Source organism: Pleurodeles waltl, chromosome 3_1, assembly GCF_031143425.1.
Source record: "Pleurodeles waltl isolate 20211129_DDA chromosome 3_1, aPleWal1.hap1.20221129, whole genome shotgun sequence".
Taxonomy (NCBI): domain Eukaryota; kingdom Metazoa; phylum Chordata; class Amphibia; order Caudata; family Salamandridae; genus Pleurodeles; species Pleurodeles waltl.
Genome location: NC_090440.1, coordinates 1851223732 through 1851512089, shown reverse-complemented (window position 1 = coordinate 1851512089; position 288358 = coordinate 1851223732).

Here is a 288358-nt window from a genome sequence, read left to right as displayed (position 1 = left end):
GAAAAGTAATTGGCATCTTCAATGCCTGTGATCATTTTGGTTATGTGCAGCAAAGGGTGATGGTCAATCCATATATTATGATTAAGATCCCTCAAATCAAAGCACATGCGCTATTTTCTCTTGGACTTAAGCACGAGGCCAATGGGACTAAGCCACTCGGATGATTATATAGGCTTAATATTATGTTATGTTATGCGTTTGTAAAGCGCCTGGTTACTCCGAACCGGAGTGTCCGCACGCTAAGAGGTTCCTCAACACAGAGCATCGGTTCACAGCACTACACATCCTTTGCACGGAAGAGCCAAGTTTTTATCAACTTCCTAAATGCTGCTTCTTGTTTCTCATGTCTCAGGGCAAGGGGCATAGAGCTCCATAATTTGAGGGCCAAGAATTTGAACAAATTACCTTCTATCCATGCCCCCTTAATTCTGGGCACTGTCATCAGGGTCACTGCTAACCAGTACTAAAGTGCAAGTGCTCCTTTACAAAATGTGTATGTAATTGGCTTATCAATGATTGGCATATTTGATTTATTAGTAAGTCCCTAGTACAGTGCACCAGAGATGCCCAGGGCCTGTAAATCAAATGCTATAAGTGGGCCTGCAGCACTGGTTGTGCCACCCACATAAGTAGCTCTGTAATCACATCTCAGACGCAAGTGTACCCACTTGCCAGGCTTAAACCTTCCCTTTTCTTACATATACGGCACCCCTAAAGTAGTCCCTAGGTAACCCTAAGGGCAGGGTGCAGTGTATGGTTAAGGTAGGACATGTAGTAATGTGTTTTACATGTCCTGACAGTGAAATATTGCTAAATTTGTGTTTCACTTTTGCAAGGTCTGTCTTTCTCATAGGTTAACATGGGGACTGCCTTTAAATCTGATTAAAGTGTAGATTCCCTTTGGGAGTGGATGGACATGTGGAGTTTGGGGTCTCTGGGCTCAAAATTTAAAAATACATCTTTTAGTAAAGTTGATTTTAAGATTGGGCGTTTGAAAATGCCCCTTTTAGAAAGTGAGCATTTTCTTGCTTATACCATTTCTGTGACCCTGCCCGTTTGTGGATTCCCTGTCTGGGTCAGATCGACGGTGGGGCTGGTTGCACCTCACACTAGACAGTGACAGAAAGTGAGCTGGGGTGTGGCCTGAATATCCTGATGAGCCATCTGTGCTAGGAGGTAGGCCTACTTCAAAGGAGAAATTGGGTATAAGAAGGGCACCCAAAACCACAGACTGGAGAACACTTCTGGAACCAAGAGGCACCTCTACCCAGAGAAGAGCTGAAGAGCTGAGGAAGAAGAGCTGCCCTGCCTGTGACTGTGCTTTGTGGAGCTATCCTACAGTTGCTGCTTCTGCCAGAGTAAGAGGATAATGACTGGACTTTGTGTGCCTTCCAGTTTGAAAAGAAATCTGCAAAGGCTTGATTTAGAGCTTGCCTCCTGTTGTTTGAAGTCTCAGGGACAGCAAAGACTTCTCTCTGACAGCGCTTGGAGTCTCTGGAGAGACTCCTACTCTGCCCTTTGGTGCCAATCCAGTTCCTGGGGCCATAAAAGGAGAAGCTGGCAGCCTAAGAAGAGGAAATCCATGCTCAGAGCGCTGTGCGGGGAAAAGATCAGCGCAACTCCGATCTGTGGCTGAAGAAAAGATGTGCCGCCGGCTCTGTGGCTGAAAGTCGATGCTCGCCGGAAACGCGACTGAAGAATTGATGGAGCTGGAGAAACGACATGTAACATCGCTGACGGAGGCTGGGAGATCGCAACCTGCGCTGCATGGTTTTCGGTTCATCGTGCGGCTGGATTTTCGACACAAACACCGCTGGCTGTGTAAAAACAATACAAGACCTGCCTGGACCTGAGAGTGCTGACTGGATCGACGCATTGCTCTCCTGCGGAGAGAAGAAACGACACGACCCGACGAAAGGATAAAGGATGCAAGGTCTTACTTGTGAGTGAAATCAACACATCGCAAGCCCTTTTTGAGGCACATTTGCCCGTGCGGGGTTATTTTTGACGCACCCACGGTACATTTTCATGCTAACAGTGTTAGTGGGTGTTTTAAACCACATAAAGAATATTTTTGCTTTTTAGTTGATAACTTGATTTGTGTATTGTGGATTTTTGTAGTTTTGGTCTTGTTTTGTTTAGATAAATAATTCCTATTTTTCTAAACCTGTGTTGTGTCATTTTGTAGTGTTTTCATTGAGTTACTGTATGTGTTGTTACAAATACTTTACACCTAGCACTCTGAAATTAAACCTACTGCTCTGACAAGCTACCAAGGGGGTAAGCAGGGGTTAGCTGAGGGTGATTCTCTTTTACTCTGACTAGAGTAAAACAGGGGGTAACCTGACCGTCAACCAAAGACCCCATTTCTAACTGATGGTATTCCTGAAGCATTCAGAAAAGATATAGAGGACTTTTTCTCTGTCGAATATTAAAGCAGAAACACAGTCTGCCACTGGTGGTACCTAGATTCAGAATGTTGCAGTAGTCTATCCTAGTATTGTATTGTATAGTATTTATAGAGCACATTCCTGCCGTAGCATCTAAGCGCTAAGGAGTAAGTAAGCCGGAGGAGTCAAAGTATTAATAGAACAGATCATTGTGACTGAAAGAAAAGAACATCCTCCCTAATTAGAAAAAAGCCAAGTTTTGAGCCACTTCCAAAAACTGAGGTAAGTCTCCTCCTGCCTGATGGACAGCGGGAGAGAGTTTCAAAGTTTTGCTAACACCACCGAGAAGGCTGTATCCCCCCATCTGTCCCTTTGACAGCGGGGTCCCGAAAATAGGTTAAGAGCAGAACATCTGAGTGGGCAGCAAGGCAAATATTGCTGCAGGGAAGAATCAATATATTTACAGCCTTCCAAATGGAAAGCTGTGTGCGTGAGGCAGAGTGCCTTAAAAATATTATGCTTTTCCAATGATAACCACTGTAGCTGCCTCAGAGTACTACTGACAGATGTTCAAATCCAAGACGAGGTGAGCCGCTGCACTCTGAATTAGCTGCAATCTATAAAGGGAGCCCTTACTGATATTTACCATCAGAGCATTACAATAATCAAGTTTAGAGATAACTAAAGCTAAAATCAACATGATTCTAAGTTCCTCCTGACGAAAAGGAAACATTTTCTTAAGCATTTTCAAAGACCATTAACAACATTTAACAGTGTGGTTCACTTGTTGCACAAAAGAAAAGAGTCTTATTAAATAAAATTCCAAGGTTTATGGCCGTTGAGCATGGAACTGGACACTCATTGCAAGATGCGGCCACCAGTGGGAGCGCCATAAATTAGTGTCTAATCCAAAGAAAGTAATTTGTGTCTTTTCTTTGTTCATTTTGAGCTCATCAAATTGTTAATCTTACTCATGCAATTCTGAAATCTGTCTGCCACCTCCTCCCAGTTCTAGTTCACAGGTATGATCAACTAAGTGTCATCAGCATAAGAGACCACTTGAAAACCGAACAAGGGGACCAATCTGGCCAGTGGGGCAGCATAGGGATTAAATAAAGTAGGGCTAAGCGAAGACCCTTGTGGAACCCCACAGGGAAGTTGAAACGGGGTAGCCTTGTAATCACCACAGCTTACCATGATGGATCTATCCAACAGAAAGGATTTTAAGATGTCTAGGGCCTTATCTCTAACTCTTGCTTAATAAAGGCATTGGATCAACAATTGAGGGAAGATGGTATCAAACGCTGCAGAGAGATCCAGTAGAACAAGAATGTCGCCCTCCCCCTGATCCACTGATCTCCAAATAATCTCAGCTGTAGAAACAAAAGCGGATTCCGTACTATGTGCTTTACGGAACCCGTGTTGGGAAGGGTCTAATCCATCACTGGCCTGAAGAAAGCCAGCCAGTTTGATATTTAAATATTTCTCCAAAATTTTGGCCGTGGAAAGAAGTAAAGAAATGGGTTGTAGATTTTTCAAATCGTTTGGTGTGCCGCCCGGTTTCTTTGTAAGTGGAATAACAATGGACTCCTTCCAGGATGGAGGAAAACACGCTTCCTTCAAGATGTCAAAGTAGACTGGTTCAAGCACAGCAGAGACCAGGTCGGGTACTAGCTTTAGTATCTTAGATTCGATGAGAGCTTGGACCACCGTTATCCTTGTCCCTCCGGGAATTAAACCAATGATGTTCCTGAGTATTTTCAGGATGTTGAAGCAGGAGCTGGTCAGACTAGAGATTTGTTTGTCGAACATGAGGTTTGAAGCAAACCAAGCACCCAGGTTCTTCATGGCTGATTTTGGATTAGGGACTGATCCTAAGGTATTTGGCCACCAGATGGTCAGCTGTTTCACCATCACCAACACCATTGTTTTCTCTGCATTCAGCTTAAGACAAATACTGTCCATCCACTCCGCCAATTCTGAGAGACAGAATTGAAAGTGAGCAGCAGAGGAACCCTGATCTTGCATGAGGGTGATGATTAGCTGCGTATCGTCAGTATAGGACACAGTATCAAAGCCATGGCACTCAATCAACTCTGCTAATGGTCGAATATAGACATAACAGAGTGTCAAGCTAAGAGCAGATCCCTGTGATACTCCTGTTGCAATGGGAAGATCTTAGAAGTGCAATGTCTCTGAATACCTTGAGGTGCGGCTCTTTAGGAAGGAGACCCGCCATTTCAGCACAGAACCACCTATCCCACAGGACCACAATCTCTCCAATAGCAGGCCATGTGAGACCGTGTCAAATGCTGCACTTAACTCAAGCATAACCAGTGCTGTGGTGAGCTTCATCTGCGATATGTGTGAGAGATTCAGATACTAGCAGAAGCACAGATTCAGTGCAGTGCTGTGAGCGGAAGCCTGACTGAGTTTTGTGTAAGTCTCAATAAAGTGAACTAGTTGCCTATTAACAAATGTTTCTACAATCTTGGCAAAGAAAGGGAGAAGAGAAATGGGGCTAAAATGTTCTTGTGTAGAAAGATCCAGCAAAGGTTTCTTCAACAGTGGGACCACCGAGTTGTGTTTCCGCTTGGAAGGACTCCTGCCAGTGAAGAGGGGCAGATTTATAAGGTTGCAGATAACTGGAGCAATGACCTCCATGCCTCTCACCAGGATTGTGAAGGGAGCCAGATCTGATGTTGTGCCCCTGACTTTAACTTAGGCAGGATTCAGCATCAGTCAGATACTGACAAAATATCAAACTTAGAGAGGCACCCATCTGCCCCTCAAGGGGCAAACCATAAGTCCTAACATTCCACTTCCTTACAGTCCTGGATGAAGGAGGTGTAGACCTTAGCAACTTTATCTGTAAAAAGCTGTGTGATTTGATTGTAACTCTCTTGAGAAGGAATAGTGGGGGGAGAAACTCTCCAGCATGGATAATGATTGTACTATAGAAAATATTTAACAAGTTATTTGCTTGATGAATTTTTTGAGCATAAAAGTGGCTCTGGGAAGTTCCCATTAGTTTGTGATACTCTTTCAGGGTCCTAAGATAGCATATTCTGTCTAACACAACATAATCTCTGCACCACAGGTGCTCAAACAACTTACAAGCCTTTCTTGAGGCTTGCAGTTTATCATTAAACCATTCTGCACTCAGACTGTGATCCTTTGTGCAATCATGTCTAAAGACCCACTAATCCAGTTCTTGAGGAGCCGTCACCCTGGACCATTTGCAGGTTTGATGTTGACCTACTATAGGAGCTTGAGCTTTTCAAGGAGATTTTTCAAACCAGAAAAGGAGAACAAACCGGTCAGGCCACACCACAGGAACAGGGGGAGCTGTCCAAACTTCGGCTGAGCTGGTGAAAATTTGATCCAAGATATGCCCCTGCCTAAGAATGGGGCTCTGTACCAGTTCTAAGAGATAACATGTGGTTGAATCCTCCATAAGGGACGAGGCACTACGACAAGAATCTGTGCAGCGCCTATCTTAAAATAGCCCACTTAAAAAGAGGCATGTCTTGCTGTTTGAGAAAGCTGAGTGACCCGTGACCTGTTTTTGAGGTCGGGATCCCTCCCCACGCTGCGCAGCTCCACCTGGCTGTGCCTGTGTCCACTTTCCCGCTCTCGCTGCTGCTATGAGTTCGAGGCCCTCCTCCACCCGCAGGCTCCTGCCTGCGCCTCATCCCTGGTGGCCAGTGGTGAGCCTGTAAGTGTTTTGTCTGCCTTTGTGTCTGCTGTTGTATTTTGTTTCTGCCTTATTTACAGTTTTTCTGCTTTTTGCCCTTCTCTCTGTGTCTGCTTTTGCCTTTTGTGCCCCTTTGTTCTTCCCGCTGCTGCGTTTCCTACAGCCTCGTCCCCTTGCTCACTCATTCGTGCTTCACTCCCTCCTCCCAGCTGCTCCTCCCTCCCAGCTCCCCTTCTTAATGGCAGCCGCTGCGTGGTGAAGAGAGTGACCCTTAACCCGTTTTAGAGGTCAGGATCACTCCCCACGCCACGCAGATCCACCTGACTGTGCCCATGTCCGCTTCCCCGCTCTCACTGCTGCTACAAGTTTGAGGCCTTCCTCCACCCGCAGGCTCCCACCAGCGCCTCATCCCTGATGGCCAGTGGTGAGCCTGTAAGTATTTTTTTTGCCTTTGTATCTGCTGTAGTATTTTGTTTCTGCCTTATTTACTGTTTTTCTGCTTTTTGCCCTTCTCTCTGTGTCTCCTTTTGCCTTTCGTGTCCCTTTCGTTCTTCCAGCCACTGCGTCCCCTGCGTCTCCGCCCCCTCACTTGCTCATTCGTGCTTTGCTCCCGCCTCCCAGCTGCTCCTCCCTCCCACCTCGCCTTCTTAATGGTGCCCGATGCGCAGTGAAGAGAGTGACCCTTGACCTGTTTTTGAGGTCGGGATAACTACCCACACCACGCAGCTCGACCTGACTGTGCCCATGTCCGCTTACCCGCTCTCGCTGCTGCTGTGAGTTCGAGGCCCTCCTCCACCCACAGGCTCCCACCTGCGCCTCATCCCTGGTGGCCAGTGGTGAGCCTATAAGTATTTTGTCTGCCTTTGTGTCTGCTGTCGTATTTTGTTTCTGCCATATTTATTGTTTTTCTCCTTTTGCCCTTCTCTCTGTGTCTTCTTTTGCCTTTCGTGCCCCTTAGTTCTTCCCGCCGCTGCATCCCCTGCATCCCCACCCCCTCACTTGCTCTTTTGTGCTTCACTCTCGCCTCCCAGCTGCTCCTCCCTCCCACCTCCCCTTCTTAATGGTGCCCGATGCGCAGTGAATAGAGTGACCCTTGACCTGTTTTTGAGGTCGGGATCACTCCCCATGCCACGCAACTCCACCTGACTGTGCCTGTGTCCGCTTCCCCGCTCTCACTGCTGCTGCTGCTGCTTGTGCCTCATCCCTGGTGGTCAGTGGTGAGCCTGTAAGTATTTTGTCTGCCTTTGTGTCTGCTGTCGTATTTTGTTTCTTCCTCCTTATTTACTCTTTTTCTGCTTTTTGCCCTTCTCTCTGTGTCTCCTTTAGCCTTTCGTGCCCCTTTGTTCTTCCCGCTGCTGCATCCCCTGTGGCCCTGCCCCTCTCACTCACTCATTCGAGCTTTGCTCCATCCTCACAGCTGCTCCTCCCCTTCTTAATGGCGGGCGTACGCAGCAGCCGCGCCACTGGAGTGCCATTGGTGCGCCGGAGGTGTGCCAGAGGCAAGCCCTTCTGCGCCTGTCCGTGCCTGGACTGCGCAAAAGCCACAGACCCCATGACCCTGGCCCGATGCTGCTATGACACCAATAACTTCCATGCCCTCAACTCCGGCTGATCAGCCACCTGCTTCCAGGCCACCCCGAAGAGCACCCACGGACCCTTCTCCTGCCAGAGCTGCAACTTCACCAGCCCTGAGCCACCGCCCCACCCACCAGAGCTGGACGCAACCACCTCAGATGCATCCTTCTCAACACCCGCCCCGTCCACAAGCACACCATCAAACTCTGGGGCCTTCTCGTCTCATCTTTCCTAGATGTCACCTTCCTGAAGGGGACCTGGATGAACCCATCCTCGGAACCCGACATCGCCATGGCCATCCTGGAGGGCTACAAGATTACCCTCAGAGACCGTACCAACAGACCGGGAGGAGGGATCGCCATCGTCCACAGAACACCATCAAAATCTCGACCAACACAGAAGACACCCTCAGCACTGTCCAACACCTTCACTTCCAGATCCACGTCGTTCCCAAGACCACCCTCAGAGGAACCCCCATCTAAAGACCCCCCCGGACCTCGGCCGCAGTTCAGTGACTCCATCGCCGACGTAGTCAGCACACAAGCCCTAGTCTCTACACACTACATACTCCTCGGAGACCTGAACTTCGACCTTGAGTACACCAAAGACAGCAACTTACCGCCCTGCGACGCCCTCCGCAGGCAGCCACATCACCTTCAACCACACCAGTGAACTCCACTGGACCGACCACCGCTGCATCCACTTCACCTTCAAGAAACCCACCACCGACCATCACCTGCAATGGATCCCCTGCCGCAGCTGAAACAAGGTCACCGAAGACCAGCTGAACTCCGCCCTCTCCCAAAGCCCCACCAGCCGACACCACTGACACTGATGCCCGCAACCTCAGGCAATGGCTTGACGACTGCGACAACGCTCTTGCCCCAATCAAGAAACCCTCCAACAACCACACCAACAGAAAGGCCATCTGGTTCACCGTGACCTCCAAGCTTCCAAACAGATGTGCCGAAAACTCAAGAAGAAATGGCTCCACAAACAGACACCGGTCACCCATATGGCCTTCAAAAATGCCATCCGCTAGCACCACCAGCTCATCCAGACCGCCAAGAGGTCCTCCTTCAAAGAACGCATCAACAACAACGAGCACAACAACAAAGAGCTCTTCAGCATTGTGAAGGAACTCTCCATCCTCAGCTCCAGCACCAACAACATCCCACCTTCGCAAGACCACTATAACTCCCTAGCCACCTTCTTTCACCACAAGATCGCAGACATCCATGACAGCTTTAACACCAAGACCCCCCATGACAGTCACCAACACCTCAGACTCACAGCCCCCAGCCACACCAACCTCCTGCTCTCCTGGACCCTAGTCAACGACGATAATACCACCAAAGTCATGAACACCATTCCCTCCGGCTCATTATCCGACTCCTGCCAGCATCACATCTTCAAAAAAGCAAGCTCCATCATCGCCCCCGAACTCCAGATGATTATCAACAGCTTCTTCGAGACCGCCGCCTTCCCAGAAAGCTGGAAGCACGCCGAGATCAACGCCTTACTCAAGAAACCCAAGGCAGACCCAAAGGACCTCAAAAACTTTCAGCCCATCTCTCTGCTCCCGTTCCCGGCAAAGGTCATCGAGAAGATCATCAACAGGCAACTGACCCCCTTCCTTGAGGACCAACGACATCAGGATCTTTCTGGACAAGGGCAAAACCGCAGCCCTTATCCTCCTGGACCTCTTGGCCGCCTTTGACAACATCTGCCACAGCACCCTATGCACACACCTCCACAAAGCAGGGCTCCACAGCAAAACCCTGGACTGGATCACCTCCTTCCTCACTGGCAGAACCCAGAGAGTCCACCTCCCCCCTTTCCGATCTGAAGCCACCAAGACCATCTGCAGCGTACCCCAAGGATCTTGGCATTTGTGATTTGCTTGTCGATAGCACCCATAGCTCCAGAGATGTATTGTAAGATAGAGGTATGATCTTTATGGGCGGAAGTATCTTTAGAAGTTGGTTGCTGCCTCTTACCCATTTCTAGTTGTTTAGTATACACTCAATAGTTGTGTATATGTCTAATGGTGCTCTAGAGCACTTCGAGCCAGTATCTACAGCTAAACATACAACCTCGGGAGGGGCAATCTGTACCAATAATACTTATTAACTAGAGTGTACAGGCTAGTAAAATGCAAGTGGTATGACTATTAATTAGTAGCTCAAAAGAGGTCTCGCCAAAGTTCAAGTAGCAAACTATGAATAGGGATAGCCCATGATAATATACGGCTATTCCGTTGCCCAGCAGAAGACAAAAGTACCTGCCCAGATTCCAGCCCAAAAACTCTCAGCACTGGTCTCGTATTACAATCCCAGTGTGCTGGTAGAAATTCAGGGGGGGGGCCCAGCCCAGCCTCTTCCGGTCGTTGACAGGTGAAGGACGGGCCTGCCCTTGGCCCGGGCTTTGCCCCGGTGCTGCCCGTGCGTGTCCCGCAAGGCGGGAGTGCAGTCTGCGCTTTATGCGGGCTCCAAGAGGGCTTGGCCCCTCCCTCTCACACACGTTGCTGGGACTCACCCTGGATTGGCAAAGTCAAAGTTCACAGTCGGGAGCGCAGTCGGTGCTTTATGGGGGCTCCAAGAATGCTTGGCCCCTCCCTCTCACACACGTTGCCGGGACTCACCCGCATTGGCAAAGTCAAAGTTCATGGTCACAATTTTGTAATTTTACTGTGATATACCCTGAGTTTTACTATTTTTTGTGCTTTTAGCCTCCTTCCAGTTAGGGACAGAAATGGGTGTGAAACCAATGCTAGATCCCAGAAAGCTAAACATTTCTGAAAAGTAGACAGAAGTAAAAATTCAGCAAGGGGTAATTTGTGTAGATCCTACAGGGTATCTTACAGAAAATGACGGTTGAAATAAAAAAAATATTGAAATTGAGGTAAAAAAACAAACATTTTTCTCAGTGTTTTACTCTGTAACATTTTCCTGCCATGACAGATTTTTGAAAGCAATATAGCATTATGTCGGCTGGGCTCTTCTGGTTGCGGGGATATATAGGGCTTGTAGGTTCATCAAGAACCCTAGGTACCCAGAGCCAATAAATGTGTTGCACCTTGCATTGGGTTTTCATTCTATACCGGGTATACAGCAATTCATTTGCTGAAATATAAAGAGTGAAAAAAGGTATCAAGAAAACCTTTGTATTTCCAAAATGGGCACAAGAAAAGGTGTTGAGAAGCAGTGGTTACTTGCACATCTCTGAATTCCGGGGTGTCCATACTAGCATGTGAATTACAGTGCATTTCTCAATTAGACATATTTTTTACACACTGTCTTACATTTGGAAGGAAAAAATGAAGAGAAAGACAAGGGGCAATAACACTTGTTTGGATATTCTGTGTTCCCCAAGTCTCCTGATAAAAATGGTACCTCACTTGCGTGGGTAGGCCTGATGCTCGCAACAGTAAACGCAACATGGACACTTTATATTTTTACATTGAAATCTGATGTGTTTTTTGCAAAGTGCCTACCTGTGGATTTTGCCCTCTAGCTCAGCCGGCACTTAGGGAAATGTACCAAACCTGTGCATTTTTAAAAAGTAGACACCTAGGGGAATCCAAGATGGGGTGACTTCTGGGGCTCCTACCAGATTCTGTTACCCAGAATGCTTTGCAAACCTTAAGATTTGGCTAAAAAACACTTTCTCCTCACATTTCGGTTCACAAAAATGAAATGCACTGTTAATAACAAAGGCCAAAAAATTTAACCAATGACTTACAACTTTTGAGCTGTAAAGCCAGGACAAGGCACCAAACACTTTACAGTCCATTCACACACCTTTCATACAAAACATGCACAGGACCATTGACGCTGCCAGCCAAAACGTTTTCCGTTTTAACTTGGCACCCTTGGAAATCAGTCAACGCAGGCAACTGTGGCTGCTCCATGTTTGGTGCAACCCACGTGTCAGGTCTTCCAATGGGAAGCCTTTCAGCCGCTGGCTGCTGCACCATTGGCACATAAGTGCCCCCTTCTAAAACAGGCCCTTCATCAACACTGAGAGTGGCTTCATTATCAGATGATTCCTCTCTGACAGAAAATTCACTTCCAGTATCTTGCACTTCCTCCTCTGCCTCAGATGCACAGTCAGTCTCATAATCATGGTCAGAAGATGACTCAAAAAGCACACCAAGCAACTACTCTGCACAGCCACAGCAATCACCAATGATATCCCACTAAAAAGAGAAAAAAAAAGCAAATTAGAGATAAGACAACATAATAACCATTGTACATAAATCTAAGGACAATTTCACACACAACCCACATACAATTTCACACTCAGTACACCACCTATAAACATGTCATTCATGCATGGCAAAATTACTCCATTGGAGTAAATTTATTTACTTAACTAAAACATGCAACTACGCAAACTGCAGGACAACCACTGCGAAAACTGCAACAAGCCACAGCAAAGGAAGCAAAAGCTTTGAACTAGAACAAAAAGGAGAAATAAACTGTTATTATCATAAATGCAAATACTTTGCCAGTTGACAAACACCCTGCCACCAACCATTTTTACATTTTCCCTTGTGTCTAGTGTTCTCGTCTTGGGGGCAGATGGGCCTAAAAAACAATAGGCCAATCTGCCCCCAAGGGGGGCAGAAATGCTATAGAATATATTGCCCCCTTTGGAGGTGACCCTTGCCCAAGGGGTCAACCCCACACAAAGCACACACATGATCCCTGGTGCTAGGTGGCTTCTACCCCCCATGGGGGCAGGTAAGCCTTAATAAAAAAAGGCAGATCTTCCCACAAGGGTTGCCCCCAATAGTGCTATTTGGCCCTTGGGGGTGACCCTTGCCCACAGGGCGCACGCAACATAAAACAAAGAAAGAAAGAAACTCTGGAATCTTCATGGTTTCTGCCCACCTGGGGGCAGAAGGGCATACAAAATTAGGCCAATCTGCCCCCAAGAGGGGCAGAAATGGCATAGATGATATTGCCCCCTTTGAGGGGTGACCCTTGGCCAAGGGGCCACCCCCCCACACAAAGCAAACACACACACACAAATACAAGTGGATTCTACCCCCCTTGCGTGCAGTTAGGCCTAAGAAAATAGGCTGATCTGCCCCCAAGGGAGGCAGAACTGCCCAATAGTACTTTTTGCCCCTTAGGGGCGAACCTTGCCCAAGTGGGCGCCCCCACTGTGGTGTAGCCATTTTTAATATAGCTTCATGCATGTTAGTTTAACATGCTAGGCCGCTGTGCACTTTGCCCTAGATACATTTTATTTAGCTTCGTACTGTTATTTTACAATAACCAGTTTTACAGTCTTGTTTTAATTTCCTTCTATCACACTGTTTAGCTTAGTTCAGCACTGTGTTCTCAAATAATGCATTCTTGATCGCACTGTGCTTCAGTCAAGGCTACAGTCTGGTACATTGCCAGTAAACGTTGTAGAAGTTTAGTCTCCAGTATTTGTAGAAAATACACATCCTTACGTAGGGACATTTTCTTAGAACATCTGCGTGTTAGTTATAAAAACACTTCCTAGTCCTAGTATACGTCAGAGAGAGATTCCGGCCAGGAACCTACAACTAGATGCTGACTGCCCCGTTGCAGACTTTGATGCAGATTACAGGCCTTTGCTCAGGTATGAGGGTTGATGTCCTCCCAGGGGAACCTGAAAGGCAGGCTTAGAGCTTCACATGCTGTGCTCGAAATATAACTTAGAGAGAACATAATCTAGCGGCACTATGATAGCTTTATTCTTGTGCTTCACTCTCATCGTTACTATTTTAATCCTTTTGTGTTTTGTAGTTCTGGTTGTTGCAGCTCTCGCTTTGCTATCTAAAATGCAGTCATCTTATTAAACCAATCTTTAAACCTTAAACTGCCTTTGTTATTTCTATGTGAGACCATACTGTGAATGAGAGAACCGGTTGGGACCTGAGTGACCACGACTTCCCTGGGAAGTTCTAAGATGTCATGCGCTCGGCTGCCCAATTGTCTCTTCCCTTCGGGAGAGATGAGGCACTGCTAGTTAGCCGTAGCAAAGCCCGGATTTAGAGTGACAAGGTTCCTTCACCCTGGGTCAGACTTAGTCCCCCACACTGTGAACGATCTTGCTGCTCAAAATCCAGTAGTCTCATTAGGATAATTAGAGCCTACGCGACACCGCAACACAAAAAAAACAAAAGAAAGAAAAACAAAATCCCTGGCTTGTTCATGGTTTCCGCACCCCCTGGGGGCAGAAGGGCCTACAAAAATAGGCCAATCTGCCCCCAAGGGGGCAGAAATGGCCTAGATTACATTGCCCCCTTTGGGGGGGGCGACCCTTGCCCAAGGGGCCACCCTCCCACACAAAGCACACCCACGCACACATGATCCCTGGGGCTAAGTGGAGCCTAAAAGAAATATGCCAATCTGCCCTCAAGGGGGCAGAACAGCCCAATAGTGCTTTTTGCCCGCTGGGGGTGACCCTTGCCCAAAGGGCCACCTCCTAACACAAACAAATCAGCAAAAATAAAACAATCCCTGGTTTCTTGTGGCTTTCTGCCCCCCTTGGGGGAATCTCGGCCTAAAAATAAGGCCGATCTGCCCCCAAGGGGTATAGAAATCGTGAAAAATACATTGCCTCCCAAAGGAGGGGGACCCTTGCCCAAAGGGCCACTGTCTCACGCTATAAAAACACACACACACACTAATTCCTTGATGTCTAGTGGGCATTCCTGCTGCCCGATCGAATCGCAATCGGGCGGCAGGAATGCTCAAAGGGACACCGACGGAAAGGAAAACCCTTTTCTTTCCCTCGATGCCTCATTCAGAGGGATCCCCCCGCCCGGAGGTAAAACTTACCTCCTTCCTGGTCGACGCGCTGGAAGCCATTTGCACCCTTTCATGATGTCAGAGCACCATCGCGTGCTGATGTCATGGGGGGGTCCAAGAGGACGCTATTCCCCTTCCAACCCTGACCATCGGCCCTCAGGGGGAGCGCTAGCGCTTCCTCAGAGGGCCGGTAATCAGACATAATGGTTATGTCCGTGGCGCCTGAGAGGCGCAGCCACGGACGTAACCATTATGTCCGTGGCCCACAAGGGGTTAAGACACAACACAAACATTTAAGCTCTGAGTGCAATATTTCTGATAAGGAAACAGCAATAGGATGTGCAGTGCCATAGAAAAACACCTCATACACCTTTGTGTCTTAGATGAGAGTTGCCTGTCCTTCACCACCATTTGTTGGCTTTTTAACTATCCCCAGTCCTCCTCTTTGGTGTATTCTGTTGTTTCAATTTTTATTATTTTCATAATGAAATGCAATGTAAGCACCAGACTTAAAGTATGTGTGAGAAGACTGGAATTTCTAATTTAAATTGTAGTGTGCAGATGTTTTTTCATTAATGTTGTATGTTATGTTATATTGTGTTATGCATCTTCATGTGTTTCTATACCATTCTGCACTAGATTGTTATCCTGACTTGAAGCCCCTTATAAAATGGCTTGTATTGTACCAGAAATAATTTAATCTGATAAGTGCAATGAAGCAGGAGAGAAAAAGGACTGCCTCTTTGCAGAATTGGATATGCCATCAGCTCCCAATTGCAGAGCCAACAAACAAGAGGAAAGTTTGTAGAAGTTTGAAAAAACTTTGTATAAAACGTCTGTTGATTTCACAGGGAAGGCACATTATGCTTGATCCAGGCATAATATATGCACGGGGGCGTTCCCACGCAGGAAGGCCCTTTTAAATGGTGCAGTGAAATTTGCAAGCTTTTACTGTGCCATTTCTAGCGTTTTTTAACGCCTGCCTGAGGCAGGCATTAGAGTGACGCTGCAATTGTTTTTAATGGGCCTCGACGAGACTTTGCAGGATTAGAGGCATCATTTTTGGCGCTAATCCTGCAATGCGCCACAATAGTGTCAACATTTTTGATGCTATTGTCCTAACATTCGCCATGGTGCACCATATTTAAATACGACACACACATGGTGTCAGTAGGGGTGCACAGGGTGATGCAAGAACAGTGGTGCATCAGGTCTTATGCACCACTTTCTTGTAAATATGCCCCTTAATATAGATAAGCCTTACAGTGGTGTTATATCCTTATTAAATAAACAAATCCATACTGTGGTATAAAAGAGTAGCAACCACTGCAGACTCACTAAAATTCCTTAGAGTTCAGATGGAAAAAATACTTATTGCTGAAATGATTACACCAAACGCTATGAACTGGCCCAATTGCGTATTTTGGCTGACTAGTTACCACTTGTGAGTAAATATTCCCAGGATTTTGTTTTACATTTTTGTTCATGCAGCATATTACTTTTGTTTGGTGCATATTTTGAGCTGAGAGGTGTTTATTACAAGCCACTAATTACAGCTCGTAGTAAGGGTGGGTGGTAAACTCCAGTCCTCCGGCAGAGTTCGCAGAGTTTTGCCATCTGGGCACTCAGCTTGGAGAGCGGTACTACAGGAGTTTTTTTCTCACTTGCACCTTGGCAACATTAAGCTAGCTAGAAGAACATCCAGCACAAGACCACATCCTAGTGAGATTCCTCAGTGTGGTCGGTTGTGGCAAGTTGGTGCCTCTAGTGATGTGAAAGGTACCACTTGCATTGAGAAAGCTCCTGCTGAAGTAGAAAATCTACTTGAGCAGCTGAAACAAGTAGCGCTCTCTGGTGCACCCTGTGGTCCCTTTCCTTCTGATTGTACAGCATGGGACAAGCTCCTGGCTCAACATGAGCAGTGCGACATACCAAATGTTGTCACTCTTGGAACTCTTTTAGGTGACTCTGTGGAATTCTGTGGAGGAAAATTCTGTGAATTCCAGCCACCCCTCCTCTCACGTTAAGGCTCAATGCAATGTGAGTTTCTCATGGTGACTGTCAGTGTCTCAAAAAGATGATCAGAATTCTTAGTCATCCAATCCTTGGCCTCTCTGCAGGTCACGTATTCCACTCACAATTGTGATTCTATGCAAATGTGTGTGAAAGATGTACAAAAAATTTACAAGGCAAAGATAGAAGAAAATGTGGTACTTACAGGTGAGCAGGTTGTTGTGCGCTTATGAGTAATAAAGTGAAGAAGATGTGAGAAAGTGCATTGAAAGGAAAGAGATGACTCATACGGTATGCAGATGGAGGTGATGTAGAAAACAGAAATGCATGCACGTTGAACATAGAGTGAACATAATAGGAGTGATTGAGACACTTTGAAAATAACTCTGAAAACAACTATCCCTTCCACAGGCTGCAGTAATATTTAGTTCACAGTCTTACAATTTCAGAATTGAAACGTTTTCAAAATGAATTAATTACTGCTGCTAATTTATCTTAAAGAGCTATCAACCACTGACAAAGACAATAGTCTTGGCTGGTATTGAATGTGTGTTAATTGTGTTATATATCTGGACGCAACCACAGTAGTAAGTGCAGAGTGGAACCACATTTCTGGTTGGATGGCACACTATGAGAATCAGAGAAATTTAGTTTACATGTTTAAGCCATTTCCTTAATTATAAAGGCCATGGCTCTTTTGGAGACATCCTCCCCGCACTTTTTCATCCCATTTAAAGCCCTGAGGTGGAGAGAGTGATGCCTATTCGTCCCAGTGTGGTATTGTTTTTTCCATGGGCTCTCTAATCCATTTTTGTTGACAAAAGTTCCAGTTTTGTACAAGCCTTCTCAGGTTGTTTGTCAGGGGTCCCAGGCATCTTGCTGTAGCTTTAGTACTTCATCACTGGCAGGTCAAGCCTCAAAATGATGTCAGAACACCACATTGACAGGAACAGAAAGTAAACTAGTGACTTTGAACTGATGTTTTTGTTTACCACAATTCACCACTGAAGACAGTTTATGAGATTTAAGTTTTCCAGAGTCAAACAGATATTTTACAGATGTTCAGCTCCCAGAGACCATATGGTGTTTGTCACTACCATGAAAGGGGAATAGGACAGAGGTGGCTCCTTCATAAGGGTGGTGGAGCCTCACCCCTCCCACCAACAGCGCAGCTGCAAACATTTTCCCAAGAAACAATCATAAACTATGTTTATGATCGTTTTTTGGGAAAAGTGGAGGCCACAGGGGTTATGTGCAATGAGCAGGAGCCCACAGCTCTCCCCCTCAGAGCCCATGTGTGTTTGGCCGGGCGTCTCAGGTCGGCCAAACACACATGCGCACAGGGCTCTCCCCAGCCCAGTAACTCACTTGCTGGACTGGAGAGAGCCTGCACAGGCTTCCAGTCTTCCAGTCTGCCGTGGAGCACTGGGTGCTCCCAGCCTATGCTAATCTTGCTCCAACCAGCTTCAGGATTGGTGCAGGGCAGGCTTGGAGCCTGTGTCTGCCTGCAGCAAGCAGACGGGGGAGCGGAGCGGCACACATTGGTAAGGAAAGTGTTTTGTGTTTTTTAAATGATTTTTTATTTACTTTAATTCCTCCCCCCCGCTCACACGCCGCCCCACCCCTTATGCTTAGCATGAGCTGCAACTGGAATAGGAACTGTAATCTCCCCAGTCATGAACAAAAACTAAGTATGGATGAAACAACACATCCTGTGAAAGCTCTCACAACGGTTCAAATTATGGTGAGCACTAGTTACCGATTTTTGCTAATAATCATGGAAAAACGCTGGGTCACACTTTGTATCAGGTACAGTGATTAACTGTTGTTTGTAGTTGTTGAACTGTTGCGTTGCTGTTTGGCAATATTGTTCATACATAACTGCTTAATGTGCCTAATGTCCACTTGTGTCGAAGTATTGCAACAGGCGACAGGAGAGCCCGTCTTCTAATTACAGCTCATAGTGAAGCTGTATTAAAATGGTTTATGTACTGCAGGTACGTCTCACAGAGATGATGTGCTGTATAACGCTACTCGGCCTTAAAAAAATCTGTGCGCTGGCTGGCACTTCCACCAGGACTCTTATTTTCATTATGAAAGCGAGACTACAAATTGTATCTCCAGTTTAATAAAACATGGTAAGGATTCCCTGCTACATGAATTCAGTGGAGGCGCATCTATCCTTATGTATCATTTTTATGTTTTTTATTTTTATGTCAGCTGACTCTTGTCAGCTAGACTGCCCTGAGAAAGGCACGTGTGCCAAAAAGACAAAAAAACTGAGTTGCTCAAAGATGGCATATTTCACTTAAGTGTATCAAATTCAGTTAAAATATCTTATTATAAATTCACCACGTTCGGCACCTTAAGGAATGATCTCCTAAACTTCGAGACCACTTGAAATGTGTCGGTTTACTCTGGGTAGGCATCCGACAAGCTCTTTCTTATAAGTCAGGCTCAAATAAAAATCTGAACTAAATAAGGAAAAAAATAGACCTTCCACGAAAAATATTGGAAGAAGTTGCATGCCATGGGATGCCTGAATTTATGCAAGGACATTATTTTGGAAATGAGTGTAAAAGCTGATTGCATATGAGTTGCCAAGTGACCTAGGGCCAGATGTAGCAAACAGTTTGCGAGTCGCAAACGGTGAAAATCGCCATTTGCGAGTCGCAAACGAGTGTTTGCTATGCAGAAATGCATTTTGCGAGTCGGAACCGACTCGCAAAATGCATTTCAGAGTCGCAAATAGGAAGGGGTGTTCCCTTCCTATTTGCGAGTCGCAGTGGTATGCAACTCCATTTGCGACCGCGTACGCGGGCGCAAATGGAGTCGCAGTTACCATCCACTTGAAGTGGATGGAAAAAATCCGAAACAAAGGTTTTTTTTTATTTTTCTAAGTGCAGCTCGTTTTCCTTTAAGGAAAACGGGCTACACTTTGAAAAAAAAAACTGCTTTATTTAAAAGCAGTCACGGACATGGAGGTCTGCTGACTACAGCAGGCCTCCATACCCGTGAGTGCCCATAGTCGCTATGGGGCCGCAATTTGCGACCCACTTCATTAATATTAATTAGGTGGGTCTTTGCGACCCCAAAGCGACTCGCAGACGGTGTCTGAGACACCGTTCTGCATAGCAAATTGCGAGTTGCAATTTGCAAGTCGCTCGGACTCGCAAATTGCAAGTCGCAATTTGCCAACTTCCTACATCTGGCCCTTAATGTGTCATTGGTTTACAAGTGTGGTTATTGCCAGTAAAGTAGATTTGGATCTTTACCTGACACAGCACACTGGTGGCCCCCAACATTTTGAATAGGTGGAGCAACGAGTCTGAGATTGCACAGCGCACGATGCTCGTGCATTCTAAACCTTTTCGTAGAACGTGATCCCTGTCTGCCAATCTAAAACATAGCTGGTTATGCTGTAGCAGGCTGCTTCATATAACAATGACCTAGGTGAAGGCTACTTCTTGGAACACTTGGAACATCAAAGTGTTATCACAAACAGTAGGTCTCCAAATGGCACCAAAAGGACTTTCAGGTTTGTGACTTGGAATATCACCAGAGCTAGAATGGTTTCAGAATTCCCATGTTCACTAACTCATCCACCTATACTTTCACCTCAGCACCCACTCAAGAGACCCGTCTGTAACCTTCACATCATTCATGCCTAAACTGTGCATACTATGTGAGCAATAGAACCTAGTTCTAGTGTGACCTGCCAGATCTGCCCTGCAATAAAAGGAAAGCTTCATGACTTCATGTATTGCCTTCTGTGAGAGACAGAAGCTTGATTTGCTACATCCTTATTGCCCCAGTTCTGTGAAGAAGTAAAGCTTGCACTGGGGCTTCCTGGGTTTATACCTATTCTGTGATGGACAAAAGCTTGTCATGACACTATCCTAGCTGTACCTGTCCTCTAAAGTTGTGAAGCTTGCACTGTTTTTGCCCAAGGTGCACCTGTTCTCTTTAGTGTTGTTAGAAATGGGGGCTCTAGTTGACAGAGGTATACACCCTTGTCCAAATAGGGACCACAATCCTAGAGAGGGTAAGTCACAAACAATCCAAATGATCCTGTGCCCACCCGCTGGTGAGCAGTCAGGCTTAACTTAGAATGCAATGTGTAAAGTATTTGTGCAATAAATCATTCAATAACACAGTGAAAACACCACAAGATACACCACATAGGGTTAGAAAAATAGAAGTAATTTATCTGATTAAATTAAGGTCAAAACCATCAAGATTTGATAAGCACAAGTTGAAATATCACTTTTGCAATGATAAGAAGAGTCTTAAGTTCTTAAAAATCAACAATTGTCTCTTGTGTGCACAAAATACCTGGTTTGCATCAAAATTGCATGCACAAAGACTGCAGAGGAGGAGAGGGGTGTTAAAAGGAAGGTGTGCATTGGATTTCCTGATGTGGCACAGACGATGCATCGATTCTTACCACGCCCACAAGGGCATTCCGTCAATGTCCGGCACGCAGTCTTGGATCCTCACTGCGATGCGTGGTCTTTTGATGCCCAGGGGGCGATGCGTGGAGACAGGCTGTAAGGCACAAATGGATTTTAAGGACAGAGAAATGTTCACTTTCTAAAGGTGGCATTTCTAAAATAGTAATATAAAATCCAACCTCACCAATAAGCATGATTTTCTATTACCATTCTGGCCATACTAAACATGACCTGTTTATCCCTTTCTTAGAATCTACCACTCAAACAGTATATGAGGGTAGCCCTAATGTTAGCCTATGAAAGCGGCAGGCCTCACAGTAGTGGAAAAACAAATTAAGGAGTATTCCACTACCAGGACACATTAAATACACAGGTATATGTCCTGCCTTTTACCTAAACATCACCCTGCCCTATGGGTTACCTAGGGCATACCTTAGGGGTAAAGTTTATTTATAAAAAGGGGAGTTTAAGGCTTGGCAAGTGCAATGCCAAGTCGAAGTGGAAGTGAAACTGCACACACAGGCTTTGCAATGGCAGGTTTGAGACATGGTTAAGGGGCTACTTATGTGGGTGGCACAACCAGTGCTGCAGGCCCGCTCGTAACATTCAATCTACAGACCCTGGGCAAATGTAGTGCACTTTACTAGGGACTTGCAAGTAGATAAAATATGCCAATTGGGTATGAATCAATGTCACCATGTTTTAAAGGAGAGCGCATATGCACTTTAGCACTGATCAGCAGTGGTAAAGTGCGCAGAGTGCTAAAATAGCAAAAACTGTGTCAGAAAAGTGGACTGAAGCAGACACAAAGTTTGGGGATGACAACCTAAGGCTGTCAGGTCTAACAAGTGTGTTATCTCTCTGTGTTTTACATGTCCTATTTGTGTGAGAGAATTGTGTTTTGTCCCTTTTGCCAATGCCACCTGTCCTTAATGTATTACTTGTGTTATGGAAGGCTGTGCTTCTGCTATCTGTGTTGAACCTTTATTGTGTTTTGAAGCTCGGAATAAAACTTTGCAGTGCGTGTAAGAAACAAAGATTGACATTGCCATGCTTGTTTAAATATATGATGTGAGTGAAAGACTGAAGCCTCACAAAATATGTGCACAGAGTTTACTTTTGTAGTTACACATGAAACAAGCAATTTTTAAAATTGTAATTGTAAGTGTATTTATATAGCGCTTAATATCCCAGATGAGGTGTTGAAGTACTTTTCAGTGAATAGCATGCTACTCCGGAATGCAAAGGATTAGTGGTGGATAAGTATGTGGAAATATAAGATATTAATTTGAGCGGTGGATATGTGAGTTTGTTATTTTTGATTGACTAGAATAAAATAGGGATAGAGGAGAGAAGAGTCTAGATAGTGTTATTAGGGAGTTCATGTCAGTTAAATGAGGTATGGGATGAGTCGAAGGAGGAGTAGAGGAGGGAAGAGTCTAGAAAGGGTTATTAGGGAGATCATAGCAGTAAAATGGGATTTGGGATGAATCAAAGAAGGGAACAGTCTAGGAATTGTTACTTTAAAGATCATAGTAGATAAATTAGGTTTAAGGTGAGTCTAGGAGGGAAGAGTGGCAAAAGGGTTATATGGGAGATAGTAGTAGTAGAATTAGTTTTGGGGTGAGTCAGGAAGGGATATAGGAGGAAAGAGTCAAGAAAGACTTAGGGAGATCAAAGTAGAAGAATGAGGTTTGGGATGAATCAAAGATTAAGACATTCAGGTAATGCTGTATGTAAAAGTTAATTTATTTTGTAATTTTATATTTGCAATTGTTTTTATTTATTTTATTTCATGGTTAGTTGCTGGGTTTCCTCAAGATTTCTATCAATAGTTAAGCATTTATAAATACAATTGTTATGATCATATTTACATTTTATGACAGAAAAAAGAAATAAACAGAGACCTATAAGTATCTAATCAAATACGTTATATGAAAACTATGCAGTGACCTGTAGACATGTGAAGCATGAAATACAGTTATAGTGCAGTTATAGTTATATTCGTGTTTTGATAAGAAATGCATTTTTTTGTTTGTCTTTTTAATATCTTTGGTGTGGTTTGACGAATCTTCACAACATCTTCCCAAAAAGTGCTCTTTTTGGCCTAGTTTGTGCGAGAAAAGTTTCAGGGTGATTAGTCAAGTGGGGGATTAGAAACAACGGGGGTTCAAAATGCATTTCCTAACCTAACCTAACATTATACCTTCCGGTTACAAACACACACATATATATATACATAGGATGAGGACCTAATGGTTTGATTAAATGTTAATTTTGCATACTACTACGGGAGTCCGAGGAATTCTTTGCAAGCGTGGAGAACTGGGTAGATTTTGTTTACGGGCTACCAGAGCCCAACTCGGACGACAATGCAAATGTGTCTCCAGAACTCCGCATGTGAGGTAAGTCATATGTAGATATATATGTATATAAAATGCAGTGGAGAACACCGACGATAAGTGTGTTCAATACTGTCAATAATGTACGCTCACTCAGGTAAACAATGAAAACAGAGATTCACTTCAAAACTGAGGCGCCGGCTTACACCATTCCAGGATGCTAGCTGGGCACCAAATTAATGGAATGACGCAATCTGACGCAAAGGGTGGTCTAACGTCATGGAAAATGACATTAGCGGGATAAGGTTGGCAGTATGGGGGAAGGGGGTTTTGCACCAAAAAATGACGTTAAGCAAAAAAAAAATCCTGATGCAAAACCATCTATACCACATGACTCCTGTTTTATAAAGCACAGGATACATGCCCACCACCCCAATGGCCAGCACTGTGGACAAGGGTCCCCAATAGTACTTTTCAAATACTTACCTCAACTTACCCTATTTATCTGGGATGGGGTCCCCCATCGTCCGGTGTCCCTCTGGTAGGGTTGGGGTTGGGGGTGTTCCTGGGGCTTGGGGAGGATACCTATGGATCCATTCCATGGTGTCTGACCATGGAAGTGGCTCCACGGGTCCCCTAACGCCTGCCTGACCCAGGCGTTAAATAATGGCGCTAAGCAGGCTTAGCACTATTATTTAGGCCCACCTCCTACCGTGGACTATTTTTGCATGGGAGGATAAATAAGGTGCTAGGGCCTTAGAGTAATTCTTTGGATGGTAACCCCCACCTTGCATCTCATTTGCAAAGTGGTTTCACGCATCCCAAAAATGACTTGAACTCCAAAATGTTGGCGCTAGATGGGTCTATACAAAATATAAATATGGAGTTAAGTTTGGGCTGAATTAGGTTAAAAAAATGATGCTATTTCAGCACAAACTGAGTATAAATATGGGCCCAAGTGGGCATACAGTCTCAATTCTACATTTTCCAGAATACACTTAAAGTCACTCAATTCTTGGATTGCAGTGTAATATTTATATTGGCATAACTGCATCACTTCACTGCCAATCTTAAGTAATCTTTTAATGCTCAGTGCACTCACAATACTCAGTACAATGACTGTACTTCTAAAAACGTGGGGTCTGGTTATAACTTCATGTATGGTTCTGTCTCCTAGTGCTGACTCCTAGTCTTTAAAATCGTCCTGTTCCAGAAACAGTGAGAGAAAGCACAATATGCCTCTCGCAATCCCTTTATCAGCTTCCACAATAAAAAGTGTCTGGATAAATCCTTGTATACTGTGTAAATGAGCGGGGCATGCTCCCCTTCTTGCATCAAATGGCATCATTATCTTCATAAGAGGGAGCCCCCAACCTTGGTAGGCAACCTCAGCAATAGGAATGAAGCATCCAATATATTAATCACAAACAGAAAGAGTGCCATGGCCAGCTTCTAGAAAACACCAAATAATTCATTTCATATAACGAGGAGGCAACAATTCACTTTCCTGATGCATTTCAGCTTTCAAAAAGCCTTGATCACAGGTGTAACCAATTTCCTGAAAGGTGCCCACATGCTTATAAAGACCAAGTGGCCTACAGGTTCAATCGCATGTACATATATATATATATATATACACACACATATATATATATATTTATATATACACATATATATATGTGTGTATATACACACACACACACACAACCACACACACATATATATTTATATTCACTTAAAAAAAACAAAGGTTTCAGGGACGTTATAGTTAGGTTTAAATTTTAATCATACAACACCTTAGAAGTTCGGATAATATAGTTAGAGTTATTTCAAGTAATTATAACTCATGCTCTAAGGCAACTATAACTCACACCCTCGCCATGCACAGTTTTCTCATCAATAACACTACTGCAAATTTTACAGTGATATTATCAATAATGGTATAAAAGATGTTGTGAGTACTGTAATATCTGGGGTTATTAGCAGTGCATGGCAAGGGCGTGAGTTTTATTTAGCTTAGGGCACGAGTTATAAATGATTTATACATTTATTAATCAGACCTAAAGAAATTGTTATATATTTTTTAACCATAAGTAGTATATACTTAGTATATATGTTTGTACAAAGAAATGCCCTAAGTATGTACATATATTCCAATTATACATTTTTACATGCATGCATATGCATGCATATGCTGTACTTTTTTGTGTTGAGTGTGGTAGTCAGGTAGGAAAGATACAACTCTTGAGTAGACTGCTGGCTCTTATGTTTGGGAGTAATGAATTCCATAGTTTGACTGCTTGAACGGATAAAGATGTACCACCCATATTTTTTCTTGTATGCTTGGGTTTGAGGCGAGATACTAATTTTGAGCTGAGGTTTTTTTGTTGTATGTATTTGGTGATTTTGCTCCTGATAAACAATGTTCCTGTTCCTAGAAGTGCTTTGTGGTTGACACAATTCAGCTTGAAGGTGACTCTTCTGGCAACCAATAACAAATTTAGGGCCCTCAAGGCAGCGGAGATATAGGCCTGTGGATTTACATGTAGGAATGAACAGACAGCAGAGTTCTGAATCCATTGTAGTATTCATATTGATAACGAAGGTCCATGGTAGAGCCCATTGGCGTAATCAAATTTAGAGAGTACAAGAGAGATAGTAGCTTGAACTTTGTGTGCTGGGCTGGTCCTAAGGTCTGTGGGGCTCCGGGCGGAACAGGAGCATGTGGGGCCACTCTACGATGTGACAACACAGAAAGGGACATCGATTGAGCCTTCATGTTCGGGCACTATTGAAGCAGCTTTGCAAAAAATCCTTACCTAGTGTGGATAGCACTAAAATGTCTACAAATATAAACACTAATCCTACTAAAATAAATACATATATTTGAAAGCTGTAGTATGTAGAAATAAATTACGTTAACCAAACTAACTGAAAAAGCTAGGCCCAGCTCTCTCCAAATCTGATATGATTGCTACAATGTTTGGTAATTGTTTCTGGCTTAGGGCATGATTAAAATTAAAAGTCCGATTGCCCCAGGACTATACAGCAGGACTTCATGTGGCTCCCCAGCTCTCCCTATATGCTAGTGATGTTTAACTTAAGGCATTTTGTTTTCAGCAGGCAAGGTGGATCTACTCAATCAGATAAATGCTAGATCAGGTGAGTGAATTGCAGGAGCTGCAGCAAACAGAAAGCACAAATTCCACAAAACATGAAGAGGAGACAGTGCGAAGGTCATAAACAGGTGAGGTAGCTAATATATTGACAGGGAGAAGTAACAGACGCTGGATCACACCTGCACACTGAGTTCCTAAACAGCAATTGGCATCAAACTCTGTTTTGAAGAGCTGCAAAGAGCTGAACTATCAAAGATATTCAGAATAGGTAGCTAAAACAGGAAACAGTTTGTGGCCAGTGGAAAAGAAGATTGCAAAGCTATACTGTGAACCAGTCACTAAAGTGATACATTAAAGCAACAAAACAAAACACTCTACTATAGTAAACTCTTTACATCTATAAGGAAAGACAATGTAACAACACAGAATAGGCAGGTTGGAGGAGGTGGTGCTCTATTTGCAAAATAACACTAAAGTAATTCCAGATTCTTAGAGTTTAAACAAATTTAAGTCACATACCCTTAATATCTGAGAAGACATTTGCCAAATTGCAAAGGAACCAGAACCATGCAGCTCTACTCATATTTAGCTTAATAAGTAAAACACATATTGCACCTGCCCTCAGGTAAATCCATTGGATCTTAGTTCAAGAGATAGTTGAATAGAAGACCATTTTCATCATCCTCAAGTCACTCTAGTCACTCTCCAGGCACTTACCCATAATTTTTGGTCTTCCAAACTCCAATACATGATCTGCCCCCTCCTGAACCTACTGGCTACCTACTTACATAGGCTCAGTGTTTGGCAGATTTCTCCATGTGCATATATGTCCTTTATGGAATACCCCCTTGCTTCCCAGCTGCCCACCTCCCCAATAACCCCCATCCCCTGTACATTTTTAAAACACATTGCCTGGTTGGCTGGATAAGGTGCTAATCGGATATGATTAATGTGACATACTATATTTGAGTTCCAATACTTTCATCACCTCCTGGAATCAGCTTTAACTGCTCACTATTACCAAATTTTGAAGACACATTTCTATGAAGAATAACTCTTATTCAAATGAACTGATATAGTGAGCTTGAAATAGCATTGGTAAACAACGGTATCCTCCACAGATGCTGCCAATTGATCACATATTGCCTCACCTCAAAGAAAAGGTCTCACAATATTCTTCAGCTTTTTTCCTTTTATAGAAAAATATTGTGGAGAAAAAGGTAGCAAAGTCATATCAGAAGATGCAGAGAAGTTTGGAGCCTGCTGAACTTTTTTTGAGCAGAGAAACAAAAACATTTTTTTAATTTTTTCATTGGTAGGAATATATGATGAGGCAAGCAAAATATTGCGAAGGGAGTTCAGGATAGGAGCTATGATCTCTAGATCTTCGATCATGACATGTGCAGGAAAGGGTCCTACTGGGAATGAGATGTAATATAAAGGTCAAAAGGAGTAACAGAGTACCCAGTGACCAGATTAAAATCACCAGACACGTTGAAGATGGTTCAATATAACAACCTTTTTTATAGGATGACATAAGCATCTAAAAACTAAAAATGTTCTTTACATGGAAAATAAAGAGGTAGAGAATTGCAAACTTTGGTAGAAGCTTTGCCTGTCTTAGCACCACACACTGGTTCAAAATTTTTACCGCTTCTCCACCCTCTTACTTTTGTGATGATTCTGCCCACTTCTCTCTACCTCTCTCTCCATATTCTCGACTTTTTACCTCACCTCTTGTACTACTTACTTTTGCTCATTTAGCCCACTTTTTTTATCAACTTCACCCCTACATTATCTGCTCCTCACATCTCATCTCTACCCAAGCACCTTACTTTCTCTCTTTGATTCTTTTACTCTTACATTCATCTTTCGCCTCAATGCTCTACTTCTTTCATCTCACCTTTCCACCTAGTCACTCACCTTCTCTTGCCTCACCTTTTCTGCTGGTACTGCCCCCTTTACACCAATTTCTCAATTTTCTCCAGCCTCTTCGTGCTGGTTCTGCTCTCCTTACATCCACATCTTCCTTCCATTCACTGCTCTTTAGCACTCCTCTCTCCTTAGTCTTTTACCATATTGCAACTGTTCTCTTTCTTTACTTGCATCTTGCCTCTTCCACCTTCCCACTCTCACATTGGTTTTTACATTTTTTTACAGATTCACTTAACATTACTCTATTTTTCATGTTACTGTAGGAGGGCAACAAACTGAAAACTGCAGCCAGATGCCTGGCCCTTTTAAGCTCAAAGCCCTATTGAAACCTAAAGCCCAAATGAGCAGATCTTTCATAAGAGGTGATGTGGCCTAGTGGCTACAGTTGCCCACCATGCATCAAGGGGAACTAGGCCTCAATCCCAGTTTCGGCTCAGCATAATGTGAATCTAGGCAAATCTCTGTGCTGGAAAAAAATACTGTAATTTGTGTCTGATGCGAAGTGCTTTTTGTCCATGGCCAAAATTTGTGCTATATAAAACTTCCAAAAATACCATGTGAACCATGCCTTTTTATCCAGACTCTAGTCTCAGTCTCATCCTCCAAGAATTAAAATGAAGCATTAAACTTTATTGCCAGAAAGAGATATCCATATACTAGCTGAATTACACAGTGAGAATCTCTAGGATCAATCTTTACTCCCTGCTTGACAAAACTGTGTGATCGAAGCAAAATATTTTTTTACCATCCTCAATTTTGTTCATGATCACATATCAGAGCACAGTCAAATATGTGCACTCGTTGTGTGTGCTCTACAAAACCTCTTGTGATGCATGTAATAAGCCATAGTTTGCCCCATGTCCAAGTGGAAAGTAGCCCACATATAGGGTACATATGAACCCTGGCATTTCTATTAGTCAGGGCCACTTAAATTATTTGATTTTGTAGTTGCTGCAATTTCCACAGACCTATGGATTTGTTGCATTTGACACATAAGCATAAGCCATTTGCTTCATAATTTGCAGCGTTTACCCCCCAAAAAAATATATTTCTAGCTCAAATGGATCAAAGTTTACTAAAAATGCAGGAACACTTGCTGCTGAATAGTGAAAATTTAACAGGTTACCTTTCTGTTGCGTATTGCTGTATTTGGATGAATGACAAAATAATAAGGTAATACTATCACAAAATATGCTGCACTAGGCCACATAATATGCCTTTTCTTGTTGCATACATTAGTAAACCCTGCCAAATAATTTGGTCATTTCTTGCAACATAATTTCAGTGGCCCTGCTTTAATACCAGGGTCACTGGAAAAATATGAATTTGCAGCATTTTTCACATGATTATGGATTTTCTGCATTTGCCACATGATCTACAGATTTTAAGAAAAAAATTGTTTCTAGCTTAAACAGATCAAAAGTTACTAAAACCATGGTGACATAAATTTGTGCGCCCTGGAAGTCCTTTGCAAAGGTTAGCAGGTCATCTTTTGATTGCTTTTTTCCATATTTGGTTGTTAAAATGGTTCTAATGAGGTGAATTCTTTACCCAGACAGTATCACTATGTGTATAAATTGCAAAATAACCAAGTGATAGTATGAAAAAATTTGGTACATTATGCCACACAATTTGCCTTTTCTTGCAGCATAATTTAGTCAACCCTACCATGTGATTTGGCACTCCCCTGCTGCATGATTACAGTGGCCCAAACTAATACAAATATCAACAGATCAGGGGCAGCAGTGTTTCTCAGTTCATGTATAAAAACTCTCACTTTTACTAAGTGCATCTCAATGCAGTGTTATAATCCCATGTAGTAAAGTAAAACCACTTTGGTGTGTTAAAGTTAAAGAAATGTCCTTTTTTGAAATTAGATGACTCTATCTTCCTTTCCTCATTCCTAGGTGTTAGAAACGGGGTCTCTGGTTGGCAGTCAGTTTGCACTGTGTCCAGGCAGGGACCCTCACTCTAGTCAGGGCAATGGGGATACACACTTAGACAACCCCTGCTCACCGCCTTGGTAGCTTGGCACAAGCAGCAAAGCTTTTCTCAAAGGCAATGTGTAAAGTATTTGTACCAACACACACAGCAATACAGTGAAAAGATCACAAAATAGACACCATGGCAGTTTAGAAAAATATAAAACAACAACAATCCAACAAACACTAGTAAAGTTATGAATTTTTAATGTAAAGAGAGTCTAACTTCAAAGAAAACAATGAAAACTTGGTACTCAAAGTACCTGGTTTGTGTAAAAAATAAAGCAGAATGGGGGAACGTGCATTGGAAACGTCAGCGATGTGTCGATTCCTTACTCATAATTGAGGTCTTGCGTCATTTCTTCTCCGGTCGGTTAGGCAATGTGTTGTTTTCTCTCCCGCAAGAGAGCGATGCATCGATTTCCAGATGGGGCACATTGGATCCGCGCAGGTTCATGATGATTTTGATGCCAAGCGACAATGCAGGAGAAATCTGGCTGCACGGTGATGGAAAAACCACACTGCGAGGGGTTGCATCGTTTTTACCACCGCGTTGCAGATGGTGCATTGAATTTTTCCTCACAAGGCTCCCTGTGCGTGGATTTCAGTCCTTGGTCTACCAGCTTCTCCTTTCTAGGGCACAATGACGGGATAGGGCACCACTTGGCAGGGCAGGAGTCTCAGCACAGAGTCCAGATGCTGGCAGAAGAAGTCTTGGATGGCCTCAAGACTTCAAAGCTGGAGGCAATCTCAATCCAAGCCCTTGGACATACTTCACAATCAGGAATACATCACAAAGTCCAGTCTTTGTCCCCTTTCACAGGCCGAAGCAGAAACTGTAGGATAGCCCAACAAAGCACAGTCACAGGCAGGGGCAGCACTTTTCCTCATGTCTTCAGCTCTTCTCCTTGGCAGAGGTCCCTCTTGGTCCCAGAAGCAGATCTAAAAATCTGGGGTTTTGGGTCCACTGCTTATATACCTTTCTGCCTTTAAAGTAGGTAAACTTCAAAAGAAAGTCTCTTGTTCACAAGATCCTGCCTTGCCCAGGCCTGGCCCCAGACACACACCAGTGTGTTGGAGACTGCATTGTGTGAGACAGGCACAGCCCATTCAGGGATAAGTGACCACTCCTCCCTCCACTCTAGCCCAGATGGCTCATCAGGATATACAGACTACACCCCAGCACCCTTTGTGTCACTGTCTAGAGGGGATTCACAAACAGCCTAACTGTCAGTCTGACCCAGACAGGGAATACACAAGCATATAGAATCACAGAATGGTATAAGCAAGAAAATGCCTACTTTCTAAAAGTGGCATTTTCAAACAGACAAGTTAAAAACCAGCTTTACCAAAAGATGTAGTGAGTTCAGAGACCCCAAACTCCAAATCTCTATCTGCTTTCAAAGGAAAACTGCACTTAGAAGATATTTAAAGGCAGCCCCCATGTTAACCTAGGAGAGAGATATGCCTTGCAAAGGTGAAATCCGACTTTGGCAGTATTCACTCTTAAGACATGTAAAACACATCAGTATATGTCCCACCTTTAGTATACCCTGGACCCTGCCCATGGGGTTACCCAGGGCCTAACTTAGGGGTGCCTTACTTGTACAAAAAAGGGGAGTTTTAGTCCTGGCAAGTGGATACACCAGCCAGGTCGGATTGGCAGTTTAACCATGTTTACAGGGCTACTAATGTGGGTGGCACAACTAGTGTTGCAGGCCCCCTAGTTCTATTTTGTTTGCAGGTCCTGGGTACCCTTAATGCACTTTACTAGCGGCATAATAGTAAATCAAATATGCCAATCATAGAAAAGCCAATTACCCATACAATTTACAATAGGGGAATTTGCACTTTAGCATTGGTCAGCAGTGGTAAAGCGTCCAGAGTAACAAAAACAGAAAAAACCGAGTCCAGGACACAGTCAAAACATGGGAAGCAGTTGTAAAAAAAGACAGGGTAGACTATGCCAAGGATGCCAGGTCTAACACTAAGTGAGTGATGCCCATTGGTGATGAGATATAATTATTTCTTTTATTGTGAGCCCTGCAGGACACCTTTCATTTCATTGAGGCAGGGGTAGGGCCAAGTACCCATGTAATCACTGTTTTCATGAAGGGTGTATTGATTGCATTTCTGAAGTTCTTTCAGCACATGGGTGTGAGCCTCAGGGGAGGGAACCTCACTCTCTTGGGCCTCCTCATGCTGCACCCGCCACTGTTGCTCCATGGGTCTCCTAACACTGACCCTTTTTTTAAAAAAGTGGCACACGGCCCCCCAGTTGTAGCCAGGAGCAGGGCTCTGGGCAGCTGTGCTCGCTGTCCATCCCTAGTGCCGGCCTTGTTTGTGTTGAAATACTAGGTGGATGATGATGGTTCACAGAGTTTTTATGGTAACTCATCATCAGGCATGGAGTGGGTCATAATGTTTCCAACTGCCACATGTAAGGTATTTCAGTTTTGGAAGTATTACATTTATGGTGGCTCCATGTCATCCATTGATCAGCAGTTCTGAAGCAACTGAAGTTTTTTGAATTTCCAATCTCTTTGGGGCTTTCAGGTTTAAGAAGTATTTGTGTGTCATCTGCAAATATACCGCATGTGCACTCATTGATCATTGCAAGTAATGACTCCATGCATATGTTGAAAAGCAGGCATGAGATGATAGAGCCTTGTGGCATCCCAGCTTTTGTGAAGAATGGTTTGGATGAAAGAGGGGGATCATGGATTACATTTGTCCTGTTGAAGGTAGGATGTGATTTAGTCAAAAGCAATCCCCTCTATGATGGCTTTGTATAGTATTTGGATTAGAGTGTCATGGTCAACTGGATAATCAAATGCTTACTGGAGCCACTCATTACTTTTTTAACTGAATTTATTGTGACTAGATCTGTGTTGAAGTTAGTTGTGTTTTAGGGATTCAAAACTGAGTTTGTCCCATGGCTGATAGGTGGATGCATGCATGGTAGCCTTATGTATATTGATGTGTGGTGTTTTAAGTTGGAAAGCTATCAGATGCTGGTCTGGCCATGTGACCGGAGTAATCCTTTGAAATGTAACTAGTTCTAGACTTGTAATATATTACATCTGTGGATGATCTGATGTAGGTTCAGTGTGTCTTGGCCAGTAATGATAGGTCTTGGATGTGACATTTTGGGTTTGTCAAACCACCACCAACGATGCATTGGTTGGTGTTCAGTGTCATAAGGTTTGAAACTCTGTCTAGAAACATGTCTGGTAACGTTAAATTGCTAGATGGTGGCCTGTAAAGAAGGAGGCAATCACATGAGGAAGTTGGCACAGGGTTGCATCTGGTCATGAAGGCCTCACAACCTTGTATGGAAATGTTATAAGTTTAGTGGATTTATTGTTTCCCTGACTATAAATGCTAGTCCACCTTCTTGGTTGCCTATGCAATTTTGTGTGATAGTTTGATAGCCTTGAAGAATGGCTTTATGCAATACTGGAGCCATGTCATCTCCCAATCATGATGCAGTTATGAAAAGTAAGTCAGGTTGTATGTCATTCAGTAGGTTGTACATGTGGTGCTTGTTTTTAGAGAGTGATTGAGCATTTATTAGTAGGAAGTTTAGAGGCTGTGTTTTGGTGGTGGTGTGACTTTGATTGCTGGGGGTGTGAGTAGTACTCTTCAAACTTGTAACAAGTGGATTATTAGTGCTGTTTTTAACTGTAGGAAGAAAACAATAATGTTGCTTGTCTATATCGGCATGCTCCTTCCAGCACGTTTAAAAAGCATTTTGTTGGGTCTGTGTGTGTAGGTGGTGGATATGTGGTTGTGAGTGAGTTGGTGAGCTGTGTAGTTTCTGTAGAGTAGCCTTGTTATGTAGGTCATCTATGTTTGAAAAATACAAATTATAGAGGTGTGAACAGATTCGGCCTAAAAATTATGATTGTTAAATTATGATTGTTAAAAGAAAAATGATACTGTAAATGCCAAATTGGGGGGTGCATCTGCATTCTTCTCGGAACGTCCATCTTCGATGCCTGGCTGAACTTGTTAGGTAAGGTGATCAGGAGTGTTATGAAGCTTTCACCTTTCGTGCAGAACATGAAAAGGCCTGCTGATTGTTAAATAGAAATTATATTGTAGAGTCAAGGAGAATGACAGAATGAAAGTTTCATGAGGCGTGTACCAAGACTCAGAGTTAGAGAAAGGCCATAGGCTGTTACAATCATTCATTTTAAGACTAAAGGGCAATTTATTAACTCAGAAGTGAGATCAGGGTACAAACAATCCCGAACAAGTAGCTGCATGAATCAGACTAATCAATGTCACAACTGTCATCATAACATTTAGCTGAGTGTGTGCATCATGTAATGATGATGTGGCATCACATGTCTCTCTAGTTATAAGCAACAGCCCCCCATCACAACCACAGAAGAGGAGTTTCACACATGAGCAAGCACACACACTCAGCAGCATTTCCCAAATCAATGCATATCTCTCCAGTTCAAAGAGCTGGGTAGGCCTCAGAGTCATAACCATGGTTGTTTTACCTTTGAAGCTGAAAACTTCCTTCTTCTGGCTGTTGAGGTAGTTTCATCCTGAGTCTTTCCATCCTCCTCCTGGCTCTAAGTAATGTTTCAATCTAACTCCACTGGATCTAAGCAAGATAGAACTGTAGTGCACTGCTGTTGAAGAACAAGAAGAGTATTTTGTGAAGATTTGTGTTTGTAAACTAAAGTGAATGGTCTTGTCTCTGAAGAACCAGAAAAAAGGAGTGGACCCTGTAATTAAATCTCACTGAATGTGAAAGGGCCAATCACTTTCAGGAACAAAATATTACTCATTAGTCCCCAAGCTTTGCAAATCATCAAAATCAAGATTACAAAATTAATTGAACACCTTCCCTCACTTTCTGCCACCACATAAATCATCAATCATCACTCACAATCACTCAATAATATTTATTATTTCATTCATTGGTGCAATAGTTACCTGTTACAATCCAAGCATGGTGCTGCACAATTGTATCTCCTCCTTAATGCAAGCAAGCAACACATTAGAATTTGCCAGTCTTGTAAATAAAATGATCTTTACTGGGGCATCCCTCCAAGATGGTTAAATAAGGAAGGATAGGCATGGGACAGAGACAAGCATTATCTCCACTGTCCTGGAAGGGAATAGGAAGGGTTCTTCTCTACACACTGATCCAACTTCAATCCAGCCATACACGTGCCTAAAAATGGTGGACTGCATAAGTCAGACACAAACATCATACATAATGTTCCTCCAGCTATATCCATTTCTTACACAAAGCACTAAGCAGTTTGACAATAAATAATTCAAAGTTTCTATGGTGGCCTACTCAGTCAGGAAAGTAGAGCTCATCTTCAAGCTCAAGGTGTTCACCCACAGATTTTTCAGCTAATGTAGTTGGGTCTGACCAGTCAACCTCATCGTTGTCCTCCTTTTTAGTGTTTCAGGATCAGTGTAATTACGTGGAATGAAGTGCTGGTTCATTTTGATCATGGCCAATCTTGCTACATTTTGAGGTGAGGGACTGGCCCTTCTGCCAGTCACAACTGCCCCACCTGCACTGAAAACAGGTTCAGCAAACACACTGGCTACTAGACAAGCCAGCTACTTTATTGCCAGCCTGCTGAGCTCAGACCATTAGCGTATCTTCCCATACCAATAGACCAATGAGTTTTGATCCATGTACACCTATTTAGGGTCATCCAAATAGTTCTAGAATATCCTTTGAATGGTCATAGGTGCTGCCACTTGCTCGCCCTCTTTTGTCTTCACCCCTGCACTTAAGTCCTGCCACTGGAAACAAAGCAAATACAGTGGTTGGGTATGATTCTTCTGTTGCAATTGTTGTCGGTGTTCCTATTTCTGGTGTTTCCTGCTGTGAGACAACAGCACTGACCTCCTTGTAAGTTGAAAGCTGCACACTAGAACTTCTGAATCGGCCTCTAACCTCCTGCCATTGCTCTTCAAGGTTTATTGCTTGCTCATCAATACAGGTCTTGCATAGTGTAACACCCCCTTCTAAAAAAGGAATGAAACTGGACAGTATTTTTGTCAAGTATTGTGGCACATGGATACTCTCTGGAGGACACAATCAATAATTGCATCCTTGGATTGTCAGCCAAGTGAAGGATTAATCCCTCAACCAAATAATGTGCTTCTCTGTTGCCGTTCACACCAAAGGACCTTTGCAACATCTTTTTTATTTCATCATGTAGCAGATGCAGCAACAGAATTGCTTGGCTCAGTGTACTGTCCTCCTTGCTGACTTTTCATGTGAAAACTTCAAAAGGAAGTAGCATTTGTGTCAGACATTTGACTAGGCCTCATTTGAGCTCATCCATGGTCATGCTTTTCCCAATTACTCTCACTGCCTCCTTGAATGACATAGTCATTGATTGGTATGCACTCCTCAAACAGACGTTGGAATGTGTAATATATCGATTTATAACCTGTTGGCACCTCATATATGAGGGCTTTTACTGGAATTCTGTTAGCATGCTGAATGATCCTCAAATGCTTCCATGCATTAACCCCTTCGCTGCCAGGCCTTTTCCCCCTCAGGTGCCAGGCCTTTTTTTGGCTATTTGGGGCAGTTCACGCTTAGGCCCTCATAACTTTTTCTCCACATAATCTACCCATGCCAAATTTGCGTCTTTTTTTTTTTCAACATCCTAGGGATTCTAAAGGTACCCACCCAGACTTTGTGGGTTCCCCTGAAGGAGACCAAGAAATTAGCCAAAATACAGTGAAAATGATTTTAAAAAACTGCCATTTATTTCAACGTTTTACTCTGTAACTTTTTCCAGCAATGTCAGATTTTTTAAAGCAATATACCATTACTGTTACAACTCTGTTGTTCCATCTCTAGTGGGTGCTGCAAAGGGACTGTCTGTAGCCTGGGAATCACTTTGAGCACTCATCTAGAGTCCCTTTTCTGACTCCCATTTGTTTCTCTTTTCACTAATTACATTTGCTTCCTGGGACTGCAAATCCCATAATGCACAGCCTGGTAGTCAGGAAAGCCTGGATTCTGCTGTACATTGTTTTCTAAGGGAGAAGACCAGTTGCTCCTTTTTACTGGATTCCCTCCTCCAGGAATTGTGAGTGAAAGAAACTACACACACCTGAGACCTCTTTTGTGCAGCCAAGTCATGTGATTAAACCTGGCATTTACTGCAGCCTGGAACTGCTTATAAGCAGCCATTTGCTCCCGGTCCTCGTCATGCATTGGAGTTTGATTCCTTTGTGTTTCAGACCCTTTATCGGATGGTGTTATAGTCTTGTTCTTGTTCTGTTTCAGCTTGAATCTGCTTTCTGTTTCTCTGCCCTGTTTCTGCTTGTTCCAGCCAGAGTCTTCTCCCTGTCTCTTAGCCTTGTTCCTATTTGTTTTTTCCGGAGCCTGCTCCCTGTTTCTCAGTCCTGTTCCTGCCTTGTTTCAGCGTGAACCTGTTCTCAGTTTCCCAGTCCTGTTTCCTGCTTCTTCCAACTCCCTGTATTCCAATCCTGTTCTTGCTTGTTCCAGCCAGAGCCTATTCTCTGTTTCCCATTCCTGTTTCTGCTTGTTCCAGCCAGAGCTTGTGCTCTGTTTTCCAATCCTCTTCCTGCCTTTGCTTCAGCCTGAGCTTGTTCCCAGTTCCTGCCTCTGCCTCCTAGTTTGTTCCTTCTGTTTCCGTTTCCGCTTGGGTATTTGTGTCTGGTAAGTGTACTATCAGTCTTCACCTGTGCATAAGCGTTTTCCTTTGCACTGGGATTTGCTACTGGTTTCAAGGAGGCAATTCCATCCCCCATCCTTTGTCTAGTGTTATACATTGTCTTTAGTGCCTAAGAATGACAGTGTACTACTGCTGTTTTTTCAGGAATTGTCACTGTGTTTCCATCTGGATCCAAAAGAGCTTGTATTGTGAATGTAAGTACAATCTAAGGTTCCAGAGACAGAATCCCTTCCGCTGCCTCCTTTCTGTGGAGCTTGTGGGGTGACTATCTGTAAGAGCAATCTGCACAGAGGCATTGACATTCACTGTTGCTGTGTTAAGTTCTGAGCCCTGCCCTGTGTACAACCTTAGTGGTAACCCCAGTGTGTTTGTTCATTAGTAATCCGTTTCCTGTTTGCTCGCACTAGGGTTGCTCTGATTTTACTTTCCTGTTTCCTGTACCTGTCCATAACTGTATTTTCCAGTGTATGCCTTTAGCTGCTCTTCTGCCCCAGTACAGTACCTCTTTGGGATATTCTGTGACCTCAAGGGGTACCCCAACCAGAGTCTTGATCAGACTCAACCGAAACCATTACAGTTACTTCTGCTGGGCTCTTCTGTTTTGCGGGGATATATAGGGCTTGTAGGTTCATCAAGAACCCTAGGTACCCAGAGCCAATAAATGAGCTGCACCTTGAACTGGTTTTTCATTCTATACCGGGTATAAAGGAATTAATTTGCTGAAATATAAAGAGTGAATGATAGGTATCAAGAACACCTTTGTATTTCCAAAATGGGCACAAGATAAGGCATTGAGAAGCAGTGGTTATTTGCACATCTCTGAATTCTGGGGTGCCCATACTAGCATGTGAATTACAGTGCATTTCTCAAATAGATGTCTTTTTTATACACTGTCATACATTTGGAAGGAAAAAATGTAGAGAAAGACAAGGGGCAATAACATTTCTTTTGCTATTCTGTGTTCCCCCAGGTCTCCCGATACAAATGGTACGTCACTTATGTGGGTAGGCCTAATGCTCGGGGCATGAAATGCAACATGGACATTTCACATTTTTATGTTGAAATCTAATATGTTTTTTGCAAAGTGCCTAACTGTGGATTTTGGCCTCTAGCTCAGCCGGCACTTAGGGAAAACTATCAAACCTACACACTATTTAAAACTAGACACCAAGGGGAATCCAAGATGGGGTGACTTGTGGGGCTCTCACCAGGTTCTGTTAGCCAGAATCCTTTGCAAACCTCAAATTTTGGCCAAAAAAACATTTTTTCCTCACATTTCGGTGACAGAAAGTTCGGGAATCTGAGAGGAGCCACAAATTTGCTTCCACCCAGCATTCCCCCAAGTCCCCCATTAAAATGGTACCTCACTTGTGTGGGTAGGCCTAGCGCCCACAATAGGAAATGCCCCAAAACACAACGTGGACACATCATATTGTTCCAAAGAAAACAAAGCTGTTTTTTGGAAAGTGACTAGCTGTGGATTTTGGACTCTAGCTCAGCTGGCACCTAGGGAAACCTAGCAAACCTGCACATTTTTGAAAAGTAGACACCTAGGGTAATCCAACATGGGGTGACTTGTGGGCTCTCACCAGGTTCCGTTACCCAGAATCCTTTGCAAACCTCAAAATTTGGCGAAAAAAAACGTTTTCGTCACATTTCGGTGACAGAAAGTTCTGGATTCTGAGAGGAGCCACAAATTTCCTTCCTCCCAGCATTCCCCCAATTTTCCCAATAAAAATGGTACCTCACTTGTGTGGGTAGGCCTAGCGCCCGCAACAGGAAATGCCCCAAAACACAACGTGGACACATAGGCCCTCATTCCAACCCTGGCGGTCATGGACCGCCAGGGTGGAGGGACACGGAAGCACCGCCAACAGGCTGGCGGTGCTTCCAGGGCCATTCTGGTTGCGGCAGTAAACCCACGGTCAGAAAAGGGGATCCGGCGTTTTCCCGCCGGGTTTACCCTGGCCCAGGGAATCCTCCATGGCGGCGCTGGTTGCAGGTGATCGGAGGCTCTTCTGAGGCTTCCCCGGTCAGCCCCAACCCTGTGACCCCCACCCCCTGGCTCCGGGCATGGTGTGACGCGACCATTGAAGCCTGTTTGCAGCCTGATTGTAGTGAGGGAGACGGAGAGCAGAGCGGCAGCAAGGTGAGGTGTGGTGCGGACCTCTGAGCCTTTATACACTGCAGGCGCGTGACGTGGCACTGCTTTGGAGCACCAAGATGTTGCGTGACCACGGAGGCTGCAGGATGAAGACCCGCTAAAGACCCGCTGGAGGATCATCCCCGGATTGCTGGCAGCTGTGGTGGATGTGGCTGAAGTACGGTGGCGGTGGTGGTGGGGGCTGACTGAGTTTGCCCTTGGGGCAAGGAAATACATTGTACCCCAGGGGAGGTTTACTAGAGATACTGAGGGCCCTCCTTCATACCCTCCTCCCACCTTCCACCCCTTTACATCCCCTTGACGCTAGGAGCTGTCTCAGGAACTGTGTGGCTGGTGTACCCTCTCCCCAGCCTGGTCTGGGGCCAAAGGACCAGAGGATCTACCGGGGATCAAACAAGTGTCTACTGAGACTTACTAAGTCAGCAAGACAACAGACAGTAAACTCAAGATTGAGCCGGTCAATCAATCGGCGTAGTGTTGCTGTGGCATTAGAGCCAGAGCCCTAGGGTTGAGCCAGAGAGGGGTGGAAGCGGGCAAACTAGGTTTGGTGCAGTTTGCTTCCCTCCGTGCGCTCCCCTGCTGCTGCCGCCACCTGGACGGGGGGCAAGAAGCAAGAAGCAGGATAGCACATTGCATACTGTGCCACCCCAGTCACTGTGATTGTTGAAGTATAGTCCAAGCCCTCCCAGTACGATGCTAATTGACAACAAATCTGACGATAAACTCACTGGTTTTTGGCTTCTGGCTGAAAGCAACAGAGAATGATGCTGAAAAACAAATGGAGTCTCAATGAAAGACAAACTGTGCCTAGATGCTCAATTAAAGTATTTAGTACACTAGTTATGATGCACCCCAAGGTAAAAGGACTCAGGTGTAAAGCCCCAGGTGCAGGAGGGCTGTCAACACCTCTTCTCCCTCAGGGCCCCTATGGACCTATGTTCGCAGGACATGGGCCCTCTCCTGTTGCACCTCCCATGTCCCCTGTACTCCTGGCTGGTGCTAGCAGCAAGGTATGTAGTAGGGCAGACGGTAGACTCCCCAGGAAGCTAATAACCAGCTTCTTCCAGAAGGTGGACAAGCCATTATTGCCGCAACAGACCATTGAAAAGACCATCGTAAAGCTGAAGGAGAAGGAGGGGTCTAGTGTTCAGGGGGGTGACATGGAGAAAAATTATAACGTTAATGACCATGGGGTTGATGAGGATGGAGAACCCGATGAATGCTTGGTGAGAGACAGAGACAAAAGAGCTGCCGGAAGCATTGCCGAAGGCACTGAACTCATTCTGGCTGGATCACTAGGGTTCGTGCCAGTGGATGAGGAGGCAAAGGTGGTTGAGGAGAAAATTTGTGAAAACTTGTGTTTTAGGCCAAAGAGACAACTTAGTGGACTGGGGTTCCCGAGGCTGAGGTGTAGGTCTCGGGTATCACAGGGATGGAAGGACTGTGGTGGCATATTCAAGCCCCCCGTGACTGCTCTACCAGCAATTTGTTGCCATTAAGCAATGGAGTTGCTGATCGGAGCGACCGGAGTAATGGCAACATTAGAGGGAAAAGCGGCTACCTAAGCGTAAGCTCCCTGATGTTCCTGGACTTCACACTTCCCGACATACCGTGTAGCTTAGTGCCAACTGAGAATGCAAAAGGACCCAGTGAACCACCTAATGCTCAGCTGGCTTTTGGTGATAGATCGGCAGAGGCAGCCCCTGAATTTAAGTTCAATATGTCCTCCCCTAGTGGGAGATTCTGCTTGATTTATTCTATAAATAGTAACGGCACCTCTCTCCATGCCAGCACCAAAGGACTAATTCTGTACCTACAGAGTCCCCACAAGGATCTCAGAAGCTATGATTACAATAAAAAAATTCTAGCATCGATTCTTGCATTATTGGAGGAATTTCTTTGGGGATAGGAGCATATAGAGTCACTGTTAATTGCGATAATACAGACTTTAGTCCAGAGTGGAAGAACAGAGGGGGTGAACCAGGACTTTTTCCACCAGTCTTCTCAGTTTGCTACTCATAGCCAATTTAATTCCTCCCAGCCCTCAAGGAACATTGTGCAGACGCAAACTGTAGATCACAATACTGTCCATACCGGGAGTATACCATGGAGCAGTGGGCCTATGGCTATGGCTTATTCCCATGGCGACTCTGCACATGGCAACAAAGGATGTATTGGGCCTGCTTAAGTAGGGCTGGCTGGCCTCTCTGCAGAAGAGCATCAGGTTAACCCTGGAGATAGAGCGACACCCGTACGAGCCTAAGGATTTGGCAGTGGGCTTTAGGGGGTGTGGAAGGAGGGTTGGGGGGCTACAAGGCGAAGCCCTTGATAGAATAGGTGCAAACCAGAGTAAGGATACCAAGAAGAAAGGAAATGAAAAAACAGTAAAGGGAAAAATAGCTATACCGTTTCCAGTGTATCCCCTCAAATGCCTAGTTTCTAATCCTAAGGATGATGCAGACAGTGGGCCAACTTTAACCGCAAATTCTAAGGATGCACCAAGGGCGGAGAATACTGATACCAGCAACCCAGCCATCCCCGCGCCTAATATTGCTTGCTGCCAGTCTGCTAGACACTGGGGTGAAGGAGCCACCCCATGATCCACCCAGTTCCTGCACCCTGAGACTACTCAGCATGAGGGTGAGGCAACGGAAGGTGTTAATCGTCAACTTCACACCCAAAGGATAGGGAAGCGTAGGAACAAGAAGAAAGCAGTTGTAAAAAGGAAGAGAAAAAGAATGGTGGCAGGGACAGATGCACGGAGAGTAATTGAGGCAGGTAGTTCTCTGTCTAGCCCCCAGGAGAGGGCAGTAATTCCAATTGAACAGGGTAATTTGTGAACATCTAGTTAGCTGGGGGTTCACGCTGACTTGTACTTGAACTTGGATGCTGTACCACTCCCGGTGCCCTCAGGAACCAGATGCAGGGATGGTGTCGATGCTCGCCATGCCTATCATGCTGATACTGCCACCACTCTTGGTAATGCACAGTGAGAAGATATAGTGGACACTGTCTGGAGTTTATTGATCTATTCCCAGATGTGGGTCTAAATCTACCTCTAAACAGATCACAACTACTCAGCCTCTTTTAAGCTGTGGCAGAGCTGAGAGTCTTTGCTTCCAGTGATATGAGACTAGTAAAACGTGGATATAAGCATAGCCAAATTGACAATTGTAGGGGGTATGCCTGTTCTGGAATCTTTCAAAGTGATTCAGCCCACTCTTACCCTTTGTTTCTGGTCAAATTTGCCTTGTCAGGGACAACTACTCTAATTTTTAACCATGTAGATTGTTTTCACATAATGGGGGTCGATGTGCAGCCATGCCCCAACTTTAAACAGGAGGAACCTAGGTGGGATGAGCAGTGTGGGAATAATCTAGACACGTAAGGACTGAGAGTTCTCCCAGGTATGGACCAATATTATGGCAAAAAAAAGAAAAAAAAACATAGCTAAAGGTAGTGAAGGGCGAGAAACATTGACCATTACTATTCATAGGAACTGTAGGCAAACTAGTATCCCCAGCCATGATGAGAGGGTTAAAGGGGACAGTTGCGAGGATTGGTCATGGGTAGCAGCAGCATTGGCAGCGAGCTCCGGAGCATCATCTAGAAAAAGCATGGAATGAACGATGAGGAACTGTACTATTGCTCCACCATGCTCCCCAGCACTTATTTCATGTAACAAATTGACTTTGCTTGCGAATTCTGTCCTGGAATATAGCTGGTCTGGATAGCAAGCTGGAAGATAATGACTGGTTACAATTTGTTAGTCTGTACGATATTTGCTGCTTTCAAGAAACCTGGGCTTTTGAAACAACATGTATTAATGGGTTCCTGGGATTTAACATGCTGGCCATTCGGCCCAAGAAGGGAGCTCCATCTGGTGGTATCTCCATTTGGGTCTCGTGCAGGTTAAACTGCAAAATCGAACAAATAGATGTGCCACACCTGTTTGCTTGTGCTAATATCCAACGTGTGACACTTCGGCAAACAAGGGGTAAAGGGTGTGTAATGGATATTTTGAGCATATATATCCCCCGGGGAATGGTCCCCAGGGGTACAGGTAATCTGGAAAGAATTCTCCACATACATTGGCAAAATTAGAAGAGGTACTGTAAATGATAAAACACCAAGGGGCCATGATAGAGATGGGATTGTTATAGTGGTATGTGAAGACTTTAGCTCATCAGCTGTAATGCCATTAATAGCAGTGAAATTGTGACAGAAGATCGGAGTATGGGAATTCCGGAGACAGCTATGAATTGTCTAAAGTCTACAAAAAAAGCTGAGGCCTTCACTGACCTTATGCTCAGTAACGGCCTTCGCTTTGTTAATGGCCGCTCCAAGTCAGATGGTGCTGCAAAGGCAAACTTTGACAATGGCAGATCTCAATCTGTCATTGATTATTTTATTGTTAATGTGGAAGCGTGGCCAGCTATCCTTGATATGGCTGTGGTTAGTAGGATAGAAAGCGATCAAAACTCATTTGCTCTCAATATGAAGCCCAATGATCTGTGGCTTGGAAATATGATAGGAGAGGCACGGAGGTTCTATGAGAGGAAGATTGTTCTGACCAACTGCAGAAAGAAATTATGGTGGGATGGGGGAAAGTATCTGCAGGAACTCCCACAAGTTGAACTCACATTGTCTAACTATGGCCAATTTATCTGAAATGCTTCACCCACTTCTATCCCCCTTATCATGGCGGCATACAACACAATAATAGGGGAATTGAGTGTGGTCTAAACCTGCAACATCTAAGCCATGTGATAACAGTGGAAAAGGGCACATGGGTCACAAAGGCTGGTCTTACGAGGAGTGTGTAAGGGTGAAAAGAGAGGTCTCACTCACCCTATCCCAGCGCCATGATAGCACTGATAGTGAAGAGAAATTTAGAGCACATAGAAAGGGTTATAAGCACCTATTGGCAACTAGGAAGCGGACATACCAAAGTACACTCTGGGCTGAACTCAAAGCAACTACCGCTGACCACGACCCTAAAAGATTCTGGGCATTGGTGGCAAGAGTGGAGAAGGGGGCAGCAACTGTTGTAGAAACCTGCATAGATCCCCCCTTGCCTGGGTTGATTACTTTAGCACATTATACAGTACCCCTGTGGTTAATGCCCTTCCTACTGCCCCTTGTGAGATAAGAATGTTAATCCCAGAGATAATTAGAGCACTGGGAGCAATGAAGAGGAATAAGACCCTGAGTTCAGATATGGTGCAGGTGGACCTTTATTGTGAGGCAACTCCTTATTGAGCCAAAGTACTCTCCAAGGTGTTCAATGCAGCCCTGGAGGGGAACCTATTCCTGCAGTCCTGGCGTTCTGCCATCATTGTTCCAATTTTTGTTCTCTTTGCTGGATGGGCCCGGGAAGGTCCTAAGGAAAGTTCTGCTCAATCGCCTCCAGGGGTGGGTTGACACCCCGGGTGTGTTAGCAGAAGTGCATGCGTGCTTTCGTCCCCGAATTGGGGCCATCGACCAGATCATTTGTCTCTACCTGATTTTGTATACATTTACTGTAATCAAGAAGTGCTTGTTATATCTGGTCTTCATAGATCTGAATTCCTCTTAGGCGAGCAGATAGATGTCCACATTGTAGCAGGTAGGAGGGTGCCAATACTGTTGTTCGCGGATGATGCAGTTCTTATGGCACACACTGAAAAGCAGTTCATGGGCTCCTTGCCCGCTTTGTGAAATACTGCGTGGGAAAATCATTTACTATTAATTCCATGAAGACCATGGGGATGACCTTGCAGCCCTCTCCTAGCCTATGGAGGAATGATTTGATTATCTAGGGGTGCGGTTCTCTGAGAACTTAAGTTGGGACTGCCAAGCTTGGAAGGCAGCCACAACCCTTACACAAGCGACTGGGGCAATATTGAGATTTAATTATAAGGCTGGAGGCCGTAGTGTTAGTATCATCCTGGAGATATATGCTAGAAAAGCAGTGGCTGTGGCACTGTATGGAGCAGAACTCTGGGGATTTACGAATGTTAGAGTTCTGCAGGTTGCAGAGAATAACTTTCTGAGAACCTTCATGGGGCTGGGACCAGGAAACTCCCTGAAAGCTCTCTCTGCAGAATTAAATTTGACACTGATTTCAGAACTAGCAGTCATAAGGCCAATATTGTACTGAGCGAGAGTAGTGCGCAACCCTAGGGCAGCAGTGTATTTAGAAACTTTGGAGGAAGTCATCTCGTATGATGGTTCTGGGGTTTCTTTCCTGGGGAGCTTATGTTAAAAAGAGAACCTTTGGTTGAAGGACCTATGGGTGGATCCAGGTAAAACCCCTCCAGACGGCCCATTCCCGCAAAGATGATAACAGTCTGTAGTTTTGTTGGAACATATTGGCCGCAGTTTTATTGAGGGATTATTTACAGCATGTCAGCCCTTCTTTTATGAGGGTCATAAATCAATCTTACGTGTTGTCGTAAAGGCCATAAATTCATTATACCTTGATACATTTGTGTCATAATCGCTTTCTTTAACAACTTTCTAATTAGACGATAATTATCTATTACATGCTGCTTGCTCTTTGTTTCCAATGACTCTCCTGCGTTGTCCGTCATTTTTCGCTAGGAGTGTACTCGTGTTTTCGTTTAGGCTTAGCTCGCTACCTTGTTTTGGTCCTTGTGTCCCGCTCTCCAGTGGACCCGGGCTGCGAGTGCCGTGTTACCGAGTACCTCCCCTGACTGTCTTACCCTGCCGTGAGGCATCCCAAGGTAAGTAGCCTTGCCACCCCGCTGCGCTGGGTGTGGCCTTTGTAGTTCTTTTTTCCCTTTCTTTCCGCTTCTTGTAGCCGTTCCCATCTCGCAACCCAGCCTGCGACGCTCTGGGTGCCTGCTGATCTGTTGGTGTGGGTGGGTGGGTGTCTTCCTCCACTCGGCTGCCCGGTCACCTGCGTTTGACCAGGGTGCCGGGCAGCCCCCTTTTAAACGAATTTGTGGCCCCCTCTCGTTGTTTGGATTCAAAAAATTTTGCGCCCCCCCCCTTATTGGTGGATACACCTTGATGCACCCCCTCCCTTCCGTTTCCGCTCGACGTTGCCCCTACGATGGGGCCGGAAACAAGGTGGTGGGGGGGGGGGGCTTCCGCCTTCTCACGGAATCCTTTGTTTGGTGCGCCAGAATTTGGCGCGATACCTTCGCTCAGGGCCGCGGTGGGGTTTCCGCTCCGGCCACTCTGAGCTCCCGATGGTCGCGGGCCTTCGCCCCAAACCCCTCCAGACGGCCCATTCCCGCAAAGATGATAACAGTCTGTAGTTTTGTTGGAACATATTGGCCGCAGTTTTATTGAGGGATTATTTACAGCATGTCAGCCCTTCTTTTATGAGGGTCATAAATCAATCTTACGTGTTGTCGTAAAGGCCATAAATTCATTATACCTTGATACATTTGTGTCATAATCGCTTTCTTTAACAACTTTCTAATTAGACGATAATTATCTATTACATGCTGCTTGCTCTTTGTTTCCAATGACTCTCCTGCGTTGTCCGTCATTTTTCGCTAGGAGTGTACTCGTGTTTTCGTTTAGGCTTAGCTCGCTACCTTGTTTTGGTCCTTGTGTCCCGCTCTCCAGTGGACCCGGGCTGCGAGTGCCGTGTTACCGAGTACCTCCCCTGACTGTCTTACCCTGCTGTGAGGCATCCCAAGGTAAGTAGCCTTGCCACCCCGCTGCGCTGGGTGTGGCCTTTGTAGTTCTTTTTTCCCTTTCTTTCCGCCACGCCGCACTTTGGGTTACCGCTCAAGGGCGGCTCCCCCTTTGTTTGCTTTAGTTGCAACCGGCGAGCCGTAAAGCTGCCCACAGGTTGTCCCAAAATAATTCTGTCCCCTTCCTGGATAGGTGTACCCCGTCTGCTGCAAAATACTCTGATCTTTGTAGGTTGATTAGCCCGTGCCTCACACTCTCCCAGCCATTTTGGATGCAATATTTTTTGGCCGCGACATTCAGTTTCTTCCGTGATCTGACCAGGGCGCCCGATGATATGGCCCCCCTCCATTGCTGTCTGGGGATGATTTCTGACCAGATCAAAGTGGTCCCCCCCAAGCGCCTGGCTGCTGCTGTGAGGTTTGACCTTATGGCCTCCAAAAGGCCTTTCCTCCCTAGTTGAGCCAATTTGTTCCCCCCCAGGTGGATTACCAGTATGTCTGGTGCGTGGTGCTGGGAGGCCAGGAGCTCGTTGATTCTGTTCATGAAGTGCTCCCACTTCATGCCTGGGAAACCGAACCATTTTATGTTAGTCCAACGTGGCAGCTGCCTGCCGGTGCTGGCCGCTGATTCCCACCAAGTTTTTGTTCTGTGGATGAAGGAGTGACCGACCACCCATGCCGTTCTATGTGTACCTGTGGGTGGAAAGGGAGATTGTGTGGTGACTGTTGTGGTTCCTTAGGGGTAGTCGCCTCCTTGGTGTATCCTAATGTATCTTTTGTATGCCTTGGAGCGCCACCTACCCACTGCTTTGATGCCTGTTTCTGACATGCCGTGGCGGGCTGCTGTGGTGGCAGCCCCTATCCGGAATGAGTGGGTGCCAAAATTATTGGCTTGAAGCCCCGCCTTAGCCAATGCCCTTCGGAGTATAGATTTGAATTGGAACAAGCTCAGACATTCCCCATTTTCGTGTGTTAGGAGTGAGCCTTGCGTTCCGGGGATGAGCTGTAGTAGTTCCCGGGTGTTGCACACTGGGCAGACGTCCTGGTCGTCAATGCAATTTAGCTTTATCGTTGCCCCTTTTCCCAGCTGGTCTGTTTTGGACTTTCTGAGTATGATTGCCATTTGACTTCGGCCTATGTGCACGTCGTTTCTTTGGATTCCTGCCTTCTTGTGGCCTGTTTTCGCCGGGGCCACTAGCTCGCTTATCCTGAACGCCCCAAAGAATGCCAGTGAGAAGGCCGTCTTGAAGAGTCTATGCTCAAATTTGTTGTGGCATATGGCCCCTAGGGTTCCAGACAGCTGTTTCAGTGTACTGAAATCTATGGGGCGCCTTTTGTCCACCGCTGGCCCTTCCAGCCTGCGCCAACCTTTCATTGCCGTTTTTATGTAGTGGGAGCTCGTGGGGTCCCTGCCCGTTGCCAGCTTTCCAACGTGTGCTACTGCTGTTAGGTGTGCTTGTGCCCATGATTTCGTTTTCTTTTCTGAGAATGCCCATTGTATGAAGCGTTCTACCGCTTTTTGTGACTCTTCGTGGTGAGACCAGGACTTTAGGCCTGTCACTGCAAGCACTCTGGCTGCGTGCGTTGTGTAGCGCTTGTCTGTTTTTGGTGCCAAGGCGTGGGCAATTAAAGCTGCTAAGTCCCCTCTACCAGTCCCCACAGGCTGTGTGGAAATGGGGTCATCTCTTCCTCTGCCTCGGGAGCCAAGCTCCTGAATTTTTCCATCTGGAAACGAGAGAGGGCATCCGCTTTAGAGTTTGCTGAGCCCTGCACATGTCTAGCTCTTAATTCTAAATTGCCTTCCAGTTGCCTGAACACCATATATCTCAATAACCTTAAAACAGCTGCGCATTTGGCGGACCCTCTGTTGATGGCGTACACTACCGCCTGGTTGTCTGACCATAGGGTGAGTTTCATGTTTCTCAGCTGCTCCTGCCAGATTGTTAGGGACACTGCGATGGGGAATAGTTCCAAAAGTGTGATGTTCTTGTTCAGGCCACGCGCTGCCCAAGATTCTGGCCATTTCATGGCACACCACCTGTCTTTCAATATTGCCCCGAAGCCTGTGCTGCCTGCTGCGTCTGTATATAGTTCTATTTGCTTAGCCGTCACCCACCCTTCCCTCCATATGAGGGTCCCGTTGAAATCTGCTAAGAATGCTTGCCATGTCTGCAGGTCTTGTTTGGCCCCGGATAGGAGTCTTACGTGGTGGTGCTTTTTGTTCAACCCTCTGGTCAGCTGCGAGAGTCTCCTGGAAAATACTCTGCCTGCAGGGATCACTCTGGCGGCGAAATGTAGCTTGCCTATGAGCTCTTGGAGCTCTCCCAGGGTGGCTTTCTGCCTCCCCAGCAACCCATTTATGTTGGTCTGTAGGTCTTTAACTTTGTCTGGCGGCATGCTGGATGTACCTGCTATTGAATCTAATTCGATTCCCAGAAATACTAGCTTAGTGGTTGGCCCTGAGGTTTTGTCTTCCGCCAGAGGCACGCCCAGTGAAGAGGCCAGGGACTGAAATGCGTCCAGTAACTCCTGGCATTCAGACCCCTTGGGTTTGCCTATAAATAGGAAATCATCGAGGTAGTGCAGCTTCCCGCCCCTGGGGTATCGCTTGTGTAATGCCCATTCTAAGAGGGTGCTGAATTTCTCAAAGTACGCACAAGATATGGAGCAGCCCATGGGCATGGCTTTGTCAAAGTAAGTTTTGCCCTCAAAACTGAACCCCAACAGGTGGTAGCTCTCCGGGTGTACCGGGAGGAGCCTAAAGGCTGCTTCGATGTCTGCTTTAGCCATTAGCGCGCCCCGCCCTGTTGCGCGCAGTAAATCCACTGCATCATCTACTGATGCGTATCCTACCGCGCAGTGCGCCGGGTCTATGCCATCGTTCACTGACCCGCCTTCTGGATAAGATAAGTGGTGGATGAGCCTGAACTTGCCTGCCTCTTTTTTGGGGACTTTTCCTAGGGGGGATATCGTCAGTTTTTGGGGAGCAGAAGGGAGGGGGCCCTCTACTCTCCCTAGCTGTAATTCTTTTTAAATTTTTTCTTTTACCACTTCGGGGTATTCGCTTGCTGAGCGCAGGTTCTTTGGTTTTTTATTAATTGATAAGGGTGTGGACGGTATCTTGAAGCCTTGCTCGAACCCTTCACATATTAACTTTGCGTCTTGTTGGTTATTGTATTCGTTGGCCAGCTGTCTTAACCTGACCGTGTTGATGGGGGATACTGCTAGTTCTACCTCTCTCCCTAGCCAGGATATGTGGTTGGTGTGTTTATTTCTTCTTGTCTTTCTCTCGCTTGAAGCTGCCGCCGCCCCCTTTTTTGCATTCTGATGCGGGGTGGCCTCCCCCACATGCCGAGCATACATGTCTGAATTTACATGCCGCGCCCCATGTGCACTCGTCTTTCTCAAATTTATAGCAAATTGCTGACACCGTTCTCCCAGTTTGGGTCCCTTTCCATTGTGTGTATGGCTGTCTTTTTTGGTAGGGCTTGCCCTTTTCATGCCTGTTTTTCTGGAAGCTCCCGCGAAAGGGCTGCTCGCCCTTGTGGGCCCAGTTCCTAGCTTCCCTTGCTACCATCATTTTATGCATGTATCCCGCTACATCTTCATCGTCCCATTCCATGTCTGGGTGCCCTTGCATTTTTAGCCTGAACCCTTTGTCATATTCTAGCCAGGCTTCCCCTGTGAATTGCCGTTGTGCTTCGTGTATCTTTGCTTCGTAAAGCCACAGGTCCTTTGCGCAATGGGGGAACTTCTCCACTATTATACACGCCATGATCCTAAAGGCATCAAGCCAGTTGTCAAAGTTCCTTTCCTTTCTAACTCTGGTGCGCTCTCTCCTTTCTTCCTCCTTTCTGTCAACTGTGGTTAAGTCTAGCCCTTCTACCTGAATCTCAAGGAGGGTAAAAATGTCTATGAACTCCCTGCGCCATATCCTCTCCTTCACCGCTAGCGGGATGCGGCCTGCCAGGCCGGGGGCCCTTGCCACCATGTAGGGTTTACCTAGGGTCCCCCTTTTGTATGTCTCAGGAGCCTGCCCGTCTGCCGTTGTGTGTCGCCGCCTGCGCGCCGTTTCCCTTGGCCCTGAACCCCAGGCTTGTGTGGGTCGGGCCGGGGATCTTGGGGGGGCTGGCTCCTCCCCCCCACTGTCTGGTGATATGCTTCTCTCAGGTGTTGTGCTTGCCCTGACTACCCAGGGGGATTTTTCTTTTGCCCTTTTGGTGGGGGACCTTTCCCTTAGTTCTGTGCCCCTAGGTGTTTCGTCTACTTGCCCCCCCCCTGGCTTTACAAATAATAGAGGTGCCATTGATTTCAGACATTCTTGCACAATCATGCTAATTTGCTCACCATTTGATGTCTTCGCTTTCTTGCTTGGCCCCGGGGTTGCCGCTTCTGTGGGCTCGCCTGTCTCTTTCTTGTCCCCTCTCTTTGGTCCCCTGCTCGTATTTCTCTGTCGCTTCTTTGTTTCTGGGGGTGTCGCTTCGCTTCCCGTTGGGTTAATCGCGCTGCTGTCCCCCTGCGCTTCTTGCGTTTCCTTTTCGCTTGCTCCTGCTCCTCTTATTTGTTTCAAGATCCAATCCTTGCTGCGTGTGGTCGCCGCCTCCCTGGCCGCTTTGATGATCTCTTCCAAATCGAGGCCCTCGCTGGCTTCTGCGGACTCCATGTTGCTCTGTCCCCCAAGGGCCTTGATCGGTGCTGCTTTCAGCCCCCACTGGGCTGACCCTGCAAACAACTTGGTCAATGTGCGGATCGCGTCGCCCTAGATGGTGGCCGTCCCCGGTGATGCCCGTGTGGTGTTTCTACAGCCAGGTCGCGTCGCCTCTGTGGCTGTCCCCGGCTGTATTTTGCTTGGTGTGCGCTTGACTGGTTTCCTCAGTTTTGTTGACCCGGTGTGCTGTAGTCTCTGTCCATGCACCACTTTGTCTCTTGTGCAAGTGAGTGGGGTTGTGCTGGCTCTGCCTGTAACAGCTGGGATGTGTCTGCGCTAAAAGTTTTTTTTTTTTTTTTTTTTTTATGCACCGCTCGGTAGCGTGTCCGTTCCTTTAGCCCTGCTCCCTGCCGCGTGCAGGCTGTTTGTGCTGGGCCTGTGGCCCCGCCTCCCTGTGGGTGTGGCCCCCGTTAGGCCCGATCGGCCCGATGTCGTGAACGGATGCGTTGTGTGCGAGGAAGCAAAAAACGCGGCCCGGGGAAGGTGAGTTTGTCCCTTCTCGCTCCCTGTTCTTGTGCGGCCGCGTGTACCTCCGTGGCCCCGCGGCTGCGTGCACTGCCCGCCCTCTCGTCCTCTGCTTCGTTGGCCGGGCCGCGTCTATCCTTCTCTCGGCCCGGAACAGGTAAGGTGATGGTTTGAAACGGGGGGGTGGACGGGTGCAGTCTCTCTTCACACCGCACCCGGAAGGGATAGCGGCACGGGGGAGAGCGGGCTGGGCCCCGGGCGGACCGAGTGCTGCCGCTCCGTGTGTCTCGATGACGCAGGCAAGGTACTGGTTTGCACAGGGGGGGGTGGACGGGTGCAGTCTCTCCTCGCGCCGCTCCCCGATGGGTCCTTCTCCGGGTCCCGGGGGATGGCTGCCGCTCTGCGTGACTCTAGGACGGGTCGCAGCAGCGCCGCGAAGTCTTGCTGCACCGTCCCGGGGGCGAGGGTCGCGTCGCTCCGATGAGCGGTCCCCTCGTTGCCCTCCTGCTTATGCAGAGTGTTGAGGGAAAGCTGCCGGGTGGATGCCGGTAGGGTTGGCTCCAAGCTGTAGGTGAGTCCAGTGGCGAGGGTCGCGTCGCTACGATGAGCGGTCCCCCGTCGATTTTCTCCTTCGCTTCGCCTGATGCACGATGTGATGGTCGTCTGGACGTCTGTCTTCCTCCACTCGGCTGCCCGGTCACCTGCGTTTGACCAGGGTGCCGGGCAGCCCCCTTTTAAACAAATTTGTGGCCCCCTCTCGTTGTTTGGATTCAAAAATGTTTGCGCCCCCCCCCTTATTGGTGTATACACCTTGATGCACCCCCTCCCTTCCGTTTCCGCTCGACGTTGCCCCTACGATGGGGCCGGAAACAAGGTGGGGGGGGGGGCTTCCGCCTTCTCACGGAATCCTTTGTTTGGTGCGCCAGAATTTGGCGCGATACCTTCGCTCAGGGCCGCGGTGGGGTTTCCGCTCCGGCCACTCTGAGCTCCCGATGATCGCGGGCCTTCGCCCCGAGTTACCAAAGACACGATGGGCCTGATAAAAGATCGATACTAGGAACTCAGTAAGATGAGGGTGCACAACTCAGGCCTGGCTCAATCATGCACTATTATTTGAACAATGTATATGACCCAGTTCCCCAGGCTTACTTGGATATGTTGTATTCGGAATTGAAGCAGACTTTCTATATGAAATACAGGCTGGGAGTGCTGCCCCTAAGAGGCTACCTAGTCCGCACTTGTAGGCTGGTGGTAGGTGTGGAGTTTTATGACTGCACCCCTGTGGAGGTGGATAAGGTGTCTCATTTCACTCTGGCCTGTGAGAAATTTGATGAGGCAATGCGCTGATGGCTTCTCCCACTTTTTAAGGCTTATGGAGCAAATACCACGAGAACTGCACTAGCACTTTGCCCAAGGCTGGGTAATATGAGCGAACATAACCTGGTCGCCTCAGACATATGGGCCAGTTGGCCCAGGCTAAGGGAATTGCCAGCCAAAATAGGGGTGGCTGATTTTTAAAACTTTCAAAATTTGACAAGATCTAATAGGGCCCTAGGTGATAGCAGTATGATGAAATAATGGTCTGCCCCACGGTAATGACGGTCCCTCTTTCCCTTCCAAAAGACCCTGTAGCTATGTGAGTTATTGCTGCCAATATAAAATACTGTGAGCACAATCACTTTGCCTCCGGGTCCCCCCACGGGTAGCGGACAGGTACTGACAAAGGGCTGCCCTTCTTCCAAGATGTGGATGGGGGTGGTAGTCGTTCTTAAATCAATTATTTATATTTAATTGTCTGGGGATATGTGAATTTTTATGAACAGAGTGATTGTTGCTATTATGTTTTAAATAGTGACTATGGGGCTATTATGAATTTGTAGTCTTTTATGATGTGTACTTTTTATATTATTGTAATACTTGTTGCTGATACAATTTAATAAAAATGTATTTAATTGATGTACAACCTGTTGGCACGTCATATAGAAGGCTTTTACTGGAATTCTGTTAGCATGCTGAATGATCCTCAAATGCTTCCATGCATTAAAATAGTGGCTGATTCTTCTGATGATGGTCAGTATTTTGCTGATTATGCATTCTGCACAATTAGGTTGATGCAATGCACCAAACACAGGACCCTCAAATATCCAACATCTGCCATGGCCTTAACTATACTACTGCCATTGTCCATGGCAACACATCTAATTGTCAGACTTTGGGGCTGCAGTCCTTGCTGTTAAAATATTCCAAGGTGTTTGCAGCTGTGTGGGATTGCTCCATGGAGAACATAACTAGTGTTGCATGCCACGAACACCCTCAAAGGTTTCTACAGCTGCTTTGCATGAGCTGTCATCCTCTTTTTGCTCATCACCTTCAGCCCCCACCCTGATCAGAGCTGATTCTTCTCTCTCATCACTACCATCACCTGTAGCAATTTCTTTAAGATGTTCCTCCCACTGGATTGTGTGATGTTTTTTCATATGGGTCATTAGGCCTCCAGTGCCATAGTGTGAACCAGCCTTACCTCGACAAACACTTCCATGTCAAATGGCACATTTGTATTGTTATCCTACTGTTTGCTAATCATAAAGAACTTCAAACTGGGGAAGCAACATTTTTTAGTGGGAAACAGCTACTACTGCCCATGCCCAAAGAACTGGACATAGGTGGGTGTGTTGATAATTGTGATGGAGTAACCTGTCCACCAAACTCTAAATCGGGCCCAAATTTCTTAAAATCCAATGGATTATGGCCCTCATTACAACCCTCGCGGTTGGTGTTATAGTGGCAGGAATACCGCCAACAAGCGGGCGGTAATTACCCCCAAGTTATGACCATGGCAGAAAGATCTCCGGTAGACAGCCAATGTACCACACTGACCGCCAGAGTGGAAACAACAGCCACCCCAGCAGTAGCTGCCTACAGCCAGGCAGAACAATGTTCCGCCCACCGTATTAAGAAACAGGAAATCGCCACCTTTTCCGGGACGGTACCAATGACATCAAAAGCCTGGTGGAAACAGTGTTCAGAAGGGAAAGGACTCACCATTGGAGATACAGGGATCAACCACGCTGCCATGGAGCCCCAGCAGCATGTCTTCCTCATGATCTTCTACGTGCTGCTCCACAAGGAACATCAATGCCGGCAAAGACGACGACAGTGAGGACAGCCACCTAGCACACAAAGGAGGGAGGCAGGAAAATGAGAGTGACACACACACGCAACACCCCCCAACACCATACACACAATCAGCTGCATCACAAAAACATTTTTACCCAGTAACTCGGATGAATAATGCAAGTATATTTTGAAAAAAGGGAATTCAATGAGAGCAACACATCAAGATAAATAACTTAGGCAAGATAATAGATATATACAATTTTACACAAAAGGGACACAGCCCAGTCCATAATGTTTGTAGGCCAAATGGCCACAGGCCAAAGTCCAAGGCACACTTGTCACCTGCATCAACACGGAGAGAACACTGCAGGGGCATCAGTTAGTATATAGGCAGGCACCTCAGGGGGACGGGGACAGGGGGGCACTTCAGCCAGGAGATGGAACAAGACCACTGGTTCTGGAGGGGGTAACATGCCCTGTGCCTGGTCCTGGGAAGTGCAAGGTCACAGTCTCTTGAGTGGGTGACTTGCCCACTTGCTCTGGAGGGGGCAGCATGCCTTGTGCCTGGTCCTGGGGAGTGCAAGACCACATTCTCTCAGGTGGGTGACTTGCCCACTTGCTCTGGAGGGGGCAACAAGCCCTGTGCTTGACCATGGGGAGTGCAAGGACACAGTCTCTTGAGTGAGTGACTTGCCCACTGGTTCTGGAGGGGGGCTTGTGCACTGTACTCTTGATCCTGGGTAGTCTTGGTGATGTGGGTGTCATACCCGCTGGTTCTGGAGGGGGCCTCGTGCCCTGTGCTCTTGATCCTGGGTAGTCTTGGTGATGTGGGTGTCATAGCCACTATTTCTGGAGGGAGCCTTGTGCCCTGTGCTCTTGATCCTGGGTAAGCTTGGTGATGTGGGTGTCACCCACTGGTTCTGGAGGGTGCCTCGTGCCCTGTGTTCTTGAACCTGGGGAGTGCAAGGTCACAGTATCTCAGGTGGGTATAATACCTACTGGATTTGCAGGGGGCAGGCTGCACAGCAGGCCTGAAGGCAGGATTACATACTATCCGCCTGCAGGGATGGCTGCTCAGTAGTGGTGCTGCTGCTGGTGGGGGGAGGCCCCTGCTGATCTCCTGCGACGTCAGATGGCTGCCCACTGGAGGTGGTGGTGCTGCTGGGGGGGAGGTTCCTGCCCATGCCCTGCAACCTCGGATGGCTGCTCAGTTGAGGTGATGGTGCTGCTGGGGGGAGAGACTCCTGACCTTCCCATTCAACCTCAGACAGTTTCCCACTGGAGGTGGTGGTGCTACTGGAGGGGGGGGGGGAGGCTCCTGACCATCCCCTGTAACCTCAGACGGATGCCCACTGGAGGTGGTGGTGCTACTTGGGGGGAGGCTCCTGACCATCCCCTGTAAACTTGGATGGCTGCCCACTGGAGGTGGTGGTGCTGCTGGGGGGGAGGCTCCTGCCCATCCCCTGCAACCTCTGATGGCTGCCCGCTAGAGGTGGTGGTGCTGCTGAGGGTGGAGGCTCCTGCCCATCCCTGCTACCTCGGACGGGTGCTCAGTGGAGGTGGTGGTTCTGCAGGGTGGAGGCTCCTGTCCATCCCCTGCAAACTCGGACGGCTGCCCGACCATGGTTGGTGATGGGGGCTCCATTGCAGTTCTTGCCCCAGGCCCCTTGCTCTTTCTCCCTCCTGCCCCATGCCCCTTGATCTTCCTTTCTGCTGGTGCAGGCTCCTTGCTCTTCCGGGCAGCTGGGGCAGGCTCCTTTACCTTCTTAGCAGCTGCTGGGGCAGGCTCCTTGGTTCTTCTGGCAGCGTGGGCAGGCTCCTTTACCTTCTTAGCAACTGCTGGGGCAGGCTCCCTGGTGTTTCTGGCATCTGGGGCAGACTCCTTTACCTTCTTAGCAGCTGCTGGGGGAGGCTTCTTGGTCTTTCTGACAGCTGGGGAAGGCTCCTTTGTCTTGAGGCTGCTGGTGCAGGCTCCTTCACCTTCAGGACATGTGGTCTGGATCCTTTTCCACCACAAGTGGGTGTGGTGATGACTTGGCCTGTGGACTGGGTGGCTGAGGTGCTTGGCTGGGTTCTCCCTTCCCTGGCCATACGTGCAGGATGGGAGTAGGGGTAGGGAAGAGGTCAGTGGTGGACAGGAACATGTTTTTGGGGACATTGGGGCGAGAAGAGGGAGATGGAATGGGGGTGGAGGAAGAGGGAGTGGTTGTTGGAGATGTCTGTTTGCTGATTTTGGGTGCAGGTGCATGGGTTGGATGCTGTTGTGAGGTGGATGGCTGTTGGGTGTCTGAGTGCTTGCATTTGTGTACCTTAGGAGGGGGAACAGACACAGTGGGAGAGGACACAGGGGATGAATGCATGGCTGTTGTGGAGGTGTCTGCCAGTGAGGTGTGTGTTCTGCTTGGTGAGGTGATGATGCTGGTAGTGGATGATGATGTAGTGCATGCAGGTGTGAGTGTAGAAGGAACTGGGAGGGAGGTGGAGGAGAAGGCGGAGGTGGAGACAGTGGAAATAGTGGATGTTTGGTATGTCTAAATCTGGATTGTGTTTGTGTGAGTGCCTGTGGGTTGAAGTGTGGTGCTTGTGTTTGTCTGAACCACTCTTGTGTGTTGTCTTGTGTGCATGCTCATCTGGCTGTGTACTTGGGATAGGTTGGGGTTGAGGAGAATGGGACTGGGAAGAGGGAGTTGGAGAGGGGAGGGTAGAAACAGGGACAATAGCTGCAATCAGAGAGGAGGCTAGAGCCTGGATCGATCTCTGTTGGGCCGTCAAGCCAGTGTGAATGCCCTCCAGGAATGCATTAGTCTGTTGCATTTGGGCTACCAGTCCCTGGATGGCATTCACAATGGTTTACTGCCCTACAGAGGTAGATCTCAGGTCAATAGCCATCTCACTCAGGGCAGCAGGGCTCACTGGGGCAGGGCCTGAGGTGCCTGGGGCGAAGGAGATGCCCACCCTCCTCGGTGAGCGGACACGGGCAACTTGATGATGGGCGGTGCTGGTATGGGGTGGCGGTGGTACCTGTAGCTGGGGTGGTCACAGAGGTGTCTGCCAACACCAGAGAGCTTCCATCGAAGGAGGTATCTGTGTCAGAACTGTCCCCTCCAGTCTCCGCCATGGTGCTCCCCTCGCACTCCGTCCCACTGATGCCCTCAGCGTCGGTGGACTCTGCCTCCTGGGTCCTGTGGGATGCAGCTCCCTCCGTCCCTGGTGCCTCTGCGCCTCCACCAGATTATGCTAATGTACATAAGAACAGGATGACAAAAAAACAGAAAGGGGGGGAGAGAGACAAAGGATACACTGGGTCAATGGCTGCACCAACACCCCCATTGGCGTACACAGCACCCTCACACACAGGGAACAGCCCTGCGCAATATGCCATAGCACTACCAGAGAAATAGCAGCCAAGCTATGGGGAGGGGCACACACCGCCAAATGCAGCACACGTGTTACCCACCCAGCCCTGACCAGTTGTGGATGCCTAGGAGCTAGGTAGCAAGATTCTCCCTTCTGGACCCTAGCCACCAGGGGACCTATGGTGCAATGTCAGGCCTGGTCTAGGGGCACCCACTGACACGCATCCCTCACCCGGATACCACCCTATCATGCGTAAGTTGTAATGACGGTCACCGTACTCCCCCCCTTGTGGCTGCTGTGATGCCCTCAAGTGCACATCCAGCTCAGGATAGGACACCGCCAGTATGCGGGCCATCAGGGGGGTCAGGGTTCGACAGGCACTCCTTCCTCATTGGGAGGCCATCCCCAGCTGGGCCTCCGCCATCTTCCATGCCCAGTGTCTCAGGTCCTCTAACCATTTCCGACAGTGGGTGCTCTGCCTGCCGTAGACATCCAGGGTCCGCACACACTTGGCGATGGCAGGCAATATACCCTTCTTTTGATGGGCGCTGACCTGCTGAGGCAATTCACACAGGAAAATGGAATTAGTCAAACAGTCCTTCATGTTACACTTATGACCCACCATACCCCTTCACATCACCATTTACACACACATGGCCCAGCACACAACCAATACGCCGCCCAGAGGATATCCACCCGCACCCCCTTACATGAGGTCCTCACACACACCACTCCATGCATTCATGCCACATGCATTGTGACCACAGTGTACTCACCTGGTTGTCTGGAGGCCCATACAGCAGTCTGTACTGGGGTATCGTGGGTCGGTGCATGTTGTCTTTGTCCTGAGGAATAGCAGCATCCCAAATGTGATAGGCCAACTACAGAGGCACAGGGTGTGGCTAATAGGTGAGCCGGGGTCCCCATCCAGTAGATGTTGAGGTGTGGTGTGGGCCATATGGGATAGTGTGTGGCTAAATGTTGTCCCACAAATTTTGCAGTTGACTTTGGTTACCCCAACCTATCATGGCTGCTGATCCCTGTGAGAAATGCCAGGACAAGGGCAGAAGAACGTTATAATGAAGCACGTGGGTGAACCAGAAGGATAATTGAAAGAACCTTCAGCTTCCTGAAGGCCAGGTTCAGATGCCTGCATCTGACAGGTGGATCCCTGTGCTACTCACCCAAGAAGGTTTGCCAGATAGTAGTGGCATGCTGCGTGTTGCAAAACCTTGCCCTGAGGCGCCATGTGCCTTTTCTGCCAGAGGAGGAGGCTGGAGATGCCTGTGTTGCAGCAGTGGACCCTGTGGACAGTAAAGATGAGGAGGCCGATGATGAGGATGAGGACAACAGAACATCAGTGATCAGACAATACCTCCAATGACACACAGGTAAGACAGTGTTACTTCACTTTTCTATGACATTTGTTTGAATATCTGTGGCACTGGCATGCTGTTTTTTCACACTTCCATGCCCACTTACTGTACCCTTTGCAAATTCATTTTTCAGATGTTGGTGACCTCTCATATGCTCCTGGTGTGATCACTGCAGCCAGCTACAGGTCATTAATCTATGCTCATTTCATGTACAGTTGAATTCCAATGTTTGTACCTGTTTCGATGAATACATACTTGGAAAATTTGACATACTCCATACTTCCTTTTTTCCTAAGGGTGTTTATTGAAGTGCTAAAATATAGAGGAGCAAGTGCAATGGAATAGGGTGATGATGGAGGAAAGTCCAGGGTATTGTTCCAGTATGTTTGTAGCACAGGTGCTTTGACCAATGGGACATAGGAAGGGGAGCAATAGCAGTTCAAGTTGGACAAGGTGACAGAGTGGGACACAAGGGTGACAATAAGAAGAGACTCATTTCCTGTTGGGGTTTTGACAAGTGTCTCTGGCTTCTGTCTGGATCACAGGGAACATTTGCGGGGTGGTTCGCCTTCTGCAGGGGGAGGGGTGCTGGTGGCCTGTGAGTTCTATTGTGGGGCTTCCTGACTACTAGCGGCAGCGGAGGTGGAAGGCTGTTCAGATGTCTGGCTAGTGGCAGGAGACCACTGTTGTGTGACTGCCTCTCTCATGATGTTGGCTATGTCTTCCAGCACCCCTGCCATGAAGATCAGGGTGTTGTTGATGAACTGTATGTCCTCCCTGATCCCCTGATACTGTCCTTCCTGCAGCCGCCTGTTCTCCTGCACATTGTCCAGGATTTGGCCCATCATGTCCTGGGAATGTTGAATTGCTCCCAGGATCTCTGCAAGTGCCTTATGGAGAGTTGGTTCCCTGGGCCTGTCCTCCCTCTGGTGCACAGCACTCCTCTCAGTTTCCCTCTTGGCCTGTGCCTCTGTCTCCTGAACCGTGTGACCACGGCCACTGACCCCAGGTCCCTGATTGTCTTGGGTATGGGGTGTGGCCTGGGGTCCCTGTAGAGGTAGACACACTGCTGATGGATGTGTCCTGGGGACAGAGGTATGGGTACGCTGGGTGGGTGCGGTGGTGGTGTTTCCTGATGGGGAGGCTCTGTGGTGCTGTGTGACTGGGCCTGGGTAACCGGCTGTCCAGATGTCCCTAATAGGCCAGGTTGGTCATCCACATCCAGAAGACCAGAGTTGCTGTCATCACTGTGGGCCTCTTCTGTTGGGGGACTGGATATTGCTGGCACCTCCTCTCTGCTGAAATTGGCTGGGGTAACTATGGGGATGTAAATGATGTGTTATGGTTTTTGTGTCTGCGATATTGTGAATCTGTGACTGGCATCTTTCACTTGTGTACAATGGTGTATGGTGGGATGATTAGTTATCTATAGTGTGCATGCTTTAGTGCTGAGTGTCCATGCAGGGCTGTGAGTGGTGTCCATGGATTGGTAGAGCATGCAGGGCTTGGCATTGGGATAGGTGAGATGTGATGGTGGGGTGTGTGGGAATTGGTGGAGTGATGGGAGTGAGGGTGAGGGTGGGGGTATGTGATGGCATGGAGGTAGACGGGTAATAATAGTGGAGAGTTGACTTACCAGAGTCCAGTCCTACTCCTACTCTGGCCAGGCCCTCAGGATGCAGGATTGCAAAGACTTGTCCCTCCCATGTTGTTAGTTGTGGGGGAGGAGGTGGGGGTTCAACGCCAGTCCTCTGCACAGCGAGCTGGTGTCTTCCTACAATGGAACGTACCTTCCCCCATTGGTCGTTCCACCTCTTCCTGATGTCATCCCTAGTTCTTGGGTGCTGTCCCACGGCGTTGACTCTGTCCACGATTCTCCACCATAGCTCCATCTTCCTAGTTATTGATATCTGCTGTACCTGTGCTACAAATAGCTGTGGCTCTACCCAGATGATTTCCTCCACCATGACCCTTAGCTCCTCCTCTGTGAAGCAGGGGTGTCCTTGTGATGCCATGGTTGTTGTGTGCAGTGTGTAGGTGAGGGTGTGTTGGGTAAAGTGTTGGGGTGTGTGATGTGGGGTGCGTGGGTAGTGTATCTGTGTGAGTAGTGTGTGGCTCTGGTTGTGCAAGTGGTCTTGCTGTCTCTCTGGTGGCTATTGTTTGTAAAGGTAAAGGGTTGTGGATACTGTGGGTGTATGTTTTATAGTGGTGTGGTGAGTGGGTGTGGTGTGTGTATGGGTGTCAGGTGTGTGTTTTTTTAATTGTCCAATGTAGTGTTGTTTTGTTTATGTGTGTCGATTTTGAGCGCAGCAGTATGTACCGCCAATGGTTTATCGCCATTGAATGCCTGCTGTGGTGATTCGTGGGTCATAATGTGGTGGGTGTAGTTCTGTTGGCGTAACGGTGAGGGTTTTGATACCGCCAGTTTATCACTGACCTTTGGTGAGGCGGATTTGTGTCTGTTGCTGAATAGTGACGGATTGGTGTATGTGTGTCATAATGTGGTGAACGGATATCCACTGCCCTAGCGGTATGTTGGCGACAGTCAGCATGGCGGTAAGTGGGATTTACCTGCAATGTCATAATGAGGGCCTATATGTGGGAGTAATTGCATATGAGAGAGTGATCTTTCCGCCTCCAAAGCTGAGTGAAAGGTGACCAGGAGATGGACAAAGCACTAAGAGGAGCCTGCTGGACACCTAAAGGATGTTGGATTCTCTGTGGCACATCCTTCCTGCTGAAAAAAGTAAAATAAAAAATGCCTCAAATCAGCTTGAAAAGCAACTGCTGCAGCTTGTGCTCACCAGAGTCCTGAAAATGGCACTGGAAGACTGGGTGGCAACTGAAAGCTGCGTGAGAAACCATCTAAGCTCATCACACATGCCAGTGTGCACCAAAGCAACTCTTGTATGCGTAAATGGAAAAATTTGCCTTGATCTGGATAATGAAATTTAGCAGGAACTCTGTGTTACATGTGTAGCTTGGAGTTCTCAAATCCATGAACTCCTCCAGCTAAGCAGAACTTTTCACCCACCCGACTAAAAATAGTCATTTTCTTGCACGTAAAGGAAACAGATTTTCCATCAAAAAAACGAGTGCTCCATACACTTTCTAAACACAATTTAAGCAGTCACATGTAAAAGAAAAAAGTTTTTTAAAATTACAAATTGTACAGAAACCAAGAGATAAATTAAAGCATTCCCAGGGAGAGGAAAAGTCAGATTTTAAATTTGATAATACACAACACAAAGGGGGTTATTCTAACTTTGGAGGAGTGTTAATCCGTCCCAAAAGTGACGGTAAAGTGACGGATATACCACCAGCCGTATTACGAGTTCCATAGGATATAATGGACTCGTAATACGGCTGGTGGTAAATCCGTCACTTTTCCGTCACTTTTGGGACGGATTAACACCTCCTCCAAAGTTAGAATAACCCCCAAAGTCTGTGTTCTTACCACCTTGTCTTTACTCACTGGGTGGATTAGGGCTCAGATAAGCTGGGGCTACAAAATGAAGATTTCTGTCTGGTGTTCTCTTAATGCCCTGTGCATGTGTGAGGGGATGGCTCAGTGCTGCTTGAAGGCTTGAGGAACAATGAGTAAAGTGGAGACTGGTCTAGGAGGGCAGGGAGGTGCTCCTGATGTCAGAATCTCCTTGGATAAAGGAAGGCCCAATCCACAATTTATAGTTTCTATTCAACCCTGCAGGTAAGGCCCAAATCTAAAACCACTAAAAATACTGATTTTTGCACATTAAAAGAAGTTGTTTTTTTAAGTAGAGTAGATGACTTTGTAAAATTTTAAACCTACCTGACAAGTGCAATTCTGGCATTTTAGATAGAAGCACATGAAATGCAGGGTTTATGAAATTGTTAAAAGCAAAACTACAATTCCCGGAATGTAAAACTTCATTGATTGAAAAAACAACTAAAGTGCAGAGTTCTGAAAAGCAAAACAAATTGTAGTTCCTGGCTTTATGCTGATTTGTCTTGTAGACAATTACTGGTAAAATAGCCCAGCAGTGAGCAGGCAGAGATAGCCTTGCAATGGAAATGCCAGCACCTTTCTGCTAATGGGCTAACATTAACATTCCTTAAAAAACCTGCAATGGACATCATTTACCATAAGAATGTGAGAAGTAGCATCTTGAGGTGTATAAAGATAAGCACAAATGAAAAATAATGTCCTGTTGCTGGTAGTCACAAAAATATCCTCTAACTAGAGCTGAGTCTGATTTTGATGGGGTGCTCCCGACCCTACTTTGAGGTTCCTTGTGCTGAAGAAGTGCAACACAGGCTGCAGGTGCTGCCCTGTGAGGGTCACCGGTCACACAGCATGAGTAATGATTGGTCGATGTATGTGACTAATGATGACACATTATACATTAAAGAGGTGGATGTTTATGGTAGTGTCAGAGGTACAAGGAGGCGACAACTAAGCTCAGATCTTAAAAACTGCCAAAAAAGTGTCTCATGCCAAGGCCCATGTGATAAGCAACAGTACCAGTGTATTTTCCCACGTATATGTGAAAAACCGCAAGAGAGCATTTGGTGGTCCTTTACCATATTGAGGAGAAATATGTATAGCCTCATTGAAGCAGATTAGTGCTCTAATCAGGTCATATTCCCAAATTCTAACCACTAGTTGCTCAAGACCACACAAGAACTAAAAGTTTTAGATTGAAAAGATCTCCATATTCATCAGGAAAAATTATGCCCTGAAAAGAAATATTGAAGACACTGTTACTTTATGGGACCTCTGCGTATGTGATGTAGTTTAAAATGCTGATTTAGCATTATTGTGTGAATGGGTGATGTGTTCATTATGCATTTTCTTGGAGGTAATGAAATATTTTCAATTGTTAAAACATTTCCATAACATGAACAAAAATATTGCTGTAGTCAATACAGGTCTCTTAGGACTTAGGGCCAGATGTAGCAAAGGGTTTGCGCCTCGCAAACGGCGAAAATCACCGTTTGCGAGGCGCAATAGCCTCTTTGCTATTCAGAAAGGCATATTGCGAGTCGGGACCGACTCGCAATATGCATTTCAGAATCGCAAATAGGAAGGGGTGTTCCCTTCCTATTTGCGATTCGGAGTGGAATGCAATTCCATTTGCGACTGCATATGCGGTCGCAAATGGAGTCGCAGTTACCATTCACTTGAAGTGGATGGTAACCCACTCGCAAATTGGAAGGGGTCCCCATGGGACCCCTTCCACTTTGTGAATGGACCCTCAAATATTTTTTCAGGGCAGGGAGTGGTCCAAGGGACCACTCCCTGCCCTGAAAAAATACCGAAACTAAAGGTTTCGTTTTTTTTTTTAAGTGCAGCTTGTTTTCCTTTAAGGAAAACGGGCTACACTTAAAAAAAAAAAGAACTGCTTTATTTAAAGCAGTCACGAACATGGAGGTCTGCTGACGACAGCAGGCCTCCATGTTTGCGAGTGCCTAGACTCGCTATGGGGCCGCAATTAGCGACCCACCTCATGAATATTAATAAGGTGGGTCATTGCGACCCCATAGCGAGTCGCAGTCGGTGTCTGAGACACCGTACTGCATACCAATTTGCGAGTTGCAAATTGCGAGTCGCAGGGACTCGCAATTTGCAAGTCGCAAATTGGCGTTTTGCTACATCTGGCCCTAAGTCCCCTGTTTTGAAAATGAGTAAAAACATCAATATGGAGAGATACCCTGCCACTCTAGCCCCTGTGGTGTCTGGGGAGCCGGCTGAGGCTGCAAGGGCCTCAAACAGAGCCAACAGTGTAAGTGTCCCAGGTGGGCACCAGGTCACCAACCAGAACTTTTAAAAGGATGAGCTGTGGGTTTCCTGGGTGGGCTCCAGGGGACACACTTAAGAAAAAATTGCTAGCTCCCATCAATACCCACTACGCCTCCTGTCTGGAGAGCTAGCTGGGGCCCAGAAGCCCTGACCTCTCCCAGTAGCCCCCAAGCAAAATGTATAGTGTGGGTGTCCTGGTGAGCACTGGGACACCCACAATAATACATATATATATATATATGTATATATATGTATATATATATTTTTATATATGTTACATATTACCTGCTGGCGGTTGCCAGTAGGTAGTTGGCACCGCTTGACAACTCTTCACAAAATGTTCCAAAAAAAGTGTGTGTAAGGGTCTGGTTGTGCATGGAAGGTTTTGGGTGATCTATCAAGTGGGGGTGGGGTCAAAAAAAGTTAGTTTCCCATGTTAATTCCCACAGACTTCTTATACACACCAAATTTGGCAGAAAGGTAGATTTTGGTCCACAGATCACAATTTTTGTTATTTGGTGTTATTTAAGCCCCAGGGACCACCACCTCCCCATGTCATAAAAAGTGTAATGATGCGGGGGTTGCACAGACCACCCTGGGCCCCGGGGGCTACCACCTTCCCGGAGCTCAACAACGGAATATTGGGGGCCATACAGACCTCCCTGGGCCCCGTGGACCAAGACCTCCCCGGGACTACATTGTAAAAGTAAACAGGGTGCTGTGCAGGTCCCTCTGGTGACCACCACTTTCCTCGTGGTACAATAAACTTAAAAGCAGGGGCACTGGGGGACCACCATCTCCCCAGTGCCAAATTATTTAAGAAAAGGGAGGGGGAAACCTCCCTGAGGACAGGCCATTCAATAGAGAGGAAGGGGCTGCAGCTACCCCACCTGGAGCAATTAATGGCCCTGGGGACCACCAACCCCCAGGACTGGCTCCTACTACCTCCCGAGGTGCAAACCCTCGTGAGGTAGCTGTTTGATTTTGCTTAGCAGCAGCTATGACACCTCCCACCAAGCAAAAGCAAACATAACTCTGCTCCCAACAAGTGGGAGTGCTAAAAATGCTCCCATACTACTATAACCTGCACCCTGCCATGCACAATATTTTATGAATAATTGCACAATAAATGTTACAGTGATATTAACAATGATTTATAAAAGATGTCATGAGTGCTGTAATATCTGTGGTAATTAGCAGTTCAGGGTGAGGGCACGAGCTATAGTTACCTTAGGGCATGAACTAATATTATTTGAAATAAATATACCTATAACTTATACATTTCTAAGGTTTTGTACGAGTAAATTCAGAATTTAGCTATAACATCACTGTAACCTTTGGTTTTTTTAAGTGAAAAAAAAATATATATATATATATATTCATATATATATATATATATATACTGTATATATATATATATATATATATATATCCGCACATACATATCCATACATATTACAAAATTCTTCCTGTTCACCTCTGAATGATGAAGCAGCAAACCAGCATTGAAGCACTGGAGTTTATTGGCACAGAGAAGGATGAGGCTTTTCAGCTAACACTCACTCTCACAACAAGAGAAACTCTTATAGCCACTTTCACATCAGACCCTCTGACACCCAGTCTCACACTCAGACAGACACTCTGACACTCATTCTCAGACCCAGAGACACAGTCAAACACACACTCTCACACCCAGAGAGACACACTCACATCCACTCTCACATTGAGGCAGACACTCATGCACGTACTCCTACAGCTAAGCACACTTTCACATACACTCTCACAACCAGGTAGACATTCTCACACCCACTCACACAGACAGTGGCACATTCACTCTCACACTCAGACATACTCTCCTACTAAATATTACACTAAGGGAGATGATCACTCACCCACTCTCACACCAAATTACGCAGTCAGACCCACTGTCACTTCCAAATACTTTGCCTCACATATACCTTTACACACAGACCAAGACTTATACACTCACACAAATACTCATATAGTATTGGGTACATATGATCTGAAAGGCAAAGTTTTCACTTACAGTTTGTTGTATTGAGAAAGGGTCCTGGGGCTAATATGTGGGCACTGATGCATATGAAAAGGTCAGAGAAGGAGTTCCTTGGCCATATAAGTATAAATAAATATCACACATTGATATGTTGAGAATGTTTTTTTTTTTTTAGATCTGCAGTTGGATCCACGGGTCCGAATGACATTAAACAAATTAAGTGTTTAAGAATAAACAAATGTTTGTATGATTAGTGGATTTGCTTTGAAAAGAGCCTTTTTGTTTATGATGTTATGATGTAGAGGTGATTAGTACATATTGAAGAGGATGCAGTCTCTCAGGTTATGTAGGAACACCTTGCTGCCTTTATCTGTTAAGTGAACTCAATAATTTATCTATATACCATCCTTATCAAATCATTGGTTGTTGTGGTAAATAGAGCCTATGTTATGGTCTCTGAGGAATGCAGAAACATTTTTATTAATTATTTCTCTGACCCAAAACACAAAGCTGTGTCCCAAAATCCACAATGTGAGCACCTTGGAGGTAGTCTGGAGTAGCACTCAGCAGAAGGCTGCAATTAAATGAAGCAGGTTTGAAATTATGGGCCAGATGAAGCAAAAATGTGTGAGTCGCAAATGGCCCGAATCACAATTTGCGACACCGCAAAATCAGAAATGGGATACAAAATCCCCATTTCCGAATTGCAAATTGCGATGCAAGCCATTACCTACTCGCAAATTCTGCAACCCCATTGTGCGACTCGCAAATAGGGAGACGCAATTTACAAGTCCCAAACCATTTGAAAAAGCCACTCACAAATTGCGACTAGTCGCAAAAAGCCCGTTTTGCACACCCAATTTACCACTAACTCAGAGCAGGTGGTAACCAGAACCAAAGTATAAAAGGAGACCCAGAAGGCATCTGGGTTACTCAAGATGGTGGAGATATATGTGATAGCAAGGAGGGGGAGAGTCCACGCCGCACAGCAGAGGTGGAGGAGGAGCCAGAGAAAGGAGAGGATATACAGAACCAGGCAGACACTTTTCCAACAAACAGAGGAGGAGATATATGATAAATACAGACTCAGTAGTGCAGCAATATTAGAATTAATAGATCTACTCAATCCGCAGCTGCAACGCCAGACTGTGCGCGGCAGCGCCATCCCCACACATGTGCAAGTGCTATGCTCACTGCACCTCTTGGCCTTGGGTATCTATCAGGGGGTCATTGCTGTGGCAGGTGGGGTATCCCAAAGTGCACTTTTACGGTTCTTCAGATGTTTCTTAGATGCCATCCTCACACACATGTCCAGATACATATACCTACCCAGGAATGAGGCAGAAATCAACAGCACCAAGTTGAAATTCTACAGGATTGCCAACTTCCCTCATGTAATAGGGTGTGTAGACGGGACACATATACAAATATTCCCTCCTGCAAATCTGGAATATCTGTTCCGCAACCGGAAGTGTACCCACTCACTGAACATCCAGGTGGTATGTGACGCCCATTATGTCATCACTGACATGGTAGCCACATTTCCAGGGAGTACACATGACTCTTACATTTTCAGGCACAGTGGGATACACCAACGCCTAGAACGTGGGGAGTTTGGAGACGGATATCTATTAGGTATTGATGCAGACACCCTGAAGACATATACACAGGTCACAGTAGAAACTATCCATGCCCTGCTAACATTGTCCATTTTTGCCAAACAGGTGACAGTGCATATGCGCTACGACCGTGGATACTTACCCCGTACCTAACACCCAGCAATGAGAATGAGAGGCGATATAATAGTGTACATAGGAGGACCAGAAATGTCATAGGACTGTTAAAGGCAAGATTCCGATGCCTCCACAGAAGCGGAGGTGCGCTCCAGTATGCCCCAATAACAGCATTCAAGACAGTTGGCGCATGCGCTATACTACACAACATTGCCACCAGACGTGGGCTACATCTCACCCCTGAAGACCCAGATTCGGAGGATGACGAGTAAGAGCTACCACATCGCCATCCAGGGGATAGAAGCATTGCAAATCAAGGCAGACAGAGACGGGACCACATTGCAATCCAAAACTTTGGAAGGTACATGGTAACTGTCACCACACACACTAATGTCACACACAAAGAGCCCAGTTGTGAAGTGGAACAAACAAGAACTTTTATTAAGTTAAACTAATTAGTGAAGAACTGAACTTTTGGGAAGAGGCTGTAAATGTCCACCTGCAATGAGGACACATTCACTTCATGTGCCTCATGTGTCCTGCAGTGCATGGGTTCAACACCTCCGTCTGGGACGCCCAGCATGGCTAGTGCTGGTGTGTCAGCAGACCCCTGATGTGCACTGCCACTCCTCAAGACTCGTGTGTCTGTGACAGATGCGCTGCTGACAGCGGACCCCTCCTCGCTATCCTGAGGTGTCTCTGCCGTTCCCCTAGCCACCTGTCTAGCCTCCAGCATGTCCACAGCATGGCTGATGCGACCCAGTCACCGAGCCACATCCCCTGCAAAGTTGCCCAAGTCCACCTGCAAACTAACAGTACGGCGTGACAGCCCTGTGGTGTTGACTGCCAGGCGGACGATGGATGCAGCCATGCGGTCCAACCTGTGTACGAGTTGCCGCTCACGGCGCCTTGCACTCTGTCCTCTGACACTAGTTCTGTTACGAGTTGACGTATGGAGAGTGCAAGGTCACCGACATTCTTGTTCAGACGTGTGAACTGTGTGTTCACCTGTGCCAGCCCTGTGGAGAAAATGCTCTCCATCCTTTGCATTTCCCCTGATATTATTCTCATCTGCCTTGTTTGCAGGCGCTGACCAGATATGAGGGGTGCCTCCGCGGCAGACATAGATGAGTCACCTACATCCTCCTGGGACACTGCTGGGACATGGAGTCTGCGTCTGTGACACGGTGGAGCTTCAGGGTCCTGCTGTATGACACTGTGTCTGGGACCAGGGGCTGTGTCAATTTCCACAATGTCCATTGGAAGGGACTGTTGTGGTGTGGTGCTGGGCCCTGTAGTGGCTGCTTCGGACTCCTGTGCTGCCTGTTGGCTGCTCTCTGCACCCTGGACGGACTGGCTGGTGGGGGTGTCTTATGGGAGACCTGTGGGACATAGGGAACACACTGTCAGTATCTAACATCTGTTGTATGCCTCCTAATAAACTGTTGCCTATCAGCTGACTACTGAACTACATTGCCCATAATGCACCATTCTGGTGGTTGCAAGTCTGGAATGGAGCTAGTTTGGTTGTGCATGCTGCTGTGTACTGGGTGGGTGGGGGTATGGCAGTTATGGGTGTACACGCATGTTTCATGGTACTCACTTGTTGATGTCCCTTTCACTGACGTGTCCAGCACTCCCATTCCAGCCACTGCCTCAGGCTCAAGGGTCTGTTCCACAAGTTCCTCCATGGGTGTGGGTGGTGGGACGGTGGATGGGCCTCCTCCTGTGTCCCTCATCTCCCGGAGGCACTCTGCCACCCTCTCCTTGGTCCTGGAGCACAGGTCATACCACCTCTTTTTATCTCTTCTATACTCCTGTGGCTCACCCTATGGCGTTGACCCTCTCCTGGATGTCATTCCAGATCCTCCTTTTTTCCGTGTCTGGAACACTCAGGTCAGCCCTTCCGAAAAGCTGGTCATGGTGCTGGCAGCATTCCTCTGTCAGCAACTCAAGTTCCTTTTCAGTAAACTTCAGTTTTCTCTTCCTGCCTGCACTGCCAGAGTCTTCCATTCTTGCTGCTGTTCCTCCAGGTGGTTGCTCTGCAGTTAGAAAAGGTTGTGGTCCTCCCTCCTCCCAGGTGTATTTGTTAACTTCCTGGCTGTGATGTAATCAGCAAGAGCCAGGAAGTGTTTTTCAAACTGTTATGCTGCACCTGCATGCAATTTGCGGCACAATCGCAATTTGCGACACCCACTCGCAATTTGCAAGTCCATTTTTGGCGAGGACGCAAAAAGGGACCTCGCAAACAGCGGACTCGCAATCTGCAGTGCTACTTCATTTGCGAGTCACAAAATGAAGTCACTTTTTCTTGTTGGATACCGTTTTGCGAGTCGGAAATTGCGAGTCGCAACGACTCGCAATTTCCGACTCGCAATTTTTTAGCTACCTACATCTGGCCCTAAATTCATTTAAAAGGGAGGGTAAAAGGTAGAATCTGAAGGAAGATATTTGTTTGACTATTGAAGATATGATTATTGTTGGAAGTTACCTGAATTATAATTAAATGTTGGATTGGCTTTAGACAAATTGGAAACAGTATTACTACCTGTGATATGTTTATTGTCAAAGCTTAAACCACATCTGTAAAGATGGTTTAAACGTAAGCATGCTCTACTCAGAAACTGTTATGAACATGTGGCCCACTGCAGCAGAATACCATAGTAACAGGAACATGAGGGGAAGGAAACAGAAAAAGGCATGCATGGGGGGTTTGCGTCTTTCAACATGTTCACAAAATAATTTCAGAACTTCTCCGTGGATTGGCAGATCCACCCGCAGATTTATGCGGAGGTCACGCAGAGCACTGTGATGGATCTGCAGATCTGTCGAAAACTCATACAGAATTGGGGAATCTTTTGAGGAGTGTTGGAAAGGGCTAAGTTTAACATGAAACAGAGATTGTGATTGTTTTTTTGATTTAGTAACCTTGAAAGCTAAGTTCACAAGGTTGCCATTATTGGTCCCTTCTGTGAGAGTGGATTACCATTCTTGTGATTCCTTTTGAACATTTGTCATTGAGAAGATATTTTAACTGATACAGAAACACAAACATACACTTCAACAAGCACACTCATCATGTTTGTCTAGTGAATTGTCATTTATTTGACAAAGTATTAGTAAATAAATGAAGGTGTAGTAGGTAAATGAAATTGACCAGCTTGTTGATAAAATGTCATAATGAATATAAATAGCAAGTTTGTGATACATATAAAAAATGTATAGAAGTCAGCTAATAAATAACTAAAGCATTTAGGGGGTCATTCTGACCCTGGCGGCCGGTGACCGCCAGGGTCACCGACCACGGGAGCACCGCCAACAGGCTGGCGGTGCTCCGCCGGTTTACCGCTGCCCCATTGAATCCTCCATGGCGGCGGAGCGCGCTCCGCCGCCATGGGGATTCAGACACCCCCTACCGCCATCCTGTTCATGGCGGGAAACCCGCCATGAACAGGATGGCGGTAGGGGGTGCCGCAGGGGCCCCCGTAAGAGGGCCCCACAAAGTATTTCAGTGTCTGCTTTGCAGACACTGAAATACGCGACGGGTGCAACTGCACCCGTCGCACCCCTACAACTACGCCGGCTCAATTCTAAGCCGGCGTCCTCGTTGCAGGGGCATTTCCGCCGGCCCAGAGGAAATGTTTGAATGGCCGCCGCGGTCTTTTGACCGCGGTGCGGTCATTTGTCGGCGGTACCTTGGCGGACGGCCTCCGCCGTCCGCCAAGGTCTGAATGACCCCCTTAGTTGGAATTAGAAAGGCTCTGGTGAGTGTTTCTGTTTTCTTTCAGTATTGCAAATATAAATGTCCATATCAGTCTACATATGCAGACTGATATGGACATTTATATTTGCAATTTTGAATGTGTAGAGAGAATGACATTTATTTATAAAGGCTAGAGATAGTTTCACTATCAGTTGGACAGAGGCAACTGAAGTGTATTACTTGAAAGGCTATGTGTGACAAATCAGTGTTAATTTCAGTCAGCATTAAAAACCTGCTTAATAAACCTTAAACTGTGTTTTCAGTGAAGAAAGTGATGCTCTCAGATAAGGTGTATGTAGGCTCTAGAGAAGGTTGCTGTGTGCATAAAACATATACAAAACGTCTTCTTTAAGTTTTACTGTCTTAAACATGCACTCACCATGTCAAGTTATATATGCAGTCTGTAATCTATACTATTAATCATGTACATAAATATAGAAGTATAAAAACAAACTCGCAGTGAAGATAGAGACATAAAACTCCACTTATACATTCATGTACATATGGAGAGAGTAGATATATATGTTGTAGCATGGGAGCTTTTTAGCAACTGATACAGATAATGCAATATGTAGTTCTCTACACTCATAATATAGTTTCAAATTTACATTAGTTCTGGTTTAAATATGGTTTGGGCTGCTAATAATGAGCCTAGGTACACAGTTTTATTTTTAACTTGACTTGATGCTAGAAAATCTGTTTAATAAACTTTATACTACCCGTTTTTCACAGATAACTTAGGGGCATATTTATACTCCGTTTGTGCCGAATTTGCGTCGTTTTTTTCGACGCAAATTCGCCGCAAAACTAACTCCATATTTATACTTTGGCGTTAGACGCGTCTAGCGCCAAACTTCATGGAGTTAGCGTCATTTTTTGGCGTGAACACCTCCCTTGCGTTAATGAGATGCAAGGGAGGCGTTCCCGTCTTAAAAAATGACTCCGAGGCATGTGCGTGGTATTTATACTCCCGGGCAAAAATGACGCCCGGGAGTGGGCGGGGCAAAAAACCCTGCATTTGCGCCTCTTTTTAATGCCTGGGTCAGGGCAGGCGTTAAGGGACCTGTGGACTCAGAATGAGCCCAGAGGTGCCCTCCCCTGCCCCCAGGGACACCCCCTGCCACCCTTGCCCACCCCAGGAGGACACCCAAGGATGGAGGGACCCATCCCAGGGAAGAAAAGGTAAGTTGGGGTAAGTTTTTTTTTTTTTTTTTTGTGGCATAGGGGGGCCTGATTTGTGCCCCCCTACATGCCACTATGCCCAATGACCATGCCCAGGGGACATAAGTCCCCTGGGCATGGCCATTGGGCAAGGGGGCATGACTCCTGTCTTTGCTAAGACAGGAGTCATGTTGATGGGGGATAAGCGTCGTAAAAAAATGGCGCAAATCGGGTTAAGACGATTTTTTTGCCTCGACCTGACTTGCCCCATTTTTAGACGCCCATACGCCATTTTCCCCTACGCCGGCGCTGCCTGGTGTACGTGTTTTTTTTTCACGCACACCAGGCAGCGCCGGTCGGCTAACGCCGGCTAACGCCATTCTATAAATACGGCGCCTGCATGGTGCTTCAGAATGGCGTTAGCCGGCGCAAATTTTTTTGACGCTAAACTGCGTTAGCGCAGATTAGCGTCAAAAAGTATAAATACGGGCCTTAACCTTTAAGAAGATGCATGTAGGCCATAGAAGAGAGTGCTTTCTTATCAAAACAAGAATTATGTCATTCTGAGCTTTACTGATTAAGATGTTAGTTTCTAGATCGCTGTGCAGAGGTATATGTGCACTTTAGTAGAAATAGGGTACTCATATAGCTAATAACAAAAGGATAGAGTCAATCAAATATTTAGTGAAACATTGGAGGACCAATTGTATATTCACCAGTGCAGACAGTAAAACACCCAGTCATACCCCAAGCATAGATTGAAGGATACACTGCCACACCCAAGTGCACACTGATGCATTCAAAGACACACTCAGATGTACACTGATGAATATACTGAGACACCCAGGCATAAACGGATGCATACACTGACCTACCCAGTAGCACACTGATGCATACAGCAGAATACCCAGGCACACACTGTTATATACTATGACACATCCAGACATAGGGGGTCATTCCGACCCCGGCGGTCAAGGACCGCCGGGGCCGGGGTCGGGGTCGGCAGGAGCACCGCCAACAGGCTGGCGGTGCCCCGCAGGGCATTCTGACCGCGGCGGTTTGGCCGCGGTCAGAACAGGAAAACCGGCGGTGTCCGCCAGTTTTCCGCTGGCCTGGGAATCCCCCATGGCGGCGCAGCTTGCTGCGCTGCCATGGGGGATTCCGACCCCCTCACCGCCATCCTGTTCCTGGCGGTTCCGACCGCCAGGAACAGGATGGCGGTGAGGGGTGTCGTGGGGCCCCTGGGGGCCCCTGCAGTGCCCATGCCGATGGCATGGGCACTGCAGGGGCCCCCGTAAGAGGGCCCCACTTTGTTTTCAGTGTCTGCTTTGCAGACACTGAAATACGCGACGGGTGCCACTGCACCCGTCGCACATCCTCCACTCCGCCGGCTCCATTCGGAGCCGGCATCCTCATGGAGGGGTGTTTCCCACTGGGCTGGCGGGCGGCCTTTTGGCGGTCGCCCGCCAGCCCAGTGGGAAACCCAGAATACCCGCGGCGGTCTTTTGACCGCGCAGCGGTATTCTGGCGGTTCCCTCCAGGCGGGCGGCTCCCGCCACCCGCCGGGGTCAGAATGACCCCCATAGAGTGGTATATACAGTGACGCACCCAGGCATACTTTGAAGAATACACCAACACATCCGGGCTCGGGCTGATTAATTCCCTGAGATAGTCTCATGTACACTGATACATATAGTGAGACAGTCAGGCAGAGATGTATGCATACACTGATGTATACAATATGCATACAGTATGACACCCAGACAAACTCTGGTGCACATACTTACACACTCTGATGCATATACTGACACACCCAGAAATACAGTGATATATACACTGATACACCTAAGCAGACCTGGTGCATACAGGTATACACCGAGGGACACACTGATGCATACACTCACACACCCAGGCACATACTGACATATCTACTGACACACCCAGACACACATTGTATATATAATATATACTGAGACAGCTAGGCACACAGTCATACATACACTGATATAACCAGACACATACTAATGTACAAAAAATCAATCAATTCAATATGTAGTTTTGTACTCTCATAATGTACGTTCTTGTTAAGATAACATCTGCTTTAAATATGGTTTGGGCTACTAATAATGACCTTAGGTGAACAAGTTAATTGTTAGCTTAACTTAGTGTTAGGAAAGGTGTTTAAGAAGGTTTCATCATCCCTTTTACCACAGGAAAATCTACCTTGAACTGATGTGTGCATAGCCTGTTGAAGAGAGTTCTTTATTAATAAAACATAAAACATGTCCTTCTGAGTTTCACTGTGCAGGAGGCTGGCCTGGCTTATAGTGGGCACCTGATGGTACTCACACCTTGTGCCAGGACCAGTTACCCCTTATTAGTAGATTAGTAGTGTTCTAGCAGCTTAGGCTGATAGAAGTAGCTATAGCAGAGCAGCTTAGGCTGAACTAGGAGACATGCAAAGCTCCTCCTACACCATTTATATCATATAGCACTTTATCATAAGAAACACAATACTCAGAGTTACTAAATATAAAGGTACTTTATTTTAGTTACAATGTGCCAAAAAATATCTCAGAGGATATACTCCCTTAGGAGGTAAGTAAAATACACAAAATATACACACAAACCAAAATCAGGTAAGTAACAAGTTAGAAAAGTAGTGCAAACACTGTAGAACACAATTGGATGCAATAGGCCTAGGGGCAACACAAACCATATACTCTAAAAGTGGAATGCGAACCACAAATGGACCCCAGGCCTAGTGTAGTGTGTAGAGGGTCGGTGGGAGTGTAAGAAAACAATAAGGGTGTCCAAGATAAACCACCCCAAGACCCTAAAAACTAGAAGTAAAGTTACCCTACTTCCCCAGAAACACACTAAAGTCGTGATTGGAGATTTTGCAAAGACACCAACTGACTGCAAAGCACTGAAGATGGATTCCTGGACCTGAGGACCTGTAAAGAAAGGAGACCAAGTCACGCAAGTGTCCGGGGGGGCAGGAGCCCACTAAACCCCGGATGAAGGTGCAAAAGGGCTGCCTCTGGGTGGAAGAAGCTGAAGATTCTGCAACAACAGAAGATGCCAGGAACTAATCCTTTGCACAGATGATGTCCCACAGCATGCTGGAGGACACAGAGTTGTTTCCACGCAGAAAGACTACAACAACAGTTGCTAAATGCAAGAGTTGCTGTTGAAGAAAATTAGTGCTGCCTGGTCCCAGAAAGGACCAGGAGGTCGCACCCTTGGAGAAAAAGACAGAGGGGGCGCTCAAAAACAGAGAGAACCCATGCAGAAGCAGGCAGCACCTGCACAAGTACTTGAACAGGCATTCAAGAAATCTGAGCACGGCGGTCGGCTCAACACAACAAAAGAGGGTCCCACGAAGCAGTTGTTCAACTCAGCGAGTTGAGCAATGTAGGACAGAGTGCTGGAGACGTGGGCTGTGCTGTGCACCAAGGAATCCTTGCAAAAGTGCACAGAAGCCCTAGCCGCCACAGATGATACAGTACACAGGATTACAGTCTGGCGTGGGGAGGAAAGGACTTACCTCCACCAAATTTGGACATAATGACCACTGGACTGTCGGGGTCACTTGGATCCAGATCGTGTGTTCCAGGGACCACGCTCATGAACATGAGAGGGGACCCAGAGGACCGGTGATGCAGACGTTTGGTGCTTGCATTAGCAGGGGCAAGATTCCGTTGACCCGCAGGAGATTTCTTCTTGGCTTCCAGTGCAGGGTGAAGCCAGACACCCCTCAGAGCATGCACCACCAGGAAACAGTTGAGAAAGCCGGCAGGATTAGGCACTACAAAATTGCTGGTAGTCGTCTTGCTACTTTGTTGCGGTTTTGCAGGCATCCGGGAGCAGTCAGCGGTCAATCCTTGGCAGAAGTTGAAGAGAGAGATGCAGAGGAACTCTGGTGAGCTCTTGCATTCATTATCTTGAAGAGAAACCCACAGGAGAGACCCTAAAAAGCCCTCAGAGGAGGATTGGCTACCTAACCAGGTAAGCACCTATCGGGGTGGTGATGGACAGGGGAGTGGTCACTCCCCTTTCCTTTGTCCAGTTTGTGCCAGAGCAGTGCCTGGGTGATCCCTGAACTGGTGTATACTGGCTTATGCAAACAGGGCACCATCTGTGCCCTTCGAAGCATTTCCAGAGGCTGGGGGAGGCTACTCCTCCCCAGCCCTTAACACCTATTTCCAAAGGGAGAGGGTGTATCACCCTCTCTCCGAGGAAATTCTTTGTTCTGCCTTCCTGGGCCTGGGCTGCCCATACCCCAGGAGGGCAGAAGCTTGTCTGTGGGTTGGCAGCAGCGGTAGCTGCAGTGAAAACCCCAGAGAGCTAGTTTGGCAGTACCCGGGGTCCATGCTGGAGCCCCGGGGATGCATGGGATTTGCACCCCAATACCAGATATGGCATGGGGGGACAATTCCATGATCTTAGACATGTCACATGACCATATTTGGAGCTACCATTGTGAAGCTACATATAGGTATTGATCTATATGTAGTGTAAGCATATAATGGTGTCCCCGCACTCACAAAGTCCGGGGAAATTGCCCTGAACAATGTTGGGGCACCTTGGCTAGTGCCAGGGTGCCCTCACACTTCGTAAATTTGCACCTAACCTTCACCAGGTGAGGGTTAGCCATATAGGTGACTTATAAGTTACTTAAGTGCAGTGTAAAATGGCTGTGAAATAACATGGACATTATTTCACTCAGGCTGCAGTGGCAGTCCTGTGTAATATTATTCTGAGTTCCCTATGGGTGGCAAAAGAAATGCTGCAGCCCAAAGGGATCTCCTGGAACCCAAATACCCTGGGTACCTATGTACCATATACTAGGGAATTGTAAGGGTGTTCCAGTGTGCCAATCAGAATTGGTAAAATTAGTCACTAGCCTGCAGTGAGGTTCTGGTTAGCAGAGCCTCAGTGGCACAGCTATGCCACAAACTATGAGCACTGGGGTCCTGGCTAGCAGGATCCCAGTGACACAGGCAAAAACAAACTGACACACAAGTAAAAATGGGTGTAACATGCCAAGCAAGATGGTACTTTCCTACACAACCCCCCCCAAACGAGTGACAATAAAGCTAACCTTGCCCAGATGAGTCTTCATTGTCTAAGTGGAAATTTCAGGAGAGTCCATCTGCATTGGTGTGGGTACTCCCAGGTCTGTGTTCCACTGTATAGTCCATTCCATGTAGGGAGATGGACCACTTCAACAATTTAGGGTTTTCACCTTTCATTTGTTTAAGCCATAATAGACGTTTGTGGTCTGTCTGAACAATAAAGTGAGTACCAAACAAGTATGGCCTCAGCTTTTTCAGACCACAGCAAACGCCTCCCTCTCTATGGCAGACCAATGCTTTTCTCTAGGGGTCAACCTCCTGCTGATGAAAGCAACAGGTTGATCCTGGCCCTCAGTATTAAGCTGTGATAATACTGCCCCAACCCCCAATTCAGAAGCATCAGTCTGGACTATTAACTTTTTGGAGTAGCAAGGTCTTTTTAGGACAGGTTCAGAGCACAGGGCCTGTTTGAGCTCATAAAAAGCTTTTTGACAGCTAGCTGTCCACAATACCTTTTTAGGCATCTTCTTACTAGTGAGGTCATTAAGAGGAGTTGCAATGGAGCCATACTTCTTAATGAACCTCCTATAGTACACTGTGAGGCCTAGAAAGGCTCTCACCTGGGTTTGAGTTGTAGCAGGAGCCCTTTCCATAATGTTTTGGATCTTTCCCTGCAGTTGTGCTATCTGTTCCCCACCTACCAGGTGGCCAGATAAACCACTTTCCCCTGCCCTAACTGGCACTTTGAAGCCTTGATAGTGAGGCCTGTCTTTTGCAAGGCCTCCAAAACTTTCCACATTTGGACCAGGTGCTCATCCCAGGTGGAGCTAAAGACAGCTATATTATCTAGATATCCTGCACTAAAAGCTTCCAAACCTTGCAGGACTGTGTTAACCAACCTCTGAAAAGTGGCAGGTACATTCTTCAAACCAAAGGGCATCACAGTGAACTGATAGTGCCCTCCAATGGTGGAAAATGCAGTTTTAGGTTTTAGCATCTTCTGATAATTTAATCTGCCAATACCCTGCCGTTAAATCAAAAGTGCTTAGATACTTGGCAGAAGCCAGTGTATCTATTAGCTCATCTGCCCTGGGTATAGGGTGAGCATCTGTCTTGGTTACTTGATCAAGACCTCTATAGTCAACATAAAACCTAATTTCTCTTTTACCATCCTTACTGTGAGGTTTTGGGACAAGCACCACTGGGCAAGCCTATGGGCTTTCTGAAGGCTTAATCACTCCTAAGTCCAGCATCTTCTGCACCTCTTGATTTATGCAATCCCTGACATGGTCAGGCTGCCTATAATTCTTACTCTTGACAGGTAAACTGTTGCCAGTATTGATTGTATGCTCACACCAGGTAGTTGTACCTGGAATCAGTGAGAAGAGGTCAGAAAATTGTCCTAGGAGATTAATGCAGTTATCCTTCTGCTCAGCAGTAAGGCAATCTGCTAGCATCACTCCCACCACTAAGCCATCAGCTTCAGTGGTGGAGAAGAGATCAGGGAGAGGGTCACTCTCTTCTTCCTGTCCCTCTTCAGTTGCCATGAGCAGGGTGAGATCCGTCCTGTCATAGTAGGGTTTTAGGCGATTGACATGGAGCACCCTAAGCGGACTCCTGACAGTGTCCAGGTCTACCAAGTAGGTAACCTCACCCTTTTTCTCAACAATGAGAACGAGTCCACTCCATCAGTCCTGGAGTGCTCTTGGGGCCACAGGCTCCAATACCCACACCTTCTGTCCTAGGTGGTACTGGGTCAGGACAGCCTCCTGATCATGCAATTGCTTTTGGAGCTCTTGGCTGGCCTGAATGTTTTTACTGGCCTTTTTCATGGACTTAGCCATTCTTGATCTTAAGCCAAGTACATAGTCCACAACGTCCTGTTTAGGAGCTTTTAAAGGTTGTTCCCAACCCTCCTTCACAAGTGCAAGGGGGCCTCTTACAGGGTGCCCACAGAGACTTTTTGGGGTACCTCACTGTAAGCAAAAATGAGGCATGGCAACAAGACATCCCATCTCCTTCTGAGATTTTCAGGGAGTCCCAAAATCATATATTTGAGAGTTTTATTAAAGCTCTCAACCAGACCATTTGTTTGTGGATGGTAAGGAGTTGTGAACTTGTAAGTTACACCACACTCCTTCCACATGGCTTTGAGGTATGCAGACATGAAATTACTACCTCTGTCTGACACCACTTCCTTAGGGAAGCCCACTCTGGAAAACATTCCCAGGAGGGCTTTTGCCACTGCAAGAGCTGTAGTGGTCCTTAAGGGAATTGCATAAGGATACCTAATGCCATGGTCCACTACCACAAGGATAAACCTATTGCCTGAAGCTGTTGGAGGGTCAAGGGGGCCAACCATGTCAACCTCTACCCTTTTAAAGGGCACCCCAACCACAGGAAGTAGAATTAGGGGGCCTTTGGTGTGCCACCAGTCTTGCCACTGGCTTGGCAGGTCACACAAGAGCGACAAAACTCTTTAGTGTCCTCTGACATATGAGGCCAGTGAAACAATGAAACAAGCCTGTCCCAAGTTTTACTCTGGCCCAAATGCCCAGCCAAAGGAATGTCATGTGCCAAGGTTAGAAGAAACTCCCTATACTGCAAAGGGATGACCAATCTCCTGGCAGCTCCAGGTTTAGGGTCCCTTGACTCAGTATACAGGAGGTTGTCTTCCCAATACACCTTATGGCATCCCCATTCTGCTGTTTGACAGCTTGCTGTCTCAAACCCTCTAGTGTGGGACAGGTCTGCTGTGCCACACTCAGCTCTTTCCTAGCAGGCCCCCCTGCACTCAAAAGCTCAGCAGTGTCTGCTACCAGCTCATCTGGTGTAGGTTCTGCACAGAGAGAGGATTCCTCTTCCTCAAAAGGGGAATCTTCTGGAAAGGGACGGATACTGGTCAAGGATTTACCCTTACTACCCCTAGCTTTTGGGAGCACTTGGTCCATTGTTCCGGGATCCAAGTTTCTTTGTCCTTTTTGCTTTTTAGCATGAGCCCTCGTCAAAGCAAAAATATGCCCAGGAATGCCCAACATTGCTGCATGAGCCTCCAACTCCACTTCAGTCCAAGCTGATGTCTCCAAATTATTGCCTAGGAAGCAATCTATAGGTAATTCAGTGCCTACCAAAACTTTCTTTGTACCAGTAAACTCCCCAGTTGAGATTCACAACAGCCATGGGGTGGCTAAGTGTGTTATTGTGAGTATCCACTGCTATTACTAGGGGCACTAGAGGTTGCAGTTGGGGTTGTGGTAGTGGGAGCCTTGGTGTTTTTCTTTGGACAAGTGGAATCACTTGCCCAATGGCCTTTACTTTTACACAAATAACACCATGGCTTATTTTGATTGTGGGAAGAGGATCTGGACCCACCTCCCCCAGAGGATTTCTGTGGGCCTGATGAAGACTTAGAATGTTTTTTATCTTTCTCCCGTCCTTGTCAGACGTCTTACCGTCCTCTTGTTGCCATCCTTGTCACCCCATGTATGAACCTTTCTGTCTACTCTTGTTCTGACCCATTTGTCTGCCTTCTTTCCCAATTCTTGGGGAGAGGTCAGATCTGAGTCTACCAAGTACTGGTGCAACAGATCAGACATACAATTGTTCAAAATATGTTCTCTCAGGATTAGATTATACAGGCTTTCATAGTCAGTCACCTTACTGCCATGTAACCAACCCTCCAGGACCTTCACTGAACAGTCTACAAAGTCTGTCCAGTCTTGAGAGGTCTCTATTCTGGTATCTCTGAACGTTATCCTGTATTGTTCAGTGGTTAAGCCAAATCCATCCAAGAGTGCATCTTTCCAAACTTTGTAATTATTAGCATCACTTTCTCTGACATTAAGGAACCTATCCCTACCATTACCAGTGAAATATAGCCACAAGATAACATCCCATTACCTTTGAGGGACCAACTGTACCATACAGGCCCTCTCAAGTGCAGCAAACCACTTGTTAATGTCATCCCCCTCCATGTAAGAGGGGGCCATCTTATGCAGGTTTCTGGAATCTTGTTCTCTCACAAGATTGCTATCAGAAACACTGCTGCTGCCACCATAGGGAACTAACCCCAACCTCCGCCTTCCCCTCTCTATATTTAGAGATTCCCTGTCTAAGGCCAGCTGCTGCTGTTTTAGCTTCAGCCTGGCCTCTTCTAACCTCAGCTTTCTGAGTTCCCTTTCCATAATTTTATCCTCAGGGTGGGAGGCTTGGGAATTGTGAGACACAAAATAAATGTGGGAATTGGCAGAGTGTGACCTGTCTCTAACTGGCTGGACTCTAGTAACCTGGCCTTTAGGAGTGAAAGGTGCTGTACTAATATGTGACCCGCTCCCACTTCCAGTGTCACTAGATGGCCTGGTAGCTGGCAGGTCTTTGGATGAACTCTCCCCAGCATCCTCAGGGGGCTCCTCTGAGTCTTGCTTGCTGGGTACCCCCCTCTTCTACCTCCTGATCCTGGGATGGGCCAGACTGGTTCTGGTCACTTTCTAGGAGAAGGCTAAGGAGATGATCTTTTGTAGGATTCTTACCAATGCTAAACCTCTTTCAATGCAGAAAACCCTCAAACCTTTAAAGTTTAAACTACCATATGTTGCCTGGACAACGTTGTGAATAAGTTCTACTGAGATGTGATTGTTAGAAAGGGTTTATGACAGAGAGAAAAAAGTTTAGAAACTTTTAGAGAAAAGAGAAAAACTTGTTTAAACTTTTCAAAACTTTTCTGAAACTTTTTAGAAAGTTTGAAGAAAGACAGTTAAACTGTTTAGGTCAACTGTGCATATTCTGTAGTATTTGGTATATGTTTTTCTTATGAAAAACACAAATGACAAAGTGGTAAAGCAGTTACAAGTACTTATCCCACCGCTGCACCACCAATTTAGGAGGCAGTTGTGCAATCTGTTCCCCACCTACCAGGTGGCCCAGATAAACCACTTTCGCCTGCCCTATCTGGTACTTTGAAGCCTTGATAGTGAGGCCTGCCTTTTGCAGGGCCTCAAAAACCTTTCACAGGTGGACCAGTTGATCATCCCAGGTGGACCTAAAGACAGCTATATCATCCGGATATGCTGCACTAAAAGCTTCCAACCTTTGAAAAGTGGCAGGTGCATTCTTCAGACCAAAGGGCATCACAGTAAATTGATAGTGTCCCCCGATGGTTGAAAATGAAGTTTGGGTATAGCATCTTCTGATACTTTAATCTGCCAATACCCTACAGTTGAATCAAAAAGTGCTTAGATACTTGGCATAAGCCAGTGTATCTATCAGCTCATCTGCCCTGGGTATAGGGAGAGCATCTGTCTTGGTTGCTTGGTTGAGCCCTCTGTATTCAACACAAAACCTTATCTCTCTTTTACCATCCCTACTGTGAGGTTTTGGGACAAGCACCACTGGGCTCGCCCACGGGCTTTCTGAAGGCTCAATCACTCCTAAGTCTAACATGTTCTGTACCTCTTGTTTTATGCAGTCCCTGACATGGTCAGGCTGGCTATACATAAACTGTCTCCAGTATTGATTGTGTGCTCACACCAAGTAGTGGTACCTGGTATCAGTGAGAAGAGTTCAGAAAACTGACTTAAGAGATTTACACAGTTGTCCTTCTGTTCAGCAGTTAGACAATCTGCAAGTACTACTCCCTTCACTACGCCATCAGCTTCAGTAGTGCAACAGAGATCAGGGAGAGGGTCACTCTCTTCTTCCTGTCCCTCATCATTTCCCATGAGCAGGGTGAGATCAGCCCTGTCATAGTAGGGTTTTAGGAGGTTGACATGGAGCACCCTGAAGGGACTCCTGGCAGTGCCAATGTCTACCAAATCTCAACAATTAGATGGGATCCACTCCATTTGTCCTGGAGTGCTCTTGGGGCCACAGACTCCAATACCCACACCTTCAGTCCTGGGTAGTACTGGTTCAGGACAGCCTTCTGGTCATGCCATTCCTTTTGCAGCTCCTGGCTGGCCTGAAGGTTTTTACTGGCCTTTTTCATGTACTCAGCCATTCTTGATCTTAGGCCAAATACATAGTCCACAATGTCCTGTTTAGGAGCTTTTAAAGGTTGTTCCCAACCGTCCTTAACAAGTGCAAGGGGACCTCTCACATGGTGTCCAAAGTGGAGTTCAAAGGGGCTAAAGCCCACTCCTTTTTGGGGTACCTCCCTGTAAGCAAAAAAGGAGGCAAGGCAACAGGACATCCCATCTCCTTCTGAGTTTTTCAGGGAGTCCCATTATCATACCTATTAAACCTCTCAACCAGACTGTAGGAAAGTAACATTTTGTCTGGCATATTACCCCCATTTTTACTTGTGTGTCAGTTTGTTTTTGCCTTTGTCACTGGGATCCTGCTAGCCAGGACCCCAGTGCTCATACTTTGTGGCATATATGTGTACCCTGTGTGGTGCCTAACTGTATCACTGAGGCTCTGCTAACCAGAACCTCAGTGTTTATGCTCTCTCTGCTTTTAAAATTGTCACTGTAGGCTAGTGACTATTTTCACCAATTCTAATTGGCACACTGGAACACCCTTATAATTCCCTAGTATTTGGTACCTAGGTACCCACGGTATTGGGGTTCCAGGAGATCCTTATGGGCTGCAGCATTTCTTTTGCCACCCATAGGGAGCTCACACAATTCTTACACAGGACTGCCACTGCAGCCTGAGTGAAATAACATCCACATTATTTCACAGCCATTTTACACTGCACTTAAGTAACTTATAAGTCACCTATATGTCTAACCCTCACCTAGTGAAGGTTAGGTGCAAAGTTACTAAGTATGAGGGCACCCTGGCACTAGCCAAGGTGCCCCCACATTGTTCAGGGCAATTTCCCCAGACTTTGTGAGTGCGGGGACACCATTACACGCGTGAACTACATATAGGTCAATGCCTATATGTAGCTTCGCAATGGTAACTCCGAACATGGCCATGTAACATGTCTAAGATCATGGAATTGTCCCTCCAAGCCAAATCTGGTATTGGGGTGCCAATCCCATGCATCCCCTGGGCTCCAGCATGTTACCACTCTGTCATCCTATCTCTAGGGGGCACTGTAAGGGGACAGTCGGAAGCCTGGAAATCACCTTAAACTCTTATCTAGAGTCCCTTGCTGACTCTTGTTTGTTGCTCTTTTCACCATGGCACACTTGTGTAGTACTACATTTGCTTCCTGGGACTGCAAATCCCATAATGCACAGCCTGGTAGTCAAGAAAGCCTGGATTCTGCTTCCCATTGTTTTCTATGGGAGAAGTCCAGTTGCTCCTTTTCACCGGATCCTCTCCTCCAGGACTTGCAAGTGTCTGAAACTACCTGAGACCTCTCCTGTGCAGCCCAGCTTGGAACTGCTTATAAGCAGCCATTTCCTCAAGATCCCCTTTTTGCATTGGAGTTCCATTCCTTTGTGTTATAGACCCCTTATTGGATGGTGTTCCAGTTTTGTTCCTGTTCTATTCCAGCTTGATCCTTTTTTTTTGTTTCTCTGCCCTGCTCCTGATTGTTCCAGCCAGAGTCTGCTACCTATCTCTTAGCCTTGTACCTGTTTGTTTCTTCCACAGCCTGCTCCCTATTTCTCTGTCCTGCTCCTGCCTTGTTTCAGCCTGAACCTGCTCTCTGTTTCCCAGTCCTGTTTTCTGCTTATTCCTACACCCTGTATTCCAGCCCTGTCCTTGCCTGTTCCAGCCAGAGCCTGCTCTCATTTTCCCAGTGCTATCTCTGTTTGTTCCAGCCAGAAGTCCTAGTCCTGCCTTTGCTTCAGCCTGAGCCTGTTCCCAGTTCTTGCCTTTGCCTCTTAGTTGGTTCCCTTCTGTTTCTGTTTCCTCTCGGTATTTATGTCTGGTAAGTGTTCTGTCAGTCTTCACCAGTGTATAAGTGTCCCCCTTTGTACTGGGGTTGGCTCCTGGTTTCCAGGAGGCAAATCCAACCCCCATCCTTGTCTAGTGTTATACGTTGTCTTTCGTGCTAACAGTGACAGCGTGCTATTGCTGTTTTCTCAGGAATTGCCACTGTGTTTCCAGCTGGACCCACAAGAGCTTGTCGTGTGTATGTAAGTACTATCCTTGTTTGTGCTCTAGGGTCCAGAGACAGAATCACTTCTGATGCCTCCTTTTTATGGGGCTGGCAGGGTGGGTATCTGTAAGAGTAAGCTGCACAGAGGCATTGATATTCCCTGTCACTGTGGGAGGTTCTGGCCCTACTTTGTGTACAACCCCAGCTTGTTTGGTCATTGGTAATCCATTTCCTGTTTTTTCACACAAGGGTTGTTCTGCTTTTACTTTCCTGTTTTCTGTGCCTGTCCATAGCTGTCCTTTCAGTGTATGCCTTTAGCTGCTCTTCTGCCCCAGTAAACTACCTCTTTAGGATATTCAGTGTCCTCAAGGGGTGTCCCAACCAAAGTCCTGATCAGACCCGCCCAAATCCATGACAGAATGCATGACCCAAAAATGTCAAGCTCCCCAGGCAGTAAAGGCACACACAGACCTAAAATGTTTTTCTATCATGTTAACACACCCCTTTCTAAACCTATACATTCTCTGAAGACCTCTAAAAAAGGCCTTAGTATAAAGGGTAGACTTGTTAAAGAAAATCAAAGATTGCAAATTCAGTACTACATTGTGTGGCTTGCTGATCCATCAATGTTAAACTATTATCATATCTGTGATTATGACCCCAATCCCTGTCTGTAGAAGAATTACAAAGAAATAATGAATTTTTGGAGATTCTATTGCCTCAAACAGGGGATATGTTCCTAACAGTGAAAGAGCTCTTGCTACCTCTGCACAAGACACTTAGGGCCATATGTATGAAAACTGGGGTCTGCGAATCGCAAAATGTGATTATTAAGAAATCGCTATTTCCGAGTGGCAATTGGCCATGTAACAAAATTGCGAGTCGGAATTAGCGTTTTCTTAATAATCGCTATTTGTGGTTTGCGAGGCCCATATACCGAATCTCAATTTGCATTCTCGCAAATTGCGATTTTTTTGCGATTTGGAAAAAAAACGCAAAATGCGAGAAAGTTCGAGAATGCACACCTGGAGGAGCCTGATGACATCACCAGCAGGAAATGAGTCATCACAGGCAGTTTCAGGTGCCACACCCAAACCAGCATCCTGAGTGAGAGCAGCCCAGCCACATTGAGCAGCACTCTGAAGGAGTAGCATCACCTGAGCCACAATGGAGCCCCAAGGTACATCACAGGAGAAGCAGGAGAGGAAGCGCAAACTCAAGTTCAGTGAACAGGAGCTGGAGGTACTAACAGAAGAGGTTGTGAGGAGCCATGACCGCCTGTTTGGTAAATCATCACTCTAGGTTCCTGAGAGCGAGAAGAGAAGGCTATGGCTTGAGATCCAGGGTAAAATCTGCACCATTGGAGTGGCACAGCGCTCCATTGAGGAGATTAAGAAACAGTGGTACGACCTGCGGTCCCGGGCAAAGGAAAGGGTGGCAAGGAGACCTTCAGAGGCCAGGGGCACAGGTGGAGGACCATCAACTGAGCCACCTGCCACACCACTGGAGGACCTGGTGGAATCGACACTCCTCCCGGAAGCAGTGACAGGGGTCACAGATATAGACACCTCCGCTCAACCGAGTACCAGCCAAGGTAAGTGCAATGTTGTTGTGTGAACCCAATATGTGCATGCATAAAAGCCCCTTAGGAATTAGCATGTAATGTGAAGTAGTGGGTGAAGTAGTCCAGTCCACATCTTACAAGCATCACAACAATGCATTATGGGAATTGTGGTCCACAAACTAGTACAGACAGTAGCATGACAATGTAAGCAAGCATAGTGACACCCAAGGTAACACAACACACACTACACCATGTAGAGCATTACCTGTATCTTTATTGCCATTTTTGGACAGAGAATGTAACATACAGAACTGACATGCTGCATATTGTTGTTACAGGTGGGCCTGGCCCAGCAGCCACAGAAACTCCGTGTGTAGGGGAGATGGACACACAGCAGCACTCTGACACCAACACCAGTGGGTCCGTCACCATCTCCACTGTGCGCCGCAGGCCCAGGCCATTGCCACTGCCAGACCTCAGTGGCGACTCCGATGTGCAGCAGGAGGGGGCAAGCACACCGTCTGCACCAGATAGGCGCAGCCAGATACCAGAGGACAGGGGTCATGCAGCACACTGCAGAAGTGCCACAGTGTCCCAGCAGCAACCGCAGTAGGCAGGTGAGGGTCCATCCTTGTTCGGGGGACTTGAGGCTGCTATGTTGCAGTAACAGCGCCTGCAAAACCGGAGAATATTGAGTCTGGACAAGAACCTGAGAGTCCACAATAGACATATGATGGGCCTGCATCGGCGACTTGACACCCTGAACAGCAATATCACCCAGCTGCGTGAGGGACAGGTGCAGGCCTCTCAGGTCACTAGGGAGCTTACCAGTGCAGTGCGTGACCTGTGTGAGGAGCTGCGCCATGAAATTGTGAGCCGACGCAGACATGAACACCGCTTCAGAACCATGTTTGCAAACTGCTGCAGGTCCTCAAAAAGGATGGCAAACTCCACAACACTCATTGCCCGTCGCGCTGTGGCGGCCCAAGTGGAGGCTGCACACACCAGCAGGGATGTGGTCCAGGGCCTTGTCCAAATCACTAATGTGATTGAACTAGTCATGGGACAAAGATCGGCCACTCCCAGTGAGGTAGCCTTGGGGGACACTGAGGACAGTTTGAGCCTTAGTAGTGTGGCAGTACCTGCATCAGACACCAGACGGCGCAGTTCCAAGCGCAGCACTGCCACTGAGGGTGACATTCAGGGTGCCAGTGAGTCAACTGGGCACCCCGGTGGTGTGCGTGGGAGGAGGAAGTGACTGTTGCCGCATTGACACTGGTGTTCCCACTATGATGTAATAGTGTGGGACTCAGTTCTTTTGTTACTTTTAGTTTTTTTAGTCACCTGTTTACTTCATTTTTCACCATTCATTACCTGACGTAAGGTAATAAATTTCTATCACTACAGGTACAGTTGTCAGTGGAGTTTTGTCATTCATACTCACGTCTGAAATGGTTGTGTGTGATGTCAGCACGCCTTTGCCTTCCCTCTGCTGCACTGGTCCTGTCTGCTGGCTGTAGAGGTGGTATGGGATCGGCATCCTCATCTGATTCAGTGTCACTGATTTCTATAGATATGCCCCTGGTTGTAGCTATATTGTGCAAGATTGCACAAGTAGCCCCTATTCTACATGTAGTTTCTGGACTGTGCTATAGTGCCCCTCCACTCTTGTGGAGGCAATGGAAGCGACTCTTCAGGAGGCCAAATGTGCGCTCCACCACGTTGCAGGTTGCCCTGTGTGCTGCATTGTATCTCCGTTCTGCCGGTGTTGTGGGATTGAGGTAGGGCGTCATCATGTAGGTGCGCACTGCGTAGGCACTGTCTCCTGGAAGGGACAGAAGGTTTGATGAGTACCTCAGCCATCTGACATGGGTTTGTTATCTATGCACCAGTGTAAAGAGTGACATTACCTAGTAGATATCCTTCACCAAACTCCCCAGCTAGCAGTCTTGTGTGAATTCCGCTGTGACGAAAGATGTATGAATCATGTGTGCTCCCTGGGTACCTGGCCACGAGATCAGTTATGATATAGGAGGCATTGCATATCACCTGTATATTCATGGAATGTTGGTGTTTACGGTTGCGGTACACATACTCTGTGACACATGGTGGACATATTGCCACATGTGTGCCATCTATGGCACCTAGAACGTGGGGGAACTGTGCTATCTGATAAAACTCAATTTTTGTCTGCTGTATTTCATGTGGGGTGTGGGGGAATCTGATGTACTGTTGGAGTTTGCTTAGCATGGTGTTGATAAATGCATTGAAAAATCTGGAGAGGGTGCTCTGTGACACCCCCCCAGCCGCTGCTATGACCCCTTGATAGCTCCCTGAGGCGAGTAGGTGTAAGGAGCATAATACCTGCCCATGGGTGGGTATGCTATGGGTCCTTAGTGTTCTGCGCTGCAGTATGGGTTGTAGCTCAGCTATCAGATCAAGAATCATGGCTGAGTTCAACCTATACCTCTCATATATTTCCTCCTCTGTCAGGTCAAAAAGTCTAATGCGCACTCTGAAAATGCGCTCCTGTCTTCTCCTCCCTCTCCTCAAACCTGCCAGGATCCTCATCCTCCTCGCCATGACGTAGAGTGCAGCCATTGTGGAACAGAGTCTGAGGCATTCTGGGCCTCTTTATATAGGTTGCACCTGGTTACCACCTGCTTTCACTTAGTGGTATTTTGCATGTTCAAAATGCCATTCTGCGAATAATCGCTAATTGTGATTTTTTGATGCATCTATTTGCGATTGGGATTTTGCGATTCGCATTTTGCACCTCACAATTTCCTACTGGAAATACCGAATCACAAAATACGACTCGCAAAACAAAGTCGCAACGCAAAAAATCGCTAATTTTGTGATTTCTTATTTTTGGTCTGCGATTGCCTTTCATGCATCGAAGACCACGTTTTTGCACTCGCAAATGTCCGAATTTACCGATTCGCACCGTTTGCGAGTGCAAAAATATTTCATACATCTGGCCCTTACTCTCAAGAAAAACTGGTTAATTTCTTGCATCATGCTAGTGCATCCCAAGTTCACCTCCAGGACTCTGCCAAAACAAAGAACCCTGACACTGTTCAAGAAGCCACACTATGGATTCCCTTGTTTTCTGTTGAGTGTTTCAACCCATCTAGGCCAGTTTCTCAGAATTCAAAGTGCAGTGCTGACTCTTATAAAGACCTACCAGTCCTTCAGAGCTTTCAAGTCAGCAGGATAAACTCTGTATTAAAGGGACCAGTAAAGACTATGGGATTCCTTAGTTCAACTCAAAAGGCTTGTGCTCTTCCCAAACTGGATGATAATACACCAGGCTCAATCCCTAAAAGCTCTGCCAAACCCTTTTCTGTTCTGAGTGGGTTTGATAACAATATGGACATACACACACTAAAAGGGTAGTTTTGGCAGATTAAAACGCAGATATTGGACTTCTATGATGAATATGTTATAACTTACACTAGAAATCTTGCCCGTGGGCCATTTTCATCAATGCATATTTCACTGTTGCCAGAACCAAACATTCTGTTTATCTGTAAGGTAGAAGAAGTAACAGAGCAGCTGATGGAAACTACTGCAAGGCAATTTGAAAACCTGGAAAAAAGAAAATGATCACCAGCTTTGGGTTAAAGAACAGTATGCTACTTCATGTGCCATTCCAAAGACTACTATAAAGCAGATTGTCACTTAATGTCAAAAGACTGCTCCAGTTACAAATATATCAGCCTCCTCTTGAGACTCCCCCAGCTTGTAATTCTCCAGAGAATATCTCTATATAGTCGACTGAATCTCAGCCATCTCTGAGAGATTTGACACCTCTTGATTCAAAGGATGGATCAGAGTCTTCAAAAGGAACTGTCACAGCCCCTCTATGAGAACAAATAAAGCCAAAGGAAGAAGAGAGTTCTGATGCAGACTCCAATAGCTGCACATAAGAACCGAAGTTATGACTTTACTGGACATTAAGAGCAAGTTGTGCAACAGTGTTGAAGAATCTGAATCTAGTGATGACAGTGGTTCCTGTCCTGCGGTGAACAAACCTGCAGATAGTGCTGTTCAAATGACGCACACACCAGAAATCTCAGATTGTGGGGATACTCCCGCCCTTTCAAATGCTATCATAGAATTTGCAGATAATGAAGAGACAGTTCCTGTTTCAAGTGAATTAATGGATTTTTCTGACCGTGAAGAAATACCCGTTGTTATTAAGAATGTAATGGACTACTCAGAAAGTCTAAAAATCTCTTCTATGTCAAAGAAAACTGTAGAGATTTCAAACAAGGAAGAAAGCCAGCAATCTGAAACTAAACAGCATGTCATAAGAAATGATAGTCTTCTCCTAGAACTGGACACAGTTGCAGCCTCAACCACTGATCCTGATTTGCTGATCCCTGCCAATGTGTATCCTATTTCCAGCTCAACGGTTAGTGAAGAACAGATCTCTGATCTACCGGTATCTGATCTTGATGGAAAACCAGCCACACCTATGTCACATGCTGTGTCCCCGAAATTAAAGACTCCTGAAAACCAGCAATCTGAAACTGAAGCTCAAGAACTGAAAGATGTAATATTTCCCACTAAAACTAAAGACTTGAATTTGAATCTTGAAGATCTGATGATGAGTACTGTTCTTAGTGTTTTATTGCATGAAACCATCATCAATTTAAAGGCTAGAGCTGAAAATGTAGGTAAAAGTGTAAGGGTGATTTCTGAAGAGACTCCAGTTCTATTTCTTTCCAAAGAACAACTTTTCAGTGTTAATAGAGTTGAAGATCAACTACCCGTAGAAGAAACACTTTGCAAAGAAACCATTTCTGATTCCACAAATACACTACAGAGCACTTGCAATGATGAAATCTCAACCTTGTCTGAAGATCACCCTAAAGAATTAGCTTGTGGAACGTCTACATTTTCTGATGTTAATCCAGTTTCTAAAGACTTAAAAACTCGTGTTGATCCTGAATTTGATACTCCGAATCCATCCAAAACTAAAGAAAATTCTGACTTTATCATGTTTACCTTGAGAAAACCAGTTTTCCATGTCTCCCAAGTCTTTTGAAACCTCAGACCACAGCATGGACCCCAGATACTGCCAAACTAGCTCTCTGGGGGGTTTCTCTGCAGCTACCACTGCTGCCAACCCTCAGATAGGTTTCTGCCCTCCAGGGGTCTGAGCAGCCCAGTCCCAGAAAGGCAGAACAAAGGATTTCCTCTGAGAGAGGGTGTTACACCCTCTCCCTTTAGAAATAGGTGTTAAGGGCTGGGGAGGACTAGCCTCCCCCAGCCTCTGGAAATGCTTTGAAGGGCATTTGGTGGCCTCCTTGCATAAGCTAGTCTACACCGGTTCAGTGATCCCTCCAGCCCCTGCTCTGGCGCAAAACTGGACAAAGGAAAGGGGAGTGACCACTTCCCTGTCCATCACGACCCCAGGGGTGGTGCCCAGAGCTCCTCCAGTGTGTCCCAGACCTTTGCCTTCTTGAATGGGTGGCCAGTGCCAGCAGGTGACGTCAGAGACCCCTCCTTATAGGCTCTTACCTGGCTAGGTAGCCAATCCTCCTCTAAAGGCTATTTAGGGTCTCTCCTGTGGGTTTCTCTTCAGATAACAAATGCAAGAGCTCACCAGAGTTCCTCTGCATCTCTCTCTTTGACTTCTGCCAAGGATTGACTGCTGACTGCTCCAGGATGCCTGCAAAATCGCAACAAAGTAGCAAGATAACTACCAGCAACATTATAGCGCCTAATCCTGCTGGCTTTCTCGACTGTTTCCTGGTGGTGCATGCTCTGAGGGCTGTCTGCCTTCACCCTGCACTGGAAACCAAGAAGAAATCTTCTGTGGGTCGACGGAATCTTCCCCTGCTAACCAAGGCACCAAACGTCTGCATCACCGGTCCTCTGGGTCCCTTCTCATCTTGACGAGCCTGGTCCCTGGAACACAGGAGCTACGTCCAAGTCACCCCGACAGTCCAGTGATCCTTATGTCCAAATTTGATGGAGGTACGTCCTTGCCTCTCCATGCCAGATAATAATCCTGTGTACTGCGTGATCTGCAGCTGCTAAGGCTTCTGTGCACTTTTGCAAGGATTCCTTCATGCACAGCACAGCCCAGGTCCCCAGCACTCCGTCCTGCATTGTTCAACTTGCTGAGTTGACCACCGGCATCGTGGGACCCTCTTTTGTTGTGTTGAGATGACCGCCGTGCTTAGATTTCTTGAATGCCTGTTGAAGTACTTCTGAGGGTGCTGCCTGCTTCTGCATGAGCTCTCTCAGTTGCTGAGCACCCCCTCTGTCACCTCCTCAAAGGGGCGACCTCCTTGTCCTTCCTGGGCCCAGGCAGCACCCATTATCTTTATCCATGACTCTTGCAGATAGCAAGGCTTGTTTGCAGTCTTTCTGCGTGGAAACAACTCTGAATCGTCCACCATGCCATGGGACATCTTCTGACCAAAGGAGAAGTTCCTGGCACCTTCCGTTGTTACAGAATCTTTGGCTTCTTCCACCCAGAGGCAGCCCTTTTGCACCTTCATCAGGGGTTTAGTGGGCTCCTGCCCCCCCGGACACTTGCGTGACTCTTGGACTTGGTCCCCTTTCTTTGCAGGTCCGCAGGTCCAGGAATCCGTCTTCAGTGCTTTGCAGTCAGTTGTTTTCTTTGCAGAATCCCCTATCTCGACTTTACTGTCTTTCTGGGGTAATATAGTAGCTTAACTCCTACTTTTCAGGGTCTTGGGGTGGGGTATCTTGGACACCCTTAGTGTTTTCTTACACTACCAGCGACCCTCTATGCACTACACTAGGCCTGGGGGTCAATTTGTGGTTCGCATTCCACTTTTAAAGTATATGTCTTGTGTTGCCCCTAGGCCTATTGTCTCCTATTGCATTCTATTGTGTTCTACAGTGTTTGCACTACTTTCCTAAGTGTTCTACTTACCTGATTTTGGTTTGTGTGTATATTTTGTGTATTTTACTTCCTAAGGGAGAATATCCTCTGAGATACTTTTGGAATATTGTCACTAAAATAAAGTACCTTTTTTTTTAGTAACTCCGAGTATTGTGTTCCCTATGATATAGTACTATATGATATAAGTGGTATAATAGGAGCTTTTCATGTCTCCTAGTTCAGCCTAAGCTGCTCTGCTATAGCTACCTCTATCAGCCTAAGCTGCTAGAACACTACTAACATACTAATAAGGGATAACTGGACCTGGCACAAGGTGTAAGTACCACAATGCACCCACTATAAGCCAGGCCAGCCTCCTAAATTGGTGGTGCAGCGGTGGGATAAGTACTTGTAACTGCTTTACCCCTTTGTCATTGGTGCTTTTCATAAGAAAAACATATACAAAATACTTCAGAATATACACAGTAACCTAAACAGTTAAACTTTCTAAAATGTTTCTGAAAGGTTTCAAAAGTTTTCAAAAGTTTGAAAATGTTTTGCCTTTCTTTAAAAAGTTTCAAAATTGTTTTCTCTCTCTGTCCTAAACCCTTTCTATCATGTCTACAGTAGAACTTACTCCCACAGTTGTCCAGGCAACATATGGGAATCTAAACTTTAAAAGTTTGAGGGGTCTCTGCATGGAAAGAGGTTTAGCAATTGGTAAGAATCCTACCAAAGAACTTCTCCTTAGCCTTCTCCTAGAAAGTGACCAGAACCAGTCTGGCCTATCCCAGGATCAGGAGGTAGAAGAGGGGGGTATCCAGCCAGACTCATATGAGTCCCCTGAGGATGCTGGGGAGGGTTCTTCCAAGGACCTGCCAGCTAACAGGCCATCTAGTGACACTCGTAGTGGGAGGGGGTAACACATTAGTAGGGCACCTTTCACTCCTAAAGGCCAAGTTACTGGAGTCCAGCCAATTAGGGACAGGTCTAACTCTGCCAATTCCAATATTTCTTCTGTGTCTCACAATTCCCAAGCCTCCCACCCTGAGGATAACTTCATGAAAAGAGAACTCAGAAAGCTGAGGTTGGAAGAGGCCAGGCTGAAGCTTAAACAGCAGCAGCTGGCCTTAGACAGGGAATCTCTGGATGTGGAAAGGGAAAGGCAGAGGTTAGGGTTAGTTCCCCATGGTGGCAGCAGCAGTGTTTTTGATTTGATAGCAATCCTGTTAGAGAGCAAGATTCCAGAAACCTGCGTAAGATAGTCCCCCCTTACAAGGAGGGGGATGAAATTAACAAGTGGTCTGCTGCACTTGAGAGGGCCTGTATGGTACAGTTGGTCCCTCAGAGGCAGTGGGCCGCTATCTTGTGGCTATCTTTCACTGGTAAGGGTAAAGATAGGCTCCTTACTGTCAGAGAAAGTGATGCTAACAATTACAAAGTTTTGAAGGATGCACTCTTGGATGGATTTGCATAACCACTGAACAGTACAGGATTAAGTTCAGAGACACCAGAAAAGAGTCCTCTCAAGACTGGACAGACTTTGTAGACTGCTCAGTGAAGGCCTTGGAGGGTTAGTTACATGGCAATAAGGTGACTGACTGTGAAAGCCTGTATAATGTAATCCTGAGAGAGCATAGTTTGAACAATTGTGTGTCTGATTTGTTGCACAAGTACTTGGTAGACTCAGATCTGACCTCTCCCCAAGAATTGGGAAAGAAGGCAGACAAATGGGTCAGAACAAGAGTGAACAGAAAAGTTCATACAGGGGGTGACAAGGATGGCAAGAGGAAGGATGGCACTTCTTCTGACAAGGGTGGGGACAAAGATAAAAAAACATTCTGAGTCTTCATCAGGCCCACAAAAATCCTTTGGGGGTGGTGGGTCCAAATCCTCTTCTCACAATCAGAAAAGGCCATGGTGCTATTTGTGTAAAGTAAAAGGCCATTGGGCAAGTGATGCCACTTGTCCAAAGAAAATCACCAAGGCTCCCACTACCACAACCCCAACTGCAACCTCTAGTGCCCCTGTAATAGCAGTGGTAGTAGGAAGTCTACTACAAATAGCCAATCCAAGAATGTAGCTGGGCTCACTATTGGCAGTGTAGTTGGGGTTGGTCTTGTTGGGGAGACCACAGAGGCTGTTTAGTCTCTGATGGTGGCATTGACTTTGCCACCTTGGTTGCTTGTCCCCTTAATATGGGTAAGTACAAGCAACTTCCCCTAATTAATGGTGTTGAGGTTGAGGCCTACAGGGACACAGGAGCCAGTGTAACTATGGTTATAGAGAAACTGGTTTACCCTAATCAACACCTACTTGGTCAGCAGTACCAAGTGACTGATGCTCTCAATAACACACTTAGCCACCCTATGGTTGTTGTGAATCTCAACTGGGGGTGTTACTGGTCCAAAGAAAGTTGTGGTAGCCACTGAATTACCTGTAGATTGCTTACTAGCCAATGATTTGGAGACATCAGCTTGGGCTGAAGTGCAGTTAGAGGCTCATGCAGGAATGCTGGGCATTCCTGGGCATATTTTTGCTTTGACAAGGGCTCATGCCAAAAAGCAAAAAGGACAGGGAAACTTGGATCCTGGAACAATGGACCAAGTGCTCCCAAAAGCTAGGGGCAGTAGGGGTAAATCCTTGACCGCTATCCCTCCCTCACCAGAAGATTCCCCTTTTGAGGAAGAGGAATCTGTGGTGTCCTACATTATGCTTGTTATGCAATCTGTGTAGATTTCATAAAGGAATGTTTGTGCGTGAGTGGAGAGATCAATCTAGAGGGAGAGAGAGGTGTCAGTTGACAGCGCCGGTGGTTGTGGTCTAGCAACCTGTTCCTCTGACTATTGGACTGCTGCCTGTGGTATTTTATTACCTTTGCTACTTCACTTGGCGACGAGCGTCTTACGAACCCGGAAAGCAAGACCCTAACACCAGAAAAACATCAGTGGGGAATGCCTGGATCCCTGCTTTAAGGCTGTGAGTTACACATTATTCAATGTTTTTCTATGCTGTCTGCTCTTTTGTGAAGTAATTATAAGTCACTGCAGCGCTTTATCGCAAACATTTTGTTCCTGCTAAGCTGATATTCGAAATAACTTTAACGGCCTCTTTCAGCCTTGCGCTTGCTCCCAAGCGCGAGAAACGGCACAAAGAAGCCTCGCGACAGACATTCACTCGAGGCTTGCAAGTGCTCTCGAGATTTATTTTCGTGCCATCAACGAGGGACTTTATTTTCTATTGGACGCAAATTTCCTGTCTGCCGGTTCCAGGCTGAAAGAAGAAATCAACGAGAAACTTTACCTTCTATGTCAGTGTGCAGCACGCTGACCTACAGAATAAGAGGAACATTTTGGCTGCCATATTTATTTTGGGACGGCATTTTCTCTATCAGTGTGCAGTACACTGATCTACAATATCAGTAGAACATTCTAGCCATTTATCTTAATTAAACTGGAAAAGAATATTAGTCAAAGGAAAAAGAAAGAAGAAAAGAAAATTCATTCTTTGTTGTGTTTTGTTCACTATATATATATATTTTTTCCTTTTTTTCCTTTTTTTTCCCATTCTTACCATCTATTTGGAAATACAGAATGTACCTGCACCAGCATTTTTCTTATCCTCTCCAGGTGAACCACCAATTCCATGGGTGAAGTGGAAGAAGGTGTTCTCGCATTATGCCAGAGCGTGTGGAGCGTCATTAAGTGCTGAAAGGAAAACCACTTCTAATGCACTGTTTGGGGTCAGAAGGTCAGGACATTTTTGAACATCTTCCAGACCTTCAAGACCAAGAAGCCACAAACCTGAACAAATTTGAAATTTGTATTAAGAAATTGGATTTACACTATCTGCCAAAAGTTACCACAGTCCTTGAAAGATTTCATTTTGGGCGACGCATCTCTACAAGATGTGTTGATCACTGCAAAGAATTTTGAACATTCTAAAGCCTGTACTGGAGTTTTAAAGAAGGAAATGCCATTGGTCTCTAATAATTCTGAAAATAGAAAAGGAGACTTTGTACATACCATACAAAAGTCTAAATTTACCAACAAAAGTACTGACACTAGTAAAGTCATCAGTGGCTTTCATCAAGGAAAATGTTTCAGATGTGGCAATGAAGGCCACTTCGCAAACAACAAAGGATGTCCTGGTTGGAAGGCTACATGTAATCCTGCAGGAGGAAAGAACACTACACAAGATGTTGCAGATCCATAAAAGACAAAAAAAAATCCAGGAAATAGATTTAAGTGAAAATGACCCGGATGAAAAGTACAATATTTTTGAAGTTGAAGGATTTTCCCTGATTGGTCCAATAGAACAAGTCAAAGTCAACAGAAGTATAGTTAAAATGCTCTTTGATTCGGGTGCCAAGATATCTTTGATCCCGAAAACGTTTTATGAACAGGAATTGGCTGGGCCTGTTCAAATGTTTAAGCCAGACATCAAACCTAAAGGGTATAGAGGTATTCCAATACGTCTGTTGGGATATTTCTGGGGAATCATTGAATTTGGTGGCATGATTATTCCGGGAAAGATATATGTTTCCATGAAGGGTGATTCATTAATAAGCTGGTTACACCAGCGTGATCTTAACGTATTCTTAGATCCAAAAGCTGAGTTCCCTGTATGCAGTAGGAAGAGGATGGGTAGGTCTGTGTGTGTTGATTCAGTTAATGTACAGGAGGAAAATATACCAATGGTGAAGCTAGAAAGTGGTGTGAAACGGACGAAAGAGTTTCCGGAAGTATTTACCAAAAAAGTTGGATGCCTTAAGAATTATTTACACCTAATAAAACTGAATTCTAATACCAGCCCAAGGATAGCTAAAGTTAGAGGGGTATCGTTATTGGTACAAGACACTACGAAGATGGAATTGGATAGGTTGGTAAGTGAAGGAATTATACAGGAGGTGGAGGCTACAGAGTGGTTATCTCCCGTGGAAATGGCCCGCAAGGCTAATGGGGGAGTGGGATTCTGTGTGGATTTGAGGGAGTTGCACAAAATGGCAGTAGTGGATCACTACCCTCTGCCTAACATATCTGAGTTGTTGTGTTTCTTAGACGGTGCTAAGCACTTCTCGTCCCTAGATTTAGCCTCTGCATACCAAAGATAAATTTACATCCAGATTGTCAAGAATTAACTGCTTTTGTTATACCGTTTGGTAAGTTCAAGTATGCAAGAATGCCGTTCAGGCTGATTTCTGCTGCTGCAGTGTTTCAAAGAATCATGGAACATGTTCTCAGTGGCCTAGAAGGTGCAAGAGTATACAAGGATGATGTGTTGATTGTAGGTTCATGTGGAAAGGAGCATGATGTGTGGGTGAGAGTAGTATTGTCGAGACTGAGAGATGCTGGTTTAACCCTGAAGACAGAAAAATGTAAGTCTGATGTAGGAGAAATTGAGTACTTCGGTCATGTAATAAGCAACTTAGGTATTCGGCCAAAAGAAGACCTGGTCAATACTATTAACAGTCTGAGATCTCCTCAAAGTAAGGTGGAAGTGTTGAAGTTCCTGGGAATTACTGAGTTTTATAGTAGGTTTACTTCTAATATGGCTCACAGAACTACAGCCATGAGAGAACTGTTGCGAAAAGGTAAGGAATTCCTTTGGACCGAAAAATGTAAGGAAGAATCTTGTTTTTTGAACCAATGTCTGAATTCTGCTCCAAATCTGGGCAGCTTCGATAGTAGAGATGAAACCTGGGTGGTGACTGATGCAAGTTCTAAAGGATTTGGAGCAGTCCTAATGTAAAAGAAGAATGGGGTGGAACGGACAATTTTGTTCATTTCGCGAGCATTGAGAGGAGCAGAGTATAACTATCCAGTGGTAGAAAAGGAGGCGCTTGCCATGTATTGGTCAGTACGCAAGTTGAGAGTTTTTGTGGGGAAGGACGTTTTTGGTTAAGACGGATCACAAACCACTAAAAGAAGTGTTTGGTAAGAAAGGGATTGATGTAGTGTTGCACAGGATACAAAAATGGTTTGTGGCGTTGCAGGAATTTAGTTTTGAAGTAGTGCATTTCCCTGGTGTAGATAATGTGTTGGCGGATTGCCTTTCAAGGATGGTGGAGGTTGATAGCAAATTGGGTGAGGATGGTGAGGACTCTGAAGAAGAAATTAAAGTTTGCGAGATTTCTGAAGGAATTGTCACTGAGGAACAGTGGAAGGATGAGTTAATTAAGAATGAAGTTTTGATGAAGGTTATTCACAGTGTACGTAATGCTTGGTGTGAGAAGAATAAGTGTGAGGATTGTATGAGAGGATTTTGGCAAGTCAGAAATGAATTATCACTGATGGACGGACTACTCATGAGGGGCACAAAGTTGGTTCTACCTGTTGGTGGGAGGGATGTGTTGATGAAGCATGCTCATGCTAGTCATATGGGCATAGCCAAAACTAAAGAATGAGTGATGATTGGTGGCCTGCCATGGACATAGAGATTGAAAGATTAGTTAGGAAGTGTGTTGAGTGCTCTCAGATTGATAAAAGCTTGAAGTGTAGGACACAACTGATGGTCTTAAGAGAGCAAGCTAGTGGTCCGTGGTCAGATATAGCACTTAACATCTTGGGACCCATAAAAATTAACTCTTTTGACAGTTATGTGTTAGGATGCATTGACATGTATTCATGTTGGCCAGAAGTAAAAATGGTGAATTCAGTGGACTCTAGAGTGGTCATTAGATTTTTAGAATGTTTGTTTGAGAAGGAAGGTTTTCCTGTTTCAGTTCTATCGGACAATGGGGTACAATTTACCTCGAGTGAGATGGAGGTATTTCTTTAAGACAGAGGGAAAAGACATAAAAGGGCTGCTCTATACCATCCTGAGAGTAATGGTGTTGTGGAAAGATTCATTAAGGTCTTGAAGGAAAGTATACAGTTGGCATTGTCTTCAGGTGGTAATTGGGAAGTTACTATAAGTGAAAAGGTGAAAGAGTATCGCTTTACTCCACATTCTTCCACTGGGGTTTCTCCATTTCAGTTGTTCAGAGGAAGGAGACCTATTACTCACATTATGCCCTCATGGGTTGCTGAGAAAAGGTTTTTGGTGGACAAGCAGGTTTATGATACTGGAGAGTGGAAAGAGAGAGAAGGAGAAGATGTTGCGTAGAAAGGTGTTGTTTGATGAGAGAAAGGCAGTTAAAGAGACAGTAGTGAGAGTGGGAGACTGGGTAAAGATAAAGGAACCTAAGAAACTAGGTTCATCTAAATTTAGTCAACCTTTCAGGGTGATCAAAGTATTTAGGAATGCAGTGAAGCTGGCTAATCATAGTGTGGAACTTGAACAGAGTGGCAAAGTTTATTCTAGTCAGTGAGAATAACTTGGAAGTGAGGATGTCGAGTAGTAATTCTTCAGGAAGCAACTCTGTGCCAGGATGCAGACCTCAACGTGTTCGGAAAAGACCTTCTTATATGAAGGATTATGTCTTGTAAAGTGTTAATATTATATGAACATCTTGTACATCTCAATACTAGATGTTTTTTCTCACTGTTTATGTTAATTTTACAACTTAAGGGTGAAATTGTATTGAAATAAAATGTAAATTAAGTTATTTTATGGTGAAGTGATGGAGGTGGTGTGGTGTCCTACCTATGGTTGTTATGGAATCTGTGTAGATTCCATAAAGGAATGTTTGTGCGTGAGTGGAATGATCGTTCTAGAGGGAGAGAGAGGTGTCAGTTGAGAGCGCCGGTGGTTGGGCTCTTTGCTCAGCTGTACTAAATAAACCTGTTCCTCCGACGATTAGACTGCTACTTGTGGTATTTTAATACCTTCGCTACTACAGAATCCTCTCCCTGTGCAGAACCTACACCAGATGAGCTGGCAGCAGACACTGCTGAGATTTTGGGTGCAGGGGGCCCTGCTAGGGAAGAGCTGAGTGTGGCACAGCAGACCTGTCCCACACAGAGGCTTTGAGACAGCAAGCTGTCAAACAGCAGAATGGAGATGTCAGTGATAGCCATAAGGTGTATTGGGAAGACAACCTTCTGTATACTGAATCAAGGGACCCTAACCCTGGAGCTGTCAGGAGATTGGTCATCCCTTTGCAGTACAGGGAGTTTCTTCTTACCATGGCACATGACATTCCTTTGGCTGGGCATTTGGGCCAGAGTAAAACTTGGGACAGGCTTGTTCCATTGTTTCACTGGCCTCACATGTCAGAGGACACTAAAGGGTTTTGTTGCTCTTGTGTCTCCTGCCAAGCCAGTGGCAAGACTGGTGGCACACCAAAGGCCCCCTTAATTCCACTTACTGTGGTTGGGGTGCTCTTTGAAAGGGTAGGGGTTGACATATTTGCCCCCCTTGACCCTCCTTGACCCTTCAGGCAATAGGTTTATGATTGTGGTAGTGGACCATGCCACTAGGTACCCTGAAGCAATCCCCTTAAGGACCACTACAGCTCCTGCAGTGGCAAAGGCCCTCCTGGGAATCTTTTCCAGAGTGGGCTTCCTTAAGGAAGTGGTGTCAGACAGAGGTAGTAACTTCATGTCTGCATACCTCAAAGTAATTTGGAAGGAGTGTGGTGTAACATACAAGCTCACTACCCCTCTGGTGCAAAACTGGACAAAGGAAAGGGAAATGACCACCCCCCTGTCAATCACCACCCCAGGGGTGATGTCCAGAGCTCCTCCAGCGTGTCTCAGACCTCTGCCATCTTGTTTTCAGAGGTGTGGGGACACTCTGGAGGCCTCTGAGTGGCCAGTGCCAGCAGCAGACATCAGAGACCCCTCCTGATAGGTGCATACCTGGGTAGGTAGCCAATCCTCCTCTCAGGGCTTATTTAGGGTCTCTCCTGTGGGCTTCTCTTTTGAATTTCGACTTGCAAGAATCCACCAGGACTACTCTGTACTTCTCTCTTCGACGTCTGCCAAGGATCGACCGCTGACTTCCCCAGGATGCATGCAAAACTGCAACAAAGTAGCCAGAGGTCTACCAGCGAAATTGTAGTGCCTAATCCTGCCAGCTTTCTCGACTGTTTCCTGGTAGTGCATTCTCTGAGGGCTGTCTGCCTTCACCCTGCACTGGAAGCCACAAAGAAATCTCCTGTGGGTTGACAGAGTCTTCCCCCTGCTCCAGCAGGCACCAAACTACAGCCACACCGGTACACTGGGTCCCCTCTCATCCTGACAATCATGGCCCCTGGAACACAGTTGGTGGACCCAAGTGACCCCAACTGTCCAGAGGTCCAACTGTCCAAATCTGGAGGAGGTAAGTCATTGCCTCCCCTCCCCAGACAGTACCCCCGTGCACTGTGTGATGTGCAGCTACAAGGGCTTCTGTGCACATTTCCAAGAAATCCTGGGTGCACAGCCGAGCCTAGGTCCCCAGCACCCCATCCTGCCTAAGTTGACCTTCGGCATCGTGGGACCTCTGTGCAGTGTTGAGACTACCACTGTGTTTAGTCTTCTTGAACCCATGTTCAAAGGCTCCTGTGGGTGCTTCCCTTTTTCCAGTGGGCTCTTGACGTTGCTGAGGGCCCCCTCTGTCTCCCCATCCTGAGTGGCGACATCCTGGTCCTTCCTGGGTCCGGGCAGCACCCTTTTTCTTCAACTGTGACTCTTGCGTGTAGCAAGGCTTGTTTGTGGTATTTTGCCAAGGAAACCACCCGGCATCTGCCAGCACGTCGTGGGACACCTTCTGCACAAAACAGATCCTCATACCTCACTCCATGGGCACAAAACCAGCATCTTTTTCCAACTGGAGGCAGCCATTTTTCACCTTCATCAGGGGTTTAGTGGGCTCCTGCCCCCCCTGGACACTTGAGGGACTCTTCGACGTGGTCCCTTCCTTTACAGGTCTTCAGGTCTAGGAATCTGTCTTCAATGCTTTGCAGTCTTGTGTGGTCATTTCATAATCCTTTATCACAACATTAGTGTGTTTTGGGGAAATAGTAGTACTTTACTCCTGCTTTCCTGGGGTGGGGTCTCTTCTATACCCTTGGTGTTTTCTGACACTCCGAGTGACCCTCTAGACACTACACTTGCATAGGGGTGCATTCGTGATTCGCATTTCACTTACTTAGTATATGGTTTGTGTTGCCCCTAGGCCTATTGCATTATATTGTGTTCTACAGTGTTTGCACTATTCTCTGACTGTTTTACTTACCTGATTTGGTTATTTGTGTATATTTTGTGTATGTTACTTACCCCCCAAGGGAGTATATCCACTGAGATATTTTTGGCACATTGTCACTAAAATAAAGTACCTTTATTTTTAGTAACTCTGAGTAGTGTCTTTCTTATGGTATTGTACCTATATGATATAGTGGTATTGCAGGAGCTTTGCATGTCTCCTAGTTCAACCTAAGCTGCTCTGCTATAGCTACCTCTATCAGCCTAAGCTGCTAGAACACTACTACATTCACTAACAAGGGATAACTGGACCTGGTGTAAGGTGTAAGTACCCAAGGTACCCGCTACAAACCAGGCCAGCCTCCTACATCCACAAATCAACACAGCATTTTTTTCACAGCGGAAAACCATTGGCGGTGCGAACTCCCGTACTGGGAACCCACTACTGTCAGAACATAACACCACATTGGACAGATTGAATATCCACGACCTTACACACACCAGGCACACCAACTCACTGCACTATATTACACACCTCCACACAACCCGCAGTCCTTTGAAACAAAATTGATTTTCACTTGCACAGAGAGCATGCAAATACACTTATATAGTAACATCACCATAGGCACAGATACACATCTCACCCAGCACACACAACACAACTGCACTACCAACACAATACACACATAATGAGCACAAACACATACACCACAAACATTCATCACCCACTATGCACCACCCACACCCCATCATTTATCCTTCACAGCACCCTTACATGCACAACACACTCCCACCCACAACACAACCACTACCCTGCCCCTCCAAAAGCACCCACGGTTCATAGATGACAGGTTGTGGATCATGGTGGATGAAATCATTAGGGTAGAGCCACAACTGTTTGGAGCACAGGTTCATGAAACATCCATAGCCAGAAAAATGAGGTTGTGGCAGAGAATAGTGTACAGGGTCAACTCAGCAGACAACCATCCACGCTCAAGGGAGGACATAAGAAAGAGGTGGAATGACCTACGGGGAAGGTACATTCTATGACACCACAACACCAGATCGCTGTACACAACACTGGCAGTGGGCCCCCACCTCCTCCCCCACAGTTCACATCTTGGGAGGAGAAGGTCTTGGACAGTATGCATCACGGGTGCCTGACAGGAATACCTGGTGGACTGTACTCTGGTAATTACCCACACTTCCATGTCACACAATTGTCGGGTCCTGCATGCATCCTCACTATCCAAATACTCCCCAATGTACTGCATATCTCACTACATATTCCACCTATCCAGCTTAAGCCCCTCTCCTGCATTCCACACCAAAGGCATGGATAGCATTGGATAATACTAGCACTCCCACAATGCGCTTGCCCATCTACCTTAATACCTGGAATGCGCACATCACATCCCTTGTATGTATGACTACCCCTCACATCCCAGACAATAAAGGTTCTGCAGACACTGGGTTGGGCACACTGTGCCAGGGTCATGGACACATGGGAGCAGGGGGTGTGGGATGGAAGCTGTGGGCCAGAGGATTGGGCCCCCAAGGGACTATACTGACCAGGAAACCATCTCACCTGGGAGCATACCGAAGTTCCCTGGGCAGTTTGGGTCAGATCATCCCCATGTTTGGTAGAAACCAGGAGCTACAGAGGGAATACCACCAGGAAGTCATGCAGCAGTGGCAGGCCCACAATGCCACCATGGCCTCCATTGCCGGGGTGCTGAGGGATATCAACACCACCCTGCGTGCTTCCTCCACCCACTAGCAGGCCACCTATACTAGCAACCTAACATCTGAACCATTCACATCAGTGGCAGCTAGTGAAATGATGGCCCTGCCAGGGGAACCACAGCCTTCTGACACCCCTTCCTCTGTAGCTGAAGAACCCCCCAGTAAATGTGGATGTCAATACAGACATCCGGCTTTAGCAGATGCCAAGACCCAACCCACTGCCAGGAAGTGACCCTCACCTGATTTGTCTCTCTTGTGTGTCCCTGAGACACCCTGTTGACTGTTCAATTACATAATTCCATCTAGCCATTGACGCATGGTCATTGGACCTGTGCAACCAACAGCTGTACCACAGACTCTGATGATTCCATCTAACATAACCTCACACATCACTTGTTGGACAATGTATGCACTGTATTTTTTTCACAAATTTATTTTATGCACAATAAACACCAATGGCACAGAGCTACTGTACGTGTCTCTTCATTACAACATCAACAAATGTCATGGTTGCTAAATGTGATCTGGGTATGCCTCTCCAACATCTAACAGGCAGTGTAATGGACATCTGAGGGGGATATCCTGAGCAGGAGACACATTACAACAGATATGTCCCAGGACAGATGCGAGACAGTCCAAAATTCAAGGCCACACAAGATAGGACCACATTACTCCCCCACTGATGTTCTTTTGATTACACACCTCATCCTCTCGTGGGCCTCCTTGAAACAGTTTCCCATTTGTGGCAGGGTACCTCACTGGTGTCAACAGCCAGGGAAGGTTAGGACAGCCAGAGTCACCTGTGTGAATAAATATAGGTCCAGTGAAATAACTGGTACAGGGAAAGAGCAGAATGTCATGACAGGCGCCATAAGAGTGAAACACCTTCAAATACATACATACCAAGGAGCCAGGCCCTTACTGTGTGTAGTGGTGCCATCATGTGTGGGACATTGCTGTTCCTCAAAATGAAGGAGTCATGCACTGATCTAGGAAACTTGGTTTTGAGCTGTGAGATATACTGGTCTGTCAGACACAGCACCTGAACATTTATGGAGTGATAGTTCTTCCTGTTCCTATATACCTGTTAATTGGCAGTGGGAGGGACCACTGTTATATGGGTGCTATCACATGTCCTATCACATGAGGGATGTGTCCCATATCATAAATGTCTGCCTTCACATAGGCCAAATCCGCACGTTGGGGGAACCTGATGTAGCTGTCCAGATGTTTCAACAGTGCACACAGTACATCCTTCAACACAAGACTTACCATGGGCTGCGACATCCCTGCTGTCAAGCCTACTGTATTCTGACTGGAGCCTATGGCAAGAAAGCATAGCACTAACAGGACTTGTACTGTGGGAGGGATGCAATAGGGATTGCGTATGAATGGTAAGAGATCAGGCTTCAAATGTGTACATAGCTCCATGACAGTCTAAATCTTCAGACAATAGGTTTAGATGATATGCCTGCCCTCCATGGTTGCAAGGTCAACTTGTGAATGGTACACTGGTGGTTGTCTCAATCTCCTCAAGGCAGGATATCCAGGTAGAGAAGAGAGAAAGTACATTGAGAAATGCTCTTTACATATGTAAGCAGAACATGTCAAGATAGCACAAACCTAACACTGTAGGACATGAGTATCACTGCTGACATATACAATAATGGGTATGCCGAAGTGCTTTGGACACCATCCTTGCAGCACAATGCTGAACCTGTAAGTCGTATAGGACACATATCACACGTGTAATGTACCATATATGGCAGAAGGAGCTTTCTTGCACTCATCATTAGGATAGTAATGGGATGTACCAATATAGTGCAACCACCTATGTGCCTCCGAGTATCTAAGGATGCCCATCAACAGATATACTGCCACATCACGTCACTGTGTCATGCATGTCACATGTCTTTGCACTACCATGCTGGCACAACATAGGCCTACTCCGCCATTTGGGCGAAAATGTGCATGGCGCAATTATTTTGGCAGATCAATGCATGATATGTCCACAAAATTTCAGCCCCTGTCCTGCTCACTGGACCGTTGGAAGTGACCTAAGTCCGCCGGCGTATGTCGTCATGGTGGTATGCAGTCACAACTGCTGTGCAGCTTGTCATTGGTTAACATTGCTGCCTCTGACGGACTGGGGCCACTGGCAATGACTGCCGGCAGTGACAGTTGTGTACGTGGCAACTGCCACCGCCATTTTTTTTTACAGCCTTGCTCACTTGACTCCTGACACTGTTGCTAGCAAGACCTCCATGACCTGAGCTGCTGTATACTGTCTCTGTGAAACATCATGCCATGTCCTGCAGGTGATAGGGCCCCAGCCTTCACCCCGGAAGAGCTGGGAAAGCTTGTAGAAGGGGTCCTACCCCTGTATGCACAGCTATATGGGGCACCAGAGGAGCAGGTGAGCCAATGCCATAGCCATGTGTGATAGGGGTGAGTGTGACTGTGAATGGGGTAAGTGTACAGGTGAGGGAGTATATGCATGCAAAGGGCATGAAGTGAAGGCGTGTGGGCAGAGAGGATGGGCATGTGCGGACACATGGTGAGTTAGATGTGTATGCACCAGTCCTGTAGGTAGGGTGCCAGTGTACATGACTTTCTCCTATTGTCTGTGTCATGCCATCGCCGAGCAAGTGCGGACCCAGGGTTCCACAGCCAGCGATGCACCCATTGTCACAAGTGGTGGGATAATCTGAGACCCTGGGCCCGGAAGACCGAGGAGGCGCAGCTGGGGATGTCCTCCCAACAATGGAGGGGTGCCCTTCGGAGCTTAACTCCCCCTAATGGCCCATATTTTGGTGGTGGCCTACCCAGAGGTGGATGGGCATTTGATGGTAGAATAGCAGCCAAAAGGGGGTGAGTACTGACTGTATCCTGGGACTTGGCTTGGATTCTTTGGGATTAGCGGCTCGCTGTAGCTTATGTGATAATGTAGTCAATGCTACATGTATGTAGTGTAGTCGGTATGGTAGAAACCATGCGGCCTGAGTTTAAGTTGTTGATGTGGGTTGATGGTTTGCTGTCAGTGGATGTACATCTCCCATATCAAGACATCTCCATGTCTGCATTGTGGAGACGGTCTAATGACATTGGCACATGTGTGACTCCATCCAGCCTTTGCTATGGATGTGAGCTTGTGTATCACCCTACCCACTGAGTATGACCTGATCCATCCATCGGCATTTGTGCATTTTTAGCTCTATGGCATCAGTCCACTCCCATCTGTATCCCACACCTGTATAAGCAACTGTGTGACTCATGTTTTATTACAGGGACTGTATTCATCAAGTACTGGTAATGGTATTGACTCCTTGTGAGGCGGCCATTACATTTCCACCACAGATATGGCCTGTATAGGACTTGACTAATGGCTTGATAGTTGTATCTCCAAATATTGGTAATCTGATATGTTAAAGTTACAAAAGTAGGATATTTTGAAATGTACCTTTGATTTGAGATGATTGGAATCATCATGCATGTCTAAGTGCTATAGTTGTAGGGATGAAGCCTTGAGCCCAATGGGATAGTACTAGGGGCCTAGGCAGACCTTGTCATTGACAATATGTAATGTAAATGCCATGCATGCCAATGCCCTAGCAATTACAGTGCAACAAAGTTTAGTTGCGGCCTACATCATGTCTCACTGGTTACTTGAGGGCACACCTGGTAGAGTGGGTAAATGTCTGCTACCTGTGGACTAGCTGTAGTGGGTGAACAGAACAGCGTTAGACTTGGCATCCTTGACGTGGGCTCCCCTAACTTTTTGCCTATGTTTCCCAGGTTGTTGATGTGTGCTGGACTCTGTTTTTGCTGTTTTTGAGACTCTTGGCACTGTACCACTGCTATCCAGTGCTAAAGTGCAAGTGCTCCTATGTAAAATGTATGTGTAATTGGCTTTCCACGATTGGCATATTTGATTTACTAGTAAGTCCCTAGGACAGAGCACTAGAGTTGCCCTGGGCCTGTAAATCAAATGCTACTAGTGGGCCTGCAGCACTGGTTGTGCCACCAACATGAGTAGCCCTGTAAACATGGCTCAGACCTGCCACTGCTGTGTCTGTGTGTGCAGTTGCCAGGCATTCACCTTCCTTTTTCATACATGTAAGGCACCCCTAAGGTAGGCCTAGGTAGCCCCATGGGCAGTGTGCGTTGTGGTTTAAGGTAGGACATATACTGATTTGTTTTATATGTCCTAACAGTGAAATACTGCCAAATTTGGTTTTCAATGTGCAAGGACTAACTCTCTCATAGGTTAATATGGAGGCTGCCTTTAAATATTATTAACGTGTAGATTCCCTTTGGGAGCAGATACAAATTTGGAGTTTAGGGTGTCCGAACTCCCATTTTAAAAATACATCTTTTAGTAAAGGTTTTTTTTGGATTGTGTGTTTGAAAATGCAACTTTTAGAAAGTAGGTATTTACTTGCTTAAACCATTCGGTGACTCTGCCTGTTTGTGGTTTGTCTGTGTCATCCATACAGGTGAACGCCCATCAGAAGAAAGGGATCTGGCATGCCATCGCAAATCGACAGATCACTCTCTTGCAAAGGAGAAAAATGACCCGACCGGAGAGGAAAACGATGCATGGCTCCATTTGCGAGTGAGGAATCGACGCCCATGCAGCTTTATTTTTTACGCTAACCAGGTACTTTTTGTAACAACTTCATTCGCACTGTTTTCTAAGGATTAAAACTCTTATTCTTTTGAAAATTCATATGTTGCCTTGTGTATGTTGGATTTGTGTCATTTTGATCTGTTTGATTTAGATCAATTTTACCTATTTTTCTTTGCTGGTGTGGTGTCCATTTTGTAGTGGTTTCACTGTATTACTGTGTGTGTTGGTACAAGTACTTTACACATTGCTTCTGAAGTTAAGCCTGCCTGCCAAGCTACCAAAGGGGGTAAGCAGGGGTTAACTGAGTGTGTTTCTTCTTTACCCTGACTAGAGTGAGGTTCGTGCTTGGACAGGGGGTTACTTGACTGCCAACCCAAGGGCTCCAGTTCTAACAAACAGGATTGGGTATTGTATGACTTATGAGATGTTGATGTGAAATCAATGCTGTATTTTCTCTCCTGAGGCTGCCCTGTGTAGTAGAGGGATGTGTTGTCAGCTCAAAGGCAAAGGTGTTGGTCCGTGTGTGCATAATGCTTATATGTATTGACCATATGAGATGTGTGTTGTCTGGTACAGGTAATCACAATTCTGGAATGGTATGAGTCAAGGTGGCATTTTCATGTTGTGAAGTCCTACTGGTGAAAATGCATGTGTGGTGGTATTGTATGTGGACTATGATGTTATATGTGTGTTCCTGAGGTTCATCAGTTGTGATACTGCGCTCAGTGATTGAGTATAGATGTGTAATAAGTGCAATATGGGCCATAGTAGATGCTCTTAAATGTATGATTAGTTGTGATATATTTATGTGTTTGGTGTTCGCAGATCTTCCACTATGATTGGGTCAGACTTTTCACATGCCTGACTGCCTAGACATGTGTCTAACTTGTAGTGGTTTCATCTGTTACTAGAGCTATATTGGCATTAATGTACAGAGTGTTAGGTCAGCCATGTAATGTGACAGGCAGATGCTGTGTGGTGTGTGAGTGGAGTAGTCTACACTGTAATGGATATTGAACAAAGGACATGGACTCTTCCGCTGTTTTAAGTGTACAGGCCTGATGTGTTTGGTTCAGCCAGCTGCACTTCCAATGGGTGATAGGAGTATGGAGAGGTATGATGTGAAATCAGGCAGACATGAATACTTCATCAAGGGCATGATGTCCATGCTGACATGTCTATGTTGGTGATCATGTGGATAACTCTAGTTGTGCTTACTTAGATATAGTAGTGAGGCTTGGCATATAGGGGTGGGTAATGGTAACATGTTGTGACATGATGTAGGAAATGTGTATCAGCACCTGAGATAGCCTAACCAGGATATGTATTGTCACAGATGTGCATGTTTACATGTGTCTAAGTGGGGTATATGTAAACCCATTCTCTCCATATCTCTTTTTCCTCCCGCTATCTCTATTTGTGTGCATCAGCATCAGCAGGTGAAGGAGAAGGGGCACAGGTGAGTGGGGATGCTGCAGGCCATGGTATCTGGAGTGCTGTTGCCAGGGACCCAGTGGCATGGAGGACATGAGGAGTGTCACAGAGAAGACCAGATTCTTCCATGTCATCTTCAGAATCCTCCTCCAGTGAACACTTCCTGGTGGTGATATACCCTTCTGGGACCACCCCAGCAACATCATTGTCTGCCACCTCCCTTCTTACCACCACCCTCCCTGCAAATCCCCACCCCAGTTGCCCATGCTCACTTACCCAAGAGAGTCAGCATCTCCTTTGCCATAGGCACTTCGTCCCCTGCCCCAGTCAGCTTTGCTGCCCTCAGTGAGGAGGCTAATGACCTCCTGAGGTCCATCTCCCTATACCTCCACTCCCAAACCTTTTTGCCATGACCGCCTCTGTGTGTCTAAGAAGCATTCCTTCTTATAATTTTCTCTGTTCCCTACTCCTCTCCCACCCTGTGATAACCCCAACTGGTCCTTGTCCCTCCCTAAGTCTAGCAATTTTACCTCCAAGTCTTCCCCTGCCCTTCTGCTAGTAACCATGCCACTCCCCCTTCCAAGAAGTCAACCCCTCTCAAGTGTTCCCAGACCTCCCCTAAAGCTCACCCAAAGCCCCCATTATAAACCTGAGCCCAAACACCTCTATCCACCAATCCCTGAGGTACCTGCATGCCCCTTGATGCCCAACCCTGTGGATGTCACATAGCAGTCAGGAGTAATGTAGGGGCACACAGAAGTGCCATTTGTGCCTTTGGCACTTTGGTCTGGCCATTGGCCTTCTGTTTGTAAATAGTTATTTCATACTACCCAGTTTTATATATTTGATATATATGGGCCAACCAGTTGTTGAATTCAATGGTGACATACTTGTCCTGCCTTTATTTCCACACATCTCTTTGTATTTGGTGGCCTTGGTTTGTGTGAGTGTGAAGTGTGTGTGTGTGTATTGGTTGTGCTAGCTGTTGTATCTGGGCAGCATGTGTGGGTGTGGCCCCGCCATTTGTCTTGCTGTGACGGCTGTGTATTGTGTGTGGGATATGTTTGTGTTTGGTACATTCATGTATGTTGATAAATTGTGTATTGCTTGTGTTGACATGTGTAATGGTGGTGTTGTGTGCCTTTGTGTGGTTATTGTGTGTGCATGCTTGTGTGTGGTGATGGATATGTCAGATGCGTTGTGTTGGCGTGGTTTGACGTATGCTTTGTTGTACGGCTGTGTGATTGTATATGTTGGTTGTCAGGTGTTGTCATGTGTTGTTGCATGCATGTAATTTCATGTGGAGGTGCGTGGTTAATTTGCTTGCTGAAACATTTGTGTAGTTGCGGTTGTGGTGTAGTTGTGTGAATCAGTGTTGTTTTTTATTGTTGTATTAGACTGTGCTGGTGCTTTATGTCTGCAGGTTGGTGTTTGTATAGCCCTGTGTGTTGGCTGTGGTGTGTGTAGTATGGGCGTGCATGTGCGGTATGCTTGTGTGTGTGTGTGTGTGTGTATGTGGGTGTATGTTGGTGTATGTGCATGTACGTATGGGTGTGTGGTTACATGTGCATGTCGCCATTGCTAGCCATCCCAGATGTGTAAGTTGTGTGTGCATTTGTACTTTGGGATTTCCCTACAGCGTCAGGTATGTGTGTGTACTCCTGGATGTTGTCCTCGTTGCTGTCGCTGGTTCCTGTGTGGCTGTACGAGCAGGAACAGTGGAAAGATGTGCAGTCCAGGTTCCATGACAGCTCCAGATTGGTCTGTGTTCCAGAAGCTAAGTGTCTCCTTTCATAGGGTTGGTTTGCACCAGGGTGTTTGTGGTGGTGCGACCATGGCGAAAACCTTAGCGATGGGCAGCTTCGTAATATGTCCTGGGGGAACATGGTGTCTGCTGGCCTGAAAGTGGCTAACTCTATCCATGGCGTCATGATCGCACTGGTGGTAGCGGCAGTAGTTTGGCTGTCTTCTGTTGAAAAGCTCAACATGGCCATAATTTGGCAGTCTTCTCCGCCGGCCTGTTGGCTGTATGACCACCACCTCCAACATGGCAGTCTTGGTACCCCCAAACTCATAATGATCGTCTAAGTCTGAAGGTAAACTATTGACCGAGAGCTCCAGCTTGCTGTAGCTGAGCAGGGCTCCATTGCAGTCAACATTAAACTTTGACTTTGCGCTGGTCTAGTACGACCAGATGACCAAATTGGCACTTTTAGTTACTATGGGGGTCATTACAACATTGGCGGTAAAAGACACTTACCGGCGTGCAGAAGACCGTCAACACACCGCCGTGGCCGCGGAATTCCGCCACAGCTATTATGACCCACATCCCGAAATCCAACAAAATTCAGACACCCACACAAGTCCGCCACACCAAAGGTCAGTGATAAACTGGCGAAAACAAAACCTCCACCGTCACTCCAACAGAAATACGCCCATGCTATCATGACCCACAAATCCACATGGCGGTCTTTAAAAAGCGGTATTCCATTGGCGGGGCACACCGCCGCACTCAAAATACACACACATCTCCAAAACACCACCACATTGGACAATTCGAAAGACACACACCTGATACACATACACAGACCACTCCCACACACTCAATACTATATAAAACAGACACCCACATCACCCACAAACCCCTACGACCAAAAAATCTGAAAGAAGGCTAGAGAGAGACACCACCATCCACAAACTAGCAGCCACAGGCACTCAACACCATCACCCACACTACTTTCACGCACAAAACACCACACACCACTACATATCACCACACTTTTCATGACATACACCACCCCACACATCACCTACACCACCCCATGGCATGGCAAAGACACCCCAGGTTCTCGGAGGAGTAGCTCAGGGTCATGGTGGAGGAAATTGTCTGGGTAGAGCCACAGCTATTTGGATCACAGGTGCAGCACACCTCCATAGCTAGGAAGATGGAGCTATTGCGAAGAATAGTGGACAGGGTCAACGCAGTGGGACAACACCCAAGAAATCGGGACGACATCAGGAAGAGGTGGAACGACCTACGGGGGAAGGTGCGTTCCGTGGTCTCCAGACACAACATTGCGGTACAGCGGACTGGCAGCGGACCACCACCTCCTCCCCCACAACTAACAACATGGGAGGAGCAGGTCTTGACTATTCTGCATCCTGAGGGAGTAATGGACTCTGGTAAGTCAAATCTTAACTATCATATCCCCCATCCTACCTGCATGCTATCACAGACCCCCATCCTCGCCCCTCCCCTATCACTCCAACTCCTCACATATGTACTACTAACCCAAACCACCCATCCCAACACCAAGCCCTGCATGACACAACAAAGCATGGACACCCATCACGAAAGCATGCCCACTGCACATACCCATAATACCCCCCTCAACCATCATCACACAATCCCCCACACAGGAGTGCAAGCACTGGGGTACACGGTCACCCACCCATTGCACACCATGACACACACAGATGCAAAAATCATGCTTTTACACCCCTGCAGGACCACTACCCAACGTCACCAGACAGGAGGATCCAGACATCTCCACCCCACCCACAGAAGAGGCCCACAGTGATGACAGCAGCTCTGTCCAACTGGATCCAGATGACCAGCCCGGACCATCGTGGGCCTCGGGACAGTTGGTTCCCCACACCCAGTCACAGGCCACCACAGACCTTCCACCCTCTGGTAACACCAGCACAGCACCCACCCAGCGGGCCCATACCTCCGTACCCAGGACATGTCAATCAGCTGTGTGTCCACCACTACATGGAACCCAGGATAACCCACCACCACAACAACAACAGGGACCTGGGGGCAGTGGTAGTGGACACACAGTCCAGGGGACGGAGGCCCAGGAACACAGGGGAACTGGGAGGGCTGCTGTGCGACAGGGGGCGGACAGGCCAAGGGAACCCACTCTCCACGAGGCCCTCTCCTCCATCATGGGAGCATACCACCACTCCCAGGAGACGATGGCAATGGTACTGGCCAAGTTTCAGGAGACCCAGCGGCTGCAGGAGGAACAGTCTTTGGGGTTCAGGGAGGAACTCAGAACCATCAGCACTGCCCTGGGCACCATTGTAGGGGTGCTGAAGGAGATACTTAACACCAGGAGGGACACTGTGGCACTCCAAGGGGCCCTGACATTAGCATGGACGAAGAACTGCCCACCACCTGTGCCGGCGCTAGTGGACAGGAGGCACCACCACAGGACCACCACACCAGCATCCCACCCCCTGCAGACGGAGAACCACCCCACAAACAGTCCCTGAGATCCAGGAACAAGACAGAGCACAATGCCAAGACCCCCGCCAAGAAATGAGACCACCCTGATTGTCATCCTACTGTCCCACTTTGTAACCCTGTCCATATTGGAACTGCCCAGCTCCACTTCCTATGCCCATGTGGGCAATGCACCTGTGAGACTAATAGACTGGACTCTGCCATGGACATTCCTCCACTATCACCCCTCACCATTTTACAACCCCCCTCCAATATTTAGCAATGCAATAAACACCCTTGAAGCACAAAACAATCTGGAGTCAGTCTGTGATTTTGAAAATGTGTATTAGCAATGAAAGTGAAAAAATGCGTTCTCAAATGTAATGTCAACATACCTATGTCACACATCTCAAGTCCATGAGGAATCTAAGCAGATAACACACGTTGGAAACCACACCTGTGAAACCGTAATGGAAATGCACAACTCAGTTACCATATACTGGTTGAAATCGACAGACAGGATAGAGGTAGAAGTGTGAAAGTACTTGTAGTAGGCAGGAATGTGTTCTCACCTGTGTGTCATTGGAATATTGCTGGATAACTGAGTCCCTGTTGTCAATGTCTTCTTCCTCTGCTTCCTCCTCATCACTGTACACAGGCTCCACAGCTGCCACAACACCGTCATCTGGACCATCCTCCTGCAGAAAAGGCACCTGTCGTCGCAAAGCCAAATTGTGAAGCATACAGCAGGCCACAATGATCTGGCACACCTTCCTTGGTGAGTAGAATAGGGAACCACCTTTCAAATGGAGGCACCTGAACCTGGCCTTCAGGAGGCGGAAGGTGCGTTCGATCACCCTCCTAGTCCGCCCATGGGCCTCATTGTAGCGTTCCTCTGCCCTGGTCCTGGGATTCCTCACTGGGGTCAGTAGCCATGACAGGTTGGGGTAGCCAGAGTCCCCTAATAGCCACACCCGGTGCCTCTGGAGTTGACCCATCACATAAGGGATGCTGCTATTCCGCAAGATGTAAGCGTCATGCACAGAGCCAGGGAACATAGCATTTACCAGGGAGATGTACTGGTCTGCCAAACATACCATCTGTACATTCATGGAATAATAACTCTTCCGGTTCCTGTACACCTGTTCACTCCTGTGGGGGGGACCAGAACTACATGGGTCCCATCAACGGCACCTATGATGTTGGGGATATGTCCAAGGGCAAAGAAGTCACCTCTTTAACTGTAGGCAAATCCTCCACCTGAGGGAAAACGATGTAGCTCCGCATGTGTTTCAGAAGGGCAGACAACACTCTGGACAACACGTTGGAAAACATAGGCTGGGACATCCCTGATGCCATGGCCACTGTTGTTTGAAATGACCCACTTGCAAGGAAATGGAGCACTGATAGCACCTGCACTTGAGGGGGGATCCCTGTGGGATGGCGGATTGCTGACATCAGGTCTGGCTCCAACTGGGTACACAGTTCTTGGATTGTGGCACGGTCAAACCTGTAGGTGATGATCAAATGTCGCTCCTCCATTGTCAACAGGTCCACCAGCGGTCGGTACACCGGAGGATTCCGACATCTCCTCACATGTCCCAGCGGACGGTGCCTAGGAAGGACAACAGCGACCACAGAGTCAAACAACTCAGAGGTATGTATCCACAGTCTACACAGAACACCATTCATACTCAGAATCTGGCCTGTATTTGTGTTGTGCGACAAGGCCTAGGTCTGTGTGATGCAGTTGTGAATCAGGCCATGTGGGCCCCTGAAATGGCGACTGCCTGACCTCTAAAGTGGGACAATGGGATGTGAGGTAACTGCGCTGGCGTTCTACACCGTCGCGCAGCGGTCGAAGACCGCAGCGCAATGCTGCATTGGGTAACATTGGACCCTATGGTTCCCAGGAGCCAATGACGATGTACGCCGGTGGTGATGGTACGCACCGCCGCAGGCGTGACCGCCTCGGATGTGACTGCCATTTTCTAGCTGTTCAATCACTCGATACCTATGTCGACCATAGCCATGTAGGACATATCCCAGGAATTGCATCTGTAGAGCCCAACAGCGCGGCGTAGTGCAGGGGGCTGCTGTGTCTGTATTGTCTGCCAATGGTAGCGGTAAGCCATGCACTCAACCTGTCTTTCTTCTGTCGTCCCCCCTTTTTGTGGTCTCCCTGTTCTTGTGTGCATCAGCATTATCAGGCGGAGGTACATTGGCACCGGAGCACGAGGGAGCTGCATCCCACATGGCCATGGAGGGCCACACCACGGACTCGGAATACACCAGTGGGACGGAGGGCGAGGGGAGCTTCACGGCGGTCACAGGATCTGCATCCAGCGACACAGACTTGTCCTCCGATGGGAGCTCCCTTTTGGTGGTGGCAAAATCTGTGCCCCCCACTTCTACAGGTACAGCCGCCACCCCCCCTACCAGCACCGCCCTCCCTGCAGCCCCTCAGCCTTCGCCCCGTGCCTGCTCACCCAGGAGGGTGGGCATCACCTTCGCCCCAGGCACCTCAGCGCCTGCCCCTGTCACCTCTGCTGCCCTCAGTGAGGAGGCCATTGACCTCCTCAGGTCACTCACTGTTGGGCAGTCTACCATTTTGAATGCCATCCAGGGTGTAGAAAGGGAATTGCAACACACAAATGCATTCCTGGAGGGCATTCATTCTGGTCAGGCTGCCCTTCATCGAACCCTGCAAACTCTGGCCTCAGCACTGATGGCAGCCATTGTCCCTGTCTCTAGCCTCCCCCCTCCAACTTCCTCCACCCAGACCCAATCCCCTGTACCCCAGCCTATCCCAAGCACACCATCAGACCAGCATGCACACACGTCAACACACAAGGGAAGCTCAGGCAAACATAAGCACCACACATCCCACAGGCACTCATGCAAGCATCACACACATACAGACACAGCAACATCCACTGCCTCCACTGTGTCCCCCTCGTCGTCGTCTCCCTCCTCCCTCCCAGTCTCGTCTACACTCTCACCTGCATGCACTACCACTAGAGCCACTACGTCCCGCACCAGCACACCCATCACCACACCCCGCTCACGTGCAGTCACCACCCCCACTACCATTTACACGTCCCCTGTGTCCTCTCCCAGTGTGTCTGTGACGCCCCCTCCGAAGATATACAAACGCAGGCACATACCCACCCACAGCCATCCACCTCACGACAGCCTCCAGCGCATGCACCTTCACCCAAAGTCACCAAACGTACACCTCCTACAACCACTACCTCTTCCTCCACTCCCAAACCCCCTCCAGCTACCCGTCCCAGTGTTCCTAAGAAACTTTTCCTGACCTAGCTTGACCTCTTTCCCACCCCCCCTCCAAATCATAGTTCCCGCACTTGCACCTCAGCCAAAGAATCTCCGGGACCAGTGGTGCCTGTTGTTACAGGTATGTGGAGTGCACCGGGCACCAGGAAAGCCAGTGTAGCACGGAGCCACAGCACAGCCAGTCCCCCCCCTGTGAAGCACCAGAAGTTGGACAGTGCCCGGCGGGAGAGGGGGAAGACTCCAGTCAGCAAAGCCGCTCACAAGGGTCCCGGGGGGAGTGTCGACTCAGCTGTGACTCCTCCCAAAGTGGGGAAGGGGCAGAAGAAATCGCCAAAGTCTGGGAGGAGCAGCACGGCGGAGAAGACCGCCATCATCCCCGCTGCCCAGGAGGCCACCACCAACCCGATCGTCACTGGCCAGGAGGTCACCGCCATTGTCAGTGCCCAGGAGGGCAGCCCGATCATCACTGGCTAGGAGGCCACCGCCAGAGTCAGAGCTCAGGAGGGCAGCCCGATCGTCACTGGCCAGGAGGCCACCGCCAGAGTCAGTGCCCAGGAGGCCACCGCCAGCCCCAGCCCAGCTGCCCAATGAAGGACCGCCAGCCCCAGCCCAGCTGGGCAATGAAGGACCGTCATGGCAAGCTCCGCTGAACAGGGCAATCACCGCTGAACAGGTCAGAAACTGCCAACTCAAGCACCGCTAAACAGGGCAAAGACTGCCATGGCAAGCACCGCTGAACAGGGAAAGCACCGCTGAACAGTTCAGAAACTGAAAACTCAAGCACCGCTGAACAGGGCAAAGACCACCATGGCAAGCACCGCTGAACAGGGCAAGCACCGCTGAATAGGTCAGAAACTGCAAACTCAAGCACCGCTGAACAGGGCAAAGACCGCCATGGCAAGCCCCGCTGAACAGGGCAAGCACCGCTGAACAGGGCAAAGACCACCAACTCAAGCCCCGCTAGCCCATGGGCAGCAGGGGCAGTGACGCAACTGGGACCGTCACAGGGTGAGTGATGCACTCTGGGTACCAGTCCCCCTCCAGAACCAGTGGAGAGCAGCATCAACTCCGTCTGTCCTTAACAGGATGAAGCACTCTGGGCACCAGTCCCCCTCCAGTACCAGTGAAGAACAGCATCCACTCCGTCTGTCCTTAACAGGATGAAGCACTCTGGACACCAGTCCCCCTCCAGAATCAGTGGAGAACAGCATCCACTCCGTCTGTCCTTAACAGGATGAAGCACTCTGGGCACCAGTCCCCCTCCAGAACCAGTGGAGACATGCATCCACCACCTCTGTCCTTCACAGGATGAAGCACTCTGGGCACAAGTCCCCCTCCAAAACCTGTGGAGACTGTTATCCACTTGAGAGACTGTGGCTTTGCACTCCCCAGGATGGTACAGTGGGCAACCCACCCACTGGAGAGACTTGAGAGACTGTGGCTTTGCACTCCCCAGGATGGTACAGTGGGCAAGCCACCCACTGTAGAGACTTAAGAGACTGTGGCTTTGAACTCCCCAGGATACATCAATGGGCATGGAGCCCCCTCGTGGATCTGGCGTGGTGCACTCATCCGGCTGAGGTGCCCCCCCTTCCCTTCCCCCTGAGGTGCCTGTTGTATTTCTATCTGATGCCCCAGCAGTGTTCTCTCCATTTTGATCAGGTATCTAGTGTGGGCCTCGCCCATGATTTTGGGCCCAGTGGTCCACGGACAATGAATGGTGCATTACCTGCACTACTAATCGTGGTGTATATTTTGTTTAATGTGTATATATATATATATGTGTATTTATTTGGTTACTGTATTTTGATATATTACAATGGTTCCACTAATTTCCTTTTGTCTTTGAATTCTTCCGGGGGCGGGGGGGTTGGGGGTTGGATAGGCATTGGTGTGTGTGTTGTAGTGGGTGAGGTTCGGGTGGGGGTGGGGGTGTTGCGTGTGTGTGTCCCTGTCTTTTGCCTCCCCCTCCCCTATGTCGTTGGTGCAGTACTCACCGCTGTCTTCGCCACCGGCGTTGATGATCCTCGTATAGGAGCAGGAAGACTAGTGCAGGAAGAATATGGAGTTCCGGCTCCATGTGTCATCGTTCCTCGTGGAGTGTGTAGAGGTGAGCGTTTTCCCTTTGAAATTCCTGTTTCCGCCCTGTTTTTATCTGCGGTGAATCCGCCCCGGAAAAGGTGGCGGATTGGTAGGTTGTGATACTGTGGGCGGTACTTTGTCTCCCGCCTGTCTGTTGGCGGTGACCGCTGCGCTGTTTGTCTGTACCGCCGTGGTGGTCGGAGTGTTAAAGTGGCTGTCTTTGTTGGCCATTTCCGCCACGGTCATAATTCCCATTTTTTTACCGCCGGCCTGTTGGCGGTCTTACCGCCGCTTTAACACCGTCCGCCAGGGTTGTAATGACCACCTATATGCTAGAAAACATGAATTATTTAAAAAAAATCATATCTCTGGTTCCCCTTAAGCGATTTTAATTGTTTTGGTGTCATTTTAAAGACAAACACATAGGCCCTCATTACAACCGTAATGGTTGGTGTTAAAGTGGCGGTAACTACCGCCATATCATGACCATGGCGGAAAGATCTCCGAAAGACAGCCAATGTACCACACCGACCACCAGGGCGGGAACAACAGCCACGAAGGGGGTAGCCGCCTACAGCCAGGCGGAAGTCAATGTTCTGGCCACCATATTATGACCATGCAAACTACCACCTTTTCTGGGGCGTTCCCAATGACATCAAAAGCCTGGCAGAAACAGAACACAAAAGTCAAAGCATTCACCATTGGAGACACAGGGAACAACCACGCCACCATGAAGCCTGAACTGCATGTCTTCCCCATGATCTTCTACGTTCTGCTCCACCACGCACACCAATGCCGACGAAGACAACGACGTTGAGTACAGCCACCTAGCACACAAAGGAGAGAGGGAGGAAAACAAGAGTGACACACACACACACACACACACGCACAACAGCCCCCCCAACACCATACACACAATCAGCTGCATTACAAAAACAATTTTACCCCATAACTCGGATGAATAATGCAAGGACAAAATGATTTTGCAAAAGTGAATGTAATGAGATCAACACAGCATGAAAAATAAGTTAGGCAAAATAATAGATATATACATATGTACAGAAAAAGGGACACAGCCCAGTCCACTAGTTGCGTAGTCCACATGGCCACAGGCCAAAGTCCAAGGCCACACATGTCACCTTCTTCAACACAGAGAGGACACTGCAGGGGCATCAGTTGATGAATAGGCAGGCACCTCAGGTGTACAGGGGGCACCTCAGGCGGGAGATGAAACAAGAACACTAGTTCTGTAGGGGCAACATGCCCTGTGCTTGGTCCTGGGGAGTGCCTGTCTCACCCACTGGTTCTGGAGGGGTCAGCATGCCCTGTGCTCTTGATCCTGGGGAGTGACGGGCCACAGTCTCTCGAGGGGGTGTCTTGCCCTCTGGTTCTGGAGAGGGCATCGTGCCCTGTGCTCTTGGTCCTGGGGAGTGATGGGCATGTGGGTGTCATTACCCACTGGTTCTGGAGGGGGCACTGTGCCTTGTGCTCTTGGTCCTGGGGAGTGTTGGGCATGTGGGTGTCTTTCCCACTGGTTCTGGAGCGGGCATTGCGCCCTGTGCTCTTGATCCTGGGGAGTGTTGGGCATGTGGGTGTCTTACCCACTGGTTCTGGAGGGGTCATTGTGCCCTGTGCTCTTGGTACTGGGGAGTGATGAGCGACAGTCGCTCCAGTGGGTGTTTTGCCCACTGGTTCTGGAGGGGGCATTGTGCCTTGTGATCTTTATCCTGGGGAGTGTTGGGCAAGTGGGTGTCTTACCCACTGGTTCTGGAGGAGGCATCGTGCCCTGTGCTCTTGGTCCTGGGGAGTGATGGGCCACAGTCTCTCCAGTGGGTGTCTTGCCCACTGGTTCTGGAGGAGGCATTGTGCCCTGTGCTCTTGGTCCTGGGAGTGATGGGCATGTGGGTGTCTTGCCACTGGTTCTGGAGGGGGCATCGTGCCCTGTGCTCTTGATCCCGAGGAGTGTTGGGCATGTGGGTGTCTTGCCCATTGGTTCTGCAGGGGGCATCGTGGCTTGTGCTCTTGATCCTGGAGAGTGTTGGACATGTTGGTGTCTTGCACACTGATTCTGGAGGGGGCATAGTGCCCTGTGCTCTTGTTCCTGAGGAGTGCAACGTCACAGTCTCTCAGGTGGGTGTCAAACCCACTGGATTTGCAGGGGGCAGGCTGTATAGCAGACCATGGAGGCAGAATTACATACCGTCCACCGGCAGTGCCGGCTACTCAGTGGTGGTGCTGCTGCTGGGGGGGAGGCTCCAGCCCATCCCTTGCAACCTTGTATGGCTGATCAGTGGTGGTGCTGCTGCTGGTGGAGTGAGGCTCCTGCCCATCTCCTGCAACCTCGGACGGCTGCACTACTATGGTTGGTGGTGAGGGCTCCATCACAGTTCCTGCCCCAGGCCCCCTTGGTCATCCTGCCTGCTGGTTCAGGCTCCTTGCTCTTCCTGGCAGCTGGGGCAGGCTCCTTTCCCTTCTTCGCTTCTGGTGCAGGCTCCTTTGTCTTCCAGTCAGGTGGGGCAGGATCATTTCCCTTCTTGCCCGATAGTGCAGGCTCCTTTGTCTTCCTGGCAGCTGGGGCACTTCTTGCCTACTGGTGCAGGCTCCTTAGATTTTCTGGCGGCTGGGGCAGGCTCCTTTGTCTTGAGGCTGCCTGGTACAGGCTCCTTCACCTTTAGGACATGTGGCCTCGACACTTTTCCACCACGAGTGGGTGTGGTGAAGATTGGGGCCGTGGACTGTGTCACTGAGGTGCTTGGCTGGGCTCTTCCTACCCTGCCCATACGTGCAGGATTGGGGGGAGGGGCAGGAAAGAGGTCAATGGTGGATAGGAACAGTTTTTTAAGGACATTGGGGCGGGAAGAGGGAGAAGGAATGGGAGTGGAGGATGAGGGCGTGGTTGTTGGATGTGTCTGTCTGCTGGATTTGGGTGCAGGTGCATGGGCTGTATGCATTTGTGAGGTGGATGGCTATTGGGTGTCTGAGTGCTTGCGTTTGTGTACCCTGGGGGGGCAGACACAGTGGGAGAGGACACAGGGGATGTGTGCATGGCTGTTGCAGAGAGGTCTGCCAGTGAGGTGTATGTTCTGCTTGGTGTGGTAATGCTGGTAATGGATGATGATGTAGGTCATGCAGGTGTGAGTGTGGATGGAACTGGGAGGAAGGTGGAGGAGGAGGAGGAGATGGTGGAAATAGTGTATGTTGTTGTGTCTGCACCTGGATGGTGTTTGTATGAATGCCTGTGAGATGAAGTGGGGTGCTTGTGTTTGCCTGTACCATTCTTGTGTGTTGTCTTGTGTGCATGCTCGTCTGGCTGTCTGCTCGGGATGGGTTGGGTTTGAGGAGATTGGGACGGGCAGTGGGAGTTGGAGTCGGGAGGGTAGAAACAGGGACAATGGCTGCCATCAGAGAGGAGGCCAGAGCCTGGATCGATCTCTATTGGGGCCACATGTATGCAGCTTTTTGCACCTCACAAACAGTGAATTTGGCTGTTTGCAACGTGCAAAAAGCACACTGTGATGCACAAACCCAGTTTTGTGATTCGATAACCTGGTTACCGAATCGCAAAACGGGTTTGCGACTCGCAATTAGGAGGGGGTGGTCTCTTCCTAATTGCAACTCGCAGTGCAATGTAGGATTGTTTTGTGAACGCGAACGCGGTCGCAAAACAATTGCAGTTTTTACCCATTAACAAAGGGAGAAGCAGCCTGCCTGTGTTCGGACAACCGGCCCCCTTTGCTTACCACCCAGGAGCAAGAATAAATCTGGCAGAACAAGACAAAGCAGAAGATAGACTACCCTGCTGGAACCCTGACCTGCACCTGAACAATGCACTCTTGGGCTTTACCACTAAAAGGACTGAAAGCCAGCCACACACTCAACCCCATCTTCTCCACCAGCAACCACATCAACTTCACCCAGACCACCGAACACCACTGCACTGACCACTGCTGTGTCCACTTCTCCTCCCAGAAACCCACCGCTCACCACCACCAGCAATGGACCCCTCACCACAGTTGGATCAAGATCTCAAAGGACCAACTGATCTCCACCCTCGCCCTACTACCCAACACCAGCGACCCCAATACCGCCACCCTCAACCTCAAACAATGGCTAGACGACTGCATCAATAGCGCCACTTAGGAAATCAACCAACACCTGCACCAGCAAGAAAGCCCCCTGGTTCACCGCCGACCTTCAGACCTCCAAGCGAGAGTGCCAGAAAAGCAAGAAGATCTGGCGCCAAGAACAAACAGAGAGCAACCACGCTGCACTCAGGACTGGCATCCACAAGCATCACCAGCTCATCTGGACCACCAAAAGGTCATTCTACAAAAAGCGAATCGACAACAACGCACACAACAGCAATGAGCTCTTCAGCATCATCAAAGAACTCACCATCCCCAAGTCCTGGTCTGCAGACCACCTCCGCTTGCAAGACCTCTGTGACTCCCTCGCCACCTTTTTTCACCGCAAGATCATGGACATCCACAGCAGTTTTGCCTCCCCTATACCCACGACCAACGCTGCCAACGCCAACCCCAACGCACCCAACCACACCAACCTCCTGAGTGCCTGGACCCACACCAATGATGAGGAAACCACCAAGACCATGAGCGCCATCCACTCCGGATCACCCGTCGACCCCTGCCATCACCATGTCTTCAATAAAGCCAGCCAAATCATCGCCCCCCAGGCTCTGCACCATATTCAACTGCTCCTTCCAGACCGCCACCTTCCCGGAGAGCTGGAAACACGCCGAAGTCAACGCCCTGCTCAAAAAACCCAAGGCCGACCCCAAGACCTCAAGAAGTACCGGGCCATCTCCCTACTCCCCTTCCCAGTGAAGGTCATCAAGAATATAGGGCCTGATTACAACTTTGGAGGAAGGAACAAAAGGATCATCTTCAAACTCCTGATCCACACTCACAAGGCTCTCCATGACGTCGGCCCTGCCTACCTCAACGAGCGTCTCAATTTCACCCCAGCTCCGCTCCGCCAACCTCGCCCTCGCCACTGTCCCCTGCATCCCCTGCGGCAGATCCTTCTCCCACCTCACCGCCAAGACCTGGAACTCCCTCCCCATCAACGTCTGACCCAGGACCTTCTGACCTTTAGGAAGCATCTCAAGACCTGGCTATTCGAGCAGTAGCACCCCCCAGCACCTTGTGACCCTACCGGCTGAGTAGCGCGCTTAACAAATGATTGATTGATTGATTGATTGCCTGTCTTCAACTGCTTCAAGAATTGACTCCCTGTTTTCTACAGGTACAAAGGAACTGCCCAGAGTCCCCTGCCATATGTCCTGCAAAAAGAGCCTAGCTGACCAGTGTCCAGTGGCCATTTGAGGATTCTAACCAGGTGCATTCTGGGAATTGTAGTTCCAACCCCCAAGGAGCAACTCAGAGCTTATGGAAACTTGAATCAAGCTGTAGACCCTTCAAGGACCCAAAAAGGACCTCTGTAATAAGATCCAGAAGCTTGGGGATGTTTGGAGCTAATAATCCACTTTTCAACAGTCACCCGGTACATACACTACCATGCCCAGAAACACACTCATACATATAGTATGCACCCAAGCACACACTGATGCACACACAGATACACACTGGTAAACAGAGATGCATACACTGACACAATCAGGTACACACTCATGCATACACTAACACACCGAAGAAAACACTGATGCACACACTGACACACCCATGGTCAAACTAATGTACACACTGACACATACACACCTCTTGTTTCAGAGAATGAAGTGCAAACATTTGTGAACTTTTTTAAACTTTTTTGGTGTTTGCTCTTTAAGCAAAACAGCTCTAAAAGAAAACACCAATTGAACAATGTAAGAATCAACGTGCTTCATCTTGAAAAAACTTCAAAAGTAAGTTTACACATAAAAAGAAAAGCTAGCATTGGAGGTTGCCAATGTCACGAAAACATTCAGCCACAAATGAAACCTCTGAAGAAAATAAAACATGGCATCTAGAACAGTACATAACTGTTCTTCCCACCTCTGGAGAAATGGATGTCGCAGTTGTTGAATATGAAAACTGTCCCTTAGCACTGGTTGAAGTAGATGACCCTCTTCTCTCAAGCAGGTTATTGTTACACTCCCTTTCATGAACTGTCTTGAGGTGCTTTCAAATGGAATACTTCTTGGCGGTCCCATGTGAAAGTTGCTTCCCGCAAATGTTACATGTGACATACTTCTCTGTCATTTTCTTTTAACCAAGGCTGATGAGGTCTCTCCATACCTCACTTTCCTTCTTTGTGTAAGCTGCAGCTTCCTATTCCTCCGTGTTGGGATCCTCTGGATCTACTTCTGCTGCAGACGTTGAAGCCATTTTTCTTGCATGAAACCTGGAAAGGAAAACACCCAAAGGAAGAGCTCCTCAAAACAGCACTGCTCTCTCCTACGAGTTTCAGACAGAAATGAACGCTGTGGGGTGTAGCTGTAACTGTAATAGGGTATGGTCCATAAACAACCAAAGAAATAAAGGTGTTTCTCTATCATCATCGGGCAGATCAGCGCACCCCATTGTGGATTCACAGCTCCCGATAACACATAAAATCACATATTTATATATAAATCGACTATAGAACAAGTCATATCTACTTACATATAGGTGCAGCCTGACTTCAATAGAAAAAACGTGTCTCTATCTGGTAAGAGTAACCTTATAAAATATAGCAAGAGTAAAAATTAAAAAAAACATAGAGTGTGGTTCTCTGCATTTTTTAGCACTGTAGATCCGGATTCACAAAGCCAGATTTGCTTTTTTAATTATTATTAATTATAATGGTAATAATAATAATAATAATAATAATAATAATAATAATAACAAAAGAAACACATAGCTATATTAAATTTACTGATACTTTAATACTTATTAGATACAGACAGAACCTATGTATCCTGTAGTATCATACAATCTTAGCAACTCATACAGTCACTGTCATATGAAAACAAGACCTCTTATTCCTTAATTAGTGATTTAAAAAAACTCAGTCCCCTGTGATCAGGCCCTGATGCCAACCCTTTATAAGCACCCAACCTTGTCTGTGTGAGCCTTTGCCCATGCACAGCGGAGGTTTCCCGCAAGCCCTGGCCTGCAGCCAACCTCCTAAGCACTCACCCCCTTGTTGTGCATGGCCCTTTGGTCATGCTTGGTGGATGTTGGCCTATGCCTCTCTGGGTATCAGAATAGTTGTGAGAGGGTGTATCTGGGTGTTAGAGTGGCTGTGAGAGTGTCTGTCTGGGTGTGAGAGTGCCTACATGAGAGTTTTAGTAGGTGTGTCAGTGTGTGCGCAGGTCTGTGCATGAGTGTCTGAGTGGGTCTGTGAGTAGGTCCGTAAGTGTCTGAGAGGCTATCTGACACTGCAGTGTAAGCCTCAAGGCTCACCCCACATTGCTTAAGCAAGCAAGGAGCTGCATTTAACAGCAGATCTCTGCTTTCTGTAGCACAAGTGCAGGTGACAGAGATCAAAGCTTCACTTTTTGACAGAAGGATCTGTTTGATAGGTCCCGCTCTCAAAAAACAAAGTATTTGCTGTGGCTTGGCTGCAAAGCTGCAGCCAATCCACATCAAACAGCTATGTCCCAGGAGTGGGCACCCCGGGACATAGCAGGAGCTAGCCCTGGCGAGTGGTGGTCCCCAGGACCATCAGTGGCTCCATGAGGGGGGACCGCTTGAACTCCCACCAACAAGATATAACCCTGAGGACGTGGTGATTCCCAGTGCTAAGGGGGGTCCGAAACAGACCCTCTTTACTATTTTTTATCTATGCCCCGTGGAGGTGGTGAAGCCACAGGGAGGGGCCAGAAGCCTCCCTATTTATTTTATATAGCCCGGCGGAGGAATCCTCGGGGCTGAGGTGGTGCCTGATGCCTCCTCTGCTTCTTAAGTAATTGAATCCCTGGGGAAATGGCGGTCCCCAGGGCTGAGGGGGAAGCCAATGGGCCTTTCCCACACCTAAAAATAATTTTATACCAGTGAGGTGGTGGTTCCCACAGCTGCGGGGGGTCCAGGAGGCCCCCTCACCCTCAACAAAAGAATGCCCCCTGGACTTGGCCTACCCAAGGGCTTAACAAACACAAAGTGTGTATCCAGCCAAAAATTAAAAAATATATACTTTTAGCCCTGAAGTGGTCCCTCTGGGACCCCACCACCAGAGTTAAGGAGTCAGGGTGTCTATACCCTGGCCCCTTTTCTTTTTTTGTACATTTGTTTCTGGGCCTCAGCTACCGAATCCTGAGATGACTGCCAAACACTTTCTGTTTAAAGTGTTGACAGCCAATTCGATCTCTGCACAAGTTCGGGAGGGGTGGCGAGTCATTTGTTTCCCTATATATACAAATTAGTTTTCCCCTTAATTTCTCAAAAACTACCGTATGGATTTACACAAAAATAATAAAAAAGGTTTCCTTCAGGACCAAAACCTATCTTTCTGCCAAATTTGGTGCAATTTTGTCTAGTAGTTAAGACTCTATCAATATTCACAATCCCTACAGAAAAATTAATGGGTAAATTATATTTTGAGACAGCCAGTTTTTCTCACCCCCCCCCCTAAATGAATCACCCTGAAAATTTACAGACAGAGCTGACATGACTGGCTAATATTTTTGGACAGTTTTGTGAAGATTCGTCATACGGCACCGAAGGATATAAGCAAGTGAAAAAATGCTTTATAGAAACTACGTCCTAACTCTAACTACCTAGTGGCAACTGCAACTAGGTAATATATATATATATATATATATATATATATATATATATATATATATATATATATATATATATATACATATACATATATATATATATATATATATACATATATATATATATATATAGTTATACGCTAAAAAATTTAGATATCTAGACATGGGCATCTCCACGGATCCAGCTGTTACCGTGATGAGTTCTGATTGGCTGACAACACTTCAACAAGGAAGTATTGACAGCCATCTTGTATCTTGTGTATGGAAATAGTTTTAAAAAGTCAAGGTGCCTGTATTACTTATTGTTTTTATAGTTGCACCTAATTGTACGTTCTGTAATTTTAAGACTGATATCAATTTGATGCCAGTAAATCATTCTAAACCAAACAGACATAACATGATTACAGAAACATGAACAGGACCAGATTCTTAAATGCAGTTGGCTGTTTTCAATATCTATTAGAAAATATTTGCTTTGAACCTTACATGACATTTGAAGATAACCGCAGAGAGTGCAGTACTTACATGCACTAATCATTATTTATCTCCTGTCATGTGCATTTTGCCAAAATCATTTTATGCTGATTGCATGTGACTGTGGTGATTTATGGCCTCCCCTACACATGAATAACGTTTCACAATTGTGGGTACAACACTAGAGGCCTAGTATGCCAGGAATTGAACAATCATTACATACACCCTCATGTAACACAGAGTATCCACAAGCAGCTGGGAATAGAATCAAATGATTTGTGAATGAAAAGGACACAGAACATACCTCTCCCATTGTCGTCCACGCTGATGTTAGTGATGGCCCTCTGGGCATGGCAGCACAAAAGCTGGTGCAACCAGACTCTGGCCTCCCGTTCACACACATTGAGAGGACTGCAAATACCAGGAAGCACCACTTCATCAGTTGACAGTCTTGTAGGGAGTGCAGAAGAGGCTCAGAGGCACGTCTGTTGTTTTGGGAACGCAAAGGCACCAACTGGGTACAGCCAAAGCAAGGTTCCCACATTGTAACTTGCTGTCTTAAGTGCTTTAGTTTTCAGGTGTAGATTCACAGTCAGTCTCTTGTTCCCCTCCACGTACATTCTACTGCTAATTTTCCCTCTTTTTTCTTCACTATTGCATATAAGAGAACTTCAACATACATGACTTCAGGATGTGCACCGTACGAAACCTTCTTGTGTGTTTGATTTAATAAACTATATTGTTGTTCATGTACAAGAAAAACTCTGGCCCCCCAAAGAGTACAAATAACAACTGACTTGCCTCTTAGTTCACTATTGGCATTGTTGTCAGGTTTGAGGGAAGAGTGAATGTTCCTAAATTCATGTTTAAAAACTTCTTCTCAGTGCATAATCTGATGTAATAAAGTGAAACACTTCTGCCTGTTAATGAAGAACAGTTTTTGAATTTTGAAAAGACATTGTCACATTTTGACATGTTGCAAGATGTCTAAAAATTAAGGTGTTCCTGAAGTTAAGTGGTGCAGGACATCATAATTACTTCCTTCTTTAACTTCAGTTAACTTATAAATATTGTAGGAGGCTGGCCTGGTTTGTAATGGTACCAAGGGGTACTTACACTCTGCACCAGGTCCAGTTATCCCTTATTAGTGTAGAAGAGGTGTTCTAGCAGCTTAGGCTGATAGAAAAGGGTAGCTTAGCAGAGCAGCTTAGGCTGAACTAGGAGACATGCAAAGCTCCCACTATACCACTGGTGTCATATGCACAATATCATAAGAAAACACAATACACAGATGTTCTAAAAATAAAGGTACTTTATTTTTATGACAATATGCCAAAAGTATCTCAGTGAGTACCCTCAGTATGAGGATAGCAAATATACACAAGATATATGTACACGATACCAAAAATATGCAGTAATAGCAATAGAAAGCAATGCAAGCAATGTACAGTCACAATAGATTGTAATGAGAGCACATAGGTATAGGGGCAACACAAACCATATACTCCAAAAGTGGAAAGCGAACCACAAATGGACCCCAAACCTATGTGAGCTTGTAGAGGGTCGCTGGGACTGTAAGAAAACAGTGAGGGTTAGAAAAATAGCCCACCCCAAGACCCTGAAAAGTAGGTATAAAGTGCACCTAAGTTCCCCAAAGAGCACAGAAGTCGTGACAGGGGAATTCTGCAAGGAAGACCAACACCAGCAATGCAACAACGATGGATTTCCGGACGAGAGTACCTGTGGAACAAGGGGACCAAGTCCAAGAGTTGCGACAAAGTCGAGATTGGGCAGATGCCCAGGAAATGCCAGCTGAGGATGCAAAGAAGCTGCCACCGGATGGTAGAAGCTGTGGATTCTGCAAGAACGAAGAGGACTAGGAACTTCCCCTTTGGAGGATGGATGTCCCACATCGTGAAAAAGCTTGCAGAGGTGTTCCCACGCAGAAAGACCACAAACAAGCCTTGGTAGCTGCATGGGTCGTGGTTAGGGTTTTTGGATGCTGCTGTGGCCCAGGAGGGACCAGGATGTCACCAATTGTGTGAGGAGACAGAGGGGGAGCCCAGCAAGATAGGGAGCCCTCACAGAAGCAGGCAGCACCCGCAGAAGTGCTGGAACAGGCACTACAAAGAAGAGTGAACTGGAGCTCACCAGAAGTCACAAAAGGAGATCCCACGACGCCGGAGGACAACTCAGGAGGTTGTGCACTGCAGGTTAGAGTGTCGGGGACCCAGGCTTGGCTGTGCACAAAGGAAATCCTGGAAGAGTGCACAGGAGCCGGAGCCGCTGCAAATCACGCCGTACCCAGCAATGCAGTCTAGCGTGGGGAGGCAAGGACTTACCTCCACCAAACTTGGACTGAAGAGTCACTGGACTGTGGGAGTCACTTGGACAGAGTTGCTGAGTTCCAGGGACCACGCTCGTTGTGATGAGAGGGGACCCAGAGGACCAGTGATGCAGTTCTTTTGGTGCCTGCGGTTACAGGGGGAGGATTCCATCGTCCCACGGGAGATTTCTTCGGAGCTTCTATTGCAGAGAGGAGGCAGACTACCCCCACAGCATGCACCACCAGGAAAACAGTCGAGAAGGCGGCAGGATCAGCGATACAAGGTTGCAGTAGTCGTCTTTGCTACTTTGTTGCAGTTTTGCAGGCTTCCTGAGCAGTCAGCGGTCGATTCCTTGGCAGAAGGTGAAGAGAGAGATGCAGAGGAACTCTGATGAGCTCTTACATTCGTTATCTAAAGAATTCCCCAAAGCAGAGACCCTAAATAGCCAGAAAAGGAGGTTAGAGCCTATCAGAAGGAGTCTCTGACGTCACCTGCTGGCACTGGCCACTCAGAGCAGTCCAGTGTGCCAGCAGCACCTCTGTTTCCAAGATGGCAGAGGGCTGGAGCACACTGGAGGAGCTCTGGGCACCTCCCCTGGGAGGTGCAGGTCAGGGGAGTGGTCACTCCCCTTTTCTTTGTCCAGTTTCGCGCCAGAGCAGGGCTGGGGGATCACTGAACCGGTGTAGACTGGCTTATGCAGAGATGGGTACCATCTGTGCCCATCAAAGCATTTCCAGAGGCTGGGGGAGGCTACTCCTCCCCAGCCCTGACACCTTTTTCCAAAGGGAGAGGGTGTAACACCCTCTCTCTGAGGAAGTCCTTTGTTCTGCCTTCCTGGTCCAAGCCTGGCTGGACCCCAGGAGGGCAGAAACCTGTCTGAGGGGTTGGCAGCAGCAGCAGCTGCAGTGAAACCCCGGGAAAGGTAGTTTGGCAGTACCCAGGTCTGTCCTAGAGACTTGGGGGATCATGGAATTGTCTCCCCAATGCCAGAATGGCATTCAGGTGACAATTCCATGATCTTAGACGTGTTACATGGCCATGTTCGGAGTTACTATTGTGACGCTGTACATAGGTAGTGACCTATGTCCAGTGCACGTGTGTAATGGTGTCCCCGCACTCACAAAGTCCAGGGAATTTGCCCTGAACAATGTGGGGGCACCTTAGCTAGTGCCAGGGTACCCACACACTAAGTAACTTAGCACCCAACCTTTACCAGGTAAAGGTTAGACATATAGGTGACTTATAAGTTACTTAAGTGCAGTGGTAAATGGCTGTGAAATAACGTGGACGTTATTTTACTCAGGCTGCAGTGGCAGGCCTGTGTAAGAATTGTCAGAGCTCCCTATGGGTGGCAAAAGAAATGCTGCAGCCCATAGGGATCTCCTGGAACCCCAATACCCAGGGTACCTCAGTACTATATACTAGGGAATTATAAGGGTGTTCCAGTATGCCAATGTGAATTGGTGAAATTGGTCACTAGCCTGTTAGTGACAATTTGGAAAGCAAAGAGAGAGCATAACCACTGAGGTTCTGGTTAGCAGAGCCTCAGTGAGACAGTTAGTCATCACACAGGGAACACATACAGGGCACACTTATGAACAATGGGGCCCTGGCTGGCAGGGTCCCAGTGACACATACAACTAAAACAACATATATACAGTGAAATATGGGAGTAACATGCCAGGCAAGATGGTACTTTCCTACACAACACCCCCACCCCCCCAAACGAAGGACATTAAGACTAGCCATGACCTGATGAGTCTACATTGTCTAAGTGGAAATATCTGGAGAGTCCATCTGCATTTGAGTGGGTACTCCCAGGTCTATGTTCCACTGTATAGTCCATTCCCTGTAGAGATATGGACCACCTCAACAATTTAGGGTTTTCACCTTTCATTTGTTTTAGCCAAAGTAGAGGTTTGTGGTCTGTCTGAACAATGAAGCGAGTGCCAAACAGGTATGGCCTCAACTTCTTCAGTGCCCAGACTACAGCAAAGGCATCCCTCTCTTTGGCAGACCAATGCTTTTCTCTAGGGGTCAACCTCCTGCTGATAAAAGCAACAGGTTGATCCTGGCCCTCAGAATTGAGTTGTGACAAGACTGCCCCTACCCCTAATTCAGATGCATCAGTTTGAACAATGAATTTCTTGGAGTAACATTGGCTTTTTAGGACAGGTGCAGAGCACATGGCCTGTTTCAGCTCCTCAAAAGCTTTCTGACAGTTAGCTGTCCACAATACCTTTTTAGGCATTTTCTTTGAAGTGAGGTCATTAAGAGGGGCTGCTATGGAGCCATAGTTCTTTATGAATCTCCTGTAATACCCAGTGAGGCCTAAGAAGGCTCTCACCTGGGTCTGAGTTGTAGGGGGAACCCAATCTATGATAGTTTGGATTTTCCCCTGAAGTGGTGCAATCTGTTCTCCACCTACAAGGTGTCCCAGATAAACCACTTTCCCCTGCCCTATCTGGTACTTTGAAGCCTTGATAGTGAGGCCTGCCTTTTGCAGGGCCTCCAAAACTTTCCACAGGTGGAACAGGTGATCATCCCAGGTGGAGCTAAAGACAGCTATATCATCTAGATATGCTGCACTAAAAGCCTCCAACCCTTGCAGAACTGCATTCACCAACCTCTGAAAAGTGGCAGGTGCATTTTTCAAACCAAATAGCATTACTGTGAATTGTTAGTGCCCTCCAATAGTCAAAAAATCAGTTTTTGCTTTAGCATCCTCTGATAACTTGATCTGCCAACACCCTGCAGTCAAATCAAAGGTGCTTAGATACTTGGCAGATGCCAGTGTATCTATTAGCTCATCTGTCCTGGGTATAGGGTGAGCATCAGTTTTAGTTACCTGGTTGAGACCTCTGTAATCCACACAAAATCTAATTTCCCTTTTCCCATCTTTGGAATGAGGTTTTGGTACAAGTACCACAGGAGAGGCCCATGGACTTTCAGAGTGCTCAACCACTCCCAGTTCAACCATTTTCTGAACTTCTTGTTTTATGCAGTCCCTGACATGGTCAGGCTGCCTATAGATCTTACTTTTGACAGGCAAGCTGTCTCCAGTACCTATAGTGTGCTCACACCAAGAAGTGGTGCCTGGCACAGTAGAAAAGAGTTCAGAAAACTGACCCAGGAGATTTATGCAGTGGTCTTTCTGCTCAGCAGTAAGACAATCTGCTAAAACTACACCTTCCACTAGAGCATCTTGTTCTGTGGAAGAGAAGAGATCAGGGAGAGGGTCACTCTCTTCTTCCTGTCCTTTATCTGTTGCCATGAGCAGGGTGAGATCAGCCCTGTTATAGTAGGGTTTCAGGCAATTGACATGGAGAACCCTAAGGGGACTCCTGGCAGTGCCTAAGTCAACCAAGTAGGTGACTTCTCCCTTCTTTTCAACAATAAGGTGGGGTCTACTCCATTTGTCTTGGAGTACTCTTGGGGCCACAGGCTCCAAGACCCACACTTTCTGCCCTGGTTGGTACTGAATCAGAACAGCCTTCTGGTCATGCTATTGCTTTTGGAGCTCTTGGCTGGCCTGAAGGTTTTTGCTGGCCTTTTTCATATACTCAGCCATACTGGATCTTAGGCCAAGTACATAGTCCACTATGTCTTGCTTTGGAGCTTTTAAAGTTGTTCCCAACCCTCCTTTACAAGTGTTAGAGGACCTCTTACAGGGTGTCCAAATAGGAGTTCAAAGGGGCTGAAGCCCACTCTTTTTTGGGGTACCTCCCTGTAAGCAAAAAGGAGGCAAGGTAACAGGAGATCCCATCTCCTCCTGAGTTTTTCAGGGAGTCCCATTATCATTCCTTTGAGAGTTTTGTTAAACCTCTCAACCAGTCCATTTGTTTGTGGATGATAAGGTGTGGTGAATTTGTATGTTACACCACCTTCCTTCCACATGGCCTTTAAGTATGCAGACATAAAGTTACTACCCCTGTCTGATACCACCTCTTTTGGGAAACCCACCCTGGAAAAGATTCCCAGGAGGGCCTTTGCCACTGCCGGAGCTGTAGTGGTCCTTAGAGGAATTGCTTCAGGATATCTTGTGGCATGGTCCACTACCACCAAGATAAACCTATTGCCTGAAGCAGTAGGAGGCTCAAGGGGGCCAACTATGTCAACCCCTACCCTTTCAAAGGGAACCCCAACCACAGGCAGTGGAATAAGGGGAGCCTTTGGGGTGCCACCTGTTTTGCCACTGGCTTGACAGGTGACACAGGACTTACAAAATTCCTTTGTGTCCTCTGACATTCTAGGCCAATGAAACAGGGGGACAAGCCTGTCCCATGTTTTCATCTGCCTTAAATGTCCAGCCAAGGGAATGTCGTGGGCTAGAGTTAGGAGGAACTCTCTGTATTGCAGGGGAATAACCAATCTCCTGGCAGCTCCAGGTTTTGGGTCCCTTGCATCTGTATACAAGAGGTTGTCCTCCCAGTAAACTCTGTGAGAGTCACTGACATCCCCATTTTGCTGTTTGACAGCTTGCTGTCTTAGACCCTCTAGTGTGGGACAGGTCTGCTGTGCCACACTCAGCTCCTCCCTGGCAGGCCCCCCTCCACCCAAAAGCTCATCAGTGTCTGCTTCCAGCTCCTCTGGTGAAGGTTCTGCACAGGGGGGAAATTCTTCTTCCTCAGAAGTTGAATCATCTGTAAAGGGAGGGATAGTAGGTAGTGATTTACCTTTACTAACCCTAGCTTTAGGGAGCACTTGGTCCATTGTTCCAGGATCCAAGTGACCCTGTCCTTTTTGCTTTTTGGCCTGAGCCCTTGTCAAAGCAAAAATATGCCCAGGAATGCCCAGCATTGCTGCATGAGCCTCCAACTCCACTTCTGCCCAAGCTGATGTCTCTAAATTGTTCCCTAGTAGACAGTCTACAGGGAAATCTGAGGCAACCACAACTTTCTTTGGACCAGTAACCCCCTCCCCCCCAGTTGAGATTCACAACAGCCATGGGGTGGCTAAGAGTGTTGTTATGAGCATCAGTCACTTGGTACTGGTGACCAAGTAGGTGTTGTTCAGGGTTGACCAGTTTCTCTATTACCATGGTAACACAGGCACCTGTGTCCCTGTAGGCCTGAACCTCAACACCATTTATTAGGGGAAGTTGCTTGTACTTATCCATACTAAGGGGACAAGCAACCAAGATAGCCAAATCAATGGCACCTTCAGAGACTAACACAGTCTCTCTGGTCTCCCTAACAAGACCAACCCCAACTAAATTACCAAAAGTGAGCCCAGCTACTCCCTTGGATTGGCTATTAGTAGGTTTGCTCCCACCACCACTGCTATTACCAGGGGCACTAGGTGTAGCAGCAGAGGTTGTGGTAGTGGGATGCTTGGTGCTTTTCTTTGGACAACTGGCATCAGTTGTCCAATGGCCTTTTACTTTACAAAAATAGCACCATGGTTTCTTTACTTGATTAGAAGAGGATTTGGACCCACCACCCCCACCAGAGTGTTTTTGTGGGCCTGATGAAGACTCATTTTTAGATTTGTCCACACCCTTGTCTGAAGACTTACCATCCTTCTTCTTGCCATCCTTGTCACCCCCTGTATGAACTTTTCTCTTCACTCTTGTTCTGACCCATTTGTCTGCCTTCATTCCCAATTCTTGGGGGAGGTCAGATCTGAGTCCACTAGATATTGGTGTAACAAATCAGACACACAGTTATTAAGAATATGCTCTCTCAGGATTAAGTTATACAGGCTTTCATAGTCAGAAACTTTACTGCCATGTAACCACCCCTCCAAGGCCTTCACTGAGTGGTCAACAAAGTCTACCCAGTCTTGTGAAGACTCCTTTTTGGTTTCTCTGAACTTAATCCTGTACTGTTCAGTGGTTAAGCCATAACCATCCAGGAGTGCATTTAAAACTGTAAAATTATTGGCATCACTTTCCTTCACAGTAAGGAGCCTATCCCTACCCTTTCCACTGAAAGATAGCCATAGGATAGCATCCCACTGCCTTTGAGGGACCCCCTGTACAACACAGGCCCTCTCAAGTGCAGCAAACCACTTGTTAATGTCACCCCCCTCCCAATAAGGGGAAATTATCTTGTGCAGATTCCTAGAATCATGCTCTTTCACAGGATTACTATCTGTAATATTGCTGCTGCCACCATGGGGTCCAAACCCCAACCTCTGCCTTTCTTTTTCTAAGTCTAAAGTTTCCCTGTCTAGAGCCAGCTGTTGCTGTTTAAGCTTCAGCCTGGTCTCTTCCACTCTCAATCTATTGAGCTCCCTTTCTAACATTCTGTCATCAGGTTGGGTGGGTTGGGCATGCTAAGACACAGAAGAATGGTGTGAATGAACAGAGGGAGACCTGTCCCTAATAGTTGGCACTCAAACAACCTGGCCTGCAGGAGTGAAACCCCTACTGTGATGAGAGCTCACATTAGTACCAGTGATGCTAGGTGGCCTGCTAAGGGGCAGGTTGGAAAGAATAACATCTAACATTCTTACTGGGGCTACCCCAGAATCAGAGTGTGAACCATCTGCTAATTTCTCACCTGATGTGCCACCTAAGGCCTTATCATTTTCAATGAGCATATTAATCAACAATTCTCTAGAGGGATTCTTCCCTACCCCTAAACCTCTATCAATGCAGAGACTCCTTGCACCTTTCCACCTAAGGTGGTCATAATCAGTGCTGGCCAGATCAAGAGTAGGACCTGTACCAGACATGATAGAAAAAGTTTTAAGGGACAGAAAAAGAAAGAAAAAGTTTCAGAACTTTTTAAGGAAACAGAAAAAAACTTTTTCAACTTTTAGGAAACTTTTTGAAAGTTTAGAGTTACTTTGCAGCACTTAGCAATAGAGTAAGAAAAGCTGAACTTTTTGGTTAGGTGTACATACACTGAACTTGTTCTGTATATTTTTCTCTTATGAAAAGTACAAAATGACAAAGTGGTAAGTATTTGCAAGTACTTATCCCACCGCTGCACAACCAATGTAGGAGGCTGGCCTGGTTTGTAGTGGTACCAAGGGGTACTTACACTCTGCCCAAGGTCCAGTTATCCCTTATTAGTGTAAAAGAGGTGTTCTAGCAGCTTAGGCTGATAGAAAAGGGTAGCTTAGCAGAGCAGCTCAGGCTGAACTAGGAGACATGCAAAGCTCCCACTATACCACTGGTGTCATATGCCCAATATCATAAGAAAACACAATACACAAATACACAAAAAATAAAGGTACTTTATCTTTATGACAATATGCCAAAAGTATCTCAGTGAGTACCCTCAGTATGAGGATAGCAAATATACACAAGATATATGTACACAATACCAAAAATATGCAGTAATAGCAATAGAAAGCAATGCAAACAATGTACAGTCACAATAGATTGCAATGAGAGAGCACATAGGTATAGGGGCAACACAAACCATATACTCCAAAAGTGGAAAGCGAACCACGAATGGACCCCAAACCTATGTGAGCTTGTAGAGGGTCGCTGGGAATGTAAGAAAACAGTGAGGGTTAGAAAAATAGCCCACCCCAAGACCCTGAAAAGTAGGTGTAAAGTGCACCCAAGTTCCCCAAAGAGCACAGAAGTCGTGATAGGGGAATATTGCAAGGAAGACCAACACCAGCAATGCAACAACGATGGATTTCCGGATAAAAGTACCTGTGGAACAAGGAGACCAAGTCCAAGAGTTGCGACAAAATTCGAGATTGGGCAGATGCCCAGGAAATGCCAGCTGAGGATGCAAAGAAGCTGCCACCGGATGGTAGAAGCTGTGGATTCTGCAAGAACGAAGAGGACTAGGAACTTCCCCTTTGGAGGATGGATGTCCCACATCGTGAAGAAGCTTGCAGAGGTATTCCCATGCAGAAATACCGCAAACAAGCCTTGCTAGCTGCAAAGGTTGCGGTTAGAGTTTTTGGATGCTGCTGTGGCCCAGGAGGGACCAGGATGTCACCAATTGTGTGAGGAGACAGAGGGGGCGCCCAGCAAGATAGTGAGCCCTCACAGAAGCAGGCAGCACCTGCAGAAGTGCCGGAACAGGCACTGCAAAGAAGAGTGAACTGGAGATCACCCGAAGTCACAAAAGGAGATCCCACGACGCCGGAGGACAACTCAGGAGGTTGTGCACTGCAGGTTAGAGTGTCGGGGACCCAGGCTTGGCTGTGCACAAAGAAAATCCTGGAAAAGTGCACAGGAGCCGGAGCAGCTGCAAATCACGCGGTACCCAGCAATGCAGTCTAGCATGGGGAGGCAAGGACTTACCTCCACCAAACTTGGACTGAAGAGTCACTGGACTGTGGGAGTCACTTGGATAGAGTTGCTGAGTTCCAGGGACCACGCTCGTCATGATGAGAGGGGACCCAGAGGACCGGTGATGCAGTTCTTTTGGTGCCTTCGGTTGCAGGGGGAGGATTCCGTCGTCCCACAGGAGATTTCTTCGGAGCTTCTAGTGCAGAGAGGAAGCAGACTACCCCCACAGCATGCACCACCAGGAAAACAGTCGAGAAGGCGGCAGGATCAGCGATACAAGGTTGCAGTAGTCGTCTTTGCTACTTCATTGCGGTTTTGCAGACTTCCTGAGCAGTCAGCGGTCGATTACTTGGCAGAAGGTGAAGAGAGAGATGCAGAGGAACTCTGATGAGCTCTTGCATTTGTTATCTAAAGAATTCCCCAAAGCAGAGACCCTAAATAGCCAGAAATGGAGGTTTGGCTACTTAGGAAGGATGATAGGCTAGCAAGACAGGTAAGAGCCTATCAGAAGGAGTCTCTGACGTCACCTGCTGGCACTGGCCACTCAGAGCAGTCCAGTGTGCCAGCAGCACCTCTGTTTCCAAGATGGCAGAGGTCTAGAGCACACTGGAGGAGCTCTGGGCACCTCCCCTGGGAGGTGCAGGTCAGGGGAGTGGTCACTCCCCTTTCCTTTGTCCAGTTTTTCCAAAGGGAGAGGGTTTAACGCCCTCTCTCTGAGGAAGTCCTTTGTTCTGCCTTCCTGGGCCAAGCCTGGCTGGACCCCAGGAGGGCTGAAACCTGTCTGAGGGGTTGGCAGCAGCAGCAGCTGAAATGAAACCCCGGGAAAGGTAGTTTGGCAGTACCCGGGTCTGTGCTAGAGACTCCGGGATCATGGAATTGTCTCCACAATGCCAGAATGGCATTGGGGTGACAATTTTATGGTCTTAGACATGTTACATGGCCATGTTCGGAGTTACCATTGTGACGCTGTACATAGGTAGTGACCTATGTCCAGTGCACGCTTGTAATGGTGTCCCCGCACTCACAAAGTCCGGAGAATTTGCCCTGAACGATGTGGGGGCACCTTGGCTAGTGCCAGGGTGCCCACACACTAAGTAACTTAGCACCCAACCTTTACCAGGTAAAGGTTAGAAATATAGGTGACTTATAAGTTACTTAAGTGCAGTGGTAAATGGCTGTGAAATAACGTGGACGTTATTTCACTCAGGCTGCAGTGGCAGGCCTGTGTAAGAATTGTCAGAGCTCCCTATGGGTGGCAAAAGAAATGCTGCAGCCCATAGGGATCTCCTGGAACCCCAATACCCTGGGTACCTAAGTACCATATATTAGGGAATTATAAGGGTGTTACAGTATGGCAATGTGAATTGGTGAAATTGTCACTAGCCTGTTAGTGACAATTTGGAAAGCAAAGAGAGAGCATAACCACTGAGGTTCTGGTTAGCAGAGCCTCAGTGAGACAGTTAGTCATCACACAGGGAACACATACAGGGCACACTTCTGAGCACTGGGGCCCTGGCTGGCAGGGTCGAAGTGACACATACAACTAAAACAACATATATACAGTGAAATATGGGGGTAACATGCCAGGCAAGATGGTACTTTCCTACACATCTGTGCTTTGATGTATGTTTAACATATTTTTTATGTTAGCCCTGATTGGAGAAAACAGCAGCCCAGTGCTGCCCTAGACAAGGGGGCTGCATGAAAAGGTCAGGAGGGCTGCATGCAGCCTCCGGGCTATCCTATACTCTAGAAGATCAGCTTGGCACTCTGGCAAGAGCGGGTGGCTCTAGGAATAGTACCTGATAAACTCCACCCTGAGGCGTGGGTGGAGTTTTTGCCAAACTCCGTGCTCTGAGCACTCTGAGAACTCTGTGAACTGAACCCCACAAGTGGAGTGGAGCTAACCACTCACCCCTACTCTTAATCAGCACTCAGATACCACTCACTTGGCAAACAATCATCGCTCATCCTGCAACTCAAGTACTGATCAATTTGCACTCAAACAACACTCATGTTGTACTCAGACACCACTGGCACACCCTTCACCCAGTCCTCATGCACCTCTTACCCTCCACCCACTTTTCCCACCCTGAACTGAAATTGCTCTTAATTTATACATGATAATATCTTTCACTCTGCACACTTACTGCCCACCATGCACTTGCACAGCCCTCACCCTGCACATCCACTGCTCACACTGAACACACACTTCTCATCCTTCACACACACACACTCTTCAGTCTGCACTCACCACACACCAATCACTCTGCAGTAAGGCACTTTCCTCTCATTTAACCAGCATTCATGTACCACCCACTTTGATGAGGCAGCACTCATGCACTGCTCTACCACCTCTTACCTTACAATTAAACTGGGCACCCTTGATTCAAACACCTTCCACCCTACATCTCTCATATACCACTCATCTTGCACAGACCCACTACTCACCTTAAACTCATCCATCACTCACCTGCCACTCCTATCTATCAGTTACTCACTGTTCATCCAGCAGTCACTCACAGCACACCCTGCACATAGGCAGCACATACACCAGCCTGGGAGAGGTACTGCAGACAATGGATTGCCACAGAGCCTCACTGACAGAAAAAGAGAGAGTAGAGCACCACTGTAGCAGCAACATGAAACCTTATTGAAAATTGTGTACAAAAATCGTAACACCCTAGACTATTTACACAAATATCCCTGGCAGGCTCGCAGATAGAGTAGCAGCCTGTTTTGTTGGTAGCCCACTTGGAATTCTAAGAGATACAGAGGTGTTTAATGGCATCATAAAAGCACATAATGGAAGATATGATAGTGTATTTAATTTTCTTTCACAGGATATTTGATGGGACTGCTGCTGGCAGAGAAAGGTACTGGGCAGAATACCTGACACATTATTTTCAGATTTTATGATATAGCCAATATTTCTCATATGGCATAGATATTTGGCTGCTCAGTCATTCATTAATAATGTTAAGCAATAGACTTTGCCCATTATCTGTGTGCAGGGCTCCCTCACATCTAAAATTAAATTTAAATGCTATGCACCCTGGCTTGCAGGGTTTGATTGGTTTGCCTGCCCTTTTGAACTGATTACCTCCCCTGACTGCTCCTTTAGAGTTTATTGGACTCCATTTCTGTCAACATAGCTGCACATATTGAGGAGATGGGTAATGAATATTATTTTAATGATCCTTCTGGATCTTTTGAACAGGACCTTGTCTATGCCTTGGATGCTGGTGTTTGGCAGCCAGTAAATGAAGCCTTGGCCCAGGCTGTTCGGCATATTAAGCATCATCTATTCGGCTTTGCTGAGCAACAGGGTTGGATGCCCTCCTTAGGGGATCAGGGTAGCGAGGAATCCTCCCTGTCTCACAGTTCCCAGGCTCCCAAGGTGGATAGAAATCAGAATTCAGCTGACCTTGAGTGACTTATTAGGTCTCTGGCCAAAGAGCATGACTACAGCGCCTCCTCTTCCACCCCAAAGACCAAGTCACGTGAGGAATCGGATTCCTCCTCATCCACCCATACCTCTGACTAGGGGGATGTTCCTCCCCGTAAGCATAAGAAGCAGATGCATCACCCTGAAGATGCCCTTACCTGTGAGCCAGGAGACATAATCCATCCCAAGTCTACCCTTTGGATTCCTCCTGCCGAAGTGGAAGATTATGTAGAGTCCCATATTTGCCATGGGTTCGAGAAATAGATTTGTTCTCAGCTAAGATCTGAATGCCCCAGACCGTATTTTTCTTCCAAGTTGATGATGCCAGAACTTGACCCTACCCAGGTCACTCATCTTAAAATATTCTCAAAGGATCCCAGGAAGGGCATTGACCTTGCATTGCTCGGATGCCAGGACAAGGTCCTGGATGTGGCTGTACCCCTAACAAAGATCCTGGAGCTGCAGATTCAAGCTAAAGAATCAGGAAATTCCATTGACCCAGATGTTCTTTTGTGTTGGGCTCAAAGGACCCTCTGTTTCTTAGGGAACGCTAACTGTATGATTTCTAGCGAGTGTCGTCCCTCCATTTTGTAAAGATGGACCTCAAACTAGCGGATCTCGCCTCATCAGAGTCTGGACCCTTGGCCCAGTGATTGATCTTTGGTTCTTATTTCCTCAAGGAGCTTTCTAAATTTGCAGTTACGTACTTCAATCTGGACAATTCCGAGGGTTCGATTAGGAGGGTGCTGAACCCCCCCTTTTTGATGGGCCACAAGCTACAGAGAGTGTTCCTTTGGCCGCAACTACAACCAGGGCCCTCAATGAGGTTATTATCAGCAGTGCAGAGGGAGTTTCCAAGACTCCAGTTCTTTCTTGTCCACTTTCTACCCTTCCCCTCCTAGAGCTGGCCACTCCAGATTCTGGAGAGGGTAGCCCAGAGGGAATCAGGTCTATTCCCAGGAAACAGGATCTGCAGGTGAGCCTAATTTCAGCTCATAAGTTATTATGGGGGAGCAGGACTGGGTCTTTCCTACATGCTTGGTGCAGGATCACTCAGGATTCTTGGGTTCTAGAGACCATCCAGGACTACAAATCTGATTTGTACAGCAGTTCTCCCTCCCAGCTCTTGAACCTCAAAGAATTCAATGGATTCATCACCACTTCAAAATGGAGGTCATTCACTTGTTAAGAGACATCCTTCTGGAAAGGGACTGGATGGTTTGTTTAGACTCAAGGGATGCTTACTTGACCATCATGATTTTTCCTCCTCATCATTGGTTTCTCCAGTTCCTATGGGACGGGCGATGCTATGAGTACAAAGTCCTTCCGTTTGGCCTATTGTCAGCACCTTGGGAGTGGGGGTCTCACTGGGGCCCAGTGTCCACAGGGGGTCGTTGGTCCTGGATGGAGTTGGACCTTCACATCAATTGTTTGGAGCTCCTTGTCACTTACTAGAAGGAGGCTGAAAGCACAAAAAATAGTAAAATGCCAAAATTGTGTTGAAAAATGTGGTTTCTGATTCAAGTGGGCCTGTTCCTAAAAGCTGGAAAGATGGTGATTTTGGCACCGCAAACCTTTTGTTGATGGCATTTTTAGAGAAAACAACACAAGCTTTCTTCTGCACCCCTTTTTCCCCATTTTGTTTTTTAAAATGACATTTTCGCTGTATTTTGGCTAATTTCTTGGTCTCCTCCAGGGGAACCCACAAACTCTGGGCACCTATAGAATTCGAATGATATTGGAAAAAAGGACGCAAATTTGGTGTGGGTACCTTATGTGGACAAAAAGTTATGAGGGCCTAAGGGCAAACTGCCCCAAATAGGCTAAAAATGCCTTGCATCTGAGGAGGGAAAGGCCTGGCAGTGAAGGGGATAATAGGGGTCGCTAGGGGTGCCGCGTTTGGATTTTACATTGCAGTTGCAGGGCACGTGTTCATTCTCGATTCATCGTGGCTACATGGGGGCAGCGCATCTAGGTATTTCCATCACAGTTGCAGTGCACCGCTTTCATTTTGTTTCATTGCAACTGCTTGGGGGCACTGCATCTTACAATTTACATGGCAATTGCGAAACATCACCTTCATTTAGATCAATAGTGGCTGCATGGGCTGCCACATCTTGGTATTTACATCTCAGTCGCAGTGAATCACATCCATTTTGTTTCATAGCAGTTTCTTGTGGTTCCTATGCAAGAGTGATATACAGAAAGGCTTCTTTGAGCACTGCATGTCTGATGATCATTTGTTTTTGCAAAGTAACACAGTTTTGATTTTGCTCCATGTTTTTGGTAGTTACAGTGCATGCTTAGGGTGCTGTTCAATTTCTGAATTCATTACAGTTGCAGGGTAATACTTATATTTCTTTGATTACTGTTTCTGCTAGTACTGCCAAACACAGATAAAGAATATTATGCTCTGTGTTTATTGTAGTTTCAGCGGCTGCCTTGGGTGAGCTCACTTTATGGTTTCCCTGTGGTTGCATAGCACTGCTTTTATTTTTAGTTACAGTAACCGCTGGTGGTGCCAAACAAGGTTGGGTGATCAGGTTTTCAGTGCACCATGGTTTTTTGGGGCTTCAGTGGCTGTTTATATCACTGCTTACTTTAATTAATTGCATCAACGGTTTCATGTGGTTGGTGTGACATATAGGCCCATATTTATACTTTTTTGTGCTGCATTTGCATCATTTTGTGATGCAAAAGCGGAACAAATACAAAATATAATAGTATTTTGTAACTTTGTTCCGCTTTTGCACCAAAACTCAAATGCTGCGCAAAAAAAGTATAAATATGGGCCATAGTGTGGCCAAAAACAGATTGTGTAATCATGGTTTCTGTGCTTTGTGGTTTTTGTGGTTACAGCTGCTGCTTTGGTGCCTCCATTGGCTTCATGGATTCCTTACACTTTCTGGGTTCCTTGTGATTGCAAAGATGTCATTTACTTATTTATTCACTGTGGCTGCAAAGCTCCGCTTTCATCACTCACATTACTGTTTCTTTATGAGTGCGGAACTCTGCTTTCGGTTAAGTTTACAGTGGCTGCTGGTGGTGCCAAACAAAGTCTAGGATATCGCGCGCGGGGACTCTGTATCATGTTAATTTGAAATTACAAAGGGTGTTTACGTAGCGCTCACTATATTGTGGCACTGTGCAGCACTACCAGTGGCACTGTCCATGGGTGAGTATTTACGGTTGCAGTGCTCCATTTTCATTTACTTTTAAAGCGACTTAGGAGGGTACCAGACTTGAACGTTTGCATTAAATCAAGTGGCGTATTAATAATGCCCTAGCACCACCTTGCACCACATTAATGTCATTGTTTTTTACATTAGAATGGCCCAAGGCCAAAATCCCTCCTTATTTACAGGGTGGCACAATGCATGCATTGTGCCACTCTGTAACCCTTTGCGCTACATTATGCCTGCACCAAACATAATGCATGCAGAAAGGGCATTTCCCAGTTAGGGGAGCTGGAAAAATTGCTTAAGGAAATCACTGAAATTTCCTTGCGCCATTTTTTACGTCACTTTTAATGCCTGCTCAAGAGCAGGAGTTAAAATGGAGCTTCCATTATTTAGAATGGGGCCCTATAGACTCTGCAGGAGCAGCACCAATATTTTGGTGCTACTCCTGCATAGTACAACAATAGCATCATGAGAAATTACGCTATTGCCCTCTACCTTGCGCCATTTTGCACTGTATTTTAAATACGGTGCACACATGGTGGCAGTAGGGGGCTGCTAAGGGGCGCAGGGAAAGGGGTCATCAGGTATAATCCTGGAATTGCTGAAATGCAAGGAGCTATTATATCTTGGAATGATAATTTAATTCCTGGATGACTTAGTCTCATATATTAGATGAGTATTCCAAATATTGATTTAATATTAATCGAACAAATGATAATTTAATACCTTAAAATGTATTATAAATTAATAAGTATATTTATTTATCAATATTTTGATTTCTTTTGGTGGAAGTATGAATTAATAACACAATGTGAGACGTTTTATAACAATATGTAGTATAAAGTGAGAACACCATTCCAAAATGGCCGACACTCTTGCAGCACAAAGTCAGAGATCAGTATAAGACTGTTGTTTATGTCATTTGCTGTAGTCTTAAGAAGGCTTAAATAAGTGTAATGATTGAATTTCTGTTTAACCTGTGAACAAGGAGCTGGCGCTCCGAAACGCGTCAGGATTTCTTTTGTTGTTTAATTATTAGACATGCTTTTGTATTGAGACACAGCTCGTTGCTTCTCTATCCTGGGATACATTCCTTGCGGTGTTGGACAATGTCTTGAATGGTTTATGAGGGGTCGCCGCCCTGCCTGTGGCGCACCGCAAGTACGAAGTGGCTGGCGTGAAGGCGAAACAAGGACGAATATATATATATATATATATATACATATATATATATATATATAATACATATATATAGTGAGTATTGGTTACTTTCCTCAGCAATTCCTTTGTATTCTGGGGAATTCAGGGATACTAATTTTGAGTCTAGACCATTGCTTTGCTCTTTAGTCACCTGTGAGCTCTTGTGGATCCGATGTCTCTTCCATCCTGTGGGGCCTTTCTGGATTATGAAAGGGATATTGGCATAGCAAAGGAATTTGCTCCAGGCTTTACCCTGAGCCCGTTATCTTCTGAAATACGCTTTTGGTTCTCCTTGTTCAGCGTGCATGGCCCCCACAGGATTTCACATTCCACATTTTTTCAGGGGGAAATCTGAGAATCTGAGTTTTCGGATTCAGTCTTTCTTTTCTCTGGTTTCCTTCACAAGTGGGTTATGGATACCTCGAGAATAGAACTTCCTGGGCTCAGTTCTAGCTGGATTAGTCTCCTCTGCAATTTCCTCCAGTTAATTTTAGAAAACTTCCCTTGTAATGCTCATCATGGTTTTTTCTAGTTAGTCTGTATTTATAAGATGGGCTAGATATTTTTTTCAGCCTTTAGGAGGCATTTCCGGCCCATTGGCAGAGTGCCTATCATCTCAGGGAAGAATGCAGCAGATTGCCACTGTTTTTTTCACATCAGAAAGGTGATATGGGTTGTTTTCATGGCCTTTGGTCCCTCCTTGAGTAGGGGGTCACTAAACTTGTTCCACTCTATTTTTGAAGACACAGAGCTTGGGATGCCTTTCATACAATGATAAAGGTGAATCCTTGACTCCGGTTGGTTCTATGACTCTTTTTGAGGGGCTCTCTTTTGGGCAGGGTCTAAGCCTTCAATGGAGGAGTGTGGATCACAATTGTCTTCTTTGTGGTTTGCTACCCATGTTGGTTGAAGTGTTTACATGTTTGTGACTTTCCTTCCCGAACAAAGTCTTCGTCCAGTTTCACCTCTTTTTTGGGTGATCTGTTTTCTAAATGGAGATGCGATTTTGGGAGACTTGCCGATTATTCCACCTCCTCTCAGATCAGAGGTGCCATCTGGTCCAGTGGGTCCTCTCTTCGTGGACTCTTGCAAGTGTCCTTTCCTGAGGGGAGGCTTTTTCATTTGCAAAGCTTGCACGGCATTTAGGGTTCAGTGACAGTCCACTGGAAGTTTGTGATTCTCATCCTGGGACATCTTTAGGGGTACATCATGGGTATCTTTCTTTGTGTCCTTCTCTTCTGTGATGTCCTCTTTTGCTTCTTGACATCCTTTTCAGTTAGTTCTTCCAATCTGGTGACTCACAGTGTATGCCTCCTGGGTAGTGAAGATTTCAATTGTTGGGTACACTGTGTATCCATGTCCCTTTTGAACTATGTTTTTCTGTTCATCTGACAGCTCAGTGTTGGGCAGGGCAGTTCTCGCATTTTGCCTGCTGTTCTCGCATTTTGGAAGACTGAAGCTTTTGAGTTGCTTGAACTCAGGGATTCTTGCCTGCTCTCACCAGTGTTCATACTAAATTGGGTATCAATTTTGTTTTCTGCATGGGGTTGTGGACATCCAGATTGTGAGATAATGCAGTTGAGGCTGGTGTTTCTATTCACTAATTGGGGAGGAGTTTCATTCTTGAGCTTTCGTTTTATGCTATGTGCTGGTTCTCTCTATTTTCAGTTGCCTTGTAGGTTACTTCTTGTCTAGGTTTCTCACTTGGCCTTGGATTTCAGGTGCTATTAGGCTCCATATATTTCTATAGCACCCATGTTTATGTTGGATTTTTCTTATTTATTCTGTTCATAATGGGAGGTTGGAATTTGCCCTTTTATTGTTGAACATGTTATGTCTTGAAAATTGTCAAGAGGATTTTTATTTTCTTTACATAATCTCTTGGTGGTCTCTCAGCTGTTGAAGGAGGGTTGTTTTGCTTGAGTAGACCTCATAGAGCAAGGACTGAGACAAGGAAGGAAATGAGGAGGTAATGCTTTGATTACTTACCGGTAGTCTTCATTGCTCTGATTCTTCCTCATCTCAATACTTGCAACCCTCCCTCCCATCCTGTTGCCTTCTTCAGCCTCTAATCCAGGGCTTAGTTAGGAAGAGGAAGTGTTTAGGAGGGAGAGGATCTTTATGGGTAGATTATCTAATTTAGTTAAAGAAACAAAAAGAAATAGCTTGTAAAGTGATGGAAAGCTGGAGATGAACGGACACATTTACTTATGGAGTAAGTATTAGGACAAGGAAGGAAGAATCGGAGTAATGAATATTACCAGTAAGTAATTTAATAATTCATTTCAGTACTGTTATTCTTACCATTTAACAATGTTTACAACTACTGAAAAACAATGCTGCAAAAGGTGAGTGCGGGGCGGGGGTTCTCATAATGCTAATGGCTTGTACTATGGCTCCGCAATCTGACCGAGGTTGCCAAATCCTATACATAGGTCAGGCTGATGGATGAAGCCTGGCTTGCCCTTCACGGCAGAGCTCAATCTATATCCTGATATTAAAAGAAAAAGCATCCTGCCTCTCTCTGGGCACATGTATCTGTCTTGAAAGATAGCAAAGAAAGGTTTCTCTGCCATTAATACAAAGAACAAGTGAAGGGGGAATTAAAGCCCATCATCTTTAAAGAATGACACTTTAGTACCTCACACTGGGCAAACATGCAGCAGGTATCAAAAAGCCCAGTTGTGTCAGCGATAGAGGGAAGAAGGCAGAATTAATGTGGAAACAATGGAGGTGGTGGGGGACAATACTTCAGTATCTGCCATGGGAAATATAAAAGAATGCAACCACAGCAACATAAATTTTTCCGAATAGAGAAGGAAGCCACGAAAAAAGCCAATTTGGGCTGGTGCCAGGAATTCTGGTGGTCATTGTGCTAAACGTAATTTTATCAGCCATGCGCTCTGTACTCTCAGAACCTAAAGCAGCGATTGAAAAGATTTGTTGTACAAGCTTTACATAGCAGAGGGACAGCCCACCTTTAACAATAGACATTTGATGGATACCACCATCACTCATTAAGCAGAGACAAATGTAGCATGGCATGTGATCGGCTTGCCATTGCCAGATCTGTGCTGCATAACTGAGCTTGAAAGGTATTCACCTGTTTTACAGAGCCACATATTGATTGGCTGACAGTTCTTGCAGATATGAGTGGTTGGCTGCTGTTTCAGGCATCGATTTGGTTAGTGTGGTACATGTGTTTGGTGTGTGTTTCAGGTATTGATTCAAGAATTAATTTAGTTTGTGTTGTGGGCTTCAAACACAGCAAACAAGGACTCTTTCAGGGAAGCATTCAACTTCAATCCAATCAAATTCTGTTCTCCGGACTGCCAACATGTGGGAGGAGCCAAAGCCCACCCTCTCCTTTGTTTCTCAAATAATTGTCTGGTGACAACTGTGCTGCAAAGCCAGTCCATAAAAAGTTATTAACCATTCAATTTGACATTGTAGGTTAAATTTAAATTGACTGAGAGTGGGAAACTCAAACTAATATTGAAGAATAACTGATAGCCACAAGCCTGCCTCTCATTTGACCCCATTCCTGTCCGAAAACTTAAATAAAACTTTAATAATAGCTTTGCTTTCACATCCATGCAGAACTTTGGCATTGTAAATAAAAAATGTTCTAATCACTTTCTTTATGTGTGAGAAAGTAGCCTCTTTCTAGCATGGTTACCCACACTATTGGCCTGTTTGTGAGTGTGTGTCAGTGTGTTTTTACGGTGTCACTATGATCCTGCTAGCCAGGACCCTAGTGCTCATAGATAAAAACCTATATGTCAGTATGTTTTGCCTGTCTCACTGGGATCCTGCTAGCCAGGACCCCAGTGCTCATAGTTTGTGGCCTAATGTGTATGCCTGTGTAGTGCCTAACTGAGGCTCTGCTAACCAGAACATCAGTGCTTATGCTCTCTCTGTTTTTTAAATTTGTCACTGTAGGCCAGTGACTTCATTTACCAATTTCAATTGGCACACTGGACCCCCCTTATAAGTCCCTAGTATATGGTACCTAGGTACCCAGGGCATTGGGGTTCCAGGAAATCCATATGGGCTGGAGCATTTATTTTGCCACCCATAGGGAGCACAGACAAATCCTTATACAGGACTGCCATTGCAGCCTGCGTGAAATAGTACACACACTATTTCACAGCCATTTTCACTGCACTTAAGTAACTTATAAGTCCTAAGTGTGAGGGCACCCTTGCACTAGCAAAGATGCCCCGACATAGTTCAGGGCTATTTCCTCTAATTTGTGAGTACGGGGACACCATTACACGCGTGCACTACATATAGCTCAATACCAATATGTAGCTTCACAATGGTAACTCCGAATATGGCCATGTAACATGTCTAAGATCATGGAATTGTCCCCCATTCCAAATCTGGTATTGGGGAGCCAATTCCATGCATCCTGGGGGCTCCACCACAGACCCCAACTACTGCCAAACCAGCTCTCTGAGGCTTGCACTGCAGCTACAGCTGCTACCTCACAGAAAGGGTTCTGCCCTCCTGGGGTCTGGGCAGCCCAGTCCCAGGAAGGCAGAACAAGGCATTTCCTCTGAGAGCAGGGTGTTACACCCTCTCCCTTTGGAAATAGGTGTTACAGGCTGGGAAGGGGTAGCCTCTCCCAGCCTCTGGAAATGCTTTGAAGGGCACAGATGGTGCCCTCCTTGCAAGAACCAGTCTACACTGGTTTAGGAACTCCTTCTCCCCTGCTCTGGTGGGAAACTGGACAAAGGGAAGGGGATTGACCACTCCCCTGTCCATCACCACCCCAGGGGTGGTGCCCAGAGCTCCTCTAGTGTGTCCCAGACTTCAGACATCTTGCTTTGCATGGTGTGGGGGCACTCTGGAGGGCTCTGAGTTGCCAGTGCCAGCAGGTGATGTCAGAAATCCCTCCTGAAAGGTCAATACCTGATAAGGTAGCCATTCCCCCTCTCAGGGCTATTTAGGGTCTCTCCTGTGGGTTTTCCTCAGATTCTGCTTGTACGTTTCCTTCAGGAATTTCTGCAACAACTTCAGACTCTTCTGACCTCAGCCTGCTCTCTAAGAAACTCTACTGTAACTGCAACAAAGTGTCTACAAGAGACACTTTTTTTCAGCAACCTCAGCTCCAAGTCAGCAACTGCAACAGTTTCCACAGTGTGCACGCTCTGTGGACTCCCTGTCTTCATCCTGCACAAGAAGGACCAAAGAAATCTCCCGTGGAGTGACGGAGTCACTCCCCTGCTCCAAGCAGGCACCTTCCAAGATGACGACCGGTACTCTGGGACTCCTCTCACTGCAACGAGCATGCCCTAAGGACACAGAGGGTGGACATCATCGACATAGACTGTCCATAGGACCTGCTGACACAATTTGGAGGAGGTAAGACCTTGCCTTCCCTGAGAACGATGGTACCGCGTGTACTATGTCTTCTTCACCTCCTGTGGCCTCTGTGCACTCTTTGTAAAATTCCTTTGTTCACAGCCTGGCCCAGGTCCCCAGCACTTCATCCTGTGATGCTCAACTCACTGAGTTTTTCTAAGGCAGTGTGGGACCTTCTTTTGTTGTGTTGCATCAACTGTATTTGGGAAAAGGGGAAAGTAAATTCAACTTTGGATTATTTTCTTGTGTGTGCTGTTGGGGTAGTCATGAGGGAGATTGACCTGGCAGAAAGGAGACTTTCACTGGAGATGGTTGACTGGCAACAAATTTCTACAGAGGATGGGGGTCTGGGGATTATTGAGTTTGAGGACGGACATCCTCAGATTGGCCAGGGAGATCTGCCCAAAACCCCAGTACAAGCAGAAACAGGGGTATCTGGGGCAAAGTATTTGGAAGGAGGTATAAGGAAGAGTAAGAGGCTTTTGATGGTTTCTCCGCCAGGCAGCAGCAGTCCTCCTCCGAAAAAGAATAAGACAGCAAAAAGACCCGGGGAAAAAACAAAATTGCCCCTGCTTGTCAATCCTAATTCAATCACTCTGGGCCCTATGGATCAGTGCCCTGGTCTCTGCTTAGAAAATCTATTGCCAAAATTCAAAGAAATGATTGAGTCCTGTTTGGCCCCGGTTATGGAGAAACTGCGGGCACTTGAAACTGCAGTTTTCCGGATGAGTGGTAAAGAGTGTCCAAGGATGGCTCCTGCCATAGAGGACCTCTTGGATTCTAGGTGTCAAAGTAGTTTGACTGAGGGAATGCCTCAACAAAAAGAAAACCCTAGCCCCCTGCTGATAGAGACGCAACATCCCCCAAGCTATCCTATCCTGAAGGTCGCTGGTCATTGCGTGGAGACTGTTTCGGGAGATTTTTCAGCAACCTCGGAGACAAACTGTAGGGGGCGGTCTGGTTGAACATGCGGTAATGGGTACATGGATGGTGTGGGCGGGACCCAAGATAGTAGCAAGACTCAAAACCTACACTTGGTGAAAGGTCCCCCCCTTGTATGCTTAGAGCTTCCTCCAGCCTGTGCACTCTATGTGGTGGTGCTCACTGATGTCACCCCCTTAGCATTAGGCATAAGTGAATCCACTGTCCAATTAAAGAACAAGCTGAGTAAAAACTGTGATTTTTTTGGCAAGGATTTTGAGGATATTCTGTTTGTCAGAAGAATTGACTGGGTTGGGCCTCGGGTAAAGGTTAAAAGCAAAAACAACAGATGATGGACAGAATGCAGAGCAAATCAAACATTCATCTCCAGTCATAGATCTGGGTTTAATCCATCAGTTTTTTTGCTTGCCATGCCATTCCAGTTTGGACCCAGCCATATGCGAATCAGTCTTGACCCTGTTCCCGGGTAAAGGTTGGCAATGGGGATTGTGTGACTGTAAATAGTAGATATCCAGGCCTGGCCCAGAGGATCCTTTTGTCATAATGTTTGTCATTCCAGCTGATTGGTGTGGTCCCTTTGTTTTTTTGTATAACCACACCCAGCTGAGTGGTGATACTTCAACTAGGAATTCTAACCCAGGGCAGGGTGTTTTACAGCAAAACAGTATGGATAATCATTTTTCTACCTCCCCAGAGTTAGAGAGTGTGGATTGACGCTATGTACAGAGACACATAGACAGGGTGATAGAATCTCCTTCCGATGCCTTGATCACTGAAGGTCCGGATGGTTTAAATATGAAGTGTTGCCTTATCTCATGAGATGTAGCAGGGTATGATTCTAAGCTTTTGGACAGTAACTGGTTAATGTGTGTGGCACATTATGATTTCATCTTACTGCAAGAGACCTGGTTGGATGGGCTGGCAGTGTGGGATGGCTTTCAAAGATTTACAGTCCTGGCCGTAAGGTCTCAAGGTAGTCGCCCTAAAGGTGGCTTAGCCACCCTAATCCGATCTTCCAAAATAGCAAGAGCCTATCAAATTACATGTAAACATCAAGGCTTTTTAATCACCTGGGTAGTCTTTTCAAACAAATTTAATGTTGCACTGGTTAAGTTCTACAATGCTGTTTGGGACTCTGGTTGCCAAATTGAAGTCCTTTTTTCTGTTTTGCAGAAAAGGAAGTGTAGACTAGAGGGGCTTGGGCTGGCTCTCTGAGCTGTGGTGTCAGGGGACTCTAATGCTAAAAAAGGGATCTATAGTACTGCGGAGAACCCTTTTGAACAGGATTATAGGATAAATTCAGCCGAGGGATCACACAATGCGAGGGGTGGGGCTCTGATTAAAGGCCTAAGGAGTTTGAGTCTTTCGAACTTCTGCAACCTGGGAGTGGTGGGTACACAGCAGACCCCTACTTTTGTATGTAGGGGGTTGGAACAACAATTGATTATATTTTTGTGTCCCCACCCATAAAGAACATGGTCAAGGATGGTGAAGTAGTGGTGCAGTATTTCAGTGACCACAATCCCCTCAGGATTTCTTTAATTTTCCTGAGACAATGTGAAAGTTAGTGCGAGGTGGGCCAGTCTCGGTGAGACCCAAAGACCAGGGCAGACGACTCGACTGGAAGCAGGTTAACATTCAGCAAGTAACAGAGAGGGTAGTGGGTAAAAATTTAAACCTGTTTTTAGGTACTCTCTTGGCTGATTCTTCCAGCCCAGGGGAAGTCATGGATGCTATATCCAAAGTAAATGGAGCTATTAAAGAAGGTATGGCTGCAGCTGTCCAGCCTCTTTATAAGCAACAGGGTGGTTGGTTTAGGAAGCCCTGTTATGAGGCTAAGAAATTTTCTGAGGAAGGCACTAAAAGAACAACCGAGAGATAAAGTTCTTGTAAGAGATGCGAGGGCCAATTATAAATCCGTTCTGAGGGCCAGGAAGCAACAGCTCAAGGAGCAGGCCTGGGAAGAGCTGGAGAGTGCATCACTACTCAAGAACCCTGGCCTTGTAATATTGCCCCTGAGACTTGGGTGGCCCATTTTTGTGGAATTTTCTCAGGGTACCTCATAGGGGACTTAGGAGGTGATCAGCAGGGATATACCCTAGATCTGGCCATTAGGTTAAACCTTGAGGAGGTAAAGGAGGCACTGCAACGCAGCACTAGCCATAAAACCCCGGGCCCCAATACTATTCCAATGGACTTATTCAAATATTGCCCACAGTTGTGGGCACCCATTCTGCTTAATGTCCTCAATGCAGCGGTTAGTGCAGGAATTCCAGCTATTTGGAAATCGGCATGTATTGTACCTGTCTACAAAAAGGGCAATCGTGATGACCCAAAGTCATATCGTCCGATTTCACTACTTGATTCTTCAGCAAAAATTCTAGTTTGGATTATCCTAAAACGTATTGAGGATTGGATGTCTGACAATACATTCCTGAGCAGGGTTCAATAAGGCTTTAGGGATCGGTTAGGTACCCTAGAGCAGGTCTAAATCTGCTTATGTTGATTGGCAACTATACACAAGCCAAGAGGGGCACCCTGTACCTTGCCTTTATGGACCTATGCTGCGCCTTTGATAAGGTAAATCGTAGCAAGCTCTGGAATAGGCTAATCGAGATGGGCATGGATTCCCATATTGTGGAGCTTCTGCGCTACCTCCATTCAGGTACTAATGCTAATGTGAGGGTTGGGGTGCATTGTGAAAGTATGGAGCCATTTGAATTAAATAGGGGTGTACGTAGCCATTTTCTATTTATGTACGAATGGGTTGTATAACTTTTTAGCTGAAAGATGTAAGGACGCTCCGAAAATCGATGGCAAGAGTATCCCAGTACGGATATATGCGGATGATGCAGTTCTTATAGCCCGCACCATGAACGGTTTACACGAGGCAGTTAAAACACATGATACTTTTATGTCAACCTTAGATTTAGAGATAAACTGTATTAAATCACATTTTATGGTCTATGGTAAACTTCTGAGTAAGGTGGGTAAGTTGAAAATAAAGGAGCAGGTCATTGGAAAGGTACAGGACTTCCTTTATCTTGGAGTGACTTTTGATGATAAGGCCACCTGGACAACCTGTATCTCTAAGAGAGGGAGACTCTTTAATTCCACTGCAGGTGCCACATTTGAGTTCTCTGCCAGGGTGGGTAACAAACCTATTAAGTCCCTGCTGGAGGTATACAGGCGCATATGTCTTCCAGTTTTGGTGTATGGGGCCCCACTCTGGGGCTATACGGAAAATAGGGTCACTGTGATTGAGGAAAACCGTTTTTGATAGAAGGTTATTAGGTGTGGGTCAAAACACTTCCGGGTTTTGCCTGCATGTTGAGTTGGATTTGGATTTTATAGAAGACAGCATTAAAATAGCTCCCATTCCTTTATGGATCTCAATTTGGTCTATTGATTTTGCGTCCCTTAACAGGGAAATCCTGCCGTGTTGTTTGTCATGCGATCACACCAAGGAAATTCCCTGGTTTGGTTAGGTAAGAAAGGTAGCCAGTGCTTTCGGGCAATTAGACATATTTGATGCCCCAGAGGGACTATCTACTGTGAACAAAAAGTGGGTGAAGGAGAATTTCTCAAAAATATTAATAGCTAAGAGGGAGGAGGTGGAGTTAAGGAAAAAAATCTGTGAGGGATTTTATTATGATAAAGATGGGGGTGGGACCAGAGACCTACCTCCTAGAGGTTAAAGATGTATGGGAAAGGACCCTCATTACACAATTTTGTTTGGGGGTTATTAGAAGTAATTTGTGTTTTCCGCTAGGGCAGTTTGACCAGAACTCTATAAAACTGTGTCCGTGTGACAGTATATCCCCACAGACCCTACTCCATTTTACTATGTTTTGTGAGCTTTATGCACCTTTGAGGCAACGATACTTAGTCCCCCTTCTAAGGGAAACGGGTTTTGTGCAATACCGCCCAGCTTTTATGTGGTTGAGTATGACTTCTGATGCGCTGGTTTGGCATGGGATTGGTTCCTTTTTAAAAGGAGCTATAACCTGGTGGAACAGCGTTAACTTTTAACTTTGGTTAGTGTTGGTATTAAATTTTTGTTTTATCATGGAACCATCAATTTCGGTAATGTAATTTTGAATGTCATTTTTCTCTTAATTGTTTTAAAATTTCAATTGGGGGATATGAGGTTTGAGAGTTTGTGTTGTGCGGTGTATTTATATGTATGGATATGTTTTTATGGTTGAAAATTTTTAAACCAAATAAAGTGACGATTGATTTTATGTTAAAGGGATTTCATAGTTAGATAAAATGGCAGTTAAAACTTAATATATGTATCTCAAGTAACTATAATCTGTGCCCTAAAGTAACTATAACTCACGCCTGGTCATGCACAGTTTTGTCATCAATTATGTAATTTCAGATGATGCAGTGTTGTTACCTATGATGTCCTAGAACATGTCTTTAATAAAAATGGATGTGAGGTATTTAGCAGTGCCGGAAAAAAAACAGCAGCTATGAATGCACTTGATAACTTTCTATTACTTTGCTTTCTGTGGTGTGGTTTCAGCCTATATGTCCCTGGAATGGAGGATTCTCCGTCAACAATAAATGTCAGACATTTTCCAGGGTTTTAAGTTTTTGTAGAAGAGTTTGTTAATGCCTAAATTTGTGAGTGTTTTTACCTTGACAGACCATTTCCTGCATGTAGTGTCCACTCTCTGATCACCTCCACCCCAGCATTTATTTGTTTTGAGAAGAAAAAAATATTTTATAAAATCATGCTACTAGTGCAAAACTAACTATAGAGAATAGCAAAGCTGGTTTTGTAGTCGAAAAATGCCTATTTTAAGCCATGGTTACATGCCCATATAGGTTTGAAATCATGGCCCGTTGAGTTTTATCTTTATCGGTTTCATGCGCACAAGAGACGTCTGCAAACGTCAGCCGATCCTAAATGCTTCTAACATCTTTTCTTAATACGATGAGATTTGAGTCTCAGAAAAGAAAATGGAATCGAAGGAGAACGGCTATGTTGATTGATGTTGACTAACCCAGCCCTTTGAGCCTGACACCACTACAGGGTTCGAAGAGCCAAGTGATCAGATAGTTGACAAATCAAGTGCATCATTAGCTTGGAGGAAGGCATCTGCCAAATGAAGAGGGAAAGAGAGACTGATAATTTGGCAGTGGAGGAACTGGCAGATTGAGTGAATTCACAAATTCTAGATGCAGTCTCCTAATGCATTCTAAACTGCGTCTGTGGTGTTGCCATATTAGTTACTCGATTTACCTACTCACTCAAAATTGAGCCAAGAGTTTTAGCACAATTTCTTAATTAGAAGGTAATTATAATTCAACTTCGATGTGCAGCAATTTCTGGTCAGAGATACAGTATAGCCATTTAGTGAAACCAATTAATGCACAGAAAAAATCTATTAGTTGTTCTCTGAATTGCTCTGTGATAGCCAGTTGAATTGTGTTTCACCTTGTAAATCCGCTGATAAATAAAAATGTAGTATTATATAAAGCGTACGCCAAAACAGGGCTAAATATATTAACCGTTTAAATGCCATAGGTGGAACGTCCGGGGTGTTATTGCTGAATGCAAAAAGGAAACAATGTGGCCAGACCTTAAATAAAACTGACTGGAAAAAAATAAGTCATTAAATGCGATAGAGAGAAAATAGCCTGATAATGTGTCATATAAAATGAAACAGTTTTGTTTCTTCTTATCTTTTTTATTTTAATTCATGCCATGAAAATGCTAATATTCTTGAAGGTTTGATACATTTTTTAGGTTTTGCATACTCTGAGTTGCAAGTTTTCACAATTACCCAGCTCCCCCCCTTTTCATGTGTTGTCAGAATGAAATGCAGTGTCTCAATCTTCAACTCATTTGGTATGTTTACCTCAATATGATTCCTAGTATTGCTCTACATAATCATGTGACCTGAAAGAAGGTGCATCTCTCTACATTTTTCCAATGTTTTTTCAGATTGAAAATCAATACATTTACCTCTGTGTGAAGTCTGCTGAAAGTTATTAGCCACAGATATTCTGCAAAAATGGTGTGCCTTTTTAAATCTTAACGTGTGCCATTCTAATGTGGGACTTATTTGCCTGCCATGGTCGCAAACTGACACTTGAAAATGCTTTTTAGGACATCATGACTGTTTCCTTGAGCATTTTTACATTTGTGGGCAGCGCTTAGTTTGAAAAAAATAAAAAAGTGCCGCAGTCTAAAGTTCTGTTCAGAAGCCTCTGGGGACATTATTGATTGCCGTCGAGCTGATCACAAAGGCCTCAAGTCATGATTCCACTTTATGCTCCTGTAAACCACCACAAAACACTCCACGTCCTTTTATTTATGATTTAAAATACCTACAGGTCCACAGAAATGATTCCCAATGCACCTCACCCACAATCACCAACTCAAATTACCCACTGATTGTGGAGCAGGGTATTTTAGTCCGCTACTGTCAGTAAATGCCATGTGTTGGAAAATGGGTTATTGGTAGGGCAGGTAGGTACCTACACCTAGCAACAAGCCACTAACCTCCACATAGGTACAGTTAGGTCTCAGTAAATTAATCCCAGCTCAACCCTTGGTAGCTTGGCAACGAGCGTCAAGGCTCAACTTAGGAGACAAAGTGTAAAGCATTCAAATATCACAAAACAGTAATTAAATAAAACACAGGAAACAGTTTAAAAATCCAAAACCAATTTATAAAAATAGTTTATATTTTTATCTTTAAAATGACACAAAAACGATTAAAATCGGTTCAGGGGAACCGGAGATATGAATTTTTAAAGAATTATTACTTTTCTAGCACTTAGAAACAAAAAGCTCCAATCGGGTCATCTGGTTGCACCTCGACCGGGGCAAAGTCAAACTTTCAGGCCGACCGCGATGGAGCCCTGCTCGGCTACAGGTCGCGGGAGGCCTCGGTTAAAAAATTACCTTCTGACTTAGTCTTTATTTTGAAGTTTTTCTTTACCGGGACGAACCACGAAGTCAGGCCGGGTCGCGGTTGAGGCAAGCCGGCTAGAATTTCCGTGGCGGGTCGGTCCCTCTCTGGAGCTTTTTTCCAAAAATTCTCAAATCTTTTCCAAACTTCTGGGGCATCACCCAGATGTTCTTTTAAGGTTCTTTTGGGGTCCACAGCTCACCCCAAGGGTCCAGAAGTTCTGTGATGGTCCTTGGGGGGTGCGGACTTCAACTCCCAGAATGCACCTGGCGCAAACTCCTTTTTGGCCACTGGACAGTGGTCAGCTGGTCGCTTTCTTCAGGAGTTGGTGCAGGGGACTCTGGTTTAGCAATTTTTCACCTGTAGCAAACAGGGAGTCCCTCCTTGAACCAGTTGAAGCCAGGCAAAGTCCTTCTTGTGGTGAAGCCCAAGTGTGCAGCTGCTGCAGTCCTTCTGAGTGCAGGGTCCAGGTGCAGGCCAGGGGTCCAGCAGGGCAGTCCTTCTTCTTCTTTAGTTCCTTTCTTGTTGAATTCTGGAGGGGATCTGAGGCGTGGGTGCAGGTCTGCCAGTTTTATCCTTGCTCCTGGGTGAAAAGCAGGGGGGCCCTGGTTCTCCAATCAGGGACAGGGTCGTCCCCCTGTGATGACCACTTCCTGGGAAGTGTGGCAAAAATCCATCCCAGAAGGCAACAGTCTCTAAAAATCCAACATGGATGAATCTGATTTTTGGAGGTTACATCTGGCTGAGCCCACCCACTGGTGTGGCTAAAAATCATAAACACACCCCTCTCCTGCCCTCTCCTAATCTAATCAAGGGGGCACCTAATTGTCTGGGGTTGCAGGATGTGGGGGTGTTGCTGGGTGCTGCAAATGTCCTTCTCTGCCTTTGAAGACCAGTTTGGCAGCCCTCCCCCTTCCTGCCTCACCATCTGCTGAGGGGAGATTCTCTCCCCCAAGCACATTCCTTTGTGTGAAGTCAGGCCACTTCACACCTCATCAAGGTAGCCTGGCAGAAGCTGCTGCAGGCTGGCCAATCAGAGCACAGCAGCAAAAACAATGCAGAGCTGAAATTGGCAACTTTTTAGGTAAAGTCTAAACTTTTTACCTGAACTAGTTATATTAAATCCAACAACTGGAAGTTGTGGGATTTATTACAACAATCAATTTGATACCACATTCTTGGTATGTAACATTTAAGGAGACTTTAAAATTTAAAATAAAGTCTGCCCATTCTAGCCTATGAAGGCCATTTACTTCAATAAGGGAAAAACGAATTTGGCTGTTTTTACCTCACCAGGGCTTATAAATCTATTTTTATAAAGTCCCTGCTTATAGTTACATGGCACCCAGCCCTAGGGGCACATAGGGCACACCTTAGGGGTGACTTATATGTAAAAATAAGGTAGTTTAAGACTTTGGAAGTACCTTTAATTCCAAAGTCGAATTTGCATATAACTTTAATTTAAAAGCAGCCAGCAAGGCAGGCTTGCTTTTAAAATGACACTGGGCACCTCAGCAGTGCACCTAGGTGTGCACCACCTATGCCGTGGTCCCTAAACCTACATGCCCTACCATATACTAGGGACTTATAGGTAGGTTAACTTAGCCAATTATAATTAGCCTAATTTGCATATCCATTTTACACAGAGCACAGGCCCTGGGACTGGTTAGCAGTACCCAGGGCACCATCAAAGTCAGGAAAACACCAGCAAAAAGAGGAAAATGGGGGCAAAAAGTTATGGGGCCTCTGCAATCAGCCCTGTTTTCTCACACAACCCCCCCCAGCCCACTCACCCAGGAGACTCAGCCCAACCCTGGGAATGTCTTCCTGGCTTGTTAGGCGAGGAAGACAGTGAAGAAAACTGGCTGTCCCTTTGCAGGGCCTACTCTGCCTTATATCCTCCTGTCAGGGTCACTCCCTATGGGTAGTGAAGCCATCCCAACAGTAAAAGGACCCAACTCAAACTGAAACTTTCCTCTAGGGGGGTCTTCCTCCTTTCTCTCTGCCAACTTGGGTAGTGAGGTGCCCACCTCCCCTACTCCAAACTTTGCTAGGGCAACACCTAGCTTACCCAAAGAGGTCACCCAACACTTGAGCAACCCCACCATGACCAATAAGGTCAGGGGGCCTACTTTGCTATTGGCCCTGGGGTCTGCCTCCCAGGCCAAGTACAGTGCTGCCTGGAAGGCTAGCACCCAGCAGAGGCTACTGACAGCTGTCAGTACCCAGAACCACACCCTAAGCTTTCCACTGACAGGTGGCTGAGCTGCTTTAGGGGCAACTTTGGGGTCCTGGCACCCCTCTTGCTGTCTAGAGTGGGGGGCTACCACCTCCTGTGGCAGACACCCTCCTTCCACTCTCCCTTCTGTCAGTGCAGGGGCAACACCTTGCATCTGGACAGCTGCCTGACTACTCAGGACTTCCTTGGGGTCAGGTGAGGCCTCACCAGTGCCAACTCTGGGCTCCCCCCCTACTGGGGCAGAAGGCCCTTGGCTCCCTGGAACTCTCTTTAAGAGTGGCCTACCCTTCCTTTTCTTCTTTCCTTTTCTTGGGGACCCCTGTCTCCTAACTGTAGGGACTGACTCCCCAGGACTTTGGGTTGGGGGGGCGCCCTGGGCGACCACCCCATCTGTGACCAGACTCACCTCTGGGAGGTCATTGCCCAGGATACAATCTAGGGGAAGGTCAGCACTGACTACCACCCTAATCCAGTCAAGGATACCCTCCCTCTCTAGGGGCACTATGGCTACAGGTTTGGAGGTGACCTCCCCTGTGGCTATCCTGACTTTCTTTGTCTTTCCTGGGACATACATGTCTGGCGTCACTAACCGGTCACTCACTATAGTGTGACTGGCACAGGTGTCCCTCAGGCCAGTTGTAGGGATCCCATTCACTTGAATGTGGTGGAAGTGCCTACTCCCACCCTCAGGGATCACCAGCTTACCATCTGGTCCTGTCTCCCAGCACAATGCTAGGAGGACTTCATCATCTGAGGAATCCTCCTCTATGGCTACACTGGACAGCCCAGTGCTAACCACCTTCCTTGGACAGGCTGCATCTCCTCTGAAGTGACCTGTCTGCTGACAGTCAAAGCAAGCCCTACTGTCCAAGAGTTTTTTTAACCCTGGGTCTCCCTGTCTCTGCTTGTCAGAGTGGGAGTGGGATTTACTCTCCTCCTTCTTAGGGTTCTGGGGTACAGAGGGAGTCTCTGTGGTGGGCTTACCACCTCCCTCCTGAGGTTTTTGGGGACCTGTCCCCCCCTTCTTGGAGTCTCCCCCCTGGGACTTGACAACCACCCTGGTTCTCAACCACTCATCAGCTGCCTCCCCTAGCTCTCTAGGGTTGGTCTGCTTAGAGTCCACTAGATGCTGGCGTAACCTTTCTTGGGTACAATTGGTCAAGATGTGCTCTCTCATGATCAGATTGTATAACCCCTCGTAAGTATCTACTTTGTTACCAATAATCCAGCCCTCTAGTGCCTTTAGTGAAATGTCCACAAAGTCAACCCAAGAATGGGTATTGACCTTCTGGGTGTCCCTGAACTTCATTCTATATTGCTCTGGGGTCAGACCAAACTTCTTGGCTAAGCACCTCTTCATACTAGGGTATGAATCTGCCTCCTCCCCCCTTAAGGTCAGAAGCCTATCCCTCCCTGAGTTGGGGACCAACTCCCACAAAAGGGAACCCCAGTATTGAGGCCTAACCCTTCTCATTTGGAGTGCCCTCTCAAAGGCCCCCAGCCACTTATCTATGTCATCCCCCTCTACATAAGCAGGAACCACCCCCTTGGGTAATCTGGGGCAAACTCCCCCACCCATGGACACCTCAGCTTCTTTATCGCTGCCTCCATCTCTTTTCTCTTTGTATGCCCACTTTTTCTTTTCTAGGGCCAGCTTCTCTGCTTCCAAAGCTATGTGTGCTAGCTGGGCCTCCAGCTCTCTTTCTCTGATGGATGGGTTCTCTCCTCCTGAAAGGACCCCCTTCCCACCACTAGCTTTGGGTCTGCCCCTAGTGACTGTATTTACTGAGGACCGTTCTTCCTCATCCTCACTTAGGCTCAGATGCCTTCCCTCCCCTGAGAGGTTAGAGTTAGCAACTTCCCCTTTTTCTTCCTCCTCTGGAGCTTCCTCTGTCTCTACCTCTTGGGCCTCAGCCCATGCTGTCAGGAATGTAATCAGGATTTGCTTCCTGAGATCTGTGGTTGCAGGCAACCCTCTTTCAATACACAACCCCCTAAGCTGGACTACTGTCAGTGTGGGTAGGCTAGCCAGATCAAGCTCCATAGTTCCCTAGTTTTGTGTCAACAAAAACTTTTTGCAAAAATTGGAAACAAGAATTTAGAAAAATTACAAAAATTCAATAATTGAAATTAATCCAAATTAAAAATTAAAAACAATTTTTGCACTAGGTCAATTTAAAGGATTTTTTATTTGTTTTACCTAAAACTGTAACGTGATATTGAACACAAGTACAGGATCCCGTCGCTGCTTCCAATTATGTTGGAAAATGGGTTATTGGTAGGGCAGGTAGGTACCTACACCTAGCAACAAGCCACTAACCTCCACATAGGTACAGTTAGGTCTCAGTAAATGAATCCCAGCTCAACCCTTGGTAGCTTGGCAATGAGCGTCAAGGCTTAACTTAGGAGACAAAGTGTAAAGCATTCAAATATCACAAAACAGTAATTAAATAAAACACAGGAAACAGTTTAAAAATCCAAAACCAATTTATAAAAATAGTTTATATTTTTATCTTTAAAATGACACAAAAACGATTAAAATCGGTTCAGGGGAACCGGAGATATGAATTTTTAAAGAATTATTACTTTTCGGGCACTTAGAAACAAAAAGCGCCAATCGGGTCATCTGGTTGCACCTCGACCGGGGCAAAGTCAAACTTTCAGGCCGACCGCGATGGAGCCCTACTCGGCTACAGGTCGCGGGAGGCCTCGGTTAAAAAATTACCTTCTGACTTAGTCTTTATTTTGAAGTTTGTCTTTACCGGGACGAACCACGAAGTCAGGCCGGGTCGCGGTTGAGGCAAGCCGGCTAGAATTTCCGCGGCGGGTCGGTCCCTCTCTGGAGCTTTTTTCCAAAAATTCTCAAATCTTTTCCAAACTTCCGGGGCTTCACCCAGATGTTCTTTTAAGGTTCTTTTGGGGTCCACAGCTCACCCCAAGGGTCCAGAAGTTCTGTGATGGTCCTTGGGGGGTGCGGACTTCAACTCCCAGAATGCACCTGGCACAAACTCCTTTTTGGCCACTGGACAGTGGTCAGCTGGTCGTTTTCTTCAGGAGTTGGTGCAGGGGACTCTGGTTTAGCAATTTTTCACCTGTAGCAAACAGGGAGTCCCTCCTTGAACCAGTTGAAGCCAGGCAAAGTCCTTCTTGTGGTGAAGCCCAAGTGTGCAGCTGCTGCAGTCCTTCTGAGTGCAGGGTCCAGGTGCAGGCCAGGGGTCCAGCAGGGCAGTCCTTCTTCTTCTTTAGTTCCTTTCTTGTTGAATTCTGGAGGGGATCTGAGGCGTGGGTGCAGGTCTGCCAGTTTTATCCTTGCTCCTGGGTGAAAAGCAGGGGGGCCCTGGTTCTCCAATCAGGGACAGGGTCGTCCCCCTGTGATGACCACTTCCTGGGAAGTGTGGCAAAAATCCATCCCAGAAGGCAACAGTCTCTAAAAATCCAACATGGATGAATCTGATTTTTGGAGGTTACATCTGGCTGAGCCCACCCACTGGTGTGGCTAAAAATCATAAACACACCCCTCTCCTGCCCTCTCCTAATCTAATCAAGGGGGCACCTAATTGTCTGGGGTTGCAGGATGTGGGGGTGTTGCTGGGTGCTGCAAATGTCCTTCTCTGCCTTTGAAGACCAGTTTGGCAGCCCTCCCCCTTCCTGCCTCACCAACTGCTGAGGGGAGATTCTCTCCCCCAAGCACATTCCTTTGTGTGAAGTCAGGCCACTTCACACCTCATCAAGGTAGCCTGGCAGAAGCTGCTGCAGGCTGGCCAATCAGAGCACAGCAGCAAAAACAATGCAGAGCTGAAATTGGCAACTTTTTAGGTAAAGTCTAAACTTTTTACCTGAACTAGTTATATTAAATCCAACAACTGGAAGTTGTGGGATTTATTACAACAATCAATTTGATACCAAATTCTTGGTATGTAACATTTAAGGAGACTTTAAAATTTAAAATAAAGTCTGCCCATTCTAGCCTATGAAGGCCATTTACTTCAATGAGGGAAAAACGAATTTGGCTGTTTTTACCTCACCAGGGCTTATAAATCTATTTTTATAAAGTCCCTGCTTATAGTTACATGGCACCCAGCCCTAGGGGCACATAGGGCACACCTTAGGGGTGACTTATATGTAAAAATAAGGTAGTTTAAGTCGAATTTGCATATAACTTTAATTTAAAAGCAGCCAGCAAGGCAGGCTTGCTTTTAAAATGACACTGGGCACCTCAGCAGTGCACCTAGGTGTGCACCACCTATGTTGTGGTCCCTAAACCTACATGCCCTACCATATACTAGGGACTTATAGGTAGGTTAACTTAGCCAATTATAATTCGCCTAATTTGCATATCCATTTTACACAGAGCACAGGCCCTGGGACTGGTTAGCAGTACCCAGGGCACCATCAAAGTCAGGAAAACACCAGCAAAAAGAGGAAAATGGGGGCAAAAAGTTATGGGGCCTCTGCAATCAGCCCTGTTTTCTCACACCATGTAACTTAGAAAACAACACCCATCCCTGAAAACATATCTGCATGACCTATGATTGAACCGACTGATATAAAAATTATTTTGCGCAGGAGATTGGGCCCATAAAGAAGGATGAAATTAACAATCTGTATTATGGAATCGTACATTTATGAGACCCTTTTTGTAAATAAATAAGGCATTCTGTCATGTAGCTCGATGGAGTTCACAATTCATCTCATTCATGGCTGACCACTGTTTTCGGAGCTGAGAGACTGTTGCTCCTAATCTGCCTGTTTTATGTTATATGGGTCCTATGAGTTTAGTAGGACTGTGATTAGAGCAACAAGAATTTCACAATATAGAGACTTTGGGACTGATTTCGAGTTTGATGGAGGGGATTACTCTGTCACAAATGTGATGGATATCCCATGCGCCGTGTTATGATCCTATAATAGTCTATGGAGATTATGGACAGGAAATCCATCATGTTTGTGATGAGCAACCCACCCACCAAACTCTAAACCAGGCCCTTAGTCATCTTATATCATCAGAAAATGTTGTTTTGTTTTGTTAGGCTAGCTCACAGTACCACATCTAAACCCTAACCTGATCAAGGTAATTGGTAATCCAAGATTTTTAGGGCATTCACAAAGGGCATTTACGACCATTATCTTTACATCTGCCCTGAGTGTGGACGTAAAGATCCCCACCCCGAGGATGGATGTAATGATACTACTTGTAAATGCCCTTTGTGAATTCCCAAAACTCATAAACTTAGACATTTGGTCTAAGTTTAGACCAAACGTCTAGGTTTACCTTTGTTAATCGGCCCTCATGTGCATAAGTGGCTGTATGATTGAGTGAATCAATGCATGACTCTCTGTATGGGTGACTCTATGGGTGTATGAGTGCCTGTATGAGGGAGTAATAGAATGCATGAGTGGTTGCAAGGGTGCGTGAGTGAGTGGGTGCATGAGCGGGGAAGTATGGGTGAGTGACTAGGTGCATGATTTGTATTGGTTAGACTGGCTGCATGAGTGGCTGTGTGGGTGAGTGAATGGGCGCACGAGTGGCCGTAAGCATGAGTGACTGGGTGTATGAGTGGCTGCATAGATGAGTGAATGGGTACATAATTGTCTGTATGGATCAGTGAGTGGGTACGTAATTGGCTGCATTGGTGAGTGAATGATTGCATGAGGGGTGAATGGGTGAGTGAATGGGTAAATTAGTGACTGTATGGTTGAGTGAATGGGTGCTTGAGTGTCTGTGTGGGTGCGTGAATGGGTGCCTGAGTAGCTTTATGGATGAGTGACTCAGGGCATCGGTGGGTGTTTGGGTGAGTGACTGGGTGGATAACTTGCTGTGTGGATGAGAGATAGGATGCTTGAGTGGCTGTATAGGCAAATCAGTTGGTGCATAAGTGGCTGTATTTGTGAGCGAGTGGATGGATTAATAGCTGCATGGGTGACTCAATGGGTGCCTGAGGGGCTGAATGGGTGAGTGAATGTGTGCATGAATGCCTCTAAGGGTGAGTGACTGGCTGTATTAGAATATGTATGGATTATCTATGAATGAAGCATCATTTAATTACTTACCTGCATTACTGCCAAAAATGTCCTCTTATTTGAATCTAAAGATAAAGAATAGCAATAATAGTTAAACTTTGATATAACTATTATATATATTAAAGTTGTTAATCTCTAATATAAAATATATCATTAATAGCAAAAGACAAACAACTTTTTTATTTCACAATTCTATATTTTATGTAGACATGCTATGTTCCCTTGTACACTGTCTTCAGCTTTCATACTTTTTCATTAAAAAAGAAGTGTGAATAGCTGCTCATTACTGAACAATGGGGAGAAAAACAGTCATAAAGACTTGGAAAAAAACATAAGCACATAGCATATTATTTACAATTAACACTAGAATGCATCACAGTCATAACTTCACAGTATTTCACTCCAAAAAACTGATTTGCACTCACTATAATTTCTGTACTTTAGGTACAATTACTTGATTAAAGAAAAGTATGGATCCTGAAAACATGTTGCATGTCTGGTATAAAACTATGAACATATGTAAACTACTGTTAACATTTTTAATTTTTTTTTTGCGGACATATGTCCCAATATGCTGAAAATTGTCTTAAAGAGTAGTTATCCATGCACACAGCAGATTGCATAGTTTTTTTTTGTATAAATAGTATAACATATTCATCCACAGTTCATTTTTCTATATCTTTTCTTGACTCACCCTTGATAGGCCAAATGAGATCCTAAGCAGTGAAGATCAACGTACACCCATTGTTTGGTGAAAAGTATTTGAATACATTTATGTGCATTGCAGTTATTCACAACCTTTTAAAGACACCACCCATTTGAGGCAGAATTATGGGGGTCATTCCGACCCCGGCGGGAGGCGGGCACCGCCTGCCGGGCGGAAACCGCCCAAACACCGCCCCGCAGGGGAGCGGGGAGCATTCCAACTTTCCCGCTGGGCCGGCAGGCGATCTTCAGGGGCCCCACGACACCCGTTCGAACAGGCTGGCGGGAAGGGGGTCGGAATCCCCATGGCGGCGCTGCATGCAGCGCCGCCATGGAGGATTCCCTGGGGAAGGGGAAAACCGGCGGGAAACCGACGGTTCCCCTTTTCTGACCGCGGCTTTACCGCCGCGGTCAGAATTGCCCCGGAAGCACCGCCAGCCTGTTGGCGGTGCTTCCTCTGCCCTCTGCCCTGGCGGTTACAAACCGCCAGGGTTAGAATGAGGGCCTATGTCTTAAATAGCAATGGTCCACATAGAAAGAAGACTGAATCCAATATTTTCCCACTCATCCACATTAGAGCTGTAGGTGAAGAAATAATAAATAAGAATTAGGAGGTTTGAAAGCTAGTTTTTATTTGAATTTCAGACAGTTATCTTTGCAATCTGTCCAACCACTTTGTGTCTTTAATTATACAGTATAACATAATGTCCAGATGTAATATTGAGGCATCTGTGGAAGATGATAGCCAAAATACAGTATTCTCCCAGAAACCAATATTTGTCCTGCTTAAAAGTTTGTAATCTCAGGTGGTCATCCCAAGTTTGGTGGTAACCAGACCGCCAAAATGGCGGCAGTTTTGTGACCACTACTAGGGTGGCGGTGCAGACCACCACATAACAAGTAAGGTGGTGATCCCAATGCAACACAGACAACTCACCGCCAGTACCGCCACTGCCGACAAGTAGCATTTGGCGGCAGTACCCAACTTAAGGCTGGTGGGAACCAATGTCCCGCCCACTATATTCTGAGTCACCAGACCGCCAGGATATGGCAGAAACAGAAAGTACAAAAGGTGACACCCACCTTCAGGTACACAGACGTGTCTGCGGCTGCCATGGTGAACGAACTGCTAGTCTTCCCAGTGTTGTATTGCACCTTACCCTTTCAGGGCCAGCGACAACGATTAAGACGACAACCGTAAGTACGCTTAGCACAGAGTGGAGGAAATGGCAGTGATACACACCCACACATAACACTCATTCCCTGCATGGACAGTGAAGGTCACACACACACGCATACAAACGTACCGTAACAGCACACACATAGTCACACACACCCACACACACAAAATATGTAAAAGCCAAGTACCAAATACACACGCAAAGTCAACCAGATATGTGCCAAACATACAGCACAACACCCACAAACACCACCAACACAGTGATACACATCCATACACAACACTCCTAATCACACAAAGACAACTAGACCACAAACACGTCAAGGCAGTCATAGCCAGGCAAGTTGTGAAACACCACACATCCACACACACCATAAACTGTATGTAGAAATGACACATAATCAATGGCAGTAAACACACATCCAAACAATGACACAGGTGATACATCAATTACAGTCAACATACAAGTAAATCCACAGATCCAGCACCATACACACGGATACACACAACACCCCATACAATCCCACAAGCAAGCAGTCAGACACATAACGACACGCACATGGCACAACCCATCTACCCAGTGCATGCAACAAGACAGACACAATCCATACACAGACCTCACACACCGTTGCACACAGATGTCACACCATCAAGTATCAGGAAACCAGGACAAGCTTCTCATCTTCCCAACCACAGCAATGTTGGCAGATGTAAATGGAACCATGAAAAATCATTGAAATATATACAAAATGTGCCAAATGGCAAGTCCAATTTGCATAACTGAGTAAATGCATAAATTCCATATATCATGGCCCCAACTTGACTTCTGACAACAAATAGGCCTACATGTTATAAGGCATCAATTGGACACGCAGGCACCTTAGGGGTTTGGAGTGGTGGTGGTGGAGATGGCTTGGATTTGGAAGGGGGGTGTCTTTGTTTGGCCTTGGGAGGGGGGATTTTGGCTCTAGGAGGGCTGGATTTTTTGCTGGTTGGAGGAGCATGGTAAAGGGGACACAATGTTTAGGGGCAACACAGGGTGGGAGAGGAGCAGGAAAGAGGACAAGGACAGCAAGGAAGACTTTTTAGTTACACAGGGGCGGTCACATGACTGAGGGATGGGAGTGGAGGTAGAGGGAGTGCTCGTGCAACATGTTGCTGTGCTGTACGTGGATGTTGGTGTGTGCAATGTGTGCAGGTCCATGCTGGGTGTATGTTGGGGGGTGACTGGGTACGTGTGCAAATCTTGGGAGGAGGTGGTAGAGATGCAAGGAGAAGGAATTGAAGATGTGTGAGTGAATGTTGGCGTTATGTGTGCAAGTGAGGTGGATGTGCTGCAGGTGGCAGGGACAGTGGCCCTGGTAAGGGTGGATGTGGTGTGTGGGGTGGGTGTCTGTGAATCTGCTGTTGTGGTGATTGAGGGTATGACAGGAATGCGAGCAGGACCAGTGTGTGATGATGCAGTGCTGGTAGGTGTGAGTGGTGATGTGACTGTAAGGGAGGCAGTATGGAAAACATCTGTTGTGTTTGCAGATGTGTGTTGTGTGTGTGCATGTTTATAGGTTCATTTGTGGTGCTTATGTTTGTCTTTGTGCACCTTGTCTGTTGTAGTGGGTGTTTGCTGGTCTGTAGGTGTGCCCTGGATGGGTATAGGGAGAGGGGTTGTGGATTGGAAACAGGTGGCTGGAGTGGGGACAGAAAAGGTAGGAACACTGGCTGCCATCAACGAGGAGGCCAGAGACTGAAACGACCTCTGTAGGCCAGACAAGGCACCATGAATGCCTTCCAGGTAGGCTTTGGACTGCTGCATCTGGGACGCCAGTCCCTGGATGACATTCACGATGGTTGTCTGCCCCACAGAGATGGACTTCAGGAGGTCAGTAACCTCTTCATTGAAGGCAGCAGGGCTGACTGGGGAACAGTCAGAGGTGCCTGCAGCAAAAGAGATGCCCACCCTCCCGGGTGCTGGTAAGGGGGTGGCGGACAAGGATGGTACTGGGGTGATCCCAGATGGGTCCGCTACCACCAGGGAGCCACCATTGGAGGAGGAATCTGAATCAGATGTGGTGACAACTCCAGTCTCCTCCATGGTGCTCCACTCCCTCTCAGTCCCACTGGTCCCCTAGACTTTGCTGGTGGCAGGCTTCTGGGTCTCGTGGGCTTCTGCATCCTCACTCGCCTGTGCCTTTCCTCCTTTGCCAGATGATGCTAATGCACACATAGAAAGGTGGAGAGAGAATGAGGAAATGGTAATACCCACACATCCACTTCACATACACACATTACATACATGTCACCCTGTCTGGAAGCCTGTTTTGATTTCATGAACAATAGAGTCTTGCAAGCTATACCCAAACTCATCACCGATCAACTCATCCCTACAGCCTAGACCCCTGATTGAAAAGTCCTACATGCCTACCAACTGGCTAAATGACTGATCCAACAAATCAACACATTAACATACTCACTCCACATGTCAGTCATGACAGAATGAAACAAATCTGACTTCAGAGGAACTGTGCATGCAAACTAAATGACAGGAATGTGTGGAGTACATTTGGTAAAGCGGTCCATTGAGGCTGCAATTAAAGCAATTTCAATGCTAACAAAACATACCTGTCATTGCCCAAATACTATGCCAATAAACTCACCTTGTACTAAACATTACACGCAGAGATGGAGTTTGCAGCCAGTGAGATATTTGAACATCTTAGCAACCCATTTGTACAGTAGAATGTGTTTTACAGTACCACCACTTCTGTTCCTGCCTGCCTCTACATAGCTAACGTGTCACACTCCAACATGATTGGTGTGACAACCAGGACTGTACACTCCCCAAACCTCATCTGATCACATAAATCCCAAGTCCAGTGAGGGTCCCTGTACACAACCATGCAGAAATCACCCAACAGTCTACACTTACCCCTTTGTGCCCTCAAGTGCCTATCCAACTCTGGGTAGGCTACCGCCAGTATGTGGGCCATTAGGTGGATCAGGGTCCGACGGGCTCCACTTCCACATTGGGAGGTCGTCCCCAGCTGGGCCTATGCGGTCTTCCGGGCCCAGCGTCTCAGGTCTTCCCACCACTTCCTGCACTGGGTGCTCTGCTCCCCCCAGGGTCCGCATTTCCTTGGTGATGGCTCTCCACAACCCTTATTTCTGGTGGCCGCTGAACTGAATGGGAAACATTCCAAAAATATGGGACATGATGTAAAAGATATCAATACAGCTGCAACCTTTGGCGACACACAACATACACGGACCATGCACACTGCCAATAAACCACACACATCATGTGCATGCAAAACCCCAAATCAGGCATGACATGTCAATGTGCACACACATTCATCGTCAAGCACCACTCGAAATGTGGGAAAAAGGACGTTGTAGTGACCTGTTGCTTTGGCACCCCATACCACCGCCCATACAGTCAATCATGGCATACAACCATGTGTATCACTTATAGAATACCATCATGTGACACAATTTCTCTCATACCACAGGCCTCCCAAGTACTGCCACACAGCAGAGGAGGCCAGTGACAGAAAGCCCAGGCCTAGAAGTAGGTCCAATAGTGGAGGAATCCCCTGGATGTCTGGATATAATGAACCTGGCCCATCAGGCATGAGTGGTCAGTCCACCACTACCAGCCTTACCCTGCCCACAACTAAAACCACACCCCCTGTGGCATCCATTGCACAGCAGAGTCCACCTTCCCAAACCTGTGTCCCAAGGTCACATCAAACATCAGTGTGCCCCACAGTACAGGGGCATGAGTCAACGGTGCAAACCCAAGACAATGATGGTCATGGTGTCATTTGGAAGGGCACAGGGAGCAAGGGCCAGTGTGAGGGAATCGTGAGCCTAGAGATGAGGCAGCTACAGGACACGACTAGCCAGGAGGCCTTCTCCAGAGTCCTGGAAGCCTACCAGCATTTCCAAGACAAGATGGGCCAGACACTGACCGCCTTGCTGGAGACCCAAAGGATGCAGGGGAAATACCACCAGGAGGCCATGCAGCAGTGGCAGGTACTCAATGCCACTATGGTCTCCAAGTTAGGGGAGTTCAATGAACTGAACAACATCCTGCAGACATCCTCCAACCAACAGCAGGCCCCATCTAGTAGTCAGACAACACCACTGTACCTGCTATTGGAATGGAGGCCCAGCAGGATGACACACAGGCCAGCAGCACCCCAACCCCTCCAGCTGAGGGACCCCCTGTATAAGAGATCGGCCATCCAGACATCTTGCAAGACCTGAGGCAAAGACCACTTCCCCACCAGCAAGTGATCCCTCTCCTGAACTGTCAACCTACTGTGCCACTATTACACCCTGTTGGTTATCCAATGCCAAGTTCCCATCATTTCAAGGCTAATAGATATAACCTGTGAAACAAACAGCTGTACCATCCACTCTAATCTTCCTCTAGACCATGTCTCCACTCCTCTGGACTGTGATGTAATACACTCAATAAACACCTATTTTCACAAGTCATGGTGCATGTGTCTTCATTGTTTGAAGTGGCAATTCTGTATACAAACAACAATCATATACACATGTCGTCACCACAATAATGTCAAAGTGACAGATGTAGTAGGATACTCCAGCAGGTGTGCCAGTACATCCATATTGTAGTAAATTCCAGTGTCAAGAATGCCAACAAACAAATCAGTAAGCAACTTGCAAACAGACATGTGACCTGAAGAGGGAAAATTTAATGGAATTGGGGCACAATGTTGTAAGGTATTTACTCCATAGTCATATATCAATAGCAGTTAAACACAAACAACAGGATGTCTGCCCCAGCAGCTATGATACCAGAAGTGTAAGGGCTTGCATTGTCACTCACACACATGTATAGGAAAGTTAAGATATCACATAGGTAATATCCTCTACTGTTCACCTCTCTGAGGAGTCAGGAACAGGTAGTTGCCACACACCAGCTGACAATGCAGCATGATATGCCATAACAGCAGGATAACACTGATAAGTCCCCCTTACATTTACTCAAAAAGGCAAACTGAGGATTCAAAACCTTTGGCACAATCAAAAGGAAGATGCTCAATGGCGCCAGCATTTCACACATGTCATTAGCAGCAATGCATTTCCACTACCCTTCATGGTAAGTCAGCTGCCTTTCAGCATCAGAAACCAAGATGGAAGACAGTAGTCCCCACACACACCTTGATGCATGCAAAATCTTGGTACAGACTGGCTTTACCAATATAAAGTCCAAGTTCAGCTGACATACAAATCACTCATACCTGTTCATCATTGAAAGTAGTGATGAATCAGGTCAGTCCTGTTGTTATGTGCCTCATCTTCATATGCGTCCTCCACAACATCAGAGTCACTGTCCCCAAATACTGCTCCAGCATCAATGTCCCCAACCTCCAACAGTGGGATGTGCTTTCTGAGGGCCAGATTATGGAGCATGCAGCATGCAAAAAAGATCTTGCAAACTTTCCATGGTCGGTATTGTAGGGTATCACCAGACACCTAGAGGCAACTAAATCTAGCTTTCAAGAGCCTTAAAGTCCTTTAATTCACTCGCCTTATCTGACCATGTGCCTAATTGTACCTGCTCTCCCCTCCTGTAGTTGGATGTCTAACAGGTGTCAGGAGTCAGGGCAGGTTGGGGTATCCGTAGTCACCTCTGTGGAAAAGGAGATATGCCAGTAGGTAACAATGCTAGACAGAGTGCAGACTGTGTAGGAAGGGGGACAAACATCTGACATGAAGAGCAGTATGCAAACCTATGAGCCAGACCCTTTCCCTGTAGCTGTAACATCAATGCAAGGACACTGCTGTTCCTCAGGATGTAGAAATTATGTACCAATCCAGGGAATTCTGCATTTACATGTTTTATGTACTCTTCTGCAAGACACACCACTTGTACATTGAGCTAATATGTACTCTTCCCATCAATGGCCCCTATTACCTGTGGGACATGATATATATTGAAGAAGACTGTTTTAATAATGGGCAATACAGCATGTTATGGGAACCTAATGTACCTGTTCACATGCTTGAGTAGAGCATCCAGCACATCCTGCAAAACCTTACTGAACTTGGGCTGTGACATCCCTGCAGTCAGTCCCACAGTTACCTGAAAACCAGACGCTCACCAGAAAATGCAGATTTGACAACACCTGGACTGTTGGAGGGAGGGCATTGGGATTTCCAAAGCTGGCAGGAGATCTGGCTCCAACGGGGCAACTAGTTCCCTGATGCACACATGGTTCAGTCAATAGGTCAGGATGATGTGACGCTCTTCCATGGTTTCAAGATTCACTAGTGGCCGGTAAACTGGTGCATTCCTCATCACTCCATTTTGGCAGTATCTAGGCAGGGAGACAAACAACAATCTGGGCACCTCTGCAATGTTGTGCACCATGTATGACATACGACAATGACGAAGTATTAGTCATGTAAGTTGGCTGTCATGTTGTGGAAAGACATATTTCTCCACACTCCATTCGTAGCCAGGCAATGCCACCTAATCCCTGTGACAAGTGACGTGTACAGTGTAGGAGGCTGGACTGGCTTGTAGTGAGTACCTAGGGGTACATGCACCTTGCACCAGGCCCAGTTATCCCTTATTAGTGTATAGGGTGTCTAGCAGCTTAGGCTGATAGATAATGGTAGCTAAGCAGAGCAGCTTAGGCTGAACTAGGAGACATGTGAAGCTCATACAGTACCACTAGTGTCATATGCACAATATCATAAGAAAACACAATACACAGATATACTAAAAATAAAGGTACTTTATTTTTATGACAATATGCCAAAAGTATCTCAGTGAGTACCCTCAGTATGAGGATAGCAAATATACACAAGATATATGTACACAATACCAAAATATGCAGTAATAGTATTAGAAAACAGTGCAAACAATGTATAGTTACAATGGGATGCAATGGGGACACATAGGGATAGGGGCAACACAAACCATATACTCCAAAAGTGGAATGCGAACCACGAATGGACCCCAAACCTATGTGACCTTGTAGAGGGTCGCTGGGACTATTAGAAAATAGTAAGGGTTAGAAAAATAGCCCACCCCAAGACCCTGAAAAGTGAGTGCAAAGTGCACTAAAGTTCCCCAAAGGACATAGAAGTTGTGATAGGGGAATTCTGCAGGAAAGACACAAACCAGCAGTGCAACAACAATGGATTTCCAGTCGAGGGTATCTGTGGAACAAGGGGACCAAGTCCAAAAGTCACAAGCAAGTCGGAGATGGGCAGATGCCCAGGAAATGCCAGCTGTGGGTGCAAAGAAGCTTCTACTGGACAGTAGAAGCTGAGGATGCTGCAGGAACGACAAGGGCTAGGAACTTCCCCTTTGGAGGACGGATCCCACACGACGTGGAGAGTCATGCAGAAGTCTTTTCCCTCCGAAAGACTGCCAACAAGCCTTGCTAGCTGCAAATCATGCGGTTAAGGTTTTTGGATTCTGCTGTGGCCCAGGAGGGACCAGTATGTCGCCAATTGTGTCTGGAGACAGAGGGGGCGTCGAGCAAGACAAGGAGCCCTCTCAGAAGCATGCAGCACCCAGAGAAGTGCCAGAACAGGCACAACAAAGATGCGTGAAATGGTGCTCACCCGAAGCTGCACAAAGGAGTCCCACGTCGCCGGAGGACAACTTAGAAAGTCGTGCAATGCAGGTTAGAGTGCCGTGGACCCAGGCTTGGCTGTGCACAAAGGATTTCCACTGGAAGTGCACAGAGGCCGGAGTAGCTTCAAAAGTCGCGATTCCCAGAAATGCAGTCTGGTGTGGGGAGGCAAAGACTTACCTCCACCAAACTTGGACTGAAGAGTCACTGGACTGTGGGAGTCACTTGGACAGAGTTGCTGGATTCAAGGGACCTCGCTCGTCATGCTGAGAAGAGACCCAGGGTACTGGTAATGCAGTTCTTTGGTGCCTGCGGTTGCAGGGGGACGATTCCGTCGGCCCACGGGAGATTTCTTCAGAGCTTCTAGTGCAGAGAGGAGGCAGACTACCCCCACAGCATGCACCACCAGGAAAACAGTCGAGAAGGCGGCAGGATCAGCGTTACAGAGTTGCAGTAGTCGTCGTCGCTACTTTGTTGCAGTTTTGCAGGCTTCCAGCGCGGTCAGCAGTCGATTCCTTGGCAGAAGGTGAAGAGAGAGATGCAGAGGAACTCTGATGAGCTCTTGCATTCGTTATCTAAGGAATCCCCAAAGACAGAGACCCTAAATAGCTAGAAAAGAGGGTTTGGCTACCTAGGAAAGAGGATAGGCTAGCAACACCTGAAGGAGCCTATCAGAAGGAGTCTCTGACATCACCTGCTGGCACTGGCCACTCAGAGCAGTCCAGTGTGCCAGCAGCACCTCTGTTTCCAAGATGGCAGAGGTCTGGAGCACACTGGAGGAGCTCTGGGCACCTCCCAGGGGAGGTGCAGGTCAGGGGAGTGGTCACTCCCCTTTCCTTTGTCCAGTTTCGCGCCAGAGCAGGGCTGAGGGGTCCCTGAACCGGTGTAGACTGGCTTATGCAGAAATGGGCACCATGTGTGCCCATGAAAGCATTTCCAGAGGCTGGGGGAGGCTACTCCTCCGCTGCCTTCACACCATTTTCCAAAGGGAGAGGGTGTAACACCCTCTCTCAGAGGAAGTCCTTTGTTCTGCCATCCTGGGCCAGGCCTGGCTGGACCCCAGGAGGGCAGAAACCTGTCTGAGGGTTTGGCAGCAGCAGCAGCTGCAGTGAAACCCCCGGAAAGGCAGTTTGGCAGTGCCAGGGTCTGTGCTAGAGACCCGTGGGATCATGGGATTGCACCAACAATGCCAGGATGGCATAGAGGGGGCAATTCCATGATCTTAGACATGTTACATGGCCATATTCGGAGTTACCATTGTGAAGCTACACATAGGTAGTGACCTATATGTAGTGCACGCTTGTAATGGTGTCCCCGCACTCACAAAGTCCGGGGAATTGGCCCTGAACAATGTGGGGGCACCTTGGCTAGTGCCAGGGTGCCCACACACTAAGTAACTTAGCACCCAACCTTTACCAGGTAAAGGTTAGACATATAGGTGACTTATAAGTTACTTAAGTGCAGTGAAAAATGGCTGTGAAATAACATGGACGTTATTTCACTCAGGCTGCAGTGGCAGGCCTGTGTAAGAATTGTCAGAGCTCCCTATGGGTGGCAAAAGAAATGCTGCAGCCCATAGGGATCTCCTGGAACCCCAATACCCTGGGTACCTCAGTACCATATACTAGGGAATTATAAGGGTGTTCCAGTATGCCAATGTAAATTGGTAAAATTGGTCACTAGCCTGTTAGTGACAATTTGAAAGAAATGAGAGAGCATAACCACTGAGGTTCTGATTAGCAGAGCCTCAGTGAGACAGTTAGTCATAACACAGGTAACACATTCAGGCACACTTATGAGCACTGGGGCCCTGACTAGCAGGGTCCCAGTGACACATACAACTAAAACAACATATATACAGTGAAAAATGGGGGTAACATGCCAGGCAAGATGGTACTTTCCTACATACAGGACAAGTAATCATACACCGTCCATGTTTTCTACCATATGGATTGTCAATACAGATTTATGTAGTGACAAGTGTGGTGATGTCACCTGACACTCGCTACATATGTGATTATCCACAAATGTAACCTAAATGAATCAATATGTGACAATGTGCAGTGTGAACCCAGGACTGTCATGTAACATACTAAAATGGCATCCACCTATCCTGCATGCATTGGACAGATGGAAGTGACATCATTCTGCCAGCGTCAGTCGTCATGGCGAAAGGCAGTCGGAACTGCCGTGCAACTCCTCATTGGATAACATTGACGTCTATGGGAAACTGGGACCAATGATGATCACCGCCGGCGCTGAAGGTCATGACCGCTGCTGTCGTGACTGCCGGTTTGAATGGGCAATCTCACTTGATTCCTGGTATTCGGGCCAGGAAGTCCTCCACTTCGTGTCCTGCTGTGTCCTGAATATTGGAGCAATGATGGCACACACAGCAGGGAATAGGGCCCAGCCTTCACAGCTGAGGAGCTGGAGAAACTGATGGGCCAGGTTCATCATCCATATCCAGACATCCAGGGGATTCCTTCACTATTGGACCTACTTCCAAGCCTCGGCTTTCTGTCACTGGCCTCCTCTGCTATGTGGCAGTACTTGGGAGACCTGTGGAATGAGAGGAATTGTGTCAAATGATGATATTGTACAAGTGATGCACATGATTGTATGCCATGATTGACTGGATTTGCAAGGCAGTAATGGCACTGACAGTTACTTACTGCAGTGGAATGTTGCAATGGCCCTGTTTTGGGGAATTATTTGGATTTGTCTTGCTACTGTCATTGCCGTGTACTGATGTGCATTCCAATTACTTTTTGGTGAAGGGGAGCGGCATAGTTTAACTTGCAAGTGCAGAGATGTGAAGTGGATGTAGTAGCCATGCAAGGGGAGGGAGTGTTGCATTGTGGTCATTGGCATACTTGCTGCAGTGTGGGGTATCCATGCACTTGGTAGGCATGTGTGGAATTGGTGTCAGCAGGGAGCTATGGCATGCAAGTGTGGGTATAGAGTCCATGGTGACTTTCTGGATGTTAGGGTGGTGTTAGGGGGTGAGAGGGTGATGGGGGCATATGCTGTGAATGGGGACATTTTGGCCGAGGGGTTGTAGTTGACTTACCAGTATCCAGTCCACTAGGTATTCCCATCAGCCCCTCTGGGTGTATGATGGCCTAGACCTTCTCCTCCCACCGTAATAATTCTGGGGGAGATAGTGTAGGCCCACCACCAGTCCTCATGGCGGCGATTTGGTGCCTGGAAGCCATGGCCCGTACTTTCCCCGTAGGTCATCCCACCTCTTCCTAATGTCCTCCCATGTGTGTGAATGGTTTCCCACAATGTTCACCCTGATGAGAATCCTCTGCCATAAGTCGTTTTTCCGGGCTATGAATGTCTGCTGGACCTGTGCTCCAAACAGTTGTGGCTCCACTCTGATGATTTTGTCGACCATGACCCTCAGCTCCTCGTCTATGAATCGTGGATTTTTTTTGTGGTGCCATCTTGGTTATGGTGTGGGTGGTGGTATGTATGTTGTGCAGGGATGCTGGGTGTGCTGTTTGTTGGTGTGAGTTGGGTTGATAGGATGTGCGTGGTGTTTGTGTACAGTGGTGATGTGCATGTTGTGTTACTCTTGATTTTGTGTTTTGTGTGATGCGTGTTCATTGAGATGGTGCTTGTGATAGCTAGGTGCAGTGGCTTGTTTCAGAGTGCAAATATACCATCAATATTTACATTTTCTTCTTCTAAAATTTCAAGGATCACCATATTAAAATCCTTTGCATCTTGTTGAGCATTTAAAGTAAACACCATAGATCCACTATATTTGCCTACAAGTTCCCAAACTCCTGAGCTGGTTGTATTACAGTTCTGTTATGAGAAAATCTTTGAAGGCAATTAACTAGTGCTGTGTACAATGTGTTCTGTGGTTTTTCCTGGAGTGCACTTAACAACATTAGCATAGCAGTTAAGACCACTAGTGTTATTCAACTGGTAACCAACGAAAATGGCATCCTTTTACAGGTTTTTTTTCTTCACACCTTCTTCTATAACTTTGCTCTCTCTCTTTTACATAATCTTTCATGATTGTTTTATCAGTTTCCACTTAGGACATAATTCTCATTTCCCATAAAAAGGACACTGTCCTAAATGAGGAGCATATTTACTTTCTAATCTGTTGTCCCCTCTCTCACACAATTTGCATCTGCAGTGAGCTTGTAATCATCAACATGAATCAGGACCAAACCAGATAATGTTCTAACTCATTCCAATGCTACATATGACATTCCTTCTTTAAAAAATGTACTTCCAATATTAATAAATGCACCATCAACATTTAAACCTTCAGACTTGTAGACAGTTACGGCATATGCAAGACAGACTGGAAACTATTGTTTTCCAACATACAAAACGTTCACAAGCAAAAAGAGTACAACACATCGTCCAGTTTGCTGAATGCCATTAATCTGATCAAAGATTAGAGCTAAAAATGTAACCTCCTCACTGTTAGGAAAATTAATGAAATCAACAACTTTACCCATGGCATCATTTACCAATCCTTCCTCAACATTTAAATTACATCTAAAAATTACTCTACAGTTTTTGCAGACACAAACACTTCTCTGGTCCAGTAGTCTTGGATACAGATTTGTCCAAAGAGTTCAATCTATCTTGTAATTTTTCACTGAGAAGTACAGTTACTCCTTGAGGTTCCATTTTGTCAATAGCAGTAATCTCCAAAATCTCTTCATTCTCCAGTTTTAGTAATTCACTATTAAATTCAGCATACTCTTGAAGTGTAGGCACCAAACAAACTATGGGTTTCCCCTCTTTACAAAAGTTATACATTAGCTCTGCCTCTCTCTTGTTGGAGGAAAACACTTTCTTCATAAGTCCACTTTCAAACATCAGTTTTCCCTCCTCTGTCAGAATTCCTACTCTAATGTTCTTTGACTGTTTCCATACTCCATTTCAGAGGCTTGACACATATTTTCCACAAGTTTTTTATCTGGAAAATACTGCCAAATGTTTACATTGCCAATACTTCCCAATGAGTTTTGAGTATCTTCATATGAAAGAGTTTTGAAAACAGGCTGTCCTTTCACAGGAGTAAGTTGTAGTAGGTAACCAAAAACAACCAAATGCTTTCCTCCAAACAAAACATCATAATCAGTTTTTATCATCTGTTGCATTCTTAGGTGAACAAAAGAATTAGGTTCAAAACCATGCTTATGTTATTAATAATCAAAAACACCATTTTCTTTAATGCTCTTACCACCTCATGACAAGCTTCACCATCTAACTTATGGTGTTCAACTGGTATCATTCGTAGTCTAGGTAAAGTACTTCCTATGATATTGCATTCATCTAGTGCTGTAGGTGCTGTTACAACACATGATAAGTTTGAATCTGTAGCCTTTTGTAGGTAAGTAGAGATAACTTGATACCAGCTTGAAAACTAATCTGTAATAGTATTGTCTTGAAGGACAAACAATTTCATTATTTCTTCTCAGGAACAAATGCATGTTCTATTTTGTCTCTTTCTACAATATAAATGTTGTTCTGTTTGTTGTTGAGTTGTCCACCTAATTGCTCCAGATCTACAGATTCCTCTCTAACGTGTTCCATTGCAGTTTCCACTTTATTCATTGCTATTGCCACTTCATTTTCAATATTAGGTTGTGCAAGAAGAGCCTGCTTTAAAGCTCCAGAACTTTGGATGCTTTGAGAGCTGTCCATTGCTAGCTCAGCCGCTATCATTTCTTCCTGCTAGATCAAATGATTTAATATTTGTAAATAATTTCGGAAGATGGGAAATTGAATAGTACCTTTAAAATCATTAAAATAATTTTTGTAGCAGTCCTAATCCCCAAGTAATTCCAATTCAGTGTGCTAATGTTTGAATAGTTGATGGTTAATTTTTGTTTTTCAATGTTTCACTAAGCATCTGTCACATCCACAAACTCTATATTTTCCCTTTTCTATGATTTCACTTATATTACTTCTATATCTATAGTTTTGAAGAATTTCATAAAGGCACTTCCTTCTAAATGTGAACTTCTTCTTGGATAGTATGTATCCAACATATTTGATTCTACTATGTCTATACTTTCTGGTTCAAACTTTGAGTGGTACTGAATTTCAGGGAAAGACTTCAATATTCGGTTTCTTGTAGTAGATAGACGAAGACTCAGCCAAACAATTCCTTTTGATTTTGAGAACAAACTTGACAAACTCAATCTCTCACAAGCTTTATAGTACCTCATTTCCCTATGGCAAAGTATTTTGAAGGAATACAATTCCTTGCTAAGTATCTTCTCTGCAGCAATCTCCTTCCACATCTCCTTCATCTCAGTTATTTCAGATTTTGTAATGTACGATGTGACATACAGAGCCACAGCACTGAAGTTGTCTGCAACAAACTGAAGGTCCATGTTAGCATTTCACATTTATAAAATCATAGGATAGTAGTTATTAATACATTTGGACTCTTTGGTTCTCTTTAAGTTATATGTGATCTTTGGTGATGTCTGCACAAGAGTACGTCTAACTGAAGACAAAAAGCTGTTTACTCTACCTTTCAAAATCACAGGTCATGGAAATCCAAATCGACATCTTGTGTTAAAGTTTTCTTTGGACCTGTATGTACGACAACAGTAATTCAACATCTATATGTTTGGAAATGCATAACTTGTTCTCTAAGGCCTTTTTCACTTGTGTGTTTAGGTGAATTATATGCAACATACTGTTCTATAAAAGACAACGCTGACTCATGGGTGCATCTTTTATCCATAATAGTATGTGAATGCGAGGAGCACCTCTTGCCTGGTATTACTTCTGCCAAAAGAAATCACTCACTTCTACGAGAGGAGGATTGTTTTTATTGCTAATAAAACCAAGCAAAGCTTGGAACCTGTGGTTGAAATATCTGCAAATATTAGAAGGATCTAATGACCACAGCTCTCCAGCTGCTTTAAACTGATATCTCTTAGGTTAGCATTTTCTTCACTCAAGAATTGAATCAGGTCGTCCCATGCATAATCTGCACAACTCAGTGTCAAAAACAACATTGGTGATCCCAAGTTTCTCAGCATACGCTTCAGTTCTTCATGACAACGAAACCAATATTCTTTTGTACATATTTGGCAAACCATATATTAATCAAGTTATTTTCTAAGTTATCACCCTTTTCATCAACTTTTTTGACATCATCTCTTGCAGATATATTTTGAAGTTTTAAAAACTTCTGTTTTTAAAATGTGATTTACTACATATGAAAGTCTGGCCAAGTCACTCTCAAAAAGAAGGTAAAATATGAGTGGAATACACTGTATTGATATATTCTTGTTAATCAGTTTTCAGCTTCTGGTATTTGTATTGGTCGGTCATCATATCAACCTCCAGCTTCTGTGAGAAACAAGTGGGGGAAACAGAGAGGCTCTACACTCTTTTCCCACCCACTCATGGGAGCTCCTTTAGCTTGCTTCATTTGGAAAAGGTCTATAGCATCACTAGTGACTTCTTTTGAATGTAGTGGATGGATGCTGTAGTGCTCATATTATTTTCTGACCAGGAAGGATCTACTTCTTCTATTTGCCTACTTGGTGGCAAACTAATATCATAATCAACATTTGAAACATCGGGGTCAACATCAACATTTATGTAATAAACATTGTTTTGTGCCAGGAATAATGTTGCTTGTTTAACTTTATTAACATCAACCAAATCTTGCCAAATTGTTTTATTCTTAGTTGGTACACCATTTACCAGAATAATGAGTGATTCTTCATTGTCTTTGTCTTCTCACAGTCTCTACATTTTTTAAGTTGAATTGCAAATACACTACTCTTCCTTCAAGGACTTTCAATAACTCTGTTAGATGCAATTTACCTGCCCTTGGTTCCAAATGTACAATCACTTGAAATGGATGTACAGATTGCATAAGGATAGATTCACATACATTTTAGTCTCGTAGTTGTTCTGGAAAAGTCACAAGTTCTAACCTGTCATACACTGCTCTAGCTTGTGTTTTCTGATCCTCTAACTTATCAAAGCAGTACTTACATATAACTTGTCGAATGGAAAATGCTCTTTTACAAATAAATAAGCAGCAAATTATTCCACTTTTCTCTGTTTTCTCCTTCAGGAAAAGATGTTGATGCCATCTGTGCAGATGATACTCATGAGTGAGGTCATGAGGACATTGGAAAGTATCGGACTGAGTGAGTATCCTTGTGGTATTTTACAGAAGATGTTGCAGGTGTCTTACAAGAAGAGGGCCAGACTGATGGACCTTATTCTTCAGGTCAGGTAGGAGCAGATCCAGTGGACAGGAGGTTCTTGGATTCAATTCTCCTGTAGGCATCAGAGGATGAGGTTATATACCGGATGGAATGCCCTAGGAGGAGAATGAGAATGGCCATGTCTCCTTTGTTCAGGGTCATACTGATGTAATCAATAGCAACAATGAAGGTTGTTTCACTTATGTGGATAGGTCCAAAGATAAATTGAGAGACTTTGATGAGTTGGAGCTTGTTGAAGTTGTTGGTGAGGCTTTTGCTTATGTGTTTCTCCTCCAAATGACCCAACTTCGACACGTCAGTGCGAAAAATAAATCACCAACTTATTTTTTCAAAATCTCCCTCTTTCCTGTTTTGATAGGTTGGTACGTATGTGGCCAGTATTAAGCTTGGGTAGGAAAGGGAACATACATTTTTCTTTAGTGAATTTATGGAGTCAGAAAAGAACATGTGTGAGATGATCATGAATATAGTTCTGAAGGACAGAGATTAAACAGCGTCTGATCAATGAACTCTAAAAGTAAATTAAGGAAACAGGAATGGAGATCAAATACACACAAAAAAAAAACAGGACGCCATGGAACCAGAGCTGCACATTTTCCCTGCCCTTATCTTCTTGCTCCTCTACCAGGAGCACGAACGCCGGCGGCGAAGACCACAGTGAGTACTGCACTTGCGACACAGGGGAGGGATAAAACAGTGACACACACACGCAACACCCCCACCCCCACCCTCACCCACTACAATACACACACTAATACAGCATGATACATTAGAGTTACACCTCCCAAACCCCCCGGAAGAATGCAAAGACAAAAGGAAATGAGTGGAACCATTGTAATATATTAAAATACAGTACGCAAAAATATATATACACTATTAACAAATATATACACCAAGAATAGTAGTCCAGGTATTGCTCCATTGATGTCCGTGGAACACTGGGCCCACATGGCATGGGTGAGGCCCACACTCAATACCCGAACATGATGGAGAGAACACTACAGGGGTATCAGAAAGCAATAAAACAGGCACCTCAGGGGGAAGGGAAATGGGGGGCACCTCAGCCGGTTCAGTGCACAACACCAAATCCACAAGGGGGCCACATGCCCACTGTTCAATCCTGGGGAGTGCAAAGCCACAGTCTCTCAAGTCTCTACAGTGGGTGGGTTGCCCACTGTTCAATCCTGGGGAGTGCAAAGCCACAGTCTCTCAAGTCTATACAGTGGGTGGGTTGCCCACTGTTCAATCCTGGGGAGTAAAAAGCCACAGTCTCTCAAGTCTATACAGTGGGTGGTTTGCCCACTGTTCAATCCTGGGGAGTGCAAAGCCACAGTCTCTCAAGTCTATACAGTGGGTGGTTTGCCCACTGTTCAATCCTGGGGAGTGCAAAGCCACAGTCTCTCAAGTCTCTACAGTGGGTGGTTTGCACACTGTTCAATCCTGGGGAGTGCAAAGCCACAGTCTCTCAAGTCTCAAGTCGACAACAGTCTCCACTGGTTCTGGAAGGGGCTTTGTGCCCAGAGTGCTTCATCCTGCCAAGGACTGAGGTAGTGGATGCCTTTCTCCACTGGTTCTGGAGGGGGCTTTGTGCCCAGAGTGCTTCATTCTGCTCGTGGCGGACACAGTAGCGTCAGTGCCCTTGGCGCTCATGGGCCAGCGGTGCTTGTGGCGGTGGTGTCCTTGGCAGCAGTGCTTGTGGCGGCAGTGTCCTGTTCAGCTGTGCTTGTGGTGGCGGTGTCCTGTTCAGCGGTGCTTGTGGCAGCGGTGTCCTGTTCAGCGGTGCTTGTGGTGGCGGTGTCCTGTTCAGCGAAGCCTGTTGCGGGTGGGTCCTTGGCAGCGACTCAACTGCTGGCGGTCCTGTCTGGCCCAGCGGGGCTGGCGGTCCTGCCTGGCCCAACGGGGCTGGTCCTGGCGGTCCTTTCTGGCCCAGTGGGGCTGGTGCTGGCAGTCCTTTCTGGCCCAGGGGAGCTGGTGCTGGCGGTCCATTCTGGCCCATCAGGGCTGGTGCTGGCGGTCCTTTCTGGCCTAGCGGGGCTGATGGCGGTGGCCTCCTGGGCAGCGGGGATGATGGTGGTGGCCTCCTGGGCAGCGGGGCTGATGGCGTGGCCTCCTGGGCAGCGGGGATGATGGCGGTTGCCTCCCGGGCAGCGAGGCTAATGGAAGTCTTCCCCGCCGAGCTGCTCTTCCCAGACTTGCTGAGTTTCTTGTGCCCCTTCCCCACCTTGGAAGGTGTCGCAGCTGACTTCACACTCCCACCTGTACCCCTAAGAGCGGCTTTGGTGGCTGGAGTCTTCCCCCTCTCCTGCCGGGCACTGGCCAACTTTTGATGGGGGATGTGAGGGAAAGAGGTCAAGGGTGGGCAGGAAAGGTTTCTTGGGAACACTGGGACGGGTAGCTGGAGGGGGTTTGGGAATGGAGGAAGAGGTTGTGGTTGTAGGAGGTGTTCGTTTGGTGACTTTGGGTGAAGGTGCATGTGCTGGAGCCTGTCATGAGGTGGATGGCTGTTGGGTGGGTGTGTGCCTGCGTTTGTGTATCTTGGGAGGTGGTGTCACAGACACTCTGGGAGAGGACACAGGGGACGTGTGAATGGTAGTGGGGGTGGTGACTGCACGTGAGTGGTGTGTGGTGGTGTGTGTGCTGGTGATGGAAGTAGTGGCTGTAGATGTAGTGCATGCAGGTGTGAGTGGAGACGAGACTGGGAGGGAGGAGGGAGATGAGGAGGAGGGGGACACAGTGGAGGCAGTGGATGTTGGTGTGTCTACTTGTGTGTGATCCTTGCATGAGTGCCTGTGGGATGTGTGGTGCTAATGTTTGCCAGAGCTTCCCTTTTGTGCTGACGTGTGTGCATGCTGGTCTGATGGTGTGCTTGGGGTAGGCTGAGGTACAGGGGTGTGGGTCTGGGTGGAGGAAGTTGGAGGGGGGAGGCTAGAGACAGGGACAATAGCTGCCATCAGTGCTGAGGCCAGAGTCTGAAAAGCTTAAGGGCTGCCTGACCAGAATGAATGCCCTCCAGGAATGCCTTTCTTTGTTGCAACTGCCTCCCCACACCCTGGATGGCATTCAAAATGGTAGACTGCCCAACAGTGAGGGACCTGAGGAGGTCAATGGCCTCCTCACTGAGGGCAGCAGGGGTGACTGGGGCAGGGCCTGAGGTGCCTGGGGCGAAGGTGATGCCCACCCTCCTGGATGAGCGGGCACGGGGCAAAGGCTGAGGGGCTGCTGGGAGGGCGGTGCTGGTAGGGGGTGTGGCGGCTGTACCTGTAGATGCGGTGGTCACAGATGTGGCTGCCACCACAAGGGAGCTCTCATCAGAGGACGAGTCCCTATCACTGGTCTCAGCTCCTGTCCCCGCCGTGGAGCTCCCCTTGCCCTCCGTCCCAATGGTGAATTCCGAGTCCGTAGTGTCGCCCTCCAGGGCCATGTGGGATGCAGCTCCCTCCTGCTCCGGTGCCACTGCTCCCCCACCTGATGATGCTATTGCACACAAGAACAGGGAGACCACAAAAAAGGGGGGGAACAACAGAAGAAAGACATGTTGAGTGCATGCATTACCGCTACCGTTGGCGGACACGACAGACACAGAAGCCCCCTGCACTACGTCGCACACTTGGGGTCCACTGTTCAATCCCTGGGACATGGCCTACAAGGCTATGGCCGACATCTGCACACATGGATGTCACAGGAGCCTGACTAGGTGTAGTTGGCACTGTACACAGGTGGGGTGGGGTGCCACAGGGTCTGCCAGAAGAAGGGGACCCAACTAGCACATTCGCCCTGGCCTAGGGAAACCCACAGCCCACCTCCCCCACCCAGACACCTCCACTGCACGCTGAATCAGCTGAATGAGAGCATACTCACCCCCTTGTGGCTGCTGTGATGCCCTCAAGTGCCCATCCAACTCCGGGTACGCCACCGCCAGGATCCTGAACATCAGGGGGGTCATGGTGCGACGGGCACCCCTCCCACGTTGGGAGGCCATCCCCAGCTGGGCCTCTGCTGTCTTCTTGCTCCAGTGGCAAATGTCCTCTCATCTCTTACGGCAGTGGGTGCTCCGTCTGTGATAGACCCCCAGGGTCTGGACGTCCTTGGCGATGGCACGCCAAACATCCTTCTTCTGGTGGGCGCTGACCTACAGGAATTGTACAGGGGAAAAAGAAAAGTTATTACCAACTGCACCATCACAGTCATTGGCCCCCATCCCTACCCTTGCCATGTGGCACATGCACTTACCATCGTTTCATGCACGTATCAATCTCCCCCCCCCATCTTTCATCCACCCCACTCCACACAGGCATAGCCCATACAGCATGCTCCCAGTGTACTTACCTGTTTGTCTGGAGGACCGTAGAGTAGTGTGTACTGGGGGAGGACCCCATCCACGAGTTTCTCCAACTCCTCCGATGTGAAGGCAGGGGCCCTTTCCCTAGATGCACGAGCCATTGTCTCTTCCAGACTGAGGTCACAGCAGCACTTGCAGTGTAGGTCCTCTCCTGTCGAAGATCAGGTATCAAGTGATTGAACAGATAGAAAATGGCGGTCACGTCCGCGGCGGTGCCTACCGTCACCGCCGGCGTACATCGTCATTGGCTCCTGGGACCCATAGGGTCCAATGTTAACCAAAGCAGAATTGCGCCACGGTCTTCGACCGCCTACCGCAATGGTGTACAACGCCAGCGCAGTTACCTCACATCCTATTGTCCCACTTTACAGGTCAGGCAGCCGCCATTTCAGGGGCCCACATGGCTTAATTTTTAACTGCGTCACACATACCTAGGCCTTGCCTCAACACTCATACATGCAAATTTCAGATTATGAATCGTGTTCTGTGTAAGCTGTGGGTACGTACCTCTGAGTTGGTTGACTCTGTGCTTGCTGTTGTCCTTCATAGGCACTGTCCGCTGGGACATGTGAGGCGATGGTGGCATCCTCCGGTGTACAGACTGCTGGTGGACCTGTCGACAATGGAGGAAAGACATGTGATCATCACCTACAGGCTTGATCGTTCCACAATCCTGGAACTGTGTGCCCAGTTGGAGCCAGACCTGATGTCAGCTATCCCCCATCCCACAGGAATCCCCACTCAAGTGCAGGTGCTCCATTTCCTTGCAAGTGGGTCATTTCAAACAACAGTGGCCATCGCATCAGGGATGTCCCGGCCTATGTTTTCCAACGTGTTGTCCAGAGTGTTGTCTGCCCTGATGAAACACATGCGGAGCTACATCGTTTTCCCTCAGTTGGAGGATTTGCCGACATTGAAAGGTGATTTCTATGCCCTGGGATATATCCCCAACATCATAGGTGCCATTGATGGGACACATGTGGCTTTGGTACCACCCCACAGAAGTGAACAGGTGTACAGAAACCGGAGGAGTTATCATTCGATGAATGTGCAGATAGGGTGTTTGGCCGACAAGTACATCTCCCATGTTAATGCCAAATTCTCTGGCTCAGTGCATAACGCTTACATCCTGCAGAATAGCAGCATCCCTTATGTGATGGGGCAACTCCAGAGGCACAGTGTCTGGCTATTAGGTGAGCACCTGGAAGAAAGTCAGTGGGAATGGTTGTCTGGGTCTGGGAATATCCCTACAGGTTAGTGTGTGTCTAACAGTTGTCCCTCGCCATTTACAGGTGACTCTGGTTACCCCAACCTGTCATGGCTACTGACCCCAGTGAGGAATCCCAGGACAAGGGCAGAGGAACGCTACAATGAGGCCCATGGGGGAACTCTGAGGATTATAGAGCGGTTCAGGTGCCTCCATATGACAGGTGGATCCCTCTTCTACTCACCAAAGAAGGTGTGCCAGATCATCGTGGCCTGCTGTATGCTTCACAACTTATCTTTGCAATGACAGGTGCCTTTTCTGCAGGAGGATGGTCCAGATGGAGGTGTTGTGGCAGCTGTGGAGCCTGTGGACAGTGAAGACGTGGAAGCAGAAGAAGAGGACATCGACAACAGGAACTCGGTGTTCCTGCAATACTTCCAGTGAGACACAGGTAAGCATACAAACCTGCCTACTACATGCACTTTAACACTACTACCTCTCAACTGTCTGTCCTTTTCACCAGTGTATGGTCACTGAGATGTCACTTTCCCTTACGATTTCACAGATGTGGGTCCCACTGTGTGACATCTGCTTTGTTTCCTCATGGACTAGAGCTGTGTGACATAGGTATGTTGGCATTACAATTGAAAGAACATTTTGACACTGTAATTGCTAATACACTATTTCAAAATCACAGACAGACTCCAGATTGTTTTGTGCTTTAAGGGTGTTTATTTAAGTGCTCAATATTGGAGGGTGCTGTAAAATAGTGAGGGGTGATGGTGGAGGAATGTCCATGGCAGAGTCCAGTCTATTAGTCTCACAGGTGCATTGCCCAAATGGGCATAGGAAGTGGAGCTGGGGAAGTTTGAGGATGGACAGGGTGACAAGGTGGGACAGAAGGATGACAATCAGGGTGGTCTCATTTCTTGGCGGGGGTCTTGGCATCGTTCTCTGTCTTTGTCCTGGATCTCAGGGACTGTTTGTGGGGTCTTTCTCCCTCTGCAGGGGGTGGGGTGCTGGTGTGTGGTCCTGTGGTGATGCCTCCTGTTTACTAGCGCCGGCGGAGGTGGTGGGCAGTTCATCGTCCAGGCTAGTGTCATGGGCCCCTTGTTGTGCCCCAGTGTCCCTCCTGGTATTGAGGACTTCCTTCAGCACCCCTACGATGGTGCCCAGGGTGGAATTGATGGATCTGAGTTCCACCCTGAAGCCCAAATACTGTTCCTCCTGCAGCCACTGGGTCTCCTGAAACGTGGAAAGTACCGTTGCCATCGTCTCCTTCGAATGGTGGTAGGCTCCCATTATGTTGGAGAGGGCCTCGTGGAGAATGGATTCCCTGGGCCTGTCCTCCCCCTGTCGCACAGCAGCCCTCCCAGTTCCCCTGTGTTCCTGGGCCTCTGTCCCCTGGACCGTGTGCCCACTGCCACTTCCCCCAGGTCCCTGTTGTTGGGGTGGTGGGTTAGCCTGGGTTCCCTGTAGTGGTGGACACACTGTTGATTGATATGTCCTGGGGACAGAGGTATGGGCCCGCTGGGTGCGTGCTGTGCTGGTGTTTCCAGAGGGGGAAGCTCTGTGGTGGCCTGTGCCAGTGTGAGGGGAACCGACTGTCCTGAGGTCCCAGATGGGCTGGGCTGGTCATCTAGATCCAGTTGGACAGAGCTTCTGTCATTACTGTGGGCCTCTTCTGTTGGTGGTGTGGACATGTGTGGACCCTCCTGTCTGGTGACATTGGGTAGGGGTCCTGCAGGGGTATAAAAGGATGTTTATTGCATCTGTGTGTGCCATGGTGTGCAATGGGTGGGTGACTGTGTACCCCAGTGCTTGCATTCCTGTGTGGGACCTTGTGTGATGGTGGTTTAGGGGGGTGTATGGGTATGTACAGTGGCCATGCTTTGGTGATGGGTGTCCATGCTTTGTTGTTGCATGCAGGGCTTGGTGTTGGGATGTGTGGTTTGTGATATTGGGACATTTGTGAGGAGTTTGAGTGATGGGGTGAGGGCGAGGGTGGGGGTATGTGATGGCATGCAGTTAGGTTGGGGGATATAGTAGTAACGCATTGCCTTACCAGAGTCCGTTCCTCCATCTACTCCTGCGAGGCCCTCAGGATGCAGAATCACCAAGGCTTGCTCCTCCCATGTTGTTAGATGTGGGGGAGGAGGTGAGGGTCCGCCGCCAGTCCACTGAACCGCAAGGTCTTGTCTTGAGACCACGGAACACACCTTCCCCCGTAGGTCGTTCCACCTCTTCCTGATGTCATCCCTATTTCTTGGGTGCTGTCCCTCTGCGTTAACCCTGTCCACTATTCTTCAGCATAGCTCCATCTTCCTAGCTATGGAGGTGTGCTGCACCTGTGATCCGAATAGTTGTGGCTCTACCCGGACGATTTCCTCCACCATGACCCTGAGCTCCTCCTCAGAGAACCTGGGGTGTCTTTGCCATGCCATGGGGTGGTGTGGGTGATGTGTGGGGGGTGTGTGTAGTGATAAGTGGGGAGATATTTAGTGGTGTGTTATGTGAGGTGCGTGGAAGTTATGTGGGTGATGGTATTGTGTTCCTGTGGATGCTTGGTAGCAGTTTGTAGTATCTCTCTCTGGCCTTCTTTCGGTATTTTGTTCATAGGGGTTTGTGGGTGATGTGGGTGTGAGTTTTATATTGTAATGGGTGTGTGGGAGTGGTGTGTGTATGTGTATCAGGTGTGTGTATTTCGAATTGTCCAATGTGGCAGTGTTTTGTCAATGTGTGTGTATTTTGAGCGCGGCGGTCTGTACCGCCAATGGAATACTGTGGTTAGAAGACCACCACGTGTATTCGTGGGTCGTGATAGGGTGGGCGTATTTCTGTTGGCGTGACGGTGGAGTTTTTGTTTTTGCCAGTTTATCACTGACCTTTGGTGTGGCGGACTTGTGTGGGTGTCTCAATTTTGGCGGATTCCGAGCAGTGGGTCGTAATAGCTATGGCAGAATTCCGCGGCGGTGTGTTGGCGGTCTTCTGCTTGGCGGTAAGCGGCTTTTACCACCAATGTTGTAATGAGAGCTAATGTCTTAAACTGCCCAATAACTGATTACTTTGTGGCATGATGACCAGCTTCTGTTTACCATTTTTATCCCAGGGCAGGCATGACTAAATCAGCAAAAGGTGCTGATTTATACCCCATTTGGTTTTAACAACCCGCGAATAAAAAAAGATAAAACATTTTTGTTCAGCCTAGGGCATCCTAAAAGAACGTCATAGGTTTGTACATAAAGAACAAACACATCATGACAAAATGACTGAGAGTGTAGTCTAAAGTTCTCAGCTGGATTCTCCACTGTTAAGTTCAAATTAGCTGGGCAAAGGTGTAAGACTCCAAATGGTTGGTTTCAATTGCTCTAAGCAACACTGGGCGAAGCTACCAAGGTGAACAACACTGAAAGTGTTTTGAGGGTGTGTCGACATCATTAAAGTGCCCAAACAAGCGATTCTGAAATGTTGCTCTTTACGTGGAGGTATCTGTACTGCTCGCAATAAACTGTCACACACACACTGGGTTTAAATGTCGCACCTCAACACACTGAAAAGATGCAACTGTCACAGATGAGCAAGATACAAACATGGCAGCTGAGTCACTGTGCCTGGCCGTCTACTGAAACAGTGCAGATGCTTGGATCATAGAATGGAAAGGTTTCACTGCCTAACAGCAAATTACATGGTTTCTTTTTACTGAGAGTATGTGACATAAGATAGACAAAGAGAGTGAAGCTCAAGTTGTCTATAATGTCACTCAACACCCTGAGGTGAAAATTCCTGTAAATACCCATCTATAATTTTATGTTACCTATGCTCCCAAAATCATTGGTCCCTGTTTTTAACTGCTATACAGGGGCAGAGGAGAAATGAGGAGTCATATATAACATAATATACATAATGCCCATACCTTCTGCAACCCCTGCCTTGTCACCTCTCCAGTGTTTCATCGTTTCTCTGACAGGCAGCCAGAGAGCCCAACCAGAGCAACCCAAAATTTCATTGAGGCATAGCAAAAATGTTAAAAAAGTTCTGTCATCCAACGTTGTTATTTCATAGCAGTGAATTATTTGATTCGGAATCCAGTGTTTTACAGTAATGGCTCTTGCCGAGAGCCATGGAAAACAATCTTCTGTTAGTCTTTTGTGAGTTGTTTTGGTTGATGTCGTACATTTTCCACTATGTGTACCACCTCTATAATCCTTTCAATCCTCAAAAAAACTCTCAAGTTCAGCACCGACCAATGACATCTGTTGTAACATGCAGGCCGAAGGTTTGAATGCTATCTAGGAAAATGCAGCCTTTCTTCCTTCATTATGTATTACATTCCTCTTTGGTTTTGCAGTTCCTACAGGCATTTGTTCAACGGAATTAGATGCGGTCAGTGCTGCTTATCTTTGAATTTCAACAGGAGTTCTATTTACGTCTGTGTTATCCTCTCCACCTCCTTCATACATTTGGTCATCCCACACTCATTCTTCTTTTATGACTGCCAGAACTCCCCTTTCTCCACCTTCAAAATCTTTCTCTGCCACTCAGCCTAATCGTCACAACATGTCCTCTTCCCTCATCCAGTACAACACAGCCATTCCTCTAATGCTCATACAATACCAAACAAACCTTCCTTTTTCCTTCATTAACTACTGTTTAAGCCTTCTGTACACCACCTCTTTCTTCCTTTGACTATTCTCGCTGCTTGCCTTTACTTTGTCTTTCCAACTGCCCTTTTTCTACTCCCATCAGCTCCCTAATATTTCCTTTCCTCAGTAAATAGGTAATATTTATCTAAACAAAACAAGACCAAAACAACAAAAATCCAACATACACAAATCAAAATATGAATTTGCAAAAGAATGAGTCTCCATCCTTAGAAAACAGTGAGAATGCTGTTATTGCACAAAGTACCGGGTTAACGCCATAAATAAAGCTGCACGGGCAAACGTGTATCAGAAAAGTTAGTGATGGTTGATTCTTTACTCATGAGTGAGGCCGTGCATCATTTCCTTCTCCGGTCAGATCTGCGATGAGTCATTTTCCTCCCTCGCAAGAGAGCGATGTGTTGATTTCCAGACGGGGCACCTCGGATCCATGCACAGTTGGGTTGACTTGGATGCCCAGGAAAGATGAGTGGAAAATCCGGTTTCACAGTGTCAGAAAATCACGCTTGGCTGGTGCCATCACCCACATTTTCTGTCCAGGCTGAAACTCAACCAGAGTGGCCTTCTGGTCATGCCACTGTTTCAGGTCTTCCTGGCTTGCTTCTAGGTTCTCTTGGGTGAGAGGTCTGAAGCAGGCAATCTGGTTTCTTAAAGCAAGCTTAAATCAAGCTGAATACACCCTGGGGAGGTTTACTGAGGGCATTCTATAAGCCCTCCTTCACCAGACTCAAAGGTCCCCTGAGAAGGTGGCCATACAGAAACTCAAAAGGACTAAATCCAATCCCCTTTTGAGCCACCTCCCTGTAGGTGAAGAGAAAGCATGGCAAGAGGACGTCCCACTTAAGCCTCAAGGGCTCTGACAGGCCCATAATCATGCATTTCAAGGTTTGGTTGAACCTTTCAACCAGACCATTGCTTTGGGGGTGGTAGGAAGTGGTGAATTCAGATGTTACTCCTGCCACAGATACTTCATATAAATAGATATGAGGTTGGTACCCCTATCAGATACCACTTCCTTGGGGACCCCCATGTTGGTAAAAAACCCAAATCAAAGCACGTACCACCACAGAGGAGGTGCCTGACCTCAGATGAAAGGCTTCTGGATAAGTTGTGTTCTCTGAGATACGGTTGCATTTAGTACTTATGGTCCAAACAACTGTGACTTTTCTCTAATATTTTCATCCACCATGACAGATAATTCTCCCTAAGTGAAAATTGGATTCCTCCTCCCTGCCATGGTGAATAAGTGGACGAAAATATAGTGCCCAACAAATTCAAGAAAATTCAAATAAAGTAATAGCAAAAAGCACAGAGGGAGTTTCACAAGAGAAAAATACCTGGCTCCTGAGTTGCAATTCCGGCATCAAATTGCTCTGCTGCAGTGTGATAGCAAAGGATAATGGTCTCCAATGGGGAGTTGTTATGTTATGTTAGAGTATTTTATAGAACACAACTGGACAGAGTCCCTACAAGAAGTCTAAGCTACTAAGAGTGGGATAGGTCTAAGTCAATATTGAACAACCAGGTTTTCACAGCTTTCTCAGCTTTTCTGAAAGCCAGTAGAGTAGTGGCTGATTTGATGGTGGTAGGCAGAGCATTCCACACCTTGATAGCTCCACGAAAGAAGCTTCTACCGCCCCAGGCAAAGCGTTTAAACTTGGGAACATTAGCCATCATGCTGCATGCTGTACTAAGTGTCCTCCCTGGTATATACCACTTCATGCTATCACTAAAGAAAGCAGGTCCTTGGTTGGTGAGTGCTTTATAGGCAACATAAAATGCCTTAAAAGTGATTGTCTGCTCTATAGGAAGCCAGTGCAGTTTACTGATGTGTTTGGAATCGAGTGATGTTTGGGAATATTCAGAAGTAAGCGTGCTGTGACGTTCAGCAGTGTTTGTAGTTTGTTTAATACAGATTGTTGTGCGTAGAGAAGGAGACCATTGAAGTAATCTAATTTGGACTTTACCAACCAGTTTCTGTAGGTAGTCTGGAAGAAAGGGAAGAATGTTTTTCAGATACCTGAGCATAAAAAAGGCCGAGGGGGTTACAGCCTTAACATAGTCAGAGTAGGACAGTCTATCATCAATTATGATTCTGAGGTTGTGGGTTTTGGCTACTGGGGTGGACCCAGTTTATGGTGCCAACAATAATTTGTCCAGAAGAGGGATTGTGGTCTGAAAAGTAATACTTTGGTCTTACTTGAATTTAAACTCAGACAGCTTTTAGTCACCCATGTACTGACTGCGACCGACCGATATGGCGGTAGCAGCCACCCGGCTGGAGATAACCATCCCCAGTCCGGCAGCTCCCATTGTGCCACCTGCGGAATTATGACCCGGCCTACCTCCATGGTTTTTGTGGTGTTCGTAGTGTCACGAAAACCATGGCAGTAGGCCCCATCAGTGACAGGGAATTCCTTCCCTGTCACTGATAGAGGTCCCCCACTCCCCCAAAAGACCCCCCACCACCGCTACATCCACGCCCCTTCCCACATACACACACCCCCATACACACACTCATTTACACATACAGACATGCATACACACATCCAATCACACACACATCCACACACACTTCCAAACATACACACAGACAAGCATTACAATTTCAAACATACACGCATTCACACTCGACACACACACATAAATGCACACACCCCCACACACACGCACCTCAGCCGCCTCTCCGGTCGGAGATCTGACTTACCTGGATCCAGGGGGTCTTTTGGCAGGAGACAGGAGGGGGCGCTGTTACTGCCAGCAGCACCCACCAGCAGAACACTGCCAGGCCATATTATTTGTCATAATACGGCTGAAGCCAGTCTACTGGCATGGCGATGCTGGTGGTCGCAGCGCAACCTTATCGCCATCCACCATGATGGGCACAGCTGGATTTCCACCCTTCTTGTGGCGGAAATCCGTCTGTGGCCATAAGATGGCGGAAGGCTGGTAGCTGCAGCGATGGTCTTTTGGCAGCTGTCACCGCAGCGGTAGGTGGTTTTTACCTCCAATCTTATAATGAGGGCCAAAAAAAGGTATAAGTATTAGACCCACAACCCCAAATGTCTGTATTAGTTCTGGACTCAAGAGGAACCTCTGCCAAGGAGAAGAGCTGAAGAGCTTGAGGAGAAGTATTGCTCCTTTACCTGTAACTGTGCTTTGCTGGGTTGGCCTGCAGTTGTTGCTTTTGCCTGAATGAGGACAAAGACTGGACTTTGTGATATATTCCTGCTTGCAAAGTTTCTCCAATTGCTTGGACTGAGCTTGCCTCTTGTTGTCCCAGGGTCATTAAAGACTTCCTCTACCAGCACCTGTACTCTCTGCTAAGACTCCTACCCTGCCAAGTGTTGTCCACTTCAGTCCCTGGGCCCTTGAAAGGTGTAGCTGGTGGAACCAAAGCAGAAACAAGCACACAGGAGCTGTGAAGGGAAAATGTTGACACACCACCTGCAAAACTGCGGTAAAAATGATGCACCACCTGCTTAGAGGCTAAAAAATCTGCACATCACCTGCATTGTGGCTAAGAAATCGATGTATCACCTGCAATGTGGCTGGAAGAATGACGCAACACCCACTTGGGACTGCTGAAATCGATGAAGCACAGTTTCTCTTCACTGTACAGCTGGATTTCACACGCATTGTCGCTGGGCATCCAAATCTAATTGAACCAGTCTGGATCCGAGGTGCCCCATTTGGAAATCGACGCACCGCTCTCTTGCGGGAGAGAAAAACAATGCATCACCTATTCAACAGAAGAAGAAATGACGCACGGCCTCACTTGCAAGTAAGAAATGGATGCATTGCTGCCTTTTTCGGTGCATGCTCGCCTGTACAGTTTTATCTTTTATGCAAACCATGTACTTTGTGTAACATCAACGTGTCCATTGTTTTCTATGGAGTAAGACTCTTTTAATTTAAAAATTCATAACTTTCCCTGTGTATGTTTGATTTTTGTCATTTTGGTCTTGTTTGATTTAGATACATATTGGCTATTTTCCTAAACTAGTGTGGTGTCCATTTTGTAGAGTTTGCACTGTATTGATGTGTGTGTTGGTTCAAATACTTTACACATTGCCTTTGAGATAAGCCTGACTGCTTGTGCCAAGCTACCAAAAGGTTGAGCAGGGGTTATCTTAAGTGTGTCTCTCCATTTCCCTGACTAGAGTGAGGGTCTCTGCTTGGACAGAGTGCAAACTGACTGCCAACCAGAGACCCCATTTCTAACATATGGTGAAACATATTTGCCAGGGCGAATCTCCTGTTGATGGTCAGAGAGGAAAGACTTCATGAAGTCTCAGGCTGCTCCAGTAATCCCCATATTAGCAAGAAACAGCAGCAGCCCGTTGTTGACCGTATCGACGGTAGCTGACAGATCGAGCAGGATAAGTGCAGCCCTCCCTCCCCCAACAAGGGACAGTCATATCTCCTCAGTGGCCTTGCCCTCCATACTGTGCTCACTACGGAACCCAAACTGGGTGTTGCCAAGAATATTGTGGGTATCAATAAACTCTACAAGTTGCCTGTTTATAATCTTTTCTACAAATGTTCCTGGAAAAGGTAGACGGGATATAGGATGATAGCTGTGTGGGTCCTTAGAAACCATGTTAGGTTTCTTCATAAAGGGAAGCACTGAGGCTTTCTTCTAGGAAGCAGGGAAGAATCCAAGTTTGAACATGGCCTGAAAAATCGACAAATGAAGAGGAGCAATGGTCTCTACTGCAAGCTTCACCACTCTTGGGTGCAGGGGTCAAGCGGGCACCAGATTTGGTAGTGGAGATGAATCTCATCACTTCCTCTATAAAGGGAGACATCAATTCTGAAAGAAATGGCCCTTCACCTAAGATTGTAATGACGTGTTGGCATTATCCCAATGAGAGTGCTGGATTTAGGCGGCAGCACCACCAGTTTGTACGGAACATAGTCCAATTCCACACATTGTGACAACTGTCTGCCTAACCCTTTCTGCCAGTTAGCAGTACCTCACCTGCCCCTGAAAGTAGCGGTGATGTGTGGCAGCCATGCACATGACATTCTGACTTCTTAGAGGAAGACGTGGTGGAACAGATCTCATCTTTTTCTCCCAGTTACATTTGTCTCGTACATGGAAAGACAAACAGAAGCAAAGATTGGTTCAATATACTTTATTGAGTCAACTGTGATAAAATGAGATGTACTGAAGTGATTAAGATGATAATAATAATAATAATAATAATAATAATAATAATAATAATAATAATAATAATAATAATGCAGTGACAAAGAAAGTGAGTATCCCAAGGAAGACACCAACCCCCATACCTGGATTTGGCAGATTTGGTAGTAGTGAAGAGGGTTGTTAGTCTACTGAGAGTCCTCTCTCATGTAGGCAGAGAAAGATGTCCAGTCTTAGCAGACAGCTATATTAAAGGACAATATGTGGTGGGAATCTTATGGCTGGCGCTCTCCCTCCAACATATAGGGTGCACAGATATGTTTTATCATAAAACAACTAATGTTCTAGGAAAACTGCCCTCATAGAAAACATCGCATGTTTCCATGAAGTCGCAGTGATTGCAGGGTTCTACTTGTGCCTGCAACATATTGGAGACAGCCTTAAGCAGAACACACAACAAGAATGTCAGAGTAGAAGGAATGAAAACAGCTTCTGTGCTAAAAGTATGCAGGATAAAGGAAGATAAAACATCACTGCAGAATAAAAATGAATAAAATGAATCACAACTAAGTTAAAGGGCACAAGCTGCAGGCCTATGACTAAAATAGCATGCCCATAAAGCTACTAAGGTACCTTCACAACAGTAGATGGGGCCTGGGTGGAGTGAGATGAGAAGGTTGCAGTGTGTTTCATAGTCTGTTGTGCAGGTGTTATCGATTATTAAATATACATCAGGTGTGGCTGTTAGCATAAGTCAATAGCTACAGCCATAATACAATGGTGAACGGGAATGTGCCCGCTGCTGACATACCTCCATAAAGACTTTGGCCCTCATTACAACCCCGGCGGTCGGTGATAAAGCGGCGGTAATACCGCCAATAGGCCAGCGGTAACAAAAATTTAATTATGACCACGGCGGAAACCGCTCCGACAAACAGCCACTTTAACACACCTACTGCCACAATGGAATCAACAAGCACCACGGCGGTAACCACCAACAGCTAGGCGGAAGACAATGTACCGCCCACACTATTATGAATGGCCTATCCTCCACCTTTTCCGCGGCGGCCCCAATGACATCAAAAGCCTGGCGGAAACAGATCTCAGAAGTCAAAGGACTCACCTGTGGAGACTCAGGGAACAACTATGACACCATGGAGCCCTAGCTGCACATATTTCCCATGTTCGTCTACATTCTGCTGCATAATGAACATCAACACCGGCAAAGACGACCACGGTGAGTACTGCCGCCTAGCACACATGGGTGGGGGGAGGAAAAAGAGAGTGGCACAGACACACAACACGCAACAGCCCCACCTCCAACACCATACACACAACCAGATGCACTAACATTACATATTCACCCCGTACCCTTCAGGAATAATGCAAGGACAATATGATTTGGAGAAAGTGTGTGTAAAACTAAAAAATACTATGAATAAGTGCATCCAAATCCAAACGAATGTACATATTTACAAATGTAGGGACACTGCCCAGTCCTCGATGTCCGTGGGCCACATCACATAGGCCAAGGCCCCACCTCACTCCTGCAACAACACGGAGACAACACTGCAAGGACATCAGGTCGAAAATACACAGGTACCTCAGGGGGATGGGGAATTGGGGGGCACATCTGCCGGAAGATTGTACAATGCCACTGGTCCTGGATGGGGCTACATGCCCACTTCTTGGTCCTGAGGAGTGTAAGGCCACAGTCTCTCAAGTGGGTGGTTTGCCCACTGGCTCTGGAGGGGGCAAAATGCCCTATGCTTGGTCTTGGGGAGTGCAGGGCCACAGTCTGTCAAGTGGGTGGTTTGCCACTGCTTGGTTCTGGAGAGTGCAAGGCCACAGTCTCTACAGTGGGTGATTTGCCCACATGCTCTGTAGGGGGCAACATGGCCTGTGCTTGGCCCTTGGGAGTGCAAGGCCACAGTCTCTCAAGTGGGTGGTTTGCCCAGTGCTTGGGAGTGCAAGTCCACAGTCTCTTCAGTGGGTGATTTTTCCACATACTCTGGAGGGGCCAACATGCCCTGTGCTTGGTCCTGGGGACTGCAAGGCAACAGTCTCTCAAGTGGGTGGTTTGCCCACTGCTCGGCCTGGGGAGTGCAAAGCCACAGTCTATTCAGTGGGTGATTTGCCAACATGCTCTGGAGGGCGCAAAATGCCCTGTGCTTGGTCCGGGGAGTGCGGGGCCACAGTCTCTCAAGTGGGTGGTTATTCCAATGCTTGGTCCTGGGGAGTGCAAGGCCACAGTCTCTCAATGGGTGGCTACTTCCACTGGTTCTGGAGGGGGTATTGTGCCCAGTGTGCTTCATCCTGGGAAGGATGTAGTGAGTGGATTGCTTCTTCCACTGGTTCTGGAGGGGGAATTGTGCCCAGTGTGCTTCATCCTGGGAAGGATGGTCTTAGTGGATGGCTTCTTCCATTGGTTCTGGAGGGGGCATTGTGCCCAATGAGCTTCAGCCTGGGAAGGATGGGGTGAGTGGACGGCTTCTTCCACTGGTTCTGAAGGGGGGCATTGTGCCCAGTGAGCTTCAGCCTGGGAAGGATGGGCTGAGTGGATGGCTTCTTCCACTGCTTCTGGAGGGGGCTTTGTGCCCTGTGATGCAGATCTTGGGGAGTGCAAGGTCATAGTCTCTCACCTGGGTGTCAGACTCTCAGGATTTGCAGGGCCTAGGCCGCACAACAGCCCATGAATGCAGGACTACACTCTGCCCGCCAGCGGTGACGGCTGCTCAGTGGTGGCAGTGGCGATGCAGGTGTCATTGCTGGCAGTGGTGGGGGGAGGCTCCAGCCCTTCTCCTGCAGCCTCGGACGGCTGCCCACTGGGGCTTCTGCTTCTGGCAGCGGTGCTGGTTGCGGTGCAGTTGCTGGCAGTGGTGGGGGGAGGCACCAGCCCACACCCTGCAGCCTCAAACGGCTACCCACCGGGGCTGCTGCTGCTGGCGGCGGTGCTGGTGGTGATGCAGGTGTCGGTGCTGGCAGTGGTGGGGGTGTCGCGTAGGCTCTCGTTATTCTAATGAGACTACTGGATTTTGAGCGGCAGAATCGCCCACGGTGTGGTAGACTTAGTCTAACCCACTGCTGTTGACACCTGTCACTCCAATCCGGGTTTTGCTCCGGCTAACTAACAGTGCCTCATCTCTACCCAAGGATAGGGATGACTGGGCAGCTGAGCACATGACATATTTGGCTTCTCAGGGAAGTCGTGGTCACTCAATTCTTATGCGGTTCTCTCATTTACAATTCAGTCTCATATATAAATGACAAACAGAAGCAGTATATGTTTCAATAATGAGTTTAATAAAACGACTGCATCTTAGATAACAAGGCATGAGCTGCAATAACCAGGCCGACACAACATGACAGTATTAAAATTGTGACGAGAAAAGTAAAGCATAAAAACAATGCTATCCTATTGTCACTATTGTCAATGGACTAATCCCTACCTAGGTGATGATAGAGCACAGCATGTTAAGCTGCATGTTAGATAGCAAGGCATGAGCTGCAATAACCAGGACGACACAACATGTCAGTATTAAAATTGTGACGAGAAAAGTGAAGCATAAAAACAACGCTATCATATTGTCACTATTGTCAATGGACTAATCCCTACCTAGACTGAGATAGAGCACAGCATGGTAAGCTCTAAGCCTGCCCTTCAGGTTCCCCTGGGAAGACATCAACCCCCTACCTGAGCAAGGGCCTGCGGTTTGTGTTAGCATCTGTAGTGAAGCATTTGGCAATCGGCATACAGTTGTGGTTCCCTAGCTGGAATCTCCCTCTGACATGTAAGGGACAAGTGTTTTTATAACAACACATGTGATACTCTGAGAAAATTACCCAACGTAAGGATGTGTATTTTCTATGAATGTTGGAAACTAAACTTCTACCACGTTCACCGGCAATGTATAGTGCTGTAGCCTTGGAAGAAGCACGAGTGATCAAGAATGTCTTGTTTTGAGAACAGAGTGCTGGCCTAGGCAAAAACAGTTCGATGAACGGAAAATAAAACAAGACCGTATTGTATTGGTTATTGTAACAATATTATTGTAACAATAATAAAATGAAGTTGAATAAAATATATCTAGGTTAAAGTGCACAGCGGCCTAGTGTGTTAAAATAACGTACATGGAGCTTTAACTAAAATGGCTACACAACAATCTCCCCTTGTCGGTTGAAAGTGGTTCAAAGCCAAAGATATATAAATGTATTCCTAAAAAGCTCAACCTAACATATATATATATATATATATATATATATATATATATATATAAGAGCAATGTCAATGGTGACAAGTCAAAAGGACAAATGAGCATATAATGGTACAATTTCAAACATGAGCATGTGGCATAATACCTAATTCAAAAGGCAAGTCAATTTTGAAAACTTCCAATTGATTCCTGACTCATGGACAATAATATGATCTTCCACTTTGGCCAATGTTAAGGTCGCAAAGTCATCGCCAAGAAGGGTCAAGGAGCAGATGTGTTCCGTAGCCTCAGCATCAGCGGCATTCTGTGGTGTGCCCAGTGATGAGTCGTGAGCTACATTCTCCAAGAAGGGTAACTCTTAAGTAGCTTCTCGTGGCAAACGCAACCTCAATGCGCAAGGCTCGAGCCCTTCCCCAGCAGCCTCGGATGGCTGCCCACTGGGGCTGCTGCCGGCACTGCCAGCAGCGGTGCTGGTGGTGGTGCTGGCAATGCTGGGGGGAGGCTCCAGCCCTTCCTCTGTAGCCTCGGACGGCTGAACCACCATAGTTAGTAGTGGGGTCTCCGAATGAGTCCCAGCACCAGGCCTCCTGTCCTTCCTGCCTGCTGGTGCAGGACCCTTGCCCTTCCTGTCAGCAGCTGGGGATTGCCCCTTGCCCTTCCCTGTAGCAGCTGGGGGTGCCTCTTTGCCCTTTCTAGACCCAGCTGGTGGTGCCTGCTTGCCCTTCCTAGACACAGCTGGTGCAGGCACCCTTTCAGTGTGGCTGCCTGGTGCCCGGGATCCTCTCCCACCTGCAGTAGCTGTCGACACAACTGTGGCCGTGGACTGGGTGGCTGAGGTGCTTGCCTGGGTTCTGACCACCCTGGCCAGACGTGGAGGACGGGGGTGAGTGGTAGGGAAGAGGTCAACAGTAGAGAGGAAAAGCTTCTTAGGGACATTGGGGCTGGAAGAGGATGACGGTTTGGGAGTGATGGAAGAGGAAGTGGTTGTAGGAGGTGTGTTCTGATTTTGGGTGCAGGTGCATGGTCTGGATGCTGTTGTGAGGTAGATGGCTGTTGGGTGTCTGAGTGCTTGCATTTGTGTACTTTGGGAGGAGGGGGCACAGACACAATGGGAGAGGACACAAGGGACATATGCATGGATGTGGGGGCCGTGACAGCCAGTGAGGGGCGTGTAGTGATTGGCCTGATGGTGGTAGTGGATGAGGATGTAGTGCATGCAGGAGTGAGTATAGACGCTACTGGGAGGGAGGTGAATGACAAGGAGGAGGGGACACAGTGGAAGCAGTAGATGTTGGTATGTCTGCATCTGGATGGTGTTCGTTTGAGTGCCTGTGGGATGATGTGTGGTACTTGTGTTTGCCTGAACCACTCCTGTGTGTTTTTCTGTCACATGCTGGTCTGCCTGTGTGCTTGGGATAGGTTGAGGTTGAGGGGAATGGGATTGGGTAGAGGTAGAGGTAGTTGGACGGGGAGGCTAGAAACAGGGACAATGGCTGCCATCAGGGAGGAGGTCAGAGCCTGGATTGATCTCTGTTGGGCCACCATGCGAAAGTGAATGCATTAAAGGAATGCATTTGTCTGTTGCAAATGGGCTGCCAGCCACTGGATGGCATTCACAATGGTTGACTGCTCAACAGAGATGGATCGCAGGAGGCCAATAGCCTCCTCACTCAGGGCAGCAGGGCTAACTGGGGCAAGGCCTGAGGTGCCTGGGGAAAAGGAGATGCCCACCCTCCTGGGTGAGCGGGCATGGAAATCTCGCTGAGGGGCTTCTGGGAGGGCGGTGCTGGCACGGGGGTGGCAGCTGTACCTGTAGTTGGAGTGGGCAAAGAGGTGTCCACCACCACCAGGGAGCTTCTATCGGAGGAGGTATCACTGTCCGAACTGTCCCCTCCAGTCTCTACCGTGGTACTCCCCTTGCCCTCGGTCCCACTGGTGCCCTCACCGTTGGTGGATTTGGCCTTTTGGGCCCTGTGGGATGCAGCTCTCCCTGTCACTGGTGCCTCTGCTCCTCTGCCAGATGATGCTAATCAACATATGGAAAGGGTGACAAACAAAAAGAGGGGAAGAGACAAAGGATACACTTGGTCAATGGCGGCAACAACACCATCGTTGGCGTACATGACACGCACACACACACAGGGAACAGCCCTGGGCTCTAGGCAATGCACTACCAGTCACAATACTAGTCACCAGTCATTGGACAGAGACACCTAACACCAATTACAGCATACCTGAGACCCACAGACCCCTGCCCAGTAGTGGATGCCTACTATCTTGGTTGGAGGAAGTTTACATCAGACCCTGCCCAACATGGGACCTACCCTGTAATGCCCAGCCTGGCTTGGTGGCACCAACAGGCCCACATCCGCCACCTGGATGCCACCCCACCACGTGCAAGTAGTATATTGGGGCACTGTACTCGCCTCATTGTGGCTGCTGTGATGCCCCGAAGCTCCCATCCAGCTCCGGATAGGCCACCGTCAGTATGCAGGCCATCGGCAGGGTCAGGGTTCGACGGGCACCCCTTCCTCGTTGGGAGGCCATCCCCAGCTGGGCCTCCACGGTCTTCCATGCCCAGCGTCTCAGGTCCTTCCCCCGTTTCCAACAGTGGGTGCTCTGCCTGCCGTAGACCCCCAGGGTCTGGACGTCCTTGGTGATGGCACACCATATATCCTTTTTCTGATGTCTCCGACCTGCAGAGAAATACACATAGGAAAAGGTATCAGTCAGGCCGTCCTGCCTGTTACACTTGTGGCCCACTATAGCCATCACATCCCCTTACACACAGACATCGCCAACCATATATGTAGCACGCTACCCAATGCCCTTCCACCACCCCCCCACATGAGGCCATCACACACACCACTCCATGCATTCATGCCCCATGCATTGTGCTCACAGTGTACTCACCTGTTGGTCTGGAGGCCCATACAGGATTCATTACAGGGGTAGTACCCCATCTACCAGTCGCTCCAACTCCGCCGCAGTGAAGGCAGGGGCCCTTTCCTCAGTGATACGAGCCATGGTCAGTTCCAGACACAGGTCACAGCAGCACATGCAGTGTAGGTCCTCTCCTGTTGAAGGTCAGGTAGCAAGTGAGTGAACAGATAGAAAATGTCAGTCACCGCCGGTGTACATCACCATGGGCCACTGTAACCCATAGGGCCCAATGGTAACCAATGAGAAGTTGCACAGCGGCTTTTCGACCGCCTCCCACAATGGCGCACAACGTCGGGGGCAGGCCGTGGCTTCTAACTGCGTCACAGTACACATAAGCACCATTTGGCCCTAGCCAACAATATACTGTTACAGTCACAACATGCAAAGAATTGTAGTGTTTGGAAATATGGGATACTGACCAGTTGCTCACTGTTTTGCCCCCAAGATTGCAACCGCTGCGGATGAATAGGAGATGGAGACATCCCCCCAGGCAATAGTGCTGACCAGAGTGTTGTTTGCCCTGATTAAACACATGCACAGCCACATCATTTTCCCCCAGGTTGAGGATTTGGCCACAGTGAAAGCTGACTTCCATGCAATGGGACATGTACCCAACATAATTGGGGCTATTGATGGTACACATATGGCATTTGTCCCCCCGCCCGGAGAAATGAACAGGTGTTCAGAAATCAAAAGAGCTTTCACTCGATGAATGTGCAGATAGTGTGCCTGGCAGACCAGTACATCTCCCATGTCAATGCAAAGTATCCTGGGCCTGTGCATGATGCCTTTATCTTCAGGAATAGCAGCATCCCATATGTGATGGCTCAACTCCAGAGGCACCGGGTGTGGCTAATAGGTGAGCCCTGGTTCCCACCCAGTGGATGTTGGTGTATGGGTATAGTGTGGGCCCTAAGGGTTAGTGTGTGTCTAACTGTTGGCCCTCGATAATTGCAGGTGACTCTGGTTATCCCAACCTCTCATGGCTACTGACCCCTGTGCGGAATCCCAGGACAAGGGCAGAAGAACATTACAATGAGGCACATAGGCGAACAAGAAGAATCATAGAGAGGACATTTGGCCTCCTGAAGGCTAGGTTTCATTGCCTCCATCTGACAGGTGGTTCCCTGTGCTACTCACCCAAGAAGGTCTGCCAGGTCATCGTGGCATGCTGTATTTTGCACAACCGTGCCTTATATCGCCAGGTGCCTTTTCCGCAGGAGCATGAGGCTGGAAATGGGTGTGTGGCAGCAGTAGACCCTGTGGACAGTGAAGATGAGGAGCCAGAGGATGAGGATGATGACAACCGAAGTGCAATCATTCGTCAATACTTCCAATGACACACAGGTAAGACAGTGTAACTTGACTTTTAATTGATAGTTTTGTGTTTGACATTGTCACTGGCAGGCTGATTTTCTCACTTCAATGGCCGCTCATTGTACCCTTTGGCATTTCTATTTGCAGATATTTGTGCCCCACTATCGCTCCTGGTGTGTTGACTGCAGCCAACTACATGTCATTCCAATGTATACATTACTGTACAGTTATATTGCAGTGTTTAAAGCTTGTAAAACAAATACATAGTTCAATCATTTGAGAGACTCCATGCTTGTATTTTTTCAAATGGTGTTTATTTAAGTGGTAATAAGTAGAGGGGGATGTGCAATGGGCTGGGGTGATGGTGGAGGAAAGTCCAGTATAGAGTCCAGTCTATGTGGATCACAGGTGCATTGTCCAAAGGGAGCATAGGAAGTGGAGCAATGGCAGTTCTAGGTGGACAGGGTGACAAGGTGGGATATTAGGGCGACAATCAGGAGTCTTATTTCCTGGCGGGGGTCTAGGCAATAGTCTCTGGCTTCTGCCTGGATCGCAGGGACCGTTTGTGGGGTGGTTCTCCATCTGCGGGGGGTGCTGGTGGCATGTTGGTCCTGTGGCGGGGCCTCCTGTCCACTAGCGGCAGTGGAGGTGGAGGGCTGTTCATCGGTTTGGCTAGTGGTAGGGGCCCGGTGGTGTGCCACTGCCTCCCTCATAGTGTTGGCCATGTCTGCCAGCACTTCTGCAAAGGAGACCTGGGTGGCGTTAATGGACTTCAAATCCTCTCTGATCCCTAGGTACTGTCCCTCCTGCAGCCGCATGTTCTCCTGCAAATTGTCCAGTATCTGGACCAGCATATCCTGGGAATGGTGGTATGCTCCCAGGACCTTGGTGAGCGCCTCCTGGAGAGTCGGTTCCCTGGGCCTGTCCTCCCCTGGCACAGTAGTCCTCCCAGCTTCCCTGTTGTCCTGTGCCTCTGTCCCCTGAACCGTGTGCCCACTGCCACTGACAATTATCAATCCAATTTGTTGGTAAAGTAGGGTTTGTATTAAATATGTTACGAAGAGTACTTTAAAAAGTCACCTTGCTTGCAACTTGCTTCCAGAACTGAGACAAAAGCCTCAGGTGTGGTGAGGTTATGTTTCTCTGACAGGATTATGCCGAGGAAAATAATTGTCCTCAAAAAGTCCCAACCTGTTACAAACAGATATAGATACCACCTCGATCTGCCTGCATTATTTTCCCCCTGGCCAGTCAGGCACTAATCCTCATAGGGGAGGAGAAGATCCGTGGGCAACTTGATGCACTAACCCAGGAAAAGAGTAAGGTTTGATGGCAACTGTAGTGGTGCATGCATCGGGTACAAAGGCCCCGGACAAAGAGTTACTTTCAGACTAAGGGCCAGTTTTAGATGTTGACATTATTATTGTCAATCCACTGCTGAGGCAGTCCAAAGTACTATGTCAAGATGACGGCAGGCACAGGTGTAGACCATTGCACCAGCTGTGTCCTGCAGCCAAAGTGGTGAACTCCAATGCTATTGATTAGCACTCCGTTGCCCTTCCTGATGGCAGGATCACACAGACCCTATTTAGATAACAAAGCCCTAATTATGACATTGGCGGTAAGTACTGCTTACCACCATGCTGTCTGCTGCCAACATACCGCCGATGCAGCGGATCACTGCTGCCCATATTATGACACACACCTAGCAATCCGTCACTATACAGCCACACACACAAGTCCGCCAGCCCAAAGGTCCATGATAAACTAGTGGTAGCAAAACCCACACTGTTACCCCAACAGAACTACGCCCACAACATTATGACCCACAAAACACCATGGTGGACATTCAATGGTGGTAAACCATCGGTGCTGCATGCCGCCGTGCTCAAAATACACACACACATACAAAACAACACCACATTCCACAATTCAAACTACACACATCTGACACCCATACACACACCACACCCACACCAATATAAAACACACATTACCCACAACCCTTTACCGTTACAAACAAGTGCCACAAGAGAGCTAGTAAGACCACAGACAAGACCACAGCCACACACCACCATCACCTATACACCATCCATACACCTAACATCACACACTGCAACACATCACCCCATACACCCTCACCCAAACCACTCAAACTACACCAATGGCACCACAATGGCACTCCAGGTTCTCAGAGGAGGAGCTAAGGGTCATGGTGGAGGAAATCATCGAGGTAGAGCCACAGCTATTCGAATCACAGGTGCAGCAGACATCCATTGCTAGGAAGATGGAGCTATGGCGGAGAATCGTGGACAGGGTCAACACTGTGGGACAGCACCCAAGAACAAGGGACAACATCAGGAAGAGGTGGAACGCCCTATGGGGGAAGGTGCATTCCACAGCAGCAAGACACCAACTAACTGTACAGAGGACTGCTGGTGGACCCCCACCTCCTCTCCCACAACTAACAACATGGGAGCAGCAAGTCTTGGCAATCATGCATCCTGAGGGCCTGGCAGGAGTAGGAGGAGGACTGGACTCTGGTAAGTCAAATCTCTATTACTATCACTCCCCTACCTGCATGCCATCACAAACCCCCACCCTTACCCACACTCTGATCACTCCACCACCTCCTACACACCCCACCATCACAACCCACCCCTCCCAATACCAAGCCCTGCATGCAACACCAATGCATGAACACCCATCACAGACCTGCATGGACACCCATCACTAAAGCATGCACACTAGAGGGAAACAGCAATCCCACCAAATAACTACTCACACAAGGCAAAGCTGGCAGGACAATAACAACCATAGGGGGCAACACACCCATGCACAAGATGTCACACATAGAAACAATAACACCGCATTTACATCTCCACAGGTCCCCCAGCCAACGTCACCGGAGAGGAGGTGCCAGCAACATCCAGTCCCCCCAGAAGAGGCCCACAGTGATGTCAGCAGCTCTGGACGCCTGGATCTGGATGACCAACCTGGCCCATCAGAGATCTCCGGACAGTCAGTCACCAGACACAGTCCCATACCACCACAGAGCCCCCCCCCCTCAGGAAACACCAGCAAAGTACTTGCCCAGCTGGCAAGAGTCACTCCCCTGGGGGGCAAATTGTCTTTAGGACAGGCTAACGTTTATTAGGCCAATCTGAACCCAAGGGGGGCAGAAACCACTTTTTTAGGTCAGTTTCACATGAGGGGAGTGACCCATTAGGCAAGGGTCGCGCTCCTGGGGGGTGGCAAATGTGGTATAGGCTATTTCTGGCCCCCTTGGGGGCCTATTGTAATTCGGCCGATCTGCTCCCAGGAGGGCAGAAACCCCTAGACTCCAGGGATATTTTTTTATTTTTTTTATTTTTATTTTTTATATGTGGGGAGTTCCCCTGGGGGCAAATTGTCTTTAGGCCATTTCTGCCCCCTTTGGGGGCAGCTCGGCCTATTTTGATTAGGCCGGGGCAGAAACCACTAGACACCAGGGATTTTCTTTTTAGGTCAGTTTCACGTGAGGGGAGCGACCCCTTAGGCAAAGGTTTCTGCCCGGGCGGATTTGTTTTAGGCTATTTCTGCCCACCTTGGGGGAAGATTAGCCTATTTTTATTAGGCTGATCAAACCACCAGGCACCAGGTTTTTTTTTTTTTCTTGTGGCAATTTCACGCAAGGGGAGCAACCCCTCAGGCAAGCGTCACCCCCTGGGGGGGATTTATTTTAGGCTATTTCTGCTCCCCTGGGGGGCAGATCAGCCTATTTCAATTAGACAGATCTGCCCCCGGGCGAGGCAGAAACTACTGAGGAACCAGTGATTGGTGTGTGTGTATGTGTGTGTTTTGTTTGGGGGGCAGTCCCTTGGGCAAGGGTCGCTCTGCATGGGGGAACATTAATGTTGCCCATATCTCCCCCCCCTTGGGGTCAGATCAGCCTATGTTTAGAAAGCCCATCTGCCCCCAAGTGGGGCAGAAAGACCACCAGAGACCAGGGAGGACTGTTATTTTTTTAAAAAAGGGCGGGGTATAGCCATGCCCCACCCAAAATAAATGGGGCCAAAGTTGTTCTATGCACCGGTGGTCAGATATGGCAATTCCCCACGATCCACTCCCGGGGGAGCAGAAAGCCTACTAGTTGCCAAGGAATTAATAGTGCGGTGGTGGCTACTAACCAGTATGGGCATGGTTATGCCCCCACCCCAACGAAGGGGGTAACAGTCTTTCAGCCCTCCCCCACACACTAAAACATCTTATCCCATGGCAAACAAGAGGACGTATTATTACTTTGGGTTTAGGTTTTACATTTGGGCCATGAGAGCTCGTCTAACTCTCAAAATCGTCCCACATGGAATGGTCCCACATGGCTGCACTTTTTGGACTTTGGAACGATGCCATGTAGAAAAATCCTCAAGACCTAGACACATCTGGAAACTAAACATCTGGGTGAGTCCAGGGTGGTATGCTTCACATGCACCCCGCACCATTTTCTTTCCCACAACTCCCTGCAAACCTCCAACTTTGCTGGAAATCACACATTTTTCCCACATTTTTCAGATGGAACCTTCCGGAATCTGCAGGAATCCACAAAATGCCTACTACCCAGCATTGTCACATACATACCGATAAAGGTCCTGCCTCACTTGTCAGCCTACATATGTTTTGTTTCAAACTGCCCTTTGAACCCGCTTTGGTTCCCCCCTCAATTTTGACATGTTTTTGGCTCTTCCCTGTCACAGGCACTTGGCCCACCTACACAAATGAGGTATCATTTTTACCAAGAGACTGAGGGGAATGTTGGGTGGTAGTAAATTGTCCCACTGCGGTGATCCAACTAAGAAATGTGGGAAAAATGTGAATTTCAAGTTTGCTGAGGATTCTGGGTAAGAAACCACTGGAGGATCCACGCAAGTCACACCTCCCTGGACTCCCTTCGGTGTCTAGTTTTCAGAAATGTTTGGGTTTGGTATGTTTCCCTATACGGCTGCTCAGCCCAGGACCAAAAACGCAGGCGCCCTACCCCCGCAAAAACAGTTCGTTTTTTATTTGTTAATTTTGATGTGTCCACATAGTGTTTTGGAACATTTCCTTTGGCGGGTACTTTGCCTACCCACAGAAGTGAGGTACCATTTTTATTGGGAGATTTGGGGGAATGCTGGGTAGAAGGAAATTTGTAGCTCCTCTCAGATTCCAGGACTTTCTGTCACCAAAATGTGAGGAAAAATTATTTGTTTGGCCAAATTTTGAGGTTTGCAAATGATTTTGGGTAACAGGACCTGGTGAAAGCCCCACAAGTCACCCCATCCTGGATTCCCTTAGGTTTCTAGTTTTCAACAATGCACAGGTTTGTTAGCTTTCCCTAGGTGCCAGCTTAGCTAGAGGCCACAATCCACAGCTCAGCAATTTGCAAAAAACAGCTCTGTTTTCTTTGGGAAAATGTGATATGTCCACGTTGTGTTTTGGGTCATTTCCTGTCACAGGCACTAGGTATACCCACACAAGTGAGGTACAATTTTTATCAGGGGATTGGGGGAACAATAGGTAGAAGACAATTTGTGTCTCCTCTCAAATTCCAGAACTTCCTGTCACCGAAATGTGAGGAAAAAGTGTTTTTTTGGCCACATTTTGAGGTTAGCAAGGGATTGTGGGTAACAGAACCTGGTGAGAGCCCCACAAGGCACCCCATTCTGAATTTCTCCTGGTGTCTAGTTTTTAAAAATGTATAGGTTTGCAAGATCTCCCTAGGTGCTGGTTGAGCTAAAGGCCAAAATCCACAGCTAGGCACTTTCCCAAACAGAGGTCAGATTTCAATGTAAAAATGTGATGTGTCCATGCAGCGTTTCCTGTCGCGGGCATTAGGCCTACCTACGCAAGTGAGGTACCAATTTTATCAGTAGACTTGGGGGGACACAGAATCGCAGAACAAGTGTTATTGTCTTTTGTCTTTCCCTACATTTTTTCCTTCCAAATGTAAGACAGTGTAAAAAAGACATCTATTTGAGAAATGCCCTGTAATTCACATGCTAGTATGTGGACCCCGGAATTCAGAGATGTGCAAATAACCACTGCTTCTCAACACCTTATCTTGTGCCAAGTTTGGAAATAGAAAGGTTTTCTTGATACCTATTTTTGACTCTTTATATTTCACCAAATAAATTGCTGTATACCAGATATACAAGGAAAACACATTGAAAGGTGCAGCGCCTTTATTGCCTCTGGGAACCTAGGGTTCTTGATGAACCTACAAGCCCAACATATCTCCGCAACCCGAGGAGTCCAGCAAATGTAACAGTATATTACTTTTGAAAATCTAATCGCAGGATAAAGTTACAGATTAAAACGTGGAGAAAAATGGCTTTTTATTTTACCTCAATTTCAATTTTGTTTTTTATTGCAGCTGTTATTTTCTGTAGAAAAACCTTGTCGGATCTACCAAATGACTCCTTGCTGAATCCAGAATTTTGCATACTTTTCAGAAATGTTTAGCCTTTGGGGATCCAGCACTGGTTTCACAGCAATTTCTGTCACTAACTGGAAGGAGGCTAAAAGCACACTCAATAGTAAAAATAGGGGTATGTCTGAGGAAAATGCCAAAATTGTGTGAAAAATGTGATTTTCTGATTCAAGTCTGCCTGTTCCTGAAAGCTGGGAAGATGGTGATTTCACCACTGCAAACTCTTTGTGGATGCCATTTTCAGGGTAAAAATCACAAGCCTTCTTCTGCAGCCCTTTCTTCCCATTTTTAAAAAAAAATTAAACTTTTGCTGTATTTTGGCTAATTTATTGGTCTCATTCAGGGGAACTCACAAACTCTGGGTACCTCTAGAATCCCTAGCATGTTGTAAATAAAGGACACAAAGACAGGGAGCCTTAGCGCGAACTGCCCCAAATAGCCAAAAAAAGCACCTGAGAGGGAAAAGGTCTGGCAGCGAAGGGGTTAAGGTTGTGTTTTGCATTTAATTTTTACATGTTGTCATTAGAACCACCATTAACTCTGTATTATTATGCATGAAGGCATACTTAGGAGTGACATAATAATATTTAAATGGGGTATTCAGGCCTTTCATACTGTGTTATTGTGACAGGTAGAATTTGTAGTTTTAAAACTACGTAGCCAGGCTACAGTAGTAGGCCTGAAGTATGTTTGAGCATCATGTTTTGAACTCGCACTTTATTAGTGGTACAATGTGTGCCACAACCTACTAACAACATTTAACTAACAGGCCCAGGATACACTTTGCACCATGTTCTAGGGTTTTATAGGCAAGTTAAATATCCCATTTGGGAATATAGCCAATTCAGCATGGTTTAGGGGTCAGAACAAACACACTGGGCACTAGACAGCAAAAAAAAGAAACACAAAAGGAGGTGACCACAGCAAAAAGGGGCATTTTTCTATAGTGGGTAGGACTTCTTGGCACTATTTGTACTTAAAAATCATATCTCTGGTTCCCTTTTATTGTATTTTTCTCCTTTTTTTGTCATTTTGTTCCATAAGTTGTAATCTTTTTTTATAAATTGGAATGGGAGTTTTTTTAAATGCTTTACACATTATCTCTAAGGTACGGCTGTCTGCTTTGTGCATTAGCTACCAGGATTTTTGCTCCGATTTAAATTACTGATACTTTGAACTGGACATGTTAGACCTGTCAACCTTAGGGTGGTCTCCCCCACTTTACCATTGCTAACCAGTGCTAAAGTGCATGTGCTCACTGTCCAAAACATGGTAAAAATGGGTCAGACTGGATTGGCATATTAAGTGTACTTATAAGTCTCAAGTAAAGTAGCATATCATATACCCAGGGCTAGTATATCACATTTTACTAGAGGGCCCACAGCACTTATTTTGCCACCCACTTAGGCACTTCAAACATGCCCAGGCCTTCCATTGCAGATTGTGAGTTGTTTTAAACTGCCAATTTGATTTGGCAAAATAATCCCCTTGCCAGGTCTAAAACAAACTTTTTAATTATAAAGTCACCCCTAAGGTAGGACTTAAGCAGCCTACAGGGCAAGGTCTGATGTATTTAAAACGATGGACATGCACGTTTAAGTTTTACATGTCCTGGTAGTGAAGAATGCACAAATTCATTTTTCACTAGTGTGAGGACTACGTCTTCTATAGGATAACATTAGGTTCAATTTTTTCAATTAATAAGTGGTAATGTTTGTTTGAGAGCAGGTTGGAATTTCATGTTTGGTTTCTAAGGAATTCTAATTTAAAACCCTCTTTAATGGTAAGTTGGATTTTAACTATTAACTTTAAAATTGCCACTTTTAGAAAGTTGGACTTTTCTTGCCCTAACCATTTGGTGCCTGCAGTCTGCTTCCTAGATTACATGACTAGGTATAGTTGGAAGTTGCCCGTTGTGTTTTCCTCCCAGTTAGCAAAAGAAAGAGGAACTACTGGGCATATTTACAAGGAGCTTGTGCCGCCACTGCGTCATTTATTATGATGCAGCCGCACCATATTTGCAAAATGACACAACAGGCATAATGCATCTCTTTTCTCTGTCCTGTATCATTTCCGTTACCTGTGCTACAACCGGCTGTATCAGATAACATTAAACATGTGCAAGGTAGGTGTTCCCTCGTGAAACCCACTGCAGAGCATACACATTCAAATCTACAAGTTTATGGGAAAGTGGCACATAATTGGTAAATGATGCACAGAGTCCAACATGATTCAGAATTCCTGTGCATGAGCAATCCAGGTGTAGAAATTATGCATCAACACTAATACAAGAGCAGAACATACCCAAAGCACTCTGGCAAGCTCAACTATGCCATGAAGCTACTCAAACTGCTTGGAGCAGGAAGAAGACGACACCCCCCACCACCATACCTATCTCCACCAGTGAGGCAATTTAGGAAAAGGGAGATGCCATACTGGCAGAGGACTACTCTCATTGACCTCAAGGAGGAGGAGGTCATCACCTATTAATGGCTCAGGAGGGAGTCCATTGTTCTGCTCCTGCACCAGATTTCACCAAGGCTACAGACAAAATCCCTGAGGTGTACCAACATCCCTCTTCAGGCCAGGCTGATGGCAGTACTCAACTTGCTGCCATTTGGCTCACTCCAAACCACCACAGCCAGAGTAGCACTAAAATCTTTTCTGGATTCCTCACCTCCATCCTCAATGCCATCATAAGCATCACACCCCAGTACCTCATGTTCCCCAACACACAGCAGAAACAACTTGAAAACAAGCAGGGCGTCTATGCCATTGCTGGATTTCCACATGTGTTGGGGCAATGGTCTACACTAATGTGCAAGTAATACCTCCTGCTGCTACATCCCACCTGCACCACAACCGGAAGCCCACTCAATAAACCTATGTATATGGAATAGTGAACCATCTGGGGATGTTAATCAGTGTGTTGGCAAAGTACCCGGGGAGTGCTCATGATGCATATATCTTCAGACATTTCATCATAAATGAGCACTTCCAGAATAGGAGATATGGGAATGGCCTACTGGTTAGTAAGTACATCTGAAGCACATGACAGACCTTATGACAGTATAATATGTTGGACAAAATAGACAGTGAATACGTTGCAGGTATGGGCCTCATACGTGCACCATACTACATAGCACATGTGCAATACAACCCTGAAAGTCACACTTTGCTAAGCCACTGTGGACCTCATGTACAAGAAGCGTGCACTGCTGGAGCATCAATTTCCATGAAGCTCTAGTGGTGCTGGTCTCTCAATCAAGTCTCTGAGACAACACAGAGTCACCCTGCATGCCTTTGCACATAGATAGGGAGTAAGGTAAGGCAGCAGAAAGTGTTATATGGCCCTTGCAGTGGTTTTCCCATGCAATACCAATGGGTTTTGACACATACCCAGATTTACAAGGATCTGTAAACCTGGGAATGTGTCATGGCTGTGCGCCTCCCCAGGGGAGGTATAATGAGGAGAAATAACATAATTGTTCCTTGTTGTTTCTTCTTTCTATGTGTGCCGCATTCTGCAGCAAGGTAGACTCTCATGCACAAAATATATCTCATTGGACAGGCAGCCACACATTCACCATTTTGCAAATGTGTCTGTTTTGGTGCAATGCTGCCTTTGTCTGACAGAGCAGGCTGCAACCAGGACACTGCATCACGTTGAAAAATATGTCCTACACTACCCTCTATTAGTGAGGCAGTGAAGTGTTGATAGTTTACCAGCTGCACTGCACAGTTCAAGACTTCAACATACCCCCCCTTGTGTTCTTTCAAAATAATGGGCACAGTGCATTGCCATGTGTAGATTATAATGTCCCACACTGACATGTACTCACTAATCTATACATAGCAGTAGCTAGTGAACAACAGTGACTACTACTGTCACATCCAAATATGTGTGAATGAATGGGACAAAATAATGTGCACCGGCTACATTTTTAAAAATCAGATATGTTGTAGGTCAGAAAAGCCAACAACATTCCCAAACCAGCACAAAAGAGAATCATGAGAAAAGTGTCTCCTCAGTGACTAACTGATTCACTGTAGCAGTAAAGATTCAGCACGTTCATGGCATTGGCACTCACAAGTATTATTATTAATAGTAATTGAATCGCACAGGCCAATATACTTATATGTGTAGTACAGTGTCAGTTACACCAAAAATGAAAGTGTGTGCATGCCAAACAATGTCAGTGCACTTCCCATACTGGTTGAAATTCAGGACAGATAACAGAATGTACTTGAATGTGGGTCCATCAACCATCATGGCCATTGACTGATTGTTTCCCTCCTGCCTTTTCAGCTGACATAGGATATGGTCTGCAGCCATGGGTCATGACCCAATATACACAGCCCCAGACAGAGGCCCAGCAGAGCTACAACCATGCACTTATCAGGATTTGCTCCATAGTGGAAAGGACTTTTGGAGTTCCTAAGACACGCTTTCTCTGTCTCTACATGTCCGGGGAGGTTGCTCTACTCTAGGCCCAGTAGGAGCTCACTGAGTTCCACTCTGCGGAATTCCACGGAGCTGGTTAAAATCTCAGTGGAATTCCACAGAGTTCTGCGTGCGGCGTAGTGGCACCTGGCTACCACCCGGGCTTGTCCTCTCAGTCTTGGAAGTGCTAAGCAGGGTTGAGCTGCCGACCCTGCTTATCGCTTTTGAGATCAGGAACAAGTCCCCACCTGCACACTTCCTTTCACCAACTGCTCTCCTTCACAAACTTGCTGTGAAAGGCCAAGCACACCCTCTGTCTTGCATCAGCCTGCAATAGCTTCCTCTGCACTTACACACAGCCTCAGACCACCCTTTTCTGAGGGACCAGCACTATTCAGCAGCAAACCAGCTCACCATCAGCAGCCTGGTATTTTCCCAAAGTGTCTAGCCTAGCTTGCCACTGGGCTCTAATGCACTCTCTCAGGTCACACACATCTGGCAGGGGCTGCTGGAATACCACTAAGCAGCTGATGTTCCTCCGGTCTCCAGCTCTCCCTGCTGGCCATAGCACCGTACCCCATAACATCAGTTCCTTTCCCAGGGACTCTGGGGAGACAGGTTCTTTTCAAGTGGAGCTCTGACTGCACGTTTCTTTTTTTCCAAGCACTGACACCCCCTCATATGCAAATTCTGTCCATGCCCAATGCCGGCCCCCATGTGCACACAGAACAGAAAGTGAAATGAGGCCAGTTTCACCTGCCTCAAATGCTGTCTGGGTCCAGAGTTCCCATTGCCAGTGGCCTGGCTCTGACTCCCTCTGCCCCTAGCCTGTTGAGGAGAGTGAAAAGAGGGAGGCCTGGATCCAGAGCTGGCACTGGTGCAGCCGCTTAGCAGCAGCTCCATGCTGATGCGGTGGCCGGGCAGAATAATGTGCAACCAAGTTATGGGCCACACAGTGCAAGTGCAGACAATCTGAGCTTTAGCTGTGTGACCCTTAACACTAGTGCAGTGAGCTCTGCTCTAGGGCTAGTGGTGTTTTTGTCCGAACTCTGCACTTCAAGCAGAGCGCAGAGTGCCTAAAACTATGTTGCCTCCACCAGCAGAGTTGAGCTCACCAACCACCCTTACTCTCCTCCCCCCATGGTATGTAAGATCATACCTGTGTGCTAATTTTTGCTCAATATATGTGCGCAGACCAATGATGAGGGAAATGAGGACCATGAAGCCCCTGAGGATGATGATGACGAAGATGTGCCCTAAAATGCCAAACAATTTATGAACACTACCATTCTGTAAGTAATCTTACTTCATTGTCACTGTAAGCATCAAAACAATCATATCACACACAATAGTAATTGGCCAATAAAAAGGTATGTAGCAATGTGTAATAAACACCTCTGATCAACATCTTGTTGATCACAAAATGTGTGCATGTGAAAAACCTGTGCAAATGCTTGAAGACAGACACCAAATAAAGTTAGCAATTCAGCACTGTTTGGACGTGGTATGATAATGTGTGTTGTTGCAGCATACTGACTGTCAGACATCATACCACAATCCAAAGGGTGTACAAATGTAAACAGTGTACAATGACTGTGATTGTGTTTTCATTTGTAATAAAGGGACTCCGTCATAACTACATAGGTTCCTGGGACAAGGAAAACATTACACATTTTAAAAAAAATCCAGCGACCTTCTTAAAATGTTATCACAATTTTATTTTTGTGTGCTCAAGCAGTATTATCACTTTTATTTTCTTGTATTCATTCAACAATAGACAATGCAGTTATTTCCCCTAAGAAATGTATAACATAATCATTAAAGAACCTGTCAACTTTCATTTTACTTCATATTGACCACTAACTCAACCCAGACTAACTCTTTACTCATTGGCCACATATTCTTCCGTCATTAAAATCAAATCTATTGTCATACATCACACTTAATGAAACCTAACTCACAAACTGAAGTATCTACTACTATTGAATCAAAAGTTGTTAAGCACTTATCACAGTTCCAAATATAATTACAGATCATAGGATTCAATGTATCTTAGAAGAGAGACTTCAAAGGTATAGCACATCAAACATCAAAATATTCACATAATTGTATTTTGCTGTTCAGCAACAAGGACATTGTTTATCCAAAACTTTTATATGTAGGTACTCTTCTGTTTTTTTTCTTCATTCATACTTTCCCCTTTCTGTGTTGTTCTTGATATTGCTTTCACTTTCCTTTCTTTATATTACTCTGTTATTTCCTAATATTACTCTGTATATTGCTCTCTTCTTTTTTTTATATTACTCTCCGTATTGATCTCTGTGTGCATTTCGGCAAACGTATGCCTTCTTCAAGAGAGCTATCTCATTGAATAGATCTGTAAAATGGTAAATATGCATAACATACTGCTGAGCAAACCAACAAATACCAAAGTATGCAATGGAAACTAAAAGTAGCCACCGCTAGAGCTGCTACCAGTGAAAGAATAAACACACCCTCTGCAATCAAAAACAACAACAAGACTAACTTCACTGAGATTTCAAGGTAAATAGTAAACACAACAGCAACAATGTGCCCATGCAATAAGATGGAAACACCAAGAGAGAAAAGGAAAGCTTCTCCAACATGTATATTTTATGTGAAGAAAAAGTGCTCTACATAAAAAGACTACTCACAATTCCTAGAGTAAAAGAAAAACATCTAAATAAGTTATGTAGAAACCTAACATCAAGTATTATACATGTTTAGTGTGTAGGGAATTACGCTGGAGTATGCTCAAATCCTTAAACCAGTCTGCTTCGGTGGCTGTGTTAACCACCATTTACAGGCTGGTGGATGGGGACTTGTAATCCCCCAGGCAGCGCTGCTTCTTATTGCATGGGAACACTGTTGCTTGTATCGCTGCCCTGGTGGTTTATAACCGCCGGGACCGCCGGGGTCACCGGGACACCAGGCTGCAGGCTGGCGGCAGCCTGGCGGTGTCGGTGGTTGAACAGTGGTGGCTCTGCCATGCGCCTAATTTGGCGGTCGGACTGCCACCACCGGATCGGTCCAACCACCACCATGACCCTGGCGGGTTGGTGATCACCAGGGACATTATGACCCCCTCAGTCCTTAATGAAAAAGTGAACCTGATCTCCATCTCCCTAAACCTATGTGTGCACATAGACACAACAAAAATTTGAAGGACCACATAGTGAGATTGTGCCTTCAAAAATTGTCATTCTTTGTGCAAAGAGTATTGATGAACATGCTCCTGTTAGGGGAAACCTTAAGTGTTCCACGTACAAAGCATGTGCCAGCACAATTGGGTATTTTCTATTTCAATAAACATACAGTACACCTTAAAACCTTGACAAACTGCAAGATCAAGAACAATGTTTATCTGCTTATATGCCCATGTGATCTTGGGTATGTAGGGAAAACTACAAAGTCATTTGCCACCCGCCTTACAGAACATAGATCAGCCATAAAACAGCTAAAACAAATGCTCCTCCAGTAAAATATTATTTGAACCACTCACATCATCTATGTGAAATTAAGTAGCTGATTCTGGAAAAGATAATGCTTAAAGAGGGAGTAGATGCAAATGAACTTAGGAAACATAGAGAGGTATATTGTATTTTCAAACTTGATGACCAATTACGGGGTCTTAATAGCAAAATCCCATGGAAAAATGTGATTAGATACAACAGATAGGTTCCCAAGTGGAGATATTGTCATTTGCTTTTGAATATGGGGTTAAACCAGGTTGGGAGCATCATATATATATATTTTTTTTCAGATTGTCCTTGTGTCCCTATATTAGAAATGGCAACCTGCAGTTCTTGTCTTCACATGAAGTTTCCTTTTTGTTCAAGCACAGTAGAGCAGAGTTTGTAGTACTCTTTTATGCACCTTCTATGCAGGAAGTCTTTCTTCAGGCCTTTGCTGTCTTGGTCAAGGTTAAAAACAAGAAGAGTCTTAGGGAAATAATGTTCCCCTACTCTAGTAAAAGAAATGTGGGGCAAAAGGACATTGACTTTAGGCCTAACTATAGGTGACCGAGAACCACCAAACATAATAAATTTAAATGTAATTTACTTTTTCCAGCTTTCTGTTCCTTGAAGTAGGTATGAATTCTTTCCTACTTCTTTTTGTGGCACGCATTTCAAAAAGATCTCTGTCTTAGAGCCCCTTCATGGGGCCCGTCGGGCATTGCAGTGCCAGTCTGACGAGCAGCAGACCCGATGTTGAAGCATGACATCCAGTGGATGTGTGAGGGTTCTAGCTTTTAAATATAGAAGCACCTTTACTACTTCTGCCTTTTCTTTTAGGAACATTGTACCTTTTGACATATAGTCAACAGTGTATGTCTCCAGCTTGGCTAGGTCAAACTCTTCAGCTCCTGCTTGAGACCCAGCTAAAGACAGCGAATGAGGATTAAGTTAAAATGTCAGGTAGAAAAATTAAATTGAAAAGATATAAAATCAAGTTGATATTCAACTGTGGGTAGGTAGTGTACACATAGCTATTGTATGTCACTGTACAAATACAAGTCCTATCCCACCTCTGCCACCAATGTTAGAAATGGGGTCTTTAGTTGCCAGTCAGGTTACCCCCGTTCAAGCAAGAACCCTCACTCTAGTTAGGATAAGTCACACACAATCCAAATTATCCTGTGCCCACCCTCTGGTAGCTTGGCACTGAGCAGTCAAGCTTAAATTAGAAGGCAATGTATAAAGTATGTGTGCAATAAATCATGCAATAACACTGTAGAACACCATAGAAATACACCACACAGTGTTTAAAAAAATGTATAATATTTATCTGGATAAATGCAGGTCAAAACGATTAAAATGTAATAAGTATATGTTGAGATATCACTGTAAAAATGATAGAACAACCACAAGAATGTACCACACAGGTTTAGAACAATATAGAATATTTATATCAGTAGATTAAGGTCAAAATGATCAAGATTTGATCAATGCAAGTTGAAATATCACTTTAGTAATGATAAATGGAGTCTTCAGTTCTTAAAAATCAATAAGAGTCTCTTGCAAGCACAAAGTACCTGGTTTGCATCTAAATTATCCGTACGGAAACGCAGAAGAGGAGATGCGTGGAAAATGGTGAGGTGTGCGTCGGTTTCTCCAGGCGCACAAAGACAGTGCTTTTGCACGCAGCAAGGGCTTTGCGGAAATTTCTGGAATGCAGGCTTGGATCCTCTTCGGGTTGCAGGGTATTTGGACGCCCCTGGGACGATGCAGAGAAATCCTGGGTGTGCAGGATGAAGTCACAGGTGCCGTGTTGATCCGGTGGGCCATGCAGGGAAATTTGTGTTGCACAGCAGCTGCTGCGTTGATTCCTCTCACAGGAAGTTGGGCTGTGTCGTTCCAGCTCAGTGGTGTGTCGATCTGGTGGGCCTTGCGTCGAAGTTCCAGTCTCAACGTTGGTGCTGTGTTGATCTCCAATCGGGGAGTCGGGCTGCATTGTTCCGGTAGGCAATGCAGTGATTTTCTCACTGCAGGGCAGTCTGTGTGTCAATTCCGGCAGGCTGTGCATTAAGTTTCGCTGCACAAGGAGTTCTTTGCAGAGATGAAGTCTTTTTGGCCCTGAGACTTCAGGAAATACGAGGTAAGCTCAATTCAAGCCCTTGAGGAGCACTTCTCAGCCGAGCCAGAGGGCAGCAAGGCAGCAGGGAAACAGCAGTCAGGTGAGTCCGTTGGGCTGACAGGCAGCTTCTCTTAGCAGGTTGTATGTTCTGGTTCAGAGTTTCTTTCCCAGGAGGTATCTTGTCAAGAAGTGTCTGAGTTCGTAGGGTCCGGGACCCAGTTTATATTCCCAAATGTACCTTTGAAGTGGGAGAGACTTCAAAGAGTGGCTTTGAAGTGCACAAGGTCCCCTTTCAGTTCCATCCTGTTTGCCAGTTTCCCAGTAGGGGGTTTGGCAGTCCATTGTGTGAGGGCAGGCCACTGTCCTTTCAAATGTAAGTGTCAGGCCCTCCACCCTCCCAGCCCAGGAAGACCCATTCAGTATGCAGATGTGTGCAGATATGGGTGAGCATCCAGTGTTTGGGGTTGTCTGAGTGAAATGCACACAGGAGCTGTCAACTAACCTAGCAAGACATGGATTGTAATGCACAGAATGATTTAAGTGCAGAGAAATGCTCACTTTTTAAAAGTCACATTTCTAAAAAGTAATATTAAATCCAACTTCACCAGACAGCAACATTTTGTATTACCATTCTGGCCATACTAAATATTATACTCTTTGAAATGGGAGAGACTTCAAAGAGAGGCTTATAAGTGCACAAGGACTCCTTTCAGTTCCATTTTGTCTGCCAGGGTCCCAGTAGGAGGTTGGTAGTCCATAGTGTGAGGGTAGGCCACTGTCCTTTCAAATGTAAGTGTCAGGCCCTCCACCCTCCCAGCCCAGGAAGCCCCATTCAGTATGCAGATGTAGGCAGGTGCGGGTGAGCATCCTGTGTTTGGGGTTTTCTGAGTGAAATGCACAAGGGTGCTGACAATTACCCTAGCCAGACTTTTCAAAGGCATAGAAGGATTTAAGTGTAGAGAAATGCTCACATTCTAAAAGTGGCATTTATGAAATAGTAATATTAAATCCAACCTCACCAGACAGCACAATTTTGTATTACCATTCTGGCCATACTAAATATGACACTGTTACCCCTTTCAGATCAGAATCTACCGCTCAAACAGTAAATGAGTGTAGCCCTAATGTTAGCCTATGAAAGAAGCAGGCCTCACAGCAGTGTGAAACAAATTTAGGAGTTTTACACTACCAGGACACATAAACTACACAGGTACATGTCCTGCCTTTTGTCTACACACCACCCTGCCCTGTGGATTAACTAGGGCCTATCTTAGTGGTGACTCATATGTAGAAAAGGGAAGTTTTAGGCTTGGCAAGTACTTTTAAATGCCAAGTCGAATTGGCAGTGAAACTGCACACACAGGCCTTGCAATGGCAGGCCTGAGACATGGTTAAGGGGCTACTTAAGTGGGTGGCACAAGCAGTGCTGCAGGCCCTGTAGTAGCGTTTAATCTACAGTCCCTGGGCACATATAGTGCACTGTACTAGGGACTTATAAGTAAATTAAATAAGCCAATTAGGTATGATCCAATGTCATCATGATTAAGGGAGAGAGCATATGCACTTTAGCACTGGTTAGCAATGGTAAAGTTTGCAGAGTCCTAAAACCAGTAAAAACATTATCCAAAAAGTGAAGGGAGGCAGGAAAAACATTAGGTGTGACCACACTAAGGCTGTCAGGTCTAACAAGGAGACTAATATAAAGAAATAAAAGTGAAAGTGATATCAAGAAAACACAGAAAGGAGAAAGTGCAAAAGAAAAAAAAAGAGAGAAAAGTACCTAAATGTATAAAAGTTTTCGAATCCTATGATCTGTAGTTATATTGGGAACTGTGGTAAGTGCTTCACAATTTTTGATTCAATAACATTTTTGGATTATACACTTCAGTATGTGAGTTAGGTCTCATTCGGTGTGATGTATGAAAATATATATGATTTTAATGATGGAAGGATGTGTGGCTAATGAGTAGAGAGTTAGTCAGGGTTGAGTTAGTGGTCAGTATAAAGTAACATGAAAGTTGAAAGGATTTTAAAGTATGTTGTCATACATTTCTTAGGGAAAAACATTGTATTGTCTATTGTTGAATGAATACAAGAAAATAAAAGTGATAATACTTCTTGAGCACACAAAAATAAAATTGGTATAGAATATTAACATGGTTGCTGGATGTTCTTTGAAATGTGCATATGTGTATTGTACATCTAGCTGTTTTTACAGCCTCATACTTGTGGAGGACAGTAGAGTAAACTCATAGTCTGATGACTGTAAACAGAGGCACATAGGATGTGCATGTGAAGACAGTTCAACCCATACATTCTTTCTGCGCTACATCAATGTCGGCAGGCACATAGTAAATTAATTGTGACATCCCACATAACACATGTAAATGTGAAACTCTCAACTGTGCCGGTGCAGGATTGGCTATCTAAGACCAATGCTGTAACACATTCCCCACTAGACAAAGATACAACTGGAACCATCAGGAATGTATGTTATAATGCTGGTGTTGCATTCATATACAAACAATGGGTTCACTCCTACAGCTACATCTACATGTGTTTGTAGGAACATTACACAACGAGTTAGAAAATAAAACATTTGTTCAGAAGCAGTTACCATATGCAAGGTAAATCCTGCCAAGGTAGCATGCACTGATGCAGTTCAGGTCATAGTGGCAGAATGTGTCAATAAATGCCCTCCTGACCATCTTGTGTGAATGCATACCCACATCCTAAGTTCAAGTAACCCCTCAATATAGCAATATAATGTGATGCATGCCAGTTGCAAACATATACTTCCTTGGAATAAAACAGACTTGTTTTGGCTACCGAAGCCTGTCTCTAGATCACCAAAATACAGCCAAAGAATTGAGAAAACAGAAATGTGCATTGGCACTGTGCATATGCCATACATATTTTTCCAGATCCTAGCCCATACAGCAGATGTGTATGTACCAAAACATGAAATGGTGTTTGTTGGTTATCACTCTATGGTAGCTGTTGGGTTGAACATATCAACATGTGTCATGTATGCCTAGCCACACCGGGCTTGTGTCCGGGGGATTTTGGAGAATTTTACAAAATACAGATTGACTTATTCAAATTTGTTAGACGCTTGAATCTGAAGACATTTTTCAGGACTAATGTTAATAATTGGGGCCATTAACTAAGCATGGTACAGTATATGTTGTGTCATGCACAGGACATAGTGGCTGTCTAGCTGTGTAATGGGTGTGGCTAGGCAACACAAAACAGAGGGGTGAATTTATAGGAATGGCGCTCACAACTATTCCACCACTATTCACTAAAAAAAATAACTATTCCCACAGTGCTCTCAGAAGGAGGACCCACCCCACTCCTTCACATATGTCTCAAATTAAATAAAGCAATATACAATCCAAGGCACACATGTCAGTTAAAAACATGATCATTGTCCAAATTTTGTAAACCAGCCAATTCTCTGGTTTTATTCAGTATGTTCTTGAAATTCCAGAAAAATCCAGCATTGTAAACCAGCAAATTCTCTAGTTTCATTCCGTATGTTCTTGAAATTCCAGAAAACTCCAGCCAACATGTGTTTTGTCGTGGAAACAGTACTCGCATAGACTTCCTCAAGGCTGAAAACCAATACAATTACATTTGATTAAAAACTTGACTCCAAAAATGTTTTTTACTCAAAATAAATAAGTATGAACTAGCCAGTGTATGTCACTCCCTGAGTGTGTAATGCATCCATAACACATCCTAGGATTGCAGTGTATACAGGTGTGGGCCTATGTACCACAGGCTGATGCCGCTAGTGGCTCACTACTTTTGGATCTCAGGTGACACAAGCCTCTCAACCACATCTATGAGGCCATGCTAAGTCACATTGTGGCTCATCATGGCTTCAGTGTTAGAGTAAATCAAGGCACCTTAATAGGCCAGCATGGCTTACTTTGTGGCATGGTGGCATTGCAGGGTTATTGTTGTGGGGAGGGTGCAAGACAACACCCATGAATATTCAGGCTGACTCATTAAAACTCAAGGATGTAAACCTGGTGCCATAGCAAAGGCTTATGCCTTCAGCCAATGTGACATCAGGTTGCATTATAGTTTTTCCTGCACCTTCCTGAACATAAAACATCCATAGTGTGTTTTTGCTTGTTCTGTGCATGCTGCAGAATGCAGCACACATGGACATGGAAAACCCAAGGAGAAATGAGTTTTATTTCCATGTTACACTTTTTATGGGGATGTGTAAGGTTTTTGGCCTGCACCGGGTTTACGTGAGTCTGATAATCTGGATCAGTGTCCAACTCCATGGGTGTTACATGTGATCACCTACCGCAAGACTCATGCAACACCTCCTTGATGCAGAGGAGGCAGTGCAGTGCTTTACACTGCCTTTCTTACTCAATATATTTGAGATTATGTCAAGCAAGGCATGATGGCTTTGAATTGCATCATAGGTATGACTGGGGGTCCTGCACCACCGGAATGTCTAGACTCTCCTGTGGGGCAGGGCCCTTGTATATGAGCCCCCTAATGTAAACCACTCCAGTTCACTCAGGGCTAGATTTTTTTATAATTTTGCATCATGGTTGCACCACTTTTATGGCTCATCCATGGCTCAAAATGCTGGTAGATAATTAAAAAGCCATGAAAGGGGAAGTTTGTGCATCTTGTGTGAGGTAGGAAAAAAAACAAATGCAATTCACCAGCTAGTGCTGCGTTGCATTACATTTAATTCTGGAAGGTGTTTCAAGGGTGGAACATTGGTATTCACATGCATCCACAAATGGATTTCATGCAATAGCAGATTTTCAAAGGTTTGTACAGCTGGGATTGCATGAAATCTCTATGCCTCCTGGAGGATGGCTTAACAAGGAGAAAAGTCATTTTAGCTCCTTGTTATTTCTTCCATCTATGTACGCTGCATTCTGCAGCAATTATAGAAAGAGGAAAATGACTCGAGAGATTGCTATTGTGTAAGAAGGTATCCCTTCCTGCAACACAGGTACCCTGGCACCATTGTACAAGGGTATCTGTGTTGGCACTAGGCTGTCTGATGTGCATCAGCACAAGGAGAGAGCAGAAATGCTTCATATCTTTGTTAATATGAGGCAGTTCTGCCCTCTCTCTTTCACACAATACAGTGCATCACCTTTGCTTTCTGCCCTGTTGCATCAAAGTTTAGTTAATAAGCCCCTTAACTTGCCATGCAAATTGACCTTGCTACTTTGAATGCCCCAGTATTCACACTAGGGTCTGTATTATAAAAGTGCCCTGGGGTGCTACCAGTATTTTCACCCACTTTGCCTGCCCTTGGGGCACTTTCGTACTATGGAAGGGGCCACAGAGGCTTGTGCGACCCCTTCTGTCATACCAATAGTGCTGATGCACTTATAGTGCCAGTGCTATCAGCAGAGGGTGTTCCCTCATTTACAACACACTTATTTGGCCCATTGTGTCAATTTAAACAAACACATTAGTGTAATGCACCTGTTTCGGCATCCATTTGTTAAGCATCCAAGCTGATGCTTCAGAAATAAAGAAGTGTGCATTATCATGCATTGTGTGATAATCAAGCATTGCCTATTTTTCCAAAGATGTATTAAAAAAGATGCATTTGGTGAAAATGTGACACAGCTGCCCAGGAAATGATGCAATGGCGCTGCGATACTGCAAACCACAAAATGTGAAATTACTTTCATTTTCCCTTACAGTTTTTTTGTCTGTGCTGGCTGCAGGTTGAGTCTGGTGGTTGCTGGAGTGTTGAGCTGTTTTAGTCTTGTTGGTGCCTGTGCTGTCACTGTTTTGCCCCAAAAGTCTGTTTTGTATATTGCATTTTTAATTTGTATTCTTTAGTCTAGTGTATTGTCTGGTGTCTACCTTTTAAGGGTTTTTTATTGTTAGGGGTAATTTGGGGTCTTAGTTTGTTTATTGGTATTTGGGGACATTTATTTTTTGGAGAGGAATGTCTGGGAGGAGCAAAATGTGCAGCATGTCTGACCAGGAGAGCTGGGGGTTCCTGTGGCTAATCTCTCACTACCTGCGCAACATGATTGCCAGTGTGTGTGGGTAATCCAGGGCTACCTAACCCAGGACCAGAAGACTCAGTGGGAAAAGGTACAGCAGCACATTCTCAGGATTTACGAAGTGGACCGCAAAATGCATCAGCTGAAGCATCGCCGGGAGGTTGACCTCAGTGAACACCTCAGAGTTGAGGTGGTTGAAGCTGTTGGTAACACATATGCATATTCCACAGAGGCATTTTAACACTGGGCTGGATTTAGCTTACACAAACCATGTAGTGCACGGTAGCCCCAGAGGTTCTGCTTCCCCCAGCAGCATTGTGCAGCTAGTGTTGCCACTGGGAATTCCAGGTCATTACTGACTAACAAATGTGGGTGGCAAACTCTATGGGCATCATTTGCAACTTTTTGGCGCAGGGCAGGCTGTACGGATTTTTGCTGTTCTGTCCTACATTAAAGGAAAAGGGCAGTTATGGGCCATATTAATGATATACGGCACATTCCTGTCCTTTCTGCCTGTGCCGGCACACAAATTAGTGTCTCGCACCAACGTAGCCACCCTTGCACAATGGTGCAAGGGTGTCTTTATTGTTGGCACAATTGTTTTTTGGTAGAAGGGACACCTACCTAAACAACATCAATCAATGGAGGCCTTTTCCTCTTTATATACGTTCTGCAGAATGTAGCACACATACAAATAGGACAAAATGAGAAAAAGTCTGCTATTTCTCCTCATTACGCCTCCCCTTGGGAGGTGCAGAGTTATTACATCTTCCCAAGGTTGCAAATCCTTATGAGTTTGAGAATATATCAAAACCCATAGTTCTTGAATGGGATCACCCATGGAATGCCTCCTTGATGTAGAGTAAGGCATTGTAGTGCTTTGCGCTGCCTTGACTTACTCCATATCTATGAGGCCATGCAAAGCCATGCCGGGTGGTGATGGGTTGACTCATAGATATGATTGAGAGGCCTGTGCCACCGATGTTTCTTAAAAAGTGTTTATGTCAAAATGTTTTACCGACTGTTCGGGGCGTATCTAAACATTTCCTATATATGTTGGTGTGCACATTTTCCCAATTCCTCATTGTGCCTGTACAGGGCATGGATGGACACTATTTATTTTCTGTTCAGCATTGATATGTACTGAGCTCACTGAAGACAAGGAGCAAGCATGGCTACTGTCTGATGTGGCCACCATTGTCATGGACATGTGCAGATATGAGAAAGGTACAGCTAATCTAATACCTTGCAGAGTGTGGAATGTCAAATAATTAGGTCCACAGACCCATGAAAGATAGGCACACCTTGCAGCAGTCAGAAAAGGGGAACTGGCGGTTTCCCAACGGTTTTCCCCTGCCCCAGAGAATCCTCCACGGCGGCGCTGAAAGCAGCGCCGCCATGGGGATTCCGACCCCCTTCCCGCCAGCCTGTTCCTGATATGGGTGAGCATCCAGTGTTTGGGGTTGTCTGAGTGAAATGCACACAGGAGCTGTCAACTAACCTAGCAAGACATGGATTGTAAGGCACAGAAGGATTTAAGTGCAGAGAAATGCTCACTTTCTAAAAGTCACATTTCTAAAAAGTAATATTAAATCCAACTTCACCAGACAGCAACATTTTGTATTACCATTCTGGCCATACTAAATATTATACTCTTTGAAATGGGAGAGACTTCAAAGAGAGGCTTAGAAGTGCACAAGGACTCCTTTCAGTTCCATTTTGTCTGCCAGGGTCCCAGTAGGAGGTTGGTAGTCCATAGTGTGAGGGTAGGCCACTGTCCTTTCAAATGTAAGTGTCAGGCCCTCCACCCTCCCAGCCCAGGAAGCCCCATTCAGTATGCAGATGTAGGCAGGTGTGGGTGAGCATCCTGTGTTTGGGGTTTTCTGAGTGAAATGCACAAGGGTGCTGACAATTAACCTAGCCAGACTTTTGAAAGGCATAGAAGGATTTAAGTGTAGAGAAATGCTCACATTCTAAAAGTGGCATTTATGAAATAGTAATATTAAATCCAACCTCACCAGACAGCACAATTTTGTATTACCATTCTGGCCATACTAAATATGACACTGTTACCCCTTTCAGATCAGAATCTACCGCTCAAACAGTAAATGAGTGTAGCCCTAACGTTAGCCTATGAAAGAAGCAGGCCTCACAGCAGTGTGAAACGAATAATAGGAGTTTTACACTACCAGGAAACATAAACTACACAGGTACATGTCCTGCCTTTTGTCTACACACCACCCTGCCCTGTGGATTAACTAGGGCCTATCTTAGTGGTGACTCATATGTAGAAAAGGGGAGTTTTAGGCTTGGCAAGTACTTTTAAATGCCAAGTCGAATTGGCAGTGAAACTGCACACACAGGCCTTGCAATGGCAGGCCTGAGACATGGTTAAGGGGCTACTTAAGTGGGTGGCACAAGCAGTGCTGCAGGCCCTGTAGTAGCGTTTAATCTACAGTCCCTGGGCACATATAGTGCACTGTACTAGGGACTTATAAGTAAATTAAATAAGCCAATTAGGTATGATCCAATGTCATCATGATTAAGGGAGAGAGCATATGCACTTTAGCACTGGTTAGCAGTGGTAAAGTTTGCAGAGTCCTAAAACCAGTAAAAACATTATCCAAAAAGTGAAGGGAGGCAGGAAAAACATTAGGTGTGACCACACTAAGGCTGTCAGGTCTAACAAGGAGACTAATATAAAGAAATAAAAGTGAAAGTGATATCAAGAAAACACAGAAAGGAGAAAGTGCAAAAGAAAAAAAAAGAGAGAAAAGTACCTAAATGTATAAAAGTTTTCGAATCCTATGATCTGTAGTTATATTGGGAACTGTGGTAAGTGCTTCACAATTTTTGATTCAATAACATTTTTGGATTCTACACTTCAGTATGTGAGTTAGGTCTCATTCGGTGTGATGTATGACAATATATATGATTTTAATGATGGAAGGATGTATGGCTAATGAGTAGAGAGTTAGTCAGGGTTGAGTTAGTGGTCAGTATAAAGTAACATGAAAGTTGAAAGGATTTTAAAGTATGTTGTCATACATTTCTTAGGGAAAAACATTGTATTGTCTATTGTTGAATGAATACAAGAAAATAAAAGTGATAATACTTCTTGAGCACACAAAAATAAAATTGGTATAGAATATTAACATGGTTGCTGGATGTTCTTTGAAATGTGCATATGTGTATTGTACATCTAGCTGTTTTTACAGCCTCATACTTGTGGAGGACAGTAGAGTAAACTCATAGTCTGATGACTGTAAACAGAGGCACATAGGATGTGCATGTGAAGACAGTTCAACCCATACATTCTTTCTGCGCTACATCAATGTCGGCAGGCACATAGTAAATTAAATGTGACATCCCACATAACACATGTAAATGTGAAACTCTCAACTGTGCCGGTGCAGGATTGGCTATCTAAGACCAATGCTGTAACACATTCCCCACTAGACAAAGATACAACTGGAACCATCAGGAATGTATGTTATAATGCTGGTGTTGCATTCATATACAAACAATGGGTTCACTCCTACAGCTACATCTACATGTGTTTGTAGGAACATTACACAACGAGTTAGAAAATAAAACATTTGTTCAGAAGCAGTTACCATATGCAAGGTAAATCCTGCCAAGGTAGCATGCACTGATGCAGTTCAGGTCATAGTGGCAGAATGTGTCAATAAATGCCCTCCTGACCATCTTGTGTGAATGCATACCCACATCCTAAGTTCAAGTAACCCCTCAATATAGCAATATAATGTGATGCATGCCAGTTGCAAACATATACTTCCTTGGAATAAAACAGACTTGTTTTGGCTACCGAAGCCTGTCTCTAGATCACCAAAATACAGCCAAAGAATTGAGAAAACAGAAATGTGCATTGGCACTGTGCATATGCCATACATATTTTTCCAGATCCTAGCCCATACAGCAGATGTGTATGTACCAAAACATGAAATGGTGTTTGTTGGTTATCACTCTATGGTAGCTGTTGGGTTGAACATATCAACATGTGTCATGTATGCCTAGCCACACCGGGCTTGTGTCCGGGGGATTTTGGAGAATTTTACAAAATACAGATTGACTTATTCAAATTTGTTAGACGCTTGATTCTGAAGACATTTTTCAGGACTAATGTTAATAATTGGGGCCATTAACTAAGCATGGTACAGTATATGTTGTGTCATGCACAGGACATAGTGGCTGTCTAGCTGTGTAATGGGTGTGGCTAGGCAACACAAAACAGAGAGGTGAATTTATAGGAATGGCGCTCACAACTATTCCACCACTATTCACTAAAAAAAATAACTATTCCCACAGTGCTCTCAGAAGGAGGACCCACCCCACTCCTTCACATATGTCTCAAATTAAATAAAGCAATATACAATCCAAGGCACACATGTCAGTTAAAAACATGATCATTGTCCAAATTTTGTAAACCAGCCAATTCTCTGGTTTTATTCAGTATGTTCTTGAAATTCCAGAAAAATCCAGCATTGTAAACCAGCAAATTCTCTAGTTTCATTCCGTATGTTCTTGAAATTCCAGAAAACTCCAGCCAACATGTGTTTTGTCGTGGAAACAGTACTCGCATAGACTTCCTCAAGGCTGAAAACCAATACAATTACATTTGATTAAAAACTTGACTCCAAAAATGTTTTTTACTCAAAATAAATAAGTATGAACTAGCCAGTGTATGTCACTCCCTGAGTGTGTAATGCATCCATAACACATCCTAGGATTGCAGTGTATACAGGTGTGGGCCTATGTACCACAGGCTGATGCCGCTAGTGGCTCACTACTTTTGGATCTCAGGTGACACAAGCCTCTCAACCACATCTATGAGGCCATGCTAAGTCACATTGTGTGGCTCATCATGGCTTCAGTGTTAGAGTAAATCAAGGCACCTTAATAGGCCAGCATGGCTTACTTTGTGGCATGGTGGCATTGCAGGGTTATTGTTTTGGGGAGGGTGCAAGACAACACCCATGAATATTCAGGCTGACTCATTAAAACTCAAGGATGTAAACCTGGTGCCATAGCAAAGGCTTATGCCTTCAGCCAATGTGACATCAGGTTGCATTATAGTTTTTCCTGCACCTTCCTGAACATAAAACATCCATAGTGTGTTTTTGCTTGTTCTGTGCATGCTGCAGAATGCAGCACACATGGACATGGAAAACCCAAGGAGAAATGAGTTTTATTTCCATGTTACACTTTTTATGGGGATGTGTAAGGTTTTTGGCCTGCACCGGGTTTACGTGAGTCTGATAATCTGGATCAGTGTCCAACTCCATGGGTGTTACATGTGATCACCTACCGCAAGACTCATGCAACACCTCCTTGATGCAGAGGAGGCAGTGCAGTGCTTTACTCTGCCTTTCTTACTCAATATATTTGAGATTATGTCAAGCAAGGCATGATGGCTTTGAATTGCATCATAGGTATGACTGGGGGTCCTGCACCACCGGAATGTCTAGACTCTCCTGTGGGGCAGGACCCTTGTATATGAGCCCCCTAATGTAAACCACTCCAGTTCACTCAGGGCTAGATTTTTTTATAATTTTGCATCATGGTTGCACCACTTTTATGGCTCATCCATGGCTCAAAATGCTGGTAGATAATTAAAAAGCCATGAAAGGGGAAGTTTGTGCATCTTGTGTGAGGTAGGAAAAAAAACAAATGCAATTCACCAGCTAGTGCTGCGTTGCATTACATTTAATTCTGGAAGGTGTTTCAAGGGTGGAACATTGGTATTCACATGCATCCACAAATGGATTTCATGCAATAGCAGATTTTCAAAGGTTTGTACAGCTGGGATTGCATGAAATCTCTATGCCTCCTGGAGGATGGCTTAACAAGGAGAAAAGTCATTTTAGCTCCTTGTTATTTCTTCCATCTATGTACGCTGCATTCTGCAGCAATTATAGAAAGAGGAAAATGACTCGAGAGATTGCTATTGTGTAAGAAGGTATCCCTTCCTGCAACACAGGTACCCTGGCACCATTGTACAAGGGTATCTGTGTTGGCACTAGGCTGTCTGATGTGCATCAGCACAAGGAGAGAGCAGAAATGCTTCATATCTTTGTTAATATGAGGCAGTTCTGCCCTCTCTCTTTCACACAATACAGTGCATCACCTTTGCTTTCTGCCCTGTTGCATCAAAGTTTAGTTAATAAGCCCCTTAACTTGCCATGCAAATTGACCTTGCTACTTTGAATGCCCCAGTATTCACACTAGGGTCTGTATTATAAAAGTGCCCTGGGGTGCTACCAGTATTTTCACCCACTTTGCCTGCCCTTGGGGCACTTTCGTACTATGGAAGGGGCCACAGATGCTTGTGCGACCCCTTCTGTCATACCAATAGTGCTGATGCACTTATAGTGCCAGTGCTATCAGCAGAGGGTGTTCCCTCATTTACAACACACTTATTTGGCCCATTGTGTCAATTTAAACAAACACATTAGTGTAATGCACCTGTTTCGGCATCCATTTGTTAAGCATCCAAGCTGATGCTTCAGAAATAAAGAAGTGTGCATTATCATGCATTGTGTGATAATCAAGCATTGCCTATTTTTCCAAAGATGTATTAAAAAAGATGCATTTGGTGAAAATGTGACACAGCTGCCCAGGAAATGATGCAATGGCGCTGCGATACTGCAAACCACAAAATGTGAAATTACTTTCATTTTCCCTTACAGTTTTTTTGTCTGTGCTGGCTGCAGGTTGAGTCTGGTGGTTGCTGGAGTGTTGAGCTGTTTTAGTCTTGTTGGTGCCTGTGCTGTCACTGTTTTGCCCCAAAAGTCTGTTTTGTATATTGCATTTTTAATTTGTATTCTTTAGTCTAGTGTATTGTCTGGTGTCTACCTTTTAAGGGTTTTTTATTGTTAGGGGTAATTTGGGGTCTTAGTTTGTTTATTGGTATTTGGGGACATTTATTTTTTGGAGAGGAATGTCTGGGAGGAGCAAAATGTGCAGCATGTCTGACCAGGAGAGCTGGGGGTTCCTGTGGCTAATCTCTCACTACCTACGCAACATGATTGCCAGTGTGTGTGGGTAATCCAGGGCTACCTAACCCAGGACCAGAAGACTCAGTGGGAAAAGGTACAGCAGCACATTCTCAGGATTTACGAAGTGGACCGCAAAATGCATCAGCTGAAGCATCGCCGGGAGGTTGACCTCAGTGAACACCTCAGAGTTGAGGTGGTTGAAGCTGTTGGTAACACATATGCATATTCCACAGAGGCATTTTAACACTGGGCTGGATTTAGCTTACACAAACCATGTAGTGCACGGTAGCCCCAGAGGTTCTGCTTCCCCCAGCAGCATTGTGCAGCTAGTGTTGCCACTGGGAATTCCAGGTCATTACTGACTAACAAATGTGGGTGGCAAACTCTATGGGCATCATTTGCAACTTTTTGGCGCAGGGCAGGCTGTACGGATTTTTGCTGTTCTGTCCTACATTAAAGGAAAAGGGCAGTTATGGGCCATATTAATGATATACGGCACATTCCTGTCCTTTCTGCCTGTGCCGGCACACAAATTAGTGTCTCGCACCAACGTAGCCACCCTTGCACAATGGTGCAAGGGTGTCTTTATTGTTGGCACAATTGTTTTTTGGTAGAAGGGACACCTACCTAAACAACATCAATCAATGGAGGCCTTTTCCTCTTTATATACGTTCTGCAGAATGTAGCACACATACAAATAGGACAAAATGAGAAAAAGTCTGCTATTTCTCCTCATTACGCCTCCCCTTGGGAGGTGCAGAGTTATTACATCTTCCCAAGGTTGCAAATCCTTATGAGTTTGAGAATATATCAAAACCCATAGTTCTTGAATGGGATCACCCATGGAATGCCTCCTTGATGTAGAGTAAGGCATTGTAGTGCTTTGCGCTGCCTTGACTTACTCCATATCTATGAGGCCATGCAAAGCCATGCCAGGTGGTGATGGGTTGACTCATAGATATGATTGAGAGGCCTGTGCCACCGATGTTTCTTAAAAAGTGTTTATGTCAAAATGTTTTACCGACTGTTCGGGGCGTATCTAAACATTTCCTATATATGTTGGAGTGCACATTTTCCCAATTCCTCATTGTGCCTGTACAGGGCATGGATGGACACTATTTATTTTCTGTTCAGCATTGATATGTACTGAGCTCACTGAAGACAAGGAGCAAGCATGGCTACTGTCTGATGTGGCCACCATTGTCATGGACATGTGCAGATATGAGAAAGGTACAGCTAATCTAATACCTTGCAGAGTGTGGAATGTCAAATAATTAGGTCCACAGACCCATGAAAGATAGGCACACCTTGCAGCAGTCAGAAAAGGGGAACTGGCGGTTTCCCAACGGTTTTCCCCTGCCCCAGAGAATCCTCCACGGCGGCGCTGAAAGCAGCGCCGCCATCGGGATTCCGACCCCCTTCCCGCCAGCCTGTTCCTGATATGGGTGAGCATCCAGTGTTTGGGGTTGTCTGAGTGAAATGCACACAGGAGCTGTCAACTAACCTAGCAAGACATGGATTGTAAGGCACAGAAGGATTTAAGTGCAGAGAAATGCTCACTTTCTAAAAGTCACATTTCAAAAAAGTAATATTAAATCCAACTTCACCAGACAGCAACATTTTGTATTACCATTCTGGCCATACTAAATATTATACTCTTTGAAATGGGAGAGACTTCAAAGAGAGGCTTAGAAGTGCACAAGGACTCCTTTCAGTTCCATTTTGTCTGCCAGGGTCCCAGTAGGAGGTTGGTAGTCCATAGTGTGAGGGTAGGCCACTGTCCTTTCAAATGTAAGTGTCAGGCCCTCCACCCTCCCAGCCCAGGAAGCCCCATTCAGTATGCAGATGTAGGCAGGTGTGGGTGAGCATCCTGTGTTTGGGGTTTTCTGAGTGAAATGCACAAGGGTGCTGACAATTAACCTAGCCAGACTTTTGAAAGGCATAGAAGGATTTAAGTGTAGAGAAATGCTCACATTCTAAAAGTGGCATTTATGAAATAGTAATATTAAATCCAACCTCACCAGACAGCACAATTTTGTATTACCATTCTGGCCATACTAAATATGACACTGTTACCCCTTTCAGATCAGAATCTACCGCTCAAACAGTAAATGAGTGTAGCCCTAATGTTAGCCTATGAAAGAAGCAGGCCTCACAGCAGTGTGAAACGAATAATAGGAGTTTTACACTACCAGGACACATAAACTACACAGGTACATGTCCTGCCTTTTGTCTACACACCACCCTGCCCTGTGGATTAACTAGGGCCTATCTTAGTGGTGACTCATATGTAGAAAAGGGGAGTTTTAGGCTTGGCAAGTACTTTTAAATGCCAAGTCGAATTGGCAGTGAAACTGCACACACAGGCCTTGCAATGGCAGGCCTGAGACATGGTTAAGGGGCTACTTAAGTGGGTGGCACAAGCAGTGCTGCAGGCCCTGTAGTAGCGTTTAATCTACAGTCCCTGGGCACATATAGTGCACTGTACTAGGGACTTATAAGTAAATTAAATAAGCCAATTAGGTATGATCCAATGTCATCATGATTAAGGGAGAGAGCATATGCACTTTAGCACTGGTTAGCAGTGGTAAAGTTTGCAGAGTCCTAAAACCAGTAAAAACATTATCCAAAAAGTGAAGGGAGGCAGGAAAAACATTAGGTGTGACCACACTAAGGCTGTCAGGTCTAACAAGGAGACTAATATAAAGAAATAAAAGTGAAAGTGATATCAAGAAAACACAGAAAGGAGAAAGTGCAAAAGAAAAAAAAAGAGAGAAAAGTACCTAAATGTATAAAAGTTTTCGAATCCTATGATCTGTAGTTATATTGGGAACTGTGGTAAGTGCTTCACAATTTTTGATTCAATAACATTTTTGGATTATACACTTCAGTATGTGAGTTAGGTCTCATTCGGTGTGATGTATGACAATATATATGATTTTAATGATGGAAGGATGTATGGCTAATGAGTAGAGAGTTAGTCAGGGTTGAGTTAGTGGTCAGTATAAAGTAACATGAAAGTTGAAAGGATTTTAAAGTATGTTGTCATACATTTCTTAGGGAAAAACATTGTATTGTCTATTGTTGAATGAATACAAGAAAATAAAAGTGATAATACTTCTTGAGCACACAAAAATAAAATTGGTATAGAATATTAACATGGTTGCTGGATGTTCTTTGAAATGTGCATATGTGTATTGTACATCTAGCTGTTTTTACAGCCTTATACTTGTGGAGGACAGTAGAGTAAACTCATAGTCTGATGACTGTAAACAGAGGCACATAGGATGTGCATGTGAAGACAGTTCAACCCATACATTCTTTCTGCGCTACATCAATGTCGGCAGGCACATAGTAAATTAATTGTGACATCCCACATAACACATGTAAATGTGAAACTCTCAACTGTGCCGGTGCAGGATTGGCTATCTAAGACCAATGCTGTAACACATTCCCCACTAGACAAAGATACAACTGGAACCATCAGGAATGTATGTTATAATGCTGGTGTTGCATTCATATACAAACAATGGGTTCACTCCTACAGCTACATCTACATGTGTTTGTAGGAACATTACACAACGAGTTAGAAAATAAAACATTTGTTCAGAAGCAGTTACCATATGCAAGGTAAATCCTGCCAAGGTAGCATGCACTGATGCAGTTCAGGTCATAGTGGCAGAATGTGTCAATAAATGCCCTCCTGACCATCTTGTGTGAATGCATACCCACATCCTAAGTTCAAGTAACCCCTCAATATAGCAATATAATGTGATGCATGCCAGTTGCAAACATATACTTCCTTGGAATAAAACAGACTTGTTTTGGCTACCGAAGCCTGTCTCTAGATCACCAAAATACAGCCAAAGAATTGAGAAAACAGAAATGTGCATTGGCACTGTGCATATGCCATACATATTTTTCCAGATCCTAGCCCATACAGCAGATGTGTATGTACCAAAACATGAAATGGTGTTTGTTGGTTATCACTCTATGGTAGCTGTTGGGTTGAACATATCAACATGTGTCATGTATGCCTAGCCACACTGGGCTTGTGTCCGGGGGATTTTGGAGAATTTTACAAAATACAGATTGACTTATTCAAATTTGTTAGACGCTTGAATCTGAAGACATTTTTCAGGACTAATGTTAATAATTGGGGCCATTAACTAAGCATGGTACAGTATATGTTGTGTCATGCACAGGACATAGTGGCTGTCTAGCTGTGTAATGGGTGTGGCTAGGCAACACAAAACAGAGAGGTGAATTTATAGGAATGGCGCTCACAACTATTCCACCACTATTCACTAAAAAAAATAACTATTCCCACAGTGCTCTCAGAAGGAGGACCCACCCCACTCCTTCACATATGTCTCAAATTAAATAAAGCAATATACAATCCAAGGCACACATGTCAGTTAAAAACATGATCATTGTCCAAATTTTGTAAACCAGCCAATTCTCTGGTTTTATTCAGTATGTTCTTGAAATTCCAGAAAAATCCAGCATTGTAAACCAGCAAATTCTCTAGTTTAATTCCGTATGTTCTTGAAATTCCAGAAAACTCCAGCCAACATGTGTTTTGTCGTGGAAACAGTACTCGCATAGACTTCCTCAAGGCTGAAAACCAATACAATTACATTTGATTAAAAACTTGACTCCAAAAATCTTTTTTACTCAAAATAAATAAGTATGAACTAGCCAGTGTATGTCACTCCCTGAGTGTGTAATGCATCCATAACACATCCTAGGATTGCAGTGTATACAGGTGTGGGCCTATGTACCACAGGCTGGTGCCGCTAGTGGCTCACTACTTTTGGATCTCAGGTGACACAAGCCTCTCAACCACATCTATGAGGCCATGCTAAGTCACATTGTGTGGCTCATCATGGCTTCAGTGTTAGAGTAAATCAAGGCACCTTAATAGGCCAGCATGGCTTACTTTGTGGCATGGTGGCATTGCAGGGTTATTGTTGTGGGGAGGGTGCAAGACAACACCCATGAATATTCAGGCTGACTCATTAAAACTCAAGGATGTAAACCTGGTGCCATAGCAAAGGCTTATGCCTTCAGCCAATGTGACATTAGGTTGCATTATAGTTTTTCCTGCACCTTCCTGAACATAAAACATCCATAGTGTGTTTTTGCTTGTTCTGTGCATGCTGCAGAATGCAGCACACATGGACATGGAAAACCCAAGGAGAAATGAGTTTTATTTCCATGTTACACTTTTTATGGGGATGTGTAAGGTTTTTGGCCTGCACCGGGTTTACGTGAGTCTGATAATCTGGATCAGTGTCCAACTCCATGGGTGTTACATGTGATCACCTACCGCAAAACTCATGCAACACCTCCTTGATGCAGAGGAGGCAGTGCAGTGCTTTACACTGCCTTTCTTACTCAATATATTTGAGATTATGTCAAGCAAGGCATGATGGCTTTGAATTGCATCATAGGTATGACTGGGGGTCCTGCACCACCGGAATGTCTAGACTCTCCTGTGGGGCAGGACCCTTGTATATGAGCCCCCTAATGTAAACCACTCCAGTTCACTCAGGGCTAGATTTTTTTATAATTTTGCATCATGGTTGCACCACTTTTATGGCTCATCCATGGCTCAAAATGCTGGTAGATAATTAAAAAGCCATGAAAGGGGAAGTTTGTGCATCTTGTGTGAGGTAGGAAAAAAAACAAATGCAATTCACCAGCTAGTGCTGAGTTGCATTACATTTAATTCTGGAAGGTGTTTCAAGGGTGGAACATTGGTATTCACATGCATCCACAAATGGATTTCATGCAATAGCAGATTTTCAAAGGTTTGTACAGCTGGGATTGCATGAAATCTCTATGCCTCCTGGAGGATGGCTTAACAAGGAGAAAAGTCATTTTAGCTCCTTGTTATTTCCTCCATCTATGTACGCTGCATTCTGCAGCAATTATAGAAAGAGGAAAATGACTCGAGAGATTGCTATTGTGTAAGAAGGTATCCCTTCCTGCAACACAGGTACCCTGGCACCATTGTACAAGGGTATCTGTGTTGGCACTAGGCTGTCTGATGTGCATCAGCACAAGGAGAGAGCAGAAATGCTTCATATCTTTGTTAATATGAGGCAGTTCTGCCCTCTCTCTTTCACACAATACAGTGCATCACCTTTGCTTTCTGCCCTGTTGCATCAACGTTTAGTTAATAAGCCCCTTAACTTGCCATGCAAATTGACCTTGCTACTTTGAATGCCCCAGTATTCACACTAGGGTCTGTATTATAAAAGTGCCCTGGGGTGCTACCAGTATTTTCACCCACTTTGCCTGCCCTTGGGGCACTTTCGTACTATGGAAGGGGCCACAGATGCTTGTGCGACCCCTTCTGTCATACCAATAGTGCTGATGCACTTATAGTGCCAGTGCTATCAGCAGAGGGTGTTCCCTCATTTACAACACACTTATTTGGCCCATTGTGTCAATTTAAACAAACACATTAGTGTAATGCACCTGTTTCGGCATCCATTTGTTAAGCATCCAAGCTGATGCTTCAGAAATAAAGAAGTGTGCATTATCATGCATTGTGTGATAATCAAGCATTGCCTATTTTTCCAAAGATGTATTAAAAAAGATGCATTTGGTGAAAATGTGACACAGCTGCCCAGGAAATGATGCAATGGCGCTGCGATACTGCAAACCACAAAATGTGAAATTACTTTCATTTTCCCTTACAGTTTTTTTGTCTGTGCTGGCTGCAGGTTGAGTCTGGTGGTTGCTGGAGTGTTGAGCTGTTTTAGTCTTGTTGGTGCCTGTGCTGTCACTGTTTTGCCCCAAAAGTCTGTTTTGTATATTGCATTTTTAATTTGTATTCTTTAGTCTAGTGTATTGTCTGGTGTCTACCTTTTAAGGGTTTTTTATTGTTAGGGGTAATTTGGGGTCTTAGTTTGTTTATTGGTATTTGGGGACATTTATTTTTTGGAGAGGAATGTCTGGGAGGAGCAAAATGTGCAGCATGTCTGACCAGGAGAGCTGGGGGTTCCTGTGGCTAATCTCTCACTACCTACGCAACATGATTGCCAGTGTGTGTGGGTAATCCAGGGCTACCTAACCCAGGACCAGAAGACTCAGTGGGAAAAGGTACAGCAGCACATTCTCAGGATTTACGAAGTGGACCGCAAAATGCATCAGCTGAAGCATCGCCGGGAGGTTGACCTCAGTGAACACCTCAGAGTTGAGGTGGTTGAAGCTGTTGGTAACACATATGCATATTCCACAGAGGCATTTTAACACTGGGCTGGATTTAGCTTACACAAACCATGTAGTGCACGGTAGCCCCAGAGGTTCTGCTTCCCCCAGCAGCATTGTGCAGCTAGTGTTGCCACTGGGAATTCCAGGTCATTACTGACTAACAAATGTGGGTGGCAAACTCTATGGGCATCATTTGCAACTTTTTGGCGCAGGGCAGGCTGTACGGATTTTTGCTGTTCTGTCCTACATTAAAGGAAAAGGGCAGTTATGGGCCATATTAATGATATACGGCACATTCCTGTCCTTTCTGCCTGTGCCGGCACACAAATTAGTGTCTCGCACCAACGTAGCCACCCTTGCACAATGGTGCAAGGGTGTCTTTATTGTTGGCACAATTGTTTTTTGGTAGAAGGGACACCTACCTAAACAACATCAATCAATGGAGGCCTTTTCCTCTTTATATACGTTCTGCAGAATGTAGCACACATACAAATAGGACAAAATGAGAAAAAGTCTGCTATTTCTCCTCATTACGCCTCCCCTTGGGAGGTGCAGAGTTATTACATCTTCCCAAGGTTGCAAATCCTTATGAGTTTGAGAATATATCAAAACCCATAGTTCTTGAATGGGATCACCCATGGAATGCCTCCTTGATGTAGAGTAAGGCATTGTAGTGCTTTGCGCTGCCTTGACTTACTCCATATCTATGAGGCCATGCAAAGCCATGCCGGGTGGTGATGGGTTGACTCATAGATATGATTGAGAGGCCTGTGCCACCGATGTTTCTTAAAAAGTGTTTATGTCAAAATGTTTGACCGACTGTTCGGGGCGTATCTAAACATTTCCTATATATGTTGGTGTGCACATTTTCCCAATTCCAAATTGTGCCTGTACAGGGCATGGATGGACACTATTTATTTTCTGTTCAGCATTGATATGTACTGAGCTCACGGAAGACAAGGAGCAAGCATGGCTACTGTCTGATGTGGCCACCATTGTCATGGACATGTGCAGATATGAGAAAGGTACAGCTAATCTAATACCTTGCAGAGTGTGGAATGTCAAATAATTAGGTCCACAGACCCATGAAAGATAGGCACACCTTGCAGCATTTTGCAAGGAATGATGTCTTTGTACTTGGTCATCACCTGATTAGGCACGTCATATCTGTGAACACTTCTACCTGCCTTACCTTTGTGTACCAGACTTACATAGACAATTGCTAATTCAATGTACTGAGCTTCCTTTGTCCACAGTGTATGTGTTCTACATTCACAGTGCAATGTAGCACATTATGGGCCTCATTCCGACCCTGGCGGTCATGGACCGCCAGGGCCGGGGACGGAGGAAGCACTGCCAACAGGCTGGCGGTGCTTCTGGGGCAATTCTGACCGCGGCGGTAAAGCCGCAGTCAGAAAAGGGGAACCGGCGGTTTCCCGACGGTTTTCCCTTGCCCCAGAGAATCCTCCACGGCGGCGCTGCAAGCAGCGCCGCCATGGGGATTCCGACCCCCTTCCCGCCAGCCTGTTCCTGGCGGTTTACAACGCCAGGAAGAGGCTGGCGGGAACGGGTGTCGTGGGGCCCCTGGTGGCCCCTGCAGTGCCCATGCCACTGGCATGGGCACTGCAGGGGCCCCCTAACAGGGCCCCATTCTGATTTTCAGTGTCTGCAAAGCAGACACTGAAAATCGCGACGGGTGCCACTGCACCCGTCGCACACCAGCAACTCCGCCGGCTCCATTCGGAGCCGGCTTCATCGTTGCTGGGGCTTTCCCGCTGGGCAGGCGGGCGGCCTTTTGGCAGTCGCCCGCCCGCCCAGCGGGAAAGTCAGAATGACCGCCGCGGTCATTTGACCGCGGTGCGGTCTTCTGGCGGGCGGCGCCCGCCGCCCGCCGGGGTCGGAATGACCCCCTATGTCTTGTAGGTGGTCCTGAACCCCACACTACGACTGAGGTGGACAGCTTCAAGGACCCTGATGCTACCTGAATGGATATTAGGTTGGATGATGGTTGCAGTGACATGTTTAATAGGTATCCTAATTCCAATGAAATAATTTGTCCCGACATAGTACATCATAAATTAAATACATCAAAGTTGCATGTGCACTAGATAGTAACTAATGATGAGGTGAACGTTTTGCAAAATGTATGCATGCCCACTTGATTGATGGGGTGACAGAGGAGCCATGACCAAAATGGCATAGTCTGTTAAAGTATGTGGACGAGGTTTTTTTGATGAACATGGCTTGGGATGGTTAACCTTCCAAATACATGCCAAATGCTAATTGCTACTGTAGTTACCCACATTGGATTTGATGTACATTTGGTATGGCAAGTCTAGACAGAATGTGAGGATTCACACCTCAGTGAAGACAGAATAGGTAAGGATAGCTGACCCAGATGTCAGCCTTCCACACATGTTAATATAGTTAAAGGCCTCAATCATTTTGTCTAATGCCCCATTTTCCATACTGCATACATAGTCATACCTTTGTCCTTTCTTATTACCAGAAATGCCAATGGGTGTTTGACCAAATGCATGTCTACAAGGCTTTGTCATCCAACAGTCCATTAAACAATCCACCTTCTGGTGGTGTTACCCATAAAGGCTTGCAACAAAAAAGTCACCCAGGAATATAGTTTGTCCATAACTTGCTATTTACATCACAATATACTTATGCTAATGAGATGTATAGCATTCCAACAGGCACCCATCACAAGCATTTGCTGAGAGGTGAGGTGCAGCAAGGTGACATTAATTACTGACTGTTGGAAAATGGGTTATTGGTAGGGCAGGTAGGTACCTACACCTAGCAACAAGCCACTAACCTCCACATAGGTACAGTTAGGTCTCAGTAAATTAATCCCAGCTCAACCCTTGGTAGCTTGGCAACGAGCGTCAAGGCTTAACTTAGGAGACAAAGTGTAAAGCATTCAAATATCACAAAACAGTAATTAAATAAAACACAGGAAACAGTTTAAAAATCCGAAACCAATTTATAAAAATAGTTTATATTTTTATCTTTAAAATGACACAGAAACGATTAAAATCGGTTCAGGGGAACCGGAGATATGAATTTTTAAAGAGTTATTACTTTTCTAGCGCTTAGAAACAAAAAGCGCCAATCGGGTCATCTGGTTGCACCTCGACCGGGGCAAAGTCAAACTTTCAGGCCGACCGCGATGGAGCCCTGCTCGGCTACAGGTCGCGGGAGGCCTCGGTTAAAAAGTTACCTTCTGACTTAGTCTTTATTTTGAAGTTTTTCTTCACCGGGACGAACCTGCCAGTTGAATCCGACCTCCAGGAGCCCTTGTCCGGATACGCGATGTGGGTTTCCTCGGTGGAGACTTTTACCTTCGGACTTAGTCGTTTTTTCGAGATGAAAATCCTTCGACCGGGGTAAACCTGGATCTTGATCCGACGTCCATGGAGCCCTTCTCGGATACGATGGCTGGGAGGTCCCGGTCAACTTTTTACATTCGGACTTAGTCTCTTTTTTGGATGTTTTTCTTTACCGGGACGAACCACGAAGTCAGGCCGGGTCGCGGTTGAGGCAAGCCGGCTAGAATTTCCGCGGCGGGTCGGTCCCTCTCTGGAGCTTTTTTTCCAAAAATTCTCAAATCTTTTCCAAACTTCTGGGGCTTCACCCAGATGTTCTTTTAAGGTTCTTTTGGGGTCCACAGCTCACCCCAAGGGTCCAGAAGTTCTGTGATGGTCCTTGGGGGGTGCGGACTTCAACTCCCAGAATGCACCTGGCACAAACTCCTTTTTGGCCACTGGACAGTGGTCAGCTGGTCGTTTTCTTCAGGAGTTGGTGCAGGGGACTCTGGTTTAGCAATTTTTCACCTGTAGCAAACAGGGAGTCCCTCCTTGAACCAGTTGAAGCCAGGCAAAGTCCTTCTTGTGGTGAAGCCCAAGTGTGCAGCTGGTGCAGTCCTTCTGAGTGCAGGGTCCAGGTGCAGGCCAGGGGTCCAGCAGGGCAGTCCTTCTTCTTCTTTAGTTCCTTTCTTGTTGAATTCTGGAGGGGATCTGAGGTGTGGGTGCAGGTCTGCCAGTTTTATCCTTGCTCCTGGGTGAAAAGCAGGGGGGTCCTAGTTCTCCAATCAGGGACAGGGTCGTCCCCCTGTGATGACCACTTCCTGGGAAGTGTGGCAAAAATCCATCCCAGAAGGCAACAGTCTCTAAAAATCCAACATGGATGAATCTGATTTTTGGAGGTTACATCTGGCTGAGCCCACCCACTGGTGTGGCTAAAAATCATAAACACACCCCTCTCATGCCCTCTCCTAATCTAATCAAGGGGGCACCTAATTGTCTGGGGTTGCAGGATGTGGGGGTGTTGCTGGGTGCTTCAAATGTCCTTCTCTGCCTTTGAAGACCAGTTTGGCAGCCCTCCCCCTTCCTGCCTCACCATCTGCTGAGGGGAGATTCTCTCCCCCAAGCACATTCCTTTGTGTGAAGCCTGGCCACTTCACACCTCATCAAGGCAGCCTGGCAGAAGCTGCTGCAGGCTGGCCAATCAGAGCACAGCAGCAAAAACAATGCAGAGCTGAAATTGGCAACTTTTTAGGTAAAGTCTAAACTTTTTACCTGAACTAGTTATATTAAATCCAACAACTGGAAGTTGTAGGATTTATTACAACAATTAATTTGATACCAAATTCTTGGTATGCAACATTTAAGGAGACTTTAAAATTTAAAATAAAGTCTGCCCATTCTAGCCTATGAAGGCCATTTACTTCAATGAGGGAAAAACGAATTTGGCTGTTTTTACCTCACCAGGGCTTATAAATCTATTTTTATAAAGTCCCTGCTTATATTTACATGGCACCCAGCCCTAGGGGCACATAGGGCACACCTTAGGGGTGACTTATAAGTAAAAATAAGGTAGTTTAAGACTTTGGAAGTACCTTTAATTCCAAAGTCGAATTTGCATATAACTTTAATTTAAAAGCAGCCAGCAAGGCAGGCTTGCTTTTAAAATGACACTGGGCACCTCAGCAGTGCACCTAGGTGTGCACCACCTATGCTGTGGTCCCTAAACCTACATGCCCTACCATATACTAGGGACTTATAGGTAGGTTAACTTAGCCAATTATAATTAGCCTAATTTGCATATCCATTTTACACAGAGCACAGGCCCTGGGACTGGTTAGCAGTACTCAGGGCACCTTTAAAGTCAGGAAAACACCAGCAAAAAGTGGAAAATGGGGCAAAAAGTTATGGGGCCTCTGCAATCAGCCCTGTTTTCTCACACTGACAGAAAGGGACAGGAACTAGGCTATGTAGAGGAGTACATGCTATTACTTGAGCTGCATGTGACGTGACTTGGAATGGGCTGCCAGGTATTTACATTTGTCAATATAGGAGATGTAGCAACATGTCTATGTGATGTTAGTTAACTAGCTTCTCCTCATCCATGTTTCAATACCTGGACATGGTAAGTTTATGTAGCAATGTGTGTGGAGTTGTGTCCTTGACACATATGGTAAACAATGTTAAGTCTCAATGCATGTACTTGCCAGACATTGCTCATTTTATATAGGTTAATGGCCATGGAATCACATCCATTGCAGGCTTCAGGAGGAACCCAAATTATCAATTACTAGGGACACGTGTACCATACCATGTGAACACAACATCATTGTAACTAATCACTCTCTGCATTGACATGGTTATACCTAGATGTGACCAGACAATGCAATTGCAGTCGCCAACATTGGCAACACCTGTGAACTTTGGCCTTGTTGCATTAAGATAAGTATTTTATTTTAAATGGGTAATTAAGTTATACTTCAAGGTGATTTGGGGGTTTTAGAGATGCCACATGTGATGTCTAAAACTAGATGAAGCATTATAATGATTGACACACTTCCTAGTTAAGCTTTGTCTGATACATTTTCCTTCTGCTCTAGCAGACAACATGACACCTGAGCATTGGAAGAAACACCTCATCCGACTGGAGCATTACCAACACATCCAAAATGTGGCAAAGGCATACCACAGAATGAAACAACAATTTTTGAGGAGATGTCAGCCATCTGTTTGCGAATATCAGCACAGGAGCCAGCAAGCCGTGATCAGCTAGGCAACAGCTAGGATATTGTTGCCGAACACGGAGGTCCATCATTTGCAGTAGCTGGTACATCCACTAGTCAGCCCGCAGGACAAGCACAGCCCCAGGCCGAAAACACTGGACATGCTTCTGAATTTTACCAGCTGGCCATGAAGAACCTGTCAGACCTGAAGCCCTGTGTGGCAGGTCTCAAGCACAAAGTGGACACATTAATCCATCTTTTGCAAATATTGCAGCAGTTGGACCACATAGGGGAGCAAATATATGCCACAGGGACCCTTTCTGCCCTTCCCCTGTTGTACAATGTGTTTTCATTAGCATAGTTGTGCCATAGTTAGTGTAGGCATAGGCTCGGTTTAGTAGTTTTAAATATTTTAGATGGGTTGGATCTAAGTTGGGTATTTGGGTGGGTAGGGTATTTAGTGAGGGGGATGGTGTTTAGGAGATGTGTCTTAATAAAAAGATAAAAAATACAAAAACATATCTTTGTTTAGATTTCTATGTTTAGGTAGTTTGTGTATAGATGTAGTTTATGTTGTTATTGTGAAGAAATATGTATTAACCCCTGCACTGCTAGGTCTCCCTGGCTGTTAAGGGTGGTTTGCACTTAGACCCCCATACCTTTTTGTTCACATATGGTATCCATGCCAAATTTGCATCATTGTTTTCTAACATCCTGGAAATTCTAAAGTTACCCAGGGTTTGTGGATTCCACCAAAGGGGAATGAGAAAACATCATTTTTTCCCCTGAAAATGGTATCTTCAAAGGGTTTGCAATGATAAAATACCAATTTTCCCATCTTTTGTGGGCAGGCAGACAAGATTCAGAAATCCACATTTTTCAAAAGAGTTTTGGCATTTTACTGAGACACCCCATGTTTCCTATTTTTTCTGCTTTTAACCTCCTTCCAGTTAGTGACAGAAATGGATGTGAAATCAATGGTGGATCCGGAAAATGTATACATTTCTGAAATGTAGACACAATTCTGAAACCAGCAAAGGGTCATTGTGTAGATCAATCTAGGTTTTCCTATTGAAAGTGACAGCTGAAATAAATAAAAAATATTGAAATTGGGGTTAAAATAACAGCCATTTCTGTCTACATTTTCCATCTGTAAATTTTTCCAACTATGGCAGATCTTTCAAAGCAATATACATCACATCCACAGGACCCTTTTAGTTTTGTGGATATATAAGGCTTGTAGTTTCACCAAGAACCAGAGGTACCCAGAGCCATTAAATGAGCTGCGTCTTGCAATTGGTTTTCATCGAGTGCCACGTATACAGAAATTAATTTGTTAAAATATAAAGAGTGAAAATAGGTATCAAGGAAATATATATATCTCCTAAATGTGTATAAGATATAGAGTTTATAAATAGTGGTTATTTCCACATCCCTGAATTTGTGGGTAACCATATTAGCATGTGAATTTGAGCGCTTTTCTCAAAATGACTTCTTTCTTACATACTGTCTTACATTGGAAATGTTCAAATGCAGAGAAAGGCAATTGGTAATAACACTTGTTCTTCTAGTCTCTCAATAAAAATGGTCCCTCACTTGTGTGACTAGGCCTAATGCCCACAACAGGAAACATCCCAAAATGCAACATGGACACATCACATTTTTCCATTGGAAACAGATGTGGATTATGGGTCCTTTCACAGCAGGCACCTAAGGAAACCTAGCAAAGCTGTAAATTTTTGGAAACTAGACACCTAGAGGAATCCAGGATCGGTTGACGTTTGTGGCTCTTACCATGTGTGTCTACCAAGAATCCCTTGCAAACCTCAAATTTTGTCAAACGAAACACATTTTTCTTATATTTCTGTGATGCAAATGGAAATATCACATTTTTCGACTGAAAATTGACTTATGGTTTTTCAATGTGTCCAGCTGTGGATTTTGGGCTCTAGATCAAGACAATGGAAACCTAGCAAACCTGCACATTAATGAAAATTAGACACCTATGGTAATCTAGAATGGGGTGACTTGTGTGGCTCTTACTACATCTTTTTACTCAGAACTCCTTGCAAACCTCAAAATGTGTTCAAAAAACACATTTCCCCACATTTCTGTGATGGAAAGTTCTGGAATCTGAAGGGATCCACAAATTTCTTACCACTCAGCGTCTCCCTGGATAGCTTGATAAAAATTGTGTGGGTTGGGCCAAGTGCCTGTGAAAGGGAAGGACCAAAAACATGTAGAGATTGAGGGGGCACCAAAGTGTGTTTGCAAGCGCAGTCTTTTTTTATACATTTTTAGGCTGACTCTGCTTTGGGCACCCATGCAAATGAAGTATAATGTTTATCAAGAGACCAAGGGGTATGTTGCGCTTTAGGAAATGTGTGGTTTATTTCTGTTTGTGGGAGAACGTGGCACAGAGAAGCAAGGAAAATATGTGATTTTAGTCACATTTTGAGGTTTGTAGGGCTTTGTGGGTAAGAAAACGTATTGGGATCCCCAAGAGGCACACCACCCTGAACTACCCTTGGTGTCTAGTTTTTTAACATAACTAGAGTTGGTAGATCTTCCCTAGACAAGAAGTGAGCACGCTACCAAGTATCTTACTTCTGTGATGTCGCAAGCATTCACATTGTGAAAAAAATGCCCTTGGATTTTGTTAAAATGGCCCCTCACCCATCAACCTAGTTGGTGGCATGCTTCATCATTTCTGCTAACACTTGCCTGTTCCACTACAACAAGGCTGCCTATCACAGACTCCTGAAATTGAAGAAATGTCTTTGACTCAAGAGAACGATCCTTAAATACAATGAACGCATTAAATGTTGCAAAGTGGAAAAGATGCATAGCCAACTTGTTATACCAAATGCTAGCCTTACGAACAGCAGTGTAAGTTTCCAACCTCTGATCTACTCTTTCAACACCACCCATGTGCCTATTATAGTATAATATGCACAAAGGTTTGTGCACTTCTGCAACTTGACCCCAAACAGTCACATGTGACTACTTTCTTCATGAATGTAAGTACGTAGACATCTCTTCTGTCTGTATATTTCACAGCTAGAAGTTAATCACTACGCAAAGCACTGCACTGTCTCCTCTCAAGATTTTTACAAACAAGCTCCCTTGGGTATCTTTTATGGTTAGAGCGTATTATGCCACAAGCAACAGTGCCCACTTTGGACAATTCCCTGAACAACTTCACACCAGGGAAGAAGTTATCTAAATATAAATGCTAACCTTTGCTAAAAAGACCTCTAGCGAGTACCCACACAATCTTCTCACTAACTCCAAAAGTGGACGGGCAACCATGGGGGTCAATGTTGGAATCCCTACCAGTTTACGCTTGTTGAGACGGGGGCCACTCACCTGAAAAACAGGATATCTGCAGGGGCGATGGTATGACCCCTGACCTCCTGGAACACCTCTCAGCACTTCCTGGTGGACACAGAAACCCCAGCAAGTGTCCCAAAAGGAAAGGGGGAGTGGAAGGGAAAGAGAAAAAACACTGCCACTTCTTACAGGTCCAACCAGGCACCCTGTGTCTTCGGCAGGCAGGTGATTGTTGACAGAGTGATAGTAGAGTTAGTGCACTCAACTTCCTTGAAACTGAATCTCTCTTTCTAATATGGACACAGGAGCGGTAGAAGAACAACGGGATGCTCCAGCACTTTTCTTGGATAATAATAACTGTTGGCACAATTACTAACACTACCTTACCAAAAACCCAAACTGAGTACCACAACCGTAAATACTGCAACACTAGGGATGGCTTCACAGAGATTCACTGTTGCACACTGCAATTAGAACTGTGGTTGCACTTATCATGCACAAGAAAGACAAATAACAGCATTAATTATGTCACATATAACTTTCCTGCATGCATAGGGTTAAACTAAAAGGAACAAAAACAATCCAAGATATACAAATGTCCACTCTGGGTTTAAACAGTTATGGCAGCATTTGGTTTGGTTTCATTGTGTGTGTGAAAAACCCTTCAAAAGCAAATTCCTCAAACCTGAAACACAGGCATGAATGATACAATTTAAATCCAAGAGTTATGCTATTAGAGAAAGAAAAGTCAAGTAAATGCTCTTTTAAAATTGCACTGTCACTTTTTGTAGTACTTGAGCTCAAGCAGATTTCCTGAAGCACATTTAAGCAAGTAACTACAATAATAATGTAGAATGTCCAGAAATACATTTGTCTCTTCAAGAGAAGCATTCTGCCAAAATATGAGGTCTGAAGTGCACCAGCTGCTCTAGGAAAGCGCGGCGCTCAAAGAACAAACTCCCTGGAGAATACTAGTGACTTAGCTGCATTATTTTCCAGAGTGCTGGAGGAATACCTGGTGTCAGCTAGTACAGGAACGAAGAAAATAATTGCCTCAAAATTCCTGAATACGAGGATGACAGCAGCGGCTGGACTGCCAAATCAGATGCTGATATCAGGAAGCAAAATAAAGCCAAGCAGGGAGGCATGCTTCACTCTGCTATTTATAGCCAATCAGGAAAGCAATTGAGTTTCCACATGTGGATGAGTCACCACACCCAATTAGAAGCACATGTCTACACCACACCCAATTAGAAGCACATGTCTACACCTGCTCACATTAGCAAACAAGCATTGGTAAAACAAGCATTGATAAAAACCAATTGTGTAACACAGAACATTATATTTACTTAGAATCATGAAGGTTTAACCAAAAACACAGATGTGATTTAACCCTAATCCCTGGGGATGCTGACAGATAACGCAGGAGGCACGTTGGGGTTTTCTGGCAACACCCTGACATTATTGATATACCCAGTCCTACTCTCAGACAGCTTATGCATATTAATTGAATGACGTCCTTCTTGCTAGGAAAGTACTGTCTAAAAAACAAATGGCTCTAGAACAGGTCCAAAGACTTGTCAACAGCTATTTTTTCCCTGGAACAAAGCTCTCTGAAAATTGATCTACAATGTAGGCCGAATCTTAAGAAGACTGTCAAAATCAGGGTTATCTCATGGCAACGCTAAACATTATCAACAAATTGCAGCATTCGAAGAAGAAGTAAATACAGATCACGACTCATGGGTGCAGGAAATATAGCTGTTGCCATCAGGGTACTAGTAGACCCATATGAAGACAGCTACAACTTCCCTATCAAGCCCATCAAAAAATTTAAACTCATCCAGACAAAAAAATTCAATGTCAGATTCTTGCACTGCCTCAGATGCAGAGTCAGTCTCATAATCAGGGAAGATTTAAAAAGCATACCATCAAAAAAGTTAAACTCATCCAGATTTGTGGAAGTCCACCGGGTAACTGGGGTGGAGGCTTAAGTCTGGCACTGATGTCCCTCAAATACTGTTCGTCATACAAATTATTCGGCTCAACAATCTCATCCAATAATACATTGTCCATAAACAACTGAAAGAAATGCATATGCAAAAAGTTTTCAGTATTAACTCTACATCCTGCAACACCAGTACAGGCGGGCAATACCAGCTGCCCCATGTTTGGAGCAACACAGAGTTCAGTTTTCCCGATTGGAAGCCTTATTGCCCCAGGCTACAATCCAGATGCCTCTTGCTGCACTATCAGCACATTAGTACCCTTCTCTTAAAGAAGCACTTATTCCACACTGAGAGTGGATTCATCATCAGATGATTCCTCTATGACAAAAAAATTCAATGTCAGATTCTTGCACTGCCTCAGATGCAGAGTCAGTCTCATAATCAGGGAAGATTTAAAAAGCATACCATCAAAAAAGTTAAACTCATCCAGATTTGTGGAAGTCCACCAGGTAACTGGGGTGGAGGCTTAAGTCTGGCACTGATGTCCCTCAAATACTGTTCGTCATACAAATTATTCTGCTCAACAATCTCATCCAATAATACATTGTCCATAAACAACTGAAAGAAATGCATAGGCAAAAAGTTTTCAGTATTAACTCTACATCCTGCAACACCAGTAAAGGCGGGCAATACCAACTGCCACATGTTTGGAGCAACACAGAGTTCAGTTCTCCCGATTGGAAGCCTTATAGCCCCAGGCTACAATCCAGATGCCTCTTGCTGCACTATCAGCACATTAGTACCCTTCTCTTAAAGAAGCACTTATTCCACACTGAGAGTGGATTCATCATCAGATGATTCCTCTATGACAAAAAAATTCAATGTCAGATTCTTGCACTGCCTCAGATGCAGAGTCAGTCTCATAATCAGGGAAGATTTAAAAAGCATACCAGCAACCTGCTGAGAAGTCATTTTGCGGCTAGCCATAATCCTTACTAATAAAGGTAACTTGACAAATAAGTCAACAACAACCAACAACAAGCAACAGCAACAACACTATGTAAAATAAGTAGTAAAATAAGTGTGGCTTCATCACAAAGACCTATATATTCAAAAACTATGCCACTCACTTTCCAGAGACAGCTAGGCACACCCGCACCTATTCTGCACAGACACAGCAAGCACCAATGATATCCAACAAGAAAGGTAAAACAAAAAGAAAGGACTCACAAGACAACACAATACACATTTGTGGGTGGCTGGCCTTGTTTTTAGTGGGTACCAAAGCTACTTACACCTTATACCAGGTCCAGTTATCCCTTTTTAGTGAAGTGTAGTCAGTGTCTAGAAGCCAGGCTGTCTAGAGGTAGCTGTAGGCAGAGCAGCTAAGGTTGAACTAGGAGACATGCAAAGCTCTTGCAATACCACTGTAGTCACACAGTACTCACACACATGAAAGACAATACTCAGTGTTTCAAAAATAAAGGTACTTTATTTTAGTCACACAATACACGTAAGTACACAGTAGGATAATAATGCAAATACTGAAAATCACAATAGGTTGCAATGGGCCTGGGGGGAACACTAACCATATACTAAAATAGTGGAATGTGAAAGTCGGTTTCCCTCATAGGAAAGTGTAGTGTGTAGAAGGGTACTGGGAGTGTAAGAAAACAGCAAAGGTAAGTAAAATACCCCACCCCAGAGCCCAGGAAAGCAGGAGTAAAATACAGCAAGTTTCCTAAAACACACAAGAAGTCGTGATAGAAGAAAATGCTAAAACCAGAAGAGACTGCAAGACACCAACAAAGGGTTCCTGGACCTGAAGACCTGTGGAAGAAGGAGACCAAGTCCAAGAAGCACTGAGGAGTCCAGGGATAACGGGAGCCCCTGCTAACTCGGATGAAGGTGTAAAAAGTTGAACTACCGGTGAGAAGACAAAGTCAGTATTGCACCAAAGAAGACAGATGCGGGTTCCTGGTTGGGGCAGAAGATGTCCCATGCCGGATGGAGGAATGCAGTCTGCTTTGCATCAATGGATTCCACCAACAAGCCTTGGTAAACGCAAAGCTTGCAGTTAGCAGAAAAATGGTGCTGCCCAGGACCAGGAGGTACCTGGTGGCCTCTACCCAGGAGGAAGAGACAGAAGGGGCTCTCAGCAATGCAGAGATCCCTCAGAAGACCAGGCAGCACGCACAGGAGTCTCACAGCACGGGATCAAAAAAGGTGCAAATGGAGGCCCATGCAGCACGACAAAAAGGATTCCCACGCTGCCGGAAAACCACTCAGGAAGCTGTGCATCACAGGATGGAGTGCTGGGGCATAAGCTGTGCTGTGCATGAAGAACGTCTGGGAAGGTCACACACAAGCCTTGGCAACTGCAAGTAACTCAGTGCCTGGGGGTACTGTCTTGTGTGGGGAGGCAAGCTCTTACCTCCACCAAAGTTGGACAGCTGGACGTTGGGTCTGCCGAAGTTACTTTAGTCCACCACCCATGTCACTGGATAGATGCCTGCCATCTGGAGTGGGGACCCAAACCACTGGTTGTCACTGCAGACAGGTGCCTGCTGAAGCAGGGAAGCGACTCCGTCACTCCCCGGGAGATTCTTTCTGTTCTTCTGGTGCAGACTGAAGACAGGTAGTATTTGGAGGATGTATGACCTGGAAACTGCTGCAGTTGCAGGCAGGAGCTGAAGATACAATGTAGCTGAAGTCATCTTAGGTTCTTTGTTGCAGTTTTGTAGAGTTCCTGGAGCAGTCAGCGGTTGATCCAACGGTAGAAGATGAAGTAAAGGATGCAGACGGTTCCTGCTGGGGTCATGCAATCTGAATCCAAAGAAACACCCAGAGGAGAGACCCTAAATAGCCCTGAGAGGGGCATTGGTCACCTAACCGCGTAAGCACCTATCAGGAGGGGGTCTTTGATGCCACCTGCTGGCACTGGCCACTAAGATGCTCCCAGAGTTCCCTGACCATCCTGAAAACAAGATGGCAAAACCTACTGACACTCTGGAGGAGCTCTGTGAACCACCCCTGGGGTGGTGATGGACAGGGGAGTGGTCACTCCCCTTTCCTATGTCTAGTTTAGCACCAGAGCAGGGACTGGGGTCTCTGAACTGGTGTAGAATGGATTATGCAAGGAGGGAACCATCTGTGCCCTTCAAATCATTTCCAGAGGCTTTGCGAGTATACCCCTCCCATACCTGTAACACCTATTTCCAAAGGGAGAGGTTGTAACACCCCTCTCCTAAAGGAAATGCATTGTTCTGCTTTCCCGGGATTGAGCTGCTCAGTCCCTAGGAGGGCAGGAGCCTGTCTGTGAGGTGCAACTAATATTGGAATTAGTATTGGGCTACAATTCGCAGTTGTTAGACACCTTCCATGGCCATATTACCACTGTGAAGATATATATAGGTATTGACCTATATAGAGTGCATACTTTTAATGGTGTCCCCGCACTCATGAAGTCCGGGAAAATGGGACTAGGTGACATAGGGGCACCCCTGCTGGTGCAGGGGTGCCCTCACACACAGGTACTATGCACCTAGCCTTCAGGGTCTGAAGGTTAGACATATAGGTGACTTATAAGTGACCTGGTGCAGTGCAAAAATGTCTGTGAAATAGTGATTGCACTATTTCACTCAGGCTGCAATGGCGGTCTTGAAGAAATGTTTTCACAAGCTCCTTATTAGTGGTAAAAGAAATGCTGTAGCCCATAAGGATCTCCTGGAACCCCTATGCCGTGGGTACCTAAGTACCATGTACTAGGGACTTTTAAGTGGGGTCCAGTATACCAATTTGGAGTGGAATACTGGGTTAACAGTATGTAAGTACACATTTGGAACCAAAGAGAGCATAAGCACTGGAGTTCTGATTAGCAGGACTCCAGTGACATGGTCAATAATACTGTTGAAAAACAGTGAAACAGACTGACATGTAAGGCAAAAACCATAAGCTCTGGTGTCCTGACTAGCAGGATCCCAGTGACACAATCAAAACACACTGACAAACAGGCCGCAAAATAGGGGTAACCATGCTAGAAAGAGGCACCAATGAACGGATAAGCTAAACATGCTGATATTATTCAGGGAAATGATACTCATTTAGAGTAAAGAGTACAAAAAATATTTTCTTACCAAACAAATGCAACTGCACAAGCTGCAGATCTACCAGTGACAAAACCTCAAGCAGGAATCACAGCAAATTAAATCAAAAGCTTTGCACTGTCTCATAGGTTCTCTTCATCCTAATGAGATGACTGGATTTGGGCGGCAGAATCACCTGTACTGTGGGGGACCAAGTCTGATATCATACCAGGTGACACATGTCAGCCTAATCTGGGTTTGTTCTGGCTAACTAGCAGTGCCTCATCTCCACCCAAGAGCAGGGATGACTGGGGCAACAGACTCCTCAGGGAAATCGTGGTTACTCTGATCTCATCCATTTCTCTCACTTCAATTAGTCTCACGTATGCAAGGACAATCAGTGCCAGAGCAAAATTCAATAAGGTTTTATTGAAGTAACTGCATCTTAGATAATAAAACATGGGTTGCAATAACTAGGATGATGAAGCACAATAAGATTAAACTTGTGACAAGGAGAGTAAAGCACAAGAATAGAACTACCATACTGTCACTAAGGTTTGTAGGGATAATTCCTATCTAAGCTATGTTAGAGCACAACATGTTAAGCTCTAATTCTGCCTTTCAGGTTCCCCCTGGGAAGACATCATCCCTCATACTTGAGCAAGAGACCTGTAATCTACATAAGCAGCTGTACTGAAGCAATCGGTAATCAGCATACAGTCGTTGTCATCTGGCTGGAATCTCCCTCTAACGTACAAGGGTCAAAGTAGTGTTTTTATAATAAAACATTTGATGTTCCAAGAAAGGATCCCCACGTATGAGTGTGTATGTTTCTGTGAACATTGAAAACAAAGTGTACCACTTTTGCCTCAAATTATCTAACTGCAGCATTGAGAAAAGCACAGAGAGTAAAAAATGTCTTGTTTATGAACGCAGTGCTGACCTAGGGGAAGAACCCAAAGATAGAGAAAATAAAACAAGACCGCAAATGTGGCTAATGTTTGAGGAGGCTGGTCTGGCTTATAGTGGGTACCTTGTGGTACTTACACCTTGTGCTGGGTCCAGTTATCCCTTATTAGTAGATTAGAAGTGTTCTAGCAGCTTAGGCTGATAGAGGTAGCTATAGCAGAGCAGCTTAGGCTGAACTAGGAGACATGCAAAGCTCCTACTATACCACTTTAATCATATAGCACTATATAAAAAACACAATACTCAGAGTTACTAACAATAAAGGTACTTTATTTTAGTGACAATATGCCAAAGTATCTCAGAAGATATACTCCCTTAGGAGGTAAGTAAAATACACAAAATATACACACAAACCAAAATCAGGTAAGTAAAACACTTAGAAAAGTAGTGCAAACACTGTAGAACAATAGAATGCAATAGGAGAAAATAGGCCTGGGGGCAACACAAACCATATGGTCCAGAAGTGGGATTGCGAACGACAAATGGACCCTAGGCCTAGTGTAGTGTGTATAGGGTCGCTGGGAGTGTAAGAAAACACTAAGGGTGTCCAAGACACCCCACCCCAAGACCCTGAAAAGTAGGAGTAAAGATACCCTACTACCCCAGAAAGACAGTAAAGTCGAGATAGGGGATTCTGCAAGGACAACAACTGACTGCAAAGCACTGAAGATGGATTCCTGGACCTGAGGACCTGCAAAGGAAGGGGACCAAGTCCAAGAGTCATGCAAGTGTCCAGGGGGGGCAGGAGCCCACTAAACCCCGGATGAAGGTGCAAAAGGGCTGCCTCTGGGTGGAAGAAGCTAAAGATTCTGCAACAACGGAAGGTGCCAGGAACTTCTCCTTTGATCAGAAGATGTCCGATGGTGTGCTGGATGACGCAGAGTTGTTCCATGCAGAAAGACCGCAAACAAGCCTTGCTAGCTGCAAGAGTCACGGTTAAAGGTTTTGGGTGCTGCCAGGGTCCAGGAAGGACCAGGAGGTTGCCCCTTGGAGGAAGAGACAGAGGGGCACTCAGCAACAGAGAAAGCCCACGCAGAAGCAGGCAGCACCCACAGAAGAACCTAAACAGGCATTCAGAAGATCTGAGCACAGTGGTCATCTGAGCACAACAAAAGAGGGTCCCATGAAGTCGGAGTCCAACTCAGCGAGTTGGGCAATGCAGGATGGAGTGCTAGGGACCTGGGCTGTGCTGTGAACAAAGGATATGTTGAAAAAGTGCACAGAAGCCCTAGCAGCTGCAGTTCACACAGTACACAGGATCACTGTCTGGTGTGGAGAGGCAAGGACTTACCTCCACCAAATTTGGACAGAAGGGCCACTGGACTGTCATGGACACTTGGATTCAGCTCCTGTGTTCCAGGGACCACGCTCGTCAGGATGAGAGGGGACCCAGAGGACCGGTGATGCAGAAGTTTGGTGCCTGCGTTAGCAGGGGGAAGATTCCGTCGACCCACAGGAAATTTCTTCTTGGCTTCCAGGGCAGGGTGAAGGTAGACAGCCCTCAGAGCATGCACCACCAGGAAACAGTGGAGAAAGCCGGCAGGATGAGGCGCTACAATATTGCTGGTAGTCTTCTTGCTACTTTGTTGTGGTTTTGCAGGTGTCCTTGAGAATTCAGGGGTCGATCCTTGGCAGAAGTCAAAGACAGAAGTGCAGAGGAACTCTGGTGAGCTCTTGCATTCATTATCTGGTGAGAAACGCACAGGTGAGACCCTAAATAGCCCTCAGAAGAGGATTGGTTACCTAAACAGGTAAGAGCCTATCAGGAGGGGTCTCTGACATCACCTGCTGGCACTGGCCACTCAGAGGTCTCCATTGTGCCCTCACACCTCTGCATTCAAGATGGCAGAGGTCTGGGACACACTGGAGGAGCCCTGGGCATCACTGCTGGGGTGGTGATGGACAGGGGAGTGGTCACTCCCCTTTCCTTTGTCTTAGTTTCACGCCAGAGCAGGGGCTGTGGGCTCCCTTAATCGGTGTAGATTGGCTTATGCAAGGAGGGCACCATCTGTGCCCTTCAAAGCATTTCCAGAGGCAGGGGGAGGCTACTTCTCTCCAGCCCTTAACACCCATTTCCAAAGGGAGAGGGTGTAACACCCTCTCTCAGAGGAAATCCTTTGTTCTGCCTTGCTGGGACTAGGCTGCCCAGACCCCAGGAGGGCAGAAACCTGTCTGAGGGTTGGCAGCAGCGGCAGCTGCAGAGAAAACCCCAGAGAGCTAGTTTGGCAGTAACTGGGGTCCATGCAGGAGCCACGGGGATGCATGGAATTGTACCCCCCAATACCAGAATGGTATTGGGGTTACAATTCCATGATCCTAGACATGTTACATGGCCATGTTCAGAGATACCATTGTGAAGCTACCCATAGGTATTGACCTACATGTAGTTCACGTGTGTAATGGTGTCCCCACACTCACAAAGTCCGGGGATTTTGCTCTGAACCATGTGGGGGCACCTTGGTTAGTGCCAGGGTGCCCTCACACTAAGTAACTTTGCACCTAACCTTCACTAAGTGAGGGTTAGACATATAAGTGATTATAAGTTACTTACGTGGATGTTATTTCACTCAGGCTGTAGTGGCAGGCCTGTGTAAGAATTGTCTGAGCTCCCTATGGGTGGCAAAATAAATGCCGCAGCACATAGGGATCTCCTGGAACCCCAATACCTTGGGTACCTACGTACCATATACTCGGGGATTATAAGGGTGTTCCAGTGTGCCAATAATAATTGGTCAAATTAGTCACTATCCTGCAGTGACAATTTTAAAAGCATAAACACTGAGGTTCTGGTTAGCAGAGCCTCAGTAATACAGTTAGGCACCACACAGGGAACACATACAGGGCACAGTTTATGAGCACTAGGGTCCTGAATGGCAGGATCCCAGTGACACAGGCAAAAACAAGCATACATATAAGTAGAAAATGGGGGTAACATGCCAGGCAAGATAGTTCTTTCATACAATGTTAAAATAATAAAAACAAAGCTGAATAAAATATATCTAGGTCAAAGTGCACAGTGACAGTCCTAGTATGACATAATAACGTGTATAAAATTGTAGCCAAAATGGCTACACAACATCACTAGAATAAAAAGGAAAAATTAAACATTACAATCACAAATGTAAATGACAAGAAATAAAGCAGTTAATATTATAATATGCAATCACTACCCAAATGCCAGTCCACACACACCAACAGCTAAGCGTTAGTCACATAAACACTACCAGCCAAACTCCAGACACACACGCAAAACATTACCTGGTTTCTAGTGGTTTTCTGCCCTCATTGGGAATGATGGGCCCAAAAATATGGCCAATCTGCTACTAAGGGGGACAGAAAAACAGCCAAAAGTATTTTTTTTATCACCCATGGGACAGCCGTTGTACAAGGGACTGCCCCAAACATAATCTAAAAAAAAAACTCTGGTTCTAGTGGGCTTTCTGCCCCCCCCCCCAAGGGCAGATGGGCCTTCAAATAGGGCCAATCCTTCCCCAGAGGGGGCAGAAAATGGCCAAAAGCATTTTTATTTTTTATCCTCCGTAGGGGTGACCCTTGTCCAAGAGGCCACACCCAAACATGATCCAAAAAAATCCCTGGTTCTCGTTGGTTTTCTGCCCCACCCCGGGGGCAGATGGGCCTCCAAATAGGGATCATCTGCCACTGTGTGGGGCAACAAAATATCCAACACATTGTTCATTATGTTTAGAGTGGCCCTTGTCTAAGGGGCCTTTCAACTAGTACAACAAATAAATCCCTGGTGCCAGTGGTGGCATTCCTGCTGCATGATTGCAACCCGGTGCACAATTCTGCATCAGGAATGCCCTGCACAGAGACAGTGGGGGTGAGAAAAAACTGTTTCCTCTCCCCCGATGCCTCTTAATATGGTAGAAAACTCCACCTGGAAGGAAAAACCTACCTGAGCCAGCCCATCAGGCAGCTTTCAAGCATGCCAGCATCACTGAATTGCTGAGGGGGTCAGGGGTAGTAGTAGAAGCGCTTCCGCTACCATCCCATTTTGGGGGGGTGAAAGTCGACTGCCAACGGAGGGAGTGCCACTGCTTACCCAATGAGTGGGTTCTACGAAAGAATGGTTTAATCCTCAGCACACGCCCACTGGTGCTCATGACGGAACCATTCCAACATGTACACCCAAGGGGTAAGTGGGGATACAGGGTTCATATGTACCATGTCTGTTGTGTTATATGTGCAGAGTAAGATGTTAGGTAGTTTTAGTTATACTAAGTTTTATTTCTATATTAAATATCAGTCGTTAATATGTACAAGTCTAATTCATGATTTACTGCGTAAGAGTTATCAGACCAACTTAGGCTGTGTTAAGTTCATGCAGTAGGATTTGCCAGCAGTGTTTATAGACATGTGTGACTAGGTGAAAGACCTATGGAGGGGAACCTCTCAGGTTTGGCATGAAATCACTTAAGGGAAGGACAAACATAGTTAAGCACTTAAGTAGCACTCTTGCTGTGAATGGATACACAGCCGGAAACAGGTATTCACTTACTGTTTCACTGTATGTGTACATTATGCAACATGCATTGGGGGGATGATGATGTCAAACCATTGTCACTAATCAAGGATATTTTGTGTCTCACACGTATGCCAGCCCCTTACACACTCACCCTTGCATCATTTGCCAGCTAACAACAGTTCTGTTTGCTGGCTAGTAGCCACTGCTCTGACTTCATTCTCCATTTACATTGAATGCATGTTACTTGTTGCACTTCATGCTTGTGACTTAGAGTAACTACTTGCTAGTCTTGGTACATTTAGGGTTCACCAAGTATATTTCCCTTGGCCTAAGTAGCTTTGTCAGGACTCAATGCCACACATGTCCATTTGTGGAGTAGTTGATATCACAATATACACTTTGTTGTACTTAGTCCAGACACAAAGAGGCATACTAGAAAGAAACAAAAGGGTACACAGTTCCTACATGGTCTAAGTTTTGATGAGGACACTGTCCAAGCAATTCTACAAGCACCATCTATACTAGACAGCGATCTTGGTGGTCCATCTAGTTGTTCAAAGGAAGATTGGTGCAAATTATCTAGTCTTAAAAAAGAGTTAATCAAAACAGTCCTACATGGCACCGTGATGAAAGAATGTCTCCGGGCCAATATCTCATCTAATGGCCTGGTAGTTACCAACGTCCCAAGGATATTTTTACTGGACTTACAGTTCCGAAAAGACTGGGTGCAGGTATCATGGAAATGTACACATGATTGGTTGGTTTTGATTATCAACACTTCCACACGTTTGGCTGACTCAATCACAGAACAGATATCGATGCTGGAATCTTCCATTAAAAACACTGTCCAATTAACACAATTCAAATCTCGTCTGGCTGAGATTAACGCAGAACTTAATTAAACTAAAGAACACTTGACCCATCAGAAGATTACCAAACTTCAAAAGGATATTCAGAAATTCAGCAGGGAGAAGATTTATCCATATACAAAAGATCACTATCAACAGGAGGGTGGTTCGGAAACATCAGACGATACATACGACCCCCACCGAAGGGCGCGTACTCCACAGTACAGTTCTAGTTCTGATGGTTGGAGCAGTGATGATGAATGACAAATTAATTGAAACCGTCAACTGCCTTCCTATGGCAGAACCCCTTTTCCATACCTATAATATCAATATAAGTGCACTGTTCCACACAAGAGAAAGATAAGGCAACCAATGTTTGTACTGAGTATATTCAGGAGAGCCCTCAAGCACCCACTTGGGTGACCGGTATCATCATCGGGCTTACTCCTCACCAGACTGGTGCTGCAATGCCTGGCGGGCAACCCAGCATTCTGGGTGGCACTCAACCGTAGTAAGATTGCTAACAACACGGGTCTGGAAAAACTAAATAAGAAATGGAAAGTGTAGAAAACAAGACAGAATGCTTAAAATTAGCTCTGAACCTAAGCCATTATTTTAATGCGATAGAGAAAGGGTTCAGGCCAAGATTAAAAACAGAGATTTCAGAATGTTAACTGGAAATAATGTACCAGAACGTTCTATAATTAGGGAAGGTAGTTTACCTAATCCTACATGGTCAACATGTTTCGCGTCTATGGTTGGTCACAAAGTGATCCCGTGACGCTTCTTCAGAACCCACGAAAAACAGTCTTTAATTATTGAACTACTTCTCCTATGTGTCAGAAATTAATCAGGTGCATTTATAGTCACTTACAGAGTAGGAGACAAAATATGTCTATGTCAGTTGGTCAGTACAGTCGCCCATCCCTTATTAGAGATTGGGCTCCCTAGGTCTGCGCTAGCATCAACCAAGGAGAATACATTCGTAACTTCCTTAGTTCGTCCAGGGACCTACCCCTGCCGCGCGCCTGTAGACCACAGGTTGATGCTAGCGCAGACCTAGGGAGCCCAATCTCTAATAAGGGATGGGCGACTGTACTGACCAACTGATAAATGCACCTGATTAATTTCTGACACATAGGAGAAGTAGTTCAATAATTAAAGACTGTTTTTCGTGGGTCCTGAAGAAGCGTCACGGGATCACTTTGTGACCAACCATAGACGCGAAACATGTTGACCATGTAGAATTAGGTAAACTACCTTCCCTAATTATAGAACGTTCTGGTACATTATTTCCAGTTAACATTCTGAAATCTCTGTTTTTAATCTTGGCCTGAACCCTTTCTCTATCGCATTAAAATAATGGCTTAGGTTCAGAGCTAATTTTAAGCATTCTGTCTTGTTTTCTACACTCTCCATTTCTTATTTAGTTTTTCCAGACCCGTGTTGTTAGCAATCTTACTACGGTTGAGTGCCACCCAGAATGCTGGGTTGCCCGCCAGGCATTGCAGCACCAGTCTGGCGAGGAGTAAGCCCGATGATGATACCGGTCACCCAAGTGGGTGCTTGAGGGCTCTCCTGAATATACTCAGTACAAACATTGGTTGCCTTATCTTTCTCTTGTGTGGAACAGTGCACTTATATTGATATTATAGGTTAAACTAGGGAGACTGTGCACTGGACCAGAAAATCTCCCAGTCCCTACTTTGTTTATAGACCCCTTTTCCATACCCTCAGCTTCTAGTATGGCAACAGCCTCCTTACCCCTTCTTTCAACCACAAGCCCAGATTCCCTATATTCCTTTTTTAGGAAGAGGCTGGGCCAGGGAAAGAGGAAGAAACAGAGGAAGAGGCAGCAACGTACACTGGACCCAAGAGGAACCTCAGATGGTAACCAGAAGCCTCAGTGCAGGACCATCGAAGAAACCTTAGTTGTTATTCTATCAGACACTATACTATCACCTGAGAAATGTCGGTACTCAATCGGGGTTTAGGTTTTGTACCCACTCCCAAAGAGGATCCCTTGTGTCTTAACTGCAAAATCACTGCTTTGTTCCGGAAGGTTCGTCTACATTTTTTCTATAAGAACCAACCCCTACTACGTCCGAAAGGAGACACCAATTTGAGGAACCCCTCCACATTCATGCCACCATCTTCCTTGATGTCTGTTGAGGTGCTGGCATTTGAAAAAGCAGTGCGACATGAGATTGAGTCACTAAACCCAACAGCACACTTTGAGAATGTGTCTAACTGAGAAAGAGAAGCCATCCGCACTTTATTTCATCATCCAGATATCATCATTAAACCAGCGGATAAAGGGGGCGCTATTGTGATCCAGAACACAACCTCATACAGACAAGAATGTCTGAGACTGTTGAGTGACACGGAGTACTACGAACCTATACCCTCTGACCCTACTTCACATCTGCAGAAAAAGATTCGTGGACTGATTATTGAAGCTGAAAGTTTGGACTGGATATCTCATTCAGAGGTTAAATTTTTGGATACAAAAGAACCTAGGATTCCCTATTTTTATTGCCTTCCTAAAATTCACAAGGGGACTCTACCACCGGGACGTCCCATCATATCAAGTATAGGGTATCTGTTAGAACCTCTATCAAATGATTTCTACTCACAGCCCATTGTTCAGAAGACCTATACCTTGTTGAAAGACACAAAGGATACATTGATCTTGTTAGACGATGTTAATAAAAGTGGAACCACGGACATGTAAATATGACTGGATGTAGAGGCACTATACACAAACATACCACAGGATGCAACTCTGGAAGCAGTTGAAGACATCCTCAGTTCAATGCCTTGGCCCTACAAAACCCCCACTACTTTTATTTTGCAATGTGCAAGTCTAGCTTTAAAAAAACATTTCTTTCAATTTGAGAACCAACTGTACCATCAAATCAAAGTGACCTCAATGGGTAGCAAATTGGCACCTAGTTTGGCCTGCTTGTATATGTACACATTTGAACTAAGACATATTTTACCTCCTACTCAACCCTTCTCTTACAACATCCGACTTTGGCGTAATATACTAGTAGTTTGGAAGGGTAATATTGACCAGGCCAAAGCATTTATTGAATGGATCAATACTCTGAACCGACATTTATGCTTACTGCCAACTATTCCACAAAGGAAGTCTCTTTTCTTGACTTAGGAATTATACTATCTGATGGAGTTTTACACTCATCCATCTTCCATAAACACACAGATAGGAACAGTCCACTACTTTTTGAAAGTCACCATCCAAAATCGTTATGACAGAATCTACCTTTTGGTCAATTCCTGAGACTAAGACGTAACTGTACTGAGATCTCTGATTACCAACTACAATCTGAACTTTTGAGCCAGAAGCTACAAAATCATAAATATCCATCACGGATTATTAGTCTGGCTAAAAAAAGAGCCTGCATCATACCGAGAGATATCCTTCTGAACGATAATCAACGTGAACCACGCTCTGGACTTAGTTGTGTTACTGCCTTTACCCCTTTGAGTAACCAAGTAAGGAATACAATAAAAAAACATTGGTCCATTCTGAACATTTTAGGCGAAACCCTAACCCACCCCTTGTTTGCTTTTTAGCGCACACAGAACATCTGAGATTTAGTAGTTCATACTAGACCATCAATGAAAGTAAAACAAAATAATATTCCTTCTACATCGTGGTGAGGGGTCGTAGGACACTATCCCTGTGGTAACTGTAATGTTTGTGCCCTCTCCATGCATACCCAGGAAATGGACCTGGGTGAAAGGACATCATGGCGCCTGCTGGTACATACGAATTGTCGTACCAAGAACTGCATTTATATGATCACTTTTCCATGTGGGCTTCGATATATTGGGATGACCACCCGAATGGTTAAGACACGTATTAATGAGCATGGCAGCACCATAAGATGCCAGCGAGCAGCAACTAAACTGACTAAACATTCAATTGAACTCCATCATACACCCGACGACCTGAATTGGGTAGTACTGAAACGTGTAAAAAATAATAAGGATTCTACCAGAAGACTATTTGAGAAAGAACAACGTTGGGTGTTTAGATTAGAAACACACCGGACAGGATTAAATTATGACATACCTTGGCTTGAATTTACCATTCGTTGACCACCAGACCATTTCATAAATATCATTTTTGGTCCTAGGGAGGTGTCGGACTTAATAATCAGTATTTCTAACTACACCCCTTCTATTGACTTATTTTTTGTCAAGGGTCTTATGAGAAAAATAACCTCTTTTTCTCTTCTTCTCCATTCCTCCTATCCAGCCACTTATACCCTTTGAGATAAACCTTTTGGTTGGACTTAATTTAATGCATCCAAGATGGCCGCCATTTCGGGACACATTTTTAGTCCCTTTTCCATGCTGACATAATTTCCTTGACTCCATTCCAAGATGGCCGCCAGTGTTTTTGCTTTAAGCGCGGTCCCCTTTCTACCCCCATTAATTTTCGGCTTTTTATTGCCGTACTCTGGTCCCCATTTACTTTTCCGGGAGCACGGAGCAGGGGTAGGCTCATACCGCCTCGTGGTTCCAAAAAGCGGGGTAAGTCTTCTAACCTCGTTCTTTCTTTCCAATGCTACTAATTTAGGAGCTCCAGATATAGGGAGACCTTCGCGTATTGTTTGATGCAAGCTGTTGAAACACTGGCATTCGGTTTTAGGATATCGATACTTGGTGGGAGCTGTCATTACTATACATTGATATATCATAATTAGCATGTAACAATTTTAGTGCGCTCGTTTATTCGAGCCTTTTTTGATCTATGGTAAACCTAATGCTGACAACTTTGGGCTCTAATTTTCTTGCATACAATTTGTGAATTCCTATCTGACGGTGGCCTCACAGTGCGCTGTCTTCCATACAGGATAAAGGGAGACCTCCGCGTATTGTTTGACGTGAGATGTTGGGACACTGATATTCGGTTTCAGCATATTGATACTTGGTGGGAGCTGTCATTACTATTCATTGATATATCATAATTGGCATGCACTAATTTTAGCAGGCTCGTCTATTCAAGCCTTTTTTGATCTGTGGAATACTTAACGCTGACAATTTTGGGATCGAATCTTCTGGCATATGACTTGTGAATCTCTATCTGACGGTGGTCTCACTGTGCACCTTCTATTATATGGATACTACATCTCCCTATTTAGTATACGATTCTTCTGTGACATTCTAAAGACAAGTTCAGCTCTGATCACCATCCAGAACATAATTTTATCAGAAAATTCCTTTATTAACAATATTTTGTCATCATGTTTTTTATATACAGAATTATCACACATAGCAGTCCATTAACTGTCTATGTGACATGTATACCTAGATAATTAGACCAGTTTGGACCCCTGATGCTTGCTGCCATCCCGATGGGAACCATCCTTTAATACAAGGAGGGTAAGGATATAGCCTATATTTTTGAGGATTATGGCCCTCATTACAGCATTGGTGGCAAATCCTGCATACCGCCGTGAAGAAGACCACCAACACACAGCTGCTGCCAAAATTCAGACACCCACACAAGTCCGCCACACCAAAGGTCAGTGAGAAACTAACGATAACAAAACCTCCACCATCACGCCAACAGGAATACGCCCACACTATCACGACCCACGAATCCACATTTACAAAACACAACGACATTGGACAATTCGAAATACACAGCTGATACACATACACACACCACTCCCACACACCCAATCCAATATAAAACACACACCTACATCACCCACAAACCCTTACGACCAGAATTGCAAAAGAAGTCCAGAGTGAGACACCACCAGAAACAACACTAGCATCAACAGACACACAACATCATCACTCAGACAACATCCACATACCTCAGACAACACACACAAACACATCCCCTCACACATCACAACCCACACCACCCCACACATCACCCACACCACACCACATCATGGCACCACAACAAGACCCCACGTTCTCAGAGGAGGAGCTCATGGTGGAGGAAATCGTCCGGGTTAGCCACAGCTATTCGGATCACAGGTGCAGCACACCTCCATTGCTAGGAAGATGGAGCTATGGCGCAGAATCCTCAACAGGGTCAATGTAGTGGTACAGCATCCAAGAACACGGGATGACATCAGGAAGAGGTGGAACGACCTACGGGGGAAGGTGCGTTTTGTGGTCTCAAGACACCAGATTGCAGTACAGAGGACTGGCGGTGGACCACCATCTCCTCCCCCACAGCTAACAACATGGGAGGAGCAGGTCTTGGCAATACTGCATCCTGAGGGCCTCGCAAGAGTAGCTGGAGGAATAGACTCTGGTAAGGCAACTCTATAATATCAACCACCCTACTTGCATGCCATCACATATCCCCACCCTCACCCTTACCCCCATCACTCCAACACCTCACATATGTTCCACTATCACAAAGCACCCATCCCAACACCAAGCACTAAATGCAACACCAAAGCATGGACACCCATCACCAAAGCATGTCCACTACAGATACCCACACAGACCCCAAACCAAATATCACACAAGGACCTAGAAATGAATGCAAGCACTGGAGTACATGGTCACTCACCAATTGCACACAATGGCACACACAGATCCAATAATCATGCCTTTACACCCCTGCAGGACCCCTAACCAACGTCATCGGACAGGAGGTTCCAGACATGTCCACTCTCCCCACAGAAGAGGCCCACAGTGATGACAGCAGCTCTATACAACTGGATCAAGATTACCAGCCCGGCCCATCTGGGACCTCAGGACAGTCGGTTCCCCTGACACTGGCACAAGCCACCACAGAGCCTCCCCCCTCAGGAAACACCAGCACAGCACCCACCCATCGGGCCCATCCCTCTGTCCCCAGGACACGTCAAGCAGTAGTGTGTCCACCACAACAGGGAACCCAGGCAAACCCACCACCCCAAGAAAATCAGTGACCTGGGGGCAGTGGCAGTGGGCATACGGTTCAGGGGACAGTGGCAGAGGAAAACAGGGGAACTTGGAGGACTGCTGTATGACAGGGGGAGAACAGGCCCAGGGAACTCACTCTCCATGAGGCCCTCCCCCACATCATGGGAGCGTGTCATCATTCCCAGGAGACGATGGCAACGGTACTGGCCAACTTTCAGGAGACCCAGCGGCTGCAGGAGGAACACTATCTGGGGATCAGGGAGGAACTCAAGTCCATCAACACCACCATTGTAGGTGTGCTGCAGGACCTTGTCAACACCAGGAGGGACACTGTGGCAAAACAAGGGGACCCTGACACTAGCCTGGATGATGAACAGCCCACTACCTCTGCCGGCGCTAGTGGACAGGAGGCACCACCACAGGACCACAACACCAGCACCCCACCCCCTGCAGAAGGAGAGCCACCCCACAAACGGTCCCTGAGATCCAGGAACAAGACAGAGAACATTGCCAAGACCCCCGCCAGGAAATGAGACCCCCTCAATGTCATCCTTCTGTCCCACTTTGTCACCCTGTCCATCTTTAAACTGCCCTAACTCCACTTCCTATGCCCCTTTGGACAATGCACCTGTGAAACAAATAGACTGGACTCTGCCATGGACATTCCTCCACCATCACCCCTGACCATTTTACAACCCCCTCCACTTATTTGCACAAAAATAAACACACATCAATCACAAAACAATCTGGAGTCAGTCTGTGCTTTCATAAATGTGTATTTACAATAACTATGGAATATAGCAATGTCAATTTTATTGTCAACCTACCGATGTAACACAGCTCTAGTCCATGAGGAAATATAGCAGAGGTCACACAGTGGGTCCCACATCTGTGAAATGGAAAGGCAAAGTGACAGGTCAGGGTCCATACACTGGATGAAAGTGACAGACTTAAGGTAGTTCAAACAATAGTATGAGATGTGTGAGGCAGTGAAATCTTCTTACCTGTGTCACACTGGAAGTACTGCTGGATAATGTTGTTTCTGTTGTCGATATCCTCTTCTTCTGCCTCCTCTTCTTCACTGTCCACAGGCTCCACAGCTGCCACAATACCTCCAGCTGGACCATCCTCCTGCAGAAAAGGCACCTTGCGTCGCAAAGCCAGGTTGTGCAGCATACAACAGGCCACGATGATCTGGCACACCTTCTTTGGTGAGTAGTAGAGAGAACCACCTGTCATATGGAGGCACCGGAACCTGGCCTTCAGGAGGCCGAAGGTTCTTTCTTTAATCCTCCTAGTTCGCCCATGTGCCTCATTGTAGCATTCCTCTGCCCTTGTCCTGGGATTTCTCACTGGAGTCAGTGGCCATGACAGGTTGGGGTACCCAGAGTCACCTGCAAATGTTGAGGGACAACTGTTAGACACACACTAACCCATAGGGACAACCCCAGACCCACACAACTATTCACAGGGTATAGGCTCCTTGCCCTCACCTATTAGCCACACACGGTGCCTCTGGGGTTGTCCCATCACATAAGGGATGCTGCCATTCCTCAGAATGTAAACATCATGCACTGAGCCAGGAAACTTGGCATTCACATGGGAGATGTACTGGTCGGCCAAACACACCATCTGCACATTCACTGAATGGTAGCTCTTCCTGCTTCTGTACACCTGTTCACTCCTGCGGGGGGGTACCAAGGCCACATGTGTCCCATAAATGGCACCTATGATGTTGGGGATATGTCCCAGGGCATAGAAGTCACCTTTCACTGTAGGCAAATCCTCCACCTGAAGAAAACGATGTAGCTGTGCATGTGTTTCATCAGGGCAGACAACACTCTGGATAACACGTTGGAGAACATTGTCTGTGACACACCTGATGCAATGGTCACTGTTGTTTGAAAAGACCCACTTGCCAGGAAATGGAGTACTGACAGAACCTGCACTAGAGGGGGGATCCCTGTGGAATGGTGGATAGCTGACATCAGGTCTGGTCCAACTGGACACACAGTTCATGGATTGTTGCACGATCAAGCCTGTAGGTGACTATTATGTGTCTCTCTTCCATTGTCGACAGGTCCACCAGCGGTCTGTACACAGGAGGATGCCGCCATCTCATCACCTTCCCCAGCGGACGTGCCCTATGGACAAGAACAGTGAGCAGAGAGTCAGCCAACACTGAGGTATCACAAATTGTCATTTGCACACATTTATTAATCTGCAATGTGCCTGTTACTGTGTGTATGCAAGGCCTACATAGGTGTGACGCAGTTATTATTCTTGCCATGTGGCCCCCTGAAATGGCGGCTGCCTGACCACTAAAGTGGGACAAGGGGATGTGAGGTAACTGCACTGGCGTTCTACACCGGCCCGGTAGGCGGTCGAAGACTGCGGCGCAATCCTGCATGGGTTAACATTGGACCCTATGGGTCATAGGAGCCAATGACGATGTACGCCGGCGGTGACGGTACGCACTGCCACGGACGTGACCGCCATTTTCTCTCTGTTCTCTCACTTGATACCTGAACTTCAACAGGAGAGGACCTACACTGCAAGTGCTGCTGTGACCTCAGTCTGGGATCGACAATGGCTCATGTGTCTGGGGAAAGGGCCCCTGCCTTCACTTCGGAGGAGTTGGAGAAGTTAGTGGATAGGGTCCTCCCCAGTACACGCTGCTCTACGGTCCTACAGACAAACAGGTGAGTACACTGTGAGCATGCTGCATGGGCAATGGCTGTTTGGAGTGGTGTGGATGGAAGATACATGGGGGAGGGACTGAAGCATGCATGTGCGGACGGTGAGTGTCTGTGCGTCAGGGCAAGGGTGGGAACGTGGGCCAATGACTATGACGGTCTGGACGGTGAAAGATTTACCTTTTCCCCTGTACTATTCCTCTAGGTCTCCAGAAGAAGGATATTTGGCGTGCCATCGCCAAGGAAGTCCGAACCCTGGGGGTCCACCACAGATGGAGCACCCACTGCCGGAAAGGTGGAAGGACATTCGCCGCTGGAGCAAGAAGATGGCGGAGGCCCAGCTGGGGATGGCCTCCCAACATGGGAGGGGTGCCCGTCGCACAATGACCCCCCTGATGTTCCGGATCCTGGCAGTGGCCTATCCGGAGTTGGATGGGCACTTGAGGGCATCACAGCAACCACAAGGGGGTGAGTACAGACACATTCATCTGACTCTGCGCACATTACGAGGTGTCTGGGTGGGGGAGGTGGTCAGTGGGTTCCCCTAGGCCAGGGCAAAGTTTGTAGGCAAGGACCCTTGTGAGGCAGGCTATGTGGCACTCCAACCCCACCAATGGTAAGAGCCATCTACACCTAGTCAGGCTCCTGTCACTTCCATGTGTGCATCAATCGGGCATGGGCCTTGTACCCCATGGCCTTGTGAATAATCTAGGAACTGTTAGTGCATGGCGTAGTGCTGAGGTCTGCAGTGTCTGTAGTGTCCGCCAATGGTAGTGGTATTGCATGCACTGAACATGTCTTTCTTCTGTCTTCCCCCCCTTTTTTGTGGTCTCCCTTTTCTTGTGTGCAATAGCATCATCTAGCGGAGGAGCAGTGGCAACAGAGCAGGAGGGAGCTGCATCCCACTTGGTCCTGGAGGGCGAGACAACACAGTCTGAAGCCACCAGTGGGACGGAGGGCGAGGGGAGCTCCATGGCAGGGACAGGAGGTGACAGCAGCGACAGCGACTCCTCCTCTGATTGGAGCTCCCTTGCGGTGGTGGGCCCCTCTGTGCCCCCCGCATCCACAGGTACAGCCACCACCCCCCTTACCAGCACCGCCCTCCCAGCAACCCCTCAGCGTGGGTGGGCATCTCCTTCCCCACAGACACCTCTGGCCCTGCCCCAGTCAGCCCTGCTTCCCTCAGTGAGGAGGTTATTGACCTCGTGAGATCCCTCACTGTTGGGTAGTCTACCATTGTGAATGCCATCCAGGGTGTTTAGAGGCATTTGCAACAAACAAATGCATACCTGGAGGGCATTCATTCTGGCCAGGCAGCCCAACAGAGAGCATTTCAGGCTCTGGCCTCAGCACTGATGGCAGCCATTGTCCCTGTGTCCAGCCTACCCCACCAACCTCCTCCACCCAGACCCAATCCCCTGTACCTCAGCCTATCCCAAGCACATCATCAGACTAGCATGCACACACATCAACACACAAAAGTGGGTCAGGCAAACATAAGCACCACACATCCCACAGGCACTCACACAAGCATCACACCCATACAGACATACCAACTTCCACTGCCTCTACTGTGTCCCCCTCCTCCACATCTCTCTCCGCCCTCCCAATCTCATCTCCACTCACACCTGTATGCACTATATCTTCAGCCACTACCTCCATCACCAGCACACCCATCACCACACACCGCTCACGTGCTCTCACCACCCCCACTACCATTTACACATCCCCTGTGTCCTCTACCAGTGATATTGACCTCTTCCCTAGACCTCCCCCCCCGCCCTTCCCCTAGGGCCAGGCCAGGTTCCAACCCAGCACCTCAGCCACCACATCACCAGGCACAGTGGTGCCAACAACTGCAGGCTATTGGAGTGCGCCAACCATCAGGGCTGCTAGTGTGATTCGGAGCGAGGGCAAAGACATTCCGCCACCTGCAAAACTTAAAAAGTTGCCCACATCCCAGTGGGAGAAGCCCAAAACACCTGCCACCAAGGGCTCAGGGAAACCGAAAGGGGATAGTGGCAAGACAGCAGAGCCACCATCCAAGGTGGGGAAGGGCAAGAAAGTAAAGGACAGGTCAGGAGAGGACATGGTGGCACCGACTGAGGGACCAGTATCACACTTTCTGTCCACATCGACGCCAACCTGTACAGCGGAGAAGACCGCCACCTGCACCGCTACAGAGCCTGCCACCAGCACCGCTGTCATTCAGCCCACCACCAGCACTGCAGTCACTGAACCCGCCACCAACACCGCAGTCACTGAGTCCGCCACCAGCACTGCTGCAACACAGCCCGTCGCCAGCACCGCTGCAACAGAGCCCGCCGCAAGCACCGATGTCACTGAGCCCGCCGCAAGCACTACCGCGACTGACACCGCCGCAAGCATCACCAGCGACCCTGCGACATCGTAAGCCAGTGGCTCCACGGCAGACATGGCTGCCTTCCCCAGTGGTCAATCTTCTGAGGCTGGTGGTGAGTTCTAGGAGCCTTGGCAGCTTCAATTATGCATCACTTTCAGTGGAAAGTCACAGCCACTACCTCTGTCCTTGGCAGGATGAAGCACTCTGGGCACCATGCCCCCTCCAGAACCAGTGGAGAAAGACATGCATTACCTCTGTCCTTGGCAGGATGAAGCACTCTGGGCACAAAGCCCCCTCCAGAACCAGTGGAGAAAGACATCTACTAGAAAGACTGTGGCTTTACACTCCCCAGGATAAAGCAGTGGGCAAACCACCCACTGGAAAGACTTGAGAGACTGTGGCTTTGCACTCCCCAGGATAAAGCTGTGGGCAAACCACCCACTGGAAAGACTTGAGAGACTAAGGCTTTGAACTCCCCAGGATACAGCAGTGGGCATGGAGCCCCCTCGTGGAGCAGTGGCGTTGTGCGTTCAGCAGGCTAAGGTGCCCCCCCTCCCCCTCTCCCTGAGGTGCCTGTTTATTTTCCATCTGATGCCCCAGCAGTGTTCTCTCTGTTTGCAGTCAGGTATGGAGTGTGGGCCTCGCCCATGCATTTTGGGCCCAGTGGTCCATGGACAATGATTGGTGCACTATCCGGACTTGTGTAGTCAGTGTACATAATTGTATATACTGTATTTAGAGTTTTGACTACTGGATTTTTCTTGATTATAATTGTTCTAATCAATTCCTTTTGTCCTTGCGTTATTGAAGGGGGGTATATGTGATGTTGCAGCAGGTATTTGTGTGTATGGTGTTGTGGGTGAGGGTGGGGGTGGGGGTGGGGGTGTTGTGTGTTGCGTGTGTTTGTCACTCTCTTTTCCCTCCCCTGTGTTGTAGGTGCAGTACTCACCGTGGTCGTCACCGCCGTCTCTGGAGCTCCTGATAGAGGAGCAGGAAGACCATTGCCGGCAGGATGTGAAGTTCGGCTCCATGGCGTCCTGGTTCCTCGTGTGGTGTGGAGAGGTGAGTGATTTGCCCTTCTGTGTACTGTTTCCGCCGTGCTATTGATCGCGTTGGTTCCGCCCCGGAAAAGGTGGCAGATTCTCATCTTGTGATAGGGTGGGCGGTACATTGTCTTCCGCCTGTCTGTTGGCGGTTACTGCTGTGCTGTTTGTTTGTACTGCCGTGGCAGTCGGAGTGTTAAAGTGGCTGTCTATGTTGGCGGTTTCCGCCGTGGTCGTAATCCCATTTCTTTTTCCACCAGCCTGTTGGCGGTATTACCACCGCTTTAACACTGAACGCCAGGGTTGTAATGAGGGCCTATGTGTATTGTTGATGTATGTTTCACAGTGTTATACACTTCGCACAAGGGACAGGTCACCAGTGTGGGTTCACAATACACAACAGTCCATTTGTACATGAGTTTATGTAATTCTTTTTCTTTTCTAGGTTCCTGTGAAACAACTTGATTATTAATTTAATATCACATAGTGATTAGGTAAGTTTTTGTCATGATAAATCGCACTGATCTTATATGACTTTAAATGCGAGAAACATGTTGACCTCATTGATAGCAGTATAGGGATTTCTGTACTGTCATTCCAAAACATTCTCTGAATCTAGGGAATGTAAACTCAACTTAAATGTTTTTCTTTTGAGGGTGGATTAGACATTCATACTGATCATTTCCCCACATTACTGTTTTTAATCATGACAGAGGTCTGATTTTGATTAAATATAAGCTTTGCAGGCCCCTGGCCATTTTAACCTCACACACTCATACCTTTCTATATCAATCCCACATTCCAGCACTCAACGACCAACACCTCTATATCTAAAAAGATCTCTGGCAGAGAGCCCCCATGAGGGGCCCTTCAGGCATTGCAGTGCTGGCCTGTCGAGGAGCAAAAGCCCGATGATGAAGCATGTCACCATTGGGTGAGTAGGGGCACTTGTTCAAAAGAAAACAGACTCACAGGACCTATCTCTCATTCATTGTATTTATACATTATTTTTTTGTCTGGAACTGTGTACCCTTTTGTTTCTTTCTAGTCTGATGGGAGTACCATACACAGGACCATTTATTTTTTAACACTCCCTCTGGAATAGCCCTCCTCTGTTCATTTTGGACAAAGAGACATGCAACATGCAGGTTGAACTTCTTTTGGCAACAACCCCAACAGTTTTTTTGAAACATTGGATGGCCAGACAGCGTCCATGGGGAATACACTGCCTGGGACATGTAGAGGAGAGGAGTGTTGCATTGAGGGAGAGGAGGCCTAAATTGCCAGTAGGGAAGATAGGGCACATTGACACAAATGTCCACAAATGGGTAAGATGAAAAGGTGGGACAGCAATTTTAGAATAGTACCAGTTAGTAAATTCTCTAGCATGGCCATCAGCACTGGAAAAAGGAGAAACTGGCAATTTGGCACAGAGAAATGCTACAGATTTACATTGGAAAGAGGTGAAGTCCACATCTTCTTCCTCTGATGTGTGCAGTACTTCCTGTGAGGGGGATGTTGTAGATATCGGAGGTGATGGAGGCACACACACGTCAAGGGCTGAAGATGTGGAACCCCTATCTGCAGCAGCATTTCTCTGTGCAGACAAGTGAGGCAGCACTACACCGAGAAGGGCCTGCTGATTTGTCAGCACAGCGCCACAGTAGGCTCCCATTGTTGAGATATATGTGCTCAGCTTTCACTCCATGGATTCCAGGATGTTGCGGTTTGCCCCCAACCTCACTGGTGCCACTTTGGCAGGGTAGTTGTTAATTCCTCTGTCTCCTTACCTCAGCAATCTCAGCAAGGGACTTTTTGAGTCCACAGAGCAAAGGGCTGGTGTCTCTTATAGCGGTCGCGATGGGACTGAGGCACCTACAGACTGCCTCTAGGATGCCCACCACGGTCTCC